Source organism: Primulina eburnea, chromosome 6 (assembly GCF_022965805.1).
Source record: "Primulina eburnea isolate SZY01 chromosome 6, ASM2296580v1, whole genome shotgun sequence".
NCBI classification, from domain to species: domain Eukaryota; kingdom Viridiplantae; phylum Streptophyta; class Magnoliopsida; order Lamiales; family Gesneriaceae; genus Primulina; species Primulina eburnea.
Genome location: NC_133106.1, coordinates 38,999,805 through 39,283,914, shown reverse-complemented (window position 1 = coordinate 39,283,914; position 284,110 = coordinate 38,999,805). Strand labels below are relative to the sequence as shown.

Genomic DNA, 284,110 nt, shown 5'->3' with positions numbered 1-284,110 from the left:
AATTATATTTTGGTGACCATTACAATGCTTGGGGGAGCAGGTGCTGCTGCTGCATACGCTGTTGGTATGATTTCGGATGCTTTCAGCTCACTGCTCTTTACTGCTTTGGCCATAATTGTCAGTGCTTCTGGGGCAATAGTTGTGGGATTTCCTATTCTGGTACGCTGTATCCATATCCAGTTGCTTCTAACGGACCCACCTTTGTGCTTTAGGAATATTAAATTTTCCCCCGAAGCCGTGCTTTTGTGTAATTTGTTTTGATTTTGTTCTATGTAATCATATGCAGGAATTATATCCCACTTTGCAATCCTCTAGAAATACTCTTTTTCCTTGAATATATACTAATTTATTTCCTAGCTTTTGAAATACTATGTTGTGCAATTTTAATGTTTGGAATTTGGAGCTAGCATCTTCATCCAACAGACTATGTCGATGTGTTTGAATGTGAGCGTATGAGGTTTCTGTGCGTTCATGTCTTGTGGTAATGTTGACCATGTGTTGGGACCATGTTAAGTTTCCTTTACATATGGCATATGGATTGTTACAATGATTACCTGTAAAACGAATTGCTGTTCTATTTACTATTACCCAATCCTGTGATAATGGTTATCTTACTTTTGTAGTGTTGTGAGTTTTGATTTATAAGACTTTGATGCAAATTTGTCACCAATTGAAAACTGTAATGCCTTCATTCCTATGTATGCTCACAAATATGATAATGTCAAGTCATTTGATTGGATAAATCCGCCGAACTCTTGAATTGCATGAAAAAATAAAATCAGTTGGGAAATTATATAACATACAAGTAGTTCAATTAAACATGTAAATTGAAATATATTAGACATTCATTGTCGTTAAAAATTCTAAATTTCTGCATTTAAATTGTCCATAGATATTTACAAAAAACATTCTACAAAAATTAAGATAGTTTACTCGTTATTGTTTGTTAGATAATTCATCATCGTTAAAAATACTAATTTTCTGCATTTAAATTATCCATAGATATTTACAAAACATTCTACAAAAATTAAGATAGTTTACTCGTTAGTTGAATTAAACAATTAGGAGTTGTACATATGGATATGAACAATCTCCTCCTTGAACTATCTTTGGGTGTTGAGTTAAATTCAAGTCTCAATCTTAACGTCTTATCAAAGTTCAGACTCATCATTATGTGTTTGAATGCCTTATTGGTCACCTGATTATATCTTGTAAACTTCACGCTCCAGTTGTTCATTCTTAGACGTATATTAAAAGTTTTAATTTGTGTAGGTAAAACTTTTATTTTCACAGTGGAAGTCTACTATAAACTGAAGAGAAATAATATAGTGTGAATTTTAATACCCTCTCTCTTGCAGTTCCTCCCACTTCCATCGGTGGCTGGATTTTATCTTGCTCACTTTTTCACGAAGAAAAGATTATCATCCTACTCTGCTTTTGTTGTGCTTGGGAGCTTAATGGTGATGTGGTTTGTTATTCATAACTATTGGGACCTCAATATTTGGATAGCAGGCATGTCATTGAAATCCTTCTGTAAGCTTATTGTTGGCAGTGTAATCCTGGCAATGCTTGTTCCTGGTTTAGCCGTGCTTCCATCAAAACTTCGTTTCCTAACTGAAGCTGGATTGATAAGCCACGCATTATTACTGTGTCATATTGAAAATAATTTTTTTAACTACTCAAATGTGCACTACTATGGGATGGACGATGATGTTATGTATCCAAGTTATATGGTTGCCATGACTACTTGTGCGGGTTTGGCAATTGTTAGGAGCCTTTTTTTGGATGGCAGAATCAGATCTAAGGCAGTTTGGATTCTTATTTGCTTATATTCCTCAAAGCTATCTATGCTTTTTATGGCTTCAAGGAGTATTATTTGGGTCTCAGCTGTTCTTTTATTAGCAGTCTCTCCTCCACTGCTGCTTTACAAGTACAGACCAGCCAAACTTCAAATTTAAAAGTTACCATTTATCGTCTTCAACTTCATTTTTCTCATTATATTTCAGGGAGAAATCGAAAACTACTTCAAAGATGAAACCTTGGCAGGGTTACACTCATGCTGGTGTCGTTTCTTTATCTGTCTGGCTCTGTCGTGAAACAATCTTTGAAGCCCTTCAGTGGTGGAATGGGAGGCCTCCAACCGATGGTTTGCTTATAGGCTCTTGCATTCTTTTGACTGGATTAGCTTGTGTGCCGATCGTTGCTCTGCACTTTTCCCATGTCATGGTATCGTTCGTTATTTTCATTGTTGGTGCACTTGTAATTCCTCGTGTGCTGTTTTGCTCGACATTGATAACCATTTACACTTATTATTTACTTAATTGTTGAGGTGTTTCCATCAATTTGGTTTCTCTCTTCATTAATGTTCATAAGAGGCTATTAGTGTGAGATTTAACAACAGCAATAAGTATCATTATTAGGACAACACACTGAAAATGATTTGAACTTCTGTTGAATTTAATTTTATGTGGTTTCGCTAACAGATAGGTGGAAACATAACTGCTATCAATTCACTTGACTTGGCTGATATTGCATGGGCAGATTTAATTTTATTTATTTTGGTCCTTTGAATTATGTGCTCAGATATATTTTATTTCGCTATCAATGCTTAGCATCACATTTCCTCTTAGTGGTTGCCCTAAATTATGGTTTTATTATGTATTGAATATGAGATTATGTTGTTCGTGTCACGTTACTCATGTGGCATTCGCTGCTTATTTCTATTGGTGCACATTCGATTGACTTTTATCATAACTAACTGTTAACAACTGTTATTTTGCCCTTTTCTTGAAGTCGGCTAAGAGATGCTTGGTGTTGGTTGTAGCGACTGGTTTCTTGTTTATCCTGATGCAGCCCCCAATTCCATTGTCCTGGACTTATCACTCAGACTTAATTAAAGCGGCCCGTCAGTCTGGTGATGATATCTCCATATATGGTTTCATGGCCTCGAAGCCTACCTGGCCGTCATGGTTGCTAATTGTTGCAATTGTGCTGACTCTCGCAGCCATCACCTCCATTATTCCAATTAAGTACATTGTTGAGTTTAGGACAGTTTACTCCATTGCGGTGGGAATTGCTCTCGGAATATATATATCTGCTGAGTATTTCCTACAGGCGGCTATACTACATACCCTTATAATCATTACTATGATATGCACTTCTGTATTTGTGGTCTTCACTCATTTACCTTCTGCCTCAAGCACAAAGCTTCTGCCTTGGCTATTTGCACTTATTGTGGCCCTTTTTCCAGTGACATATCTGTTGGAGGGCCAGGTTATAATCAGCAAGAGCATCCTTGGAGAGAGTGAAATGGTAGACATGACAGAGGAAGACAACAACGTTACTATGTTACTGGCTGTTGAGGGTGCTAAGACATCTCTTCTTGGTCTATATGCAGCCATCTTCATGCTAATAGCACTTGAAATAAAGTTTGAGCTGGCTTCTCTTATGCGGGAAAAGGTCACTGAAAAGGGTGGAATTCGGCAAAATCAGTCTGGCCAAAGTAGTTCTGCTAGTGTTCCTCCAAAATTGAGATTCATGCAGCAACGAAGAGCTTCTGCTGTGCCAATCTTTACCATTAAGAGGATGGCTGCAGAAGGGGCCTGGATGCCTGCAGTCGGTAATGTTGCTACTATAATGTGCTTTGCTGTGTGCCTGATCTTGAATGTACATCTCACAGGTGGCTCAAATTGTGCTATATTCTTCTTGGCACCAATCTTGCTTCTGCTTAACCAGGACTCGGATTTTTTTGCCGGATTTGGGGACAAGCAGAGGTACTTCCCTGTTACGGTGGCCATCTCGGCACACTTGGTCTTGACTTCAGTGTACAGCATATGGGAAGATGTGTGGCATGGAAATGCAGGATGGAGTGTTAACATTGGAGGATCGGATTGGAGTTTTGCAGTCAAGAATCTTGCTCTGCTTATTTTAACACTCCCTAGTCACATCCTTTTCAATCGATTTGTTTGGAGCTACACAAAGCAGGCTGATGCAAAGCCACTGCTCACGATACCACTCAACCTACCGTCCGTCATAATAACGGATATTATGAAGATTAAGATTTTAGGGCTTCTGGGAGTGGTATATTCCTTGTCCCAGTATCTTATATCAAAACGACAGTACGTGTCGGGGTTGAAGTATATATAGGGTGCCTATACATACTTTTCCTTTGTGTACAATATGGTACTAAAATTTTAAGAGAGATTTGCTAGAAGGTTGAGTAATACTTCTGTTATGTTTAATTTATTCGACACGATTTAGTGAAGGCTGGCCCGTCTTTCTTGTATGACCACAAATTACAATGGTAGTTCCTCTTTCTTCTATTGTGGCGAATTTTATTGTCGTGTTGATGGGTTTAGGCTTTAGGTACTGCTTGGTTGGTGAATGTGTACTTGGAATGACGTATAATAATTTGATAAGTTAGAAAAAAAACATTATACATGGTGTCATGAACGGAATGATATTTGTTATGGTTTAAGTTAGTTTTGTAAGTGGATGGTAAAGATGAAATGACCTCAAACATGTCTGCATAATTAATTGCCTTACCTATGAAAGAAAGAGAGTTAAACAATACTTTCTCGTCAAATAAGATGTTCACGGCCACCAATTAAATAATCACATTACATAAATTATTAATATTGTAGAGGTTCGTGGCACTCACTGAGCAATTCAATTTACCCAAGACTCAACGAGGGCAGAAAAAAAATCACGCAAGAATCACACCAGAAAGTACGCAGATGACAGAAAAATAAGAACTCATTGACACAATAGTTGATAGACTAAGAAACGAATATATTAGAGAAAAGTTGGAGTGATTAGTTCACGTATTAATAGGGTAATATTGACACTAAAAAAACTTAGATATGAATGATTAAGCATAATATATATTATTTAAATATAAATTAAGATATAATACAAGATACATCACAATAGCGCATGATCCATATTAACATGTAGCCAATCAGTTATCCACCTTTTAAAACATAATTGTGTCCATGAATATATCATTCTAATTTTTTTTTTAAAAAAAATCTTTACAACTCCTAAATTTTTTGTAGAATCACATAGACATGATCACTAAATTTTATAGTATTTCAACACGTTGGAGAAAGCAATCATCAGCTCTCCGACTTATTAAAAAACCAGCCATAATTTTATCGTAACATTCACATGTTTCAAAAAAAGTTCCAGTTACAAATAATTATTGAAATAATACGTGTAATTAGGGATGTAATCGAATCAAGTCGACTCGAGTCGAGCCGAGCCGAACTCTTTAATGTTTGAGCTTGGTTCGTTTATAATCGAGCCGATCTCGAGCTTTATTTAACGAATATATGCAATATGCATGGCTCACGAGCTTATTCAATCTTTTATCGAGCCTAAACAAGCTTAATAAATATGAATTATACATTTAAATTTTCATTAAATTAATTAAAAAGTAAATTATATATTTAAAAAAAATATATTATTCTTATTAAAATTTGTAAATTTATTATAATAAATAAATTTAATAGATTTTTATATATATTTCATAAATAATATGTAAAATCAATAAATCAAATATCAAAACTATTATTTTTTCATCTAAAAGATTACTCATGAACTTACCAACGAACATGTTCACGAGCTAACGAGCCGAATACTGTAAAGCTTGAGTTTGGTTTGTTTATCTTAACGAGCCTCATTAAACGAGCTTTTATCGAACCGAGCTTCGAATAACTCACAAACGGTTTGGTTCGTTTACATCCCTACGTGTAATTATTAGTTTTCTACTAACTTAATGTCGATCACTACAACTTATATTGGGTATCCGATGTTTTTGTGTTGTCATTTCAAATCAGTTTAATTCTTTCACTTTCGGTGGAGTGCCTTTTATCCTGTTTCATTTATAACACTTTATGTTACTATTAGTGAACTTACAAATTTGAATAAATGAAAAATAATCGCTTTCACGGCAGACAATCACAAAATGAAAGTGACAACGATGGTCATAACTACACTCACTGACATATATATGTTGAGCCACGTCTTTTAGAGTTTGGCAACCGCTTTATATAAGAAAGAAAATCTCATGTTTTTGCTGTTATCATATCAGTTGTTCTACTATGTTCAGAATGTTTTAATATCTCATTTGTTTGCTCTTATCATATCAGTTGTTCCACTATGTTCTCCAAGGTACTGTTTGGTTCAAGTACTTGTAAGAACTAATATAAATAGTTTTATCATATCACTTGTTTTGTACAAGTATTATTTATCTCGATCAATCAAATTGTTTATTAACAGACATTTCTTGTTAGAATAATGCGTGAGAAACACGTGTCAGGGATAAGCTTGAGCTCTGACACTTCCATTTTTCTTGATATCCAAAGACGATTCAACTTTTGATCTACATTTGCCTCTTTCACTTCCATTGTCAACAACTCTTTTCCCGATTCTCATCCACAGGGCTGCAAATAAAATGGAACATATATAAACTAAATGGTAGTTAGAAAACAGATTAATAACATATTGGTGTTGGCTTATCCATCCAACATTAGTATGTGGATGCCCTTGTATAGGAGCAGCAGTGAACGAGGAAAATTAAAATAAAAATAATTTAGGCCAAAATTTCAGTAAGCATTATGTCGCCTTCAGCGCATGCCAAGTGCATTAATTTCCGAATACTTTCAAAGAATGAGCAAACTTTGCTAGACTTATATTGTATATTTTGATTTAATAATATACTATTGTAGCATATTGACGAACTACAAGTGATTTAATCAAGTGATTAAAGTAAAGAAAAATGATACATTTGTTAGCTTGTAATAACTTATATAGAGCCCAAGTCCAACCACTACAACTACTCGTAGCAGAATTAACAATTCCGAATCAAAAAACAACAAAGATACCATGAGAGGTCGGAAAGTTATTTTTTGCACATTTGTCGTGGCTAAATAGAAAGTCTCTTGATAGGACAATCTTTTCCCATGTTCCAGAAATATACGAATATAGTTATTCATTTCCACATTTACTTTGAATATTTCCACAGCCACTTCAAGAATTATAATGCTTAATTGACTCAATACAATGAATGAATCCCCAAAGTTGCTCTTCTGATATTACGTGTAATGAAAGTGAACAAGAAGAAACAAACAAATGAAAATACCCTTGTGAGGTCACAAAAAATGCACGCATGGCCATCGTAATAAATGAGATGTCAAAACACCAAAAAAGAGAAATTGTTGATCAAGAATTTGGTATATTTTGGTGGTTAACAAATAATATAAGCAAAACTGACTTACAAAAAATTGGTACAGCCCACAATCAGTCTACGTCAGAACACTAAACTAATCTCCACATCAAGCAGTCTGAACAAAATGATCACAATAGTGTACGAGTCAAAACTGATCACAACAGTGTACTTACTATCAGAAAAGCGTTGGCATGGACTAAAAACAAGTCAACATACACTTTTGGTTGAACGGATCTATTTCTGAGAGTATAAATAGAGAAGGGGTTGAATTCAAGAATAGATCGATCATTCACTGATAAGATTAAGTATTCAAAATCCTTCATATACATAAGCGAAACTGAATCAGTTCAGCATACCTTAAAAGAATTTTATCTGTTCATTTAAGGACCATTTCGTGCTAAGATAGTATCATTGTGTATTACAATTATATAACAGTTTGTAGACAGTCTATTAATCAGCTGTGATACTAGGAGTTTCAGTTTGACAATGTTTAAGACCAAACTGAATCGAGATCTTGCAAACTACTTGTATTATCCAAAGTATTCTAGTGCGAACATTCCTAGAGGAAAAAAGGGTGACGTAGAAGCTTCAGTTCTCCGAAAATCTAGAAACATATATGTTTTGTTTTACACTTCAGTTTACCCCTTCCCATTCATTCTGTGATTTGTTCTAATCTTTCAGTGTAGGTGATTTCGCATTTATATGTTAGCAAACTGACATAGATGCTCGAGGATATTCAGTTTAGTTATCAACCCATCTAAACTAATCGAAGAAACTTACATATTGTGTCCATTGTTTATTCAAATCCTCTTTTATACACTACACCGATCTTACAAGTGGTATCAGAGCAGGATATATTCTCGATTCTAAACAATTCCTATTACAATGACTTCATTCAGTAAAATTCACATGTTCTCTAAGGAAGACTTTGATGACTGGAAAATAAGAATCGCAGGCTCATTTAGTTGGTTAAGACGATGACATGTGGTTCGTCATTACAGAAAGACCGATAAGGATACTAAAAGCTAATACATCTACAACCATCTTCGAAAGTGCTCCTCAAATGCTTGAAAAACCAAGGAGCGAATGGACCAATGAGGATAAGAAAAAGTCGAATTTTGACAATGTGACAAAAGATATAATGTATACAACTCTTGATAAAAACATATTCAACAAGATCAAAATGTGCAAAACTGCCAAGGAACTTTGAGAAAAGCTGATTCAGCTCTGTAAAAGAAATGAGCAAACCAAATAAAACAAGCTCTTTGTAGCCATACAGAAATTTGACAATATTAAGATTAAGCCTGGAGAATCTATGTCTGATTTTGATGAAAGAGCCAGCAGGCTTATAATAAAACTAAGTACACTTGAAAATGTGTACAGCAAATGAGAACAAATTCTCAAAGTAATGAGAGGACTGCAAGAACGGGACATCAAGATGGTAGCTATGCGTGAATCAAAACATATGAACAAGATGGAGCTACACAACCTATTTGCAAACTTAAAAGCTTATGAATTTGAACTGCAAATAAGGGACGATGGCCAGTCTATTTCTCAGCTGACTAAAGCCCTAACTGCCGTGAAACTGGAACCATCAGTTTCAAAAGAAAAATCTGCTTAATAGTTAAGTAGTGATGCTATGCCACTATTCGTAAAGAAGTTCGGGAAATTTCTAAGGAAGAATCAAAGAAATTTTCAAATTTTGAATCAAAGATCTTATCAAAAGAGAAGGTCAACTGATGACTCCAATGCCTGTTCCAACTGTGGAAAAACTGATTACTTCATAGCATACTGCCCTAGACCGAAAAAATATGATAGGAGATCATCTGACCAGGGCAAAAGATCTTTCGGAGAAAAATGATCCAAAGATGAAAAGAAATTCTCAAAAAGGCATGATCAAAAGGAGATGGCACCTGAAAAGTGCAAATAAAAAATAGGCTGATTCATATTCTGGATTATTTTAATAACAAAGCACTCAAGTAACTCTAGTGATAATAAAGAAGTAAAATGCTTAATGGCAAATGATGATGTGCTGGAAGCTCAACTGATTTTTCACAAGAAGACCTTGTCAAGACACTTTATTACTTGGTAAATGAGTACCAAAAGTTTCTCTGTCATTCGATGAAATTAAAGCCAAGCAAAGTGAAGTGTCAGACAACACGACTGAAACTGACTGGGAACAGTCTAGTGAAATGTTGAGTCTAAAGACACAGATTTCTAAACTGAACACGGAGAATGAAAATTTACAGGATGAGAACCAGAAGGTTAAAACTGAATATTTGAAGCTAATTGGACTAGTTTCATCCTGGGATATGTTCAATTACTTTAGCTGAAATACAAGAGTTGAAGAAACATGTCGGAGACAAAACTGGTCTCGATTTCAACAACAATGAAATCATTCTTGAAACCAATTCTCAACCAAAACTGAATGTATGCAAAGATAAATATATTCACTTTGTGAGATCCAATATGGTACATGTGTTAGAGTAGGTGCATGTCGAGCCAAGTGTTGGCCGAGTGTTCACAATGAAACTCTATGTATAAACATTTTTTATTTTAATAATATTTGATTTTATCATTTTGGCACATCTTTATCTGTATACCCATGCTAGTTGCATAGATAAAGTCCTTGAATGTACAAATAGTAGAAAGAATATGAGATGCTCATACGGTGAGTATCATGAAACTCATATTTGGAATACTGTATATTTTAAACAGTTCTTAGTCGATTCAGCCGCCGCTAAGAAGGATATAGGCCGCTCGAGTTCGAGACTAGTATCTGCGATGTGAGTACCATGTTTCATTGGTAGGGGATATTGTGATGTCCGAACATGCATATAGGTGCTCCTTGTAGAGTGCACTGAACAACCCTCGATAAAAGGACTTTCCAAGTGGTTCTCACTTATTGAGTGGAAAAGTCCTAGTTTATGGTTGTACACCATTAGTCCTTATGACCCGGGACAACATTGAGACTCTATGTGCTAGAATTACACTTTGACTTGTTTACCGACTCTCATGGGGTCATCAGGTGGCAAGGTTGGGTGTTCTGTCGAAACATATAGGAGTCGATGCATTGTAGTCGGGGATTCACTGCTTACCTTCGGGTATAGATATCCTATGTGTTATCATGTGTATGTAGGTTGAAATATCTGATCAGAGTATGGTGGTAATTATGAAAGAGGTTTCATAGATTACACCACCGATGCAACTACGACATGACACATAGTATCGATTCATTGAAAAATCTCGATAAACCAATGGTTGTCGAATCGATCGGGATATATGAGTTGAAGGGACTGTACTGTACGATAACCATAATTGAATGGTTCTTACAGGCACTATCATTTGATACCTAAGGAATCATGTAAGCGATGCTGCTAGGCGTTTAACATGATTGGTTGGGTAATATCAGACTTGAGTTCTGACGTTCTTATTATCAAGGAGTTGATAAATAAGAGTGGAGCAATTGGGGTATGCTCATATAAGGACATGTTTAGTCCGAATCACATGGAGATGTGAACCCACGGCTAGTTGTATCAATGAACCATTGAGGGCCACACAAGTACTAGCTTTCTAGATCCCGTTGAGAAGTAAAAAAAGGTTCAATGTGTTGAACGGCTTATAAATGAGTTTATAAGCGTAAGGAAAATAGAAGTATGACTTTTATGAGAGAAATGTAATTTTTAATTTGTGAATGGGTTCCTAAATTAAAAGTAGGCCAAGTGAATAATGTATTTGAAAATTGTGATTTTCATAAACATTATTATGGACTAAATTAAAATAATTCAAGTGTTGAATTAATTAAACACTAGTGGGTCTAATAGAGTCCAAATAATTAAATTAATTCAAGTGTTGAATTAATTAAATAATATTGGACCTTGTAGAGCCCAATTGGAAATAATTATTTAACTAGTGAGCTTGAGTAAAATCAAGTAAAGTCTAATTGGGCTCAAATATGTTTGAGACAATTAAAAAGTTCATGGGCCCTTTGTAATTGTTACAAGCCCACTAGGTTTTGCATGCTTGGGAGGTGAAGGGGTGTTGATTACTTTTGATTAAAATATTGCATGACATGCAAGACAACTTTTCACTTTTTCCACAACCTAGACAACACACTTCACTCTCCCAATTACCCCCTTGGCCGAAATTTTTGTGGCTATTCTCTCAAAAATTTTGTTCTTCAAGTTGTTGAAAAACAAAACTCTTCTCAAAAGAAAAATGCCCTACATTTTCTAGTGCAAGTGTAAGGTGGATCTTTTAAGTCGGTGGTGGGCTTGATTTTGAAGGAAAGGAGGAAGCTTGTAGATCAACTCATCCATTCAAGAGCTAAGGTGTTTACACCTTAGTTGGAGCCATCATCAACCTCAAGAGGTTGATAGGAAACTATTTCTCAACACCCTATGTATGACAAATGTGTTTTGTATATGTTGCACACTAGTACAAGGTGGCCGAAAATTTTTCTCCTCAGAATTTCGATTTTCATGTTTTGTAAACAATTTTGAACTTCCGTTGCGCATTCGGTCACCATAAAATCGATCTCTTTCAACATGAACTTCAAGAACTTATCCATCGATTTGAAAATCTTATTGAGGATATGAACAAAAATAAAAATAAAAAAATTGTATTGGTTACGTATCTGATAGTTCCAATGCTAAGCCTAACTGGAAGCCATTTCAAACAAGTTCAGTCAAGCATAACTCAATTAATGGTAAACCTAAAAATTATTTTAATTACAAGCATATTCAGAAACGATATATACTTACCAATGAAGTTGGAAAAGACAAACAACACGTGGTCTCTACTGTATGCAAAACACATAACACACATGTTTACTCATAACCTGTTTGGAACATAATCAATGGAAGAACAACAATTTTGGGTTCCAAAAAGACTAATCTTGTTTGGATCCAAATAGGTATGGATACCAAAATGTTTATTCATTTGTGATTGCAGGACACCAAAACTAAATCAGCTAAGAAGTCAGTTTGGTATTTGGACGGTGGATGTTCAAGACACATAACTGGAGAAGCTAAACTACTAGATGAACTGACTCAGTTACTGGACCTAAGATCACATCTAGAGATTGTTCCCAAAATAGAACCGTGAGTAAGAGTAATCTTATCCATAGTAACATTATCATTGAAGATATATTACTTGTAAAAAATCCCAAATATAACTTAATCAGTATAAGTCAGTTATGTGATTATGATTATTCAGTTGAGTTCAGTAAGCATAATTGTACCATCATAAATACATCTGGATGAATTATAAAGGCAGGTGATATATGTGGTAGCACATACAAAGTCAGTTGGCCCACTCAACCAAAGGAATCAACATGCTTTCTAGCATAAAACTCTTCAAGGAACTGGCTATGACAAAAAAAGTTAAATCATTTAAATTACAAAACCATTGCAAAATTGAGTAAAAATGATGTGGTCAAATGTCTACAAAAATTGATTTTTCAGAACACAAAGTGTGCCCATCATGTCTGTTTGGGAACCAAGTTAGGTCATCTTTTAAAAATAAAGGGTATAACTCATCAACCCGAAGCATAGAATTGTTGCACTTGGACTTATTTGGTCATATCCAAGTCATAAATTTAGGGGGAATGAAATACAATTTAGCTATTGTTGATTATTTCCCAAGATTCACTTGGGTTATCTTTTTAAAATCAAAAGACCAAACTGCTACTTAACTGATCAAACCTTTCAAAATATTTATAAATGAAAAATCAAATGAATTGAGAAAATCAAGTCTGATAGAGCAACTGAATTTATTAATCAAACTTTGTCTGTATTTTTAGAAAATCATGAAATCAGTCATGAGTTCTCAGTAGCTAGAACACCTCAGCAAAATAGAATTGTTGAGAGAATGAATATAACCTTTAAAGAGGCTGCTAAAACAATGCTCGCTGATTCTGGAATTTCTCAAAGATTTTGGGCCGAACTAGTGAACATAATATACTATACTCAAAAAAATCAAGTATTAACAAGAAACATGACAAGACACCCTATGAGATCTGGCATGAGAAGCAACCCATATTATCATGTCTAAAAATTTTTTGCTGCAAATTTTTCATTCACAACAACGGTAAAAATCATCTGACAACCATAGATTCTAAGTCAGTGAAGGTATATTTCTTTGTTTTCATCAGTTAATAAAGCCTACCGTATATTTAACAAACGCACTTTAAATGTTGAAAAATATGTGCATATTATATTTGATAAAATAATGCCAATTGAACAGCTAACTAATACTACGAAACTGATCACTCGATTTGAAGAAATCGCTCTGGAAGATGAAAGTGAGGAAGACAAGTCTATTATTAAAAGAACACTTCAATCTCCAGAACCTGGGATATTTAATGAACAATTTATACAAACTAATGCTCCAGTTGACAAGTGTGTTGACCTACAAAGAGATGATGGGATCCAAACTGGCGCAATTCAGCTACTACAGAAGTTCTTACAGTTTCTATTGAGCTCGAAACTGAACATACGCAATTGGTTGAATCACTGGACATTTCTGAACAAAAAAACTAGTTGACCAGGTTCAGTCTCGAGATCTGTAGCAACTGAAGGAGCTTCTGTAGTAGCTGAATCTTTGTTAACTGAAGATATTGGAGCAAGATGAGGAATTTCCAGAAAGAATGAAATGCATTTCAATAAGCGTAGATTTGTTTCAAAAAATTTCATGAATCACGTGCCTTTATCCTAAGACTGTTGTCTACTTTACTACTTACACTCGGGGAACTAGCACTTGCTGTCTAGAAGGGCTGCTTACGATTACACAATGACTACTAGAAAAAGGACTCGGTGCCTTATACTTGTAAGGAGGCAATTAGCTAATAGCAATCTCTAGTTCATTCAGCTCTACTAAAGCATCTTTATAAAAATTGATCCTCTATTCTATGACCAAAGAACACATTCCCGCTGAATCATCAGCGATAGAGATAAAAGAAGAGTTTCAAATGGATGACATTCTTACGAATTTCACCAGCATATCAGCTCTTTTTTCTTAGGTCAAGACTGGACAGAAATTGACGGATACTAACATTGAAAATCTAAAAGACAAAGTGGTCGAGCATCTCAAGAATTTTTCCAAAGATGTCCACTATCTGTTCATTCAGCTAAACTCCATGAGAAAGAATTGCGCCTCAACTTCTCAACTATCCAGTTCTCATAATGCACTCACAGAAAATGAATTTGGTTCACACCAATTATCTTCCAAAATAGATTTAGTTCACACACAACTTTCCTCTAAGATCGATAATATGTCAACCCAGATGGCTTCAGTTGTGCATATTCTACAACGGTATGTAGATACTCCTAACGTTCACAAAAAAGGGGAAGAAGAAACAGAACGGTCTATATTAGTACCCGAGAACATAAATGTAGAACAAGAAAGAATTTTTTGTATCAGTTTTGGATAATATATTTTCATCGGTTGCTTCTCAGTTTCAGTTGTCTACATTGAGGTTTTTGCATTATTATGTCAAACATAAAAAACGAGGAATTGTTGGATCAAGAATTTGGTATATTTTGGTGGTTAACAAATAATATTAAGGCAAAACTAATTTAAAAGAAACTGATACACTTCTAAACTGAATAAATAAGTCTAAAAGATTTCAAGTTTACCAAACCTCAGTTTACCCAAAATCATTGTACGTAAGAACATTAAGCTAATGTCCACATCAAGCAGTCTGAACAAACTGATCACAACAATGTACAATTAAGACTTATCGCAACAATGTACTTACCGCCAGAAAAGTGTTGACATGGACTAAAAACAAGCCAAAAGACAGTTTTAATTAAATGGATCTATTTCTAAGAGTATAAATAGAGAAGAAGATGAATTCAAGAATAGATCAATCATTCACTGATAAGATTAAATCTTCTAAATCCTTCATATACCTGAGCGAAACTGAATCAGTTCAGCAAACCTTTAAACAATTTTATCTGATTGTTTAAGGATCATTTTGTGCTAAGTTAGTATTATTGTGTATTACACTTGTATAGCAGTTTGCAGACTGTCTATTAATCAGTTGAGATACTAGGAATTTTAGCTTGGCAGTGTTTAAAACCAACTAAATCAGGATATGGCAAACTACTTGTATCGTCCAAAGTTTTCTAGTGCAAACCTTCCTAGAGGAAGAAGGGGTAACATAAGAGCTTCAGTTCTCCGAACATCCAGAAAAATATTTGTTCCTTTTTTACACTTCAATTCACCCCTTCTCATTCATTCTGTAATTTGTTCTAATATCAGTCTAGCTTTTTTCTGCACTTATATGTTAGCAAACAGACATTGTCACTCGAGGATCTAAACAAATCGAAGAAACTTACATATTGTGTCCAGTGGTTATTCAACACCTCTCTTCTAAACACTCAATTGATCATATAGTTTGTACTAATGAATATGTTTTTTCTCCATTTCGGGTATCTCAACAGAACTAAGAAAAATTGAAAACGAAAATAGGCATTAACCCAGCCACAATTCGGGTTGATATAGCAGGAAAATATCTCCGGGGATGGATGAAACTAAATTCATATCCGAACAAGGTCAAGACATGATATGAATTCGGAGCACTTGCTTCAGTTTATACTATACCACTAAAATTCCCAGAAATTTTAGGATTACCTAAGTAAATTCATGAAGTATTGCACGAGAAATGGACAAACAATGAATATTTGTCCATATGACATTCTGGAACTGTATTTTTTCAGTGCGGCACCAGAATCAGCAGGAAAAAGCTCACATGAAGCCATTCATTTTATCAAGCTAAAGAGGCTAAATACAAATATTCAAAAAGTTATCAAACACCCTCCAACCGAAGAAACACCTCTTATTGTTTCATTAATCGAGGATGACATCTCTACCAGAAGAGCATGAGATATATGGGTCAGTCAAATCGAAATGAACAATGTCAAGTTTCTATTTAAGTTTTATCAGAATTCTATAAATAGATCTTTTCTGTCAAACACTATGACAGGAAAAACAACAAGTTTTGTAGAAGAAATATTTGAAAAGAAAAGAAATCTTTTATGGAATAACAAGCAACCAGGGAGCAAAGAGACTCGCCGAAAATTTTGTAACATGGCTCATGTGGGAAGATTGTCAAAAAGCATCTATCCAAACCAGAAGGAGCTAGAATTTGGGAAAGATTTTCGGTCAAGATCTGACCGAAAGCATCTTGCATAAACAAGACCAAACGGTGAAGGACCACATAAAAAACAATTTCCTCGGAGATCATTCAAAAGCAGAAGATTCTCTAACAAAGATAAAGTATGCATGTGATCCAACCACTCCATTATTGGAGGATGGGCTACCACTGAAAAACGAATCCACTAACTATAAAGATAGACACCAACTAGTGGTTGAAGGGACCACCATTCACAAGATGTCGTCTGCACAATTGGCAGAATAATACAAAAAATTTGAAGTCCGCATTTCGAATCCACATGGACATCTATAAATACCTAGGTAGAAGGAAGATGAAAGCATCATTCAACCTCATCATTCAACTTCTGCGTTTTCTTTCAAATAAATTGTAATATTTCTCTCTCTCAATTTATGTGTTGTATTATGGCTACCATAATTAGTTAAACAAGTTTCTCCTCTTCTATATGAGGTTATTATATAATAATAATTTGTATGTTTGAATAAAAACACAGGCTTGCTGTCATTCTCATGTATTATTTTCAAATTGAACTATTTTGCTATACACCTTGAGATAGAAAACGAAACATGGTTGTGCTAGGTGATATTAAAGGAATCTACGTTAGAAACCATTTGTTGTGACTGTGTGGTTGAAGTATGAGGAGCAGTCTATAAAATTCGATGGATACAATCCGACGACATTCCGGTCAAAGAGGTAAACTGTTCAATTTAATATATGGAAGAATGTTCGGCCATTAAAAAAATCAATCGATCATCTACAACATGGTATATAGGCTGAAACTTTGTGTAGCTGCATGTCTTTGGGCTATATATGCCTTTAAGAACATATTCGATATGTATAACAATGTCATGTACCATAATTATAAAGATTGAGGGTAATTTTTGAAAATTTAAATGATCAGGAAACTCAAACAAACATTTGAAGAAATTGAGAATGCTGACGAGGAGTCATTAACAGTTGGCCCTAGAGTGACTGGAATGTCATGGTAGTGTATATTAAAGGAAAAGTTATGGTGCGGGGCATTTCTTTTTAATTTGAAAAATGAACTTATGTAATGAATTTCAATATATTTGATGAGTTTTTTTATTTTAAGAAAAAAAAATTTTGACCGGATCTAATAACATAATATATCTGCTATTTATAAGCACAAACAACTTTGCTCCCACTACTACGACTAGGATGACTTTTGCGTGTCGATTTCGTAAGACCCTGCTGCTCGATAAATTACTGTGAGTATTGTGCTCTGTCATGGAATTTGAGGATTCGTGCTTTTGAAATCTTTATTTTCTGGCTTTAACATTATCGTTGCGGTTGTAAAAAAGTGTTTTGGTTAACCTTGTTGAGAGATCAATGAGCATGCATCAAAATTCCTACGCCTGTCTTAGACATCACACTTATATTTGTACGAAACTGTAAATCAGAGCCATCGGACAGGAAGGGCCAAGGGCAAAATTCCAAATCCTATTGGGAAATGTCTCCCTTTCCTTTCCTGTGTCTTTTGTAATGGATAAAGAGAGGATTTATTCATTACGATTATAATCAGAAATTTAAACTTGCAAATCACTAATGACAGTAGAAACTGACCATAAATTTGATGATCAACCCAGAGATACATACCACTCTACAAATATTTTCGACATTTTAGGAAAATAATTACCTTGAAAAACTAACACGCACCAGTCACACTCCGAAAACTGTAATATGTTCTCAGGTAACAGTCGTTTATACATGACAACACTTGCAATGATTCCAACCCAGGCTGGAAGCCTCACTTTATTCAGTACACAACGCTTCAGAAACCAAACGGATTCAGAGACCGACTAGTTTAAGAGAATTTGCTTTCTCTTGCAGGGTGTCAAGCAAGCTATCGAAGCTCTTCTTAAAGGCATCCACTCCTTCCAGCTCAAGCTGCGAACCAACATAGGCCCAGTCGATTCCCAACTTCTCGAGGGCACCATATATACCTTCAGCTTCCGACACGTCAGAGTCAATTGTCCTTGCCACAGAACCATGATGAATAAATGCTTGGAGTGCTTGATCAGGCATGGTGGACACCTATAATTAATAAGTACCTTAATATCAAATGAAGACAAAAATGATACCCTCTTCTAGCAGACAGAATAAAAGGATAAGATGGCTGACTGTGTCTGGTCCAATGAGAGGAGCCACATATAGAGTGTCCGGATAAGCTGGATTCTTAACACTAGTTGAGGCCCACAGAAGCCTCTGCTTTTTGGCTCCTTTCTTTACCAGAGAGTCCCATCTTGTACCAGAGAATTTCTTTTGGTACAGCTGGTAAGCAAGAGTTGCTTGAGCATTCGCAGCCTGTCAAATAAAATAATATACTTCATGACACAGGTTCCAAGAGACTCCTGTACTCGTATTAATATGGATTACCTTCCCTCTGAGATCAAGTGCCTCAGGTGTCCCAATTTTCTCCAGCATCTTGTCAACTAGGGTATCAACTCGACTAACAAAGAAAGAAGCAACACTTGTGACTCGGGAAAGATCGCTGAGCCCAGACGCCTCGAGACCGTCCAGGTAAGCATCAATCACTGCTTCATATCTAGCAAGCGAGAATATCAGCTGCACATGTTGACATGATCCATATCAGCGTCTAAGATTAATATAAAGGTCTCAACATCCATTACTATCTATAATCTAACACTAACTTTCATCAGACCATATGTGCCAGAGGGTGAATTTGATAAATTATATTTCCTACTCCCCTTCACAACTTCAAATCTAATAATCTTTAGTATCTCATATATATGTATTCTCTAAGGTTGCATAAGCATTGATGGATTTGAACTGAAGAAGATATCTGATTTGAGGAAGGATTTAAGGAATGTATTTGAAATTATACATATTTTGGGTGTATTTGAAGTCCATCGCAATTACTACTGAAAGTTTTTAACCTAATATAAAATGCATTTGAAATTCACTTGAACTTTGTTCGTCCAAACAAGTCAAAGAATTTCAAATTCATCATCATAGCAGAATATGATATATCATTGATATATAACATTAAATTATTATTAACAGGGATAATATATTGTTCTAAAGTATCACTCAGCAACAAATTTATTTTATTAAGATATACTTCCTTTCACAGACAAGTTTTAATGTATATATTCTATTTCTTAATTTTTAAAATAGTTTAATTATGAGTTTTAAAAATAATTCTTGTATAAATTAAAAATGTGTTTCATGTTTTCATAAAAAGGCAAAAAAATTAGCTTCATCAAAGGAATGAGATCAAGTATGTGTCTGCATCTGCAGTAGCAGCACGACATATGAATACTACATCATCTTGCGGCATGTTAGTGTACCAAAAACTTCATTTATAAAGCAAAAGTCCCAAAAAGGCCTTATCAGTAATTCAGTCCAATAAAGGGATGCAGAGAATGATCTTACTGTCACGTTAACACTTATTCCTCGTGCAATGACTTCCTTAATGGAAGGGATACACGCAGCTGTAGCGGGAATTTTTATATAGACATTAGGACGATCAACCCATCGATGAAGCCATTTAGCAGCCTCTATTGTGTTCTCAGAATCATCAGCAAGCCTGGGTGAAACTTCGACAGAAACATATCCATCACCCCCATCTGTTTGATCATAAATTGACTCAAACAGTTTGCACGCATCTTGGATATCTTTCACCACAAGTTCCCAGTACGCACTTTCTGTGTCTTTTCCAGATTGAACAAGCTCCCTGCAAACCAAACTCATTAGATATGTGTGCTTAGTCTACCATTTAACTTAGAGATAGGAGAATCATCATGAAATGGACAAAAAGCTCCAATAATAAGAGTCATTTGTGTTAGGTCACTTATCGAAGTTTGATTAGGTATCTCCATGTGAATCCCGCTAAATGCCATTTCGTTTATACTCTTAAGCTAGAGTTCAGACTTGAAAAATAGTTTTAGAACCTGAAGTTTTATTTGACAAAATGCAACTACCATGATTCAGAGTAGGCACCATGTCAAGACAACGAAACTGAAAAACAAGTATTCCACTTGATTTCCCCTCCCCCTAAATGTATTGACACTCATAAACGAGTACATACAGAAGGAAAACATACATTCCAGGTACTCAGCTAATATTCCAGTGCTTGAAAAATATAAAAATTAAATCGCCACAATTACCTGAATTGATCATTATATGCACTAGAAGTTGATATTGCTTTCTGGAAGATCTGCAATAGACATAGTAAAAGTTGTTCTGTCAATGAAAAGCAAGAAAATCTAGAAGAAGAAAGATAGCATTGAAAAGGGAAGGGGTAATTTACCGCTGGATTGCTCGTTACGCCCCTGACACCAATTTGGATAAATGGGATAAGATCCGTAACAGGACGGCATAGATTATCATACCATGGGCTCTGACCTTCCTTCTCATAAAGATCATGAAGACTGGTTTTCTCGGCACTGCTTCCATTCCCATCAATTCTTGAGCATTTGACGCTGACTCATTAGTAGTAAATTAGCAAGAAGCAAATTGATATGGAAATGTAGAGACATACCTATTTTATGGAGTTCAAATTGCAGAGAGCATACATCGATATCATTGTAAAAGTTAACACGTCCCTTCATAGACTCATAGTCTATAGCTAGACACAGAAATACCAAAAAGAACAAAGAAAGAAAGGAGGACAAAGAAGATAGAACAAAACAGCAAATTTATGGAATCTTCAGGAAAGAATCAACATATTAAAGATCAAACATTTAGACACATACAGAAACCAAACCTCCTCAAAACCATATTAATTAAAAATGAATCGCGACAATAATAAATCTTACATCAAAGAGGGGGATCGAATGGGGTGGTCGAAGCGGGTGCTGAAGTTTGAAGATGAAAATACAAGAGCAGAAGCAGGGGTTCGGTAGCGGAGATGAACAGAGCAAATGATGGGGTGCTGTGAAGATCTGGTGCTGCGAATAAAATCATGGGCTGGGGAAACTGCGGTCTTAGGAATGGAAGCCATTGCCGATGGATTGTCGTGAACAGAGATCAAATATACAATTTATGCCACCTAACTTAACCTAAACAAGGCATGAGGGGTTGTTGAATGTTGACCTATTGGCTGTTGATGGCGATGAAGGGCAAACATTTGAACCAGCTTGTATTAATACTTATGTTGTCCGTTGGTAGGACTAGTACGGACTCACTCTACCTAATGATAATAAAAATGTCCACTCGTATTGAGTTGGTGTAATATCTGAGTTAGTGGAATATGTGAAAGTTTGGTTAATGGTCAGGAAATTAGCTCAAAATGGATGATTGTTTAAGCCCAAATATATAACTCTTAATAATTTAATTCATTTGACGTGGGACATTTAACACACCCTATTAATTCCAAAAATAAACAACTGTAGCGTGAAGTTTATAAAATATTAGCGGTTGACCCATAAGGGCGGTCCACAACATGACGATGAACATGTCTCTGATACCATGTTATGATATTCATGAACATCAGTCTAACTCCACCCAAAAGCTATCTCAAAGAAGAATGATTGTTCATGTCCACGTATACAATTGCAGATAATTGTGTTTATTCCAATATTTAGCTGCCTGATACTCACGGGAAATTTAGGGTCCGATTCCAGAAGTGTCACTAATCCAGACGCAGGTTCCGAAATTACCCTGAGCCTGAAATCACAAATAAGATCGTTAGGAGGGGGCAAGGAGGATGTCCTGGCGTAGCCCCTCCGACGCTCAAGTCAGAGACCGAGGATATATGGGAGAGCAGCTAAGGGTGCTGCTGAAAACAATATAATGAATTATCATATGCTCAAACCTAGTATTTATAGGAGGATACCTGGGCTCTTGATGGGCTTGTCTTCCATTTGGGCTAGAGATGGGCCAAGGGTAGTAGGCTCCCATCCATGTCTTCCATCTGGGCTAGGCCCATTCCTGGGGTATCACCAGTCTCCCTCTCCCGAGTCGAACTAAATCGTAGGTTCAAAGTTCGATTAGTTGTGTTGTCCTTGATTTATTGGCGACGAGGACGTACCATAATAGAAAATTTTATTTCGCTTTTTCTCCTTCATTCTCATTTCTCCCACAAAAATTTCTTCTGCAATTCATTCGCCACGCTACCACCCCTTCGCAGCGCCGCACCTCCTCGCCCTCGTCGTGCAGTCCCTCATAGCGCGCCTACTCGCACGGCATAACCCTCATCCTCGCCTCTACCCAGCACTTCGCCCACGCCCGGCGCCCCTCATTCTCGCCCCTACCCACAGCTTCGCCCACGAAAATTTCCGCTGAAATTCATTCACCCGCTCCTACCTGCCAACGCTTTACATGCGCGTTAACCCTAGCGCAGCCTCACAACCACTCCACCATCACTTTAGTCCGCCGCCCCGGCCACCACTGCGTGTCGTCCCACTCTCGCTCGAGCCATCGCACGCCTCGTCTTAGCCAGCGCGCGGCTCGCGCCAGCCCAAGCCACGAGCTCGCCCCTCGCCGAGCCCGCCGAGCGCCCCTGCACGAGCGCCACGCTCGCCCCGCACCTGCTCGCCCGACACCCCCAGCCACGCGCGCTCGCCTCTCGCCCATCGCTCGCCCTGCCGCGCGCGCTCCCTGCCTCAAGCTCGCCCCTGCTGCGCGCACGCTCTCGCCCCTACACGCTCCACGCTCGCCCCTGCCAGCGCCAAGCTCGCCCTAGCCCGAGCATCCAGCTCGCCCTCGCCCGAACGCACAGATGCACGCTCGTCCACATCGTCAGCTCGCCACCGAGACGCTCGCCCAGGGCGCACACTTGCTCGTCGAGCCACTCGCCTCTACGCGCATACTCTCCCAGCAACACGCCCGCCCGGTGCGCTCCTCGCCCCGCACGAGTGCACGCTAGCCCCTCGCCGATGCGTGCTCGCACAGCGCACACACTCGCCCTCCGAGCCGCTCGCCCCGCACGAGTGCACTCTAGCCCCTCGCCGCTGCCTCGCCCCAGCCGAGCTCACCACCCCGCCAGGTGCTCGCCCGGCGTCTGCTCGCCCGAGCACCCCCCCGCGCTCGTCGGACGTCGAGCGCTCGCTTTCGTGATCTTACTTCTTGAGTATTTTGCATTTGAATTTACTGCTTCTCACGAGTTTATCTTTGATGCCTTTAAACCACTAGGGTGAATAAAAACGACATGATACGAACTCGTCTGCTATGTGTTACCTTAGCAGGAAAATAGAAATTCAACACCTCCACCCGCTAACTCCTCTGCTAGGTGATGCCTTAGCAGGAAAATAAAAATTCAACACATCTAGCCTCTAACTCCTCTGCTAGGTGATACCTTAGCATGAAAATAGAAATTCAACATCCCCACCCTCTAACTCCTCAGCTAGGCGATGGCTTAGCAGGAAAATAAGAATTTCAACACCTCCACCCGCTAACTCCTCTGCTAGGCGATGCCTTAGCAGGAAAAAATTTTTTCTCATCATCAACTCTGCTCCTCTGCTAGGCGATGCCTTAGCATGAAAATAAAGGTTCTTCACCCTCACCCTCACCCTCACCCTCTAACTCCTCTACTAGGCGACGCCTTAGCAGGAAAATAAAATTTCTCTCCTCCCCAACTATGCTCCTCTGCTAGACAAGTGCCTTAGCAGGAAAATAAAATTTAATTTCTCCCAAACTCTGCTTCTCCGCTAGGCGATGCCTTAGCAGGAAAATTAAAATTTAATTTCTCCCAAACTCTGCTCCTCTGCTAGGCGATGCCTTAGCAGAAAAATCTAATTTTCCACCTCCATTCTGCTCCTCTGCTAGGCGACGTCATAGCAAGAAAATAACATTTTTCTCCTCCAAAACTCTACTACTCTGCTAGACCGGGCCTTAGCTGGAAAATAAAAACTCAACACCTCCATCATCTAACTCCTCTGCTAGGTCGGGCCTTAGCAGGAAAATAAAATTCACCACTCCCACCCTCTAACTCCTCTGCTAGGTCAGACCTTAGCAGGAAAATAAAATTCACCACTCTCATCCTCTAACTCCTCTGCTAGGTCGGGCCTTAGCAGGAAAATAAAAATTCACCACCCTCACCCTCTAACTCCTCTACTAGGCGATGCCTTAGCAGGAAAATAAAAATTCACCACCTTCATCCTCTAACTCCTCTGCTAAGACGGGCCTTAGCAGGAAAATAAAAATTCAACACCTCCACACTCTAACTCCTCTACTATGTGATGCCTTAGCAGGAAAATAAAAATTCATAACTTTCATCCTCTAACTCCTCTGCTAAGCCGGGCCTTAGCAGGTAAATAAAAATTCAACACCCCCACACTCTAACTCCTCTGCTAGGCGATACCTTAGCAGGAAAATAAAATTTCTCTTCCACCCGAACTCTGCTCCTCCGCTAGGCGATTCCTTAGCAGGAAAATAAAATTTTTCTTCCACCCTTACTCTGCTCCTCTGCTAGGCGATGCCTTAGCAGGAAAATAAAATTTTTGCTCCTCCCCCCCCCCCCCCCCCCCCCTCTGCTCCTCTGTTAGACGATGCCTTAGCAGGAAAATAAAATTTATTTCATCCACACAATAAAACAACATCCATGAACTTAAGATAAGAACTTGGCTTTATTAAATTTCAACTGATAACATAAGACAAATTCAGAAATGAAATACAGCAAAATTCAAGTCAAGATTAATATTCTCTAAGGTGATAAGTGCTCCCGGGCCTCTTTAGAGCATTACCCAGCGCATTCTCCAACTTTCTTCTCTGCTTCTCTTGTATCTCCACAGGACAAATTACCCACTTAGAAGCTTCTACGAATGACTCTACAACTGTAAGACTGAGCTCAAGCTTCCATGCAAATTCTCGCAACCTCTCCTTTCTTCTTCCTTCACGATTCTTTCATAACAACGACGTGCGACTTTTTGGTCCCCGCACAAGACTCCAACTCTTTTTCTCACAGGAAACTTAAGCGTCTGATGATAAGTGGAAGCTACGACTCTAAAATCCTTTAAGGCTGGCTGCCCCAGGATTCCGTTATATGATGAGGGAGTATTCACTACGGTAAATGTTATCATCTTTGTCACCCGCCGAGAGTCACGTCCCAAAGATAGGGGAAGAGCAATCTGACCCACCGGCGGGATGGCATGTCCTGCAAACCCATACAGCTAGGTGGAGACCAGCTCAAACTTAAATTCTTCCACCTTGATTTGATCCAACGTGCTCTTGAACAAGACGTTCACGGAGCTTCCATTATCATTAAATATCCTTGCCACATCATAATTTGCAATGGTGGCTGTCACCACCAAGGCATCGTTATGTGGAGTCACAACGCCTCGGAGGTCTTCCGGCCCAAAGCTGATGACGGGGTCTTGTGGTAAGTCTGCACCACTATATATCTCAAAGTTCTCCAATCTTCTCACATGTGCTTTCCGAGCTCGCCCATAGCCTCCATCAGTAGCACCGCCCGAGATCATATGAATCATTCCTCTCGTAGGGTGATTATCCTCATTCGTTCCCCTCCTCGGTTCGACGGGCTCCTGAAGGACATCTTGACCTCGACCTTCCCCTCTCTGCTCCCCAACCCCCTGATTTATCCATGGAGGGTCTTGACCACGTCTAGGGAACGGGTGAGACCTCGGTCGACTCCCGGATGCGGATCCTTCTCGTCTGTCCTGCGAAGGAAATCTAGCACTGCACTCAACCCTTCGTGACTTCTCCCACCTCCTCTCGGGCTCCCTCACCTCCATCACCTCATCACGATTCCTATCCAGGGGAACATGTGATGAGAATTGTCCTCTACTTCTAGTTCTGTCTTCATCTCTTTCCCCCGCACCCCTCTTCCTTCCTCATTTCTCCACTCCCTCAACTCTAATTCCTCTGTGCTGGTTCTCCATCCTTCTGTACCGTTGGGCATCTTCCAAGTTTATATATTTCTCAGCTCGAGCCAACAATTCATCATAGCTTGACGGGGGCTTCTTGACCAGCGACTTGAAAAACTCCCCTCCTCTCAATCCTTTTGTGAAGGCACTTATCATGAAACGCTGGACAAATTCTCGTAAAGTTTTATTCTCTTGCTGTTTCATCACAAACATGCTCAAATAATTTTTCTGGTGCCTCTTGCTGCTAGCAAATTGGTGCAATAAAGGCATCTGAGAAGTCCTCAAAAGAACGTATAGAGTTGGGCTGCAAAGTGTTAAACCATTGCTGGACTGACATCACCAACGTGCCCAGAAACACCCTGCACCTGACCCCATCTGAATATTGATGTAACAGGGCCGCATTCTCAAATCTCCCCAAGTGTTCTTCGGGGTCAGTATGTCCATCATACTCTCCCACATTCGACTATCGAAAATTTGGAGGAAGTCCTTCTTCTAAAATGGCTAATGAAAAGGGAATTCCTCTCTTGGATGCCGGCGCTCTGCTTCCCAATTGCTGCCTCAACATCTGTATTTCCTTCCACATCTCTCCTATCTCACTAATCTCCCTACTTTGGTGGGGCTGTGTCTCTTCCACCCTGCTCTGGTGGCCCTCAGCATCTTCCTCTTCCTCTCGCTCGTGGCGAGTGGCCTGCTCTTCAGCAAAAATAGACCCTCGGTTCTTTTTCATGGCATCATCCACAGTTCGGGTGATAAATTGGCCCAGCTGTTCCAGGGTCAAGTTCCCCACATTCTCATTGGGACGGGTTTGCTCGACCCTCGTCTCGTGAATGGTCTTCTCGGTTCTCGTCTCTTGACGAGGTCGTTCCTGTCTCGTCTCAAGATGCGGTTGTTCCTGTATTGTTTCAGCATGAGATGGTTCAGGTCCCCTCCGAGGACGCGATGATGCTGAGGTAGCTCTTCCACTCCCTATCTTCCCTACCATATCTACGTCTCAACTCAAACTTCCCACAGACGGCGCTTTGTGATACTCACGGGAAATTTAAGGTCTGATTCCAGCAAGTGTCACTAATCCAGACGCAGGTTCCGAAATTATCCTAAGCCTGAAATCACAAATAAGATCGTTAGGAAGGGGCCAGGAGGGTGTCCTAGCGTAGCCCCTCCGACGCTCAAGTCAGAGACCGAGGATATATGGGGGAGCAGCTAAGGGTACTGCTGAAAATAATATAGTGAATTATCATATGCTCAAACCTGGTATTTATAGGAAGATACATGAGCCCTTGATGGGCCCGTCTTCCATGTGGGTTAGGGATGGGCCAAGGGTAGTAGGCTCATCCATGTCTTCCATCTGGGCTAGGCCCATCCCTGGGGTATCACTGCCTATAATCAATACACATTCGCATAGTATCATCTTTCTTTCGAACAAATAAAACTGGAGCTCTTCAAGGTGATACATGCGGTCAAATATATCTTTGTCGAGATGATATTGCAATTGTTCTTTCAATTTCAAAAGTTTCATGGGATAAAGAGCTTTAGAAATAGGTGCAGTCCTCAGTACAACATCGATACTAAATTCGACTTCTCAATGAATAAGAAAATCAGAAATCTCATCGGAAAATACATCCGAAAACTCTTTAGCAACAAGAATATTAGTTAAAGATTGCTCTTTTTTAGAGACATCAACAACATAAATAAGAAAATCTCATCACTGCTAAATAAAAGCCGACACATTTCCAGAGAAGATACCAAAGTAATTTTGTCTTGTGAACTCTTATTAATTTTGTCTTGTGAAATCAAATCACTCCATGAAAACAATCAACTATAGTTTGATTGGTTGTCAAGATGTCCATGCTAACAAAACAATCAAAGTCGTGCATTGAAAAGACAATCAGGTTCAGAAATTTCACATTATTCTCATAGATCAATACACAATTATGCACAACTTGTTCATATAGAATAATTTTTCCTGCTGGCGTAGCTATCGATAAATTATCATACACTCGAATACAAATAATATCATGGGATGTAGCATATACATGAGATATGAATGAGTGAGATGATCTTTTATCAAATAAAAGACGTGCAAGGTAATCACAAAGCATGCAAATACCTGCAATAACACCACCACCTCATTCATGACATACACTCTAGCTTGGGGAGGTCCTTGGACAGTCTGACCATCAGGTCCTCTATATCGTGGAAAGGTTGACTACTAGAAGATGGAATAGGAGTAGCAGGTCTCAACGTACTAGAGCCACTTCGAAATCCTGCCTGGGGTTGGAAATAATTCATATCACTGTTCAGACATACACGTAAAAAATGGTCTTCCTTCCCACATTGATAACATGTACCAAACATACCCTGACATTTTTCGATGGTATGATTCCCTCCACAGTAGCCATAATAAGGAGCAATAGCGGGACTCCTTTGCTGGGATCCTCTGGAACTAGAAGAAGATAAATAAGCGATATAACCAGTCTTTTTAAACTTTTTACCTTTCGGATGCAAGGTAGGATGCAGAGGTGACACTTGAGGTGGAAGAAAATACTGAGGACCTCCTTGCCTTAATCCAGTTTCACATTACAAGGAATTTGTTCATACACATTGGTTAAAAGACAGTGTTTTAATCAAAACTGTTGTTTTTCATATTTAACGATGTTTTATTTAAAAACATTGTCTATGAGCATTTTTTATAAGACAATGCTTTCTTTAAAAACTTTTGTCTATCTAATTTTTTTTATCTACGACAACGGTTTTTGAACTTTTTGTCTTATATACTAAGATTTTCATGTATTAACAACAGTTTGTTTAAAAACTGATGTCGTTGACCTTTTTAAAAAAAAAATTGCTAAGCCCCAAGTCATGTCATTTTCTTAAACAAAGAGAAAAAAAAAAAAAAAAAAGCTTAATTCCCATTTTTAATTTCCCGTCTAAACATAAGCCCCAAATCGATTCTTCTTCAATTTCATGCCAGCGCCATCGTTCATTGTGTTTGTTGGTTGTCTAGAATCCTTCACCGATCATTTCTCTGTTCCTATCGCTTTGGATTTCTTCCACTCCTGCTATCGTGCGCAGTGATTAATGTTTTGTAAGATCTTGCCATTTCTACGCATCATTATCATTTGTTGTTTATAGATTTTTGGGTGAAATTTTAGAGTAAAGTAGTGATATTTTGGTGTTTGTTTGTTGAATGAGATTTTTGGAATATTAGTCGAGATTTGAATTTTTCTTGAGAGATAACCCGCTGCTATTTTGATTTGATTCATAATCTGAAAACCTTGATCATGTTTAACTCCACCTGTTGTTAGAACCTATATCTATGGGTTCTAGTTATGTGGATGACTCATAATATGGCTCCAGTTGGTGAAGTTTGCTCCATCTGTTTTGATAAAATTCAACATCCCATGTAGAACAAATTGTGGTCACTGGTTTTGCGCAAAGTTTTCTCCCTACTTTTATTAAGAAAATATATTTTCACTTTTTTTTCTAAGAATTATGTATGAAGAAAATATTATTTCTCTTTTTTATTATCGAATATCTATTCAATTTTTATGTAATATTATTTTCAAAATTTCTTATTTTACAAGTTTCTATTAAAAAAATAAAAGCACTATGATCCTCGTGTGTTTAATGAGTTCAAAAAAAAATAAACCCATCAATTAAATAATTAATCAATACATTATAAATTCAATATCCCAAATTTGTCCCTAAATTTTATATATTTTTTCCATCAATGCACATGCAATTAATACAAACAATACATAGTTAAATAAATAATCAATACATTGCAAATTCAATATCTCAAATTTGTTCTTAAATTTTATATAATTTTTACACCAATGTCTATGCAATTAATACAAATAACGCATAGTTTTTGGGCAATATAGTAAAATCACAATGCAAAAACTGTGTCCATCATCCATATTTTTATAGGTATATAGATTTACACCAATGTCCATGTAATTAATACAAATAACGCATAATTTTTGGGCAATATAGTAAAATCACAATGCAAAAACTATGTCCATCATCTATATTTTTATATGTATATAGATTGAACGTCCGTAGAACCAAAATAGAAAAACAAAACAAATATATATACTTGTGCTTTCAATCTAAAGCACAATAGCTAGTGTAAGAAGAACCTTAATAAGCTTACCGGATAAAGGGAACTACGAGTGAAGGATCAGTCGTATTTATAAACGCATAGCCGCCTATGTTGCATTTGTTCCAAAACAGGGAAAAAAGAAAAAAAAAATTTTAAACACAGAAAATAATTGTTGCAGATTTCGAAAGTATAAACACGAACTGAAATAACTTTTGCACAATAAAAATATACTTGCCTTAAAAAATCGATGGGTAAGTAAATAAAATCATAGGTGCTCATATGACATTCATCAATTGTAGCCAAAAGCATTTTTGAGGTGTAATTGAAGTCACCACCGCGATGAAACGGAAGGGAGCTAGGCATGGGGTCAAAAAACATGTAGTGAAGAAATTAGACACGGCGCATGTATTCTGGTTGAGAAACGTTACGTTCAAAGACAAATAGGACTTAGTGGATAACAGGGCCCAAGAGCATAATCATTAAACATGAAGATTTTTTAGCCATGTGTTTTCTGGTATGTCCAATATTACCTCAACTTGTATATTAGAAGAAAAAGGATAACGATGATATATCTGTGTAGGTTCTAGTAAATCATTTATTATCATGAATGTTTATCAGCTTGATGTTTGCAAAAAATTAATCATCAAGTTATCTTAAAGAGTTACCAGATGAGAGAGAGGATGAAATTTTACCCAAAAAAAAAAGAGTGAGTCTCATATAAGACCGTCACGGATATTAATCTGTGAGACGGGTCAACCCTATCCATATTCACAATAAAAAGTAATATTTTTAGCATAAAAATTTAACTTTTTCATGGATGACCCAAATAAGAGATCCGTCTCACAAATTCGACCCGTGAGACCGTCTCACACAAGTTTTTGCCAAAAAAAATAGGAGAAAGAGATAGAGAAGGCAGCAACATACTTATTAGGAATATTCTCAATCATCAAGGTGGTTCGCTTATCTTTTCCATGTACAATTCCTTTCACATCAAGCTCAAACTGTTTCTTGTTGTTTGTTTGACACAAATTTCCATCAATTCTGCGGTTTTTAGTGCGTTCATTAACAGAATCAAATGAATTTATCATAGGAATCATTTGACCTCTTGCATGATAAATCTTGTGCCTCTGCTCTAAGGGGTCCAGTCCATTACTTCTTGAAGGAATTTCCATTACTTCTTGAAGGAATTGACACATTTCCGCAAGTTCAAGGAAACATGTTACAAGGCACAAATTCGAGTGGATGCGGAAAGTTATCAGAAATTCTCATGTTCCCAAGCAAGCCTGGGTGAAATACAGTAGCATCATGTGACTCCCCAGGATAAGAATGACATCTGTCACATAGATTGACAGATGGGGGCAGAACCTACATGGTGATGTATGTTATCTTTGTTGATGCATGCAGTAGATACACATGGATCTACTTTCTTAAGCTTAAATCTGAGGTTGCTAGAGCATTTATCACATTCAGAACTCAAGTTGAAAACCAGCTTAATAAGAAAACAAAATCCTTTCACACCGATTGGGGGGTGAGTTCTGGTCTTTAACTAATTATCTTCAAAACCATGGGATTGTTCATAGGTGGTCTTGTTTGCACACCTCTCAACAAAACGGTGTTGTTGAATATAAACATCGACACATCGTAGACACGGGCTCTCTCTTTTGGCTCAAGCCTCCATGTCATTAAGTTTTTGGGAAAATGATTTTTCCACAGCATTTTTCCTCATCAATAGATTGCCTATCATGGTTCTTTCTGGCAAAACTCCTCTCACATGCTTTTGCAATCGAAATCCAGACTATTCCCTTCTTCGTGTGTTTGGCTGTCAATGTTTCCCATGTCTTCGATCTATGCCTTGTACATATAGGCTATAGTCATCAACACAAGGGATATAAGTGTCTCACTCAAGAAGGTAGTGTGCACATATCTCGACATGTTAAGTTCAATAAAACATGATTTCCTTTTGAGAAACACCATCAATCCGATAACACAGAGTCGAATACCTCACCAGCACTTCTCATTCCAACACTTGTTTCCCTGTCATTAACTGATCATACTCACTGTCCAAACATATATTAAGTACAGTCTGAATCCTCTCATATTCTTCCCAGTCATCCATCTCCGTCACCCTCCCTCCCAGGATGTTTCATCACCTTCTGGTTCATTTCACTGCTCTCCTCATTCCGTCATTCAAATTCCTCAGGACAACTTCCTTTTTCTACTGAAACAATTGATCCTCTACTCTTGTGAACAATCATCCCATCTCGCTCCAAGGCTGGGGTTTCAAGACAAGAATATTTCATTCCCAGTTGCTTGAACCCTCCACGGTAAAGAAAGCAAGTTTGCACCCTGACTGGTTTAAAGCAATGAAATCCAAGTATGATGCTTTAATGAAAATTCACAATTGGTCTTTGGTTCCACAACCTCGAGGTACACCTCTTATAGGTTGTTAGTGGGTGTTCAAAATTAAGAGTAATCCTGACGGGCCAATAGCACGCCACAAAGCCAGATTAGCGGCAAAAAGGTATTCTCAAACTCCGGGCATTGACTACACTGAAACCTTTAGTCCTATTGTCAAGCCTACAACTATCAGAGTTGTTCTAACAATTGCAATTTCTAAGGGCTAGCGCATACAAGAGTTGCATATTAATAAGGCTTTTTTAATGGTACTCTCACTGAAGTGTTTTATATGAAACATGCTCCTGGATTTGAAATACAATATGGTTCCACACTTAGTGTTTAAGCTACATAAAGCACTCTACCGGTTAAAACAAGCACCTCGTGCTTGGTCTGACAAACTGAGAAATGCTCTTCAACACATGGGTTTTTTCACGTCCAAAGTTGATGTGTCCTTGTTTATTTGAATTATTCTGAGCATGTTATTTACATCTTGGCTTATGCTGAGACATATTGATTATAGGAAGTAATCATCTAGAGATCTGACATCTTATTCAACAGCTGGATAATCAATTGTCTCAAAAATCTTGGTGAATTGTTTTATTTTGTTAGCGTTGAAGTCTCCAGACCGGTGGAACACTCAGCTCTTCTTGTCACAGGCCAAATATGCTCACGGCCTACTGGCCAAAACCAAGATGCGTCAGTGCAAACCATTGCCTACTCCTATGGCTATTGGGACTATACTTTCTTCAAATGATGGAGATCTTTTTGAAGATGTCACTCTTTATTGAAGCACTGTGGTCGCTCTCCAATATCTCACTATAACACAACCCCATATTTCATATAGTGTCAACAAAGTGTGCCAATTTATGCAGACTCTCTTTTATACTCACTGGAAAGCCCAAAGCAGTCAAGCGAGTATTCTTGCATTACATCAATGGCTCATTAGACTATGATATCTGTTTAGATGTTGCATCACCTCTCAATCATCAAGGGTATTGTGATGCCAATTGGGGCAATGATCCTGATGATCGAAGATCTACATCTGATTGTTGTTAGTTTCTTGGGAACTGTCTTATCTCCTGGACTTCGAAAAAACAATCAATTGTCTCCAGTTCCAGCACATAGGCTGAGTGTAGGAGTCTTGCTCATGCCACATCTGAGCTACTTTAGATTCAATCAGTGTTGACCGAACTTAAAATTGCTTGCTCTAAAACTCCAATCTTGTGATGTGATAATATCAGCATTATTGCTATTAGTACAAATCCATTACTTCATTCCAAGACCAAACACTTGGAACTTGATCTCCATTTTGGCATAGAAAAGGTATTGTACAAAAAAAATTCGGTTCAACATGTGCCATCCTTCGATCAAACAACAGATATTCTTACCAAGCCAATATCTGCGATTTCTTTCAAACTCAACGTGGTCATCAACCCCTCGTTGAGTTTGAGGGGGCATGATAAAGACCACCCAACATGCTTAGCCCAAGCAAATGTCATACAGACTCAAGATAAGAAAATCCCACTCAAACCTCAGAAACGAAATTCCCAATCACATATCAATGCAGGTGTATCCGAGAGCACAAAAGATCAATTTTTTCTTCAAAGTTTATCTTTGTATAATATTAATATTACACTAATATTAAACTGTTGTTTGTTTTTTTTTTTTTTCAAATTTCAACACACATTTTTTATTTTTATTTTTTTTATTTCAACAATTCAAATATCAATTTAGTCAATCTATAATTTGTCAAATTTCACTTTATTCCATCGATAATGATAAAAAAGACTGTACACATACGCATCGCGTGTGCAGAGTAACTAGTATTATATAAAGGTTAGACCTAATAGATACAAAAATGGACACCAACTTTTTCTTACAACTTTGCTCTTATGTAATACCAATATTATACTTTTTTTTTTAATTTCAACAAACACTTTTTTTATTATTTTTTTATTTTAACAATTCAAATTACACTTTAGCTTTGAGTAATTATAAAAAAGATTACATATAGGCACCGCGTGTACAGAGTTACTCGTTATGTATACTATCTATGTTATCTGTATCTATAATATTAATAAAGAGAGTGAATTTTGTGAATTTTTTTAGACATTGTAAAATTGCTCATACATTAATAACGGTCTCACGAATCTTTATTCGTGAGACGAATCAATCAATTTACAATAAAAATAATATATTTGACATAAAAAGTAATACTTTTTCATGGAGGACTCATATAGAATATCTATTTCACAAAATTGACCTGTGAGACTATCTCACATGAGTTTTTGTGATTAATAAAATGTCAAATTTCAAATGCAAAGTGCGTGTAGTTCGGAAAATAAAGCATTTGTTTCATGAATAGAAAGTTATAGGTTCAAACCTTACACATTTTATTGATTTATATATATATATATATAATTATTTCAAAATTATCGTGTAATTTCTCGATATTTTTCACGATATGATCTTTTAAATATTAAATTAATTATAAAAAAACTTTACTAACATGTAACGCGTGCAAAGAGGCGTTACTTGTTTATATTATTAAACTTGAGCACCTCATGCTAACTAACTTTAACATGTAAGTGTGATACCAATTTTTTATTTTTATTTTTACAATTTTATCTTTCACAATATTTGTCAGTTAATTTTGTTGATGTGAGTTTTGTATATCTATCAATTTTTTTTCAATTTTTTCTCCGACTTATTTTTAAAAATGGTGTAAAGCAAGCCCATGAACAAAATTATATAATTTGTACATGATGATATGGTAAAAATCCTATCATATCATTACTTATATTTTAGAGATATTACAAGATATTGCATTAATATGCACAAATCTAGTTACCATATATTACAAAATTCTATATCATCTAAGATTCTACACCTATAAATAAAGGGCTCCTAACCCTAATTAAGGTACGCTTTCATGTACAATTATTTACGTCAGTCTTATATTTTTCTCTCAAACACTATACTGACTTGAGCGTCGGAGTGGCTTCGCCTTTGGGCGGAGTCATCTCACCCGTTTTCTTTGATACACAGTTGTATTTTTGGAGCGCTTTGATTCGATATATGGAAGAATTGGTACGTGATCATCGATTCAAAGTATTTTTATGGATGCGCATTTTTTGAGCGCATCAATGGCGCCGTCTGTGGGAACGAAATTTATCCACACGATTTGTCTTCTACCGGTTGAATTAAGAAGAAAAAAAATAAAATTTGCCCAACCCATCATCCACAACATATTCAGTGAAGGAAACAAAACAATTGCCTCCGAAAACGTGCCCCGTTTTATCTAGAATCTTGCGATTGTATTCTAAATACGTCTCCTCGCCACCAAGTGCACGTCTCCTTCCTTAACAAATTTACCATCTTTACTATTGCACTCCGGCCGAGAACCGTTGTTCGAGCCGTCGACCCATAAGCACGGTTCACTGTAAGCTGCTATGTTGAGCACCAATAAGGATTCACGCCTCGCCACCTCAGCCACATGTATATGGGATTGGAAAATTTCCCGATGGATTGTCCTAGAGCCGTTGATGTTACCTCTATTACCGTTTGTTATCTTCCACGAGAAGAATACGCTAACTCGCCGCAGCCCAAACCGAGGCTGACATCTCTCCACCTCCAGACCCTATCACTTTCTCCCGTAAAATCAGAGAGATTGTGGCTAGGCGGTTAACGACTCTTCGATGAATATGCCTTCACAATTGAAGAACAAAGATTTTCCAGGATGCAATACAATATGCAAGCATATCGGGACCCAGGCGGCTTCTAGCTTACCAATATAGTTATATTTTTATGAAGTCCATTGAATCTATCATATGCGGCCTACGTGGTTGGTGTCGGTACATCCCCTCAAGCAACAGAAAATGAGCAATTGTTTTAAAGTGATCAAAATTTGCAAATTGATTGACAACTCGCTGGAGATAAGTTCCTTGGTTACTTTTCTTTTAATATAAGTTAGTCAAAGTTTAATTTTTAAAGATTTATTTATATCACTACTAAAATTATGAGATCGGCATGAGTTTGCAATGAATATCTTATCAACAACTCGTTAGCCTCAACCCCATGAATTCAATTCTTAACGATTTATCTTCTTTTTGGAAACTATTATCAACACTACAATATGAAAAATGTCATATAATTTTCATGATGAAACTTGTCGTATGGACATTGAACTCGTAATTCCAACCTCAATGGATATTTCATACGAAATTTTATATGCTGATAATTTTCTTTTAGAGGTCATTCTAGTTTCCCAGAGGAGTTTGAAGGAGCACTATTGATTAGAGAGTAATGGATTATTTACGTTGAATTGCTCCAAGGCTTGTGTTTCTATTTTATTGGGTGTCATTATGTTTTGCATGATAACCTTCATCTCTCTACCATTTATTTTTGCCAATGAAGCCTATGTCGGTGGAAAACAATCATCAAAACCTTGAAGCGGCGTAAAGGGTGAAGTAGCTCATTAGGTTTTGAATCTCTGGTTTGGTCACTTGTTTATTTGTTTTAAAATTGGCTTTTGGGAGTTTCGCTACTTCAAAGGTGCTACTCTTCCTCCATAAATTTTCTTAGTCCATACGATTTCATGATCTTTGGTCATTGCATGCTCAGAGTGGGTTATTTAAACATAGCTTCTGTTTAAACATTTATTTACCAAACTAGATTTCTCACTTATTAAAACTAGCAAGAAGCACGTGCAGATGCACGTGTATATTAATTATTTAATAAAAATTAAACTTTGATTTTTTTAAAAATAATTTGAATCATTTTTTTTATTTATATTGTTTTGATAGAATAAGATTCACAAAACACGCTTTTAGTAAAACACACTTTTCCTATTTTTACTTTAGTACAAATAGTTTCTTTTCTTCCTTTGGATACTATTTTGGAAGATCATTTCTCGCTATAAGCCGAATAATGAAACATCTCCATTTTCTGAGAAAAGTTCTTATGAGTCTTAACATATTAGTTTAGTCTTTTGTCATAGTAGACGAATAAATTAATTAAGAACTTATTTTCAAAATTGTTTTTCAAATTAAAATTCAAGCAATTGATTTTATGTTATATAATAAATTATAATGAGAATAGTATATCAAACGAATTGAACTGAATTTTTTTGGAAAATATATATTTCTAAGCACCACGTATAAGTTATAACAACATAAAAATCAACCAAATTATAGAATTTATAAATGCATAATAATAATTTATATAAGTGAAGCACACTAAGGACAAATAATTATCAATTTAAAATATTTGTGACTAACTCATCAAAATATTATCAAAACTAATTAAATAATAATATTGATAATAAAATATAACCTATAATACTCAATTTAAATATTATTTAATCTCCTACAGAACTTTTTTACCTTTTGCTTTAGAATTATATATTATAGATAAATTAATTTTCATATACATTAGTTAATAAATAATTTTTTTTAAAAAATATAATCTATATTTTTCATTAAGCAATCAATTACAATTATATATATATATATATATATATATATATATATATATATATATATATATATTATGTATTTGTATGTGTAGTGATTGTATATTGTTGGGATCAGAAAAAAATTATATACATTACTCTTTTAAAAATATTTGCTTTTTAAATTTGTCTTCAATCATTTTTAGGTGGTTGAAAGAGTTTCTCAAACGGTTAGAATATGAATCACGTGAAAATTGTGGAAGACGATTCAATATTTCTAATGATATTTTCAACCGGTTGGCAATCTAAACAACAAGATATAATTTGAAATGTAAAAACTTGTGAAAAGTAAAGACACAAGAATTTTATGAATGTTTGGGCAAAAACACTCATACTCCTTTCTTCCTCTGTAGGAAGGATTCCACTAAAAGACTTGTCAGATATATAATTTTTTTTAAAAATTACTACTAAAATATTTAAAATTCTTATTATATAGCTAACTCTCTTAATTTTTCTATCGGATTCATATTAAAAAAATTACTACTAAAATATTTAAAATTCTTATTATATAGTTAACTCTCTTAATTTTTCTATCAAATCCATATTTTATGATATTATTAATATATTAACATTCATGATTATTGATATAAATTATACTAAATAATTTATCAAATTATTACTTTCAATTCTTAGTCAAAAAATCATAAAATATATTATTATATTATTATATATTTATCATGTTATTGTACTATTGCATATATAATTATTTTTTTCTTATATCTTCTTGTGATATTATGATTTATTATTATTTAGAAACTCCACTAAAATATAATTACAAAATTGCATTAAAATCATAAAATAACATGTAGAAAGAAAATTAAAAGGATAAAATATTTAAAGTTGGTATAAAGTTGAAATATTTGAGAAAATTAATATAGGAGTTACATTTTATTTTGAAGTGATATAAATTATTACAATCAATGTATATTGCAGTGATAATTCATTAGCATTTGTTAGACTATTAATTATAAATTATATGAAATAATCAGGCTACTAATTAATTATATATTAGGTGGAATAAATAAAAAATTTTGATATTTCATTTTACACTTACAACAATTAGAAATTTACAAATATATCTTTATTGAATCTAGGATTTGTATTGATGAAGAGGTCATTTTTATCTTTTGACAATTGAAAAATATGGCCAATGATCTACACTTTTATAGGTATATAGATTAAAAAAATATGTTTATTATCAGATATATATTCATTCTTTTTTTTTTTTGAGATTTCCCATAAATTGTGTAGAAAATTTCATTGCAATTAATCGAAAACACACAGTTTAAAGGGATAGCAGAAAATTTACAATGAAAAACTTTGTTATCTTTTTTACACTTTTATAAGTATAATAGTTAAATATATATTCTTTTAATATTTTAATGATTTTTATAAATTAAAAAATCTATTATTTTAAAAAAAATTTAAGAATTATGTATCAAGAAAATGTTATTTCTCTAATGTATTTTTATTATCAAACATCAATTCAAATTTTATGTAATATTATTTTCAAAATTTCTTATGTTGCAATTTTCTATTAAAAAATAAAACATTATTATGATCTTCATTTATTTAATGATTGTGTAGAAAATTTTTCATGCAATTAATCTAAAAACACACAATTTATGGGAATATTAGAAAATTTACAAGGAAAAACTTTTTAAATTTCTTTTAACACTTTTATAAGTATAATAGTTAAATATATATTCTTTTAATATTTTTAATGATTTTTTGACTGTGTAACAAAATTTTCATGCAATTGATCTAACAACACACAATTTATGGGAGAAGTAGAAAATTTACAATGAAAAACTTTGTTATTCTTTTAACACTTTTATAAGTATAATAGTTAAATATATATTCTTTTAATATTTTTTTGTAAGAATTATGTATGAAGAAAATATTATTTCGCTAATGTATTTTTTATTATGAATATATATTCAATTTTTATGCAATATTATTTTAAAAATTTCTTATTTTATAATTTTCTATTAAAGAATTTTTAAATTACAAAATTATAATAATATAAATTCTTCTAATAAATTTATTAAACTATTTATTTTCAATTTTTTGTTTAAAAACCCATAAAATATATTAAACTTCAAATTATCATATTATTTTATATTTATCATGTTATTCTACTATTGGACATATAGTTAATTTTTTATATATATCTTCTTGTAATATTATAATTTATTTATTACTTAATTAGAAATTACACTAAAAATATAATTATTATAATAAAATCATTAAAAAAACGTAGAGAGAAAACTAAAAGAATAAAAAATTTACATGTAATGTAAAAATCAATTATTTTATAAAATTAATATAGGAATTACATTTTATTATTGAAATGATATAAATTACTACAATCAATGTATGTTGTAATAACAATTTATTAGCATTTTTAATATGACTTTTTTACCTGTATTTTGAAAAGAAAACTATTTGACAACACAGAAGAAATCACTGCTGAAATTAATTACTTAATTAAGAATCCGAGCAACTGTAACGGCAATTCTCAAATGATTATTTTGAAAATTTTTCATAAGGCTCTAAATAATGATTATTTTAATTTTTCATGTCAAACTATTAATTTATAAATGCATGAACAAATATAATATATTGTAAATCTAAATTTAATTTTGAATTTAAATAATAGTAATAAAAAATTAATAAATTTGAATAAGAAATACCTATAAAAGTGTGGACAAATGAATCGTTCATCCACATATATTGGATGGTAAAAACTTGTGTGAGACGGTCTCACGGGTCGTATTTTGTGAGACGGATCTTTATTTGGATAATCCATGGAAAAATATTACTTTTTATGCTAAGAGTATTACTTTTTATTATGAATATGGGTAGGGTTGACCCGTCTCACAGATTGTGATCCGTGAGACGGTCTCACATGAGACCTACTCATATTGGATGATATGATGTTAGAAAAATATTGTTGTACAATTGCTAAAATGAGAAAGAAATATGCAGAAAATCAATTAATTTTTTCATTCCTCTCATAGATTCTATTTTATTTAAGTCTCCTCATATTTATATATTATCAAATAGTACTCAATCATAACAATAATGCCATGACATTTTATTTGTATTTGTAGAAATATTTAATCTGATTTTGATTCTACTGTTTTTGAAAATCAAGGTCGAGTTTAGCTTTAGACATTTAATGTATAAATCTTAATCAATCTTAGTAGATGTTTCAAATATCACAAAATTTTGTGTATTGAATTTATAATTGTTTCGTATATATATATATTATGATAGTTGATTTTAGAATTGAAACGAAATTTTTTTAATTTTCTTATTATAGCCAAACTTTTCTAAGAGATTTATGTTTTATGAGATTGTTAACATATTGACATTCATAATTGTTGATATACATTCTTATTATAAATTTATTAAACTCTTTATTTTAAATTATTTGTTAAAAAACCAATAAAATATGTTAGTATTAAACATCATATTATTTTATATCTATCATGTTATTTTACTATTAAACATATAATTAATTTTGTTCTACAATAATCAATGAATAGGGTAATGATCATTTATTAGCATTTATTAGAATTTTATATATATAAGTGATAATTGTTAGAATTGTGCATATATATCTTTAAAGAGGGCATTTATGTCTTTTCACAATCGGAAAACACATCAATTATCCACACTTTTATAGGTATATAGATTTGAGGCTGCCTATGTTTCAGACAATTTTCTTGCCAATTCTTATGATATGTTATCATGAGTTCATATTTGATGTCACAACTTATGACAAACGAGATCAATTCCGGATAGTTGCTTATAGCTATGCTTGAACCACAAATTAAGAATATTTCTTGGCTAGGGGTCACTGTCTTGGTTGCTTCAGTTTTTTCGTCTACCAGATTATTTAAATTAGAGACGGTTGTTCTTTAGTTCTATAGCATTTTTTACACTAATGTATACTCTGAATCCTTATCATAATTATATTTTGTGGAAATATTTAAAAGGAATTGCCTCAGCTCAAATCCTCACCGTATAGATCTAACTAAATCTTTAGACAAATTTCATAGTTGTATTACTTTATTTATCCAAACAGCACAGGCTCATGAGTGATGTTGGATTATTATGAGTGATGGATCTAAACTCTTAAAACATGTTGAAATCCTACAGTGATTGTTTGGTTGAGCTTTGATAGTTCCTTCCTTATTTACTAAATTTTGGGAGAAACTATTTTTAAGGTCTAGCATGACTTCACGATTATATTTGGTGATTTTTAATATTGCTTCCACTCGAGATGTCACAAGGTAGTTCTTATCTGTTATCTTGAATTCGCTATTCGAGGCCACATGAGCTCAGACTTCGCATTGTTTCATGAAGTATTTATCCGTCCCAAGCATAGCATGACATCTTAATGATATTTTATGTTTAACTTCACATACTTGAGATGGATTTCAGTGGGTGTTTTACAGTTTTATGTGAATAGTCGGAGACACATGTGCTCAACCCTTACATTATCACATCAGGTATTTGTCATGCTTGATTTTATTAAAGTGACAATATTTTTCTCACCGCGACAAGATAAGTTTTACAACGCTCAGAATATTTTATTCGCATGATAAGTTTCATGTACTTGACATTTTATCATTTTCCGGACAAGGATTTTTTATAATAAATTTCTTATGTTGCATCATCCATTTCAAATATTTGAGATAATTATTTTTTGCTCTCTTCTGTCTCGTTTCTTGTGCTTCATTGCAGTGTCCTACAGCATGCTCGATGCACCGTGTCTGGGCTCAACTCATGTGATTTTCACTAGCAGACACCTTTGCTCGGAACCTCAGTAAGCCCGACTTTGCTCGGCACCTCAGTAAGCCCGACCTTGCTCGGCACCTCAGTAAGTCCAACTCTGCTTGGCAATTACAGAAGCCTGACCTTGCTCGGCACCTCAGTAAGTCCAACTCTGATTGGCAATTACAGAAGCCCGACCTCAGTAAGCCCGACCTTGCTCGGCACCTCAATAAGTCCAACTCTGCTTGGCAATTACAGAAGCCCGACCTTGCTCGGCACCTCAGTAAGCCCGACCTTGCTCGGCACCTCAGTAAGTCCAACTCTGCTTGGCAATTACAGAAGCCCGACTTTGCTCGGCACCTCAGTAAGCCCGACTTTGCTCGGCACCTCAGTTAGCCCGATCTTGCTCGGCACACCTCAGTAAGCCCGACTTTGCTCGGCACCTCAGTAAACCCGACCTTGCTCGGCACCTCAGTAAGCCCAACTCTGCTTGGCAATAACATAAGCCCGACCTTGCTCGGCACCTCAGTAAGCCCGACTTTGCTCGGCACCTCAGTAAGTCCAACTCTATTTGGCAATTACATAAGCCCGACCTTGCTCGGCATCTCAGTAAGCCCGACTTTGCTTGACACCTCAGTAAGCCCGACCTTGCTCGGCACTCAGTAAATCCAACTCGATTTGGAAAACATATAAGCTCGACCTCATGCTCGATAGCAGTAATTTGATTCTTAATCTATTTCTCTTTATTTGATCTCGGTTTTTAGTAGACTATTATCTATTGCTCTTTATTTGAGCTCGGATTTCAGCAGACTATTATCTATTGCTCTTTATTTGAGCTCGACTTTCAGCAGAGTATTATCTATAGCTCTTTATTTGAGCTCGGCTTTCAGCAGACTATTATCTATTACTCTTTATTTGAGCTCGATTTTCAGCAGACTATTATCTATAGCTCTTTATTTGAGCTTATTTTCAGGAGGATCTTATATAGCTCTTCATTTGAGCTTAGTTTTCAGCAGACTATTATCTATAGCTCTCTATTTGAGCTTATTTTCAACATGATCTTATTTATAGCTCATGATTTTAGCTCGGTTGTTAGCCAGATATTCTTTATGGCTCTTTATCTGAGCTCGACTTTCAGCAATCGATATATCTCGAACATCCTATTTATGCTGGTCTCGACATCTTGACCTGACTTCTTATTGAGGAGTATAGTCACTTTTAGCTCTTTTGACTCTCTAGTGACTCGAGAGAAAAAATCATTTGACTATCTATCCAGTATCAGATGACTACATTGGCCGCTTAATTTTGCTCATCTCTGAAAGTACGCTCCACAACAAACGCTCAAAAGACACTATTACATGCAACGAGAATATTATCTTACATACTCTAAAATATAATTCATTCATTTAACGTTCCTCCATCATTTAACTCGTCGTCGCTTTTTTGCGGGGGTACTAGTGATGATATGGTAAAAATCCTATCATATCATTACTTATATTTTAGAGATATTACAAGATATTGCATGAATATGCACAAATCTAGTTACCATATATTACAAAATTCTATATCATCTAAGATTCTACACCTATAAATAAAGGGCTCCTAACCCTAATTAAGGTACGCTTTCATGTACAATTATTTACGTCAGTTTTATATTTTTCTCTCAAACACTATACTGACTTGAGCGTCGGAGTGGCTTCGCCTTTGGGCGGAGTCATCTCACCCGTTTTCTTTGATACACAGTTGTATTTTTAGAGCGCTTTGATTCGATGAAGAATTGGTACGTGATCATCGATTCAAAGTATTTTTATGGATGCACATTTTTTGAGCGCATCAGTACACAAGATCAAAAGAGTCTCCATAAAAAAGTTGATATTTTAAAATTAAAACGTAGCTAGGAAACAAAGAGAGAATAAATCGTGAATTTGCCACCTCAAAATCCATGATCTTTATTTGACAAACCTTTATGCGATATTATTATAAAAAAGTAACTAATACCTCTTGCTTTGTTATATTTAGCAAATCCAAGGGCTTAACTGTGATTGGTTTGGAAAGGGGGGAGAATATGACATTCTACTAACCTTATGGGACTTAGGAGATGAATATTTCGATTGACTCCATCGTCACAAGCCAAGAGTGTCTTCATTCATAAAATAAAGAAAGGATATTGAAATTTGTTTGTTGATAGTATATTTTTTGAATAAATAAAAAACATCCTTCCCTTTACTTTATGAGCAGGTATATCACATATCTATATTTATGAGATGTGTCAATCCAATTTATATTTGTAGTGAAAAATAATATTTTTAACATAATCGAATTTTTGTGTTTCTTTATTTTCCATTCATGGTCGCCGAAAAATCTTATATCTTATCTATCATCACAAATCGCATATATATAATTATTATCAATATCTTATTTAAAAAAGTGGATATTGAATATTTATTTTGAAACACGAGAGAGATATCCACTTAAAAATAATATTATTTATTTATTTTTTCTTAAAAAAACACATAAATGGATGGGATGGCATTTTCTAATAGCAACTGCAAAGCAACAAACCAAACCCATTAAATGGGAAGTTCTAGTACTTGTAGTCTAGTGTCTTTTTTCTAAAATTTAAATTAATAAAATATATTAGGAAAATAAAAAATGTATTAACATCATCTTAATCACAATTAATACGATATTAGCATTTTCATCATCTTGTTTAAGGGTCCTCACCCCACACACATATTGTTATCTCAGAGAAGAAAGAAACACCTCACCCTCTCCCTTCCTCTTCCTACGCCGTTAACACCAAACGCCGTTACTTTAACCGCACGTGACTACAGAGGTACCCTGCCACGTGATCTTTTTATATGACACTGGAGCAGCTTAGTTTAGCTCCGGGACCCGTTGACGGTAGAGCAGACGGCCGTCAGCCCTCCGGCGATGACGGGGTCAAAATTCCGCGCTTGCCCCGTTGGACCCGACAAGAGATACTCGTACTCATACAAGGGAAAAGGGTGGCGGAGAATCGTGTCAAAAGGGGGCGGCTGTCTGGTTTTGGATTGGGTTCAGGCCAGGCCGAGCCTAAATGGGCATCCGTTGCATCATACTGTAAGAGACATGGAGTTAACCGCGGACCCGTTCAGTGCCGTAAGAGATGGAGCAATTTAGCCGGAGATTTTAAGAAGATTAAAGATTGGGAGTCCAAAGCAGGGGACGGAGCAGAGTCTTTTTGGCTGATGAGGAATGATCTGAGAAGGGAGAGAAAGTTGCCGGGCTTTTTTGACAAAGAGGTCTATGATATCCTGGATGGCGTCGGAGGCCTAGGTGGTGGAGGGGATGACAAGGAGGAGGTGGCTGGTGAATTATCTTTGGCTTTGGCACCTTCCACTGCGGCAGAGGCCGGTGATGAGGCGGAGGCGTTATTTGATAGTGGGCGGAGCGCAGTGGGGGATGAAGGGCTGTTCTCCGATTTTGAGCAGTCGGCTAGAGAGGAGGAGCCGCCAAGGAATCTTGATCAGAGTAAAGAGACTGGTATTAAAACTTTCCCGGCTCCAACTCCGATCTAAGCCAGTAAAGATTGGTTCTTTTAGAAATGAATCCACCACTATTGGCCTATTTGGCTGCAAAAGCCTTAAATTGTATTCTTACTGGTTCGCGATTAGATTGGTCGGCCGTCTTATGTATTCTAACTATAATCTCGTACAACCAGTATCTGTTGCACACAATAACTAATACTCTATTTGTTGGTAAAAGTCTACATAGTGTTGATAATATGGTTTTCAATTTTTGCAGTGGCAGAAAAGCAGTCACTTCCCGGCTTATCACCTGCTCGAGGTGCGATAGCTCACTGTTGAGTATCTATTTTGTTTTGTTCGATTAATATTTGAACTTTCATTTCAGTTATAGCTACCGTGTAATTTGATAATCTTGATTGTTGTGCACCCATTGTATTTTCGTTTTATATTATCTTTAAGCTGTTTCATATTTGCATGTCACATGTGAAGAAAAACTAGCATCTGCTCGCGTGATTGTTGCAAAGATAAGTAGTAGCATTCATGTGGTGAGATTTATTGCAGCCAGTTGTTGATAACAAGGATGCATCTTATGATATCGATTCTCTAACCAAGTCTCCAATTTAGGCAACTGATCTTAATTAAGGCTCCCTGAAATTAAGCTTATAAGAAACATTTTGATGACTGTCAAGCAGTGCAATTTGCAAAAATAAAGTCATTTTGAGCTGCTCTCATGATGAGTACCTTTGACTCATTTTTAGATCATAAACAGGAATATTGTTTCTGTTTTTACCTCCTGGTAAAATGGTGAATCCAACCCATTTCATTATATACTAGCATGGATTAATTTGTGGTTTGGACTCGGAATGATGGAAGTGATCATTTTGTGGGCTCATATCTTTCGGGAAATATTGATTGAAGTGTTGTATTTGCGTAGTTTGTGAAGATAGAAGTGTCAAGTATAATAGCTGCATCCCTCTGTGTGCAATCGAGTACAAGAAAACATTGATATATGCGCTGTCCCTATTCAAAAAGCATATAATGCTAAGAAGCTTGATCGGTTTTTTGGTGTAATTTATATATCTTTCGTCTTTGGGTTTAGAATAAGATCAAGAATGATGAAGTAAATGAGTCGACGTCAAGGTGAAGAGTTAGAGAAAGATATAAAACAAAAAATGGTTCTACTTTCAGCAAGTCCTCTGATTGGGATTTTGTGCAGGCATAACCAGTGAGAAACAACCTGCCTCTGATGCTGAGGTTAGAAGCACTCAAGAAGGACGTAAAAGAAAGAGAGTTGGATCGGATGGAGATGGGGAAGCTACATCTGTTGAGCTTCAGTTGATCGAAGCTTTAGAGAAAAATGGGAAACTGCTGGGCTTGCAACTTGAAGCTCATAACTCCCATCTTGAGTTGGAGAGGGAGCAACGCCAGGAGAATATGAATGGCTTAATAACAGTCCTCAACAAGCTTGCAGATGCCTTGGGAAGAATTGCTGATAAGTTGTAACCATGATAATACTAGTTGAAGTGTACAGAAAGTAGCTATACGTGCTGGAATCCTTACTTCATAAGCATACAGTTGATAATGAATCTGTGGGTTATTCGTCCAAATCACATTGGAGATAACCACAGGGCTTTTTATTTATTTACGATCCTTGTTATGTTTAGGATCAATTGTAAGTTAGGCCTACCCAAACTCTATGACAAAAGCTTTGCAATTCAGATGCTAGTTTATTTTGTCAGTGATTCCAATATCTTTTTGTAGTATCGATTCTCATTTTGGTATATGCTATATATGTACATATCCCATTTTTCACTATCCAGACACATTAATTAAATTAAATTAAATTAAAAAAAAAGAAATTATTTATGTTATAATTTTTTTATTAACAATTAAACAATAAATAGAATCTCAGATACATACGTACTTTTGTATATATTAACATGAATATATATGTTAACATGAAGTGCGATGTAACACTAATTATATATAATATGAGATATATATATATATATATATATATATATATATATATATATATATATATTAATATATGTATATATAAAGTTAAAAATTGAATCTCTAAAACTTGTATTATTATTAATATATGTATATATAAAGTTAAAAATTGAATCTCTAAAACTTGTATTATTATGAAATGATAATAAAAAATACATATAAAATAATATAAATTGAAAAAAACTCAAAAAAAATATTTATCTTTCTATGAACTATACGTTAGAGAAAGTAAAAATCAACCATTTATATGGAGATGAAATAACATAATGTACACATAAAAGTATGTATAGAAGATTAATTTTATCATTCCACAATTAGAAGAAAAATGTCATTTATCTACACTTTACAGGTATATAGAATAAAATAAAATATATTTTTTTTAAAATGAAGTAGAATGTCATATATTGTGTTTCATGTTTATAAAAAGTTAATTTTATCATTACATATTTAGAAAAAATGTCATTTAGCCATACTTTTATATATATATTTTTCATGACGTACACATAAAAATATATATAGAAAGTTAATTTTAAACCATGTCATTTATCCATACTGTTATTTATAATTTATATTTATATAATATAATAATATAATATATATGTTACTAGATATATAGATACAGATAGATTAGTTACATAAAATATAATTAATTTCAAATAATTTTGTTATTGAAAGAATTTAAAATTCATTATAATTAACTTAAAATAATATATAAATAAATTTATAATTTATGAAATTAATTTTCTAAAATTACGCAAATATATTTAAATAAATAAATTTAAAATTCAACTGTGCAAATATATTATAATTTGGTAATTTACTTTTTTTTATTCGCAAACAAAACATTCATCGATTCCAGCATCCACACTCGCTCTTTCACTTTCCTTTTCTCATAGGGCTCCCCTCGAAATTGACATTTTTACTTCGATTCAGTGTTACTGTTTTTTTTTTACGATTTTCGTAGGCTCTTTTTGGTTATCGGAGCACGTGTCTATGATGCTTCCGCAAGCTTAATGGGGAGAAGATCGACTCTTCCTCTGTCAATTGAGGATCGCTGTTGATTAAGGATAAAAAAGAATTGGGCTTGCAAACATGCATTTTGCAAAGCTTGATGACTCTCCTCTGTTTCGCAAATAGGTCCATTTATACTCTCTTTCAATTTGTTAACTCAACTCTACTTTGAAATAATACAATTTCTGCACCAAATATTATATTCATCTCTAACAAATCTACTTTAAATCTTACTCTATATAGAATATTCTCAGAATATTCATTTTTAAAAATATATTTAAACTATTTCTTATTAATTATTAAATATATATTTCTAATTTTGTTAATATAATTATAAGTATCGTTTAATATTAATTTAAATTATTTAATGATTATTTAAATTGTTTAATAATTATTAAAAATTTATTTAATTGTTTAATATTATACGAATTGAAATATAAATTATTTAAATTGATAAAATATAATAATACATGACATTGAATTAAAAAAACATAGTATAAATACATGACATTAAATTAAAAAATACAATAAAAATACAATTTCAAATATTTGAATGATCATATTCATCCCATAAATGATCAATCAAAGCATTTCGTAATGCAAAGTGGGCGTCTTTGTCTTTTATTTTTTTATATCGAGCGAGAAATTCTTGAAATCTGATATGTTCATTGACAACAATTTCTACCACTGGAGTCGGTGCTTCCCTCACATCTTGAATTGGTGCACTAAGATCACGTTCATTTTCGATTATCATATTGTGCGTGCTTTCATTATATCATGCAAATGTTTTTTCTTCCAACCACAGGCGGGAGATGCCACAATTGCAAATCGTGATTGAAGAGCGCCAAATGCACGCTCCACATCTTTCCTGCATGACTCTTGTTTCATCGCAAAATACTGTTTCTTTGGACCACACGGATCATGGATAGTCTGCACAATAGTTGACCATTTCGGATAAATACTATCAGCTAGATAATATCCAGTATCATATTCTTTGCTTCCAATATTGTAATGAGCTGGAGGAGCAATTCCTTGTGCAAGATTGGAAAATAGACTGGACGACTCTAAAACATTTATATCATTATTGGTTCCGGACATACCAAAATATGCATGCCATATCCAAAGATCATAATCAGCCACCGCTTCTAAAATGATTGTTGGAGAACCACTACGACCTGCATATTGTCCCGCCCAAGCCGTGGGGCAATTTTTCCACCTCCAATGCATACAGTCGAGACTTCCCAACATTCCAGGAAAACCTCGTTGTTTCCCAATATAGAGTAGTCTAGCAACATCATTGGCCGTAGGTGATCTCAAGTATTGCTCAGCAAAAACTTCCACTATAGCTCGACAAAAGCGTTGCATACACTGAATTACAGTCGATTTTCCTATTTGGATGTATTCATCAGTAGCATCCGCAGGTAAGGCATATGCTAGCATTCTCAATGCAGCAGTTGCTTTTTGATTAGTCGACAGCCCGAGCCGTCCCAAACTATCACTTCGTTGTATGAAATAAACATCGTGATTCTGTATACCATCTACTATCCGAAGGAAAAGATTCCGAGACATTCGAAATCGTCTACGGAACATTGCTTCGTTATATACTGGATTTTCAGCAAAATAGTCGTTAAACAACTTACGATCAGCAATTTCACGGTCACGTCGAATGACTATGTGACCCGGAATTGAACCTCCATGTGTGACTTCTTCTTCTTGTTGGATAATGTAGGAAGCAACCAAATTTTGTTCTCGAGATATAGTTGTCAGTATTGCATTGCTTCTGTTTTGGAGATTTTCGAAGAATTGAATATCATCTTCATTATCTGACAATGAATATGAGCTAGATGATATTGCATCAAATTGAAAAGTCGGATTCATTTTTGTGATATGAAGAATGCAAGATTTATGTGTTAGTGGGATAATACAATCTACATTATATAATGGTAGATTTGGAACGGTAAGTGCATTTGGAACGGTAGATGGATTTGGCACGGTAGATAAATTTGGAATGGTAGGTGAATTTGGAAGGTTAGGTGCATTTGAAACGGTAGGTGAATTTGGAATGGTAGGTGAATCGGTAGGTGAATTTGGACCGGTATGTGCATTTGAAAGGTTAGGTGCATTTGGAATGGTAGGTGAATTTGGAAGGTTAGGTGCATTTGGAACGGTAGGTGAATTTGGAACGGTAAGTGAATCGGTATGTGCATTTTGGACCGGTAGGTGCATTTGAAAGGTTAGGTGCATTTAGAACGGTAGGTGAATTTGGAGTGGTAGGTGAATTTGGAAGGTTAGATGCATTTGAAACGATATGTGAATTTGGAACGGTAGGTGATTCGGTAGTTGCATTTGGACCGGTAGGTGCATTTGAAAGGTTAGGTGCATTTGGAACGGTGGGTGAATTTGGAATGGTAGGTGAATTTGGAAGGTTAGGTGCATTTGGAACGGTAGGTGAATTTGGAACGGTAGGTGCATTTGGACCGGTAGGTGCATTTGAAATGATAGGTGGAATTTCTACTATAAATATACTCCTGATTGTTTGATTGAATTATCAAACATTACAAATCATACTCCAAATAATATATTTCTTCAAAGAAAATCAATGGACTCCAGTAGCCAAACATCTAACTACTCTATCGAAGAAGATAAGCTATTATGTCATGTTTATCTTGACGTCTCGCAAAATCCTATCATCGGTATAAACCAATCCGAAGATCAATTTTGGAGTCGTATTGAAGAAGCTTTCAATGGCAGCAGATCCAATAACATGCAAGAACGCAATAGAAGATCAATGCAATGTTGCATGCAAGTTATCCTCCGTGCCGTTAGAAAATTATGTGGTTGTGTAAGCATAATTGAAAAGCTGAAGCCGAGTGGCGCATCCGAGGAAGATATTGTAAGTCTTTAGTTTTAAAATATTCTGGATACGCTAACTTTATTTTTATACGGGTTGGATATTTTTGTGCAGTTGAACCGAGCTAAAGATTTAATGATGGAAGAAAAAAATTTCAGTCGAGGATTCAAATTTGATCATGTGTGGCCTATCATGAAAGATTTGGAGAAATTTTCGGCCAACGACAGTGGACCGATACCACTATCAAAACAACATGTCACAACTTTGGATTCGTCACAATCAGATTATCAAGAACCGGAATCTCCAATGTCAGGTTCTCAAGGAATAAATTCATTTTCAATTAATTTAAGTAGTGATGAAAATGCAGGTGGAACTCCATCTCAGCGACCACTTGGAGTGAAAAAATCCAAATTAAAGAAAAAAAAAGAAGAAAATGTATCCGAATTAATTTCGACGATGAAGGAAGGTCATCGCGATCTTATCAATGTACTACAAAAGGGAGCTGCCGATATGCAACAAAATTATGATATTAACCTGTTAATGTTGCAAAATGAACAAAAAAAGCTAGAAATTTGTCAACAACAAATAGCATTGGCTGCTCTTCAAGAGGAGAATAAAATTTTGTACATGGATCTGACCACAATTGGTGATCCAGAAATGCGTCAAATGGTTCAAAATGAAAGAGCAAGAATTATGCAGAAAAGAGAGGAAGAACATCGTCAACGTGAAGGCAACACATTTGGAAAATTTTTGGGGGATTTTGGAGGACCTGGATCTGGATCAGGACCTGATTTTCCAGATTATTGATAATTTAGTTTGATTCTCTTTTATTATCCTTGCACTTAAATTAAATGTATTTGATTTCGTTTTTTTATTTTAATCGTGTGTTTGAATGTTTAAATATGATTCAATAAATTTGTGTATTCGATTATGTTATTTTCATTAACCTTTCAATTTATAGATTAATCTGTTAATCAAATAAATTTCAAATATTAATACTAACAAACTATTTTTTTTATTTAATATATGAATTAAATGCGTTAAAATAATTTAAAATATATTAAAGAATTCACATATTATTAAATATATTATTTATTAAATTAATCATAATTTAAAATTAATATAAAAGTAAATAAAAAAAAACAAAACACCATGCGTCAAAATTTGACGCAGGGTGCCTCATGCGTCAAATTTGACGCAGGAGGCGCTGGGCGCTAGCGCCCCGGTTGGATGGCATGGGACAGCAAAATAGCGTGAAATGCTATTTTGCCGTCCCGGTTGGAGATGCTCTTAGAAGTAGCTTTGTATTAGATAGAGTCAATACATTGACCACTAATATAAATAGTGGGAGTTGGTTAGTCAAATGTAATTCAATTCATTTTTCGTTCTTGTACAGACATACAGCAGCTTGAGTTCTGCTTTCTTAATCAATGAACTTCTTTTCCTAATATGGTATCAGAGCAAGAATTTTCAGCTCTTTTCGATCTTCTATATCTTAATCGATCTTCAGTTTGTTGATTGATCTTCAATTCGCTTTGAATCATTCACTCCACATCTCGATCTGTTCATTTTTCTTTTCAAGATGGTGAAAGGAGGTGGTCAAGCGATTAACAACAATCCAAATTATGCTTCCGCGAATCGCATTCTTGTTGAGGATTCAAGCAATCCATATTTTCTGCAGAACGGTGATCATCCAGGTCTTGTTCTTGTATCTCGTCCGTTATCTGGTTCGAATTATAATACCTGGAGCAGAGCTATGGCCATGGCCTTAACTGCTAAAAACAAACTTGGATTTGTGGATAATACTATGCCTCGTCCTTCGCCTGATGATCTCCTGTATGGTGCTTGGGTTCGTTGTAACAGCATGGTAACCTCGTGGATTTTGAATGCTGTTACTCGTGAAATCATTGATAGTCTCATATACATGTCAACTTGTAATGAAGTTTGGCTCGATCTACGTGATCGGTTCCAACAAAGCAATGCGCCTAGGATTTATCAGATTAAGTAACTACTTAGTGCTCTTAACCAAGGATCTCTGAGTGTTGGTTCCTACTATACAAAGTTGCGAACACTTTGGGATGAATTGAAGGATTACCAGCCGATTTCAGTTTGCAGTTGTGGATCAATGAAAGAATGGGTGAATTATCATAATCAGGAATGTGTTATGCAATTTCTGATGGGGCTAAATGATTCTTATGCACAGGTACGTGCACAAATCTTATTGGTAGATCCTCTTCCTGGTATTGCCAAGGTGTTTTCTCTCGTGGCTCAGGAGATGAGACAACGGTCTATCACATCTGGTAATGTCAAATTAGACATTGAGGCTTCACCTCTGTCCAATGCGTCCACTGCTGCAGGACCCGTAAAAAGGTTCATGAATTCCAAAGTCAAAAGTGATAAAGTTTGCACCTATTGCAACTACACCAATCACACAGTAGATAAGTGTAACAAGTTACACGGTTTCCCTCTTGGACATCCCAAATATGGACAACCACCTTTCGGGAAAGCACAAGCATACCAGACTTATGCTTCTTCTGCGTCCTCAGAGGTTGCTTCGACTGTCTTTGCTGACTCTCTCATTCATGGTCAGTGTAATCAGCTTATAGAGTTTTTAAGCTCCAAAATTCAAACAATGAATAGCCCCACAATGGAACACCAACAGCAAGAGTCATCAGTGTCCTGCTTCAATGGTATTTTCTCTTTATTCGATTCTTTCCCTGCCATTTAACGCCTGGATTGGGTAATAGACACAGGAGCCACACATCATATATGTTGTTCCATGTCTCTTTTTACCACATTTAGGCACATCAATTCCAAAGTGATCCTTCCAAATAATTTTTCAATAAATGTTACCTACATTGGTTCGGTTCAGCTGGCCAGTGACCTTACTCTTCATGATGTTTTATATGTGCCACAATTTAAATTCAATTTACTCTCTATCACTTCCCTTACTAAATCTCTTCCATGTTCAGTTTGTTTCTTCTATGATGTTTGTAAAATCCAGGATATCAACCAAGTCAACATGATTGGGATGGGTAAACGTGTTGGCAATCTATATGTGCTGAGCAAGTTGGGAAATGTCTTCTCTCCAGTCGTCTGTAATGCCTCTGTTGATATTACACATCTATGGCACTTTCGTATGGGACACCCTTCATTTGTTAAACTTTCTAGCTTAAGTACACACTTGGGTTCTTCTTTTGTAAAGCCATCTCATGAACCTTGTTCCATTTGCCATTTATCAAAGCAAAAACGTTTGCCTTTTGTTTCTCAGAATAATTTGTGTGATGTGTCTTTCCAGCCTTTACATATAGATGTTTGGGGCCTTTTTAGTACTGTTTCGGTTGAAGGTCATAAATATTTCTTGACCATAGTGGATGATCACACTCGTTTCACTTGGACATACATGCTGAAAGCGAAGTGTGACGTCCAAACGATATTTCCAATTTTTTATCAAATGATATCTACTCAATTTGGTGTCAAAATTAAGGGGGTCCGGAGTGACAATGCTCCGGAACTCAATTTCACAACTTTCTTTCATCAAAAGGGCATTGTTCATTTTCATTCTTGCGTTGAACGACCACAACAGAAATTCTGTGGTTGAGCGCAAACACCAACATATCTTGAATGTGGCTCGTGCCCTTCTCTTTCAATCTCATGTTCCAAAAGTTTATTGGCCAGATTGTGTTCTTACCGCTGTATATTTGATTAACCGTACTCCATCGAGTTTACTTGACAATAAGTCACCCTTTGAGCTGTTGCATCATAAATCCCCTTCTACTTCCCACCTGAAAGTTTTTGGGTGCTTATGTTTTGCTTCCACTCTTGCATCCTCTCGAGATAAGTTTTCTTCTCAGGCTATCAAGTCTGTCTTCCTGGGCTATCCACCGGGTTACAAAGGTTATAAACTTTTAAACATGGAGACTAATGAATTGTTTATCTCACGGGATGTCATCTTTCATGAACTTTCCTTTCCTTTCAAAGATATTTCATCCCTTTCCGATTCTTCTTCTATTTTTTCTGATAGTGTCATACCAGTTCATGACTCTATCACAACCATTCCCAATGTCTTGCACAAGCACACTAGATCAACTCGTCCCATTCATCCTCCACATCATCTTCGTGATTATCATTGTTTCACTGTTGCATCACAAATTCCTTCCACAACAGCACACCCTTTGGTTACCTATCTCAGTTCACACAAACTTTCTTCTTTCTTTTCTGTTCTTGTCAACAATATATCCTCCATCATTGAACCAGAATAGTACTCTCAAGCTGTTGCTATTCCTGCGTGGAGACAAGCAATGACAGATGAAATCAATGCTTTAGAAGCCAACAACACCTGGTCTGTCATCCCCTTACCCCCGGGCAAATCTGTTATTGGCTGCCGTTGGGTTTATAAAGCCAAGTTCTCTGCCGATGGTTCTCTGCAGCGTTACAAGGCACGCTTAGTTGCAAAAGGGTACACGCCACAAGAGGGCATTGACTATCTTGAAACATTTTCTCCGGTAGCTAAGCTTGTGACTGTTAATCTCTTGTTAGCTTTAGCTGCTGCCAAAGGTTGGTTTTTACTCCAACTCGACGTTAATAATGCTTTCCTTCATGGCGATCTCTCGGAAGAGGTCTACATGTTTCTGCCCCAAGGGTATTGCAGAGAGGGGGAGACTCCTCTACCACCAAATGCTGTGTGTAAACTCCACAAATCGATATATGGGTTAAAACAAGCACCGCACCAATGATTTGCTAAATTTTCTACTGCACTGTTAGATATTGGCTTCTTACAGTCCCATGCTGATAATTCGTTATTTCTTAGGACAAGAGGAAATATCTTTGTTGCCTTATTAGTTTATGTTGATGATATTGTTGTTGCCACCAATTGTGAGAAAGAGGCAAATGAATTGAAGGCATATCTTGACAGCAAGTTTCGGTTGAAAGACTTGGGAGAATTGAAATATTTTTTGGGTATAGAAGTGGCTAGATCAAAATGCGGTATTTCCATTTGCCAAAGGAACTATGCAGTGAAATTACTTACAGAAGCTGCTCTTCTTGACTGTAAACCGAGATCCACACCCATGGACGCCAACACCAAACTGTCTATTGATGATGAGAAGTTGATTTCTGACCATCTTGCATATAGAAGACTGATCGGACGTTTAATATATCTCATGATTACTCGTCCTGACTTGACTTATGTTGTGAATAAACTAAGTCAATTCGTTTCTAAACCACGCTCCTCGCATATGGAAGTAGCGTTGAATGTCTTGAGGTATATAAAAGAACAATGGGCAGGGCCTGCTCTACAAGAGTGTATCTGATCTGAAACTCAAGTTCTTTTCGGATGCAGATTGGGGTTCATGCTTGGACACACGAAGATCAGTTACAAGCTTTTGTGTATTCCTTGGTGAGTCTATGATATCTTGGCGATCAAAGAAACGACCAACAGTCTCCAGATCATCTGCTGAAGCGGAATACAGGGCTATGGCAGCGGCTACTTGTGAGGTTATGTGGATCAAAACATTACTTAAAGATCTAGCAGTTGAAACCAATGAGCCGTCAGTTCTGTTTTGTGATAGCCAAGCTGCTATACATATTGGATCAAATCCAGTCTTTCACGAGAGGACTAAGCACATCGACATTGATTGTCATATTGTACGTGAGCAAATGCAAGCCAAAGTTATTAAACTGATGCATGTTTCTTCAGAATTGCAGCTGGCAGATTTGTTCACAAAGCCATTGCTTTCTTCGCGTTTTAAAGATCTCCTGGTCAAGACGGGAGTGCATAACATCCACTCACATCTTGAGGGGGAGTGTTAGAAGTAGCTTTTGTATTAGATAGAGTCAATACATTGACCACTAATATAAATAGTGGGAGTTGGTTAGTCAAATGTAATTCAATTCATTTTTCGTTCTTGTACAGACATACAACAGCTTGAGTTATGCTTTCTTAATCAATGAACTTCTTTTCCTAATAGTCACTTTATTTTGAGTTGGCGGCGGGATGGGAGAAAACAATGCGTGATTTTTTGTGGGATGGACATGAGGGCGAAACACATTGCCATATGGTTGGATGGAAAAAGGTTTGTAGACCGAAAGAGCGTGGTGGGTTAGGTGTAGGGAATATTTGTTTGAGAAATATTGCTTTATTGGGAAAATGGTGGTGGAGGTTTAGTGTTGAAAATGACACGTTGTGGAGAAGAATAATTAGGAGTAAGTATGGACTACAAGAAAATGGTTGGGATGCGGGGTTGGCGAAAAATGTCACTTTCAGATGTCCGTGGAAATTCATCTCTAGATCTTACCCGATTTATCACCGACTTTTGCGATTAGAGGTTCGAGGGGGAACTAAAATCAGATTTTGGGAGGACATTTGGTGGGGGGAATCATCTTTCCGGGACATGTTTCCTTCATTATATCTCATTTCACAGGGTCGTAACTTACCCATATCTCATTTTGTCTCTTTTCATAACTCGTCAACTGCTCTATCATGGAATCTACATTTTCGTAGATCACTTCGAGACGAAGAGATCAATCAATTGTCTGTGTTCCTAGGTATTTTGGACAGGGTAATAATGGTGGAAGGGGTTGATGATTTCCGGGTATGGGAGGGGGATCCGTCGGGGATGTTTTCAGTCAAATCTATGTTCAATTCTTTCTTCAACGTTAATAATTCTGCACTACAATTCAGCTTCTTCGATATCATTTGGAAAACACCTATTCCAACAAAAATTCAAATCTTCTCTTGGACGGCAATTCTAGGCAAATTACCAACATCCGAGGTGATTCAAAAAAGATGGCCTACTTGTGCTCTTTCTCCAAACTGGTGTGTGTTGTGTCGTAAGGATGCGGAAACACAAGATCATTTGCTTGTTCATTGCAATTTCAGTAGTGCACTGTGGGGTAGGGCTTTGGAAGAACTGAGACTGGTTTGGGTTACTCCGAAAATATCAAAGGACTTGTTTGCTACGGACCTTGGACAGTTGCTTGGCAAAAAAGGAAAAATCTTTTGGAGAGTGGTGATGCACGGAATATGTTGGGCAATATGGCTAGAGAGAAATAGAAGAATCTTTCAAGAGACTGAAGGAACATAAGAAGATTGCTGGGAGAAAATCAAGATCAATATAGCAAACTGGATTCGATCAGTCAAAGTTTTCAAGGGTTTATCGATTTCTGATTTATTTCGAGATTGGTCTTACATCTATTGTTAGACGTTTTGGTTTCTTTTCATTAGTAGTGGACTTCTAGTCCACTTCCTGTAATGGACATTAACATATATTAATAATAATTATTTGTTTCTTATCAAAAAAAAGTGTTAAAAAAAACTTTTATGAGATGCAAACTATTTTTAGTTGATCATCTTGGAACATTTTGTCTTGTTTTTACAGATTTGTGCAGCTCTGGAGAACGACAATATTACAATTTCCATATTTGACTGTTCTGCATTTGAACAGCTAACAAGTTACTTTTTAATATCACAGGTCATTTGGTTGGAATTTACAAAGTGATCTTGGATGAACTATCCACTAATACTATTTTGAGTCAAAATTAGGCTTTGGTTGCATTACCTTGTTGGAGCCTTTTCATAGTCACTGGTTTTTTTAAAAATGCCATTTATTCTGCTTACAGATACAAACATTGGAGGAAAGTTCTGAATCTTTGAGGGAGAGGTGTCTAAAGTTTTACAAAGGAAGTCGGAAATACACGTGAGAACTTTTTTAGGTGTTTCAGCTTTTGTTTTGTTGATGTTTTTATTTTGAAAACCCGTGAAATTTTACACTCTTGGTTTTGTTTCCTGATGAAGTTAAGATCTAGTTTAAGTTATATTTTTTAGAGAAAATGGGAAACTCTAGGGCTTTTGATGTAATTAGATTCAGATGGGGCCATCTTATTGAACTTAAGCCAATATTGCACTCAAATCTCTTACCTTTGGTATCTATCGCTTAGTATAAGGCGCTTGTATGTTCTTAGACTTACTGTCCACGGAAGGAAGTCCTTCGAAGTGGATGCGCTACCTGTACTGTATCTTTGTACTAGAGATAAAAAGATATTTCAGAAATATGTGGTTTAGCTATAGAAAGATCTAGTACCATGATACATTCGTCCGTTCTGTCAGATAATGAAGAGAAGTTATTGCACTTGGATCTTTGTTCACTTCTAGTCTCCTTAGTTTCTGAAAGTTAATGTTGTATGTCTCTGACTTTTAACGATGCTGTACGACTTACAGTGAAGGTCTGGGCGAGGAATATGATGGAGACATTGCTTTTGCTAGTGTGTTGGAAACTTTTGGTGGAGGGCATAATGATCCCATTAGTGTTGCCTTTGGAGGTATATTCTTCCTTTTTTCAATAATATGTGCATGCTATGTCTTGTTTATTTTGATTATCGATGAAAGGTAGTTTCTACTTCCAATATTTTCTGATGTTGCACTTTTGATGTAGATACAACTGTACATTCAACCATTGCATGACCTTTATCTGTTTAGGTTTCAAGATATTTGAAAATTTTACATAGATTTCTATTTAACTTAATCCAGTGTGCTGAAATAATATTACAGTTCTGTAGATTAGCCTTCCATTTTACCATAACATTTTTCAGCATCTCAAAATCGGTTATTGCATATTCACTATGTGAAGTATTAAATAATTGGTTTAAAACCTCAATATATGATGTATTGAATGTAATCTCATTGTTTTGATAATAATTCCTCAGTAATGCTAAATTCTAAAACACACGTCATTTACTCAATTGAATTGGTACTCATGAGGTCATGACCTATCATTAAGGAAGTTGAAATAGGACAGAGAAGAATTAGATCCTGTTAAATTAAAGCAAACCAATATCTTTTCTAGGGTAATTTTCCACTTGGAGCAACTGGCATTGAATCTAAACTCTAAGTATGACACCATAGCCTGCATAATTTTGCTGCCCACTCTTCCGAGAACAAGAATTATCAATGTTTCTTGGGTTTTACGGTTACCTTTTATATAAACCAACTTTTGGCACTAGTCCAGTGACCTACCCAAATCCCCCGCTCCTTCCATTACCAAAGAGGGGCAGCTAGGCCTATGCCACCTTGATTGCTTGTGTCTATTTTGGACTGTTGGTGACAATGTCTTCCTAGTGCGGTGATAAATATGAAGTTCTCTCTTTGATCTTACAAATATCAGGTCCTACATATGTTCGAATAATTTACTCATCCTAAATTTTATTTCCCTTTGATCCAAGTGCTTCTTTTTGGTCCTTCTTGTTTAAATCTTCCTCAGTAGTCAGTATTAGATTAATTTATTCTGTTTCATAAAATCTCCTGGTACATCGTTTATATTGGCAAATAAGTTTCAATCAGTATCTTGATGGGAATATGACGCTATCAAGCCAAAATCTAATATTTGTAGGTCCTGTCATGACAAAGTTCACCATAGCACTGAGGGAAATTGGGACATATAAAGAAGTTCTTGGATCTCAGGTAAACTCATTGTTTTAATCTATGTTTTATGGGATTTTACGCCTATTTATCTATATGGTTATTGGCTAGCCCTCGAGGAAAAACCGAAGAGCTTTTTATCTATTTTTTGAGAGAATGGTGACATAATTAAAAGGGATCCCAAACAAGTATTGTGCAAAATATGTTTGTTGGTACTCATCCCATTTCTCTAGATTAATGCCTATCTCAAATTAGTAAGGTGACTTAGTGTAAAGAAATGAGTAACTAAGATATCATGCATTCCCATTTGTCTTGTTGCGTTTTGATCCTTTCAGGTTGAGCACATACTGAATGAAAGATTGCTGCAGTTTGTGAACTTAGATTTACAAGATGTCAAGGTACAATTTTTAATTCATGCTGTTTGATGTGAAAAATAGCTCATAGATTATATTTGTGGCTATATAAGTTCCTTAATATTTCATGCAAGTTAATTAAATTCTGTTTTGCAGTTTATTATTTATGTAATGTTGTTAACAAGGAAATCTCAGTTGTTGTATGTAGAAGATTGAAATTATTGTTAGTTAAGCAATAATTGAAACGGCCACTAATCGTTTTCTTAAAAAGTAATAGATTTTTTTTAAAACACTTCACTATTTCGATCGGCTTACATACACATGCATAAAATATTTTTGACATCATTTTAAAAGTAACGCAACCAACTAACATTTGAAAATTTCAAAGGAAAATAGTTTGAATCATAAAATCGTTTAAACGTTTGCATATCCTAAATTATCAAAATTGCTAAAACTAACACCATCTCAAAAATCACTCATAAACATAAATAAATAGTCGTAAAATCTTTAACATAAATCATAATCGTAAATACGGAAGACTAGAAGTGCTGGTCCTCGGGTTATGTGTACCTTCAGTCCAGTCAAATCAACCATCAAGGCCTCCATTATCATTATTATCATATCCACCTGCATCGATCATACCTAGTGAGTCTTAAGACTCAACACTCCATAATCTTGATAACAACATAATACGTATACAAATCACATGTACTGTAAAAATACTTGTACTTAAAATAACATTTTCATGAAGATGTATAAACTTAAACATAAACATTTTTCATAAACATTTTTATAATGATACATAAACTTTAAACATAAACATTTTCGTATCAACGTAAACATATTCATATTCATCATAAATATATTCATATTTGTATCCATATTCACATCAGCATATTCATATTCGTATTCATATTCATATCCATATCCTTATTCATATTCATTTTCGTTGAATTCAGATCATTAATTGTGACTTTCGTATTCGTATTGGGCGATGGATCCATCTACATGTAACCATAGTATTGGGCGGCGGGAACATCAGCAACACTCTCACCCGTCAACTGAGCCTTGGCCTTACGTATTAACATATCATGTCATTGGAAATACGATTGTCGGGCTCCCTCTGGGGCCTTCTCCCGTAAACGGGCTTCCTCTGGGGCCTTTTCCCTCACGATATCTCCATTCGTATCATCGTATTAGTCACAATTACTTCACTTCTTTCAACTTTTCGTATTTTCATCACTTAATAAAAATTAAACATACATATGACGTTTTTTTTCCTCTTTTAAACCAAGCATGCAACATATTTTTTAACGTTATCGTTTCATCATAAAATTCCATAAACATTTAAAATAAACATATTAGCATAATAAATCATAAAAATCCATAAACATTTAAAATAAGCATATTAACATATAAAAATCCATAAACATTTAAAATAAACGTTTTAACATATCCATAAAAATTCCATAAACATGTAAAATAATCATATTAGCATATAAAACAGCATTCAGGACACTGCAATGACGTTTACTAATTTTCGGGTGTAAAATTACAGTTTTACCCCTAGACGTAAAATTTCGCTCTTTTGACATTTTCTTAATTCCGTCGACTCTAAACCATCTCAAATAATTATTTAAGGAATTGTTATGGGATGTTTTTACACGTTTTTAAAGGGTCCTAGAACACATGAACATGCTGCACACAAGACATGATAGAAGTTGGACCCAGCTGCACGTTTTTGTGGCTAAGGGGAAGTTTGGTTGCATGGCATGGCTCGGTTGCAACCAGGGCTGGGCTAGGGCCGTGCTTGAGTCAGGGAAGGAGTCACCAGGGGGACTCCAACCTGTGAAGCCTCATAGAAGTCGTGCAGGTACAGCAGCTTGTGCTGGGAGAGATTGCTCGGCCAGGGGGCTTTGGGCTGGGCTAGGTTAGGTCCTTAGGGTCCTAGGAGGGTGCCTAAGGGGCTGGTTCAAGGGCTGACTCGTTGGTTGAGTGGCTAAGCAAGAAAACAAGGGTCTAGTCTATGTGGGTTCCTCGGCTGTGGCTTGCAGCTGAAGTTGGGGCTTCGGTTTTGGGGCTAGGGTCAGGTCCTAGAGGTTCTAAGGGTCCAGTAGGGTCCATAGGGGGTCTGGTTCGAGGTTGGCTCAAGAAGGTTCGGGCTTGGCTCGAGAAAAAACGAACATGGCTCAAGGGTAGTCTAGGTGGGTTTCTCGGCTGTTTCTTGCAGCTTATGTAGTGCTTCGGTTTTGGAGTTAAGATCAGGTCCTATGGATTCTAAGGGTCCAGGAAGGTTCCTAGAGGGGCTTGTCAGGGATCGGCTCAGGGTGGCTCGGGCGTGGCTCGGTGAAAATCGAAGTTGGCTCGAGGGATAAGGGAAAGGTTTGGTTTTGTGTCTTTGATATGTCAGTTGAACTGATTTAGTTTGGTCGATCAGCTGGTGCTTTTCAGTTTTACGTCTCGATAGCTTCAGTTTTACCTCGCTTAACTGATCAGTTCGAAGCCTGATCAGTTTCAGCTACCTGTGCACTAAGGTAAATAATTAGAAACAAAATAACAAGTTTTGTTAGCATCATAATCAAGATTGCGAACATGAAATGTTCCAATACATGTGATTAACAACAGTGAGCTTATTGATAACCTTGATGAAAGACCTATTTCACTACGAAAAGGAACTCGATCATGCACACAACACCCTATACGCAACTTCGTCTCATTTAAACGGTTTTCACCTATGTATTGTGCCTTTCTTTCCAATCTAGATCAGATGCAGATTCCCCCCACGGTAGAAAATGCCTTAAATGATCCAAAATGGAAAATTGTTGTCTTTGATAAAATAAAGACATTGGAAAATAATAACACATGGGACATCGCTGATCTTCCATCAGCTAAGAAACTGGTCGGGTGCAAGTGGATTTTCACAGTCAAACATAAGTCTGATGGGGGTATAGAACGACTAAAAGCAAGACTTGTAGCCAAAGGATACACTAAGTCATATGTCATTGACTACCAAGAAACTTTTGCTCCTGTTGCTAAACTCAACACTGTCCGAGTTCTCTTATCACTCGCTGTTAACCTCGACCGGCCATTGTACCAACTTGATGTGAAAAATGCATTTCTTAATGGTGATCTTGAGGAAGAAGTCTTCATGAAAATCCCTCCTGGCTTTGAATCTCAAATACAAATAAACAAGGTGTGCAGGTTTTGGAAGTCCCCGTATGGACTTAAACAATCTCCTAGAGCTTGGTTTTATCGATTCATGAAAGTGTTAAAGAATGATTGCTACTCTCAACGTCAGACTGACCACACCTTATTTGTGAAACACTCTGGAGAAGGTAAAAGTGCAATTCTTATTGTTTATGTGGATGATATTGTACTCATAGGGAATCATAAAGAAGAAATCAATTATGTGAACTCCTCAGTAGGGAATTTGAGATGAAAGACCTCGGACATCTAAAATACTTTCTGGGAATGGAAGTAGCAAGATCTTCTGGTGGCATATTTATTTCTCAACGTAAATATGTTACTGATCTTCTGAAAGAAACAAAAATGTTAGGGTGTAAACCTACTGACACTCCGATGGATCCGAATATCAAAATTGGTGAAAATGGGGACTATCTCTTAGTAGACAAGGGAATATATCAAAGACTAGTGGGAAAATTAAAATATCTGGCACATACACGACCAGATATTGGATTTGTGGTAAGTGTTCTCAGTCAATTCATGAACAACCCGACCGAGGAACATATGGCTGCTACATATCGAGTGTTGAGGTACCTCAAAGGGTCTACTGGTAAAGGAATCCTATTTAGGAAGACTACAAACCGAAGAACTAGGGTATACAGTGATGTTGATTGGGCTGGATCCCCTACAGACCGACGTTCGACATCAGGGTATTGTACATTTGTATGGGGAAACCTAGTGACGTGGAGAAGTAAGAAGCAACATGTCGTTGCCCGCAGTAGTGCTGAAGCTGAATTTCGAGCATTGGCCCATGGGATATGTGAGGGGATGTGGCTCAGAAGATTGGTAACGGAGTTAAAAGTGGAAGAAAATTCCCTAGTTGAACTGTTGTGTGACAATCAAACAGCCATCAGCATATCAAATAATCATGTACACCATGATAGGACGAAACATGTTGAGGTAGACCGTCACTTCATTAGTGAGAAGATGGAAGATGGGGTTATTACTGCCACCTACGTTCTTTCTCAACTTCAGCTGGCTGACATATTTACGAAGGCTATGTTCTTCCCAACAGTCCAAATTCATTTAAGATGGATAATGAATTACAAAAACCCTTAAAACCTATTAATTTAATTTGCTAACTTAAATGAACAAGAAAATGTAAATAAATAATTTTTTTGGCATAAAATTTAGGAAAGAAAGAGGAAGATGTATTAATGTCCAAATTCATTTAAGATGGACAATGAATTACAAAAAAAACCCTTAATATAACCTATTAATTTAATTTGCTAAGTTAAATGAATAAGGTTATATTAGAAAATTCACAATTAGAAGACATATATTTATATGTATGTTAGATTTATTCGCTGATGAAGTTTATTATGCAGGAGGCACGAAAGCGCTTCGACAAGGCCAGTCTTCTTTATGACCAGGTTATATTCTAGTATAAACCTTCAGTATGATACTTGTATTTAGCTTTATGAAGCATTTCTTCAGTCAACTTGATGGGTTTGTCTGGGGTTGACTGGGTGTGGTGGGTGGTTTAAATTCTATAATTGTTCTCAGTAATACATGTCAAATATGCCTGACAAGGGTAGCTTAGCAAGCTAAAATGTGTGTAGATGAGTTAACCAAAAGACAAATCTGTTTGTCTAAAATAATATAATTCTGGGGTTATGAAGTGGTTTTCAGACTCTGAACCAGAGGGAGTTTCTTGGAGCCGTATAGCTTCTTTAGCAGGCAAAATGTGATTAGTGTGAATTTCTGATATGCTTTCCCTAGATATGTAACTGATAACTATCAGCTAGTTTGTTGCTACAGGCTTGCGAAAAGTTTTTGTCATTGAGGAAAGGCACAAGGAGTGACGTAGCAACTCTTCTGGAGGAGGTAATATATAAAATTTGAATCAAGAAGTCAAATTATGTAGTTCATATAAGTAAATATCTGCCACATAACTATTTTGTCTGAAACACGTCCAGGAAATTCACCATGCTCGGTCCATTTTTGAGCAGGCTCGATTTAATCTGGTGTGTGATAATATCATCTTTATATTCATTAGATCTTGTGAGCACAATAAATTTCATCGATGCATCATCATAAATCCTTTTTCTGAATGTTAACATCAAGGTAACTGCTCTTTCAACCGTTGGTGCAAAACAAAGATTTCAGTTCTTGGAAGCAGTTAGTGAAACAATGGCTGCTCACCTTCGTTATTCCAAACAGGTACTTAGTGGAGAAACCGTATAATGATTGTGTAATAGTTTTTTTATTTAAAATCCCTTCATCTTTGATTCCATGTAGGGTTATGAGCTGTTGCATCAAATGGAAGCCTACATTAACCAGGTTTGTCCTTTTCCTTTTCCTTTTCCTTTTCCTATGCTTTTTCTTTTCGTTGGTTAACAAAAAAAATTACAGATTAGTTTTCTCACTATCTTCATGTTTTATCTGGAGCAAGATATCTTTACCTTCCACGGGTTAACAGAATTTTGAGGGGATACAATTTCCTAAATCAGTTGCTGCAGACCGCACAGGAAAAAAATAATTCCAGATGGGAACTCTTGAATTTATGATGCTTATATTGTGCAGGTATCAACTTTCGCGAAGCAATCAAGGGAGAGATCTAATTATGAGCAGGCAGCTCTTAACGAGAGGATGCAAGAGTATAAAAGACAAATTGATAGACAGAGCAGGTGTTCTTCAAATGGGTCCAATGGATCTCCAAATGGAGATGGGATACAAGCCATTGGAAAGAGTTCACATAAGATGATAGAGGCCGTCATGCAAACTGCTGCAAAAGGAAAGGTCGAAAAGTATTGACATTTACAATTGTTTCCGAATTATCATTACTGTACTTGTTATCTCTACTATTTTGTTTTATTCTGAGTTGAATACTAGTCTGAAGCTTACAGTTTCAGGTTCAAACAATTAGACAAGGTTATCTCTCAAAACTTTCCTCAAGCCTGAGAGGTGATTGGAAAAGAAGGTTTTTTGTTCTCGATAGCAGAGGAATGCTGTACTACTATCGCAAACAAAATAGCAAACCCTCTGTGAGTAGATATTCAAACTTCATATTAGAATCCAAAGGGATTTTGATAAAAAAAATTCTAGTTCTCTTTTTTATCCCCATTTAAATTATCATTCCATAGCAGGGATCTGGTACTCAACTTGCGAATCAAAGGAATAGTTCTGAATTACTCAGTCGTTGGTTATCTTCTCATTATCATGGTGGGGTACATGATGAGAAATCCGTGGCACATTACACTGTGAATCTGTTGACATCAACAATCAAAGTTGATGCTGATCAATCAGATTTAAGGTTTTGCTTTCGAATTATATCTCCAACAAAGAACTACACTTTGCAGGTCTGTTATCATTCCTTAAAGAATGACCTCTTGACTTTTCGATGTGTTTATTACTTTATTTTCTGTTAAAGCAGATTTGGGAAACATCCTCTTGATGGTTAATTGTCTGCATGGGTGCAAGTGACTTCTTTGACTTGCCAGTGCAGGCAGAGAGTTCCCTGGATCAAATGGATTGGATTGAGAAAATTACGGGGGTGATTGCATCATTACTAAGTTCTCAGGCTCCTGAGAGGGTATGTAATGTTTATTTACTGCGGTGTTGGTAATTTTTTTTAATCTAATTAATGGAATTTGGTTATTGATGTTCCAGTGTTTGGCTGATAGTCCAATGGGCAGTGGTCATCATCGATCCACCAGCGATAGTAGCTCATTCGAAAGTGCCGACTTTGATCATGGAGCAGTTGAAGATTCCACATCAGATAGGTTTGCTTCTGTTCAAACAGACCGCCCCTTTGAGAAGTTCACAACAGCACAGAGCCAGTTTAAAATTTGAGAAGCCAATTGATGCATTGCGGAAAGTGTGTGGTAATGATAAATGTGCTGATTGTGGTTCTCCTGATCCAGATTGGGCATCCTTGAATCTAGGTGTTCTCGTCTGCATTGAATGCTCCGGTGTCCACCGAAATCTTGGAGGACATATATCTAAGGTATAGGAAATGGTTGACCTCTATATATACTATATTATGATTTTCACCAGGGTCTTGTGCATTAATCATCTTCAACGCTTTTTTCAATGGTGAAAGGCCATGCCAGCGGTGCATACACGTGGCTGAAGAGATTCTATGAAGGACTCTTTATTCACTTGAAATGGTTGAAAGACCGATGAGTTGTCGTATCTGAAAAGTATCTCGGGGTTGCATGTATATGTCCTAGCCTCCTGGTTTTCCATCACCTATCTTATGGCAATTTAGAAGTATGCACCCGCTTCGCGGGATTGTAAAATGGGAATAAAGAGAGGTGTATTAGTTCATTGTTTCATTTTATGTTTGATGATGGTGATGTTGTGAATTGTTTCTTACTTACACAATGTTTTATCTTGATTTGGATACCTGGGATATTGTGATCAATATAGTGGCATTCCACGTAGGTTAGATCGCTGACTCTTGATGTCAAAGTTTGGGAACCATCAGTTATAAATCTATTTCAATCTCTGGGCAACACCTTTGCAAACTCGGTGTGGGAGGAGTTACTGCAGTCAAAGGGTGTATTCCAGGTTGATCTTGGCTCGACAAGGTAAAGCTTGTCCTTTACTGAATATAGTATATACGTGCTCATTGTGATTGTTTCTGAATATAATTCTTGCACAAGTTAAGAATTGATTCATTTCTTAATACTGAAGCTTGTATCGGCCTGGTAAACAACAAATGCTTTACTTCAACAAGCCCAATTCTGCAGATTCAATTTGTATGAAAGAAAAATTTATTCACGCCAAGGTAAGCTTCTTACAATACCTTGATTCTTATCCTGCAGTTTTTCTTTACCTTTTAGGCAGAAAGCTCCATATAAATTTGATACGAAATAATTTGTAGACCTCAATTGTGTTTTTTATCATATATATATTAATGGAATCCAAGGAATCAACACCCTTATGTTACCTTGCTTTTAAACAATGTATGCAGATTCCTATCTCCTGGTGATCTACACAGTTCTACTCTGCATTAGATGGTTAAGAATTTATCACAGGTTTAGTGACTCTATTAGCAAAATGGGCTTGAAGCATCAAATTTCTCACACATATATCTCAACAAACATGAGTTTGTGTAAATAATAAATGGAAAATGTATAAGAAAATTATCGAGATTGGCTTCCTCCCTAGCATCTGTTTTTGTGTGACTTGTCAGATCTGATTCTTGACTTGAGCATACAGAAATTTTATTTCCTTTTTGCAGTATGCAGAGAAGGTTTTTGTCCGGAAGCCCAAGCAAAATCATCCAGTGGCACAGCAAATGTGCGATGCTGTTCGTGCCAACGACAAGAAAGCTGTGTATTGGCTCATTGTCAACTCTGAACCCGATCTAAATGCTTTCACCGAGCAAGTAACTTGCAACTCTTCTCTTACCCTAGCCAAAGTTATGATGATGCAAGAACAGTCTGCCCTCAACCCCTACTCGTGCTGCTTGGATCCTGAGCTGTTGCAAAAGACATTTTCAGGCTCAATAAATATAGCAAGTGCTGGTGGCGGCAATAATTGCATGGAGGATGCGGATGGTTGGTATTTGCGCCACCTTGCTTGCGAAACTGCAGGTATTGGAATGATAGAGCTTCTATTGCAGTATGGTGCAAACATAAATGCTGTTGATTCAAGGGGCCAGACTCCCCTCCATCGTTGTATCATTAGAGGAAAAAGTTCGTTGGTGAAGCTTCTTCTAACAAGGTATGTACATATTTGCTAAACTCAGTCTCACGTAATTGATCCATCAATTTCTACAACTGTCACGGACAAAAAATGAAAATGTTTGTTCTGAATCAATTAGATCAGGAGTGTGAGCTTGTAAAATTGTTGGTAGTATTATGTAGTTATCAACTGTGTGGTTCCATGATAACTCTGCATTAACCTCAGAGGAGCCGATCATCAAGCTGTGGATGACCAAGGTAAAATCCACTTCAGCTTGCGGTGGAATCAAAGACCGAGGACAGTGAGGTGCTGGCTTTACTCTGATTTGCATGGAGGATGAACTGAAAAGAGAGTGAATATCGTTTAATTTATGTGGGTAGGTTAGTGATTGGGATGTTAGGAAGGCGTTGTAGTTGTAATTATCTATCATGGCTAAAGGAATTATTAACGTAAATTGGGTGACTGCGAACCCGGGATAGGAGGCTGCTGGTTGGTTTTGAATTTAGAATGGAGCAGTGGCCATTTTTTGTTATATATGTAGTCACGCGAGAGAAGAGAGTGAGTGGAAGGAAGCATTTAGTGTGTGAACATGTAATGCTATTAAACGATAGTTAATTGTTATTTGTAATTGTGAGCCATTGTGTGCGTGTGTTTTTGTATTGTGCATGGTTTTATTTTTGTTTAGTCCGCACGGCTGTCAGCTGTGAAGCTTTTGGTGTGGTGAATTTGTAATTTGAGTGGAACCACATTTTTTTTTGTTGGAATTACTGAACGATCACGTGCAATAAGAATATCCTCGGGAATTTTTAAGATGAAGATGGAAACGCTGTTTGTCACTTAGATGATTTCTCATCTTATCATATGATATATTTATTCCATTAACGGGTCGTGCTCAAGTTGCCCCCGAAGAAAAAATTTCAACACCAAACAGCTTTGCAGGAAAAGGCAGTACAAGTTGCCCAAAAGCCAAAACAATTAAGTAGAGACGCATGCGATGCGAATGTATCCTATCATCATGATAATAATCACGCTCCTATTGAAAGTGATGTGATTACAAATTCGTTTGCTTTCCTTAAAGCCGATGTATTCTTATTTCCACATACTTAGACAAACCCACTATAACCATGCCCGAAGCCGTAAATTCCCGTGTCGACAAATCAACGGTTCCAAATCATTCTTCGACTAATTAACGGACGTCATTGTTCGACACTCATGGGCCCCACCCACTCCCAGTCTCTTCCATGAATTACTAGATCTCTGCACTGAAAATATTCAAAATAGTCGTAAGAGATTATTTCCTCGGTAAAAAAATATTTGAATGTTCCATGGTATTCTTTTTGAATAGTGAAAAAACAAGAAAGAGCCTAAAAAACACTGAATTTGGTTCATGTGTCGCAAATTATATTATTTCTTTATTTTGTATTATGTTTTTAAAATTTTAAGTCTCCTTTATGCTCCGTTTACACCGTGCGAGAAACTCGAGCAAAAGAGCGTATCTGGTTCCATTTCCACTATGAAAATATCACCTGGACAAGAAAGATAGGCGAAACGATACTCTTGTTACAGAGTTGGCTATTATGGTTCCATTTCCTTAAATCGCTCAATACCTCGCAAAATCCTATCATCTGATTCTCACACCGTTCTTTATTCAAGTTTTGGAAGTTGGTTTTTCTGTAGTTTCCGGATTGATAAAGTTTCAATCTTTACCCATTTGGGGCTTGAAGATCACTACAGGAACTGTTAAAAACCCTATCCTTCTTCAACAACGTGGAGGCTTAATATTTCCTGGGGGAAATGGGGTGGTTTAAATCCATCTCAAGACGCTTGAGCTCAAGTGTACTCTAGTTTTTCGTCAATAGTAATTATACCCTAGCTTCAGCTCCAAAGATATCTGAAAGTTTGGTACGAGACGGAGTTGTTTGTTCCTTGAGGTTGTGCCCTCTGTATATCTTGATGTTATACTATTATATGGACAAGAAGAGACATATACCTGGTATTTGCGGCTTTGAAATCTTATCTATGGTCGTCCTGTTTATTTTCTACCTGAATATCATCTCTGCACAATGCGCAAGTAGGATGAGTCGACCTCCACTACAATTTCATGTGCAAAACTTCAAGAATGAGTTTCAGAGGATTTCTTTGAGCATTTTGTTTGGCATCATAACAGGACTGGTATGTGCTTTTCTCTTCGCCTTGCTAGTCAGGTGCTTCATCAAATATATTAACAGGACCCCAATTATTAAAGGCCCCGTTGTGTTTTCTCTCCGAATTCCTTCCAAGACACTAAAATCAGCTCTCTCTAACGAACCCGAATTACTGGGGTCAAGCCCCAATGGAATGTATTACAAGGCTGTCCTTGATAATGGCCTCACTGTTGCTGTCAAGAGACTCGAGTTCTTTGACGATTGTTCTCCTGAGATTCAGAGCAAGGCAACAAAGAAAAAGATACAGCAAGAACTAAAAGCTCTTTCTTGCCTAAGACATAGGAATTTGATGAGTTTGAGAGCTTATGTCCGTGAATCAAGTGGGTATTCATTGGTTTATGATTATGTGCCAACCGGAAGTCTTGCAGATGTCACAAAAAGAGTACGGGAGAATCAGTTGCAACTTAAGTGGGAAACCCGTCTTCGTATTGCTGTTGGAATTGTTAAAGGGCTGCATTATCTTCATTTTACTTGCGATCCTAAAAGATTGCACTACAATTTGAAGCCGTCTAATGTAATCCTTGATGCGGAGTTTAAGCCGAGGTTGGCAGATTGTGGGTTGGCCACTGTAATTCCTAATTTTTATAGAGCAGCATCAGGCTACAATGCACCAGAATGCATTCAAAGTTGCAGGTATGAAGTTTCCATGAGCAGCCTGCGATATTGGCTCTTGTATTTTTTTTAATGCAACTTGAGCATCCATTGTAACTAGATATAGAATAAAGTTGTGGGCTCATTTATGTCTATGTTACTTATGTAGTATCAGTCTCAGCCTGGAAGGGTAGCTGCTACCGCATGGGTAGATTACCTATTAAGGTCAAGTTTATCGGTTTTCGGTAGCCTTACCCATTAACGGTAGTATCATCTTGCATTCCTACTTGAAGTTTCCTATGTCGCTCGCAGATGCTTGACAACAGGAACCTTGAAGGCTTTATGACCAAAAAAAATTGTTTCTGTTTCCATTTTTGCCGTATCACTTGCAATGTTATGGCGTGAAAACTTCTGAAAACAACTGAAAGTGCTGTAGACTTAGGAATGCTAAATGCAAATAGACTAAATTTTCTGTTGATTGGTAGTGTAAAGCTAGTATTCCCTTATTGTCTGAGATACGACTTGTTAGAACAATTTATTAATTGAAGTACTCCACTTACATTCCCATTTTATTTCTGGTAAAATTTAGTTCCCAAAAAGAAGAAAATAAATCTCTCTATGCAGCTGCACCTCATATTTTGACATATTTTGATGCTAGCCGTTAAATATTTTATTTACTGTTCCAGGTATACAGATAAGAGCGATGTCTTTAGCTTTGGGGTTATTTTGGGTGTTCTATTAACGGGTAGGGACCCATTGGATCCGTTCTTTGGGGAAGCCGGCAGCGGAGGAAGTGTGGGGCAGTGGCTTCGGCATTTGCAGCAAGTAGGTGAGGCTAGAGAAGCACTAGACAAGAGCATTTTGGGGGAAGAGATGGAAGAAGGTGAGATGTTAATGGCGGTCAGAATTGCTGTTGTATGCCTATCAGAAATGCCTGCTGATCGACCCTCAAGTGATGAGCTAGTTTCCATGCTCACTCAATTAAATAGTTTCTGACTTCTCTTCTCAAAATCCTTTCAAAGAGCTCTTGGTTGTTCCCGCAGCTTTTCCGCAATGATCCTAGGTTTGCCGTGCTAGCAACCATTGAGCTCCAGCATGACCACTAGGTCTTCCACAAAATTAGCTTCTGTGTATTACCAATCTGAATAGTGGTGTTGGTACACAAGTTCGTGGAGTTTGGAGCACTACCATGACTTTGTTCAGTTTGTGATACTGAACACTATTTATTGCATGGAACTAGGCGGGGATCCTAAAAATATGCTTTAGTTGTTAACGATCGTGGGGTTTAGTCTACTTCCTTTTTTAGCATCTTAGAGTGCGCATTTAGGATACAGACATGCAGATTTTTCTTGAATGATTTCCTATTTATAATCCAGTTTGAAAAATTAAAATACATCCGTTGATATGTAGATTTCAGATAGAACTCGAATTTGTGGTATGATGTTTCAGTAATTTTAAGTGGTTGACTTATGATCTATGGATTGAAGTTTGAAACAATATGAAAAGAAGTGGGGAGAAAAAGAACTAGGTGGAGTTACTCAGTAAATCAGTTTTGGCTCTGATTTTTCTTGACACCCAAAGAAATGGCGAGCGGAACTTGCCTTGTGACGATTTGATACAAACTAAGTTCTTTCATTTAGCAAATGCTTCAATGTTCTTTCTTCTCCTTGATTGATACCTTTTAGCACCAGATACTGATGTGCTATGGAGTACTTGGCAGATTTCTGCATCCTTTTAGCAATTGCGACATAGAGGCAACTTTTCTCCAGAATAAATATCCCGAACCATCGGCTATCACACCCAAAAGCCTAAGGAAATAGAAAAAATGTAATCAACATCGAAGGAAGCTAACAACAAGAGCATTCGAGTTAACTACCATAGATTGTGTAAATGCAGGCGACCCATCTCTTGTAAATGTAAAGCAGCCTGGGGGAGCCACCTTTGTGGGTGTCTGATAATGGAAGCTGACAACGTGCCTTGGTGCTGTCATTAAACGCCGCATAGTATTAAAATTTATGTAACGTATTATAAATCAGAACATTCAATCAAGTAAATAGAAGTTTTAGTTTTATTGCCAACATCAATCTCGCGGAGGATCACTATTACGTTCATTTTGAAGAGGTTCTTATCCAGATACCCTTTCCTTACAAATGACCATTCATGGTCAATATAAATTTATTAGATTGAAATTCAAGCATAAAATCATGTTTGACCAACAACAAACCCGACACGAGTTTCTTTCTAATGTCTGAATGATGAAGTACATCAACAAGGGTCATTTCCACAATTCTTATATATGAAATTAAATTCGGCCATTTCAAAATTTAATTGCATGAAATATAATTAATATGTAACTATTCATTATTTTATTGTTTTTGTTTATTTCGATAAAATATTTGTTAATGAATAATTATAAGGTGCAAATATTTTATTTCTTGTATATACGGTCTCTATATTTTTTATTTGGCTCTAAATTAAATTTTCGTATGAAAATTTTAAGTGAAATTAATATCTTGTATATCAAATTTGGTTAAATTTAAATTTCATGTTAATAAAGTGATTTTTAATATATGCGGATATTGTTAAAGTTCAAATAAATTGTATTTTCAATTTATGCGAAAAAATTACCGGCCCAAAAGAAGACTATTTTTTGGCCAAACTGCAAACGCAATAAATGATTTTAAAGGGCGTCTATATCTATGCGAAAAATAATCGACCCAAAAGAATATTATTTTCTAGCAAGATTTTAGGTACAATACATATTCTTCAAGTGTATTTATATCTATGCGAAAAATAGTCTGCCAAAAGGAAGTCATTTTTTGGCCAGGTTGCAGCCTTAATAAGTGACAAAAGAAAAGTGTTTATATCTATGTAGAAAATAATCGGCTCAAATGAAGGTTATTGATATTTATGTCCACATATATGGTGGTATAAATTTTATCAGGTGGTATAAATTTTCGTATTTACAGAGAACGCCGTTTGGTATTGTGTACATCATTTGAATGTTGGACATATATTTAAAAAACCAGACAACGTTGAATCATTAATCTGGTTATGCGGTACATAAAGTAAACTATGGATTTTATGATCACATATTGGATATCTAACATTTGAAAATAGTTGGATATTTGGACTCCGAATAAAGTTGCGGAGTTTTATTACCGATAATGACCATTGGTAAAAGAAACCGTTGATGATCAATTGAGATAAGAAAACTGCTATATTATATTTAGAGAACAATTGAGGCTTTTCAAAGTCAAAATATATTGACACGGAGTCTCTAGTTAGAAAGAAATAATTCGGTGTGGTTGTGTGTCAGTTGAGCTTATTGCAAACTCTATAATTGCTGATGTGTTTGTCATGGGTTGGCCACCCAAGATGTTTACGGGCATACGACACACATTGATGTTATCCATATAGATGATATGCATGTACAGTGGGAGTTTGTACTCGGTTTGAGCATTGACTCATTTGAAATGATTAAGTTTATGTACAGACTAAGGTTAATTTGAATTATTCTGAAATAAAGTGATGACTTTCATTGCGATTTAACATTTGGTTGAAAGTCTGTTATTAGACTCTTTTAAGTCATTAGGATGACCAGTTGGAAATGTATGTTTTATTCTTGAATCACTTTTATGTATTTCCATGCTAACATTTATACTTGATCTATGTCATTGATTATGCTAATATTGTGATAATTGATAAATCTAGTGATTTTAGATGTTGTGATATTTGAATTTAATCACATTATTTATAAATTTATTTTATTAAATCTCTGACCGCTTGAACTTAAATCTGCCCAAACTCAATTCAATAATGAGATGAACTTTTCTGTTTCGGGGTTCAGCTTCAAGAAGCGACGGAAAAGATGTAGAAAATGGATGAGGAACAAGAGGTGTTTGTTAGTTCCTTCTTGGAAGAAAGAATCCGGCGCAATATATATAGTGGAAGAAAATCTGAAAAAAAATTTAAATGTATTCATTCAAGCATGACTTTTTAGTGCGTATTCTTTTGCTTAATTTAGTTCTCAAAATTGTCACCGTAGGATGCCTCTGGAACTATTCAAGCATTGCTCGACAAAGTCATGAAGCTGCTAGAGAGTAGATGAAATTAAAATGTGGCGAGATCATGGCCTGTAATGTTTTATATGAAGAAGACCAGAAATTTGCAGTGCACAAGGATGCTGTGTTGTTATTTGGTATAATGTGGCAATACCGATTGGTTAACTTATTTATTTTTTTCTTATCCTATTTTTATATAATGTAATATAGTTTTAGTAAACTCGTTCAATTACAAACTCTGTAAATCAAGGGTGTGAGCATGCGAGTCTTGGTTACATTGTCGGGAAACAAATCTGTTTCTAGTGTTTTCATTCATATATTTAATCTGCTTTAAATTTTAAATTAAAATAATCCTGGAACAAATTTGCTCGACGTCAAGATATTTATATAATACTAGATAAATGCACGTGCATTGCACGTAGAGAAATAGAGATAATTTGTATATGATAATCTTATTTAAATATGTCGAAATATTTTTGCAAAAAAAATAACTATTAATAGATTGATAAATAATTATTTGGTAACAAATAAAATCATCACATTTTCTTGTCTTTGATTTGAAGACTTCCTGAAATCTTTTTGTACCCATCGATTTTTATCTTCTTAGCTTTTTTTTTGTAGACGACAATTGGTTCGTCATCTCGAATCTCTATTTCATCTTCATGGATCTTTATGTTTCTGTTGATGCTTAAATTCATTTGACTTTTCTACCTTTGGCGGTACATTGCTTTGTTTAGTTTGCTTGATAATCTTCAGAGATCACTGTTTCCTGATATTGACATTTGTTGTTGGATAATTGTCATGTATCTCAATAGCTTTTTGTCACAATCTTTAACACTCCATCACGTATTTCTACTGAATTATCTAACTTGAACAAGAATGTGTGGAGCTTGGAGCTTGGTTGACTTAATTAGCAAATCTTTATATGGGTTATTTGGTAAATCTTGCATTGCAAATTTTTATTGTTCGATTGAAAATCTAAATATTCTATTTATGTAGATATAAAATCATTTTTTTGTTTTTTTTATACTTGATCATGAATTTGAATGAAATCTTCAATAGAACATCCAACAAAAGATGTTGCAATTTTTCCAAATAAATGTTATTCTTACCGTCTCATTCTCATCTTCAATTGTGATTGTTATTCTGTACCTGCAACATAAAGAAATAAAGTAGTGATCATCTCTTCTTTTTTTACCGTGATCTAAAACTTGGGTTGAGTATTAGTATTTTTTTATTATCTTGGAATGATCTTAATTGGATAGTTGATGCAATTTCCACAACTTGCTTTGTTGTTTGTTTTTGTAGCAGCTCGAACACAATGATCACATACTTCATACCATGGAGTAGCTTTGTTTTCGATTTCCTTTATCTTGCTCCGTATCAAATAGTAGTTGTTCTATGTAAAAATAAGAAGCATTTCGATTCTTGGTTTAGTTTGAATGTTAGTTGTTAAAACTTTTAATATTTAGCATGTGCAAATTATCTGGTTTTTGTTTTGTATCATTTTAGTAATTAAAACTAATAAGATTCCTAAACAGTAAATGCATTACCTCCGTCAACATAGCTCGGTTTTTTGTTACATTATCTAATGTCACTTGTTTGACGTCTGTGAGTGTCTTCGTAACCCAAAGTTCTTTTAACTTGTCTTGTTTTTTGTCTGCATCCAACCTACAAATTTATTATAAATAATAGTCTTTAATCATTCATATATTATAATAAACAAAATTTCCAGTGTTTTTATCTAGTTTCTAATATCATTTTATATATTTAAAAAGAAAGTTGTCACACTAGAATAATATTTGTGAATAAATAAGTAAGTTCATACAATTTATACAATGAAATGCATAACTCACAAATACGAAGAGTTAGAAATTTAGAAATATGTACCATGTTTGTATTTCTTTGGTGATATCACATAGTGGGTTGAGAATCATTGCAGTTGTAGGCGTAGTTTGTAAATATTGTGCATCTGTTTCATTTTTTCGATTTACATCACACATTAGTCATTTTTGCTAAAAAAAAAAAATTGAAATGAAGAAAAAAGTTTGTTTTATAACATATTGAGAAATATTTGCATAGTCAGATTGGAAAATTCAACAATAGGATGTTCAAACTCAATGCGCTTCATCAATTGCCCTTCGTGTATTGCCAAGTCGTCCCACATAGTGACGAAAATAGTTTCCATTCTAAACAAAATAATTTATATGTATGCATGTTTATATGTGGCATTTTTTTTTATTAAAATTTACCTCATGTTGAGAAGCATAAATTGTCTCATTTGACCTTCTGTTTTATCTGGTCTGGTGAAATTTCTTAATGGCATGACTTTATTTGGCATACCGTAATACCGATCACATATGTACACATTTCATTGGTGTTATAAATATAAATATGACTTCTATTTTCAGTTGGAAAAATTATTTATTCAAGATAAGGGAACTTACGCAGAACTTTTTTTGCATTCATGATATTGGCGAGTTCGTCAAATCCCTTGAATTTATATGCATGTTAGGTGTGGCATCTTTACCATCCGAGTTAGCTCTGAAACTATGGTATTTTTTTGTATATTCAGCTCAAATTTGGGGTTGACATTTGAATATATGTAGTCTATGCATTTGATAAGAGGGTTGTGTATTGTATACCACTTATTGGTTTCCAATAACTTGCGAAAATATTCATTGACATTTGAGAAAATCAATCCATGAATCATTGTATCTTGCAAAAAAAAAAAAAAAATTAAGCAAGATTAATTTGATGGTAAAATACGTGAGTATGAATATTAAACTTGAGACAAAAGTAAACTTATATATATATATATATCTGTTTTAATTTTTTTTCAAAGTTAAAGAAATGAGCCTATAGAAATAATATTTTTTTATTACTCTGATTGTGGAATTATGTTTTTACATCATTTTGCGGTATATATATATATATATATTTTAGTTATAGTAAAACTTAGAAATATAAAAGCTAATAATTATCAAAAACAAAAAAGAAATATAAAGGCTAATTATTTTCATATGAAATATATGATATTACAAAAATAAAATGAAATTATTTATTATCTAGTTAAATTTTATTATTTTGTTGGTTTAGTTTTGACAAATATATCTCTATTTGAACAATATAAACTTTATTTTTAATATTTATATACGAATAAAAAAAATGATTTGTATCTCATTTTAGTTCAATTTCTTTTCAACTTTTTCAGTTTGGATTTATGGTTTTTTCGAGTCACATTAAAAGTTAACACCCCTATATCAAATCAGTTATATGTTGATACATTTTGAACTATGTCGTATCTGGTTTTTATAATGAAAACAAAAAATAAATATGTTACACCTAAAATATTTTCACATAGAATTTTTTTTGCTAACTCAAAATTTAAATTTTTTTATCACTTTTTGTGCTTCATACATAAATTAATTTATATGTAAGATAATTAAATGAAGAATCAATTATTAATTTTTTAACACTGGTTCAACTTTTATGAGACAAAAAAATGGTAATATAAGATAATTTTAAATGATCGTACTCTATGTTAAATAAAAATATTATAAATTAGTTTGAACATCAAATTTGTTGAGGGGAAAATAATTTGGTCGACATGATTTAGTTGATATTTTCTTGTAGAAACGTTAATTATCAAATTATAATTGAACGTTTTTTATGAAAAAATGGTTAAAGTAGTATTTTAATCAAATTGATTAAATAAACTAATTATTGTTTTTTTTCCAATTTTATGTAATTATTGTGGAGTGTATATATAATTCGGGAATTTTTAAAGAAATATTAAAAGAACAAAATAAAATTTATGATAATTTGTGTTATGCAGTTTTATATAAAAAGATACAATAATAAATCATCGGTGTAAGATTTCAATTAATGAAGATGACATCGTTTTTGGAGTAGATTGTTCCAATGATAAAAATCATATGAACAGAAGATATCTATTTTTAAAACACACAACTTTAATATCATATGTGTATGTAAGTTTTCAACTTCAGAAATCAAACTACTATTCTAATTTTTAAATTGTCATTTCCATCAACTAACAAAGTTTTTTAATAAATTGTCGCGGAAAAAAATCAACGAAGTGTGGTATACAGAGTCAAAATACATACTGCTTCCAACTTCCAAGTGACCATAATCGATCAAACATGTAGAAAACATAATATAAGCATTGTGAAATAAAACATGAATCTATCCTATCAATATTCCACCAAAGAATTGAATCAGAATATTCAAACAAGCCTACCAAGCACTTCTCAGAGAAAGATTAATTTGATGGTAAAATACGTGAGTATGGTTGTGATTGTAAATTTCAGAATACAAATAACTATAGGTACTATAACATATGTCACTGGATTTTTTTTTTTTTTTTGGTGAAAAAGAAGTTGAGATGTTTAACAATTATTTGATGGTGTGCAACAAGTTGATGATAAAAATGAGGTGGTCAAATATGTATATATAAAAGTGAGTGAAAGAGAAAGTGTACATGCATGGAAATGAGTGAAAGAGTTAATTAAATAAATACAAGGATAATCAATAAATACAAGGATAATCAATTAAAGATGAGTAAATAAATACAAGGATAATCAATTAAAGATGAGGAAGAGAATGATACAAATTTAATGATGACAACTAATTAATGAGGACAATAGAGTAAAATCATAATTCAATTCGTATATTTATATAGATATAGATATAGATAAGCAATCTCATGTGTTATGTTAGTTTCAATGATCGACCCGCGCAGCAAATAATATGGGAAAAAGTTCATTATTCGTGTTTTTGGTTTAACCGGTACCCTGTACAGCCCTTCTCTTACCTGCATTTGAAATAAGATATTCCGTGATATATTACATGTGAAAGAGGACCAACACTAAGGGTTCTGGCTGCTTGGATTCATCGGGGGAGGCTGAGGTATCCATGTTCTTGGATCCCAGTTGACCCCTGGTGGTAGAGGCAGTAGTTGCTGTGGTGGCGGTGGCGATGAAAGTGGAATGTTTGGCATCCAAGTCCTTGGATCACCCAAACTAACAGGTGGAGGGTTCGGAAAATTCAGGGCAGGTGTTGTTCTGAGAGGTGGGAACGGAAAAGGCAGAGATGGTGGGTTTGGAATCCAATGGTATGGATACGGCCAAGGGAGTGGGAATGATGGAAAATGTGGTAAAGATGGTAGCGGTGGCAGCTGACGGTATGTCTAGCTTGTAAATCCCATAGATATCTGTTGTTTTATTGACCGAGAGAGAAACATATTTTCTGGGCCTTATTTGCACTCGCTCTATATTAACATCTACCCCCGATGAACAGAAAAAAGAAGTTAATGCATTAGTGAAATAAAATCCAAAAAATTCTTATGACGCATGCATATGCATATCTTGATCAGTTGTACACGTGTGGAATAAAGAATTTGGTACCTTGCAAGAAATGAATGGGAGTGTTTAGAGAGATCGTGGTGATGGCATACATCACAGTAGACAGAACCTGATATGTGAATTGGGCTGAGCTGCACCCCAACACGCAATAATCAAAATGATAATAAGCTGGATGATATGCATTAAGAATGATTTCTGGGTGGGTTAGCTTTATTTTACACACTATATACATAGAACGAGGTGGAGCCGTGAATGCGTGAATAGTTGGTTGGTTGGTTGGTAGGAAGGAAGGAAGAAGTAGGCAAAAGCAAGTGCCTCTCCTGATCCCCATGAATGGAGGAGGAAGCATTTACTCTACTCCCCTAGCATATTGGCCCAGGCCCACGATTCTTGCTGTTTGGGCAACAATAGGGCCAATTCGTTATGGCTATTTTTAAGTATCTACTAGAAAAATGCACGTGCGTTGCACGTAAAAACCTAAACTGCTGAAAATATATGTACGAAATTTTGATAATATTTAAATGAATTAAAACATGGTTACTAATATTTATCAAATGAAACAAACTAAGCCATAAAAAATAAAAAATCATGACCTTAGATGGTATATGAATCAGAGAAATTATCTTATCCACTTGACACACTTTCCAATATGCTTCTTGGTTGATTTTGACAACTCAAGAACTCTTTGTAACTTTGTCGTAGTTTGTTACAATATGCATATAACTATTTTGGTATGCTCAGCAAATATCTGATCGTCTATAGCTATAAGATTAATAAATTTTCAACAACTATTTCTCAATCACTGTGAGAAAATTACTTGAAATCTCTTCAAATGACTATATCTTAGAATTGTGTCCTCATTTAATTTGACACAATTCAAGAAAATCATCTTTGATCGTCATTTTTTGGAAGCTTTGCAATAATGATTGCGTGCATCATGTCATGAGGATGATATAGTTTCAATCTCATTTGTTGCGTTTAGAACATAATATTATATTATTCATTGAAACAAAACAAATTTTCTTCTAGCGAGTTTATATTTTGTTTTATAATATTTTATCTTGTAGAACGACATACAAAATTATTTATTGTATTTTAAAAATCTTGAGAATAGATACGAATAATGTAATTAAGATATTCATATGAGATATCATTCTAATATATGTCAAAGTATTTGTTTTATTCAATATCTCATCTAATAATATAACCATTTAGATTTCATGAGCATTTTACGATAGTCAAAATTAATTTGATGAAATATTGTAGAATTTTATTTGAATTTCAATATTTGGCTAAGTGAATTTACTTGACAAGGAGTTTTCTAGGCTACATCATATATGTTATGAATTAGCTGGTTATACACTTTGACTAAAAAAAGAGACAAAAACAATCTCGTATCACCTCGAAATATATCGAGAATTGGAGGAAATAAAGTGAAACTGGCTCGATGTCTCAATAAAATGCACAAAATTCATCTATTATATTGTGTCAACAAAGCTTTAGAATTGTTTTCATATCATTATAAATAGAATGAAAATTATGTACAATTTGTTTTTCATGTATTTTTTTTCTGAATGAAGAATTTTTTCTTTTTGAAAAACTATTTTATTGAGAAATATTGACATTTATATGTCGCGCAACCATAAAGTAGCAACATAATCATTATATAACATTTAATGTACACATACAATTCTTCAATTTCTTCTTCATTGTGTTTCGTTGAAATTTAAATCTGAATCATTCTTGATCTTAAAATTTTGCTTTAAATATGATTTAATATATATGTATATGTTTCATGTTACTTAGTTGGACCTAATTTCAAATATCTATAAAAAAATGTGCTTGAATTATATCATACAGAAATTAGGACATAGTATGTAGGACTGAGCACTTGCCGTTTTACCAAAAGTTATAGCTAGTAGTAATGGTGCAACTCAAATCTTTTAAACCGCGCAACATCTCAAGCACCACGGTTCGGCCGCTCAACCAAGTAGGGACAATTATTGCACCCAAAAATCTTCCTCCTATAATTGCACTCCTTGCAATCAATGGGAATCGAACCCGTGACCTTGGCTCTGATACCAATTGTAAGACTGAGCGTTTGTCGCTTTACCAAAAACTATAGCTAGTAGTAATTGTGCAGCTCAAATCTGTTAAACTGCACAACAGCTCAAGCATCACGGTTCGACCGCTCAACCAAACAGGGACAATTATCGCACCCAACATAGTAATACACAACATTTTTTTTTTATTTAACATGTCTTTTTTTTTCATCCACTATGTTTGTCGAAACTTTTTTTTTCAAAATTTGACGCATTTCGTAGACTATATATATGAAAAACCAAGCAATTATATAATTCACAGAAACCATTTATTATTCTCTTCATAGAACAGAAGACCCAAAATACGTGTTTTGATTGGTGTACTCTCATACTTATTTTTATATAAATAACAAAACACATCATATAATATCAGAAAAACAATTACCGCCAACAATGCTAACCAAAACGAATAAAAAAATCATAACACAAACAATCTCGATAAGAAAAAAAAATGATAACTCAAAGTTTAAAAATAATTTATTTAGTACAATAACAAAGAAATTGAAGTATACACAAGCAATAAAAAACATAAATCACTCTCAAATTAAATATTAACCCATATTATTTACAATTTGTATAAATTTTCCAATATTTTTTTTAAATAAAGAGAAGACGTCTTATTAATGTCATCGTTTTATAGATATTCATTCCACTTATTTAAAAAACACAAATGAAAAATGGTGCCTTGAAATCATAATAAAACCATTTAGAAAAGCAGCTGTAAAAATATAATACAAAGTCACACAATTTTTCTTAAACCATAGAAAAATATTAGACTATTGAGAAAATATATGTAGCAACAACAAAACATGCGTTAACTTGTGATATAATTAAAATTTAGAATCATTCATAATCATTGAATTAGAACAAAATCGCATGCTAAAAATCTACTGGATATTATATATTTTAATAATTTATCCATATTTGTCGTTTACCAGAGGACTCTTAGACATACCAATTTTTGTAGTTCACCTATTATTTTCATAATAAATAATATTACAAAAATAATATAAACAAGAACATAAAAACTCAAATTAAAATGTCTTCTATCAATTTAAGTAAAAAAAATTGATTAGATAATATAATAATGTCGTAAAAAATTTAAATATTGATTTATAGACAGAAGTTTGGAAATATATTTGTCCCAATAAATAAAAAATATTATCTCTTAATATTCTGAGACATAAGGTAAAAACGAAGAAATATTTCAATTTTTTAATATTTTCTAAGTCACTTTAAACTAAGTAACAAAATATTAAAAAATTGAAAAATAACCATTTTTGTTGGATATTTGATTTTGTTTTCTCTTTTCTTTGTGCAAACAAACAAATAACAAAAACAATCCAAACACAATTACATGATCAATACAAATGACATATAACAATCAAACATGTTAACGCTAGGGTAAAAAAAACTTATCTCATTGCAAGAACAAAAAATGATCAAATAGAGCATATTATTTAGTAATATTTATTTAGCAGCATTTATAAAAAAATTGACTAAATAACTTAAAAACAGTGTTTGAAATCTATTACAGAAAAATATTTCTCTCAATCGTATATTTCTATTGACACATGATGAGTCTGAAAATATTTTTATTCTAAATGAGAGAAAGAAATTTTGTATGACCTTAATATTTATTAACACTTTATTTTTATTCAATCCGACTCATCTCTTTTGTCTTCCTATTATTATTTGACGGCAATGTATAAATTTAAGTATTTAAAATTAAATTTAAAGTAAATTAAAATAATAGTTAGTTTGATTGAGTTAAATACACTATTAATGATCTTATTAAACTAAAATAAAAAATGACTTAAATAACACCATTAATATGACAAATTGTAATATAAAAAAATAAAGTGATTTTCTGTGAATTTGGAAAAAAAAATAAAGTGATTTTGTGTGAATTTGATGTCAATGTAATCACAATTCACATTCATATATAGATATTAGTATAGATTAGTATAGATAGATAGATTAATTTAATTTTAATTAATTTTAAATTTTAATTAATTAATTTTAATTTTATGAAATAGAAAATGAAAAAAAAACATGTATTCAATTCACATATTTATATTAGTATAGTATAGATAGATTAATTTAATTTTACTGAATTTTAAATTTTAATTAATTAATTTTAATTTTATTAAATAGAAAATGAAAAAAAAAACATGTATTCAATTCACATATTTATATTAGTATAGTATAGTATAGATATAGATATAGATAGATTTTAATTAATTAATTTTAATTTTATGAAATAGAAAATGAGAAAGAAAATATGTATTAATGATTAATATGAAAATGTGTATTAATGATAGAAAATGATAAAGAAAATATGTATTAATGATTAATATGAAAATGTGTATTAATGTTTAAGATTAAATGAAAGTAAGGATATTTATGTAAATTCACAATTCAATTCATATATTTATATAGATATAGATATAGATATAGATACGGAAAATTTTTATCTTGTTTTCTTTCGCAATTTTCAATATATAGTTGAACATGTATATCTTATATTACTGGTTCATAACAACATATGATCATTAACGAACAAAGAGAAATATATATCGAAAATAAATTAGACTAAACTACGTTTTTCCCATTAACTTTTTAACACAAGAAAGTAAATTCTCGAAACGTTCATCATCAGGTAAGCCACCCACTATTTTAATTTCCAATTGGTGAAACTTTTGGATTAAAGCCATAATGCTCCGGCCGCCTTGAGAAGTGGAACCAAGTTTCCGCTGATATGCGAAGCCATAACTCTGTCCATGGCCCCGATGAGTTTTCCGCCGACAAAAACCACCGGCATGGCCGAGCCACCACCGAGCAGCCGTATGAGAGCCTTCTCAATTTCTTTACCCCTAGGATCTTGGTCGAGCTCATAAACAGTAGGGTTCACTCCCATTCCACAAAACAGCCTCTTCACTGCATGGCACATGCAGCATGAGCTTAGACTGAATATCACCACTGCGCTGGAGGAGGCCAGCCTCACCACCGTTTCCAAAGGATCGACGGAGGTGATGGCATAGTAGCTTTGTGAGTCGGAGTGGTTATAATATTGCATTATTATTTATTTATTACAATACTATACTATCAAGTTGATATTGCGAAAGAAGGGAATTAGATGACTGCTGCTTGAAAAGTGAAGTAGCTAGAATCAGGACAAAGTAAGAGTTTTTGTCCGAGGAATGCGTATGCGAAATGATGAATCGGGGAACGTAACGTAACGCCTATTTATATATATATATATATATATATATATATATATATATATATATATATAAAAACACACACACACACATAGTGGGAAGGGCGGGGTTCGCTTCAATTTGTCTCTAGTTGTCTCAACGTACGCGTGCTAATAATTAAAAAATCTACTTAGGTTGAGCTTTAAAAGAGCCTTAAAAATATTTGCAACTCTGTTGATGTAAGCCGGCGGCTATGAGGGGCTTCTGTCTTAAATCATCCGATCATTTAATTTCTACCTTGTCGCATTTTAATTTCAAAAACTGGTAAATTTCATTATATATATATATATATATATATATATATATATATATATATATATATATAAACTTTATTCTCCTCCATCATGAGTACACTTTCAGACTGTCTTACAATATATGGAGTAAAACTTTCTTTTTTAAAATTTTTTTTTTGAGCACTGTCTTATTACAAACAATATATTGCGCATGCAGCAGAAAGTAATTTAGTTTGATGGAAATTATAATAAAAAAAGACAAAAGGATTTTAATTTAAAGTGAGGTCGTTCGTTGTTGCTATAATATTAATTTAATGAGGGGATCGATCCTGAATCAATAAATATGCATATGCGTTGAGTTTTAATTCTTTGTCAAGTATGGCCAATGCCCATTAATAAATATATATAATGCTTCCAACTATATTTATCATGCATGTCCCCCAACTGCTATGAATGCTAGCTCATTATATCTATTAATATTTTATTTTTTGTTAATTACGTAATAAGCCTAAATAATTCTTTAGGTAGCTCATCTTTATTTGAATTTATGAAATTTTAGTGAGATGTAATGGTAATCATTCCTCCAAATTAAATAAATCTCTTATATATTTCAGATAATTACACCCTGATCATAATTCCCTCGCTAATTATTTTGAGTAGCCAGTAAGCCATAATAAAAAGGTCGGTAGAGCCAAAATTTTAATTAATGCTTTACGGCTTTATAAATGACCAATTAATTGTGCTCCGAAGAGTAATAAATACACTTTAATCCAATTTCTATACTGAATTCAATTCACGTTTTAAAACCTCTCTCTCTCTCTCTCTCTCTCTCTCTCTCTCTCTCTCTCTCTCTCTCTCTCTCTCTCTCCGTTAAAAAACAATTACTATTTCTCAAACTGTACGTAGTAAAACAAAAGGCAGTGACTTTGTAGGAAACACATTAAAAATATCAAACTGTAGTAATATATAACAATGATGATAATATACATAACATTGAATATTAAAATAAAATTATTAACAATCGAATTAACAACATTAATTAGGCGTGAGCAAGCTAAGCTGAAGCTATATATATATATATATATATATATATATATATATATATATATATATATATATATATATATATATATATATATATAAAGACAAAAAGAAAAAAATGTTGGGAAATTAGGAAAGGTCACGATAAAGTACATGACCTTCACATAAATGCATCATCAAAACCGATGCATGACGCCATCAAAAATTAAATATCTTTATAATTAATAAGTAGTGCATTTATAATTATATTTCACGGACTTAAAAAATAATATAATTTTGATAATCAAAATCAATTATTATTATTCAATGTATGGCACCCCGTAGGAAGGAAACACTCGGAAAGCTTTTGGTCCGCTTTTATTTATTATGTACAATTAACGATTATTTAGATGCCTTAGCAGCACGTGTGCTGATCAAAGGCGAAATATGTGTACCTAATTCCAGCTATACTTTATTAAATGCAGCACTTCATACTTTTATTAAATAAACTCGACAAAGTATTAATCTTAGTTTTGTATATATATTGTTATGTGATTTTTTTTTAGTTTTTAATACAACATTTTATGTTATTTGGGTCAATTTCAGTATTTTCAACACAAATTATGTAATTTATATGATTCTTAATATGTTTTAATAATTTAAAGTTAATTAATGTGGAAAAATTACAAATTAAGTTTTCCGAAGGAGGAATCATATGTGTCTTTGTTCACTGCATATGGGTTAAAGCCCAAAACAGTCACTATAATTTTACATGATTCCCAATTTGATCTCTCTTCATCACCCAAATTAGTCCCAAAACTTTCATTCATTTTTCCCAAATTAGTCCTTGGAGTCAAAATATCTTCGAAAATGACGAAAATAACCATGTTTTAATAGATTGTATAAAAACCTTGAAAATAGTACCAGAGCTTATATATGCTAAACATTTCAGACATATCATATTATTACTACTGTGTAACTTACTTGTCTGAGGAGAAGATATTCTCAAATTATAGATTCGAATATACATTCGAGATTTATTATTTAAGGTTTTATTATAATATTTTGGAATATTTAAAACAAAGAGATCTAAATAGTCTCATATTTCAAGAACAACTAGGAACAAATCTGATTACTGATATGATTCAAAATAATAGATTTTTAGAAATAGTCTCAGATTTCTCTGAGTTCTCATCTAAATTCTCGGGATAACTTAGATAAATCCAAAATACGATACAAATTTATGATAATCAACTATACTATGTATCGCGAATGGTTGAATAAATACTCGACACACAAGAATAAATTATTAAAACATTGAAAGATATTCAAATGAGAATCTAAAATTTAGAACAAAAACCCAGTTCTAGTCAAATGAAAATGGGAGGAGGTTACTGTCATCCTTTTGTATAGATACCTTCTTATATCAAAAAAAAAAAAGTCAAAATGTTGCAAAAACCTCTAAATTATCAATAAAAAATATCAATATGAACATGAATGAATGACCAGGCGACAACTATAGAAAAGATTGGTATCAATGATCTTGAAGACCTTGCAGAATCTTTTGTAAATCTCAAAGTCGTAAATCTAAAAAAAAAAAAACACACAACTTGGAGTGATCAATCTGTAGTTATACCTAGAAATATTGCTCGAGAACTACCAAGAGGGGAAGTATGGGATCCCATGACATAAACATATGAGATAACCACACTGATTTCCAAGTTGGAGGGGAATTACATCCAATAAGAACGCGGTCAAGAAAGAATCAAATTCTTTTGCACCAAACATCATATGGAAAGGTTGTTTTAGAACCAATACATCCTTATGTGGTAATGTTTAAACTTGATAAACTTGAATTCAAAAATAGATAATATGTCATAGATGATTGAATATCTACTATGAGAATCACAATAGAAACATTTGATTTCAACAAATCTCTTGGGACATGACTTCGGCAGAAACCAAAGATTCAGTAATAGTCAAAGAATCTCTTAGCAAAATTGGAGAAATAATGGATACCATATTTAAATCACAATTCAAAGGAGTTGACTATTTTAATAGTCAATATACATAGAATAATAAAAAAAACCTCAAACTCTGTATAGTCTTGAATCAAATCATACATATTTAGTGGATGAATACATTATGCCATTCATTAAATAAATATGTAACGTGAGGGTCGAAGAAAATACAGCAATGCATCTTTTCTTTGCCAAAATATTAAGTCCCTGGAGAGATATGCTAATAAAAAAATATGTTTCTAGCAATCCAGATACATTGGCTAATAGAGCGTATTTTCTTAAAATAAAATTGGGAGAATGATGACATTTGTCATTATTATAAAAGAACTACAAAATATTAATGAGTAATAACAAACATTTACTCTATTATGTTGTAGAGAAAATGATCTTCCAATAATTATTGAAAATAAACTACAAAGACAAAAAATGAAAAACTTAAGATCTTATCCTTATGCTAGAAGTAGGAAAAATTAAAGAAAATATTAGAAAACAAGAGCAATAATGTAATGTACCGTAATTTTTAAAATAATTGAAATTTTGTGGAAAAATAAAAAAATTAAATAAATAATAACCTTCGAATTGCGTTAAAATAATCTGCTCATCTAAAAATATTTTGAAATAAAACAATTACAAACAAAGTTTGCAAAGAGGTAATCGTTTAAACATCGCAAACAACATCATGAAAATCAGTGTGTTTGAAACATGCATAAAATTCTTAAAAACGTAGGTGGTCCTCGGGTTTAGCCTCCACGCAGTCCGAGCCGGCTCAGTGGTCTCCACCCCTCACCTCCTCATGCTCGTCCTCACCTGCATCGATCAAGTCTAGTGAGTCTAAAAACGCAACATGTATAAACTGGGAATAACAAGTAATACATAATAAAACCACATGCATTTTAAAATAAAGCGTACATACTTAAACTTGAACGTAATAACATAAACATAGACGTGACATCATCATAAAACTTTTCATAAGCATACTCATCATACATACTTGAACATGCATAAACTTCATCATTTTGTATAGAGATATGTTTCAAAGCAAGTGACTCATACATAAATGCGCCTGATCAAACTAAACCACAGCAATGGGCTGGCAGGGATGTCCACTACCACATACATGAGATCTCCGGTCATGCTTTACCGGGTGGATTAGTCCCTGGTCATTCTTTACCGGTTTCAAATCCTGATCTAGACCCGATCATGCTTTACCGGGGGGGAGAGGTTTCTCGGCCACGTGCACTGAAGAACCTAAAGGGGGGGTGAATAGGTTCTTTTAGGCCCTTTAGCGTTTTTAAAACGAGTTTGCAAAAATTGCAAGCGGAAGACTTGAGGGACAATCACAAATAAAGTGAATGCGTAAAGTAAGTGCGTAAAATAAATGCGTAGTAAAGTAAATGCGTAAAGTAAAGAGGGATAGAGATGTTTATGGAAGTTCGACGAAGAATCGTCTACGTCTCCCCTTCTCGATGAGGATCGAGGTATCACTATATCGACTTGGCTTTAGGAGCTCCAAGCTAGCTTTTACAACCACGCCTCGATGCGTCTACTTGGCCTTGAGGGCTCCAAGGATAGCCACGAACTTTACAACCCACTCGAGAGTATTACTCTTTTTCTACAACTCTTTTGATATTACAACTCTTTTAATCAACGCACACAAGAGATAGTAGAAAGCTTTGTAAGAGACAAGAGAGAGTGGAGTGGGATGATTGAAAATGCATCCTCAAAGGCCTATTTATACTAGTCTTGGACGCCAAGGTTCGGATCTTCTGTTTATGCTTCGGAACGTCCGATGTGATTGAAATCAATTTCCGTAATTTTGGGATGACTTCGGATCGTCCGTTCTTGACTTCGTAGGGTCCGAACATGCGCTTCGGAGGGACCGATCAAACTTCGTATCTTCCGAACAGTTCTTTCAGACAGTCTATGCACAGCTTCGGAAGGTCCGAACTCCAGTTCGTACCGTCCGAACATTCCCGCGTTTCCAGAGATTTGAAATCTTCAACACTTCGTAGCGTCCGAAATGTCCTTCGTAGCGTCCGAAATCTTACTCGATCAATCAGTCATATCAATTTGTCTCCGCATTGAAGTGATTTGATTGCTTGTGTTCGGAACGTCCGATCACGTCTTCGGAACGTCCGAACGCTCTCTTCGCAGCTTCCGAACAGCTTCTATTTTGCTTCTGAATTGCACAATTTCGGACCGTCCGAACCGAATGTCGGATCTTCCGAACGTAACCTGTTCTTAATTTCCTGCATGCCTCAATATAAAACATTAGTACATTTTTAATCCAAGTTTTGGTATCATCAAAACAAAAACTTTGGGATATGTTACAGCATTAAAAACATTAATCTCATCCTCGAGATTTGTATGCGTTTAAGGCGTAACAATCTCCCCCTTTTTGATGATCACAAAACTTGGTTAAAAATTGAGATAACAATAATCAACATAATCGAAATGTTATTAAATAACTCCCCCTTAATCAAATAACAAGTCTAAGAGGTTGAATTAAGGCGAATTTATTTAATAACCAATTAACAGCAATTTTAACCAAATAAATTCTCCCCCTTTTTGTGATAAGCAAAAAGACATAAGCATAAAGAGAGACAAATAAACAGGTAAAATATCCACTAATAAATGCAAGTCTTTTATACAATGATGCATAAAGATAAAATAAAAAAAAATAACAAAAACATAATCTAAGAATCCGCATCCCGCGACTCTCTATGTCTCCTCATCTCAGCCTCGATGGAATCCAGACGCGAAGAAGTCTCGGTATGATGGCGCTCTAAGGTAGACTCTAAAAGAGAAAAACGAGTGTCGAAACGAGTCTCCAATCGCTCGAGATACTCGAAAATCCGATCGTAGGGTCCAGAGGGAGCAGGCGGAGTGAAGCCATGAGGAAGGTCATCCATGGTCATCAAAGGAGTGCTAATAGGGTCGGGAACACGCTGATGGGATGAAGAGGGAATATCAACCGAAGGGGTAGGAGTGGTACCCGTAGTAGGGGGACCAGCGGGAAATCCTCTCGTCTGAACGTGAGGAGGAAGGAGACCGAAGGGAACATGAAAGTGTTCGGTCGGACGATAGGACGCAAAGATGCGATCCTTGTCGATGACCCAAGAGGATAAGACGGGATTCCAAGAGAGTCCCATCTTAACAACAGTATCATGGTCGATAGTCTCGCGAGGAGAAATAGATAAGGATTCTTCATCTGTAAAGTCAATGCCCAGATGGGCTAGAATTCGGTTAATGAACCGGCCAAATGGAAAAGAGACGCGAGTAGAAGAAGCCGCGTACTCCATGGCGTACATAAGAAAACGGGGAAGGTTAAAAGGACGCTGGGAGACTAAATAATAGAGAATGTACAGATCTAGATATTTGCAAGTGGAGAGGTCTCCACTGCGAGGAACAATAGAAGAAGTGATGAGCTTCAGAACAAGCTGAAGCTGAGGAGAAAGGTCCTTCGCATGAGGACGGTCATCGGCAGGAGTAGGCGGACGACCGAAGATGGTTGTCAAGGCAGTGACTCGATCAAAAGTGGGGTCATTCTCAGTCCAAGACTGAGAAAAGAACTCACTTGGTCCGTCTCGAGGAAGATCGAACCAAGTGGAGAGGTCGGCGGTAGAAAAAGAAATGAACCGACCCTGAACAATGGTAACAACACGAGTGTCATCACCACCAAGAACTAAGGAAAAGTTCGCATAGAACTGATGTATGAGAGAGGGGTAGATGATATCGGGTACGGAAGGTAGAAAGAAGTTTCCCCAACGTTGAGACTCAATAAGAGTAATCAACGTAAAGAAATTTGCACGAAGATAATCGGTGTGAAGAGTACGACCAGGCAGAATGTTACGGGTTTCGAATTCAGGTGGGATAGGACGAGGGTTGGGTGGTTGGGTAAGATCATGGTGAAAGGCACCGTGACGAGGGCGAACATTTCGGCCAGCTACGTTACGGCGCGGAGGCATAGTGAGTAGTGAGTGTTTTGTGTGGGGAAAGAAAGAAGGAGTGAATGAGCAAATAAATCAGAGGATCCGAACGCCTATTTATAGGCCATGTTCGGACGGTCCGAACATGAGTTCGGAAGGTCCGGAATTTGAACGGAACGGTTATCTGGCAGTCAGTTCGGACGATCCGATTCACAATCGGACAATCCGATCATAGAACGGAGGCTACGAAGCGTAAACGGAGGGTCCGAAGTCTGACAATCAGGCATGGGAAGGCGCGAACATTTAATGACATCGGAAGGGGGTTCGGACGATCCGATGTGTGTTCGGATGGTCCGAAGAGTGAATCGGAGGTTCTGGAACCTATGGTCAGGTTCGGACGATCCGAACAGGTTCGGTGGATCCGAGATGAAACGGAGCATCCGAATAGGAGCGGTGATTCCGAAGTAGCCAAGATGAGGAACACCTAAAATTTAAAATATTTAGCACATAAATGAATGTTGAGCCATAATTATGGATAAATACAATTAATTTGTATTATCCGACATTATAATGCTCACATTAATAATACTCCCCCTCAATTTAACAAATATGTACGAGAGTATTCGACTAGTGTTTACAACTCAATCATGCCAAGTTCACCACGCAAACGAATAAAAGTAGATTCATCTAGTGGTTTTGTAAAAATATCAGCAATTTGATTCTTAGTGTCAACATAGTGAAGTTCAACATCATTTTGCTCAATGTGATCACGAATGAAATGATGTCGAATGTCAATATGTTTAGTACGAGAATGTTGAACTGGATTCTTTGTTAGACATATGGTGCTTGTATTATCACAAAAGATTGGAATTTTTGAAAAAGTAACACCATAGTCGAGTAATTGATACTTCATCCAAAGAATTTGTGCACAACAACTACCGGCAGCCATATACTCGGCCTCGGTCGTTGAAAGTGCAACACAGTTTTGCTTTTTAGAAAACCATGACACCAAGCAATTTCCCAAAAAGAAACAAGTTCCACTAGTGCTCTTTCTATCCACCTTATATCCTCCAAAGTCGGCATCACAGTAAGCTTTTAAATCGAAAAATGAGTTCTTAGAATACCATAATCCGAGATTTGGAGTATTTGAAAGATATTTGAAAATGCGTTTTAAGGCGAATAAGTGTGATTCCTTTGGACATGATTGAAATCGTGCACACAAGCAAACACTAAACATAATGTCAGGTCTACTAGCAGTCGCATAGAGTAGGGAGCCAATCATGCTACGAAATAACTTTTGGTCAACAGGTTTACCTCCCTCATCTTTGTCGAGTCTGACTGTCGTGCTCATAGGTGTGGATGAGGCTTTGGAAGACTCCATCCCAAACTTTTTTAGCATCTCCTTGATGTACTTTCCTTGGTTGACAAAGAAACCATCCTTGCATTGCTTGATTTGGAGACCAAGGAAGTAGTTGAGTTCGCCCATCATGCTCATCTCAAAGTGATCCTGCATAAGCTTAGAAAAATCTCTACACAAGTGTTCATTAGTAGCACCAAAAATAATATCATCTACATATATTTGTACTATCAGCAAATCATTATTTTTAGTCAAGGTAAATAAGGTAATATCAACTTTACCCCTACAAAAACCATTAGACAGCAAAAAGGTAGATAATTTCTCATACCAAGCTCTAGGAGCTTGTTTCAAACCATACAAAGCCTTATCAAGTTTATACACATAATCAGATAAGTGCACATCTTCAAAACCAATAGGTTGCTCAACATACACTTCTTCTTTCAAATCACCATTAAGAAAAGCACTTTTAACATCCATTTGAAACAATTTAAAGTCTCTAGAGCAAGCAAAAGCAAGTAGCATGCGAATGGATTCTAGTCTAGCAACAGGGGCATAAGTCTCATCATAATCAATTCCCTCTTCTTGACTATATCCTTTAGCTACTAGCCTAGCTTTATTTCTAGTGATTGTACCATGCTCATCTAACTTGTTCCTAAATACCCATTTAGTTCCTATGACAGGTCTATCAGTGGGTCTAGGTACAAGATTCCAAACTTTATTCCTTCTAAATTCATTTAGTTCATCTTGCATAGCAATAATCCAAGAATCATCAAGTAAAGCTTCTTCTATGTTCTTAGGCTCTATGTGAGAAAGAAAAGCAAGATAATTGCACATATTAGAAGAGCGAGTAGATACTCCCTTCGATGGGCTACCAATGATGAGGTCCATGGGATGATCCTTGTGTGTAGTCCACTCCTTCGGAAGAGGTGCGTCCTCTTGATCTTTAGGAACATCATCTAGGCTTGTGGACTCCAACTTTTCGCCAAGGATATCTATATCATCATCATCAGAAACAACAGTTCTAGGCAAGCAAGGGTTAGTTTCATCAAATATGACATGAATAGATTCTTCAACTAGTAAAGTACGTTTATTAAAGACTCTATATGCTTTGCTAGAAGTAGAGTAACCAAGAAAGATACCTTTGTCCGATTTAGCATCGAACTTACCCAGGTTGTCCTTACCATTGTTGTGGATGAAGCATTTTGATCCAAAAGCGCGGAAGTAAGAAATGTTAGGCTTTCTCCCTCTCCATAGTTCGTATGGAGTTTTCTTGAGAATTGGCCTTATTGATACGCGATTGATGATGTAACAAGCAGAACTCATTGCTTCAGCCCAAAAATATTTTGGTAGAGAATGCTCACATAGCATGGTCCTTGCAATCTCTACTAGGGTCCTATTCTTCCTCTCAACGACACCGTTTTGTTGAGGAGTTCTAGGACAAGAAAAGTTGTGACCAATGCCTTTGCTTTGACAAAAAATTGAAAAATTTTCATTTTGAAATTCCGTTCCGTGGTCACTACGGATTTGTTTGATCAAAAGATTTTTCTCATTTTCAACCTTTTTGACAAAAATTTTGAAATGATCAAAGGCATCATTTTTGTGGGCTAAAAACAATGTCCAAGTAAAACGTGAAAAATCATCTACAATGACAAAAGCATAAGATTTTCCTCCTAGACTAGTTGTCCTCGAGGGACCACATAAATCTAGGTGAAGTAATTCAAGGGGCATAGAAGTGGATACAAAATTTTTATTTTTAAAAGATTCCTTTGTGTGTTTACCAAGTTGACAAGCATCACAAAAAGAATCTAATTTTAAATTCAGCTTTGGCATTCCGGAAACTAGGTCAAGTTTTAAAAGTTTTTCTATGGTGCTCATCCCAACATGACCAAGTCGTCTATGCCAAAGAATGTTGTCATCAACATTTAATGTTACAAGGCTTTTTATTTTTGAAAAAGATGAAATCTTTAAATCGACCTTGTAAACATTTTCACTTCTATAACCTTTGACACTAATGGTTTTGTCAGTTGTGAGTGATACAGTGCAATCGTGTGGTGTGAATTTGACTTCATAACCTCTATCGCACAATTGACTAATGCTTAGGAGGTTATGTTTAAGCCCTTTCACAAGAAGTATATCATCAATAATAGTAGAGTTAGATATACCTATTGAGCCGATGCCTTCTATGATCCCTTTGCTGTTGTCTCCGAAGGTCACCGATCCTTTTTCTTTTGGTCGAATGGATTGTAGCAGCTTCTTTTCTCCCGTCATGTGTCGAGAGCATCCACTGTCAAGATACCAAGTGCTCGATGACTTGTCTCCCCTTTGTCCCTACAAGGTTGAGATACAGTTTGATAGTTGGTACCCGTTTCTTTGGGTCCTTTGGGGTTAGTAGTAGTTGGGGATTTGGGGATCCATTTCCAATAACTATTCTTGTTGTGTTGGTGTCTAAGTTTCTTGCATTTAGGTCTTATGTGGCCTATCTTACAACAGTAAGTACATGTTGGTGGTGTTCTTGGTTTTGCCTTTGCGATAAGACTAGCGAAGTTGACTGATTTCTTTTCATATCCTAGACCTCCTTTGTCGAAGTTACACCTTTGCATGCTCAAGAGGTTTTCTAGTTTACCGCTACTCACATTGAACTTGTTGAAGGCTTTCTCTAAGTCTCTTAGGTTTGTCTTGAGCTTAGTGTTGTCATGCATCCTAGCTTCTAGTTCAGTTTTAAGTTGCTTATTCTCATTTCTAAGTGACTTAGCCTTATTGTACATACTAGTGTAAGCGGAGAGTAATTCATCGTAAGAGGGTACCTCGTCGTCATCCGAGTCGGTCAGATGATCTTCCTTCGCCATGAAGCATAGGGTAGACTCCTCTTCGTTGTCGCTGTCGCTCCACGTGGCTAGAAGGGCCTTTTTCTTGTCTTTGCCGGCCTTCTTCTTGGAGGGACACTCGTTTGCATAGTGACCCTTTTGTTGACAGTTGTAGCAGGTCACTTCCTTCTCAAACTTTTTGTCTTTCTTGTTGAAGTTGGAACTCCGCATGAATCTTTTGAACTTTCTAGTGAGGAGTGCCATTTCTTCATCGTCGCTATCTTCAAGTTGACTGGTCAAGGCGATCCCTTTCGCCTTTACTTTATCGTCATCTTTCTTTGTCTCCTTCCGGGTAGATACTTCAAGTTCATGGGTCTTTAGGGTCCCATGAAGTTGATCAAGGTCGTAGGATGCCGCATCTCCCTTGTTGGATTCAATGATAGCCGTGCGCTTTGCATCCCATTCCGCCGGTAATGCTCGAAGGGCTCTCCTCCACACTTGTTTAGTTGGGTAGTTCTCACCAAGTTGGGCAAGCTCATTGATGATTTGGGTGAGCCGCCGGAACATGGTGTCGATATCCTCCTTGGGTTCCATCTCAAAGGTCTCGTACTTGAGTTGGAGAAGGTCTATCTTCGTTTCTTTGACTTGATTGGTTCCCTCGTGGCAAATCTCCAATTTGTCCCAAATCTCTTTGGCGGAGGTGCAGGCCGAGATTCGGTTGTATTCATTCATATCTAGAGAACAATGAAGAATATTCATAGCTTTAGCATTTTGAGAGATAAGTTTCATATCGTCCTTGGTGAAGTCATCCATTCCCTTAGGAATTTCCTTATTATCCACCGTTTTCATGGGGATATAGGGACCTTTCACCGTTATTTTCCAAAGGTCGTAATCGACGGATTGGATGTATAGAGATATTCTATTTTTCCAATATCCGTAATTAGTACCATTGAAAAGAGGGGGACGATTTGTGGATTGTCCTTGGGCATACTCGCTTGCTAGATTGGCCATTTTAAAAGATTTTGAAAAACCTTGCTCTGATACCACTTGAAGAACCTAAAGGGGGGGTGAATAGGTTCTTTTAGGCCCTTTAGCGTTTTTAAAACGAGTTTGCAAAAATTGCAAGCGGAAGACTTGAGGGACAATCACAAATAAAGTGAATGCGTAAAGTAAGTGCGTAAAATAAATGCGTAGTAAAGTAAATGCGTAAAGTAAAGAGGGATAGAGATGTTTATGGAAGTTCGACGAAGAATCGTCTACGTCTCCCCTTCTCGATGAGGATCGAGGTATCACTATATCGACTTGGCTTTAGGAGCTCCAAGCTAGCTTTTACAACCACGCCTCGATGCGTCTACTTGGCCTTGAGGGCTCCAAGGATAGCCACGAACTTTACAACCCACTCGAGAGTATTACTCTTTTTCTACAACTCTTTTGATATTACAACTCTTTTAATCAACGCACACAAGAGATAGTAGAAAGCTTTGTAAGAGACAAGAGAGAGTGGAGTGGGATGATTGAAAATGCATCCTCAAAGGCCTATTTATACTAGTCTTGGACGCCAAGGTTCGGATCTTCTGTTTATGCTTCGGAACGTCCGATGTGATTGAAATCAATTTCCGTAATTTTGGGATGACTTCGGATCGTCCGTTCTTGACTTCGTAGGGTCCGAACATGCGCTTCGGAGGGACCGATCAAACTTCGTATCTTCCGAACAGTTCTTTCAGACAGTCTATGCACAGCTTCGGAAGGTCCGAACTCCAGTTCGTACCGTCCGAACATTCCCGCGTTTCCAGAGATTTGAAATCTTCAACACTTCGTAGCGTCCGAAATGTCCTTCGTAGCGTCCGAAATCTTACTCGATCAATCAGTCATATCAATTTGTCTCCGCATTGAAGTGATTTGATTGCTTGTGTTCGGAACGTCCGATCACGTCTTCGGAACGTCCGAACGCTCTCTTCGCAGCTTCCGAACAGCTTCTATTTTGCTTCTGAATTGCACAATTTCGGACCGTCCGAACCGAATGTCGGATCTTCCGAACGTAACCTGTTCTTAATTTCCTGCATGCCTCAATATAAAACATTAGTACATTTTTAATCCAAGTTTTGGTATCATCAAAACAAAAACTTTGGGATATGTTACAGCATTAAAAACATTAATCTCATCCTCGAGATTTGTATGCGTTTAAGGCGTAACATGCACCAACTTCCAAACCCGTTCATAATTGGTCACAAGACAATTAGCATACCTCAAAAACATAAAAATATTTCTTTGCACGTCGAACATACTTAAAAACATCGAGGGCTTTGTTGGAATGCTCTGGACATGCTGTCCTAACCATAGCAGCAAAAATTCAGAAAATTCCAACGAAGCCTGCAACCAAAACTTGAGAAAACGTGAAGAACATGCACAAATTTTCACAGCTTGAGCAATGTTACGGTAAAAATCATATCTCCTTCATTTCTTATCAGAAAAATACGACTGTAAAATCGAAGATAACATGACGTACTACAATTCATATGTTGAAAGAATGTTCAGAAAATCGACGGAAAAGTCGTGGAACTTAACTGAAAGCAAACATGGTTCTGTGATGGAAAAACAAATCTTTCCTTGAGCGATATCACGATAAAAATCATATATCCTTTATTTCTTATCAGAAAAATACGAACTTACTGTCAAATTGAAGATAACACGACATTATACAATATGTTGAAAGTATGTTCAGAAAATCGACGGAAAAGTTGCAGTATTTTAATTGAGAGCAAACACGGTTCTGTGATGTAAAAACAAATCTCTCTTTAAGCGATGTCACGATAAAAATCATATCTCCTTCATTTCTTATCAGAAAAATACGAATTTACTGTTAAATCAGAGATAACACGACGCTCCATGTGTTGAAAGTATGTTAAGCAAATCGATGGAAAAGTAGCAGTACTGGAATTGACAGCAAACACGGTTCTGTGATGTAAAAACAAATTTTTCCTTGAGCGATGTCACACGAAAAAGGCTATATCTCACTCGTTTCTTGTCCAAAAATTATGAATTTACTGTCAAATCGAAGATAACGCAACGTACTACGATTTTTATGTTCAAAATATTTTCATAAACAAATCTAAATTGCACAGTACTCGAAATGACAGCAAAAACTATTTTTGAGATCTAAAATTTGTTCGAAATCATTTCAAACATATTTGCTCAAACTTTGAACATAATAACCGAATTTTCACGCATAACATACATCAAAATATCTACTATGTCCAGATCGATGCATTGAATAAAAGATTATACATGCTTTTGCGTCTAAAAGCTCGAAAATGACGAATACCGGTGCGGTGGAATACGGGATATGTCTAGCTCAAAAAATCAACGTAAATCTTCAGAAATTTTGAAATGAAGAAGGGCTGAGATCATGGCTGCTAAAAGAGCACAAGAACCCTAATAATCTCCTCTAACGAAAACGTGTAGTGTGTGTTGTGTGTCCGTGTGCGTGTGTTAGTGTAGATTGTTGGGAAACTATATGAAGCGATGTCGATCACGGTGATAATATAGTACCGAAAATTACGGAATAATCAACAAGAACACAAAGATTTACGTGGTTCACCCAGAATAGGCTACGTCCATGGAGTAACTGTTGATCTTTTATAACAGGAGAAATATTACAACAAGTGTATACAATAATACACTAAATATCTCACACTCTCAACCCGAGTATAACCGAAAAAATATTTTCTCTAACTCACACAAGAAAACCAAAAAAAAACTCTCTTTTTTTCTTTGCTCTCTTTATTGTATAATGCTTAAAAGCTTTTGATTGAGATATAATAACTGAAGGAATTGAGCTCTACTTATAACTAATTCTCTCGTTCAGCTTTATAAATAATTCGATGTGGGAAATTTGATTTTTATGTTTTATTTAATGTGAGTCTCATCCCATTAAATTAAATCTCACCTAACATAGATTTAGGTGAAAAAAAATTGCTTAATTAATAATTAGGGTCTAAAAGTGCTTAATTAAATAATTAGTAATAAAAATAATACTACTTTAATTATTCAACACTACTCAAAGATTAAATAAATAATTGAGTACCAAGTTTCAAGTTTAAAATCTCGAACTTTTGAAATTGGTATTTGAAAAGCTTAATCACACAATAATTTAAATTAGGCTTTAAAAAATGCTAAAAACTTCACAAATCATTTAAAATACTAAATTCTTGACTGCACCATAAAATATCACATTTTCTCAAAATCGCTTACATCGTCACTAGTCATTTTCCCGATCCCGCATCGAATATTCGATTGAAACATGAAACTCAAGAAAACATTTTAATCTAAATCACATAAACATAAATATTTTAAAATCATGCAAATTCATAAATCATTTATCGCTAAAATTATTTAAACTTAAATAAATAATTTAACAACTTAAATAAATGTATATGTTTTACGTGTACTGATTTTGGGCTCTACAAATAAGAACTAGACAAAAAGATACATCTTAAAAATCCGGACAAATAAGTAGATCATCACGAAGTAAGATGTCATTTCAGGCATCAAAATCATATCAAAGAATGGGACAAGCGCCAAGAAGAAAAACTTTCAGAAGATCTCGCACCAGATATGTTGAAAATTTTAAAGATTGTAATTGTTGGACAAATGAAGCAGAATGTCATATTTCGAATAATTGTCTACAAAATGATATAAAGAGAATAATTCGTTTTTAATCAACTCCAGATATCGAAGAAGCGGTTTATTATCAAGATTTGATTTAAGTATACCAGTTTGAGAATATTCATTGAAACGAAAATATATATGAAGAATAAGTCTTGAATCAGGAAAAGTCAAATACAGAGACATAATCAAAATCCGACTGAAGACGAAAGGTTTTGACACAAAACACATTAAAATTTGTATGGTTTATTTAACCAAACAACTATATCTCATTACATGATCCAAAAGATTATGAAACAAAAATATCAGAGGAGTGACATCTCTAGTCAGACTCAATAAGCATAACATCATGTACTTGGATTACAAAAGTAAATCAAAATAGAAAACATAGGTAAAATAGAAATTACGGCATAATTGAGAAAAAATAGAAAACATGAAGGATATAAAGTATACACTGAAAACTTGAATATGGAAAATGAGAATGAATGAAAACAATAGGGACATAATTATTAATTAACCCCTCGTGATCTTAGTATTTTCTTTTCCAAACATAGATTGATGGATGAATCAAATTTTAGTGAACCAAGTTTAATCATATTTATTTCTGAAATAGCACTACAGTGTTTTATCTCTAACATTAGCAAAGCGAAGCTTTATTTATGTTCGTAATTAATATTTGACGAACCTTGATTTATTTAGACATCCTTAAAATGACAAACCCTGTAAAGTCATTTTCTTGTGGTTAGTGTCTTTTCCTGTTGCATAATTTCACCAAGATGTTTATATTTCTTTCTGCGTGCGTACATGAATTGTATCCCGTTGACACCGTATCGATGAATGACAAATTTTTCAGATTGTATTTGATTACTTCATTTGTTTAGTTTTTTCCTTGACATAGATCATAATACCTCTCGAACAAGAACCGATGAAGAAGCTTTTTCTCTGAAAGTGATCAAAGACATGTACATGAGGAAATGTACATGATGAGGAAGAATTAAGATTAACCTCATAGAAAAAGTGGCCAAGCTCTATCTGCATTAAATAACTCAAAGAATGTACAAGTATCAAGACTTCGGTGCTTCACATATAGTCTTGCTTATTCCCCATATTTGATATCGAAGCAATTTTGAGGGATTTCACTTTTTCCTGTTTCAATTCGTCTTCTGAAATAAAAGATGCGAGGATGTCTGGGTTCTGTTCTTGTGATTCTCAAGCTCCGCTGTTAGGCTGCTTGTATATTCCATGCTCGTGCTTGAAGGAAATTTCCCAAGTCCTGATCGAAAGAATCTTCAAAGTTCAGCTTCCTTACGAAGAGAAGTGAGGGCCCTTACCAATTCTGAACCTCCTCACAGTTGAGGCCTTCAGCATCCCTCAAGTTCACTCCTTACGTGGACGAGACAGACAACGAAATTTGTCAGACAAGATGAGTGACAGAATTTGTCGCATCACTGCTCAAAAATATCAACCACCACCAGTAGGTTTCCAATCCATTCTTCCAAGCTCCCCTCATTCAAACAGACTGGTCCACGTGTCAACAAAAAGCCACCACCGTAAGCAATATAGCATTTGCATTACCTCGTCAGGATCGATACCCTCCTGCATTTTCTGGACCGTTAATGCCACCATTAACAACTAAATTTTGTCTAAACAGGTTTCTCCCACACCTCCAAAATAAGTAAGCATCATGAATTTCCTCACCCCGCGTCTCATTTAGCTGCAAAGCCTAAAAGCACCATCTCCATTTAATCCAGACAGTAGGCTGCGGCAAAACAGTGTTTTCAAAATAGCTAATCTCGGTCCCAATGAAATGTGACAAACTTAAATCCTATATGACGTACACATTAAGTATATTTTATGTTTATTGAGTAGATTAAAATTTGACCAGGCCTACCACCTTCGTTGTCATGAATGTTCTTCCCTTCATATATTTGCCATCTTTGAGCAACGATGCTTGCCGGGTCATTTTTTCCCTTAATTTCACATAATCATACAACCCACTGTGTTACTGATCAGATCTTTCTTAATTCGATTCTCGAAATGAAAAAAAAAATACAGCTTCAAAGGCAAATGGAACCAACTGTTTGACGAATACACCTCACTATATCGATGTAACTCAAATGCAGAAGAAAATCTTGACAAGATAAGCCTACCGTGTTGAGTGGCCCTCCATTCCATTCCTCACATCATGCCTACATTTAGGGTAACAGTAACTTCCTTTAATTCATGAACAAATTGTTACGCAGTTGTTTCAAAGAAAGCATGGTGGCTACACGAAATAATGCATACAGTGTGAAGAAACAAATACGTACACGCCGAATGAAATCCGATATTCAACTATGACTAGTACCATTCACCCCTCCCATTGGAGCTTCAAACGCCTTGACAAAACGGCCCTTGACTCGTTTCCTAGTATCGGCTCTAGCTTTTCTTGATTCATACCGGATATGCTTATCATATCTAGGCATAATACATATGAGATAATCAGAAACATTGGATTGGGATCTCGTGTTGAAAGAAAAAAGTGATCAGATAACTTACCTCCTAGTTTTCTTCTTTTCCTTGTATCGTTGCATAGCATTGCCTCTGTTTATCGCCAGGAGCTCTAAATCGGCCTTGGTTATTGTAGGAGTCACACTTTCGCACTTAATCAAAATAGATTGATCTGTGAACTGGATCTCTTTCGAACCACCAAAACATTTGGGTTTATTTAAACATGAGCCTGACGATTGCTTCGAGAATGGTATGTTGCTCTCGGATGTTGCAGGCCCTTGACTAGATGATGGATTTCTAGAAGGGGTCTATGTTTACATCAAAATTTTACAGAGTTATGAAAATAGAGCGAATGATAAATTCTTTTGCAAGTTCAAGAAACATCCAATCATGATGTTGTCTTACGTTAAAGGGAACCATATCCTCGTGTGCAATCAAGCAGTCGACTCCAGGTAGTTCCACCCCTCTTTTCTTGGCCAACGACACCCCTTTCAGTAGTTCACCGTAACTTCTGACGGTGTAGAGCATTTCACTGCCACCATCTTCCAATTCTAGTGACTTTGCCTGATCCTCATGGCCCCTCAGCTGCCCCAAATTGAAGTCCCATATCTGTAAAATCAAATGAAATGCAACTTAATAATCAGCGGAGAAAGAACAGTGACAGGCATATCATCGACTAAGGTAATGTGATGGTTTGTTGTTTAGCTCCGCTCAAGAAGCAAGAAGAGGGAGCACTTAATTCTTGATATATTAGGAAATGAGAAGTTTAAAGGCAGATGCAAAATATACAACACACATTCAACAAGAAGAAAGATAAGTGTCCATATCGCGGTTCTGATGGAATACTAAGAATAACATAGCACAGGAAAGCTTCTTCCTTCGTCTTTTAGGAGCACATCGAGTGAATATTTGTATAATAAAAAAGAAAAGGATTACCGGAGATCTTGGCTAATACCACATTGAACAAGTATGACATAACTAAAATGACAACGCTAAAAGAAATTAATTTCACAGAATAAAAGAAGATTTGACCCAAAACCTGTGTGCTGGTGTTCCACATCATATTCCCATCTGCTCTCGCGTTCACATTTTGCTGTTTATTATCTTGTGGCTGGTCCTCGTGATATTGCGTGCAGAAATTCTCTTGGCCCCACGCGCCGCCACTCGGAGCTACCTCGTCTCCGTCCTCCAACATCGTCAATAACTGCTTCAAAATCACCTGCCTCAGCTTTCCACAGCTAGGAGTTTTCCTCTTCGGCCCAGAATCGGTATAGCTAGCGTTAGGCACCATAAGCTCCTCCAGTAAACCGCCCCACCCAAAAGATGTCGTTTTTTTCTCCTGAAGCTCCAGACCCCAAGAAGCCGCCAAATCAAAAACCGATGGGCATCCCGAAAAGCCCTCGACAGGAAAGCGCTGGTGGGAGGCGGAGACAGCACAGGCAGCATGAGCGTCCCACTCGCATTCCTGGCAGAGCAGGAGGTTGTCGGTGGCACATAGGACGGCGGATGATTCGGCAGCGCAATTGTCGCAGATCTGGGAGCGGAGATGCTTCTTGGATAAAGCGTTGGCGGAGTGAATTTGGCGGTCGCAGGGCAAGCAGAGCTTGGCCGAGTCAGCTCGGCAGTAGAGTATGGCGGCCCGGTCGCCGCAAAAATCACACGCCACCACCATAGCGACCTTGAAAAAAAAAATCAAAATAAATTATTATAGGTGTTTTCGTTGAGATTTAGAGCTAGTGTTTTTTTTGTAAAGATGAAAGTGATTTTATAATTTTATCGGTTTTTTTAAGATGAAATTAATGCTTTTACAAAAACTTGAGCTTTTAAAAAGGTTTTCAATTATTTTTTTTAACCAAACCCTTCAAATAGAATTCTTAAAATAAATAATTTTTATTTAGATTTGTATTCATAAGATATTGTGGATTTACTTTGAATTTTTTTTTAGAAATTTATAAACTTTTTTCATATATTTCAATAAAATTTGTACAAAAAATAATTTAATATACCTGAAAATTAAAAAAAATAAGTATTCACAAAATGTGGATCTTCCATTTTTCTCATCTCATTTTATCAACAGTACACATTGCATTTATTTATTTATTTATAGAATAAAAATAAATATTCAAGCGATAATAAATAAGAGTGACTCTCTTTTGAGACGGTCTCGCATACCGATATTCAAAATAAAAAGTAATACTTTTTCATTGATGACCCAAATAAGAGATCTGACACCTGAGACCGTATCACATAAGTTTTTACCGATAAATAAATAAAACTTACCGTGAAGTTAAATATGAATTTAACCATAAAACTTAGTTTTTGTCCATATTGTATGGAGATATTTGTTAGGCCATCTCCAACCCTGCACCAAAATGGTGTTTTACACCATTTTGGTGCAGGGTTATCTGCTCCAACCAGTAGTGTTTCTTGACGCCAAAATAGAGTAGTGCTACAGTGTTGCACCAAATTTGGTGCAACACTGTAGCAATAGCGTTGGGTTTTTTCTTTTTTTTTTTTAAAATTTTTGTAATTGTTTTTTATTTTAATTTTACTTAAACTTTAAATATTATATAATTAGTTTTATAATCTAATTTAATTCTACAAATGTATTATTTCAAACAATTAATTTTAAAAAAGTGATTTTAAAAAACTTGGATATTTTAATTTAATACATAATTCATAAAGATAATATTATTATGTTAATAAATAATTTGTGATAAATTAGTTTTAGTATTTAAAATAGTATAAAATATGCCAAGAATATCTTAATTATACAGTTATAATTAAATTAATTAATATTTTGTGAAATAAATTATTTGTTGTTAATAAAATAATAGAGAATATTTCGAGAATATTCTTTTAATGTAGAGTTTAGAGTTGATGGGTTGGAGATGAATTTTATATTTGGTGTAAGAATTACACTATTTTAAAGTTAGTGTGACACTAAGATAGCGTAATGGGTTGGAGATGGCCTTAGCTGTTGTTATCTTTTTATAATAATTATTATTGAGATAAGTATTGTTTATTTATTAATTATAATTAAATATTCAAATAATGCGATGTATGAGGATAGCGTGTGGACCATAAAAAAAAGTAATCACGTGTGAGGATTCTGACGTCACGCGTGACATAATATTTGTGGGCTTTTTCGTCCATTCATTATAGTAATAATATTCAAATCCACTTATGATTGTTTATTTATTACAAATTAATAAGCTTAAATATTTAAATACGATATGAGATAAAATTTTGATTTTGTTAGTGGTTCAACAAATTGTTTGTCCTTAATTAATAGCCACAGCCACAGCTGACCTAAACTAACAATTGAATCAACATAATAAATTTATTATAAAACAAGTACCGAGTTGAGATGTATATTATACATTCTTCAATAACAGCAGTTTTCCAACAAGACATGTATATATATATATATATATCTTTAATTTGTGTGATGGAAGAAACTCTGGACGGAAAGCAATTATATATATATATATATATATATATATATATATATATATATATATATATATATATAAAATGTCCATCTGTTTGGTGTAAAATCATATATAGTTTCATCAACATGCTTGTGACTCACCTTTGTCAAATTCGCAACTTAACTTGACTAGCAAGTCCGACATCCTGCAAATACAAAACCTGTGACTGAAAACCATTTTTATGTGATGTATGCATATGGACTTGTCATCAAAATTTGAAAAATTATCTCCGTACTTGAAAGATGTTTCTTTGAATTAAGAAGACGTGATAAATGTTCAATCCGGCCGGGATACCAAAATATTACCTTTTGTTCAGTATTGGCACTCTTGCAGCCCATCTACTGTCAAATATTTCAAGAGGCCACGGTAAATTCAACGCCGATTGTGATTATATAATGTAAAGTAAGAATCTAGACAGACACTTGTCAGACAGCAAAATGAATATGCTGTCTTCTCTATGCAGTGTAAAATTAACAAGTAAATGAAACTGCCAGCAACAGAATTCCATCTATTATATAGTTCTCCCAAAATCACTTCTATAAGTAGCATTTATACTAAAATCATTTTCATAATATACTTCTCTAAGATCCATTTTCCAAACATACAACTTTTTATCTCTTTTCAAACTTCTAAGTATCATTTTATTTAATTACATACAATTTATGCTTTAATTTTTTTAAAAAAAAATCATATATTCATAGTTTTTTTTTTATCCTATTAGAATTCTTTTTATTTACAAAATATTTAATGGAATGTTCGAGTGCTTCAACCAGAGGCGAAGGTAAGGAGATCAACGTGACAAATCCCGATATCAATATCGACTATATCGAATTTACTGACGGGGATCCATTTGCTATATATGATTCCAAAGAGAGTGTGCAAACACCAAATTTATATCTATTCTTCCACTTAATTCTAGTTCTAATATTTTTAATATCAATGAACTTTAAAAAGTATGTAAATATGAAATTGGTGGTTTATTTTTTATATTCGATTCATTTGTCAATGTTTTGAATTTATATGTACAAGTTGGATTAAAATCATTAGATATACACATTAAACCAATTAACTAGGCTTTGTCTGATTGGCTCATCCAAATATAATGAAACAATCGGACATATTTTGTAAGGCTAATGGTATACGACCTAGAAAGTTCCCACAAGATATATCAACTCGTTGGAACTTGACATATAAATTATTACAAGATTCATTTGAATACAGATAATTGTTGTGCTATTTTTTTGCACAACCTAGTAGAAATTCTGGGTTTTATCTATTCTCGAATCAATGGAACGTATATGAGGCAATTTATGAAATTTTAGAAGTATTTAATAATATAACTGAACGACTATTTGGAGTTTATTATCCTACCTCTCATTTAGTTCTAGTAAATTGTTGCGATATAGCACTAATTTTTAATGAATATTTGGGTTCTTCAATGGAAAATTGAAAGTTAAATGAGAGAAATATTTTTATCATATTCTTGAAGTTTTCTTAGTCTTTTTCTTTTTAGATCCTAGATACAAATTAGATGCTTTGATTGAAATGTTAACAATGTACTGTGATGCATTTATTTCTGTTAAACATTACTCTTCACCTTATCCTTCTTTGATAGTAAGTCGAGTTAGAAATTGTTTGTATGAAATTTATACATAATATAATTTGAAAAATGGTGTACAAAAAAATGACTCTGGATCACAAAACACTAAAACTGGTACTTCTAACAGCTCTAAGCTTACAAAAGCACAACTTCTATTAAAAGAACGTATTAAACACTTCAAAAGATCGTCAAGTTCTAGACATGAACTTTGAGAATTATTTTATAACTTATTTTGATTTTAGAGAAACAAATGATGAACAAAAATTCAATATTTTGTGGTAGTGGTCTTAAAAGACACAAAATTTTCCAATATTTATCAATCATAGCAAAGGAGATCTTAACTTGTCCTGTGTCAATTGTTGCTGTGGAACAAACATTTAGCGCATGTAGTAACATTTTGGATGTGAGATGATCAAAACTAAATTCAGATTCTTTAGAAGCCCAAACATTGTTAGATGATTGCAGACGAGCTTCAAAAAGAGCAAAAGAAAATAGCATGAACAGACAATGGAAGTGATTGAGTCAAACCACTCCCAATGGTAAGAAATGTTAAAACTTAAAAGGTAAGGGAATTAAATGAGCTTTAATTCTTCTAAACCTTAAGAGAATATGTAGGCAACCTAAAAGTTTCAAGTCCTTCCCTCCCACAGTCCCACAACCTAAAAGTACAGGCAAGTTGCACCAGTTAAAATAAACTTTTGCATTACTATTAAAATATAGCATTAAAACTACTAAATTATGCTGCTAATCGATGGACAACATGTAAAAATAAGTATATCGTATGGTTAACAGTGACAAAATCAAACAACAGTTTTCATAATCAATACACATATTTATTCTAGCATAACAACATTACATGCCAGCCTAAGCCAGCACATTATGTCTCCGTTTATTACATCATCAAAAAAGTTGCATTCTATCATGACATTAGAATGAATTTAAAAATCACGATTTGGAAAATATTTTACTAAAGTGGAAAAATGGGGGGAGTTTGTGTTTTAAGTGTAGTCTGTTTTTTAAAAATAAAAGCAGGACCCCCCTATCTGTTCCATACATGGGAGAGTCCTATTTTTTTTAAAAAAAACACACACACACACAAATTACACCTACAAAAAAAAAAAAACCGATGAAATCTCACATTATTTTAAGATAAAACAGGAAAACTCCACTGCACACCAAGCCATTATCTATTTCCATAACCTACAAGCCCCCGTTTATCCCACCACCGATAATGTAAATAAAGTTGCACACAAACCATCATCGTATCGTCTTACAAGATTTAGATCCAAAACAGAAGGTTTATAGGCAATAAAAACATGGAGAATACTTCTCCTGAAATATCACATTCCCATCTTCCATCAAGAAACAATAAGGGAATTTTCAGATAATTAATATATATATATATATATATATATATATATATATATATATATATGATGATGATGATTTTTATTATTCTTTGTCATTTTTAGATACAAACAACACAAACAATCGTTTATAATTTTCCAAGCAAAAGTCAAGTGAAAAATGATCACCATTGGAGCCAAGTTAAATAACATGAAAAAATATAAAAGTAATAATTCAATAAAATCCTCCTGTTGGGATATGGAAGAACTTCGTTGGATTCAGAAATGTGAGTAGTCGACCCCAACATCTCCCCATTCAACATCAAAATAACTAATAAATTCATGGATTTTTGATCCGTTCAAATGAAATTTTGTTGTTTTAAATAAATAAAACTATAAACTTAAAATACTTTATTTGCATGTTTTATACCGTGTCTCCTGTTAATTAAGTTGTATTTTAAGTTCAATCAATAATAGAGATATTTGAAATTCATTCTATTGTGTAAATTAATAATATATGAATTTAAGATTTGATATTATTTCATGACAATAAAATTATAATCGAAATTTATCGATTTTAAATCAATCTCCTCAAATATAACCTAAAGTTCCAAACACAATAAAATAAAAAAAAATAAAGTAGTTTAATCTCAATTGTACAACGAAAATTACCCTCCCATTCCTTCAGTGCCAAAGTCCTCGGAAAATATCAAACTGAACATTCCTGTCTTGGCTAAAAAATGAGGCTAGAAAAAGCCAAGTGCAGAAAGATTTTCAACAAGCTAGCTCTTTTCCATGATAGTGAATCCTCTAATAAGAGGAGCATCTCAAATCAACATCAGTCAACATGTGCAAATAAGTAAAACATGGATTTGATCATTTATTTCATTTTAAACAATAAAACTGTAATCAAAATATGTTAATTCTAAATTAATGCAGACTTAATTATTTCTGTAAATTGGATGCATTGTTATATACATATTCACAAAAGTGCGCAAGAATTAGGATTCTCGTCACTGAATAACTGAGGAGCATGTAGCAATTGTTGAGGATAATGATCATGATGGTCGTGGCATTCATCATTAGTCGTCGACTCGCTCTGATTGCTGCTTTGCTTCACAATCTCAACATGCCTCCCTCCTCTCTTGTTGATGAACTCCACCAGATTTTGTGGATCCATGGTTCCCTTCACTATCACCACATTTTTCTCCATGATCGGATCAACACTTCGCACCCCTTCATCATCGATCAATATATCATGTGTATATAATATCATGATCCATCTTGCATTCTTTTGTGTGTGTGTGTTATATATATAGTTAGATACACACCTTCCATCTTGTGGATGCAATGCTTCACCTCTTTTGCACAACCCTCACAATGTAGATAAATCTTCAACACAACCTCTATCACTTTTGGCTGTACGTATTATACCCACCAAACTTCTAATCAGTTATAATTAAACAATTTTTAAATTAATATAATTGAATGCATATGTGTATGTGTCTGTGTCACCTCGGGTTTCTTCTCCTCTTTCTTCTCTTCCTTCTTGGGCTGAGGAGAAATCAATTCCACATGCTTCCCACTTTTCTTTCTTAACCTCTCTGCAACTTTTATTGGATCAGCCTTTTTTCCCTTGACAATTACCTTATTATTCTTTGCATCAATATCAATCTCCTCAACACCTAATTAAAAATCATATCTCATCCAAACTCGAATGTTGCAAAATACTAAATTGAGGTGTGATTTCTTTAAACAAACCTTCATATCCACGAAGTGATCTCAGCACTTTATTTCCACAGCCTTCGCAGTGGATATAAACACCCAATATAATAATCCCTTTAGGATTATTTTTATTTTCCTCATCTTGGCATGCATGGTTCTGTTCCATGAATATATTGCTGCTGTTCCTGCTCCTATGTTCCCGCACAATTCCCAAAAAAAAGAAGAAGATAAAAATGCAACGAATCATATATACATAAATCAATGCACCAAATCAAGAAAAAAATCGTACTGAAGAATTAGAACATTCGAGCACTTGCCATAAGTTGTCTTCAAAACATCTTTGGTTGATGTCCTAGTAAAAATTATGCTAGAGCTACAGCTACATATATAGTAAGTTACAGCATGTGGGAGGGAAAGAGTTACCTTTCTGTCACTAAATGGAGTGTTTATAATTGTTTACGCAATGAAAATCTGCAGTTTGGGTTTTAAAATTTCATTTTCAAGTGTGTGTATGTACAATTGGTGGTAAAGATAAAAAGTAGCATGAGGTGAGTTCAAATTTATAGCTGCATTGCACCCAAGACAGTAAGTAATTAAGATGTAGTAATAGAAATAAATCGCGCGGATCTTCAGTTTAATTCACCATTAGGTTTCTAAAAACAGCTGTTGGGCAATCTGTAAATCTAACGAGACAGAGAATTCAATTGTAAAAACAATTAACATGTTGTAAGAACATTGGCATGAGACGATAAATAAGCAAGAAATGCAAATTCACATTGATACTAATTAAGAATTCATCGTGGTTTTCCAAAAGCAGAGGAGATTTTGTGTATCTTGAATTTGTGAAGTGAAATTAATGAGCAAATAAAATGTTTTTGTGAATCAACGAGGGAGATTTTCTACCTGTTTAGTTATTTTTCTAACAGTAACGTGATATGTCGAAAAGATTATGATTTACTTGTTTAGTTATAATATCCTTATTCTCTTCTTTTATATAAACAAAAAAAAAATAAGGAAAAAAGTTTATGCTATCCATTTTGTACTAATAGTGTGCTAGATGATATTAAGAAGAATGTGAATGACATCATCTATATCTATATATATAGAACGGGTTTTGAGAATTAGACAAAGCATGAAAAAGATTGGAAATAAAATCCACCAACAAATTTTTAACCATAGCTCTATCGTGTCAATTAGCACATGATCAGACTACTGTTTGTGTGGATGTAAAAGTGGGAGCAAGAGGGGGATGGGTCACCCCTTGAAACGCACAAAAGATAAAGTAAAATAAAAATTATATATGCATCATATTTTATTAAAGAAATGCAAGTTTTGCCCCAACTATAACCATGGGATCATCTCTATGTCTACAGTCAGACCTAGCAGTGGAGAACAAAGGTGACCGCACTTACTATTTGCACACAATCTCTCAGATCCTTCAGCAAACTCTTCCACGACATGTAGATTGTTGAAGAGTCACGCAAATATGAATGCTGAGAAGAGGTTTTCAAAAATGGTCAACAAGGAATAATGAAACCAATCATTAGAATCAAGACACATCTAAACATTAAAAATCATAACTTGGCACTTATTCTGATCACATGCCATGTATTTCTCGGGTATTTGTTTTACCAGTTACCTGTTATGTCTTGATTTGCAATGCATTTAAGTGTCAGCCTTTTGAAGACATAATATCATTAACTTCAACCTTTTGAAGACATAATATCAACTTCGAAGATGTCCAAAATGTCTGATCCAAAAGCCACAATTGGCTTTCCAACGACAATCAAACCATGAATTTCACTGATTCTGCAATTAAAGAAATAATACTACATATGGACCCACTATGATCATCAAGATATTCAAAGTTGTGATGATATAATATATATAATAACCTCTCTCGATTTTCTTTGACGTTTCCATAATCTTTCTTGTATTCTCCAGATAACCTGTTTGTTTTATCTGCAAATCGGTATAAATAACACACATTTGCTTTGAGAGTTTGAATAGCAATGATCTAAAAAAATGGCTCGCCTTCTAGCCCAAGAGGCATCATTGCAGCCCAAGCGCCAGCAATAAGGCCTCCAGGTCTGCTTCCAGCATTTTTGGTGAAATGTAAAGCCCACCAGTCCATTCAGTGACTAAATTGTTGATGAAGCAACAAAGGAGTACATATCAGGAGATATGCTGATTACACAAGTCCTAATATGATGAAAGTGCTGTAGATATATCTATAAAAATTGATGGGCTTTAGACAAAACATTTCCCACAATTAATTGGCAATGGAACACACGTGTCACTTGATGAAAAATGTAAAGTTCTGTAGGAATAGTAACTTACCAGCAACAAACTGATGCTTTATAGGAAATCCAAATTGTCAAGTGATCGGCCTCGACAGGAACCAACATATATACATATATGTATATATCAAAACTGAAGGCAAAAAATGAATATAGGCTATGATGAACAAAGGAGCAAGTAATCCAAGAGAAAAAAGAAATATATTTTGCTCACAAAAAACCTCAATGGATACATAAACATATATAACATATTCATGTTAGTGTGGATATGTGAGTGGCTATGTTAGGGACACAGTGCGAGATGAGCTAATTCAGAGATCAAGTTTCTTTCTGACAGTTACGGCTCACCTTAAATTTATTGAACTATAGAAGAAGAGATATCAAAACCAAATGCACCATCAAGTCCTCGGAGATGTCAAGCTTCAGTGATTTCAATTTTGAAGCAAGATGAGACATTTTCGTAATGCACTCTCTGATGTTGTCCTTACCCCTGTACCTCATTGGAATTTGGCACATGCTATTTGATCTCTCCCACCTTTCAAACTCTATCTTTTCATCATAAGTACTCTTATATGTAATGGTGGGATGAGAGTCAACCCTTATCTTTAAGGTCCAAATTAAATTCATGACTCCGAAAATTATCAATAAATTCTCTTGTTATGATTTAAAATTCGAGTAATTTAACATATGAATATAATTATTGTTGGAATGAATATTTGCTGGAATCAAATCTGAATAGAGAACAAAAATCAAATATACATGCTTAACCAAATATCCAAATAAAACAATCAATAAATTCAAATAATGTAAACCCTATAAACATGATACCGAGCGCTCCATTAATGTTTTATTTTTGGACAAAATATTAACTTGTAAGTGATATTCGGGCACAATAATCTAACACTGATAGTAACTATCATGTCAAACAACAGTCTTCCTTTGAGCCGATTTATTATTCATATGAAAAACCGAACAACTATCACATGTTTACCACCACAAGTGCATATGTAATTATGTTAAATATTAACCTTCCTTTGGCCGATCAATATTCATATAAATCACATATATCAATATCCTTTTTCATTTAAAAAAAATTGATTTCAATAAAATATGTCACTTTGACGACATTTTATTTCGATCAATATATTTTAAAATACATGTAACATCATCATTATTTGAATGATTGAATATTTAACCTTAAACCAAATAAAACCTGAATCGTAACAAAAAAAATCTGAAAATTACATACGGTGCACGATGGGACGCCCAAAAATTGCGCCCCAGCTACTGCCCAAAACATCCTGGTCGCGCCGAAGTGCCCCAAAATCACGTGCCTGCGACTACCTGGACATTCCTTGGCACGCGAGGACACCTCGAAATGGTGCTTATGCGCATCTACGTCTATTTGGACATTGTTGGACGCACGCTATGTCGATTTTGGCAAAAAAAGTTTAACCCACATTTTCGACTTTTCTCTAATATATATTTCACTTTTTGTTGAAGAAAAACTGGACGGAAAATCGAAGTCTTATACGGAATTATTAAAATTTTAACCAAAATGTCTTTACAAAAACTGAAACTTTAAAAGATTTGTTTTCAACCAAAATATTTAAAAGATCTGAAGGCAAATCAAAAAAAAAATTAACAAAATTTTCTTTTCCAGATCTGAAACTAAATAGTATCTAAAACTTTAAAAAAATCTCAATGGTTCAAGCATGAGTGATTTTTATACCACTTGTTGGGGAAAATCTATAAATCACAGAATCTATAATATCAAATCATTGAGAATTTGACTGAAAACTTAAGGAGAAGCGTATCTAAATCTATAATTCTGAATTCTTTAGAACGTGTCTTGATATAACATCAGAGGCAGGTTGTGGTCATAAAATATATTAATAATAATAAAATGGTAAACCTTAAAATCCCCTGTTAACTAACTTGGCCAATAAGCAATCAAGGGCACATCCGTAATTTAAAAACAGCGGGCACATCCGTAATTTACAACCAGCAAACCCCCTGCTAAATACACCCTCGTCGATCTCTGCTCCGTCTTTCACTCTATTGAAAAAACAATCGAATAATGTCTAATTTCTTTGATGATTGTCTTCTTCGATAAGTAGTAGATTTCGGTTGTAGTGGTGATGGCCCTTCCTCTTGGAAAGCTCACACTCCTCGTTGGTGCAGGTTCAGCTAGCCTTCATTTAATTCACTTGTTGGTGATTAATTTATTCTTTCTGAACTTTGTTTCTTTCTGTTCCGATGATTATTGGGTTTTGCGATAAACGCTGGCCTGTATCTGTATTCGCTCCTCTGTAGCATTTAGTGTGTGTTTGTTGGAGTTTTGGTTGTTTTCACTCATTCTATTGGGTATCGCTGAAAAAGTAGTTAATTATCTTGTCGTAATAGTGAGAATTGGGACGGATTGTGATCATTTCAGGGGGAAATTCCGGCCATGAAAGGAAGTTACCTTTAATTTGGACTTATTTGTTCTCAATGATGTGAATTCCTGTTGCATACCATGGTAATAGACATGAGTTTATGCATATTGTAGTTCTGTTGAACTTGGAACACGATCTTCATTAATTTTTTGTCAAGAAATTAAAAGCCTTGCCATTTTTTTGCAGGCCTGGTCGGCTCTGTTCTTGCTAAAGAAGGGCGGTTACCTGGTGTATCAGATTTTTTCTCCGGGGCTTTTAAGGTGATTCCGTTCTTTGCGGTTTGAATATCTTGTCTTGTTATGGAATTCACATATTAAAAAATCAATTGGTTGATAATTTCTCAAATATTTGCTTAAATCTTGTTTTCGTTGCCTATCAGATTGTTTTAAAGCAACTTAAGCAAGAAGATTCAACCACTTCAAGCTCTAAGCCAAAAAATGATTCTTTGCTGCAACAGGTCTGAACTGTGTTTTTCCCCCGATGAACACACGGTTTGGTTCTTTTATTGAATAGATAGATATCACACACTCTTCTCGGAGACATTCCATATATGTTTACTCTGTTCTGTTAAAGCCCTTCTGATTGATTGAGCATTTTCGTTTGTATCATTTGTTTTTGATGAGGTGGTTTGGTGGATGTATTTAAGACACGTTGTCTCTCTTTTAAATAGCAGGGGTATCAGAGCAGCGCTTTGTTATTTTTATTACCTATGAGCCTACTGTGAATTATACCCGTTTCCCTGTTTTCTTCAGTGTTCTTGTTATCTTAGTCAAAGTTCTCTTTGGAGGGATATTCCTTAGCATAAATATTCGATAAAAGATAAAAATCCACAAAGTTGGTTCACTTACAGATCTGGCCTGTTTGTACTTTGTTGTCTAGCTAGTGAAGTTGTTTACGGCTGAAGCCTGTTTATAGTCTAGCTAATGAATTTGTTTACGGCTGAAGATACACATGTGAATGTATTTTTATACCTACATGGCTTGTAGCTATTACATTTTGGCCTGCTTCCACTTAAATTTACCTTACATATATTGAATGTTCTTGTTCCACAAACGGATTGGTGTTTCAAATCTTTACAGGTTAATAGCCTGAGACAAGAGCTGCAACTCTTGGCATCAACTAGATCTGTTACTATCGTAACTGGAGATCGATCAGGTTGATCTTGATGTTTTTTTACATAAGACACAATAGCAAATGATATTTAATTAGCTCCATTTTTTAAGTTCAATGCTTGTTCTGCTCTGGAAATTGATGTGGGCCTATTGTGACAGTGAAATGAGGATCGAAATACCTGCAAAGTGATACATTCATTTAATGATTTAACATATTATGCATGCTGAAGCATTCAAAATCACAAGTCTCTCTCTCTCTCTCTCTGGTACCTAATCAATTGTGACTTTTGGCATTGCTTTCATCACAACACCCTCCTCCCTAGCGCAGTTGACTACTTGCAACATAATGATGATTGATGCCTCTTATACATTTTTATGCTTTAATGTAACATTTTGTTCCTAGATCTAGAGCTATTTTAATTATTAATTGAATCCAGTCTAATTTTATGGTTTTGTTTTATATTGTAGTGATATAAAGAGCTATAAGCAATAGAAAACCATGGACTTCTCTATTATCCATGAATTAATTTTGACGACTGTTGATGTTTTCTGTGTTGTGTTTATTTTCTTCTGGGTAACAATTAGTTATGACAGCTGATGGACCTCATTATTTCCTACTGTTTACAGGATCTGGGAAATATGGTGTCATCGTCATCGTCGTGGTTGTTGGATATGGCTACATATGGTGGAAAGTAATTTACCTTTTTTTATGATTTGGTCCAACTGTTAAATTTCTATATCATTTCATCAATGCTTTATTGTTTCACCTTTGCTTTAAAATGAACTTTATATGTCTTTCTGGTATTAGGCTCAATTAATTTCTTTTTGCTATTGTATAGAGTCCTTTATCACAAGGCTGGACATAATGACTGTTTTTCTCAGTTATGCTTTCATTGCATGTGTTGAAATATTATCATTGAACATGCTTCATAAAACTTGATACCCGATATAATACAGGACTAGACATATTGATGGTTTTTCTTAGTCACACACTTTCATTGCATGTGTTGAAATACTATCATTGAACAGGCATAGTAAGACTTGATATCGATATAATAATTTGTGCTATCTTTAGTTGCAACTTGCAATTATTGGAAATGACAAAGAACATAGCTTTGTGGGGCTAATTGCATCAACATTCCTTGTAAAAAATAATAAAAACTAAAAACATCCTATATAAAGTTGATAGCATTTTAGATCCCGCGTTTTAAAAAATAAAGCATAAAACCTTCTGCTTTACTGGCATGAGTATGATGTATCTTTGTCCTGCGTATGAGCAAATTTTTTGTATTGCTTGCAAGTTACTGTTCTGAACTTAGAGATTTTCCTCTTGTTAGGCGGTTGCCGGCTGTTGGATAGTGAAAGCATAAAGTAGACAGAGAAAATATGTTGGGCATGGTCCTGTTTTGAGCTAACTAGACTGCATGTTTTCATGTGTTGAGAAATGTTTGAGAGAAGGGAGTCTTGTTCGAGATTCTTCATGATGTTCACATTTGTTATCTATTGAATTTAGTATCACGAAATTGTGTAGTTGAGTAACCTTTTGTTGTTGGTGAGAACTGGACACCCATTGATTATAATCCAGTTACTGTTCATGCACTGTACTTTGTGAAATCAAAACGTCCTTGTGTGTTTCAGGTTTCTCATATGTTTATGATTTCTTCTAATTTCCTTTTTGGATTCAATACTATTTGGACTTTCACGAACTTTTAGGGCTGGAGATTATCTGATATGATGTTTGCAACGAGACGAGGCTTAAATGATGCATGTAGTTCTGTGGCTAAGCAACTAGAAAATGTTTACTCCTCAGTGTCGGTAAGTTTGTAGACTAAGTTCATTTTCGTTTATAATGCAGTTATGGTGTTTGATTATCTGAACTTGCGCAGTTGAATTTCTCTAACATAAAATTTTCTCATGAATATAGGTGTTTTCAGTTCATTGAAAAGTTTGTGGTCTTCTCTTCTCCATTGAGTTCTTGAAAATCTAGTTTTCTGACCCTTTTTTTGCCTTCCCAGGCCACTAGGAAGCATTTATCATCAAGAATTGACCGTGTAGACGGTAAAGTTGACGAGTGTACTGATAATATAGTGGCAACAAAAGAAGAGGTTAGGCAACTATATAATTGATCAACTGTTTTAGTTTATGCCTATTTTTTTGCATGCATCCTATCAAGTTAGAGCAATTGATGCAGGTTTCTGAGCTACGGGGTGACGTGAAACTAATAGGTTCCGATGTCAATTCTGTTCATCATGCAGTCCGATCTCTGGTTATTAATATCTCCCACTTGTGTCACTCCTATTATGCTTTCACACTAATTCCATATATTGGGACTGAATCCCCAGTTCATTTATTTTCTCTCAGGAGACTAAAATCAGTAGGATAGAAGGGAGACAGGTACCATTTACTTTAGCCTCTGATGCTATGCTACTGAATTTTTGGTCCTCCTGTTGATAGTGGTGTCTAATGTTATGAATATAGAATGAAACGAACTTTGGTGTGGGGAAGCTGGTCGCCTTTGTCAGGAATCTTGAAAATACAAAAACTGTGGAGCAAATCAAGGCACGACCTTAAACTCGTGTTTTTGCATTTTTGTTGTATCACTATTATTGTTGATGGCGTTTTTGTTCCTATGCTTCCTAGGGATCTGCATCCAGGCCTGCACTCGAATTGCCACAAGTATCTCCCTCCAGGGTAGGATCTTATCTCCTCAAGGCATGGTGGTGTACATATCCGTGGAAGTTCAAATTATTGTGTTTAATTTGATCACGGTCTTATTATTTGTCATCATCTGCTTGTTCACTTTTCACTGTTCACAGGCCGTGTCTTTACCCTCCAATTCTCCATCACCTTCGACTTCCGACGAGTCTCAAAATAAGCAGGATATATTTGCGTCTTCCGATTCTTTGCAAAGCTCTGCATCAGGCCTGAAGGTAGTTCTTATTTTTCTTTGCAAAGCTCTGCATCAGGACTTATTTTTCATTTTTCTACTGAAGATTCATGGAATATCCGAAGGAATTGGAGTGTCAAGTCTAAGCACCCCTGAGTCTACAAATGATCATACATCTGAAGTAACAAACAGCGATAGCTCAAATTTTGGTGTGTTGGAGCGAAAATTTTCTGGCATAAGTGCTTATTTTCTTACAAGAAGCCGCAGTGCAATGCAGTCTTTTAAGTAGCAGAACCTTGCAGGCTGTGTTTACTGGAACCTGAAAAGAAAAATCTATATTTCTGTGCTAAGAAAAGGAAGAGTTTTGAACGTCGGTGCTCGACGAGCCTGTCGCGGTGTACCTCTTATGCAGGCAGCGTCTGCAATTTATGGTTGCTAAATTTTGTAGAACATATTGCTGCTTTACAAATTGCTATTTGGGATGTGTGTCAGGTTCTGCTTGAAATTTAGAAAGGAATATATCAAATAAAAGAAAAAATTTCTATACATAATATTATTATAATATATATCTATACTATGGAATACGAAGTATAATTTCAGTGGCCCCAGTCAATGTATTCTTAAATCTGTAGGGTTAGAATGAGTCAATGTATTCTTAAATCTGTAGGGTTCGTCTCATTCTTTAAGATTTTTTCTCATGAATGTGAGGTATCTCTTTTCTTTTTTTTTTTTTAATTAGGATATAAGTTGATAGGTTGTTTTATCTGATACAAGTCATGATGAATTATTATTGCATCATGTGGCCTTTAATAATAGGTAAAAAAAAAAAAAAACAGCACCGCTTGCATGTCTGCATAATATATATTTCCCGAAATTTTTGTAATTGAATTCAAATAAACGATGAATGTGGATATTAGAAAATATACTTTAAAGTAAAATTAATTTAACCTTGGACATTTCGAAACTAAAACTCGTCCGTATAGACCTGCTTAAATATAATTGTCATTTGTCCGGATATATCGGGACAATTATTTCTGTAAAACAATTTCCAAATTATATATTGTGTTCAAATATTTTATGACATTCATTGTTTGAATTTGAAAATGGTTTAAATATGTGAATGCAATGACTTTTTATTATTATTACCTAGTCAATTCTATGTATATGTCGAGTTTCCAGCCGAGGAACCGTGAAAAGAAGAGCATTAATTATATATTTATGTTGAGTTTACGAGAGTCGATTCTATGTATTAATGCTATGGTGTCAAGTGCGGAAAAATACAGTCAATACAAATGCTTGAATACTAATGATCTGGAGCATATCCACACACAAGTCTGACTTGAATTAGCTCTTTTAAGTTTTGCTGTACTGATTGGTTGACAACTTTTATGAATACTGCAACTCGGAATCAGCCATAAACAACGTAACATGAAGAAGATTACACAAACATATATAAGATCCATGAAAACAAGAATTTTCGAAACCGTAGGCCTCTGACTTAATCAATTTGAACCCCAAAAAGCCTAATACCTTCTATGTTTCTTCGAGGAGTAGAAGCCGTCGCCATTCCATGAAATGTCTTTTCTTTGGTCGTGTCTTCAATTCTTGAACTCCCCTTGTTTGCTTTGTCAATCACTAAAAAAGACCGCCCAAAATTTCGTCCACCACAGCTCTCATACATGTAAAAAGAAATCGTGTCGTTTGCTGTCAGGCACTTCTCCTTAACGAACCTGTTCCAACCTCTTGTGAAGACAAAACTCTGGCTACTTTTCCAATAACAGTACCGAAATTTCCACAATCTCATTTGCCTATCATAAAACTCAAGCTGAACTTCATCAACTCTTTCAGAATCCAAACTAGCTTCACTAAGATCGGGGACATTAGGAAAATGCTTCACCGCGTACCTTTTAGGGATAACAAGCCTATTGAGCTTGCCAACATCACTTGGTGTTAATTCCTTCTCAAAAAGCAGGGTGCATGAAAATTGTCCATCTCCATGGACAGACGATAAATTAAGGCCTAATTCTAATTCACCCTTTTGATTCCTTAGAAATTCAGCAAATTTTGATGGATATGATCCATCCCTTATCATGTTAAAAACTGCATCCGTGGTAAAAAGGCTTTGGAACTTTGGTTCTTGAACACTTAATCCAGTCCATGGGAAATTTCTGTGAGAATCCCCGCTCCTAAGTTTGATTGCTGCAGTGTCATAGGCCATAGCAGCATCTATCTCGGATTTAAACGTACCGAGCCATATTCGGTGATGATTTGCGTATATTTGGGCTCCCCAGTGTCCATTTTGCTGTGGCACAACACCCTTGAATCTTTCGAATCGAGAGCGCTTACATGGATGAGACATGTAGATGCTACAATTAGAATCTGAAGATTCTTCATTCTTGTGCAAGTTTTCTCGTGGAAGCATGTTCAACGTCTCTTCTTCCATTATAATCTAATAACATAAAAATCAATGGCGGCATATAATTTGTTTAAACAGAATCATGACATGGAACAAATAATCTCGAATAACAACTTACAAAAAGCATTCTTAAGGACGAGAACTTCAATGGTTTATATTAAATGTAGTATAAGACACTGGTGATATGCTAAACAATGATCAACGTGTGAATATATTGTTTCAAGAAAGAAAACTAAATTGAAAGAAAGTCGCAATCATCCATAGTAAAATAATGCCTCTAATCAAGATTTAATTGTTGATATGACAAAAAGATAAGTTCTGAGCCAAAAAGTTACAGCTAGCCTATCTTCCATGAACTGCTGGAAAAAAAGAGCAAGGATAGAACATATATGTATTTAGCCGTCAAAATTATCATGATCATGAAAAGGAGATAAATTGTTTGAATCATACCAGATTATGAGAGGCTGTAATGAGCATAAACAAAGGTAGAAACTGAAGGACGTATCATGCATGATTATACAAGAGAAAAAATTATCTTTAAGGAAGGGCAGAAATCATATTTCCAAGAGAGATTTTTGGAGGAAAATGTGTTGTATGAAAAGGGTTGTTTCCTTTTACAAGGAAACCTGTTTAAAATAGCTTGGCAAAACTTGCCATTGCCATTCTTGATACACAAGTTTAAACCTAAAACCTCTGAAATTGTCTTAATTAAGACATTATGGAAGGGGTAATGATATCTCAACTGTTTTAGACAAGTGTATTTTGGCCTTAAAACTTACCGATATCTCAACATCCACCTTTTTTGGAGGATTAGGCATATGATTGGTTGATGTTGTCTCAACTTTCATCATTATCATCATTACTCGTGGGAACATATATATATGAAAATCTTTTGATCTTAATTACCACCAATTTTACAATATTAATGTGATACAAGTTCATTTTTGCATATACTTTTCCCCCTTAACTATAAATAGGTCCCATATCCGTGTGGTAGCAGGTAAAAAAAAAAGAAGTGGGAAAAAAGAATTGTATTCTAAAAAATCCTAGTTCTTATTTCTTTGAAGTAAGTTTTTCCGATGGAAAAAATAATTATAGTTTTTTACTAATTGTAGTTTTTTACTACGTGAAAAACGACCAATTCGATCGAATACATTTTGAAAAGGAATTATATTTAATTTCTTGAAAATCTAATTTTTTATATTGGAAAAAATAACGAGACTGCATATGAATACATTATAATATTATGTTTTTAAGTTAAGGAATAATCATAAAAGAAGCAGAATTAGTTTGATTTGATATGTATATACTAGTAAAATACACAAAGATTTGTAATTTGTTTCGCACGCATATATGCACACTACAAAAACACGGATATTTGTAACCGAATTAGAGATCGACGGTAATTTTGGTCTCTAATTTGAGATCAAAATTAGTAATATCGGTTGCTAAATATATTTTCGTCATATTTATAATTTAATATTATTTTTATTGTTTGATATTAATATTAAAATTCATACAACCAATATTCAATCCAATCAAAAAAATTTAAAAAGTGTTAATAAACAATTGGAAAACATATATTAATCATATATACATCAATCAAATTAATATACATTAGATCAACAATTTATGCTTTCATCCGTTTTAATTAGTTATTTGGTGAAATCTTATACACACGCACGCAGCCGTTGGTTGACCAGCTCGAACTTGTTTCCACCATCAGCATTCACATTTCAATAAATTTATTATTCGTCATTTATAATATTTATTTTTTAAAAAATTATAAAAAATTAAAATATTAATTTATTTTTGGATATGACATTTTATGTGTATATTACAAACACATGTGATTGGTCTTCATGAGTATTTAATTTGGAATAGAAGCGTACGTTTGAACGATCTTTTAATTTTTTTTCCTACCATTATAATCTTATATTCAAGGTTTGTGTTCAACATGATTTTCAGGTATATACACGTGACTGGATTCTGTGCACTCTTTTTCTTTGAAATGAATACCCCTGTGTAATGCATATATATATAGTTTTATTTTACCTACCTACACTTGAGAAGATGCTAGCTATCAAATTTCTTGGCTAGAGCTGCTATGGCATTCATGACATGCTCTAGCTTGATATCTGATCGGGATGCAGCCTAGCTAGCCAAATAATTAGGTTGTACTATCTTGGGAATTGACAGTTGGAACAAGAAAATCTCACTGATGAATCCGAACAAGAAGCAATTAGGGTAGAGGTAACTACGTCTGCTTCTCAAATTGATGGACATATTAATTAATACTCATAGAGAGATTACACATGCACGGCCTTCGATCTCTCTGCCATGATTGTAGCAACCCTTACTTGGAAACTCAACAGAGGTATTATTGTCCAGTCCTCCCTAGGAGGAATTGAAGTGAATGTGCTGAAACAGGCCTCCTAGGAATTACCTGGTTTGGATAGAGTAGGATATGTCAACACCTTTTCTTGTCGCTGGTTTCTTCTTATTTACCTTTGTATAAGAAATTACATTTGTGGTTCAATGTCTGGATCCACGTGAATTGTATTACTTTCAGAAGGTATTATCTAAATGTGCTCGGTAGGCATCAGTTTGTTGGTTAATCTAAGTAACTTGTTCAGCTACTCTTTGATTATGATCTTCTTTACTCGATCGAGCAAAAGTGACTTGAATTGTTATAAAAACTTGTTTGACATTAATAGAAGATTGATGATATAGGTGGATTTTACGTGTTTTTCATTTATATTGCACATATCGTTTAGATTGCATGCATTTTATGAAATTTTGGCATATATTATGTTTTCTGGTTGCTCATAGGGTTCGTGGTTGAAAATCCAGGCAATTCGTGAATTAACTGAAGAAAAGTGGTCGAAGTGCGAAAGCTATCCGCCCGGGCGGATAATTATGTGCGCCTTATCCGCTCAGGCGCCTGCAAGGTATGAAAAAAAAGATTATTTGTGCAAGATGTCCGCCCAGGTGCGTCAATGAAAAAATAATAGAGGATTTGCGCAAGACATCCGCCCGGGCGGAAACTTATGTCCTCCCGAGTGCAGTTGAATTTTTGGAAATATTCTTAGCCGATTTCTTCCCTTATTTCTGAATAGGGGATGATATGGAAAGGGAATTTTGTACGATTTGGATGGTTCAGACATTATTCTGAGCCAAGGAGTAGAGAAAAAGGGAGAAAAGCTGGAGCAAAGTTTGGGAGTTGAAGATTATCGAGATTCCAAGCACCGTTTTTCACGTTTTTCGTCAAATCTAGTATTTTTAATTTAGAATTTATTGTTTAAACATTGTTTTGCTATGAATTTTAGTAGCTAAACTTTCGTATTTGTTGGGATTAAGAGGGTTCTACCCCGAACGTTGATTTAAGTAATTTATGTTTCGATTATCGATTTGTTCTTGAGTGTGCTACTGTTTTTCATTATGTTATTAAAGCGTAGCTAACTTTAATAATCATTTCATATCTCGAGTGAGTTCGAGAGAATAGCTTGGGACAGGAACGAGTAGCATAGTATGTGGATCTACAATTTACACAGAAATATGGAATTGGATACATGTTGATAGTTATAGTCCTAAGAGTCGAAATCTAAGAGATTTCATATATAGGCATGTGATTCACCTTTGATAACTAATTAAAGAAATTTAATTACTTCACTGTGTAGAATTGGTTTGGCATAGCTCGAGATGTCGTGTTCAATTAATTAGGAAATCTTGTCGGAAGCGTAAATCACTACTGAACGAATTAAGTAAATAACGAAGGGTAGGTGAACCGATATTCCCAACAAATTCATTTATTATTGAATTTTAATTAATCATTCTAGATATTATATCTCATTTAATAATTGAAAATAATAATTGCCAAATACAGTCTTCAGTGGAACGATACTCGTAATCTAGTACATTATATTATAACTTGACATCGTGCACTTGCTATTATTTCGAGCTTGAATATTATTAATTTTGACCAAGAGTTTTACAGTGCAAGTTTTGCTCGATCAATTGAACTAAAACATATTTAATAGGAGATTATAAAATATATAAAATAAATAAAAAGTCAAGTCATGTTTAGTTACGACATGAGATAAGTCAATTTAATTTATGAGTGGTCTTATGTGAGATCGTCTCACGGATCTTAATATGTGAGACGAGTCAACCCTACACATATTTACAATTAAAAGTAATACTCTTGGCATAAAAAAATAATACTTTTTCATGGATGACCCAAATAATAGATCTGTCTCACAAATACGATGCGTGAGACCGTCTCACACAAGTTTTTGTCTTAATTTATATCTCAAAAAATTAATATTGCGAATAATTAATTATTCATGTTAATTATCCCCCTCCCCTGCGTGAGTTGTAAAAAAAAAAAAATAAAATTAGTTGGCCAACTGTTAACAATACTTACTATTCAAAAGTAGTTTTAATTGTAAACGTAAATACGATAATAATCGCAGCAAGCAGCGAGTCGTATTTTCGTGTGGGTCCCACATGTTTAATTAGGGGGGGATTTATGCCCTAAAATAAAATCCAATCTGAGGCGAATTCGCAATAATCAAATTCTCGTGCACCGATGAAGCTCAGCTCTGTGCTCCAACTCCATGGGTATCCATCTATCTATCACGCGATTCATTGTCTGTGTTTCGATGATGACCGATAACCTGATTAAGGGTTTCTTTTTCGGGATTGGAATGTGATTTCCTAAGCTGTTAATTTATTTATGTTGTTTGAGAGTTACGTTCCAGTTCTTCAGCTTTTGGTGCTTGTAATTAGCTTAATTTCTTTTTTCATTCCCTAGTTTGCAATGGCAAGTTAACGATAAGGAAAGGCATGTGGTTATTTGGATTTTAAATGCCATTTTTTTCTCTCTCTTTTCACAAGTAATTTTGAGATGTTGATTTTGTTATGTCTTGGAATTATTTGACGACTTAATGAAAAGCGCTGACCTTGCATTACTTTGCTGTTTTTATTTGTTCTCTGACTTGAGTAATTTACATTCTCATGTGTTCTATTTGAAGCTAGAATGTAGGAGCTGTTTTCTTCTTCCTTCTTTTTTTTTTTTCTTTTTTGGAATTCTGAGGATGTTTGTTTTAAGTGCTGTTTAGTGTGATGATACAAGGGGGACGTTGGTAGAGAGAATCCAAGTGGCGATGGAGTGCAACAGAGATGAAGCTGCGAGAGCGAAAGAAATCGCTGAGAGGAAGTTTGCAGCAAAGGACATTAAGGGGGCAAAAAAATTTGCTCTGAAGGCTAGGAGTTTATATCCTGAACTAGACGGCATTTCCCAAATGTTGATGACTCTTGAGATCTATCTTTGTGCTGAAGAGAAGAAAATACAAGAAGAATGTGACTGGTATGGTGTGCTCGGTGTGAATCCTTTCGCTGATGACGATACCATAAGAAAACAGTATAGGAAACTTGCTCTCCTCCTTCATCCTGACAAAAACAGATTCATTGGGGCTGAAGGGGCGTTTCAACTTGTCTCGCAAGCCTGGAATTTACTTTCAGATAAGTCCAAGAGAATAGCATACGATAGGAGGTATGGTGTGGCATTCCAGCAAATAAACCAGTCTATGAAAGTAGATCCTTTAACGCCAATGCAAAATGGGTTCTACAAATTTGCAAAAACTGTAGCTTCCCCGCCAAGGGATCCAAATTGCAATTCTAATAAGATGAATCAGATTCCTAAGGATAATTCTGGTAACAGGAATGGGGGGATTCCGAAGGATACTTTTCATAGCAGGGATGGGGTTACAAAGGGAAATAATGCTATCAAGAGGAACCTCTCTTCTGATCCTCCCCCATCTCTCAAGGAGCGTCACACGTTTTGGACGGTCTGTGATCGTTGTAGGATGCAATATGAATATCTCAGAGTGTATCTCAAACACCATCTTCTTTGCCCCAATTGCCATGAGGCCTACTTCGCCATTGAAATCGAGCCTCCATCTAGCCGTGGCTCCAAGAGATCGTCGTCTCAGTCTGCCAATTCTAGGGTATGGAAAAATTCAAGCTATCAGGGAAGTAGTGCCCTGCGAAAAAACTCAATCGCTACTGATACAGGAACTCCAGGGTTCTGTCGCAATAATGAATCTGATCATTGTAACTTCCAATGGGCTCCTTTCTCTGAGTCAACAGGTTCTGCTACTGCTTTTCAAGCAGCAAATATGGTTAAGCAGGCTTATGAGAAAGTTAAGAAGGAAAGGCAGAAAACACAGGCTGCCACAAGAAGAGGGGAGACATTGCGAGGAAAGAATCTTGCATCCAAAAGACCAGTGGGTGCTGATATCTCTGGCCGTTCTGTTGCTGTGAAGAGGAGAAAAGGTGTTGACAGCTTTGGTAATAACATGGAGAGTACAAAACATGGGATCTGTGAAACTGGAACCATTCGGGTCACAGATGTCTCTGTTGTCAAACAGGGGACCTTGAAGAAACACACAAGCAATCATTTACTAATGGAGAAGGGTCGTGAGGAAATACTTAAGAAACTAAACGAACACATGCCAGATAACATGATGAATCCAGTTGCTGAGGAGGTTCATGAAAGTACCAAAGGAAATGGCACGGCAAACACAAACAATGGTAGTTGTACGCATGTTGCTAAGTCATGTAAGTCAGTCGAAACTAACAGTCGAGTCCCTCTAAATAAACTACGTTATAGTAATTCAGGTCCTTCTGGGGAACAGGTCGAGCAAATGTTGGTTAGTGTTCCTGACCCCGATTTTCATGATTTTGACAAAGACAGAACAGTGCAATGTTTCAGAGACAACCAAGTATGGGCCGTGTATGATGATGATGATGGAATGCCGAGGCATTATACCATGATTCACAGTGTGATATCTCTGAATCCATTCAAGATGAGGCTGAGTTGGCTAAATTCTATGACCAACAATGGACTGGGGCATGTAAATTGGTTTATCAATGGCTTTTCTAGAACATGTGGGGAATTTAGAACTGGCAGACATGACATCTGTACCTCTTTGGACTGTTTCTCACACAACATACGATTTGTAAAATGCACTCCAGAGACCGTTCAAATATATCCTCAGAGAGGTGACGTTTGGGCTTTGTACAGGAATTGGTCCTCTGATTGGAATGAGCTCACTGAAGATGAAGTAATACACAAATACGACATGGTGGAAGTACTTGAAGACTATGTTGACGAATATGGTGTTATTGTTGTTCCCTTAGTTAAAGTCTTTGGATTTAAAGCCGTTTTCCATCAGCATTTTAATCCAGATAAAATACGTAGAATCCCAATGGAAGAAATGTCTCGGTTTTCTCATCAAGTGCCGTCCAACTTGATCACAGGTAAAGAAGGAACAAAGATTCTGAAGGGTTGTCGTGAGCTAGATCCTGCATCTATTCCGTTAGAAATTCTTCAAGCATTGTCAGAAATAGAAGGAATCAACTTTCTGGAGACTGACAAGGACAGTGAGTCTGTGAAGGAAGTTGATTGTGATGGAAATTCTGACACCAATATGGTGGATGGAGGAGTTTCTCAAATTAAGGGAACTGAACTTCTCTCGGAGAATGAAGGGTGAACTAAATCAGCATGAAAATGGACACATGGATAACTCTTTGGAGGTCAGAAGCTCACAAGGACAAACTTATTCATAGATGGATGCATTGAGAATACCCAGTTAACCGACATATGGACATGGTTTAGAATATAAAATCTATGCAGAGAAATAGTTGAAATGGTATTCTTGAACTTCAAATGTTGTTGAAGTAGTGCATTTGCCATTTTCTTGGAATTGTTTGAAGTTGCCTCAAGATTAATGTAGAAAACTACGAGGATGTTTGTACGCAGATTTTTTTTAGGGTAAGAGCTAGGCATATGTGTGAAAGGTTGGATTTTCACTTCATGGATGAACGCTTCAGGGCACAACAAGATACGCTCTTGCCACAATAGTCGAGCAGATTAATCTGTAACAAAACCAACTCACAAGGCCACAACTTCAAATATGAGTATCTATGTTTTTCACCTGTCAACAGGTCTGTAGGTCTTTAATTTCCACAGCAGCAGGGTTGATTTATGGTTAGTTTGTGTAATCTCCTTGGAGCACTGAACTGTGTTGATTCTCAGTTCGAGTGTCATCTGTATGTCTGAATTGAACTTATTGTTTATTTTTATTTTCTTTTACTTTTTCGATTCATACAAGAGATCGAAGTTTTATCTTCTGGCTGTTAGAGCTATGGGGCCGAGCTTGGTTCGTGGTTTGGGCAGGAAGACGATGGGCCAGGGAATTTGCCGCATTTCGTAGGTGAAATTTAACATGGATTATACATGTGCGAAATATTCAAAATTGATACATCATAAATATTCCATTATCATAACAGATATAGTTTGGAATACAATGAACAATTGAATAAACGGCCAATGTATGTTTAGCAATTATAAGGGTAGATACTTGTCCAATTTGCCAACTTTGTTCGAGGTAAAATGACTCTAAACAGACTTATGTAACTGTACCATACGTTGTCCTCCGTTTTTTAACAAAGTTGTAAGTCGTGACTACTTGTCCGATGATATGTTAATAGAAACCCATTTTAATGCAATTTGATCAGGCAACACAGCGAGACATCTGTAGGGTATAGTGCCATTAACATATATATTTTCTTTCTTTGGTTAGTTCTGAATGCTGAGCCGAAATAGGACTTAGTCGCAATTAAAAGCTAGAATCTGATGTCATTAAGTAATTATCCATCTCCTTACGGCAATGGCACCAACTACTACTGCTAATGATTCTATGACTCCATACTATCTGCATCAGTCCGATGGTCTAGGACTTGTCCTCGTTTCTCAATTATTGGCCGGAGATAACTTCGCCTCTTGGTATCGGGCTATGATTATAACTCTCTCTATGAAGAATAAATTGTGGTTTGTAGATGGATCAATTCTGAAGCCTCATGGTATCGCCTCTTGTGATCTTCATGGGTTCTTAATTCTGTTTTGAAAGAAATATCCACTAGCATCATATTTGCAGACTCGACCTTTACTATTTGGGAGGACCTCAAAGATCGATTTCAGCAGAGCAATGCCCAAGGATATTTCAACTAAGGCGTGACTTGATCATCAACGACTAGCAGGCTAACTACACACATCCGCGGTGGCCTTGTTTTTCTTAGCTTCTTAACTCACCTCTCAAGTTCTTACTCAATTTAGATTATATCAAGATATAATTACTCATCCAAAGCAATCGACCTGGCAACAATGCTTTCCTACCAGCTAAACGATCATCCTCTCATCTGCTCATTTTTATGATCGAACTTAACACTTACAAATGGGCTTCATGATTCCCTTTCTTTTCTTATTTTTGGGTATATATGTGATACATCACTTGTCAGAAAAATACTTATCATTACATAAGTAAAAATAATCGATTTGTATCGAAAATATAGAAATGAAAAATTAATTTCGTAACACGAATTCATTGTTAATTAACTTTTCTGGGTAAAAAATATGAAAATTTTAAGAAAAAAAGGAGTTCCACTGGTTCCCATAACTAAAAACAAAAATGCTCCTCTGTCCTTTTCTACCTCCCGCCGTCCACGTGTCCAATCTTTCAATTTCCAACCCTCACCGTCGATTGTTGTTCGAAAAATAATAATAATTCTCGTATTTTTAACTTGTAATTAATTAATAATAGCAACATCTGAATTGCATTGGTATCACGATATTATAGTAGATTTTGTATATAATTTATACTACAACCTTTTTTTGAATTATTATTCCAAAATAAAATTATTATTATACGACAAATTTTGCAAATATGATATTAACTTTATTTTTTTAAAATATAAATCCAAACAGTACTAAATTAAGGATTTCTCGCTTAACACTTTGGTTTTTACTCACTTTCTTCATTTGGTAAAACAGATCGTCGGCTAAATTTCCTTTACCCCTCTTCGTCCCCTGCCCTCCCTTTCCCGTCTTCACACAATATGATAATAACGGACGGGTGATTCCATTTTCTTTGTCGGGTAATTGTCCTTTTCCCCCTGTTTACTTTTTTTTTTTGAACTATGTTCATCGGATTAACTGACTCTGTTTTGTTATGATGATTACCCACCTAACAGCGGAAAGGCATCACTCGTTTCCACTCCGCGCAGTAATCAATGAAGCGTTTACGGTAAAATAACGGGTTTCTGTGATTTTTACTTCCTATTTTTGGAAGAACAGTGGAGGGATTTTTTTATTGAAAAGCTGTGTAAAACGGGAAATATTTTCAGCCTGGGAATTGGGGAAAAGGATGTTCTCCATACTTCTGCTGATTTTGCATTTTTTTAAAATAAAAAAGTGGCTTTTTATATGGTGTTTGAAACGTTTCCACGTCCTTGCAAAGCGATATCGTTAAGTGGTTTTTTCTTCTGATTTTCCTTCGGGTAAAACATTCTGTGTGGGGCTGAAAAGCTTTTCCTCTTACTTTCGGTTACCGATGACACTAACAAACCCTAGATGGTTGACCATAAACTACCTCTTTTGCTACCATTATTTTAACTGTGCTTAATTAGTCAATATATATATATATATATATATATATATATATATATATATATATATATGCCTTTGTACTTCACTTGAGTAGCAATCGATGAAAAAAAATTGGGAAAAAAAAAGAACTTTGTTTTGGGTTTGGTTTGGAGGAAGAAGTCATTGATGGCGACTCCCATAACTTTTTTATCCTTGGGGTTTTTTTAATTACTGATGGCTTTGTTTGATGAATGATAAAGTTATTTCGAATATTATCGTATAATATTAGCTTCATTCAAAACATGGAGTCCCCTTTTCTTTTAATTTCTTGGGCTCCCCTTTGATGGGTCTTAATCGATCTCATTCATGTATTTGGCCTTCTCTATTTTCTGAAAGTCGAAGCAAATCTTTTGCTGTAATTAAAAGTGAGTATTAATCTGTAAACAATAATTCTTACAAAATCTGGTGAAGCAAATGGGTAGCAGAAGGAAAAGCATTAGCTCGTCCGTCTTTCTTTTAACATAAATAAGTAGTTCTCTGCTTTAAGGGAGCTGGATATATTCACCAATATAGTTGGATACTTTTCTGTTTATCATTTGTTGGTATAGGCTTATTCTGGCGGCCTGGCATGATTCTTGAATTTTTGGGATACAACTGTGGAATTTGGGGGCTTAGTATTCCTTACCTGTGGTGATGTTTGAGAGTCAGTTTGTCTGAAAACTGTGATTTTGGGAGTGAAATGTATTGATATTAACTTTGCAATTTCTTCTTTCTACGTGAAACAGTGAGTTGCAAGCTCTCCATGGGATGATTGATTGGCAAATCGTGTAGGTAAAGTTTCTCGTTAATTTCTTGAAACCTTTTATTGTCGGCTCTGTTCTTTTTTAGGTTGTTTTGTGAATGTTTGCTCTTTAATTTTACAAATCCAGAGTGAATTCATGTATAGATCTCCATGTTCAAAGATTAAGTGAGTAAGCTTGTTTAATGAGCTACTTTTCTGACATGGAGTGGAATTCCAAGTGGGATTGGGAAAACTTCGGTGGATTCGGTTGGAAAGCTAATGAAAGTCCCAAGAAGTTGCATTTAGCAGACTGGATGATTGTTGATGATGGAGAAATCAATGGTGGATCCTTCAATCTGTCAGGTGGCGGTGGTGGGAGTGGTGCCTCTGGCTCTGACGGTGGGCACGGCTCTTCAGCTAAGAGCTCTTTTTCAGCTTCTGTGGATTCCTCTACGAAGGATGGGATGCAAACTCCTGACTTCAGGTTCATGTCCTCCGGAAATTTTGGCAAGAAAATTGATATGAATGGAACTGAGATTTCTGGAACTTCTCCACCTTTGAATTCTTTAATGGAACCGCTAATTGGTCTGAAACTTGGAAAGAGGACTTATTTCGAGAATAGTGGGAATGGGGGAAATACTAAGACGGCGTCACTTTCTGTGATGCCTACTTCGTCCAGCAGTACACCTAAGAAAACGAAATCATCTGGTCAGAATACCCCTATGCCACGGTGTCAAGTCGAGGACTGCAATCTTGATCTTTCCATGGCCAAGGAATATCACCGAAAGCACAGAGTTTGTGATAGCCATTCCAAATGTCCAAAGGTTATTGTTGGAGGTGTTGAACGTCGTTTTTGCCAGCAGTGTAGCAGGTAATACTCTGTGGATGAAAACTTTTTTATTGGTTTTATTAGTATAATAATATATCTGTGACAGGATATATATGTTGGTTTTATTAGTCTAATAATATATCTGTCACAGGATATCTATGGGTGAATTCGACTTAAAATACGACATTCATATCTCCACCCCGAGTTCTATTTCTCGCGACCTTTTTTTTTGTTTGCAAGATTTAGAAGAATTTAGGAGATTGAGGTTTCTTCTTTCTCTGTGAAGGTTTCATGGTTTGTCTGAATTCGACGAAAAGAAGCGTAGTTGTCGAAGAAGACTTTCTGATCACAATGCACGACGCCGCAAGCCACAACAGGAAGCTATCCAGTTTAACTCAGCAAGGCTCTCATCGCAATTTTATGGTATATTCCTGCTGTTGTTTATTTTAAATGATTTCTATGTATACCATATTTGTTACCTCGTTTTCAACATGGGACGGTAATGGACTTGTTGATACCTGTAATATTGCTATGATTCTTCTTCCAAATAATTATGTGCTTTGTTGATAGTTCTCTACCATCTAATCGAAAAGCAGGTGATAAATATAAATCTCACATGATAATAAAACTGGAAGACGGAACAGGAAAACATGGAAACGTTTGAGTACTAGTCTCAAATATGTATAGTAAAATTTATGCAAAGCCCATCTAAGTTCCTTTTTTACGTGTGCAGGAGGAAGGCAACAAATGAGTTTTCTGCTGAACAACACCCCAATTCTTCATTCTCGAACTCCTATGAATTCTACATGGGATAGCACATGCAACCCCAAGTTCACTGTCACAAAAGGATATTCTTTTAAGCCTAATGGATATGGAGGTACTGATGAGCAATTGCTTGTACCAGGTCCAAGTATCAAGTTCAATATGCATGGTAGTAATACAGCCAGTTTTTTGGCTTCCAAGTATTTGGCATCTGAGATCTCAAATCCAGGTTGGTTTCCTACTTTATATGCTTTCAGAAAAAAAAAATTCCAGATTAAATGAGTCGTTCGTGATCGAGGATCATATTGGTTTACTTTGCTTCTGCCTAGTAATTAGTCTGGAGTAAACTATATTGAACTTGGTTTGCTCTCAATGTGGATATCTTATCATCGAGAATCGTTTCTTGGTTCTCTGTAATATTATATTTTGAAAATGGAAATCTTGCTTGAATTTACTTCTCTGTTCTGATGCCATAACATGTAGACGAATTTAATCTGATAACTGGAAGCTCAATGGTGATTCAAGTTACTTGATCTTACTTGATATACTTCTCAGGTTCCAAGGGAGCCCTTAGTTCTTCCCAAGTAGATGCAGCACCGGAATATAACCGTGCTCTCTCTCTTCTGTCAACTAGTTCCTGGGGTTCGGAATCCATTGCATTGCATGAAAATGTTGCCAACATTACTCATCCTATGATACAGCATTCAATTCCAGAAGGTGTTCCCCTCGCTTCTTCCGAAATGTGGCTGTCTGGACAGCAGAAAACTGATTCCAGACCTCAATTATTGGCCACCACCAACACATTTGAGGAAAACCATCTTCTCAAAGCGCCGTACGAGCCTGATTTTTATTCTAGTATCTTGAAATGACCATTCCAAAACTAAGCTTCTATATAGGCATGTTATGTTTGATTCTTTTCCATTCTAGAGGATTTGTTTGATGCTGTTTGTTATGGTTAGTGGTTTCTGTAGCCTGTCGCCTTCCGGCGTGTAAACCGAGTTTTGGTTGTTCGAGGATTTTGTTTTGAAACCCAAGCAACTCGATGACATTTTTATGTGGTGCATTCTCTGTGGGATGGCAGTGTAAACGGTTGTGTCATGCTTTTGAGTTGATGTTTCACGACTTGCATTTTTTTATTACCACCAACACCCATCCACAATTTTTTTTTCAATGCAAATTATAATAGCGTTTATAGTATAGTGTGTATCGTAGTGATCACAATGATAAAGATATATACGACTTGCATATGAAAAATATTGCGAGGAAAATAACAGCATTGCATTTAATCTCGAGCATACGTGGAAAATCATTAAAGATCGTCTAATGTTTACCCCACAACTATTGATCACTTTGTTGGCATAAAGAATGTGAGGACCTTGGATTCGGGGGCAAGCAATACCTCATTCAACCAAGATGTAAGTCTAAATTTAGATATTAAAAAAAACTCGTTCAATGGGTCTAAAGGCAACAAAAAGAAAGGGAGAAGGCCAAACGAAATCAGAAATGTAAGGTACGACAATAACCTTGGACAATATGTTTGCAAAGATTCTGAGTATACAAGCATAAAAAAGGTTGAAGTTGAAATGAAACAAAAATAACTCGAAGTAGATGACATGAAAGAAAAAGTTGTCTTAGCTAAAGTTCGACTAAAGGAATATACAATCCTTTGAATGACACTTAGCAAATGACAGAGGAACAACTTATTATCCATAAATGTCTATGTCAAAAAAGATTAAGGAAAGATGAAATATGTAATTTTTAGTTATTGTAATTTCAATTAATTTAATTTTCATTTCAATTAATTTAATACTCCAGTTAATTAATATAGACATTGCGAAGTAGTTGTTGGAATGTAGTCATTTCAAATATAGTCGTGCAAAGTAACTGTTGGAATATAGTTGTTGACAAGAAGAATATATATATATATATATATATATATATATATATATATATATATATATATATATATATATATATATATATATATTGCGCTTTACAATTCTTCATTCTAAGAACATATCATTTGTCAAACATATAGATTTTAATTTGTTTCCTCCAAAGTATCCATATTTCAGTAGTACGAGCTCAAGCTTCACAAGTGGAAACAAAGTCTAAGTTGAAATTGATGACCAAAGTTATGATCAAGAGAAAGGACTAATATTATTGATATTTCAACAAATTTGAAAAATTGTTGAAGCTTATCAAAGTAATAACGAGATACAACGAAGAAGAAAGTTCGTCCAAAGAAATCGTGAAGTCAGGCATGCCAGCGAGTCTCTTCAATGATTATTTCTCCACAAACATTGTGTATCCAAATCAAATATTTCAAAGACGTTTTCGAAATTGAAGATAGTTATTCCTTTGCATAGTGAATGCATTTGAGAGTCGTCCACATATTTTCAGCATATGGACGCCGCCACGAGTAGAAAAAGCTTGTCACCACTATAAAAATGCATTGTCTTATGGAGTCGCAGTCGACCATCTTGACAAGTACCTACATAAGGGTGAATCAACTATCATTAAGTGTCTTTTCAAGTTCTGTGGATATGTGGTTGAATTATTTGGTGATCGATACTTGAGAAGGTCGAATATTGATGATGTTCAACGTCTTCTTCAAATGCATTATGAGATGTGCATTATGAGAGGCACAGCTTCCACGGAATGTTGGACAGCCTTGATTGCATGCACTGAGAATAGAAATTTTTTCCAGTTTCTTGGAAATGCTAGTTTACAAGAGGTCATGGGTCACCAACAATCATGCTCGAACTGGTCGTCTCTCAAGACTTGTGGATATGACATGCATTTTTTGGTGTCGCCGTATTAACGTGTTGTACGAATCTCCCATATTCACTTGCGTCTTGCAAGGAAATGCATCGGAGACTAATTTCAAGGTCAACAACACTCCATATATGAAGAGGTATTATTTAAAAAATGAAATATATCCGAAATGAGCTATTTTCGTCAAGGATTTTCCTTGGCCCGAAGATCCCAAAGGGACTGAAAAAAAGATGTTGAATGAGAATTTAAGGTGTTCCAAATTCGATGGGCAATTGTCAGAGGTCCGGCTCGTTATTGGTACAAGAAAAAGTTAAAACATATGATGTTAGTATACATTATTTTGCATAACATGATTGTTGAAGATCATGGGGTTCATGTGACGAATTGATACAACGATGAAGGTGACGAACTTGCAGAACCCGTCCAATGCTCAAACCAAAGATTTCATATTACTCCGGACAAATTCTGAACAACGTGACAACATCACCAACTTCATACCGATTTAATTGAGCATATATGGTCACAATACAATAATCCTTGAATTAATATTTTCCATATTTTAAAAAAAAATTAATTTATACATTGTTTCCTAATTTTAAGCAAACATAATTTTTTTATATGTTGTACTCTTTAATTTCCAATTTATTATGATGTTTTCATTTTAAATAAATGGCACTCGTAATATATTATAGGGACGTAATAATGTATTATCTTGAGAATTTGGATAAAATCTGGGTATTTTCAGACTGATTTGCAAATCATGTGTGGGGGCCTTAACTCCTAATTAATTACAATGAAATTTGATGAGAGTTAATTAATAACAGCGGAAAACGAGTAAAAATTTTCTTTACAATAAGCCCAAATGTGTCAACTATAATTATAATACTAAAAATAATATAAAATAAAGTCTCATCTATATATATCGCAAAATAAAATATGCCCACAAATGACTGACATCAACTACATAGACTCTCTTCAGAAGTACCCTTTTTGATCTCCTGATAACCTGGAGTACCTGACATTGTCCACACACAAAGACAACAACAGCCTCTATAATCAAGAATCACTCAATGTCGAATTTGAATGAGAAAGATATACTCGAAATACTAGAGTGTATAAAAGCTGAAATTCTTTCATTATTCAACGTAAAACTAGCAATTTCATCGCAGTTTTGCACCATCTTAATATCTGATTCAGACTTCAACTTTTGAACATGATTTTTAGATCACCATCTTAACTTTTGTAATACATGCTAAAGTTCTATTTCAATAACTGAGCTGGTATGTCTGGCTAAAAATACCAGAACTGATCATGTCAAACTGGTTGTTATTCCGCTTCATGTAGCTCAATCTTACAACGACTATTTCGCTAAAATAACATCTGAATCAGTCGAGTTGCTAAAAATTATGACTTGTAGCAATTTGAATTTTTTGTTCAATTATTTTGGTTTTTGGTAATTTGAAATACCAAATAATGAGATATCATCAAAAAACTTAGACTCGTTAAAATTATTGACAACACAATCATAAATTTTATTATAATCAAAATAAAAATTGTTAGCCACAACCATATATATCCGCTTGTATTAAAATTTTTGGCCAAACCTCCTCGAATATATACCGAAATCGAGACGGACAAAACCCTTCAACCAAGCCCTAAGTCGATAAGAAAACTCTCCCCAACCTGCGTAGTCTCTCCCACCCATCAACCTATCCTCCGGCCTCCTATTCCACCCCAGCGCCGGCCCCGACTGCCAGAGCCGCGCCTTTACCCCAATCGGCGGTCTTGGACACAAAACGCAATCAATATATCCTCAGGTTCTTGTCCCTACCCTTGCATTAGTCAGTCCGTCGAATGTTGCGTCTGTTCCCGGCTTTATCTATTGATTTGAGGTAAAAAAAAGGATACATTGATATAGCCTTGTAATTTGAGAAGACACTTGGTAGATGGGAACAGAGAGGAAAAGGAAGGTAAGCCTGTTTGACGTGGTGGACGAGGCATCGGTGTCGGCGAAGATCTCCAGAGCTAATGGAAACGATGGCATGACTGCTTCTGCTTCGACAAATAACCAGTGGAATGGAAGGGCTTTCTCTCAGAGATATTACGAGATTCTGGATAAGAGGAAGTCCCTCCCCGTATGGCATCAGAAAGATGAGTTCTTGCAGGCTCTTAAAGCTAATCAAGCCCTGATTCTTGTTGGGGAAACTGGCAGCGGTAAAACCACTCAGGTCAGTGTTCATACATGTAATTATCCATAACTATTTTCTCTGTTACAAGTTATGGCAGCTGGAAGATCAAGTTAGATGGTAATAGTTAACAGTCGAAATTAATTACCAGAAAGCGATGAGGAGGGACACTCCTTGTTTGCCGTGGTGCTTTGTCATGGCATATCAACTTAATTCAATATTTAGTTAATAATATTAAATATGATTTTTTCCTCCCATCTTTTGTTGGAGCATGTAAGTTTCTTTCGTGACATAGCCTTGCATTTTCCTCCTTTTTCTGTTACCCTTGTACTGCAATAGAAAACTAAATTTATGATGAATTATAGGGGCCGCCTAGTGGGATGGCCGGTTAGATTGAGATTTCGACCTAATTCATCCACCAAAAGCTATTTCAAGGGAAGTGTTGTTCGAGTCCATATATTTTCCCCAACTAGGATTTTATGACAACTAACACTCTTCACGCTTTGGAATGAACACATGGAACTTGAGATTTACAAGTGGCCCAACTATGAGCAGAACGGTTGGCTCAATTATGTGCAGTCCAACACATAACGTTGGCTTTGATCTCTCATACAATGTAAAAATGGAGATTTGAACCTAACTCAACCCAAAAAATTAGCTCAACAGAGATGATTATCCAAGTCTGTACGTGCAACTTCTAACCGAAGTGGGACAACTAACAGCTTTACCTCGACTCTTAATTATGTCAGGTGTGAAGTTTTACACTTGTGCATCCACACTCTGTCTCTTTTTTATGCTTGACAAGTGCTTTTGCCATTTCTTGCATTGCGCACAAGACACCATCCTTTTATTTTTTAAATTGTTGAGCGTCATGATTGAATTTGTTCCTCTTTGCAGATTCCTCAGTTTGTTCTAGAAGCTGTAGAGATAGAGACTCCGGATAAGCGCAAGAAGTTCATGGTTGCATGCACCCAGCCTCGGAGAGTGGCTGCAATGTCTGTTTCAAGAAGAGTGGCCGAAGAGATGGATGTAACTATTGGAGAGGAGGTAGGTTATAGTATTCGTTTTGAAGACTGCAGCAGTGCTAAAACAGTTTTGAAGTAAGTTGTTTTTTTATCAATGATTACTTTATTGCTTCTTATTCTGTCTTTTTTATTGCCATGCCATTATTGCACTCATTTCGTGACATGTATTCTATTATTATTAGGTACTTAACAGATGGTATGCTTCTAAGAGAAGCAATGACTGATCCACTCTTGGAGAGATACAAAGTGATCATACTTGATGAGGCTCATGAGAGAACTTTGGCAACAGATGTTCTTTTTGGGCTTCTGAAGGAAGTGCTGAAAAATAGGCCTGACTTGAAGCTAGTAGTCATGAGTGCTACGCTTGAGGCTGAAAAATTTCAGTGTTATTTTAGTGGTGCGCCACTGATGAAAGTGCCGGGAAGGCTTCATCCAGTTGAGATTTTTTATACACAGGATCCTGAAAGAGATTACCTGGAAGCCGCTATTAAGACCGTTATTCAGATACACACTTTTGAAGGTCCTGGTGATATACTTGTGTTTTTAACTGGAGAAGAGGAGATTGAAGATGCATGTCGCAAGATGACAAAAGAAATAGCCAACATTGGAGATCAAGTTGGACCGGTCAAAATAGTACCACTATACTCCACCCTTCCTCCGGCTATGCAGCAGAAGATTTTTGAAGCTGCACCACCCCCAGTGGTGGAGGATGGTCCACCAGGAAGGAAGATTGTCGTGTCCACAAATATTGCTGAAACCTCTTTAACTATTGATGGTATAGTTTATGTTATAGATCCAGGGTTTGCAAAACAGAAGGTATATAACCCACGGATTCGTGTTGAGTCTCTCTTGGTTTCACCTATATCAAAGGCTAGCGCTCATCAACGTTCAGGGCGTGCTGGTAGAACTCAACCAGGGAAGTGTTTCAGGCTTTATACTGAAAAAAGTTTCAATAATGATCTTGTGGCGCAGACATATCCAGAGATACTGCGGTCGAACCTTGCAAATACAGTACTTACTTTGAAGAAACTGGGAATAGATGATTTGGTCCATTTTGATTTTATGGACCCACCTGCTCCCGAGACACTGATGCGGGCACTGGAGGTCTTGAATTACTTAGGAGCCCTTGACGATGATGGAAATTTGACCAAGTTAGGTGAAGTCATGAGTGAACTTCCATTAGATCCTCAAATGGCAAAAATGCTAGTTGTCAGCCCAGAATTCAATTGCTCAAACGAGATTCTTTCAGTATCTGCTATGCTTTCAGGTATTCATTGTTGCTCTTGTGGTCTTAGTCATGGGTGTTGTTCCAATTATAGTAGATGTAGTTCTTGGTCGATTTTGCTCTTCACTAGTCTTAAATATTTTACTCCATACATGACTGCAGACGCATTCGTGTATGTGGTTGATATTTAAGTGTCTGCTTAGGGTGTCATCAGCATGTCTTGTCTGGGTTTCATGCCTCCTTAGGCATGTGCCAAAGATTTCTAAGTAAATGCTGATGCAGATAGTTGCAGTTTCTCAGTATTCTCTCATGAAGCAAATGGTATCTTCTCGCCTCTATGCATCTGCTGACCTTCCATGGGCCTCCTCTGTGATTATCAATTTTTTCTCTAGTACCCAATTGCTTTGTCCGGCCTAGGGAGGCGCAAAAGGCTGCAGACGAAGCAAAAGCCCGGTTCGGTCACATCGATGGGGATCACCTCACTCTATTGAATGTGTACCATGCATACAAGCAAAACAGTGAGTAGACTAGATTTGTTTTTCATTTTTTCCTGGGCCTTCTTTCCCTATTGTGCTAATATTTCCGCATGAATAATCTACAGAGGAAGATCCACAATGGTGCTATGAGAATTTTATCAATCACAGGGCTCTTAAATCTGCAGACAATGTCAGACAGCAGCTAGCTCGCATAATGGCTAGGTTCAACCTGAAGTTATGCAGCACGGATTTTAACAGTCGTGATTACTATGTGAATATTAGAAAGGCTATGCTAGCTGGATATTTCATGCAAGTTGCCCATATGGAGCGCACAGGCCACTATCTGACAGTAAAAGATAATCAAGTATTTGCTCATGACTGCGTTGTTATGTTTTTTGAATGGGCTATATGTAACACATTGCCAAACGACTTATGTACCTATTTTATATCTGATGTCATTTGCTTAAATTGCAGGTTGTACATTTGCACCCTTCGAATTGCTTGGACCATAAGCCAGAGTGGGTTATCTATAATGAATACGTTCTGACTAGCAGGAATTTTATCCGTACTGTAACAGATGTGCGTGGTGAATGGTCAGTTTATCCACTCTATGATTTGACTTGTTTTTTGTATTATATGTTTTCCTGTTGGGTGTCTACACTAAAAAAATATCAGTTGGTATGCCTCAATACGATAAGGAAAAAGTTCTCTTTTGACAAATGGAAATCTCTCATTCGAAAAAAAAAGGAAAAAAATTGGTCTCAAAAAATGCAAAGTAAAGTTCATGTGGTTGTCAGCATTTCCATGTGGTTGTGCTTATGTTTGTTTCCTTATGGTTAAATCTCCTTGTTATTAGCTGATTTTTTGTCCATGGATTTACTCACTCCAAGCAATACCTGAATAATATTTTGCTACTGCTAGAGGTAAATAACGGTTTGCCTTGCCCCTGTTATATGAATTTTGAGGAGTCAGTTGGGTAATCTCTACCTTTAGCTGCATGTTATTGTCTAACCATTTAGATAACCAGGTTGAGGCGGTGGTTTTTATTTTTTATTTAAAAATAAACGGATTCTTTGATCAGTGATTTTGGGTTTAGATTATTTATTTGAGTTGTAGAATAAGGTGAAATGATAGTACGTTCCCTGTCTTGTAAAATGATTGCAGGTTGATTGATATTGCTCCCCACTATTATGATCTGATTAATTTTCCGAATTGTGAGGCGAAGCGCCAACTGGAGAAATTATACAAGAAGCGGGAGAACTCGAGGGAGGAGGGCAATAATAGGAAGTGATGAATTCAGTTGTAAACGGCTGACTGGCAGTGCGTCTGGGTTGATATTTGATTGTGCTTTAAAGTTTTAAGATCATTCTGAATTATTAATCATTGTGTATCATTGATTTTGATATAATTAGGAGTACGAGGATTAATGTGGTTTATTAATTTACTGAACCAAATGGAATCGGTGTTGTTTACACACATTTACTGTTTAGTTACTATGTGTGTGTTCTTGATATTAATAGATATGATGCGGTATGACGATTCTTGAAAAAAAGAAAAAAGAAAAAAATAAAATGTAATAATATTATCAAGTAGACATTATTAACCATTAGGATTGCTGTCATTTACGATCCAGAAATGGTAAATACGTAGCCTTCCATGGTCGTTTGGCAACTATTATATTATATATATGACCGACCTGTTGAATTGATTGGCGAGGGCAAATGCTACCAAAGCAGTTGATATTGGTATCCGTGGCATTCCTTACGTTTCAGACCATAAGCTATGCTTTTGGGCTGAATTGGATACAAAAAATTATAATGTGGCTTGGCTTCTTACACTCCCAAAACGTCAAAATTACGCAAAAATTGTCTCTCTCTTTTTTTTATTTTTTATTTAAAAGAAACCAAGATCGATGGTTGATGAGGCAGGCATGCCTTTTGTGACAGCGTTTGGGTATACAATTGATGAGATTTTAATATCACACAATAAAAGATGTATTAAAGATTCTTTGATCGATATTTCAGACAACAATTTTGTAATCTGATGGTATTCGCAATTTCATGCGATGAAGTAGTAGGTTACAACAATTATTATTTAGTTTTAATTCTTAAATGACGACTGTTCAATACGTTTGATAAATGATTTTTGTTAGATTTGAAATCAATCTATTACGTTAATCAATCAAATCATTTGTTTGTTTGTTTTATTATTTATTTATTACCTGTATCTATTAGAAGAGCATCTTTCATACATCCCATACGGTAGTGTTCTCGGCATATTATCTATCTATCGTTCCCTTTTCACATTTCCCCTATTTTCGCCTCGCCCGACTCTTTGACTGATTCCTTATCCATATTTATTCCCAATTCTAGCGGTTGTCGCTCTTGTACCTCTGCTTACTCAAAAGTTTCCAATTTCGCAGGTAAATTTTCCCTTTTTAAAAATAATAATAATAATATTCCATTAATCATCTTTTTTGTTGTGTTTTTTGGATGATTTTTAGCTGTCTAATGCTGGAGTTTCTGTTATTTCTGTATGATTGATTTTTTGTCATCTTAGTCTCTTTTCGTTTGAATTTGGTGATGCTTTGGCTGTGGCGATTTTACTTTTCGAATGAATATAACTGATTCGTTCCATCGTATTTGTTATGCCTAGATCTTGAGAAAATACGAGTTTTAAGGTGTTTATTTCCTTTTTATGAGTTATTACAGGTACTTTTAGAGTTCTAATATCACCACCTTTTTTCACTCATTCTTTCTTCTTTTATGGCTTGGTGGTTGGTTGTTCCTGGTGAGTTTGGTGTGTGGGGTTAGTGAGCTGAATGATTGATTGCCTCTTTCGAAGCTCAACTTGAGCACTTACGGATTTGTTGATTTATCCAAGATCATTGGTGGTTTGAACTTGGCTCATTGACTTTATAGTATTAACTTTTGTTCATTGGTGGTTTGACTCATTAGAGATGCAGCAGCAGCAGCAGAATTTGATTAGTCATAGTTCAAGCAAATCTTGATTTCTGTTTTCAGGAGTCCTTGGTTTTACCTACTTCTCTTGAAAGTTGAATCTCGAGATTTACAGTTGAATCATTTTCTAGATCTCAAAGAAATTCTTTTGCGTCATTTTTGTCTAGTCCAGGAATACTTAGAGCTGCTTTAATTTATTTGGTTTCTCTACTCCGCCTATTTTATAACATCCTTCAGGTTATCGACTATTACTAAGAAATGGAAGTGACGGGGGGTTAAAACGCATCAGGTTATGGCCTTGTCAGGTACTGTTTTGTTTTCTTATTGACTGTTCTTGGATCTAGTATATGCTATTTTCATCAGGTTTTTATTTTTATTTCTCGAATTTATTTTATCTCTATATGTGCTGGAAACTATAGGTACTCAGGAAATGTGCAAGAAGAAATATATATCAACAGAATTGAAATTGGCCACCTGCCTAGTTTCTTCAAATAAGTTGAGAGATAGAAGGACCGCTGAAGTTGGTATGGAATTTGAATCTTATTGGATAAAACATAAAAGATCATCAGCATTATCAGATCATGATATCCATTTCACGACAACTTTCTTGCCTTGGTGTCGTAGAATCCACATCACTGAGGGATTTCACGAATTTCTTCTTTAATTAGTATCCAAAAACGTTCAGTTGCTTTTATGCTCGTCTTTAAAGACATTTGGTTAAGTGTGTGGTATCAAACTCCTGTAGTCTGTGACTTGAAGAATGCCAGGCCCTTTTTCTGTGAAGAGAATAAAAGAATCAGATATGTGTTTCTCCCACTTGGCGCATAAAGCCACTCCGACTGCTAAAAGTGATTTGATTTTAAAAAATTCAAAGGTTTCCGATGATTGTCAGAGTTCCATCTTGCCTGGATTACCTGATGATGTCTCTAAGCACTGCCTTGCTCTTGTTCCTCGATCTAATTTTCCCTCTATGGGTGCTGTGTGCAAGCAATGGAGGTCTTTTATCAAAAGCAAGGAGTTCATCACCGTCAGAAAACTAGCTGGGATGCTCGAGGAATGGCTTTACATCCTTACTATGGATGCTGAGGGAAAAGAGAGCCACTGGGAGGTTCTGGATTGTTACGGACGCAAACACCATCAACTCCCACAAATGCCTGGACCTGTCGTAGCAGGCTTTGGCGTGGTTGTTCTCAATGGAAAACTTCTTTTTATTGCTGGCTACTCTCTGGTAGATGGAACTCAATCTGTTTTAGCAGATGTTCATCAATATGATTCTTGCCTAAACAGGTATAATATAACTTGTCACTTTTCCATTTCCTCACTGGTTCCTATGAACGTCTGTCTGCTCAAACAGCCTAATTTGCTTATCTGATTTATTTTATCAAAGTATGAAAGTAATATAGTCTTTTTCAACTTCCTATTATGTGCAAATTAATGTGGTTTACGATATATCAGCATTGATTCAAGCATCAATATGTTACGTTCTCACTGATTTGGCTCTCCATCAACTTATTGGACATATTTTTCCTTCTCAAATGAAAGAAAATTTCGGAACATTCATGTGTACCTCTGTCCAAGGCTAACTTTTTTGGATCATCCATAACAAAATTTCTGACTCTTGCAGCTGGAGCAAATTAGCTAGCATGAATGTAGCACGGTATGACTTTGGTTGTGCTGAGGTGAACGGTGCAGTCTATGTGGTTGGAGGATGTGGGAAGGATGGAGACTCTCTCTCATGTGCTGAGATTTATGACCCCGATACAAACAAGTGGACTGTGATAGAGAGTATGCGGCGCCCAAGGTGGGGATGTTTTGCCTGTGGCTTCGAGGGGAAGCTCTATGTTATGGGAGGTAGGTCGAGTTTCACCATTGGAAACTCGAGGTTTGTCGATGTCTATAGTCCTGAGAGGCACACATGGTGCCAGATAAAAAACGGCTGTGTTATGGTTACTGCTCATGCAGTACTAGGCAAGAAGCTGTGTTGCATGGAATGGAAAAACGAGCGTAGACTTGCTATATTCAACCCCTCGGACAACTCATGGAAGATGGTTCCTGTTCCTGTGGCAGGAAGCACGAGTATTGGATTTCGATTTGGAATATTGGATGGAAAGCTTTTGTTGTTTTCACTGCAGGAGGATCCTGGTTTCCATACTTTGTTATATGATCCAAATGCCGCCCCAGGATCCGAATGGCAGACATCAGAGATAAAGCCATCGGGGTCGTGCTTATGTAGTGTCACAATCAAAGCTTGAGCTTTGTGTTGAAATCAAATTTCAGTGTTCACTGTCAGTGTTCCTTCAATGCAAGAAATAAGATGCACTTTTGTTTTGGGATTTGATCTGGTTTTTGAAAAACTTTGAAATTGTGTTGAAATTGGTCATTAATACTTGATTCGCTCAGTGTTACCATCACAATCAATAAATACATCCTTTCCCAATTTGGAAAGCTTGTTCTGGAACATCGTTCGGTCAATCCACTTCATTTTCCTTGACAGGATTTTCTTGTTGGTATGACTTGATATTTTAGCTACAAAATGGTGTTCGCTGTGAAAGATAGAATCAAATTGCAATTGCTGAACTATACGGGGAGCATAAAGTATAACTGATAAGCTGGCTCTAGTAGATAGTGAAAACAAGCTGCTGATATCGAAATGGTGGGCATTGCACGGCCCTCTCTTATTGAACTGATAGCACATGGAGAAGTACTTACTACCCGGAAACAAATATACTAAATTCTTTGTATCTTATCTACTGTTATCTGTTGGGGGACATCACATGATTATAAAAACCATTAATTAATTAATTTTAACCTCATTTAATTATGCAAAATAAAAATTCCCTTCGTTATTCAGTATTAATCAACAATAAACAATTTTAATCACACTTTGAATCGTTCAAACCCACATTTTACCAACAACGTGGATTTCTACCGTCAAATATATTCAACTAAGGCTACGTTTGGTTTTTGGATAAAATAATAAAATGATTAAGAGAGAAATGATAAAAAGAATGATTGAAGTAGAAAAATAATATATAATGATAAAATAATATGTTTAGATTGGTTAAGAATGAGATAATTAATAATTTTTCGATGAATTGACAAAATTGTCCTTCCACTTTTGTGGCGGCGGTCAGCGGCTACGGTGGGGGTGATTGGCCGACGGTATGATTGTCGCCGCCACCGGCAGTCGGCCGACAGGAGGCAGCGGCCGGCGACGGAGGTGATTGTTCGACGGTCAGTAGAGGGAAGCAGTTTGGATTTAGGAGAAGAGTAAAATTGAAAAAATATCACAGTTAATATAACCTAATCATTCATAGAAGAGATTGACTTGGTTAAATAAAAAACATACCAAACATAGGATTAGATGAGTTGATCTCTCCAACCAAACACTGCCTAAAATATAAACAAGGGATAAATATTAAAAAAACTCACATTATTTTTCTAAAAAAATATATCGATAAGATTTTCACATTTTACAGATATTTAATGTTTATAATGAATACACAATTATTATTACTTATGCCATACGAATTACGATATAGGTTGGGTACTATCTGTTGGACTCAACATTGTGTATTTTAATACAAGATAAGTGGTGAATTAACTGACACTATTCAGCACCCATTAATGAATCATATTGACAAGTTCCGGTCATAACCGAAAAAAATGAATTTCATCTCAAAACGAATCCAAACAACCAAAATCTTAAGATAAGTATCCTTTTCAGTAACAAAAAGTCGGCTGACAAAATTTTAAATAATTTTTTTTTTTAAAAAAGGAGGGGGACTGAGGTAACATGATCTGTTTTCTACTCCCAGCCACTGGCAACAACACCCGGCACTATGTCGACAGCCGGAGCAGCAGCCATGGCTGGTGCAGCAGCTGCATCCCATCCATCACCGGCAGCTGCAATTGAATTATCACACTACAGTTTAGTTTAAAGAAACAATGTCCCAGGGTGAACGATAAAAGACAAGATAAAAAGTTTGAGAATCCTTAATTAGTGAGCGCACACTTCTTGTAGCAGTTCATGAGCACAACAACAATGCTATGTGGTAGTGCTCACATAATTCTAAGAACAACCAAGAGTCACATTCCTAATCAGAGTTATGTCAGATTGACCAGAGTTCACAAAATCTGAAACCCATTTCTGGATCTAAAGCCAACAAATAGAATTCATTTCTACCAAAATCAATTGAATCATCACTGAGGAAAGGGGAGAAGAAGTACCAAGCTTACTAAAAGGAAGTATAGACTACTAACCAGTGTCAGCATTCCAACCACCTGCAACTGGTGGCATGGTACCAACCATATCAGGAGTCCATTGGGCATCTGGAATCTGACCACTGGACCAATCAGCTCCAGCTGCAGCAGCCGAATAATCAGCATAATCAGGGAGAGCTGGAATTTCCTCCTCCTGTTGTTCCTTAGATTCCTCAGGCTCTCGGTAGAAAAAGAGATCAACCTGCAAAAAGTCGAGAAAAATGAGGAATCAAGACCAATGCTAATGAGAATATTAATTATTTACTTGCAACCCCAGAAAAGACAATGATCACAACTTCCTTATCAGGTGACATCCTGGAAACATAAATGTTTGACACAAAATAATCCTCGACAGCATTTGCCAAAGCACAAGACAATTTCATCCATAGTTATTAGAGGCGCTCGCCTGGCTTCGCCTAGGCAACAGGTGCAACACTTTAAACAGGCGTGCGATTCAGGCGCGCCTCTACCTAGGCGCAGGGCAGATGGGAGGTGCAGAAGCGTGCGCCTGGTTGCTTGCTGTGTAATGAGATTTTGTGCGGACACATAAAATAATTCAAGCCCAACAAGTTTTAAAGCCCAATTAACAATGCCCATGCCTATTTAATGTTAAAAAACCCTATATGAATATGTTTCACATCCCTCATGCTCGAATTCTCTCTGCGTCTACGAATCGCTGAATGGGAGAGTGCAACTGTGCAACAGCTGACCTTCCAATCAAGGTAATAACTAATAATAATACTCAGTTTTGTTTCCATCACTAAAGGTTAGCACTAAATGATCATGACCCATGAGAGTAGCATTACAGTCAATACTCGGTTTTGTTTCTGTCAAAGTTCACTAGATGATGATGTTCCTTATTTCAATATAAATACATTCGGTATTTCAGCAATATATTTATATTTTATACTTTGTATTTAATTTATGTAATATTTTAGTATAAATCACATTATATATGTGCTGAATTTTAAATGTATTTTACTTCGGTAAAGTGTGTGCCTCGCCTCGCCTCGCCTTACGCCTAAGGCTCCAGGGTACCCTAGAGCTTTAGTGCGTCTTGTGGCCTAAATAACTATGATTTGATCCTCGTATGTGCAAAACAATCTTTCCTATCAAAACATGAATGAGAAACATATCTTCTCACGGTAGTATAGTAAAATAAGAAAAAAAACATTAAATAAACTTCTTACCATGACATCCCATTTGTGACCAGGTGCAATCACACCTCGCATCTGGAGAACCATCCTAGCCAAGAGCCAAAAAAGACAGCCAATGCTGTGCTTTCCCTTGTTATTGGCAGGAATACCAATATCGACATGACGCATTGGAGAGTCAGTGTCACAGAAAGCTATGGTGGGGATGTTATAGAGAGCAGCTTCTTTGATAGGCTGAACGAAACATCACAGTTGATATTAAAACAGAAGCATGAACAAAAATCTGCGTTGTAATCAATAATTCAAGACTAATAACCTGATGATCGGTTCTTGGGTCGGTAAGAACCAAAAGCCTAGGTTCACTGAATGAAGTCTGAAGCTGGTTGGTGAAAGTTCCAGGTGTGTGTCGACCAGCAATTGCATGAGCACCAGTATATTGAGCAAACTTGAGGACAGCTCTCTGACCATATGGTCTGGCAGACTGAACAATAATGTCTTGAGGATTCTCAATTGCAACAATTACTCTGGCAGCCATTTGAAGTTTTTCCCAAGTTCTTCCGACGTTGATGATGTAAATTCCTGACCAATCATACAGGCAAAAAAGTTCTCACCAACCAGATGAGAAAAACTGAGTATACAAGAAGGCAAAGTTTGCCTAAACTCTCTCAGACATAAAACACTGAAATACCCAAGTCCACATCCAGAAAATTATTAGTTATGAATCCTCACTCGTGAAAAGGAAGTGGGTTGGGAAAAATCCATAGCTGGCGTGACGAATTTAATGGATTTGACTGTAAAACTTAACATTCTGGTAAAATTAAAACCGAAGCATGAAATATTTTACATTTGACAAGGTAGTCCAGTTTGGTAACATAAAAAGCCAACTTTAATCAGGTACGAGATGAGAGGGACCCGTGAGTACAAAAAAAGTATTACTTCAGTTTGATTTTTCGTTAAAATTATATCACCAAATCAATTAGAACAAGAAATTAAAAGGAAATATCACTGTTTCTCCCGATTGAAGGAAATTCTCCTTAAAATTACAACAATTGAACTCAACAAAAACAGATATCTCAACGCATGTGGTACACCACAGATAGATGATAAAATATCAAATTACCGTCGTTTCGGCGCTTAAATACGTAACGCTCCATCTGAAAATCGCAGTTTTTGGTGCCGAGATGAACTTCGGCGGCCAGCATCATCTGTATATCCGCCTCCTTTGCAGACAATGCCCTTTGCAGAGTCGCCATTTTCAACGATTTCCCACTTAGACGTGATCGTTTGAAAATCTGAGCTCCTCTTCTGTGGTGCGAATGCGAGTGCGACTGCTGAGGCTGTTTGCAGAGTATAAAACCCTAGTTGCATTGGACAAAATTCTTGGACAGCCCGTTATTACTTCATCTGGGCTTCGTAAACAGCCCAAACGCATTTCATTTCATTTTAGGGTTTAATTTCTTGATAATATTTAGTTTTACAAATTATCGGGATGAATTTTGATATATTAATTTAATACAAAAAATATACCACACGACACTTCACGATATCTAAAAAAAATATAAAAAACATCATACACAAACTCAAAAACATTTGTAATGTTACCATCTTTATTTACTTATTCAAATAATTTCTTATTTTTCTTCGTTCCAGTATATAAAAACAACACAAACTATTAATGTTTATCAATATTTTCCCTTGTCCCACTCTGGAGCATTTCCTTATACGTGCACTTCATAGAATTCAACTTGCTCACACTACCCGTTATCCCAAATTCATCACTCTCCTCTCGTGACAAATCCGGAAATGGAGATGAAACCGCTGACTTAAACATTGGAGAATTTTCATCAGATTGTATATCTTCAAAAAACTCCAGTCTGTTAATTGTTGTCTCCATTCCTTCAAAATTCTTTGAATTTGAAGCTTCTTTTTCTTCGACGTTATTGCAACTAGCACCAACCCTTATCTCCTTTCCACTTGTAACAACATCTTTTGATCCCCACAGATTCAAAACGGAGACAAGAAAATGCAACCATGAAATTACAAAACCAAAAACCCAATCAAGAAATGGGAATTTATGCACAATCATACTAACTCTTCTCAAAATATCATCAAATTTCTCTGGTAAAACTTCTGCATCACAGACAAGAATATCCATCTTATCAAAGAGACACTTGGATGGAGGGAAAACGAACTCCACTGCATGCTCAACAGTGAGGATGTGATCATCCATGAAAGATAGCATCGCTAGCCATTGATAGAGTATGTTGTATATGAAAGGGAAGAACGTGTCAAAGCACGAGACAGCTTTTTTTGCCATCAATCCCAACGGTTCATCAAAATCTTGTGCTTTTGTTAGTGCATTATGGCCAATTGCTAAGATTGATGCCCCACAAGTATGCAGAGGACGGCGTCGTTTGCTCATTGCTTCCGTATTTAGACTTGTCTTCTGTCAAATTTTTTTGTAGCCAATAAATCTTCAAGATCAAGAATATTAAAAAGGAAACTGTACGTAAATTATGAGACATTAATAGTGTTTATAAGTAATGCAAACTTTTCTTTCTAATCCGATATGGGATTGTTCTGGCTAAAGATGAACATGATACCTGATCCAAAAATCAAATAGACACACATATAAACGCTAATGTTATGCTAATATATATAAATGCAGATTTTTCACCCACAATGCACGGCTAAGTGAAACTCATATCTTATTCATGCGAGCAAAAATCATACCATATTCAATAGAGAAATCCCAGAATTCAAGATCTTGCTAGGAAGCCTCCAAAGGAAATTCGTGAGAACTCTCATTTCTTGTTATTTTGTAAAATTGAAAAATTCGAATTCGTCCCGAAGAAAATACTCGAGAATTCGTAAATATCCATGTATTTTTCCAAATGTTTCTCACGAAGCCAAAGGAATAGGCACCTTAATGGAAATACATGAGATTAGGTGAAGGAAGGTTGTCTGTATGAGTGGACCATTTTTTTTATTTTTATTTTTATTTTTAAATTTGATAGCCCTCAATTCAAACGATACGAACATTCAACACGTTTTTTTAGTTTTAGTAGAGTGTCAAAGAATTTTGTAATTAATACAGACAACTAAAACATCTCCATCAAAGCACTAGAACATATTTTTGCAATGTTGGATTTTTATTTAGAAAAGTGGAATGCAATTTTAAGTAATTTAATAAAATGATACATATGTATAAATAATTTATATATAAAAACAATGGTAAGATAATATCACATGAAAATTTTACACTACTACTTTGAAAGTCACCTAAAAGCTACCCATGAGCTCCTCTCGCTTGCAATTGCTCCCTTTTATCAACTACAACCTCAATCCTTCCAAAATAATTACGTTTTAGATATTAGCTAATTGTATCCGACAACCACAGCATGAACAATTCATACGTCATTGAATGAAAATGCTTTCACGACACCTGCCTCGTCAGTCGATCAAGACTTGATATGTTATTATTATAGAGCAGCCGAGCTCGTTGATTGTCGAAACACAAAAGTGGATCATAATATCAACTCATGTTTATGGCAAAACACAATCACTCTCAGTAATTAATTAACCAACAAACGTCTGAGAATAAAGATGTCGACGAGCTGTTCAAATTATTGACAGACAAATGGGTTGCGAGGTTCTTAAGACAACATAAAGATGTTGATCAGACAATATTTCATCTCTATCCCTTATGTCTACACACAACATATGATTGTTCCAATACATCTTAAATGCTCCACTTTGTCAATGTTTATTCAGCTGCATCTGATAGAGACTGTGCTTTCCTACAAAACAGATATCCAAGTTTGAGGTTATTTTAATCCGAAATGGAAGAGCAAAAGTACTCCTAGTTCATTTACACGAATCTCCAAAAACTCAAAACTTTGATAATGAGAAAATCGGTGTCTGCTTGAAAACTGATAAATGACAGCAGTTAGCGTTCACATTATCGAATTCTAAGTTCCTTGAACTATTTTCACTTTTCATCCAAATAGCGAGAAAATTTGGTTGAACTGTGGCATTTAACATTTTATCCCCTTCAATATTCTTTCTACGAATCTAACTGGAGCCAAAACTTAGGTCCGACAAGCAAATGTAAATGGTCTTTCGGACCCTAGGAGGAGCAGTTTTTAGAGCATGGTGCAGTTCGTGCATCAAACTTAAGAACATTTAGCGAGCACTCTTTAGAGTCGGAGGTCAAACATCTTCCAAGCAAATGAAAATTTGTTACTAGCACAAACCTGAGACAGAATTAAGCAGCAGCAGCCAGTTGTAACTCTCTATCTGCTCGCTCCCTGATCCTTCTTTCAAGTTCTGGTCTAAAGTGCCTGATAAGCCCCTGAACTGGCCAAGCAGCAGCATCACCCAAGGCACAGATTGTGTGGCCTTCAATTTGCTTGGTCACCTCCTGAAGCATGTCGATCTCCTCCAATTTCGCATTTCCCACCTTCAATCTCTCCATGATCATCCAGAGCCATCCTGTGCCTTCTCTACAAGGCGTACACTGACCACAACTCTCATGCTTGTAGAAGTAAGACAGTCGAGCTATAGCATCTACTACATCAGTTGACTTATCCATTACAATGACAGCAGCAGTTCCCAATCCCGACTGAACAGCCTTGAGTGCATCAAAATCCATGAGCACATCCTCACATATGTTCTTGGGAAGTAATGGAACTGACGAGCCACCAGGTATAACAGCGAGTAAGTTGTCCCATCCTCCCCGAACACCTCCGCAGTGTCGTTCTAGGAGCTCTCTCAATGGTATACTCATCTCCTCTTCAACTGTGCAAGGCTTGTTTACGTGACCGGAGATGCAAAAAAGTTTTGTTCCGGAATTGTTTTTTCTCCCAAAACTGGCAAACCATTCAGGTCCACGCCTTAATATGGTGGGTGAAACAGCCACTGTTTCGACATTTGTAACGGTAGTGGGGCAGCCATATAGTCCTGCATTGGCTGGAAAGGGTGGCTTCAACCTAGGTTTTCCTTGCTTACCCTCGAGGCTCTCCAGAAGAGCTGTCTCTTCACCACAAATATAAGCCCCCGCACCAAAGTGGATATGTACGTCAAAATCATAACCTGATCCACAGGCATTCTTCCCCAAAAATCCAGCTTCATAAGCTTCTTTCCTGGCCTTCTCAAGGTTCTTCCTTTCATTAACATATTCACCTCGAATGTAAATATATGCAGCTGACGCCCTCATTCCTACTCCAGCAATTAGACAACCTTCAAGTAATTTGTGTGGATCGTGGCGCATGATTTCTCTATCTTTGCATGTTCCAGGTTCACTTTCATCGGCATTAACAACAAGATATGATGGGCGGCCATCAGAAGTCTTGGGCATAAAGGACCATTTAAGACCAGAAGGAAAACCAGCTCCACCACGTCCACGAAGACCAGATTTCTTCATGTCATTAACAATCCAGTCAGCACCCTTGAGCACCAGATCTTTTGTCCGATACCAGTCTCCACGTTTCATGGCACCTTTGAGAAAAGGATCATGTATGCCATATACATTCGTAAAAATGCGATCCTCATCTTTAAGGCCACCAAAATGGGTTTTTTCTGGAGGAGGTGGAGGTGGAGGAGGCTGCGGTGTAGCAGAAGTTGTCGCGGCCTGGGTGGTACCGAAAAACCTAGTTGCCAGGCCCCAATTTTCACTAGACCTCCGAACCAAAGCAGTTCTTTGCAGAAAAAGAATGCTCTTTATACATGCCTGTCAAAACAAAGACAAAAGAGTAGCATAATTTGAATGGATAATAAAGAGGTATGCAGGGCTAGCAGTTAATGTTGCAAGGGAAAAAATAACTCAAATCCACATTTCTTCACTGAAGAAATTACAATTGCGTAGCATACTATGAGTAACTGCAACCCAAAACATCACAAAAGGCAATCATTCTCCAAACCAGACCTGCAGTTCAGAGGTAGCTGCAGAAATCCCAACTATGAGGAAAGCTGTTACCATCATTATATAATGCAAAATAAAAACTAAATATCACTTACAATAAACTCAAAAAAGTGCGCAAGGGGGTGATAAACATAATGCTAGCTACTTTTCCAAATAATGCCTGGTGGTTCCTCATAATTTATTACAGACTCACATAGAGCCACGTGTTTGTGCGAAAATAAAAATTAATCCAGTGAATTAACTTGGCACATCAACATCCTAAGTGAGACCAGGGACTGAAATGAAAACAGGAAACTGGAACCCTCTCCCATGTGCAAGAGTTCATGGCATTTGTTCGAATAAATATAACTGAAACAAACTTGGCACATAAAAGTTCATGATTATCTTGGAGTGGATAAAATCGAACAATAGTCATCTACAAATTTAAGACTTCATTAGCCTGAGTGGCACATATCCTCGAGACCTTTAGCAAACCTGATTTTCGAATTCCCTGTCCTAGAAAACCCTACTGAACTGAATTTGTATATAATCCCAATAACAATGATAAGACAGAACACACATTCATCATCTTCAGTAATCAACTTCGCTTAAATATTATCCTCTTAAGTAAAAACCCAAGACTACTCATTTCTCTGGTATTGTCAAGGGTGGATCTCCCTCCCTTGAGCTAACAGTGGAGTAATAAACTTTAACCAAGATACTACTGGGCAGTCACAGCTCAGATGGAGTGATTAAAAAATTTAAATCTAAATTTCCTGCAATTGTTGCTAACTGATTAAAAATTTCCTAAATTCACCATTGTATGCAAGTCAAACAAGGAAAACTAATAAAAATGGCAATCTCAAAGTCGTCAAGGGCACAAGGCCCGCCGAGGCGCACAAGGGCCATGGAGCCTGAGGCGCAAGGCCAGGCGGGCGCCTTACCGAAACAAGACGCACATTTTTAAATTTTTTAAAAAATATATTCATTTGAGAATAAATATATTAAAATATGAAATAATTAAGTCACAATCTCACTCAAAACAAAAAATAATTAATAAGTTCGTAGTAACTAGTAATGAGTAAAATGATTAAAATTATTCAATCATCCAAATTAAGTTCATCTTCTTTCATCGAATCATCAGAGTCCCAAAACTTTCGGACTTATATTCTTCTTGGTCTTCATCATTTTCTTGATAACACCAATTTCTTCTTCCTCATCATCCAAAATATGTGAAATCGGTCTTTTTCTAGTTGTTATGGTGGTAGATGTCATCACCTCATTCTTCTGTTCAGCGCTTTCTTCTTCTTATTTCAGTGTTGGTTGCTAGGGTGGGCTTGGGCTTTTCGTTTTTAACAAGTAATTAAGTGCGCGTGAGTGAACTTACAAGGCTATACCAGGCAAGCATTTGAACTCACCTTTGAACTCACCTTAGTGAATCACTGCGCCTAAAATCTCAGGCACAGGGTCCTCGCCTTTGACGAGTATGTTAATGTGATACCAAAAAACTCCCAAAGTGCATTTGGACGAGTGGATTTGAGGTCATTTAATTTCAAATCCATATCTCAAATATAGTGTATCCCTTTGCCTCGAGATTAGAATAAAGTATTTGAAACTCTTTTACATACCTCCATCCAAACGCACAGAGACAAATAAAATACTGGACTCACAACAAGAACCCTAAAGGTGCATTAATCAAATAAAACAAAATTAAGGCTTCGAAAAACAAATTGATAATTTCAAAAGTCAAAACCTCGTCTGTTTTTTTTACCATTTCCACAACCGAGATCCAAACTATATAAACTTCTTCAGACATACCAAAAAAAACAAAACAAAATTTTGATCCATCGATATGATTGGGACGAATACATACCATGACGCATGAAACAGTCGTCCGATCGGCGATGGGGCTGATTATCAAATTGGTAGAGGTGGTGAGGGCAATCGTACGGTAAGGATGCGAGTCCTCGAATAATTCGATAAGCAATGGGATCGATAGAACGGTGAACGAAGTTTTTGGTATAAAAAATAATAATATTTATTTATAAATAATTTTAATAAAATATTCCTAGTAATTGGCGTATCTCTGAATTTTTAATTAATTAATTAATTAATTAATTTGGGATTTTGTCTTGGTAATAACAACAGCTTGAATACTTGATGATCCATAGCCTGAAATCAAATATAAACAAAGACGTTCTTCTGAAATCTGTTTAAAAATGACCTCATTGACCAGCCTCCTCTGAGCTCTTCTCTTCTCTTCACTGTCTCAGAATCTCTATCTCAGCCTCTGACTTGGCGATTAACCATAAATTTACTTGTCTCAAATCGATATTTTCTTCAAAATCACTTCAGCGGAGATTTGTAAAAAAAAAATATATATCATATAGAGACATGAAATTGTCACCCAGAGAAATGGACAAATTGATGCTCCATAATGCTGGAGCATTAGCCCAGAAGCGTTTGGCTCGTGGGTTAAGACTCAATCACGCTGAATCTGTTGCTCTTATATCATCTCAGGTATTGCTTTCTTGAAGCTTATCGTCCCGAGGATTTTAAAATTCTTACAACATTGTTTATTTTGTTGGATTGCTCCACGTGTTACACCCATGTTCCGATTTATTGCTGCTTTTATATATGGTTTTCTGATTAATCCCCGGAGTTAACATTGTTACAATATGATAAATTGATCATGGTCAACGATTTCTATTCATTAATGAAATCCAACGAATTTGATTAAAGCCAATTCTTTTGTTAGCAAATATATAGTAGAGAAAAAAGAGAAATAGTAAGATATTAGATTTTTTCTTTTTTCACTCTTTTATTTCAAAAAGAGTAAGAGTAAGCATCATCCTTATATTTTAGAAAAATTCTGCAATAGCATTTCATGGATTCAAGAAATTTAACCTTTTGAAATTATAACTGCTCATACAAATGGGTCAGAATTTTTTTTTCTTTTGCTGTGTATCAAAAAACCAAAGACCATGTTTTCCTAGGTGATTTTCTTAATGAATGGTGAATTCAAACAGAGCATTAGCTTGCCTTTGATGTAAAATTTGTTGTTGGTGAATAGATATTGGAATTTGTGCGCAATGGTGATAAGAGTGTTGTGGAGTTGATGGATCTTGGGAGGCAGTTGTTGGGAAGGTAATAGCGTTACATATTTGTTCTTGTTTTTTCCTTAAGTTCATAGTTTCAGGCAGGCTGCGGATGACCTCGTTCTTAGTCAGAAACATGAATATGAACATGAAATATTCCAGAGCCGCTAATTGTTGATTGTATGCAAGAAGTTCTATGAATTATAGAGAACAGTGTTCGATGACTGTCGGTAGCAATCAAATAATTTAAAGATTTCTTGTATTTGCAGAAGACAAGTTCTCCCATCTGTTCATTATCTTCTGCATACGGTTCAGGTATTAATCCTGATTGTTTTGAGGAAGTATTCTGTTACCTTTTGCAATTATATTCACTCGGTAACTTATTATATTTTGATAAAGTAAATTTAGCTCATGATTGCACATATAGGTTGAGGGGACTTTTCATGATGGGACAAAGTTGATCACAATCCATGATCCTATATCAAGTGAAAATGGAAACCTGGAGCTGGCTTTACATGGATCCTTTCTTCCAGGTGATTATCTGTCTAAATGGCCTTTCTTGTGTTTTTATCAACTAATGCCAGGCCATTAGTTCATCCCTTTTAGAAACCAGTATTCTTTAGCTTAGAAAATTGCCATTGTTCCTCAAAGGACTTAAGTTGAATGGACTAAATTTCTACTTATTATTTACTCTTTGAGAATAAATTTAATCCAAAATTTGTGTGACAAAGCCATGAAAGTTATATCTTTCCATCAGAAGCCTATAGCACATATGTCATAGCAAATGTTTTCATTAATTTCCCGTTGTCCTGTTTCCCATCTGTTGAGATGGCAAGAATTGCTCTTCACCTCAAAAAACACGACCTGAAACAACTCAATACGTAGGATATTATTTAATTGGCTACAGAATCATAATTTGTTATCATTTCTGTTTATGGGGTGGAAACCAATTTTTGTATAATTTGCTATTGAAGTATAATGTTCATCTGGATTGCAGTTCCTTCTGTGGACAGGTTTCCAGAAGTTTCAGATGCTAAAATTCCTGGTGAATTAATTGTTAGGCCAGGCCAAATTTTAATCAACTCTGGAAGAAAATGCATAGTTCTCAAAGTTACTAACACTGGAGACAGGCCAATTCAGGTACTCATTTGTAAAACTTTGTTTCAATTTTTCTCTTCTTTTATATATATTGGCGTCAGCATGCTATATGTTTTACTCAAACTTGGTGTCAGAACAATGCCTAGTGTATTGTTTATATGGAACTCGTAACGTTTTTTGAATTAAAATTTAGAGAAGGAAAACAAAATTTTATTAAGAAAGTTAGCGCTTTGGCCAATTAGTTTTTACTCTGCATCCAGACCTTATCTTCAGATTATCAGTCACATTCTTTCTGGGTATGCAACTCCACGGTCACTGGTTATTGATTCAATGTTCCTTTTTCTTCGATAATAGCTTCTATTTTCTTTCCTAATTAATTGATGGTCAACTAAATAACAGCTGAATTTGTTAACTGATCACATAAATATGTTAGGGCTGTATTTTTTTCGATATTTATTTATTTTCATTTTCAGGTTGGGAGTCATTATCACTTCATTGAGGTCAATCCATATTTGGTTTTCGATCGGAGGAAAGCATATGGCATGCGGCTAAATATCCCAGCTGGGACAGCTACACGTTTCGAGGTTTAAGTTTTGACCTACTGTATTTTGGACTTAGCAGCTCCATGGACAAAGTTTTCATTTATAAATCAAATCACCATAAATATCTGCTACATCTACAAAATAAAGTTTACAATTTATATTTAATGTATTTCAAATTCAATTGTTATATCGAAGTAAAAGTATTTCGGATGATGTTGCCTCAATTCATTTTTTTGGTTTATTAAAATTTAAAATTGGTTTTGTCAGCCAGGGGACTCCAAAAGTGTTACTCTTGTCAGGATTGGAGGTACACAAGTTATTAGGGGAGGGAATAGAATCGTTGATGGTATGGTGGATGAAACCAAAATTATTGAAGTGATGAAAACTGTACATGAAGGAGGATTTGGTGTTCTGGAGGAAACAGATGCCACGTCAGATAGCTCCTCATACATTTTTTTTTCCAGTTTTTGAATTTGAATCCATTCTTGTGGTTATGAATATGCTGTCTGTGATTTTTCAGAGAAGGTGTCATTGAAGAAGGATCTCCTTTTTCCCATTCAATGCATCGTGAAACCTATGCTAATATGTATGGCCCCACCACTGGCGACAAAATTCGGCTAGGAGACACTGATTTAATTGCAGAAATTGAAAGAGATTCTACTGTGTATGGGGATGAGTGTGTATTTGGTGGTGGAAAAGTTCTGAGAGATGGAATGGGACAGGCTTGTGGATATTGTTCGTTGGATTGTTTGGATACTGTTATCACAAACGCTGTGATAGTTGATTATACTGGAATCTTTAAGGCTGATATAGGCATTAAAGATGGTAATATTGCTTCTCTTGGAAAAGCAGGCAATCCAGATATCATGAATGGAGTCGTGAGCAATATGATAATAGGAGTGAGTCCATGATCCACTTGGACATGCATTTTTTAGGTTTAGTCTCTAATTACATTAATTTTTCTGAATAGGTAAATACAGAGGTTATAGCCGGAGAAGGAATGATTGTTACCGCGGGAGCTATAGATTGCCATGTGCATTTTATATGCCCTCAATTGGCATTTGAAGCAATAACAAGTGGTGAGATTTCTCTGACCTTGATTTTTTATAATTGTATTTATACTGAACATGTTTAAAAAACCATTTACTGATAAAGATGCGTGTCTTTTTTCTTTTTCTTTTTTTTTTAATTTTTTTCCTTCAGTGTGTATAAAGATGCATGTCTGCTTCACTTTCAGTTCTTATAAAGTGCAGTCAATACATCTTGTTAACATATACTTTTCTTTGCATATTTTTGTTATTAATTATTATTAAATGTGTGTAGGCATCACTACATTGGTGGGAGGTGGTACAGGGCCTGCTGATGGAACGCGTGCTACTACTTGTACACCTGCACCATTTCACATGAAACTAATGTTGCAATCGACAGACAATTTACCCCTCAATTTTGGTTTCACTGGAAAAGTAGGAACTGTGCTCTATGATAAAGTTCACACATTTTACAAGCCTTCCTGATTTCAGCTTCAGTTTGTTGCCGTCCCAACTGAGACTCGTGAGTGTTGATACTGTGTTATCAATCTTTTTGCCTTTTTGCCTCAAATAGGGAAACACAGCGAAAGCAGAAGGGTTACATGAAATAATCAAGGCTGGTGCGATTGGATTAAAGCTTCATGAGGACTGGGGAACAACTCCAGCAGCAATTGATAGATGTTTGTCTGTTGCAGAAGAATACGATGTTCAGGTATCTGCTGCTTCATTACGCCAGATTAAGCCTCTTCATGGTTTTTAAATATTTAATTTATGTATGATAAGATTGGATAGGTCAATATCCACACGGACACATTAAATGAATCTGGGTTTGTGGAGCATACTATTGCAGCATTTGAAGGTCGAACCATTCATACTTACCACAGGTAATAAATTCTACCTCCTTTCTTGGATCCTCTCTAGGTTGTGTATATGTGAGATATTGACATTTACACAGTGAAGGGGCAGGTGGTGGTCATGCTCCAGATATCATTAAAGTTTGTGGTGTGAAAAATGTTCTCCCCTCGTCAACTAATCCTACACGCCCATTTACTTCCAATACAGTGGATGAGCATCTTGACATGCTTGTAAGTGAATATCCTAAAATACTAATAGACGACTTCACTTGTTGGGTAGTATCTAACCAGAAGAAAAAAGTAGAAATTTATATCCTCGGTATGGTGAAAATACATCCTTCTGCAGATGGTCTGCCATCACCTTGACAAGGACATCAGAGAGGATGTCGCCTTTGCTGAGTCACGAATTCGTGCTGAAACAATAGCTGCAGAAGATATATTGCATGATATGGGTGCAATTAGTATCATATCTTCTGATTCGCAGGCCATGGGTCGTATCGGAGAGGTGGTTTCTCCTCCAACCTTTGGCTTTCTCTAACTTTGTGATGTTTCATTTGACTTGTCACACTTCCAATGAGAGCAATAGGTGCTCACACCGATAAACAAGAGATTGCTGCTCACAGTGACAAATTTAGGGTTTAAAATTTTTTCCATATCAAATTCAACGTTATTAATATTCTTTTCTTGACAGGTAATTTGCAGAACTTGGCAAACCGGTCATAAAATGAAGGTAGTGAGAGGGCCAGTTGACTGCAACCCATCAGAAAATGATAATTTGCGGATCAGGAGATACATTGCAAAGTACACAATCAATCCTGCTATAGCTTGTGGAATTTCTGATTTTGTTGGTTCACTTGAGGTAGAATAACTATAACTTCTAACGTCGTCAATCGTGAAAATGAGTTGAGGCTTCTATAAAGATAGTGTATCCATGTTATCCCAAATATTTTACACATGCTTCTGAAAATTGAAGATATGACTTGGCTACAGGTGGGAAAGTTGGCTGATCTTGTTTTGTGGAAGCCCTCATTCTTTGGTGCTAAGCCAGAAATGGTGATCAAAGGTGGAACTATAGCATGGTCTAACATGGGCGATCCAAATGCAAGCATCCCAACTCCAGAACCGGTAACGATGATGCTACTTAATTCAAAACTTGAGTTGGTTTATCAGCGGTATATTTCATCCTCGGCTTATTAAGTTGAATACTCTAGATAGCACTCTCCATCCGATAGAGGTAGTTGCTTTGTAATTTTAGCTTTTGTGATGCTCTGGGACATAATTATCTGGACACCATTTAATTAATTTGGTAGAAAATGTGTCCCCTTGGTTATCATGTAAATGGATTGAAACCCAAATTAGGCCAAATATGAATATTCTTGATCAGGTTAACAAATACAAGTTATTACAGGTCACCATGAGGCCAATGTTTGGAGCATTTGGCAAAGCTGGGAGTGCTAATTCAATTTCTTTTGTCAGCAAGGTATGGCTCTCTCTTCCTTAGTTTTCTCCTTCTCTATTCTCATGATTGCTTATGTCATCTTCGCGCGCTGGCACCCTGCATTCACAGGTGGCTCTAGACTCTGGGGTGAAAGAGCTATACGGACTTGATAAACGGGTGGAAGCCGTAGGCAATGTGAGGAAACTCACAAAGCTCGACATGAAGCTCAACGACGCCCTTCCAGACATCACAGTTGATCCAGAGACATACACAGTGACAGCAGATGGAGAGGTTCTTACCTGCACAGCAGCCGACGTTGTTCCGCTCTCTCGGAATTATTTCCTTTTCTAGATCCCTTACAAGCTCCTTCATTTAGGTACTATTGTCATTGGAATAATATGCAAACAACTGCAACATTTGTTGCTGCATTGTCAATGGGGATTGGGCCGTTGTCTTGATACGATTTGAAAACAATTACGAAATTCAATCGAGTGGCTACTGTTGGATCTTCATGAACTACACAAAACTGAAATCCACTTTATTTAAAAAAACCAGACTACCACGCTTTCCTTGCTGCATGTCTCGCCTCCCTGATCCAAATGATTTGGCAAAGCTTTGTTCGTCTAAGAACATTATAAATTCGTTCAAGCACTGCAGTGAGGATAACAACCCAATCTTCGACCAATCAGCTCGATTCGAATACGGGTTTGAGTAGCTCGAATGGTCTCTTGAGCCAAGTTTGAATTTTGATGTCTCGGTCTCAAAGACATCGAACTCGAGAATGAATGTTTCATTTTATTTTTACTGTTTAAATAGTAGATCCACAAATAGAAAATTTCAAAGAGCTCAATTAACACGTTTTAAGAGAAGTCCACTTGACATCTAAAATTGGTGACCCTGACCCCTACCTATAGCGACAAGATGAAGAGTACCGTAGAATAGCTGAAGGAGTATGGGTAAGGTGTCGGGTGGCTAGCTATTGGAAGTTGGAGAAAGTAAGGGCAACGTACCTTCGTTTTGTGATGATGAAGCATTATCTGATCATGGCATGAGTTTAGAAGTGACAAGGGGCAATGAAAGGAGAGCCATAGAGGAGAGACGAAGTTAATTCGAAGATATAAACTCAAGCTGGGATTGAAGAAGGATTAATGCAAGATATGAATGAGGAGCTTGGATGGAGAAAGAATTAGCTCATTACAAAACTAGTCGAATATTTGAGAAGATGGTTGCACACACGATTGATGAAGTTCACACATGCTTATAAGAGGCCAACAAAAACTGCAAGAATCATCACAAGAATGGTAACAACAATTATCATAATCTCTCAGAAGGATTCTAGCAATTGTACATTTTAAATCTCGTTTTTTCTAGTTTATTTTTTATAACATGTGTTTCAATTTATAACAATAAGATTAAATTTGTTGTCGTTCAAGAATATCTTCTGTGAATTTCATAGATTCCTTGTTTAAATTCATAGTTTTGTGACTTATATGTATAACTAACAATAAAAATCGAGATTCACAACGCTTGATCTTAGATATCAGCTCAGTCCGGCCTTAACTACCCACCCCCAATTTTTTTTTAAAGTTTCTTTTATATAAAATATTTATGTACTCACTTCGTATAATTAAGCTCATCCACCAAAAAATTTACCAGAATTTTTTTATTTAAATAATTAAATTAGCCCTCGATAACAATTTTTTTCATTTTTATAATAATCTTACAAATAAATAAACTTAAAACGATAAAAATACAATAAAAATCTTAAATCAATTTACCCAATTATCATATATTTTTTATCTTCATAGTTTTCGAATCTATTACCTCGTTGATGCTATCTTTAAATTATTGTCTTATAGTTTTTTTAAGATGTTAACACTTTAATTTTTTTAATATATCACTTCATTTATTTTTATGAAAATAGTAAATTACTGATATGTATTGAAAACGTTAACGAGTTTGAAATTATAAAAGTCGAACACAATTTAAAATAGTCAAACTTAATGAATAAATGAATAATTTGTGATTTTACATATACATTTTGTACTCCAATTTTTATATTCTCAATTAGATTGTAATTATTAAAACATTATTATTTTTACTCAAACTTAAATATCGTAAAATATGTCATGGACAAAATACGGAGAACTTTGATATTATATCTTATAACTCATTTTTCTAAACAATTTATTTCAAAATCGTGGGATCCACTGTCACGTATTATTATAACAACATAACTCTTTCACTCACATTATTTTTAACATTAAAACTCATTATTTATGGGTCTCACAGTCCACTCAATCATTTTAAAAAATTTCATATTAAATAAAAATGTTTTACAATATTTAAATCATTTTCTAGATATTCGAACGGCTAGTTTCCAACGGCTACTTTGCAACATCTAGTTTACAACGGCTATTTTACGATGAAAATTTTGCAAAAATAATAATAATTGAAAATTACATTAATCGAAATTAGAAATACAATAATTAAAAATTACAATCACTCAAAATACAATAATACTAGAAAATACACGTTGAGTAAATAGTTTAGATATCCCATCTCGACCTAATATCCTGGCATAGACATTCATGTATGATAAGCTGCTCCTCAGTCATCTGCGAGGTGTCTTTGTTCAAGATTTCGTACTCCTTCAATTTCAAGCGTCGATTCTTAGCTTCAGATTTGGACAAGACAGCTTTTGCCGTAATTTCCTCTACTTCGAGTTGTTTTTGTTTCAGATCGACTTCGGACTTCTTCATGATTGTGTACTTAGTGAACTTTGCGAAAATATTGTTGTAGTTTATTGTCAGATCTTCCATTGTCGATTTTAGTCTGTCTTTTCTCTTTCTTTTTGCTGTTTTCTGTCCCATTGGACGAGTATCTTCACCATCCAGGTCTATACTCACCTCTTGGTTAGAAGAGGTGTTGTTTGCTCCCGACTCCGAAGTCCTTGTTTTCTTTGTGGCCACAAAGTGATCAGCGGACTATGGAGTAAACATTGGACAGTCTTTGACAATTCTCCACACATGCTCGAAATTGAATGCAACACCATTGTTTTCGGATCGATATTTTTCGTACGCAAACCTCAATATATATTCCTCACTGTGACCATTTCGATATGAACTGTAAATACTATTATAATTTGCATTGAATCTGTGGGGCCCTTAGCTCCTAATCGTCATTATAACACAATTTGATTAGGATTAAGTAATCACAGCGGAAAACGGGTTTAAAATTTCTTTTACAATGAGCCCAAAACATCTCTTCTAGATTTAAATACTAAAAATAGTATCTGAATTCAAATCATAAAACACGCCCACACGGAATCAAAACCAATCACATACAAACAACTCATATCCTCGGGACATGCCCCGGTATATAGATACATATACATATATACTGGGAACAAGACATAAACATAAACCTCAGCCCAAGCTGTGGCTCCCACCAGAAGCACCCTCTCCGGTCTCCTGATATCCTGGAGTACCTGCCATTGTCCACACACAAAGACAACAACAGCCCCCCTTGGGGGTGAGCAAAGCTCCGTATGGAACAACCAATCATATATACCACAGATATCTAAACAATGATATATGGTATGCAATGCATGTATGTCGTGGAGGTATAGGGTCAAATGCCCATCCACTGAGCACATGTCAGAATCAATCGAATCGCTATCAAATCAAATCAATGCTCGAGCTGGCACACCGGCCGATATGGGAATACACATATGACAACGTCGACGAAGCGTCGTCAATCCCACATCTCATATCCAATCATATGGGGCCACAAATGTCTATGTTTTAAGGGTCATGTAATACCAAACATAGCATTGTGTTCACAAACCCCGGAATCCAATCAAATCATATCAGGGTATCCAAGGATCATAGCTCAACGTGCATGTCATGTATCGATGTATGTATAAAATGACGTGTGTTAACAAAACATTTATTTTATACATCGATACTCCAATCTCAATGTCATGTATGCCACATCAAATCATCAAATAGGCACATAGACACGTATTCCAATCCAATCCAATCAACTCAATCCAATCATATATCATATAATACAGATACCTGTCGTATGTTACCCGGTCGCAACATACCTCAATTCTTCGTTCCAATTGATGTAGCTTGAAGATACACTTTATCTACATCAATTACATACTCATTTCAATCAATAACATACTCCAAAATCATTAATATGAGTTTCAAATATCATTTGAAACTTCAATAATTCATATCAAATCATAATCATATCATAATTCAATTCCGACTTCAAATACGAGTTTATTGTCGGTTATTCTACTACGTATCAGAAATTCAACTTCAAATACATGCTATTCCAGCACTATGATATTTAAAGCTGCTGAAACCCGAAGAAAATTACCTCAGTCTGAAGCCCTCGACGCGCAGATAACAAATATATAATTTGTTTCGTGTTTAGACGGCGTTTCAAAGTCGAATCGGACGAAAGAAAATTAAAATCTCGAACTTATCTCTCGACGTCGCTGAAAGAAAAGTGAAGAAAGAAAGAAGAAAACATATTCTTATCTTCACCGCTTCGGCGCTCGGGCGGTAGAATTCTCGCGCCCGAGCGCGAGACATTCTGTCCCCGAGTGTCACTTGCACCGCGCTCGAGCGGTCAAAATCTACCGCTCGGGCGCGGAGGGTTCTGCCCGGCTCCTAAATTTTCATACCTTGGCGCTCGGGCGGTAATTTCCTACCGCTCGGGCGCCACATGTTCTGTACAAAATGTTTGATTTTTGTACTTATTGGCGTCCGGCCTTTCAAATCAAATTTATACAACATCCATTCATATACAATATTCATTTCTCAATTCCATTGTCATAATATACATCAAATACATAATCATATGACAATTTCATAAATTATCGATAATCACACAGGATTTACGATAATACGATACACGGTCCTTACATTTCTCCCCCTCTTAAAAGATTTCGTCCTCGAAATCTCAAACATCTCTATATACATAACATTGGCAAACATACATATGTCACCAGTTATAGTACATATCAAAACTAAAATCAGTAAAAGGATCAGAATACATCGAATACAATGGAACAGACGTCGTAGAATCAAACAAATGCGGATACGAATCTCGCATCTTACTCTCCAATTCCCACGTCGATTCTTCAACACCATGTCGTGTCCATTGCACTCGTACCAGAGGAATCGATTTATTACGCAATATCTTTTCCTTTCGATCCATAATGCGAACAGGTTGTTCAACATAGGAAAGAGAAGGATCCAGTTCAACCTCATCAGGTGCCAACACATGTGATGGATCTGGTTCATATTTCCTCAACATAGAAACATGAAACACATCGTGAATAGCAGATAGAGCTGGTGGCAATGCCAATCGATACGCAAGATCACCAACTCGATCGAGAATCTCATATGGACCAACATAACGAGGAGATAACTTCCCTCGCATGCCGAATCGAACAGTGCCTCTAAAGGGAGATATTTTCAAAAATACTCTGTCACCTTTCTGGAATTCCAAGGGTCGTCTTCGTTTATTCGCATAACTCGTTTGACGATCCTGAGCAGCTTTCATTCGCTGTCGAATTAACTGAACCTTATCATTCATTTCCTGTATCATTTCAGGTCCAGTCAATTGTCTTTCACCAATCTCATCCCAGAATAACGGTGATCTACATCGTCTCCCATATAGAGCTTCAAACGGAGCCATACCGATACTCGTCTGAAAGCTATTATTATATGAAAATTCAACCAATGGTAAGGTATCTTGCCATCCCATTCTGAAGTCCATCACAACAGCACGCAACATATCCTCCAAAGTCTGAATCGTACGCTCAGTCTGGCCATCAGTTTGAGGATGATAAGCAGTACTCATAGCCAAACGCGTACCCATCGTTTCCTGAAAACTGCCCCAGAATTTAGAAGCAAATCTGGGATCACGATCAGATACAATCGAGACTGGCACACCGTGCAGTCTCACGACATTCTCGATGTATAAACGGGCCATTCTCTTATAGGGATAAGTCCGTTCATACGGAATGAAATGCGCAGATTTCGAAAGCCGATCAATAATCACCCAAATAGCATCACAGCCCTTGGGCGAACGAGGTAAATGAGTCACAAAATCCATAGCAATATGTTCCCAATTCCATTTCGGGATTTCAAGACTATGGAGCAATCCTCCAGGTTTCATTCTCTCGGCTTTCACTTGCTGGCAGACAAGACATTTCGAAATAAACTCAGCAATGTCCTTCTTCATACGTTTCCACCAGAATTGAGGTCTCAATGTCAGATACATCTTCCGACCTCCCGGGTGAATACTGTATTTACTACAATGTGCTTCTCGAAGAAGGGCAGATCTCAAATCAGAGTCATCAGGAACTACCAGCCGACCATTAAGTCGTAAAGAACCATCAGAAGAAATCTGAAATCCAGACTGATGTCCAGCAGATACCAGTTCTTTCGACTTTTGGATTTGAGCATCGCTTCGTTGGGCCTTTCGGATTTTCGATATTAAATTCGGCTCAATTTGCAATGCTGAGACAGTGACAGAATTCCAATTCGAGTGAAAAGTCCAACCAGAAGTACAAATATCCTCATGTACTTTGGCGACACAAACAGAAGCTAGAACAGAATCATGAACTTTCCGGCTCAGGGCATCCGCAGTAACATTCACCGATCCAGGGTGATATTGAATCTCACAATCAAAATCATTCAGGAGATCCATCCACCTGCGTTGCCTCATATTCAAATCAGATTGAGAAAAGAGATATTTCAGACTTTTATGGTCCGAATAAATAACAAACTTTTCTCCGTACAAATAATGGCGCCAAATCTTCAAAGCAAATACAATGGCAGCCAATTCGAGATCATGAACAGGATAACGTGTTTCATGAGATTTCAATTGACGAGACGCATAAGCAACCACCTTGCCATGTTGCATCAGAACACAGCCCAAACCTTTACCAGATGCATCTGTACAAACCACAAATCCTCCGGTACCTGAGGGAATAGTAAGCACAGGTGCTGTGGTCAATCTCGTCTTCAATTCAAGAAAACTAGCTTCACATTCATCTGACCAAATGAATCTCTGATTCTTCTGTGTCAGTTGAGTAATAGGTTTAGCTATCTTCGAAAACCCTTCAATAAAACGACGATAATATCCAGCTAAACCCATGAAGCTTCGGATCTCAGGAACATTCGTAGGTCTTGGCCAATTCAATACGGCTTCAACCTTCGAAGGATCAACAGATATGCCATGTCTCGAGATGACGTGGCCCAGAAATACCACTTTGTCTATCCAGAATTCGCATTTGGACAATTTGGCATACAAATGACTAGTACGAAGAGTTTGAAGTACCAGTCTCAGATGTTCAGCATGCTCCTTTTTCGATTTCGAATACACAAGAATATCATCGATAAATACAATAACGAATCGGTCAAGATAATCTCGAAAGACCCGATTCATTAAATCCATAAAGATAGCAGGAGCATTCGTAAGACCAAAAGGCATAACCAGGAATTCATAATGGCCATACCTCGTACGAAAAGCAGTTTTGGGCACATCTTCGTCTCGAACACGTACTTGATGATACCCAGAACGAAGATCAATCTTCGAGTATACAGAAGTACCTTGAAGCTGATCAAATAAGTCATCAATCCGCGGAAGTGGGTACTTGTTTTTCACAGTAGCCCGATTCAGCTGTCTATAGTCGATACACATTCGCATCGTACCATCTTTCTTTCGAACAAATAAAACTGGAGCTCCCCAAGGTGATACACTCGGTCGAATATATCCCTTATCGAGAAGATCCTGTAATTGTTCTTTCAATTCTTTCAGTTCCAGGGGTGCCATGCGATAAGGAGCTTTAGATATAGGCGCAGTCCCCGGCACAAGATCAATACTAAATTCAACTTCTCGATGAGGAGGAAAATCAGGAATCTCATCGGGAAATACATCTGGAAACTCTTTCGCAACAGGAATCTCAGATAAAGAAGACTCCTTCCTCGAAATATCAATAGCGTAGATAAGATAACCTTCATCTCCGCTAATCAACAATCGAGACATTTCCATGGAAGATACCAATGGAATTTTGGCTTGGGAACCCTTGCCATAAAAATTCCACTTGGGTCCATCAATCGGTCGAAATCGAACCACTCCGTGACAACAATCAACGGTAGCTCGATTTGTCATCAAGATATCCATGCCAACAATACAATCAAAGTCGTGCATAGGGAGGACAATCAGATTCAGAAATATCACATTATCCTCATATATCAATACACAGTTATGCACAACTTTCTCAGATAAAATAATCTTCCCTGCTGGCGTGGCTATCGACAAAGTATCATACAACGAGGTACACTCAATATCGTGAGATGCAACAAATGCATGAGATATGAATGAATGAGATGCTCCTGTATCAAACAAAACACGTGCAGGATAATCGCAAAGCGTGCAAATACCTGCAATCACACCTCCAGGAGCTTCTCTCGCCTGATCCTCAGTCATGGCATACACTCTCACTTGAGGAGGAACTTGGGCACTCTGACCACCCGGTCCTCGATATCGTGGCACACTCGACTGCTGAAAGGATGGAACAGGAACAGCAGGTCTCATCGTACTAGGGCCACCTCTAAATCCTGGCTGGGGTTGAGCAGAAGTCGTACCCCTGTTCGGACATACTCGAGAGAAATGGCCTTCCTGCCCACATTGATAACAAGTACCAGACATACCTCGACACTGCTCGATAGTATGTTTGCCTCCACAATGACTACAGTAGGGAGCAATCACAGGATTCCCTCGCTGTGATCCACTCGAACTCGAAGAAGACGAAGAAACAGAACCAGTCTTCTTGAACTTCTTACCTCTCGGCCTCAAAGCAGGCTGCTGAGCTGACACCGGTGGTGGAGGAGTATACTGGGGACCTCCCCGCCTAAGTCCAGCCTCGGCTGCCTTAGCTCGTTCAACTGCCTCTGCGTAGCTGGTAGGCAATCCAGAAACAACATATGTATATAAAACAGGATGCAAACCATTTACAAACCTGTTATATTTTGCCCTCGCATTCCCAGCCACGTGAGGTGCATACTTCAACAGAGTAGAAAATTTTGAAGCATACTCTGCAACAGACATCGTTCCCTGCTGCAGATTATTGAATTCATTCTCCTGAGCAGTATAATAAGAAGGAGGGGAATACTGCTCCAAAAACTGGGCCTTGAAGACATCCCAGGTGACTTCAGTCCCGGCCTCTTTCAGTCCAATCTCAGCGGCTTCCCACCAAGATTTAGCTCGGTCTTTCAGCTGATAGAGAGCAAGTTTCAGTCTCCGAGCCTTGGAATACTCAACAATATTAAACAAATGCTCGATGTCCTTCAGCCAGGCCTCAGCTCTTTCAGCACTCTCAGTGCCAAAGAACTTCGGTGGTTTCAGATCCTGAAATCGAGCCATGACCACATCCATGGACAATCCTTCAAATTGCCCAACAATCCTCTCAGTACTGCTACTCGCAGTTTCATTTGTGGGATCAATCTACAAATCAAAAGATGAATATCACAATTTCATATCAATTCATAATCTCATCATCTCATATCATCAATCTCATCAGATACTTACTCAAATCAAATCACATAAGAGCAAGTAATACAAATAAGTCAAACACATACGCACAATTCATTTGTGCCTATTCAAGTGTACACAAGACTCAATAGAGCATTCCCAGCTATGCTCTGATACCATCTAGTGTGGGGCCCTTAGCTCCTAATCGTCATTATAACACAATTTGATTAGGATTAAGTAATCACAGCGGAAAACGGGTTTAAAATTTCTTTTACAATGAGCCCAAAACATCTCTTCTAGATTTAAATACTAAAAATAGTATCTGAATTCAAATCATAAAACACGCCCACACGGAATCAAAACCAATCACATACAAACAACTCATATCCTCGGGACATGCCCCGGTATATAGATACATATACATATATACTGGGAACAAGACATAAACATAAACCTCAGCCCAAGCTGTGGCTCCCACCAGAAGCACCCTCTCCGGTCTCCTGATATCCTGGAGTATCTGCCATTGTCCACACACAAAGACAACAACAGCCCCCCTTGGGGGTGAGCAAAGCTCCGTATGGAACAACCAATCATATATACCACAGATATCTAAACAATGATATATGGTATGTAATGCATGTATGTCGTGGAGGTATAGGGTCAAATGCCCATCCACTGAGCACATGTCAGAATCAATCGAATCGCTATCAAATCAAATCAATGCTCGAGCTGGCACACCGGCCGATATGGGAATACACATATGACAACGTCGACGAAGCGTCGTCAATCCCACATCTCATATCCAATCATATGGGGCCACAAATGTCTATGTTTTAAGGGTCATGTAATACCAAACATAGCATTGTGTTCACAAACCCCGGAATCCAATCAAATCATATCAGGGTATCCAAGGATCATAGCTCAACGTGCATGTCATGTATCGATGTATGTATAAAATGACGTGTGTTAACAAAACATTTATTTTATACATCGATACTCCAATCTCAATGTCATGTATGCCACATCAAATCATCAAATAGGCACATAGACACGTATTCCAATCCAATCCAATCAACTCAATCCAATCATATATCATATAATACAGATACCTGTCGTATGTTACCCGGTCGCAACATACCTCAATTCTTCGTTCCAATTGATGTAGCTTGAAGATACACTTTATCTACATCAATTACATACTCATTTCAATCAATAACATACTCCAAAATCATTAATATGAGTTTCAAATATCATTTGAAACTTCAATAATTCATATCAAATCATAATCATATCATAATTCAATTCCGACTTCAAATACGAGTTTATTGTCGGTTATTCTACTACGTATCAGAAATTCAACTTCAAATACATGCTATTCCAGCACTATGATATTTAAAGCTGCTGAAACCCGAAGAAAATTACCTCATTCTGAAGCCCTCGACGCGCAGATAACAAATATATAATTTGTTTCGCGTTTAGACGGCGTTTCAAAGTCGAATCGGACGAAAGAAAATTAAAATCTCGAACTTATCTCTCGACGTCGCTGAAAGAAAAGTGAAGAAAGAAAGAAGAAAACATATTCTTATCTTCACCGCTTCGGCGCTCGGGCGGTAGAATTCTCGCGCCCGAGCGCGAGACATTCTGTCCCCGAGTGTCACTTGCACCGCGCTCGAGCGGTCAAAATCTACCGCTCGGGCGCGGAGGGTTCTGCCCGGCTCCTAAATTTTCATACCTTGGCGCTCGGGCGGTAATTTCCTACCGCTCGGGCGCCACATGTTCTGTACAAAATGTTTGATTTTTGTACTTATTGGCGTCCGGCCTTTCAAATCAAATTTATACAACATCCATTCATATACAATATTCATTTCTCAATTCCATTGTCATAATATACATCAAATACATAATCATATGACAATTTCATAAATTATCGATAATCACACAGGATTTACGATAATACGATACACGGTCCTTACAGAATCGATATACCATTTTTTGGATTGTATTGTGCCAATGTGACCGTATAACATTTGCGCTTCTGGTGTTTGAACCTGGGAGACGATTCTCATTGTAGTAGCTTACAACACGTCCCCAAAAACCATTTGCCTTTTGATCACTGTCGATTATTAGCTCATCGCTGATAGTGACAAAAACTTCTCGCTAATACCTCATGTTCAACCTTTGTCCAACTTGAACGCTTTCTTGAACCCTCGGCATTTGAAACCGTTTTTTTTTTAAATTGACCACCTCGATTGGGGATTCACGATCGGAAAGTTGCGTTTCCGGGTCAAATTAGGAGTTGCAGGTTCATTCGACATTGGAGATGTGAAAGGAATAACAGTTGTGTGCGGGGTATTATATCCATAAGCAACCACGGCGTAAAATACCAGTTGAATCCTTACAAGATGTAATGTTCGTTGTTATTAATCACCTACATATGGAAACAACGAGAACAACGAGACATTAAATTTGAAATCTGTCTTTCATGATCGAGAAGTAAAAAATATTATTTTTCTATTTGTACAAAATTTTAATTATTACTATTACTATTGTGATAATTTTCTTCTATATTACAAAGTTCACGGATACATGATAGTATAAAATCTCCCATAATAAAAATGATTAAATCAATTCTAAAGAAAGTACACATCTTATTATAAGACACCTTATAAAATTTATTTACATTATTTTGGAATACACATAATACATGTTAATAAAATAAATTTTATGATTTATACATAATTTACTTATGATCACATGTTTCATTTTCTTTCGGAATAATAGGTTGTTGTGTATATTATGAAGAGATTTTGTAGATAAAATCACAACTCATTTGGATAAAGATATTGATGAAACAATTATTGTTATCATTCAAATGTGTCAAACACGTGTCATGTCACAAAATTGTTTGTGAATGTGGATTTAGACGAAATTACTAAATTTTTTTAAAAATATTTCTCATTAATTTTATTGAATGTGATTTAAAAATATTTTTTTTATCACATGTTAAAAAATAATAATATATAACTTCTCGAAAATTAAAAAATTTAAACATATATTAAGGTTGGTGGTCGACGTCATTACATTAAATACGATAAGCATCATGTCATTGAGTTAGGCTAACACAATCTAAATTAAATTTCGATATATGATAGTTATTATTAGCCAAAAACATTAATCGAAATGTGTTGTATTTAAGAATTTTTTTTAAAAAAAATTAGCAAAAAATAGTTTTATTTTTATTTTTTATAATTATATTTTTTTTTTCAATTTAAATATCTATTATTTTTCACTAATTTTTAATAATACAGGTTAAATACTAATCTAACATCTAACATATATATAAATATATGACTTTTAATTGTGAATTTTTCAATATATCCTTATTCATTTAATGTAGCAAATTAAATCAAAACTTTTTTTGATGGGTTCTTTTGTAATTTATTGTCTATCTTAAATGCCTTTGGATATTAATGCATATTCAATTTATCAATTTACTCATAATTTTTCTTTGTTAGTAACTAAAATTAGTGTATTTCTTTATGGTTGCTAATGAATATTTAATATTTATATCTTATCTTTACTTTTATTTTATAAATTGATTTAAGTAATAACTAAATAAATAATTACTCAATAATTTAATGATTTCATTTATGATTCATTATGTATTATGATAATATTTTAGACAATAATGTTTTTAAAATTAAAGTTTCTATTATTATATATTTTGTTATCAATTTTCAATTACGTTCTAAAAATAATACAAAATATGATTATATTAGTATTATTAATCTATTACGAAATCATCATATATAATATATTGATTTGTTATCTTGTTTGTTCTTTTCAACCTATTAATTAATTTCTAATTGTATATGATGAAATTACATACATAAAAAACAATTTTTTCTCTTTTCTACATATTAATTAATGTATCGTTATATATGATGAATTTATATATATAAAAACTATTTTTCACATTTCAAAATAACAAAATTGTTATTCACTTATTAAATTAACTAAGTTATGTTTATCAATTCATTGTGCAGTATTACTATGATTGCAACTTAATGAAACATAGGCGATGCCATAGAGTGGTCATCCTAACAATTAATATTTGTGTTTAAATTATTATTAGTAATTAAAACTATTTTGTGTTCGATGAAATTATTTGATTAGTGAGAATAAATTTGATTTAGAAAAATGATTTTTAGAATGTAAAATAACAACTATATCATATTTGTTGGTTGCAATAATTGTTTATGTAAGATATAATAATCCAAATGCAACGTTTGAGTTGTTTTACAATTTTAAAAGATTTTAGTTAATGTTGCATCGTTATCCCGGTTATAACTTTTGATAAAGGGACAAATACATGATCTTACAATAGGTATATACAAAAGTCAAAGTCATAAGATCGATTATCATATATTGCAATTAATGTAATTATTGATATTGTTAGAGTGCAATAATTCTCTTTGTTGGATATATCAATCGAATCATGACGATTGAGCTATTATACCGTTTAAAATATTTGAGTTGATGTGTAATATATATTCTAAAAAAATAAACAAAATTCATAATGAGTTAAAAGTTAGCAAAAACACAGTTGATATTTAACTTAATAACAAGTTTAAGGGTTTTATTTTAACATCATTATGATAATTTAGTTAATTAAAAAAATTTTATTTGACAATCACTACATGCACTTCATTTAAATATATTGTTATTTTGGTTTTAGTAAAATTTACTATTCTCTTAATTTTTTTTATTGTTTTTCATTGTGAATGTTATTTGGATGAAAAATATCTTTGTTAATTTGAGAGAGCTGTCATTATGTTATAATCATGCAAATTGAAAAATGATATATAAATAAGTGAATATATTTGATTTATCGTCATGATGTATTTTAAATTATTGTGTTTGATATATTTAGATAAATAAATATTTATAAACAAGATATTATTCAATCAATTTAAATTATATAAATCTCATTATTATATTTTTTATTATTAATCACCCACACGATTATTATATATATATATCTCTTACTATTTATTAAGGTTGAGTAGGTTAGAGTAACTTCCTTGGTCTGTTTTTTAAAATACCTAAAATACCCTTCACCCCCATTCTCTACATTACTAATTATATATATTAATAAAGTGTTAAAAAATAAAAGCAAGTCACATGTAGTTTAGTGGATAAAGTCTATGTTTCTTAATCATGAGGTTGTAGGTTCAATTTTTGCTTGGGTCTTTTTAAATTTATTTTTTAGTTCATATATCAAAATTATAATGTAGCCACTCAGTATTTCTTATAAATATATTTTGATCCTCATTTAAATATAAATCAAATAAATTATAAAAACATATCGTACAAGCACGCAACGCGTGCGTCGTTGTACTAGTATATAATAATATATATGATACGAACATAGATTTGGCTTTAGTGTTTGGTGAAAAATCAATTATCTTTTTCCATAGTCCGCCTTCGTTTCCCCCGCAGTTGCCGTCTCTTCGTCCGGAGCATTTCTATATATAAGAACCTAACCAAGAAACCTGAGAAGCAAAATTCAAATTCAGGAATGGAGACAAAGGGGAAGAAGAAAGAGAGGAGGAATTTAATAGCTTTAACAGGCGCCGCTGCTCTTGTGGCCGTTGCAGTCAACTTTGCTATCGTTGCAGTCAATACCCATTATAAAAATCGCAGGAAAAAAAGTATGTATTGAACGAAAGCAATATAAGTTGCGGATATTTGGGTTCAAGAATTATATGTTAGATTTGTGGTTCTACTTCAAATGACGAGACACCTACTGATTTTTAGATGTTTGGAGTTTTCCTGGTGTTTAAAAGTCTGTTCTTGAAAGTTTACGTGTGCTTTCCGAGTTCCTTTTTAGATGATCCGACTCAAAAGTTGACTTTTTCTGTTTTGAGTTTTCCTTACTGTATTGAAGTTTGTTCTCAGAGATTTATTGGCGCATGAGACCAGTTCTTGAAATGTTATTTCAAGGTTGTGCGCAGGTTTTAAATCTTCTGATGTTAATGACTTCTTTTAGTGTATATGCCGTGAATCGAGTCTGACCTTCTGTTTTTCCTGTAATCTTCTTAGCGTCGAAAAATTTGTTCTCATTGCTTTTTGGGTGTATAAAATCAGTTCTTGAAAATTTACGTGAATTTTAGGAGCATTGTGATGTCCTTGGCTTGTTGTATAATGTAAATTTGGAAGACCGAGTTGGATGTCTTGATGTCTTGAATTTTCTTGGGGTATAAAAGTTTGTTCTCAGAGTTCTTGGAGCATAAAAATCATTTTCGAAAATTTTAGTTTGATTATTTGCGAGTGCTTTTACACTTTTTGATGTCATTGACTTCTTTTTTAGTTTAAATACGGGGATCAAAGCTGATTTATTTGATTTTTAACTTTTCATGATGTATGGAAAGTTTGTTCCATAAAAATCACTTTGCGGAGTTCTTCATTTACACAAATGGCCCGGGTCATTGTACGGTGGCTTTTCAGTTTTCGATGCTATTAACTTTTAGAAGTATGTTTCAGTCTCTAACCCATATGGTTTTGAACCGGTGAACTGAGGATTCACCAGCATTGTAGTTTTAAAATAATACAAAAACTTCACATTTTTTCCGTTTTTATTTTAAAATTTTTAATTCACAATTCCTCCAAATTTCAGCTGTTCCTGGATCAAATTTTAGGATAAATTTATCTGCCTCTGAAATGCTGCGATTGGCAGATCACATTGTTGCAAAATCTAAGGAAATTCACGATGCAGTTGCTTTAGTTTCACTAGACAAGGTATGGTAACAAGCTTTCTCCTTCAGGCTTCAACAACAGGCTCTTTCATTATGTGAATACATTTGTTCAAGTTTTTTGCCGACTGCTGATGGTTTTGCAACTTGCGCTCCTAAACAGAACCAAGTTAGGATTTTTTCCCCCTGAAATTAACTAATCCAGTATATCATTCATTTTCTATCGTATCTGCTGCAACATTTGGAAATGTTGCCATCTGGTGCCTGAGTATATTTTCCTCTTTGACCTTTCATTTCTTCACCGTTTTCAGATTTTGAACCACATTTACTTGCTAATTTAAAATGGCATCACAGGTAACTTATGCCAATGCTATTCAACCATTAGCTGAACTAGAAGCACTTCATTTTCCTCTGATACAATCTTGTGTGTTCCCAAAATTGGTATCCGGTTCTGAAGATATTCGTAAGGCTAGTGCTGAAGCTGAGCGGCGAATTGATGCTCATATCTCCACATGCAGGTTTTGCATTATTTTGTCTTTAACTAATTAGTGAGCCAATGGTTTTGAATGTATTTTTTTAAGCTGATCGATCATATGTATTTTAATCTGACTCTTGCCAAAGAAAAGAAAATAGCAACTTATTATAAATAACTATGCAGTAAACTGGTGCAACTTCTCAAACAGCTTTTAGATTACATTTTTACTTCCATAATCCCCTGGCCTGAGTTTAACGTGAAAGTAAAACTACCACTGTTAAACCCCCCATGCATCATAAAAATGTTTTTTTGTTACTTTTGAGGGTACAGGCCTGTTCTGGGAACAGAAGTCTGACTGTGCATAAGTTTTTTTGAAACTTTTGCCGATGGATATAGGTCATGAATTTTTATTGCTGCTAGGAGAACTTGAATCTTGTAGTTATCCCCTTCCGAAAAGGGAAACTCTATGTTTTTGCTTGATAAGGTGTTTCAGATGGCATTTTCAAGATGATTCTCGATCATGAAAAAATGAATAATAGGTTAGAAGTTGGGAATATTAGGTTATTCAAAAAAGTAAATGTCGACGCTGTCTTGTGCCGATATTCACGCCTTTGAGGAGTTTAAGTTGTTACAGTGTCCTGCGGATCGATTAAGTCTGGTTTGGAATATATGGACAGTACCGGAATAAACATATTTATGTTTTCAAAAATCATGTTGCAATTCCATTTTAGTAGCATTGTTATTTTGTAACTGAATCCTAACATCAGTCGCTTCCATGTCATTCATGTAGTAAGCGCGAAGATGTTTACCGTGTTGTCAGAACTTTCGCAGCACAAGGGAAATGGCAGAGCCCTGAAGTTAAACGCTTTGTTCAGTATTTGGTATGAACCAGTAAGCAAATTATTTATTGTCCTGATGCAGCTTTCTTGATATTTTCTTGGTTATCTTCTTTACATCTGTATGTTTATTTTATTGATAGTTATCTCATTTAATGGAATTTTGTCTGATTGTTTTTAGCAAAATGTAGATATTTATCTATTGTATCAAGATGCAATGATAAATTGGTAGTTACTGTGAATCGGCGACATTCTATTTTTATATCATATTTATTATTTCAGGTGGCCTTTAGATTGAAACATTTCATTTGAGGAATAAATTTGGATTTCTGGATTTGAAATGAGTTCAATATTTGAAGATTTGAAATATCTAGTTCTGGTTAAAAATAACTTAAAACTGAAGTCCGGATTTGAAAATCACCTTAACAATTTTGGTGCATTGGTAAAAAGGGTTTGAATCAAAAGGCACCAAATTCTTCCATCCAAACACGTCGTTAAAGAATTTAAAGTGTTTGTACTATTTTATTTACATTTTATGTCGTCCCTCTATTATTCTTGTTTCTTTGTGGATTAGTCTTCCTTATTTAACTACCTCTCTTTCACACAAGGTATAAAGAATTCCATCTTAGACGTTTGGTGCTCTGGTTTGGATCAAACTGTTTGTCAGTCAAGTCTTTATTTTTCAAAATTTAGTGACAGGTTCGAGACTTTGAACGGAATGGATTAAATCTTACATCCACAAAGAGGGAGGAATTACAGCGGCTGAGGACTCAAATAGATGAGCTAAGTTTGCGATACATCAAAAATATAAATGATGACAATTCATTTATTCTTCTCCATGAAATGGAGCTAGTTGGTTTACCTCTAGATTTTCTTAAGGTTCGGGATCCTTCCTTTCATACTATCAAGTTCTTTTGATCTTTTCAATTTGAATTTGAATAAATTAGTACTGCTTGGCCTTTTTTCCCTTCATCAGTATCATTGAATGTCCTTTGGAGGGTACTATTATTAGTTTGGCCAGAAGATAGTTGGAAATTAAACAGTACCAAAGACCATATTATCTATATATATAAGAATGTTTGTTAACAAAGTAATCGATAGCATACACACTCTTTTATGCATTTCTTGATTCTAAATTAGGTTGTTTAGATGTGCTTGTTGGGTTACTGTACCTTCCTTTCTGTGGTCACACTGTGACAGTGAAATTCGTGTATGTTTTATTTGCAGACTTTGGACAAAGCTGAAAATGGTAAATTCATGGTCATGCTGAGAAGCCATCATGTTGCACCCATCCTGGATTTATGCAAGGTGATTTTTTTTTTTGAGAAAGAGCATGCACAGCTATTGCTAATTACTTTGACATTATTTTGCTGTCATATCCATGAAGTACACAATTACGACCAACTCTAGTTTCTTTTATGATTTATGAATCAAATGACTACTCATGCAGCCTAAAAAATTGTGAATCAGCAAGTACAAAACCATTCTCTGATTGGATGCCAGGTTGGAAAAAGTTGGATATTTGTTTGCTGTTGTTGAGGGAGACAAGAAATACCATGATCTACATACTAGTAATAGATAAAAATGTATGTTATCTATGTACAGAGATATTGGTCATCAAAAATTTACATGATACAAAACTCAAAACTTGAAAAAGTTTAGCTTATAGCTAAACATTCAAAGACCAACTAAGCAGTTCGATGTTTTCTACAATTGCTTACTCTACCCACCCCCATGTTTTGTATTCAGTTTTGTTATATGTATGTTTTAACTGTTAATGCTTCACAAATTTGTAAATTTTAAGGTAGGGTCAACCAGGAAGTCGGTAGCTATTGCTTATGGCCAGAGATGTGAAGTCAATCTCCCCGTATTGGAAAAGCTGGTATTTTGTAATTTTATTATTATTCAATCTGTACATATAAATGTTGTCCACGGTCACTGAAATTCCTCTGCACACGTGTTCTTTTGCTACCACTCGTCAAAATTTTATCAATAAATGATTGTCTGACAATATCTGATGATGGTTTAGTTGCCAGGATTGCGAAAAAGTTGAATTATTTTGATAATTTTGATTTTGTTTTTAATGGCCCAGTCTGTGCACCTAATTTACAATTGTTGTTCACGAAATATCGTGCATATGAGGATTTTTTAATTGTATAACATCTCTGAAGTGGATATTATTTGGAAAATATATTCCAGACTGTTTAGAAACCAATGAAATACACATCATTGTTGGCAATGTTGTAAACAGCGGGAGGCGGTGGCGAGGTGATTAATCCTATATAATTATACATTATCATCACAAATATTCATCATTTTTTATGTAAGATGCGTAATTAAATAATATTTAAATATAAAAAAGCTTCATACAATATAATCATCTAGATAATGTGCAAATAAATATATAAATGCAAATTAATAAAATAATTAATAAAAATTTATCATCATATTAATGCTATTATGCTAATAAAGTAATATAATTACTTTTACCAAAAAATTAAGTTTAAATTTCAAAGTTTCAATCTATCATTAGAACAAATAGCAGACTAAATATAACTAATCTTCTAAATCACCTACATATGCACAATCAACTACATTCATAATCCTCTCATCATCGGACTCAAAATCAACATTTTCTTCATTCTCCTCCTCCGATGTATCTAAATCTTCGTCAAGTTCTCTAATGTGATGTTCTTTGCACTCCTCCTTGGTTGTAGCACTTCATCCGCTCCCAAGGCCTCTGCTATCATTCTCCAAGTAAGTCCTGAGGCAGGCGGTGTCGGCGGCAGGCGGCTGTAGACAGTTTATGTGGTGGGCTTAGTCATAGTTGTCAATAGCCGTCGTAGCCCTCATTGTAGCGAATAGCGTGGCGAAGTGGCACCACATCACAACAAACCGCTTCACGCCATGGACTTTGCAATAGCGCTCGCTATCCTCGCTATTGGCACTATAGCGACAATCGCGATATCTGAAATGATGGCGCTATTGCAAAGCGAAGCTACATGCTTATTTTCTGTCCTTTTTTCCCTCTAATTTTGGTTTTTTTAGCATGTACTTAGTTAGGTTTTTGCTAGAAATTATATTTTTTCTGCATTTCTTGTTTTATTTTTTTTTTGTCTTCTATGATATTTCAATGAAAAAACTTAAATAATTTCAGATTTTAGTATTTTACAATTAAAGTTTATGGAATATTATGCTAGAAATTAAGGTTTTTGAATTGATGTTACTATATGCTATATATTATATAAATATACTTGTGGCGTTTTACTGTCAAATAACCATCGCTACGCTATTCACTATGCGCTATAGCCACGGGCAACCTTTGCGCTACACTATGCGCGATGGACAACTATGGCTTTAGTGGTTAATTGTGAGAAGGAGTGAGAACCAAAAGTTGAAAAAAAGAAAATGAGATGTGATTTAAATAACTAGGATTTTGAGTTTTAAAATTAGTTGATTTTGACTAGTTTTTTAAAATTTGTTGACTACAACTTAAAAAAGTCGATTGCCTCACCTGGCCGCATGCTCGCCGCCTCCACCCGCCTCGACCGCCTGCTCGCCGCTCTCGACCGCCTGCCCACCGCAGCATAGCTTGGACCGCCTATAACAGCCGTCTCATGCGTAGGAGGGGCAGTCGAGGGCCGTCTCGATCTCCATTTAGAACACTGATTGTTGGTAATGAAAGCGTTTTTTAATGTTATTTTTACTTAGGAGTCCTTGGGATTAAAAAAATTACGCACTTAATGCACATCATCATTCATAAGTATTGGACCGAGGCGATAGGCAGTTACTTAGTATTAAAAAAGTTACCAACTTAACACACTTACCAACTTAACACACATCATTATTCGTAAAACTTGGCATTATTGTCTCTTTTTTTTTACCTGGAACATAAATTTCTTAATACAAGATATTTTAAATCTCTTCATTGCTCATAATTTCATTGAGTGCTCTATCACGAAATTTTGTATTTCTCGTTTACATAAGCCAATTTACATTTACCCTCTCTATTGTACCTCCAGATCCAGTTGAGGCATAAACTTGCCAGGTTACTTGGCTATGCGAACTATGCAGAGTATGCCATTGATATTAGAATGGCAAGCTCATCGACAAAGGTTTGTGATGATAAAAATAACTGTTTTTTGACCTTATATTCAGTTGGTTGTTGATTATTCAAGTCCACCTTGAATATTTTGTTTCTTTTATTCTTTTTGGAGTCGATATCAAGGGAAAAAAAATTCTAGAAGTGACATCAGAAGTTTCTGTTCATGGGTCAAGTAGCTGACCTGTTCTTTTAGATGTTTTAATTTAATTTAATTTATTTAATGAATGCATTTTTTTGGAGTTTCTCGTCTTTCATGCTTCATACACTATGCTTTTTTAACGATTAATATCATACACACATTGTGTTATTATTACAATCTCGCATCTGTTTTCTTCAGGTGTTCGAGTTCTTAGAGAAAATATCGACAAGCTTAACTGATTTGGCCTCAAAGGAACTTTCTCTGTTAAAAGAATTGAAGGTTTGTCGTGCTTAATTTCTTTTGTGAAAACTCATCTTCTTAAACATGGCTGTAAGTGATTTAAGGCTTAGTATGCTTGTAATTTAGAGAAAAGAGGAGGGTGAACTTTCATTTGGAATTGAGGACCTACAGTACTATGTAAAGAGGGTCAAAGAACAGCAATTTGATGTGGATTTTGAAGTTATTAAACAGTACTTCCCCGTTGGTTTAGTTTTATCAGGAATCTTTAAAATCTGCCAGGACCTTTTTGGTAAATATTTTACAACCTTTACTAAATTGTGAATATTTGTTGACTCAGTTTCGTCCCATGACTCACAATCTTCCAATTTTCTCCTTGACGCAGGCTTAAGATTTGAGGAAGTAGCAGACGCAGACACAGATGTTTGGCATCAAGACGTGCAACTTTTTTCAGTTTTTGATTTGAGCTCTGGTGAACTACTGGGTTATTTCTATCTCGATTTGTATTCCAGGTATGAACCAGCTGGATACCTGTGAATCAGTATTTCCTTTTGATCACCTAAATTGAACTTTATGTTGTATTTGTGGCAGGAAAGGAAAATACAGCCACACTTGTGTCGTATCTCTTCAGAATGGTTCAAATATTAAGAATGCAAGACAGGTAATTGATTATATCAATATTCTCATTGTTTCAAATATATTTCCTATCTTAATTTTTTACTGATTAGTTACGGAATCCCTAAAATCAGCGTGCCAATATTTATTTTTAATCAACATTCACTTTATCTTTCTTTTCGGAGATCTTAGTTCAAAGCCACTGCAAAGAATTTCATCCTGATGGTTATAGGGTTCTTTCACCCATTTTCCTGATATTTCATTGTATTTTCCAGATTCCCGTGGCTGTATTAATTTCTCAGTTGCAGAAGGAAGTTAACAGACACTCCACCTTGCTGCGATTCTCCGAAGTAGTGAACTTATTCCATGAGTTTGGTCATGTGGTATGTTTCTTAACAATTAAGCTTGGATTCTCCGGAATATAGTTCTGTAACTGTCTTAATGTCAATGCCACAAGCCCATGAGACATTGTGTACTCAAGTTTATTACAATGATACAGTTTCTGTATTCTTGGCTTGATAAATGCATCTCTTTTCTTTACGAGAAAATTAAGGCTCGGGTAAAGTCTTCAAGCATTAAATATTTAATTTTTGTAATCTATTTTGGGTTGTGATTTTTATCTTAAATGTTGGGCCACTGGTTTAGTCCCAGTTCATGTGATTTTATTCCAATATCAAATATATTATACGTGATAACAGAAATTCTTGATTAGTAACCCGATTCTGATGATTTAGGTCCATCATATTTGCAATCGTGCCCCCTTTGCTAGATTTTCTGGCTTACTAGTGGATCCTGATCTTGTGGAGATCCCTTCCCTCGTATTGGAACACTGGTTTGTCTTCTATCTTTTGTGTTAATATCTGAATAAAAATAGATTTAAACTTATGGTATACTTCTGTATTTTTGCTAGGTGTTATGAAAACAACTTTCTTAAAATGGTCTCTGGTTTCCATCAGGTATTCTAGATATAATTTACGGTTTCTTACAGTTCTCCTACATAAGTTTAAGCTATAGTTTGAATCTTTTGTTACATCTGAATGTGACATTAACTTTTGGCTTTCAGGATATCACGAAGCCAATCGATGATGACTTATGTAGATTGCTTGAAAGATGTAGATTTTCATTCTCAGCAATCAAATTGAAACAAGAGATTGTTTATTGTAAGTTTTAATGTGTATTTTCATGGGAACAAGCAACTGTCTCTTTCGAGCTTCAAATTCTTGAAGTTCCCTTGTTTGATATGATGAGCTGGTGCGTTGCATTTTCAGGTCTTTTTGATCAGATCATACATTCCGTGGAAAATGTGGACATGCTTGGGCTGTTGAATCATCTTCATTCAAAGGTATATTCTCTGATTCTCCGCAGAAGCTGTCAAGCCACCCCTAATGTGGATGAGAAATCGTCGGAGTAATAACAACGATATGTATATAGCTGTTTACATGGCATGCCGATTGAAATGTGTTGTTTGCCTATCGTATCTTTTTGAGTTGCACCCACATAATCAACTATATTTTTTTGTATGGAGACAAATGGTTGATCTAGTTAGCAGGCTGCCGCTGATATAGCTGTCTTGTAATGGCAGTTCATGTTAGGATTGCCAATGTTAGAAGGAACAAACCCAGCATCATGCTTTCCTCGTACAGTCATTGGCTACGAAGCCACTTGTTACAGTCGGATATGGAGTGAGGTTGGAGTCCCTCCCAGGTCATATTATAGCATATCTTGATACCAGATATTTTAAATTGGGTGTCGTTGGATGTCTGGTAACAGGTTTTTGCAGCCGATATATTTGCCACAAAGTTCCGTGATGACATATTTAACCAAAATGCTGGGATGCAGTTCCGGAAGAAGGTAACTGCCCGTAGTGTAGTCTGTTTTGTGGACATGAAACCTAAAGAAATCACATCTAACTGTCAACCACTATCACGTATTGTTCTTGGTTAAGTTTCGACGGCCTACTTTTGTTTTTGGCAGGTATTATGTGCAGGTGGTGCAAAAGACCCATTGGAGATGTTGACAGATTTTCTCGGAAGGGAGCCTTCGTTACAAGCTTTCATAGACAGCAAAAATCATTAAATACAGCCGGGTGGCATCAAAGTGGGACTGTCTCGAGTTCGAGATCCAACAATGACAAAACTCTCGTCTAGTCCATTTTCCCAGAATTTAGTTAATAGTTCGTTCGGTAAAAGTTTGCTGTGTGTGGGGGGACTGGGAGATATATCTAGACCTTGTAAGTATGATGCAAGTTGAGATTGATAAATGGTGGGCCTCTTTAAGTTGAATTATTTCTACTTTCTAGTCATTCAACACTACACATAGAATCTTAATCAATAGCAATAATTTTGGTGCTGCTGTTTATGTTATCCTTGCAAAATTCTACACAAGGACTAAAATAAACAAAAGCACTAGAGTGCTATATAGTTAGCTGCTTGCTCATTCAAGTAAAAGAAGCTGGGACAAGTGGATAAATTGTTGTTGTAGATGAAGAAAATTGGTGGGGCTCTTTTGTTATTTTTTTGGTTGCTTACACACATTCTCTTCCCTATGACAAGTTGGGGTAAGCATGTTTGATTCCCCAATAGATCTAAAATGATGTGGATTAGTAATTGGTGTTACTTGCGAGGAATTCGAGTTACGAAAGAGTCAAAAAAATGCTCGTTGTGGAATCTTCGAATTAATACATGGATATCAAATGAACTGTGGCATTTAAGAGGTCGTATATGTAAGATATTTGAGTTACACGATAATGATGTAATTTATATAAAAATCAAGAGAGGGGATATGATAGGCTCAAAGGTGTATCTCAATTTGAAAGATCTGAGTTTTACTATTACAAAAGTGTGTTTTCTTCTTCAAACATGAAATTTTCTTATTATTATTATTATTATTATTATTATTTTGTTTCAAAATAGTAGTTTGTTTTTTCTTAACCATAGAAGAAAATCAAACTAAATATATTTTCCATTTAAATGAATAATTTTAAAATCTACATATTTTGAAAATAGATGAGGTTATATTTTTCATAAATGCGAAAGTATAGATAAAAATCAAACTTATATTTTATAATTAACGAGAAGGTTATATTTAAAATCCAATTAGTTGACTTTTTTAAAAATTCACTCATTACACAAGCCTTGATATTTAGAAAGGAAAAATGCAGATAAGATTGAGTCATTTAGCCACACAGGTCTGGACCTCTCCACAGGTTAGGCCATGTCTTTGAATCAGTTGGCGAGGCTTCCCTTATCCTCCGATGGAACAACAGCGCGTGAACATTCATTTATCAGCCACTCCCTGTTTCCTACGTCTACCCATAAGCCGTACCACCAAAAGCTAAAATTTCCGATGGTGGTTGAAGCTAAAAGCAAGAAAGGAATGGCGGCCAGGCAGTACCAGCGGCAAGCACCTCCTCCATTACCAAAGCTTGAAGACGACGGCAACCCAAAATTTGTTATCTTTATTCGCATGGCTAATGTTAGCTTTCTATCTCTCGCATTCCAAGTTTATATATCAATTCATCGATCGCCAAGGTTCTTTTGGCAAAAAAGGCTTTGTTATCATCTACCCTTTTCTGATGCATTTTCATTACGTAAAAAAAGGCTTCCTGTTTCTGATCAAGATTATGGCGTCCTAACTAGCAACTATGACTGGCTTTTTTCTTATTGCTCTCAGGTTTATCTTTGGTACCCTCTTAATATTGTGACAGGGGGGACCACTGCGAAAATCATGGTCGCTGCGAAGGGCAATTTTCTGGGGAAATATATTTACAAAGATACACTGACCAGAAATCTTGCAGCTGTTGTTTATAGAGTGAGTTCCTTATCAGTGCAATTTCATACCTAGTTCATTGCGGTCCCATGATATCTTTCATTGAAACAGGATGAAAAGCAGTGTTCTAAATGGCGGTCGAGGCGGCCGCCTAGGCGGTGCCTAGGCGGTAGGCGGTCCTCGACCGCACCGCCTATGCATGAGGCGGTTGTTTGAGGCGGTTTAAGCGGTACGGCGGTGGGTAGGCGGGTCGAGGCGGGTCGAGGCGGCGAGCAGGCGGGGCGAGGCGGGGGCGAGGCGGCGGCGAGGCGGGCGAGGCGGCGGCGAGGCATTCAGTCAAAATTTTAAGTTGTAGTCAACTTAACGAAGATTTACATACATCGGAGGAGGAGAATGAAGAAAATGTTGATTTTGAGTCCGATGATGAGAGGATCATGGATGTAGTAGATGGTGCATATGTAGATGATTTGGAAGATTAGTTATATTTAGTCTACTATTTGTTCTAATGATGGATAATTGATTGAAACTTAGTTTTTTGGTAAATGATCTTTATTAATTAATATGATGATGAATATGATGATTGAAACTTAGTTTTTTGGATAATTAATATGATGATGAATCTTTATTAATTGCACATTATCTAAATGATATTATATTTTGTGTTTAAACATTATTTAGTTGCACATTTACATGTAAATGATTATATTGCATGATTACCTATAAAAAAAACACAGTGAAAAGGAATGCAGAAGCTGGCTATGAAACAGTTTCGTGTCTTGCGGTCTGCTACTGAGTTTAAATATGGCTACAAGCTCGTTGTAATTTTCTCTCTCTCTCTCTACTTTCCTACTGTGTTTATGTTTTAGACTTTGATATTGTGAAAAAAATATCTGAGGCTCCATTTTCTACTTTGTGTTTAACATACAGGAAAATAACAATCTGCGGGCTGCACTTGCTGCAAATGATGTAATTGAAGTAAGCTGGATAATTTATGATTTTGAATTTTGCTTATTGAATAGTCTTCATCACTTGTTGGCAAACAATCCCTCGAGTTCGAATATGGCCTTAGATTTTCTTTCAATGTTTCCAGCTCCCATCTCAGGAAGAGCTCAAAACTGTGCTTGATAAAGTGAAGGGCTTCTTTGGAGGTGCCAAAGAATCTTTCGGGAAGATGACATTCTTAAACTCAGAAGCAGAAACATCAGAAGATGATAAATCCACGTTAGTACGATGAACTTTACAGATTCATATGGAGTTCATTCCTAGACATTTTTAAAATTGTGTTTGTCTTTTTGAGTTGTATATGAATAAAAATTGCTGAAGTTGAACAGCTGAAGAAGATGACGATTTTTATAAGATAAGGAAATCACTTGCTGCTAAAGCTTCAGTTTTGTTCACAAAATCGTTCATAGATTTTTATTTCCATCTTCTTCAAGCTTCTACGCTATGTTGATTGCAGGTACATCTTTTTGCTTAATTTATCCTCACTATCATGTTATGAAATGTGATCTAAAAAATATAAAAGGAAAGGCATAATCTATTAGCGTGAGCATTGCACCACATATCCGATTATGCTAGGAAAATTTACGAACATCCTAAATCTTTTTACTTTTGAGTGACACGGATGGCATATCCTCATCCTTCAGCTAATAGTTTTCCCAAACATAGGACATGTGACATAGTATTCGTGTAATAAATAGGCCTTTCTTGTCAGTGGGGAATAAAATTAGTTCCAATTTGCTGCGCAGCAAGCAGTTTAGCGTGCCAATGCAGTGTTCTGAAAAACTAAAAACGGGTAACTACATATAAATTTACCAGTTAAAAAATTGAGTCCAGAAATCATAGCAGAAGGAAGCCGAACTCGTTAACATAGACTATTATTACATACCCTAGCAAACATAAATCATTTCACCTACACGATTCTCACAGTCATTTTTTTTATAGGAAACAATAATTTATTATAACGATAATAGAGTCTACAACAAGCGGATAAGCCATCCGCACATTAGAAGGGAAATAAAAACAAAATTACAAGGCCGTATTCACGACCAAACATATTTCCAATCCCTAACTAAATAAGAGATATACAAATGTTTATACTCTGGTATTCACGGCCAAACATATTTCCAATCCCTAACTAAATAAGAGATATACAGATGGTTATACTCTGGCAATACCATCGACCAGTATGATTCTCACAGTCATTTAGGGCAAAAGAAACCAAGTAAAGGCGGATACCTTGATCAATCTTTGACACTGCCGTCCTGCTCTGACAATAGTCGAAATTTTGTCCCATAGTGAAAATTTCCTTCCACAGCCCTAATTCAGTTTCACATTAGATTGTACAGTCTTACCCACTTATCTCCATAATGAAAATGAAAATGAAAACCGAATGACTCATATTTTTAATCTACTGCAACTCTCAACACGATCCCAACAGGAGGAAACTCACGCTTATCATGTTCAGGCAAGGAGTCTGGTTCGACATGAAGTGGTAGTGAGTTCCACTCTTCTGTAAGCCTGCAATGAAGTCCATTTCGAGAGTTTATTAGAGATACCGAACGAAGGGGTTTTGGCCATGAGAAGATAAAATTCCTACATCACATACATTCGACATATTAAAAGCTATTATGATCATATCAATATACCAAGAGCACAAAAGCTAATTATTATTGTGTCAAGACTGCAAAATAATAATCACATACTCAGTACTTAAGCTTATAGGGGGAGCATCAGATACTTTGGAAACCTTCATCCACATTAACATCCAAAATAATAAAATGGTCACATAAGGATCCTCGATTAATCAATTGTTCGTCAAAGTGAGGGATTAAACACACTAAATTCTGAAGCACAACATAGATAACATGAATACCTTATACACTAGATGTATTTATGTCTGCCAACCGCAATGCATACGAGCTAACACCTGCATGGATAAATTGCAACTTTGAGGGTGAGAGAAAAACTGAATCATGTGTTCAAGGAAGTCACGGCTTATCATAGTCTACACCTTGATAGCATTTTGTTACCATATCCACCAGAAGAGTGCGTGTCATTCACCAAGTGCTGAAGAAGGTCAAAATTATTATGTACTTCCAAAAAAATGTACATGTTTTATATTTAAATGTGGAAATTAACCGCAGTTCTATTTAAGTTTATGTATCTCACAGCTAATTCACAATTGAAAGTGAGGTAAACCCAAACAAAATACAGATTTTTCCTCATTCGCCTTTACATAATTTGAACGATTGTTCTTATTATGTGAAAGAAAAATAATTAATCAGACGAGGAATAACAACCAAAAGCACAACAGTGGTGTTTAAAGTACAGACGAGTAACCCGCGTCAAATCTGGTCGTAGATGACCAAAGCCGCAGCTTACGAACAAATTTGTCAGCGGTTTGCAGCCATCGAAGAGAGCAAAGGAGCTAGTTTTAAGGAAAGAAGCACAAAAGAAAAAAAAAAGGAAATTAATAAGACAAAATATCGCACTCAAAACAAGCAGCAGTAAATCAAAAAGACAATTACCCGGACATCTTGAAGGAGGAGGATGTCCAGATGACCACGTAGATGAGGCAAAGTATGCGAGAAAAAATGTAGAACAAGTATGAAGAATCAGGGTTTTAGTAGCTATTACAACTAAGAACATTTGCATAGATTACATACCAGCGTGGAACGCCAGCCTCAACCACAATGCCGAGTATATTGACCGTGTTCTTCGAATCACCCACCGTCACCCAGTCCCAGGTCGTCTATTATCCACCTCTCCAAGTCCAAGATAAATCCTAGAAAGAAGCGTATACTATGCGATTTGATTTGATAATTCACAAAAATTATTTTTCCTAGCATTTTAAATTAGGAAAAATAGTTTTTTTGTCTATTAATTTATTTAGTTTTTTATTTTGATCCAAATTCAGTTAGATACATTAAAATTTAATTTTCGACACCTATAAAATGCTAAATGTGACGTCGAAAATTGTGGAATTGTGTGATGTCAATGTTGAGAGAAGGTCGGTGTCTCTCAAAAAATTTAAGTTAAATGGGAGCTGAAAACCGTAGAGTTGGTTGACTGGATGTGTTCTGTTAGTTGAATGGAGTTGGGAGCCGTTACTTTGGGGAGTTGGGATAAGCTGTGAAGAAAGGAACACAAGTCAAATCCTGATTTATAAAGAGGGCCGGGGGCTCTCAGCTGAAGCAAAGATATAGAACACACACAAGTAGAGTTACAAGAGGCACAAGCTCAAGAAGGCGATGGAGAATCAAGGAGATTAGGCTTGATTGTAAAATTCTTGAGTGCTATTCATAATATTTTTACTTGTAAATACTCTCTTTGGTGATTGAATAAAAGAGTTGGTCGTCTTTCTTCCTGTGGTGTAGCTCATTCAAGGCCGAACCACGTAAACTCTAGTCTCTCATTTTTCTTTCTATGTTCGAGTGCTGATACACCAGATAGGAAGGAGGGAATGTGTTCATCATCATCTGATTGATTTTTAAACAAAGTTTAACAGTCACGTTATCAATTTGATCAAAATAGCTAAAATTAAAAGTATTTATATTGAAACCAAATTTGAATACTTAAATGAGCAAACTGAAATTATTAACTATTTAAAGTAAAAGTTGAATCGGAAAATCGAAAAGGCTTACAATAAAGTATAAAAATGCAGTGGAGTTATAAGGGTGTGTTGTTGGTACAAGGGATCTGCTACTGTCAGATTCAAGGTTCAAAATTGATTTAAATATATCCAAATTAAACTTGTATCTTTAGATTTAGTGCACGTACATTATCATTACAATAACATCTCATTGATCTCGTTCAAAAGTTTATATTTTAATAGCACATGTAAACCTAAGAAATCAGACTTGTGTTGGGTTACTGATTGATGATATGGTTCTTGTATTAATTTTTTGGAAGGTAATTAATCAAACTGAATTGATGCATAATTAGAAAAATCTTTAAATGAAATTTCTTGATCATTTTTCTGTATTGCAAATTAAGTTATTCCTCACCACCCATTATGTTCCAGAACAAGTTATTCTTGTTTACAACTATCAATCAAAGCTATCCACCACCCCATTCATGGATTGAACATCTTCCTTTGCCTGTCTATCTTCAAGTCTGTAGTCCAACATATATACAAAAAAATGCTTTCTTATTATCTGTATCGCTTTTATGTTGAAAACAACCATTCTACGAAAAAATGGTTCTCTCAGGGAATTGGAACATTAGCAATATTCCTTTTTGCTTTCAATAAACACAACCCCAATAAACAAGACATTCCTGATCATTAGTTGAGGATTATGCGATATACAGACCTCGGCCTATTACAGGGTGTTCCAGAGTGTCACTCCCGTACTCGTGTTCAACATCCAATGAACCATACAAATGTGGTGAAACATCATAAATGAGTTCTCGATCACCCAGACCGTAAGATTCTATATTCCCAGGTTCCTTGGAATAACTATTGAATACCTCATCCCACAACCTGAAAGTTGATCCTGTTTCAAGAATCAAGTTTCTTTGGTCACATTCTGTATTGTCAAATGGATTCTGTCCCGAGTTGTGGCTCTTCATGTTCAATGTAGAACATGAAATCGATCTCTCAGGTTGAACAGAAAACAAGGCGCCTACACTTTCAACTTTCGTTACTTTTCCAGTGCCTTGACTTCTGCTCTCTCTATGATCTTCTGTTTGTATACGATTATGATTGAAAATGCTTTCTAAAGAATCCACTTGAATGGGAGACATCATGTGATCAAACTGTTTCTCTGACTGGAACTGTGGATTGTGTTCTTGTTTGAATTGAAGCGACGAGTATTGAACTTGGATCTTGTGTTCAGATTTTACATCAGAATCGCAACTAATCCTTGAGGGAGCGGGAGCGCTTTCCGAAGCATCTTTGACGTCTCCAAATAGAGAATTCATGCAATCTCCCATTGGCATTGAAAGAATCCCTTTCCCGTTTACATCACAGAATTTGGCATCACTGTTCGGCATCAGATTCTTGTGTATCTGTGTATCTGAGTTTTCAAGACAAACATTTTCAGCAGGGTCTTTTGAAGTGATAGCCGAGTTTTTCACCCCACCAAACACGATTTTAAGTTCATTTTCTTTTTGTAAGCGGCTCAAGTAGAGTCTGTACTTCTGTAAAGCAAAACAACAAAATGTCACACGATTTCCCGAAACCTTGAAGTTTTTATTGGACAAAGATTTAACTTCATATTTTCAAAAATTACCATCCCTTCCTCACATTTACCTGCAAGTGGCTAGCTACGTTTTCTCTTGTTAACCATGGCACTCCCATCAAGTCGAGTATTTTCTTTGGGCCAACTTCTGTCACGCAAATAACATTCGAACATTTATTATGACTCACAAGAAATCAATGAAAAAAGTCGTTATTTTATTGATGAGAAACAAGAAAGATCTTAAACTTACTGCTAAGTCCGATTTGATTCACTGCTGTCACAAACTTCTGATGAAGATCAACGGTCCAAACGACCCTTGATTTCTTCACGGATAAAAGGTTACCACATGCTCTTTCATCGTGCTTGTTATCAGCATCTTTTCTTTTCTTTCCTGAATTCAGATCTCCACCAAACAAGTAGACATCATCAGGTTGCTCGGTCACACTTTCGTGCCCTTCAATATCTCTCACCTCATGCATCCGTTTCCTCAAAACATGCTGCCATATGTTTCTAAGCTCTTTCATCCTTATTGGCTTCAGAAGATAATCACATGCGCCATGTTGAACTCCCTTCATCACCCTGCTTGTTTCCCCATCAACGGACATCACTGTGTAGGATCAATGTAAAATCCATGAGCTCGAACTTTGGAGAAAAGTGGTAACGAGCCAATCTTCACTTCCGATACCAAAAGATCAAAGAATTGGACATGGTAGATAAGATTTTACTGATTCGTAAAGCATTAATAGGAGATAAGTAGCTTACTTATGACAGGAAGATCCATCTCCAGGCCAACGTGCTCCAGAAGCTTGAAACCATCCATGTCAGGCATGTTTACATCACTGATTACAATGTCAAAACCGTCTTTTTTTTCTCGTAGCAGGTCCAGAGCCTCTCTGGCTAAGTTACAAGTCATTACTGAAACTCCAAAAAAGAACAAGATATTGGAGAAGGATCAGAAAAAGTATCAAAGATTTTCAAAATCAAGAGAAAAAACTGTCAAGTAGAATGCAGATACATCAAACCCAAAGCCTGGTCTGGGAAGGTTTTAACCATGAAAACCATGAGCAGGGAACGAGTAGTATGCGAACTCCGAATAAATTTTGTAGCATATTAGGATTATTCTGCACAGGTTCAACCATGGCAACTTAAGCTCTTGTTGAACTAGGATTTAATGTCCGAGTAGTACCTTCCTATTTTATTCAACTCCCAACCCCACCGCAACACCTATAGCATGATTCGATATCTCAAACAGAATCAAATCATAAATCACTCAAAAGCAGAAAACCTTACAGGTTAGGATGCCAAATTAAGTTTGAAACAAGTCGCCGCAGAACGAACTGCATTTTAAAGGGGTGATAATTTTGAAGGAGAATAGATACCCATTGCATAAAAAATAAACAGTGAACTGAAAGGAAATTTTCGGACTGTCACAGTTTCTCCCCTCTAGTTGAAAATTAGCCTGAATAATAATTTAATCAACAAAGCATGAGCTTCAAATTTAAAGGCTTCTTCGTTTCTCGACTGCAGTTGACTATGAATCATCATACTGCTGACAAGTTCACATGAACTTTTACTGCAGTATGTTTCTCACGCCCAAATGATTTTTCAAAACAAAAAAATTATGCATGATTTTTGCAATATGCAACAAGTTGCTACCTCCCCTAAACTGAAATCCAAGAATTCAACTCTGAAATATCAAATAATACGAGTATATAGTCTGAACATTCCAACAGTTGGCAGCTTTCAAAACAATTCGACCCGCGACTTCTTTTTAGTAGAACAGGTGAAAAAAATAATAATAATCCCAACATAGAATTAAAAGCAACATCTGAGGCATCACACCCAAAAAGAAACAATTATTACCAACAAAATCAATCCCCCGAAACGTTCAACACAAACAGAAAAGAGCAATTGCACACACATATGTGTGTGTGTGCGTGCATGAGAAGAGACCTTCATAACTGCACTTTTTAAGCATCTTTTCAAGAATCTTCAACCAAGTGGGATCATCGTCCACAACAAGAACCCGAAGACCCGCAGGAAAACTATCAGGCTTCGGCGAAGAGAATCCATTTGAATCCATCATTAAAGTTGAGATCTTGAGCAGAAAGGACAGAAACTGATCAGTGCTGAAACCGCGCACACGGGGTGTTTCCGTTCAGTAATGTGTTAAACGCATAGAGTGGAGATTGTGAGTGGAATTTTTTAAGGGAAGAAGGAAGCGAATAAAGAATATATGGCGCCGGCTGGAGTTAACGGTCTAAGAGCACACCGCACTTTGCTTTTTCTATTTTGGATCGACCATTAATCATTATATATATATATTTTTTTACAAATTATTCAATAACAAATATTATTTGTTATTATTTTGACGACTTATCATTCATTTTAGATAATCGTGATCTCATTTATTCAATCATTTTCTTGTATGATCTTCGAATCTTTTAGTATCTTTTTATTGTATTTTTTATGCTTCTTTCTTCCATTAAATTAGGCAATCCTATAATCACATCTAATTTTTATGTTTGTTCGTTTTTATTTGATTTTGATTAATTTCTATGATGCTAGCGTGTTTTTTCATATGGTCTTCTTGTTTTGTTTATTTGAATCGTTCAGGTTTCGAGCCTGATTCCATTTCATTTTTTTATTTTTTCTGAAGTCCTACTCAGTTTCTCCACATATTTTATTACATATTATATTTATTTTACATTATGAACATAATTAAGTGTGTGAATTAATTTTTAATGAGAAAGAATGTACATCTGAATTTTGAAGTCTAATAAATAGAAAAAACTAGAAAAAAAAAGAGTGGTTAAAATAAATGTGATGTATATATTAATTTTAAAATTATGATATAATTACTTGATATAAAAATTAAAAGAAAATATATGAAAATTCAAGAGCAGATAATATATTAGAAAAAAACTCTCTCGAGATAAAGAATGTAGATAGATATTTTATTAGGGTGGCAAAAATAATCCAAAATATTGGAAAATTTCAAAATAATAATTGTATTTTCTTCCTTTACAAAACATTAATGGGATACCTCTCAATATTTAGTTACAAATATTAACATTTCAAAAGTTTTTAAAAAATTTAGATTTAAGTCATAACATCATAAAAATATGAAAAAATATGCATATATTAACATAATTCAAAATTTACTAAATATTTTAAAACCGTAAAACAACTCAAACATCACATTTTGATTGTTCTACCTAGTATGGACAATTATTATACCTAAGAAATCTTATATGAATGTTATTTCACATTCCATAAATCATTTCTCTAAATCAAATTTTGTCACACAGATCAAATAATCTCATCGAAAACAAAATAATCTTGATTACTAATAATGATTCAACCACAAATAATAGGCAAAAACTTGTGTGAGACAGTCTCACGGGTCATATTCGGGAGACGGATCTCTTATTTGGGTCACCCATGAAAAAGTATTATTTTTTATGCTAAGAGTATTACTTTTTATTGTGAATATGGGTAGGGTTGACCCGTCTCACGGATTATGACCGTCCGTGAGACGGTCTCACATGAGACTCACTCCAAATAATAATTGTTTGGGGGTGTCAACCCTATGCCCTGAGATGTGCTAAATTAAGTTGCAATCATTATTATAACGCGCAATGATTTATTTAAACATGACTTAATAAGTGAATAATATTAAAAACAATTATGTTATTTGGAAATGTGGAAAATAATTTATATATATATATATATATATATATATATATATATATATATATATATATTCATCATATATAATGAGAAACTAATTAATATGTAGAAAAGAGGAAAAATTGTTTTCTATGTATATAATTTCATCATAGTAGAGTAATGCTATGAAAAATTAATTAATAGGTTGAAAAGAACAAACAAGTTAACAAAAAAACGTATATATGATGATTTCATAGTAGAGTATTGCTAATACAATCGTAATATGTATTATGTTTAGACTATAACTAAAAATTAGATAACAAAATATTTAATAATATGATATTTAATTTTAAAAACATTATTGTGTAAAATATTATCATAACACATAATGAATTATAAGTGAAATCACTAAATTATTGAGCTATTATTTATTTAACTATTACTTAAATTAGTTTATTAGAATTTTTCAACATTTAGTCTTTCTTATCGTCTATAAAAAAATATATAGAGCTTCATAATTTCTTTAATATTAACTATTAAAAAAAGTTAATATATAAAAAATTCTTACGTTCTTACAAAAATTATTTTATAATATATAATGTACTTGTAATAGTCTGAGAAAATTATAAACATATAATATAGTTGAAAAATTCACAAAATTTGTTAGTTATCTGAAATATTAAACATTTTTATTTAAATTTTCAACTTTTAGTCTTTCTTACCATATATATAAAAATATCAAGAGTTTCACATATTTATAGATATAAATTAATAAAACTAATTTAAATTAAATATATAAAAATTATGAAATACATAAAAAAATATAACTTGTTTATAATAGAATGAAAAAAATGAAAAATATAAAAGAATTGAAGAGCGCACAAATTTTATTAGTTATATTTTAAAAATTATAGCAATCATTAAATAAAAATATTATAGTTATTGTGAAATAAAATTAGTGGACCATTAATGTGTGTCACCAACGACACATTATGATTTCAATTTATCTGTGAATATAATATTTCCAACCATGTTAAATAAAAACATAAAGCACAGAAACAACCGTAAACATGAAAAAATATATCTAAGAAAAATATTATTGTCACAAAAAGCAAAATGACATATGTACATAAACGATAGGAAGATAAACAAAAAATAATCAATGTATATTAATTACCAAAAATTAATTAGAGCATGTGAAATGTCTTAGACCTATAAAAGAAAATAATTGAGTAAATTAGAGAGGGGCTTATATTTATACATGGTACCAGATTTTCTACATCACGCAATTAGATGTTGTAGGATCGAGCGCTTGACGCTTTACCAAAAGCTATAGCTAGTGGTAATTGTACAACTCAAATCTTTTAAGCAGCACACCAGCTCCAGCACAATGGCTCGATCGCTCTACCAAGCAAGGACAATTATTGCACCCAACAATCTTCCTCCCAATAATTGCATTCATTGCAATCAATGGGAATCGAACCCATGACCTTGGCTCTGATACCAATTCTAGGACCAAGCGCTTGCCGCTTTACCAAAAACTATAGCTAGTGGTAATGGTGCAACTCAAATCTTTTAAACCACACAGCAGCTCAAGCACCACGGTTCGATCGCTCTACCAAATAAGAACAATTATTGCACCCAACAGATGTACAAGTAGCAAAAATCACAATTAATGAATAATTAATTTTAAAAAATTAATCTCAGTTATTGCAAATCCGCAATTATAGAATAATTCAATTGATATTATACATTAAAAAAATTTTTTACAAATAACCTGACATGATAGATTACGAGGATCATCGTTGAGCTATGATAGCTCGGTTTCTGAAAAATTGAACATCGATGAATTAAATCGAGTTTGGCTTTCAAACCAAGCGGAATACACTCATAATAATCTTTCGTAAAAATTGATTAAATATTTTGTAAAGTATTTAAAAATATATGCAAGTTGAATGAATAAAAAATATTTTGGTGGAAGCAATTTATCAAACATTTTGTATGCAATATTTTGGTATTTGAAGAACACATAAAATGCTTCAACAATGCATCTTTAAAAACAATGGAAATGATAATTAAATGCAATAAATAAATAGACATAAATTTATTTATGTATGTTCAAATATTAACAACTCCTACGTCACCCTTCTTCTCCTTAGAAAAATCCATTAGAAGACTTTTATCTATACAACACCTTGTACAAACTCATTTCAACTTAGGACTTATCTCTTCATAATTGAAACTCCTAGCACACTCTCGATTATAGGTTGCAATTTAACGTCTAATATGCCAAAACTACAAACAAAATCTTTAATGTCTTTGTGTAAAGACTCACTCAACTAAAAAATTTGAAATTCAACTCTCTTGTATATGTGTGAGTGATTGTGTGTGATGAATTTATCATTTAAAGTGTACACCTCAGATGTATGCTCACACAAGGGCTTGTGCTCTCAACTAGCAGATTGTTCATACTAACTGCTCATGCTTTAAATCACCTTCAAAAGCTCTTGTTGGATCTTCAAGAGGATGTATTTATAGGCTCCAACAATGATATATACGTTAGACACAAGAATATGACCGTTTGGAAAGTTTCTGTACTATTTATGAAATTGCAACAGTCAAATTCGCTTTACTGGACATTTTCTCAAACTTAAACTTGTGGGGACCCGGGCTCTAACTCTTTTCTTTGGGATTTAAATGGATCATTAATATAAAAAGTGGGTCAAATTTTTGCTTTTACATTAACTCAAATGCATATAAACAAGCATCATATTTTTATTTAATTACAACATGAACACATAATATACATATCTCGTCTGGTACGTACTCAACAATCCAGTGTTCAACTACAGTACATAACAAAGTACAACTACTAGCCATCTGCTATGCCCGTGATCACCACGCTATATCTGTCTCTCATCCTCTGCGTGACCCAGATCCTGCCCCACCTGTTGTCATGCACACATACAGACACAACAACAGCCGGAAAACCGGTGAGAACAAATCCCAGTATAAACATGTATACATGCATATAATAAATTAAACATGAAACATGCTATCATGAATGACATCATATGCACATGCAATGCAATGCGAATCAACCCATGTCTGGACTCGACTCGACTAGAACTCTAGGGATCCCGGTGTGAACAAGACGTCACTACCTACCCTCCAATCGGGGTAATGTACGTCTCATTCCTAGACTTCGGTCTGAGCTGTATCAACGGCGGCAATAAGAGTAATGCCTACTCTTATGCTGAGATACACCGAAACGTCTAGCTATTTGACAATGCCTGTCAAAGACTCTCCTATCTTAAATGCAATGAATATCAATATGTAAACAACGTATAATCATATTCATATCTGAATATTACACTGATCATACATGCTTGAATACAATTCTGAAATCAAAGCATAAACATGTTAAAAGATTGAATATAATGCTATACACAATTCATAAACATGTTACAATATATATCTAATAATACTAGTATGTGATTTTGGTTGGGAAACTCAAATAATATCTTATTTGAGTTACATCTCCCCAAACAAAACATGACTTATACCTTTCTTCGTAGAATCGCTGTCACGTCGCCAATACGTATCTGAAATGGAAATGTGGATACGCACTCTATCAATTTCTAATCTAAATCAACACATACCAAGTCACTACGTGATCTCAATAAAATCTGACGGCATAACGACGTAATTCTCGATACCGGTCAATCCATACAACATAATCAACACAAAACTATATCCTCAATTCATAATCATCACAATATCCAAGTCAAGATCTGAAAATCTGCATATACTTCATTCTATACATGCTGAAAAATCATAATAATAGCATATGATATCCGTTCTTCGATCCGATTGTATTTCTACGGTGTCAATAACTACAAGAACACATTCTAAAGCTTAAACCATAATTCTCCCAACATATATATTTCAAAACATACTGGAATTGAAGAAAACTAACATCACCTTGTAGCTAATAAAGAGAGGAGTTCAAAACCGAAGTCGGATCAAAGTTTGGATGCTTAAATCTTTCACAATCACAATTTACAAGTGTAAAGAAAATTGAAAGCTTTTCTTCCTGAATCTGCCGAATTCTTGCTGAAAATAGGAAGGAAATCGTGCCATGTTATATATATATTGCATGCCTACACACACATGGCAAAACCTTTGAAGGACACGTCTCGCGCATATGCGCGGCATTACTCGCGCATGTGCGCGAGACCTACTGTCTCGGCAATTCAACACCTCGCGCATATGCGCCACTCAACTCGCGCATATGCGCCACTGCTTCTGGAGGCGCCGCGCATGTGCGCCACTACTCTCGCGCATATGCGCCAATGTTTCTGAACCGACCGCGCATATGCGCGATTACACTCGCGCATGTGCGCCATAGCTGCTGGAAGGATCGCGCATATGTGCGCATTATCTCGCGCACGTGCGCCGAAGCTACTGGAATTTACGCGCATGTGCGCGCATATCTTCGCACATGTGCGCTGGAGCTTCGACCTTTCTCATCTCTTTTGTACATTTTGCCTTCCTTTTTAAATCCAATAAAATACATCTATAATCATCTTAATTCTTAACAAATCCGTCTGATTATGATCACTAAATCTTCGAGCCTTACAAAACTGGTCATCAGCGGTTGGTCAACGGTTCAAACTGGTCAGCGGTTCAATCTGGTCAGCATCTCAACTGCAGCTCAACTGGTGTTCTGAGCTTCATCGCCATTTATCAGCATCTTAGGCTTCAATTCAGACTTAGACTTCTGAAAGTGATTTGTAGATTACCGTCTTATCGTTCCAACACATACTGAATCGCTTCATTCCAAATCGAGCTGAGAGATATGGTCAAAATACCACAACTACTCATACTTAACTGATTGCTGCTTTCGTGCAATCAGTTTGGTCATTCAGCAACATGTTTGACCTAGATACCTTTCGATTTTGACAAACTGATGTGAATTATGACTTGTTCGAAATTGAGTTTTCTGATCATTCAAGTTGGGTGATTGTCATTTGAATCGTCCAGTTGAAAAATATCATTAAAACACCCAAACTCACCAGAAATTCAATTTGGCTAAATTCATTTTCAGTTTCCATCTTGTGCCTACAACTTCAGACATGAGTAAATATGTTAGAAATACAATAACAAGTTTTGTTAACATCAAAATCAAGATTGCGAACATGAAATGTTCCAACATACACATCATGTATGATGCTTCTTAATTCATTTTTAAAATGAATTTCTTAAAAAATTGACTAATAAATGTAAACAAATAAATTTTTTTGCATAGAATTTAGGAAATAAAAATAAAAGCAATCGTCTGGTTGAGTGACTCTTATCAACAACTTGTAACTTTAAGTATACAAGAATATATAGAAGAATCACAAATTCATTTATAAAAAAAAGAAGAAGAATCACGAATTAAAGTTATTTATTTATATGTAAAATAAAAGAAAAAAATATATAAATATTAAATAGTCATTATCAACAATGAAGAAATCCACTCATTTTAGTAACAAGAAAGAAAAATTGTTGGTAAATCGATGAATTCAATGTTTATTAATATCCAAATTCATTTAAGATATATAATGAATTACAGAAGAACTTAATAAAAAAAACTATGGATTTAATTTTTAACTTAAATGAACAAGATCATATTAAAAAAATAACATATATTTATATGTACCAGTAGAAAGCATGTGCGTTGCACTTGAGTAACGAACCTCAGTGCACTATGAATTGTCATAAATTTAGCAAATGATTGTGGACACATGATTTTTTTCATATGTTATTCAATAGCAAATATTATTCCAAAGATTATCTATCAATTTAAACGATCGTAGTTTCTTCAATCATTTTCTTATTTGATTTTCAAATCATTAAAATTCTTTTTCATCTTTTTATTTTATTTTTCCTGCATCTTTCTTCGATTAAATTAAGCAATACTATCATTATCTTTGATTTCAATATTTATTTATCATCTCGGATTTGATGCTGATTAATCTATTTGATACTCTATTTTATTTTGTATTGTTTTTTGAATAACCATTCAGTTTTTTCATATTTTCCACCACTATTTACAACACATCATTATTTTTAATAACTAATTTTTCTATTTTTAAATTTGTATCATTTTGCTTGGTTATCTAAGGTTCTTTTTATGTTTAGACATATATTTTCCTTATAAATGAACTAAATCGAAGGCATAAATAAGTTTCATCCCTTTCCTTCAGATACATATACACAATTAATAATCATGAAAAAAAGTAGTTCAATCTTACACTCACACAACTCTCATTTCATGTTTCAATGTATTTATATAAAAAATATGTTATTTATAGATTATCATTCTTCACATGATAAATAACAAACATTACAATTTCAAATATGGCCTATGTCGCTTTATATTTTAGGTCATGCATCATCTAAAATCAAATGATGCTAATTTAAACTTTTCTGTAGGACCGAACACTCGCCGTTTTACCAAAACTATAGCCAGTGGTAATTGTGTAACTCAAAGCTTTTAAACCGCACAGCAGCTCAAGCACCACGATTCGATCGTTCTACCAAGCAAAGACAATTATTGTACCAACATTTTCTTTCAGTGGTTTTGGATATTCATGTCTCAAAATAATAAAATTTTCAATCAATAAATAATAAATCATCATAAACGAAAAAGACAAATCATTTATTTAAAATAAAATGATATAAGTTCATCTTCTTATGTATACTAGCAAGAAGCACGTGCGATGCACGTAAATATTAATTATTTAATAAAAATTAAAATTTGATTTTTTTAAAAATAATTTGATTCATTTTTTTATTTATATTGATTTAATCTTTTGTCATATTAGACGAATAAATTAATTAAAAACTTATATACTTTACTTTCAAAATTGTTTCTCAAATTGAAATTCAAGTCGTTAATTTTATGTTATATAATAAATTATAATTAGCATAATATATAGAATGAATTGAACTGAAACAAATTTTGAAAATATATATATATATATATATATATATATATATATATCTAAGCACCACGTATAAAGTATAATAACCTAAAAATCAACCAGATTATGGATTTTATAAATACATAAATCATAATTTATATAAGTGAAGCACACTAAGGACAAATAATTATCAATTTAAAATATTTATGACTAACTCATCAAAATATTATAAAAACTAATGAAATAATAATAATTGATAATAAAATATAACCTGTAATACTCAATTTAAGTATTATTTAACCTCATACATAACTTTTTACCTTTTGCTTTAGAATTATATATCATAGATAAATTAATTTTCATATACATTAGTTAATGAATAATTTTTTTAAAAGTATATAATTTATATTTTTCATTAAGCCATCAATTACAAATTATATATATATATATATGTATGTATTTGTATGTGTTTAGTGATTGTATATTTTTGGGACCAGGAAAGAATTCAGATGGGGTGAATAAACTCTTTAAAAAATATTTGCTTTTAAAATTTGTTTTCAATCATTTTTACACGGTTGAAAGATTTTCTCGAACGGTTATAAATATTAACCACGTGAAAAGTGTGGAAGACGGTTCAATATTTCTAATGATATTTTCAACCAGTTGACAATCTAAACAACAAGATATAGTTTGAAATGTAAAAACTTGTGAATAGTAAAGACACGGGAATTTATGGATGTAAAGCACTCATACGTCACTCCTTCTTCCTCTATAAGAAGGATTCTACTAAAAGACTTTGTCTTATATATATATAAATATATATTTATAAGTGCGACTAAAATATTTAAACTTCTTATTATAGCTAACTATTTTAATTTTTCTATCATATTCGTATTTTATGATACTATTAATATATTAAAATTCATAATAATTGATATAAATTCTACTAAATAATTTATTAAATTCTTTATTTTCAATTCTTAGTTAAAAAATAATAAAATATATTAGTATTAAATTTCATATTATTATATTATTATATACTTATCATGTTATTGTACTATTGCATATATAATTATTTTTTTCTTATATCTTCATGTGATACTATAATTTATTACTTAATTAGAAACTACACTAAAATATAATTAAAAAATTGCATTAAAATAATAAAATAACATGTAGAAAGAAAATTAAAAGATAAAATATTTAAACTTAGTATAAAGATTGATTATCTGAGAAAATTAATTTAGGAATTACATTTTATTCTTGAAGTGATATAAATTATTACAATCAATGTATATTGTAGTGATAATTCATTAGCAATTGTTAGACTATTAATTATATATGATGTGGAATAATTAGGCTACTAATTAATTATATATTAGGTGGAATAAATAAAAAAATTTGATATTTCCTTTTTACACTTACAACAATTAGAAATTTACAAATATATCTTGATTGAATTTTTGGATTTGTATTGATGAGGATGTCATTTTTATCTTTTGACAATTGAAAAAATTGTCAATTATCTACACTTACGTAGGTTTATAGATAAAAAAAAATATATTTTTATTATCAAACATATATTCATTTTTAATACATAGATTTCCCATAAATTATGTAGAAAATTTCCATGCAATTAATCTAACAACACACAATTTAAGGGGATGGTAGAAAATTTACAATGAAAAACTTTGTTATTATTTTTACACTTTTATAAGTATAATAGTTAAATATATATTCTTTTAATATTTTTAATGATTTTTTAAAATTAAAAAAATCTATTGTTTTAATCTTTTTTCTAAGAATTATGTATCAAGAAAATGTTATTTCTCTAATGTATTTTTATTATCAAATATCTATTCAATTTTTATGTAACATTATTTTCAAAGATTCTTATGTTGCAATTTTTTATTAAAAAATAAAAGCACTATTTTAATCCTTATGTATTTAATGTTTGTGTAGAAAATTTTCATGCAATTAATCTAACAACACACAATTTATGAGAATAGTAGAAAATTTACAAGGAAAAATTTGTTATTCCTTTTATACTTTTATAAGTATAATAGTTAAATATATATTCTTTTAATATTTTTTGTAAGAATTATGTATGAAGAAAATATTATTTTTCTAATATATTTTTTATTATCGAATATCGATTCAATTTTTATGTAATATTATTTTCAAAATTTCTTATTTTACAATTTTCTATTAAAAAAAATAAAAACACTATTGGTTTGAAAGGGGAGGATTCAGGGATATCTACAGCAAGGGGAGGATTCAGGGATATCTACAGCAAGTTCCCGACTTGGTTGTCCAAGCCTGCTTTGCCTAAATATACCCCTCCGACTTTTATAAGTATAATAGTTAAATATATATTCTTTTAATATTTTTTGTAAGAATTATGTATGAAGAAAATATTATTTTTCTAATATATTTTTTATTATCGAATATCGATTCAATTTTTATGTAATATTATTTTCAAAATTTCTTATTTTACAATTTTCTATTAAAAAAAATAAAAACACTATGATCCTCATGTGTTTAATGAGTTCAAAAAAATAAATACCTCAATTAAATACATAATCAATACATTACAAATCCATTATCCCAAATTTGTCCCTAAATTTTATATATTTTTTCCACCAATGCTCATGCAATTAATACAAACAATGCATAGTTTTTGGGCAATGTTGTAAAATCACAATAAAAAAACTTTGCCCATCATCCACACTTTTATAGGTATATAGATATAGATAAACAATAAAGGTTTTGAAGGTTGAACACATATTTATATAGAAAGTAGCAAATATAAAATGTAAATTTAATTTTTTTTTACTTGTATAGTTTGTATTTTAAAAAATAAGATTAATTTCGACGTCATAATCCAATTATTCATGGTACGAACTTTGATTTCTAATCATGTTTCAAGATGAAATGAGACGGCAAAAAAGAAGGAATGAAGATAAATAAGAATCATGAAACAACTATATTTTCATTTTTTGAAATACATCACATACAAATCAATGTTATTAACAAATATGTCAATTGACAACTCAATATTCATATCCACCGTATAATCGTTTAATAATAATAAAGAGTAATCTTTGAATGAAAAAAAAACTTTGATTTTGGATCTAAAAACACAAAAAAGTTGAAACATAAAGGAACCATAAATATCATAGTTTTTATAAATAACATCAATTTAACACAGTGATAATCGAAAATAAATGAAACATTTTTTACACAGCCAATCTTCCCAAAAAAAAAACAATTTAAACACATTTTATATAAAATTTAATTGTTCAGAAAAAATGAAGAAACAATACAATACCATGTTGAAGAATCTGTATTATTTGATAAAAAACTGATTCAAATTGCAACATATGAAATTAGTACAAAATGGAAAGAATGTGATCGAATATAACTATATTATAAGAATATAGAATAATCATTATAACTATATTATAAGAATATAAAATAATCATTATAAGAAGAAGAACATTCACTGTTGTTGCAGAAAAACCTATCAAATTTTTTGTCGATAAAATATAACATATCGAAATGAAAATAAGATTTAAAAAAAAATATTACTAAGAGTGTTAAACAAAATAATCAAAAATAAAAAGAAAGAAATTATGCACATAGTATTCTAAGCATGTTTACGCGTGTATATATATCACATTAATCCAATAATTTATATAGTAATAAATTATTTTGTTGTATTTCTAAAAAAATAAATTTCAATGATAAATAATAGTAGATGATGAATATATATATATATATAAACACCCAACATTAATTGTATATCATAAATGAATACCAAAAGACAAATATATCCATACCTCTAATAATTAACACATATTACATAAGGAAAATGCTCTACATATATAATTAATTTCTTTCTTTCTTTCAAGTCTATTTTTTTATTTTTTGGGGGGGCATGTTTTCAAACTTTGTTCCTTATTATTGGTTGCTTATTTTCTTAGCATAAACTAGCATGACTTCATTACAACAGTCAATAAAATTATTCTAAACTTTGACCAATAATTGGTTGACAAAGAACCTCATTTGTTGAGCACTTTGGCAATTCAATTCCTTACTTTTTCTATCCCACTCGAGGACGGACAATAACTAAATAATAATTGTGATAATCAACCACTCTAACTTTGGTGTTTTAATTTCCAATAAAGCCCCTTTTAGTGTACTTGGTGTGTGATTAATGCATAAACATAATCTAACATCCCACAATAAAATTTAACTTTTCTTCAGCATAGGACAACACATCCCTACTTGTCTTCATAACATAGGTGGTGGCAGCCATTATACAAAATTTAACTCTATCTCTCTCTCTCTCTCTCTCTCTCTCTCTCTCTTTTTAATATATATAATATATAGGTTAATTTTTTAAATTCCTTTGCTTTATTTGGAAGCTCTTATTTAGATGTAGCCATGCGTGTATAAAAGAATCTTCTTTAACATAGTAAAGCCATGTTCTATATGACTCAATGAACACTAAGTACAAGTGACTTTAGGCAAATACACTACTTATATATACATACATATATATATATATATATGTAATAATGTTTCAATCATCTTATATGCAAATTAATTCCTCCTCGAGATTAATATATATATATATATATATATATATATATATATATATATATATGCCTATTAGCTAGCTAGCTAGCTTTTGCAAGTTGCGGGGGGTAGAAATAGGATTTCTAAAGGAAAAAAAAAAGGGGGTATGCCCACTAACAAGTTGCCTTTAGGCAAAGAACAAAATTTGCTCGAAAAGATAATTTTTGATGGAGATAGGCTCTTCTTAATTATATAGTTGGCATAATGTTAGCTTCCAGAGACGGAACCAAGCTGAGCTATATTAAATTTAAATTATGTAAAGAAACCATCAATAAAAAATTAATTCATCAATTCATATAAATCTAATATATATAAATCTAAAATACACAAACGGATAAGTCAAAACGACGAAAAAATATTATTTTTTATGCTAAGAGTATTACTTTTTATTGTGAATATCGGTATGATTGACATGTCTCACAAATTAAGATCTGTCAGACGGTCTCATGTCTCAACTCTCATATGAGACCCACTCAATGTTTAAATATAATGAAATCTTTTAATTGTATTTTCATGAAATTCCTCTAAAAAATTGTGGACGTTTAAATAAAATTGAGATGAAAATATTTATTTAGTTCAAAATTTTATAAATGTCATTTTTTTTTTTTGTAAAATCCTATCTAATGTGTTCAGTGAACGATATTCGACCCTTGGAAATCAAACAAGAAGAGGAAGAAAAAAAACATAAAAATGAATCATTAAAAAAATAACTCGATTGAAGCCCAAAATCCATAAGGCTAAGAACTTTGTGGTGTCGTATGATTTGATATGCTATGATATATTATTTATCGACAAATATCATAAATAAGAACAAGAACAAAAAAAATTCCAAAAAATATTTAGAATTTGCCTAAAGTTGAATGCTCCTTTTCATTTATTTATTGAAAAGCGAGAATTTCACCAAAATCTTCTCATTCTTTACTCAAAGGTTCATGCGTTTCCTGATTATTGCTCGTTTATTCTTTAATTAATTAACTAGCTTGAAGATGCCTTTATTTATGTATTTATTATTTTTTAGAGTAAAACTGGCCTATATAAATCACTTTGGTGAAGCTTCAGATTAAATTACAATTCTATCATCTTAACTTAATTCCCAACAAAATTAAAATTATTAGACAAATTAGTCATTTTATATGGTCTCTTCTTTTTTTTAGTCATTAGAAGTTTAATTTATTTACCATTTTGTGTCATTTGGTGTTTCTTATTTACGAAAATTTCTCACCTTTCTAAAATTGATGCATCTATTATGTTTTGGTGACTATTTATTTACAAGGACGCTATATATTTTGCACCTTTTTTTCAATTTTCTTTTATTTTTTCATAAAAAAAACGGATTTTATAAGCACACAACGTGTACACGAGAATACTAATATACATAATTTGAGGAGTTGATGCAACAATTTTTTTTTTTTTTTATCGATCGTATTTGTTTACTATATTTAAAGTCAAGATTCCTGAAGGTCTGAAACCCCAAACTCTTCAACCTCCTCTTAGGTTTTTCATACCAATAAAGAAAATCTAACTACGTTTAAATATGAATATATTTTCTATGAGACAGTATCATATATTTAAATAATTGATACGAGTCGACCTAGTTCACAACTAAAGTGAAAATAATGTTTTTGATATAAAAATTAATATTTATCATAGATCAGATCAGGTAAAAGAATTATCTCATAAAATTGATTAATGAGATAATCTCATGGGATTTTTGTGTTTAAATATTACATATATCATACGAGGTTATCCACAACTTTGAAATTTTACAAAATAAAAAAATTGTTAATTTCTATGTTTTTTGTTTTCATTTATTCAAGTGAAGTTAGCCCAAGACGCAAGTAAGTAATCCAGTTTGGTTGGTTGGGTTAGGTCCAGAAGACTATTAGATCAACTCATTAACGAGCATATGAATAGTGTAACCCTGACCCACATCCCGCGCACGGGTCGGGTAAAAAATGGTAACGTGATGTCATTCTCGAAGAAGAAAAACAGATTGTTTGGCTTCTAAACGTCACAAATACAAAATTAAAACTTAACTTAAAGAAAAAATCCATTGACAAGATAATACCCATCTCTGTTTCTCAAAGTAAAATCTGTTATTATACTTAATTTGATTTTCATTCGGATACATGCATGTGCATTGGTGTGTGAGTTTGCATATTAGTTCAAGAAATAATTTTTATGAATTCTGCACTAGAAATGCCTTTATGGAGGCTTACTAATGTGGATGGGGATGCTTTATATTATTTGGATGATCATTTTAATCTATCTGTGTGTGTAGTTAAATTTCTATTTTCCATACAGAAAGAACGAAAAGCATTTATGAGAGAACTTAATCATGCTTTGGATGAACGAGCTCAGAATGAGGAAAAAGTTAAATAACTCCATTCTGTGCAAAAGATCAGGAAATTGGTTTTCTCAATGCAAAGGAAGCAATTTTGTGCAGTCCCAGTTACACGAAGCCGAGCTTGACAAGGACAAGAATATTGAGGAAACGTAAACAGGATAATAAATCTTTCCTTTCAACTTCTCGCCATCAAGATCAAGATTTTTCGGAAGGAGGGAGCAATCACAGAAAAAATATCTAATTTTGGACTCGTCAAGATCCGATTTTAATTTTCCACCTCAAATTGGTCTATTTGCGTAAGCCCGGAAGATAAATTGGGGTGGTTCAAAAAAGGCCAAACGAGAAGCTGGAGAATACATGGAAGCCAGTGTCAACTGTAGACACAAGGAACTTGAAATTTTAACTGGGTGATTTTGACAGGGTTTCGTACTTTGGTTGCAGGGTTTTCTGAAGGAGTAACGCATTTTTGCTTACAAACCGGAGAAGCGGAGAGGGGTTACATAGGAAAGATTCTTGATCTTGGGATTCAAGGCAAACTGAGAGGAAAAAGAAAGAACAGAGACGCAGGATCGAACTGCAGACCTACACTGGGCTACAGGGGCTCTTGGAACTGGTTATTCAGATTTATTTATAATTTATCATTTCACGTTCTTCCTTTAGCACCGTATTGACCAGAATTGAGTGAATGGAAAGTGGTGTCGAAATCAAGAGTTGCATATTAGATTCGATAGCTATGTGATATATTCATGAAATATTCATATTATCATCACATGCACAACTAGAGAACCTTTGTCTCTAATGGAAATCTTACACTCTGGCCAGAGATTTCATGCACTACTATTTCGTTAGATCACATAGGATATCCACATATATAGTGAGCGGTGAATTCTCGATTACAATGCACTGACTCCTACACATGTCGCAATTGCACCCAACCTCGCTACCTTGTGACACTTGCAGATTCGGTAAACGAATCAAAGCACAATCCTAGTACATGGAGTCTCAGTGTTGTCCTCGGTCGTAAGGAATAATGATTACAATCATAACCACATACTTTTCCTCTCGATGAATGATAATCACTTGGAAAATTCGAGGGAGGGTTGTTCGGTGCAATCATCAAATGATTACTCATCTGCATGATTATGCATCTCTATGTCTTTGCCATGAAATACAGTACACAACGTCACAGATGACAGCCTCAAGCGACCTTTATCCTTTTTTTAGGCCGCTGAATCGACTAGGAATGGATTTAGAATTTGCAGTTTGTAACGAGTTTCAAAATCGAATTACGATTCGTTTATATTAAAGTATAATCAAGGTCCTTATCTATTTCGATTGCATGTGTATACAGATAAAAGCAAAACGAAACCATGAAATGTAAATTATATATAAAAAAAAGATTGTTTATTACAACTGAGTCAATAAATTCTTTAGTCAAACGTTAGCTTACAGGACTTCTACTCTAAGAATGTAATTATGGGTTATGGTTATTCTTGAACTTTGTATCTACTCTATGGTATGACTTTTATTTCTGTACAGACTGTACTTTTGGTGATGAAGGAAAGCAGAAGAAAAGGGGTTCACGAACTTGTGGAGATAAAAGTGATGAGCTATACATAGAAACAGTATGCAGTTTTATTGACGGATATCAGTAGCATTGCCTTATTACAAACGCAATTTATTTCCTTGACAGGAGAAGTGAAAAAAGATGCAAAACATGCAAAAAGGTGATTTTATTTCTCACATGTTATTAAAGTATAAACTTGTTATCATTCTGGTAAGCAGAAGAACTTGTAGCGAAAGGGAAGTATCATGGTTCCCTAGTCGGTGCAGCATCTGTACATGACATACTTATCCATGATCTTGCCACACTCTGAGCAAACCACCCGCTCGGGGATATATCCAGCATGCCCTGGCAGGATCAGGCGGTTACAGTGGTGTTCAGGGTGGATAGCACGTATCTCTGCATCTAGCACGCTCACAAACTTGCCAGGATGATCCACCTTATACCCCCAAGTATTGTAAGCTTCTAAAACTGGCAGCACTATGTCACCTTTTCCCTTCGTCATCTCACTGTTTCCCTGGCTAAAAACTGCCCACCCTTGGTCACTGCTGTCAAATGTCATCAAGTCCATGATCTGCTGCATCACATGGTCGTCATCCACCTTCAAGGCAGTGTTTTTCTTGGAGTTCCACATGCTCCACAGCCTCATCCAGAAGTACCAGACATAGTCATAGTATTCCTTGAGCGAGAAGATGTGGCTCAGTTTCTCTCGATCGATTATTTCATGGCACCGTCGGACTTTATCCTTTGGGTTGCGCTTACCGACATATAGCATTTCCAGAGGTACGTTTAGGGCATTAGCAGCTGCTCTGGCTGACACAGTGAACCTACGGATCCAATCAATGTCCTCCCCTCCGTACAAGCATATCACTTTGTTGTCCCTGATCTGTCAGACCAAAAGAAGTCTCAATGATCAGTTTCGTGCAGTCGAAATTGGATTCGCACCGCAATGTAGTAATAGTTTTTTTTAAAAAAATTTACCTATTCATACATATGAGTATTATTTGTACTTGCCTTACTGACAATTGATTCAGAAAACACATGGGATTTACAACTTCCTATATACCACCTAAGTTTCATGTTTTTTTTAATGTAACAGGGGTGGTGCGTGCAGTTACCCATGTTTTGAGGTGTTGAGTAGGAGAGTGCATATATTTCTTTGATTCTTATGTAGGACTGGTTCAGAGTGGTATATGTGAATATTGCATTCATTGACATGTTTGCATTTACCGTAGTAGGTGGATGTCTGACGTGCCAAATATAGACATATCATAGCTAGATAGTAAATAAATTGATGGTAGTTTAATGATCACGTACCCAGTCTGGAATTCGTGGATCAATGGAATCTGCTAACAGTCCGATGTTCCAGGTGTTTTCTGACCAGAGAGCCACCTCCCTGGTTTTAGTGAAGGGGAAAGCCAAACTACCCCAAATCCACATCATGGGTAAAGCGTCAAGATTGGATGGTTTCCCCTGTGGATCCAATACTACGAGCATCGGCATGTGGACAAATTTCCAGACCTCTTGGATGTATCTGATGGCTACCTGTTCAATCAGTGAAGGGTGGTCCACTGAATACCATGGCATATTATTGTTCTTCAGTTCCTTAAATTGTATCTCCTGTGATTGGGAAAGTGAGTTTGTTTGGTTGACAATGGGAAGCCATAAAACCTCGTACTCATGCCTTATTTGTTGTTGGTTGTAGATCATATGAAGGACATTTAGTTCTTCGTGAGGCAGGTCGAGATCTGAAATCAGCAGTAGTACATACTTTGCCCTCAGTCCGTCGAGCCTTTCCTGTAACGCAAAGAACTTTAGCTTCTCAGATTTTTAAGTTAGTAGGAATCTTGAAATTTTATCATGTAAAAGTAAGAACCAACATTAAATCTTTTAGAACCATCATAGAGTGGCCTTTGATCATCCGTGGCACAAATCATCGCCCTCAATACTTTCATATTGTCAATGTGAGCAACCTCCATAAGTTTTTTGAATGCAGTGTACGAATCTTCAGTCTTCTTCCTATCTGCACATATGTGACGATATGATTGATGCAACGTGGGCTATCACACTACCAAATACTCAATCATTGGTTTTTGAGGACATAGACCTTGGATTCGAGTCTGATCGAATCTGTGAATATGAGGGTGAACAAAAAATCTTTCTAGCATATCGTCCTTGTTTACATCTACTATCTTTGTTACCTTAACAGTGTATCCGTTATTATTAGACAAAATGAATCAACATGTGACTTACCGATTAAGCCCTTGCAAATCTGCAGTTGCTTTTGTAGGTGCTCCATCATGACTGAGAGCTTATGGGCCAAACTTGATATCTCCCATGACTCAGCAGTTGACGAGATGTACCTTGATAATCAACAATAGACAAAGTTTTGAAGATTCATCACTGAAAAAATAAGTGGGTTAGTTTCAGTTACAAGCGATAAGAAAGGTGGATAATAAGATCTAAGAGCATCATACTCGTTACCAGTGCCGATAAGGTTCAGGAGAACGGATGCACTGACCAGAAGACTCCTTATGACCCAATAAACAGCTATTGGAATATGAGCAGTGGCAGCCTCCACTTCTGGTGATTCGCGGCTAATGTACAGAGATGGAAGCTCCTTGAATTCTATAATACAGTGGGTCACCTTCGTTATTGCAGTTAAGAGCTCAACTACTGCCACAAATTTCTTTCTCAAATCACTGGAATGTTCCATTGTGCTAGGTAAATCTTTGAGTGTGGCAATATTCTTGGCTAGTGGATTTTTGGTGTGAAGTTGCTCAACGAGCCAGAACTCGCCATAGTTGATGGAGAAAGCAGCAAAGGTAATGACCACCTTGGCATCCCATGAGTAGTTTGATAGTGATTTTAGGAGGTCCATGGTTAGTGAATGCGCTTCTGTTCCGGAAGTACATTTGCATATTATCTGTTACATTGAAAAAGTCGTGATTTTCAGTCATGTAATTTTAACAAATGTTGTCTTTTGAGGGGAAATTAGGAACTTTACCTCACTGGAAACCTTGTTGATGGGAAATGCCATTAGTTGAACTATTTCAGTGTCGTGGTTAGAACTTTGAGTGATGGTATCATGGTAAGAACTTTGAGTGACAGTATCATGGTAGGAACTGGAGATGACCTTGTTATCAAGCGTGTCCAAATAGGCTCGAATTGGAGCAACCTATATTTGAGCAGAATGCCAGAGAATTATTTTTAATAAAAAAGGAAAGAATTCTGAACGTGAAAAGGGTAAAAAAGGGTTTCTTGAACTAGAAAGTGTATAGTGAATAAACTTCTTGCATCCTACAGCAGTAGAATCAGCAGTCAAAGGTTTTGCCAGGTTGATGATATCCTCCACTATGAAAAGAACCGGTTTGACATCAAAATCTTCGATTTCTGGAGAATGGGTTCCGAGAATTTGCTTGGTAAGTGCACTATCATCTGCCGAAAAGAAGGCACGTTCCCCCCCACCTTTCATGAGCTGGCCTCTACCAGGCACCGGCGCACTCAGTTGCAGGGGGTTGATGATGTTGTGTTCCATTTCATGGCTTGGCCTTAACCGTTGATCAGTTTCAAAATCCTTCACGAGCCCATTGATGATCGGAGATTTAGCAGGTTGCACCTTTTCGGTGGCAAATGTAACATTCTTTGTCTTAGGAAACACGTCCTGGCTAGCCATATCTATCGGAAAGGTGTTTTTGAAGATATTTCTTATTTGAATCTGGTGTTCTTATCCAGGCTTTATATAGAATACCAGAACTTGTTGAAGAAAAAAGAAAGGGAGACAAGTGCCATGAGGATGGGATAAAGCTGTGTTGAATCATATACCTTGCTTTGGTTGTGGTTTAAAAGTCTGCAAGAGGTTTGGAATTCGGTCCCTGACAACATATCCTTTCTGCTAAATCCTTTGCTTCAGACAACAAAAGGAACACTGTGTTTAAGGTTCCCATGTAATTGTCTCGCCGCATGTTGCACGTTTTCGAAGAATGAAGCTTCTTTTGTATACGAGTCTGGAAGATTGTAAGCCTTAAACAAACCTGGCATCTGTTTGTGCTGGCAGCTTCTTTACTTGAAACTTGGGTCTTTTTAAGGTTGTCATAAAGAATTGGAGCAGATTCAATCTTACCTTAAATAGTCGATATCTTAAAGGCCAGGAACTTTCATTGTAGCAGATGCGTATGCTTGATGATTTATTACAATTGCTAGCTTCTAGGCTAAGCTTTTACAAGAGTTACTGCTTTTCATTCAGTTTTCTGATTGCTCATGATTAGCATCATCCTAGTACTGGCTTGGAATTAGTTTGGACCGGCTATTTAGGCTCCGTTTGGTTAAGTTTTTATTAAAAAACTGTTTTTATAAAAAATTTTTTACAATTTTTTTCTAAAATTTGTTTTAAAAATAAACATGTGGTTGAATAAATATTCTATACAAACATTTTTATTACTAAAATAATTAAATAAAATGTTTGGACAATTATTCTATAAAAAAATTGTAATTGTAATGGTAATTTTTGTCTTGTTTACGAATTGCGATTAAGAAGTTTTTTATTTTTATTTATTTGTGATTGATTTTATTCTTAATTTTCTTTTCTCCATTTAATTAAATGTATAAAATTTAAAATAAAAATATTCATATTTAAAATGTTGAAAAAAAAACATAATTTAAATTTAAAAATATAAAAAATTTGTTACAACTATTCTATAAAATCGATATGAAATAAACTTCATAAATCACATATATAAACACCCGGGCCAGTTGTGTAAATTGGATTTAGATATTGGAGTAGGTCTCATGTGAGATCTGTGAGATGGGTCAACCCTACGGATATTCACAATAAAAAGTAATACTCTTAGCATAAAAAGTAATATTTTTTCATGGAAGATCCAAATAAGAGACCCGTCTCACAAATATGACCCGTGAGACCGTCTCACACAAGTTTTTGCCTAAATTATTGATCGTGTTACAACAACAGTCTAAAAAATGAAATCAACTGACGAGGCTTTAAGATTTCTTTCGAGAAATTTGAAGGTTATATCTAATTTAGGAAGTATGAGACACAAAAAACCCATTCATCCATCCTTTCAAAAATCTCATTTACAAGAAGTTGAAGGTTTACATCTAATTAGTACGAGACACAAATGCAAACTTAATCATCCTTTCAAGAATCTCGCTTGTTTTCCTCCTCTCTTGAAATTCCTGTACGTGAAATTTGCGTGAGAATTTCACACGTATTGTCGATCTCTCTAATCTCCCTCAACTTTTTCACTGTCAAGCCCTATAATTTTTTTCAATGCGACATTCTTCCCTCAAGTCCTTCTAATTGCCAAACTCAACCCCACATTCTCTGGCTATCAAACTACTTAGTTGGTCAAACTTAATGTCAGGATTGTCTCTCACAAAGTTCTCAATCATTTTCCCCAAGTATTTGTAGTCTGCAAACTTGTTTTTTCGGACTCTGGTGGTCGTTTTGATTTGAAATGTGGGCCCACCCATAACTAAAGAAGCATTATTCCTCCAACTACATCCATTTTTGCATACAACAGTTATTCTAGTGCTTTCTTTTTTCTTATACAACAACTCAAATCCCCTTCTTACAATGCAGTCTCTCAAAACCTCTCTGAATTTTGATGCACTTTTGAACGTCATACCAACCCCAAGCCAGAAATTATCCATATCATAACCTTCTCTATGTGTATGATGCTCGGGCCCTCATCCCCTTATCCATCAAGATTGACCATATCATCATCCTCGTTATAATGATTATCCCAATCAGCATCACAATCATTCACCTTTCTTTTTCCCCTACCTTACTATTTCCTTTGTCAGTACTTTTTCCCTTGGTCTCTCCCTCACCTACATCAATATTTTCAACATTATTCCTTTGTACAATATCAAACTCATCAAAAGATTCAGAATTTTTAGCTGACATGGTGTAACTTTCATTTGAAATTATCAAAATCACTGAAATCACTCTTCCTTTAGTCAATATCACTAAAGACAGTGTTTTTAGGGGATACAGTTGCAAGACATTCTCCATCAAATTCAGGTTGACAATGGCTTGAGTTATGAGGTGAGAGAACAAGACCAAAACATGTAAATGTCTCCGGAATTTCATGAGAATTTAAATCAAGAACCTTTTCAACATTAAATGAATTATGCGTGGAGGAGTTTGGTTCAAGTTATGGTGAAACATGGGGAAAAGCATGCACAGTAGAGTTTTGTTCAGGTTCTGGTGAAAAATGAAATGCATTATCAATAGAAAAATCTTTCTTACACTCAATATAACCTACTGATCCTAAATTCAGGTGCTCAAAAAAAGGAATATTATTCTATTCCGGATCAAGCATCATTTCTACACCATACATTATCTCCACAACCCAAATTGAAACTACATCTAAATCCTTATAGAACCCATATATTTTTGTAACTTGCTTGTCTCCTGATATCTCTATAAACTCTTGTTCTAGTATATACCCATAGATTTTATAAAAAAAACCGCACATTAACCTTATTGCCACCATATATAGAGTTTGTACATATCACATAATTTGCTATAATGAAACCCATCAAAATCAATATTTTTAAATTCATGTTTAACCCCCCCGACATACACAATTTTTGGCATATTAGCCTCGCCTTCAACCTTAAACCGGCCTTCGACCCACATATCAAAATCAACTAATACATCCATATTACCGTGTCTAAGAATGAAGAGCTAGAAGATAACCTAGTCAATACCATGATTCAAACATTCGATTTCTTCTTAACAGGAACACATCAAGATGCATCGAGATTAGATTATTCTAAGATTAGGGTTCGTCTAAAGGGAGAGATTGAGAATTGGGGGAAATGAATACAAAACGACCCCGTATCTAACATATTTTTATACATACGACTTTTAATTGTGAATTTTCTAATATATTTCATTTAAGTTAGCAAAATAAATTTTAATCGGTTCTTTTGTAATTCATCCATATTAAATGACTTTGAACATTGATGCATATTGAATTCATCAATTCACCAATAATTTTACTTTGTTGTTATTAAAATTGGTTACTAAAATGAGTGAATTTCTTCATAGTTGTTAATGAATATTTAATGTTTTTTATCATAATTATCTTCCTTTTTTACATATATATTACATCACTTTTATAACAAATTGATTTTTAAATATGAAATAAGAAACATCGTGTATTTTTATTTTAATATGTCATTTTGTATTTGTGACACTATTTTTTTCTTATATATATTTTTTAATATTTGCAGGTGTTTTTGTACTTATTGTTTTTATTTAACATTATTGAAAAGATTATATGCATAAAAATTTAAATCATAATGTATCATTGGTAATAAACATTAATGGTCCACCAATTTTATTTCCCAATAACTCTATTATTTTATTTAATGATTGTTTTAATTTTTAAAATATAAGTAATAAAATTTGTGATATCTTTAACTCTATTTTTCAGTTTTTCATATTATTATAAACACATTATATTATTTTTTATGAGTTTTATATTTTTTATATATTTAGTTTAAATTATTTTTATTAATTAATATCTATAAATTTGTCAACTCTTGTATTTTTATAAATATAGATAGTAAAAAAAGCTATAACTTGAAAATCCTAATAAAATGTTTAATATTTCAAATATAACTAATAAATTTTGAAAAGTTTCAACTTTATTATATGTTTCCAATTTTCTTAGATTATTATAAAATAATTTTTTTAGGAACTAAGAATTTTTTATGTATTTAAATTATTTGTATTAATTAATATAAAATAAATTGATTAAGCTCTTGATATTTTTATGTAGATGAAAAAAATGTAAATGTTGACAATTCCAATAAATTGATTGAAGTAATAATGAAATAAATAATATATCAATAATTTAGTGATTTCATAATATATAATATTTTACATAATAATGTTTTTAAAATTAAATGTCCTATTACTATATATTTTGTTATCCAACTTTCAGTTGCATTTAAGACATAATATAAATTATAATTGTATTAGCATTATTACTACAAATAATCATATATATATATATATATATAATAAGTTTCCTCTTTTCTACATATATATACTTATATACTATATTATTAAGTGTGAGGACCCTATAGTAACTACCTAGAGAGGACACCAACTTTTTTTTCCACTTTTACCCTTATATGATACTAATATTACACTTTTGTTTTTTGTTTTGTTTTTTTAATTTCAACACACACTTTTATTTTTATTTTTTTATTTCAACCATTAAATTTAAATTTAGTCCCTCCAAAATTTGTCAAATTTCACTTTAGTACATCGATAATAATAAAAAAGATTGTAAACACACGCAACGCGTGTGCATAGTAACTAGTATAAATTATAATTGTATTAGCATTATTACTACAAATAATCATATATATATATATATATATATATTTGATATTTGATGTAAAATAACATCCACATTGGATTTTTTAGGTGCAATAATTTTTCATAATATATAGAGTTTGATTCTCATTCATTGCAAATATTGCAATTGTTGGGGTACAATATAATAATTATCTCATCTGGATAGAGCAATCAAAACGTGACACTTGAACTAATGTATGATTTTAAAATATTTGAGTTAGCGTTTAAGCATTGTTACCACAAATTATAAATTTTGGTAAATCGAAAACGCTCCTACAAGATTTATTTAAACAATAAAGTTTGAATTTGAAATTTTTCTTCAATAGATTAAGTCAAACAATTGGTTGAAATTATTCAAGAAAATTTTCATTGATAAATGTTTCAGTAAACAAAATAAATTATTTAATTTAATTTTACATTTTTTTTTTCTAACCTTGAAATATAAAATTTAAATTATAACTATTATATGGAATTATAAATGCAAAAAAATTAATTAAAAATATAGTAACAACAGCTTAATTGTTTTGTAAAATTTGACATTATTCAAAATATTGTTTTACTATATATTATTTTTTAGTGATTACATATATTTTGTGTGCGTGTGTGTATTCACACTATAAATTAGTTTTTGAATTATGTGAATATATACATATTTTTTTAATTAGTTTTTGAATTATGTGAATATATACATATTTTTTTAATATTTTTATGATAGTAATTAAATCTTAAAAAAATTAGTAACTTTTGAAATATTAATATTTGTACCCAAATATTAGGAGGTGTCTCATTAATTTTTTTCAAAGGAATAAAATAAAATTATATTTTGGACTTTTCCGATTATGAATTATTTTGAATTTTTTTTAACTTTCTCAATAAATATCTATTTACATACCTTATCTCAAAAGGATTTTTTCCCCTAATATATTATCTGCTATTGATTTTTTATAAATTTCTCCTAATTTTTATATCAGGTAATTATATTAATAATTATAAAATTCAAATTTTCAGTTTTTTTTATTCATTTGACTTTAAATTCAACGCACACTTTCTAATTAACAATTAATTCATACACTTAATTATGTTTATAATGCAAAACATATATAATCTATACTATTATATTAAGTGTGAGGGTCTTAGAATAACTATCTTTGAAGACACCAAAATACTTAATTCCATAATTACCCTTCTTACTCTACTAAAACATTTTCAAGTCACTCCATATTTTAAATATAAAAAAATCAAAACAAAACTTATCTTTTAAATCGAACAACTTTTCTAAATCGAAAATAATTTCGTATTAATTATTTAGTATTATTTTATCAAATTAAAAATAATAATAGCACATGCAATGCATGTGCATCTTTTACTAGTATATATAATGTAACGATCATGAGCCATTAGGCTGCACCAACAAAGGCCTCGGTCCATGCCCACACACCACTACTCGTTCTGATTTTCCAGGAGTGAGATATTCTATGAGTGGCGGTGCGCCCATGCTGGACCATCATAACGACCCATGACCAGTAGTGATGCGTGGGTATGGGCCGATGTCTTTGTTAGTTCAGCCTAATGACTCATTATCGTTACATTATATATATCATTCCAAAAAACGGATGGAATAGCGACGGTTTTGTCCAATCCGTCGCTATTATAGCGATGTTCCAGATCTGCGACGGTTTTCGTATAACCGTCGCCGTTAACGACGGTTAAATTTATCGTCGCTCAAAGCAACGGGTATACTAAAACCGTCGCCGATTTGGATGTGCGACGGTTGTATCACAAACCGTCGCCTCAGGCGACGGTTAATGATATGTCCGTCGCGAATAGCGACTTATTTTTCAAAGATCGTCGCTATAATTCTATATATACCGAGCTTCGCGAACATTTTCCTTCACCGATATTCGCCTATGTATGGTAGTAGCGAAACTCTATAAATTTTTCGAAGTTTCGGTTTTTTATTTTTACTAACATTTTTTCGTATTTATTTCGTAGATTTGCTAGTCGGTGCGATCTACCAGCGTGCATATTTTCGCGCACATCAGGTTTTAAAGGTTTTTTTTTTTTACAGAAAATTTAATACATGATTTTTATTTTTGCGTAGTTGTTTATTTGTGAATTTCATGGTAGTGTTTATATCCAGACCGTCGCTTCATTAAACAATGGTTTTTTTAAAAAAACCGCCGATTAATATAGTGACGGTTTTGAAACAATCGTCGCGTATTATAGCGACGGTTTTGTTACAACCGTCGCTTAGTATAGCGACCGTATATATATTTCCGTCGCTTTATTTAGCAACGGTTAATATATCCACAGTCGCAAAATGGCGACGGTCTTCAGAAACGAAACCGTCGCTAAAAACGACGGGAGTTAAGAAACTGTCGCTTCAAGAAGACGACGCTTGTTTCAGTTACGGACCGTGAAACCGTCGTTAAAACCGTCGCTTTACTCTTTTAGCGACGGTTTGACCGTCGCTAATTTTTTTTTTTTGTAATGTATGAAAAACCAAGAGAGACTTTAAAAAAAAACAAGAAAGTAAAATGAAGTTAAACCGAAGGGTGAATGACTCAAATAAACAAAATAAGAAGACCATAGAAAAAAACACGCAAGCATCAAAGAGATTATGACTATTTACTGCTGCAAATTTCTTTCTGGCTTATTCAAATGCATGCTTTAAAACTATAAATCTTATATGTTGCCATATTGGGTTGACATGCATAATCCATCCCAAACTTCTTTTCTAGTTGACCACGGCCAATTCATATTTCATGCATGTTAAGATGTTTTTTGTTATTATTTTGGCTTGAAATCGGAATTAGATCAGCTATAGTGTTTACACATGATGTAGGATAATAAGAATATATATGCCAATATCAAACCATGCAATTTCTCATATCCGCACGTACTTGTAATGTTCATCCCAACTAAAGCCTCAAGGAAAATTATTCTTGGCTACAATTTTCAGAACGGAGCCCGAGATTCCTGCGTCTTGTGCTGTCGATGATTTTGAACCACTGGCTTCCTGGATCGCACGTATTGTTCTTATTATCCAAACATTTGCAACTATTTGTGACAATGCTCTTCTCTGAATCTATGTCCAAACACACGCTGGTGCCATCTTCGAGTTTTGAGGACAGATGCATCTTAGAGTCTGAAATAGCCTCCCATTTTGAGCTGTCACTGCCGCAGATTATACCAAGCTTTGCAGGCTCCCCCAATTTGTCTGCTTGTAGGCAAAAGTATGTTCCCTTTATTGTCAAGGTTTTTTGGGGAGTGTAGCTCCATGCTGAGGCATTGGAGCATGAACCTAAAACCAGGGGTTTTGGTAATGACAATATTCTTCTCACACATAGGCCTGTCATGGGATGGAAAAGTATCTTATGTTGACGTGCTTCAGAGTAACCTGGCCCTGTAAATTTTTTAGAATGATTATGAATCCCAGGTTCGCCGAGAAATTGTGCATGTTAAATTACGAGTGAACCTTATTTGGATAGTAGAAATCAAGAAAAAAGATGCGCTGCAAATCTACCTCTAATGGAGATTGAAGAACAGATAACTTTTGTAAAATACTTGCGTTCCTTGTTCCACACCAATTCCAGTTATAAACTCCATAAGTTTCATCTAATCCAATCACCCCTTCTCTTAAATAATAACTTCCTGTTAAAGCCCACAATGCCCAATCCACGTCGAATTCGGCTGCCCACCCAACAAAACAATTCAAGAATCTGTGGTCATTCACACTAATACCCCTCATATCCACCCCAAATTCACTCACAAACAAGGGGTACCCTTGCTCCAGCAAAAAAGTTGCTCTCTTCATTGTCTAATCTACAACTTGCCCACATACTTGGTCAGGGTGTCCTGATTGCCATGCTGTGCCATTTGTGAAACTATACCAATGAAGCTCAAACACTGTCTTGTTAGAGTAACTCAAATTGACAGGTTTGCTAATAAGAAAAGATAGATCATTGTCGAATTTCAGCCCGGACAAAATGACATGAACGTTGGGGTTGGCGGCATGTACTACTTCTGCTCATTTCTGCATGTACCTGTCCATTACAAGACAGAGCATTGACTCGATTATACAATTTGTATCATAATAACAACGATTTGAGATAGGGGATTCCAAGCGTTATTTAATGATACCGTTTATCTCCTCCTAGATATGTGAGCTTGTTGTGATCTAGCGTTAGCTTCATAACTAATTGTTAGAGTAGATGCTCTGCAAGCCAACGGTTGGCTAGGGAATTTATTGACTCAAGTGACATAAACAATCTTTATTTTAATATAATTTACTTTTTAATGGTTTCGTTATACTTTATCTGTATACTCATGCAATCAGCATAGATAAAGTCCTTGATTATGCTTAATACAAATGAATCGTAATTCGATGTTGAAACTCATTTGTAAACACTACATATTCTAAATTCGTTCTTAGTCGATTCAGCCGCCTAAAACAAGGATAAAGGTCGCTTGAGATCGAGAATAGCATCTGTGATGTTGTGCACTGCGTTTCTTGGTAAGGGCATAGAGATGTCCAAACATGCAGATGGGTAGTCATATGATGATTATACCGAACAACCCTCCCTCGGACTTTCCAAGTGGTTATCATTCATCGAGAGGATAAGTCCGTGGTTATGATTGTACACCATTAGTCCTTACGACCCGAGACAACACTGAGGCTCTATATGCTAGGGCTGTGCTTTGACTCGTTTACCGGCTCCAGGAGAGTCATCAGGTGGCGAGGTTGGGTACAGTTGCGACACATATAGGAGCCAGTGCATTGTAGTCGGGGATTCACCGCTCACCTACGGGTGTGGATATCCTATGTGATCTGATGTAATAATAGTGCATGGAATCTCTGGCCAGAGTATGAGATGTACGTTGGAGAAGGAGTTCTCCAATAGTACACGTGATGCCACTATTATAGTTATCACATAGTTATCGAATTATTATGCAACCCTCGATGAACCAGTGGGTGCAGATTCGATCGGGATATATGAGATGAAAGGACCGTACTGTACGTTAATCATAATCGACTGGTTCTTGCAGGCACTATCAGTGATACCTAGGGGATCATGGGGCGATGTTACTAGACGCTCTTACCATGATCCGATGGGTGCAATCAGAAATGAGTTCTGACATTCTTGATCAAAGTGTTTATGAAAAGAATGAGGCTAACTAGGGTAAGCCCGAATAAATTATTATGTCCTGAATCACAAAGAGTTGTGAATCCACGGCTAGCTATATCCCTGAACCATTGAGGGTCACACAAGTACTGGTTTACTTGTTCCCGTTGAGATAATAAATTCAATGAGTTGAATTTATAAAAAAAAAATAAGTTTGATATGATCAAACGATAAGCTTATAAATAAAGTTTATAAAAGCGTATAAAAATTTTGAGAGCATGACTGATAAAGACAGTCAAAGGAAGTGCACCTGCCTTATTTAGACATTGGTGACCTCGAAATTAAAGTGTGCATCATGATAACAATTAAGTTGAAATTGTCATATCGACGATATTGATCACCAATCGGGATTATGATCAGATTAATGTAATGGGAGCATGAATCATGGGCTTGTAAGAGTATAAACCCATCATGCAAATTTATTAAAGTTCAAATGAGCTTTAATAATTAATTATATTTTAATTGAGTTAAAATATAGCCCATTAAGTTTTTATAAAATATGGTATTGATTAATGTAATATGAAAATATTCATGATACCATACTTTTAGAAACTTACACACAAAGAAAAATAATATTCGAGATTGCGTTTAATATGTCATGAATTTAGAATCTTTAGTTTACTTAATTAATTGGATTAATTAAGTAAAAAGAAAGATTAGAAATATAATTAGAATATATTTTTTTAATAAAAGGGCTTGCATTCGAGAATCTAAATGAGATTCGTATTTTTCAATTGGGGGATCTGAAAGTTTGTTGGAGAGAATTTATTAATTAATTAAGTTAAGGATGGATTAGAATATTAATAAAACAAATATTATTGTTTGGAAAGATATTCATTCGATTTTTCATCTTGAAAAAGAAGAACTTTCGGCTCTTCCCCTTTTTGCTTCATAGGCGGCTCTCATATCTTTTTGCTAAAAAAAAATTTGGCTTAGATTATTGAGTCGAATTTTTCGTGATCTATCTCTACGCAAAACATCTTCTAATTTTCTAGTTCAAATTTGAAGATGAACAATTATTCTAGTCGTGGACCGGATTAGGAGATCGAAGAACGTTCGTAAGGATTTACAACAAGAGCTACGTCCGCTAATACCGGAGTAGTTGGAGCCATGTGATTTATTCACCAAAGGTATAAAGTTTTAAACATCCAATGTATGTTTTGTTAAAATCATACGAGCGCCCAAAGCAAAACATATTTTGATTGTCAAAATAAATAAATTTTTAAAACTTCCGCTGCGTTTAGGCGTGTAGAAAACCGGGATCCAACACTAATAAACGTGGAATCATGTATAAGTTTGAGAGGCTTACTCAAATGCAGTAGACTATCCTTCTTGATTTGAACTGTTCTGCAAATATACATCTTAACACTTGTGTGTTCTCCTTAAAAAAACAATGCAGTAAAAGAAACGACCCAGTAAAGGAATTGGGATGGCATCGGTAATCTGATTCCTGTTCATTTATTTATAGTTGAGTTAAGATAAAAACTCTGAATTTTGATGGACTAGAGAAAGCCATCCAAAATTGACTTCCATCAACCTTGGTTACCTTTGAGGTGGCCAATTTTATTTATGATCTTCGCCAACCAGACTCGAGGAATAATTGAGAGATTTATAAATTTGGAGATATTTCAAGTGTACGTACGTCATATTTTCAACATATGGGTTCTTATAAGAGCAGTGTTATGATACAAACTTCGCTATGTTACCTGTACCAATCATTAATATTTGGTTAGGACCTCTGAGTTCATTCCTCAAGCCCATGCCAACCACATTTTTGGTTCCATTGAAAGTGGTGGCAACCTTTGTTAGGCCCTTGATCCATGTGTCTGGGTTGAAATACTTGTCTCCGAAAAAGCCATTTGTCATCAAAATTGCTGCAGCACCAACCCGGCTTGCTTATATGGTTGTCTAGTATGACCATCACGTCGTTCCTAGCAAGACTAGCGACCACTGCCTGAAACATATCACTTCAAAACTGTCATCGACTCGAATATTAAATTTTTTTATCCATCATTTCGGAAGGGAAATTATATTACAAGTACATTAGGACCACTGTAAATCTCTTACTAGCTACCTGGTATGCATTGATGAGAGTAAGATTAATCAGTGATGGATTATTTGCCTGGAAACCTGCGCTGGATTCGACCAATCCCAGGTTGTGGAAAGATTGTTTGACAGTAATAGAAGCCAATGTATCATTCGTAAACAAGAAAAGTGGCCATTTTAGTCTAACGCAGTTGAATCCCATGTCAAGAATTTCTGCAGAAATAGCATCCAGTGGCTTCTTGCTCAGCCCTTCTGCCACCACCACCTCTAGATGCGCGGGCCAATTTACGCATGCCAGCTTTATGCGCTTGCCTGATTCATCGACGATCCACCGTGAGTCTGTGGAGAGCGGCTGAGACACCGTGAAAACACTGGTGATCAATAAGAAGATTAATAAAAGAGGAGAAAGAAAATATAGGTGGAAATTGGATCTCAACCTTCCCATGTTGGTTTGTTTTTGTATCAAGAGTACTGAGGGTGGATTACATGCGCATGCATGTATGATATTTAATTGTCTAGCACATTTTCTACGTTTTTAATAAAGTAGAGTAGAAGACATGCATGATTGATGTTTGGTAACACGCCAAGAAATATAACGTGGAAAGATTGTGAAGGCTCATTTCATGCTTAAAAATGAAAATTAGAAAAATGAAATAAACATAGATACACATCACTTTTGTGACAAGAAAAAGGAATATGGTAAATTGGTAATTATTGGAAGAAATATTTAGATATAAATCATAAAAAACATTATTCACCAACCTCGAACAATATCATCATTTAAAAAAAATTCAAATATATGTATATACATTTATTATTTTATCAAAGAGCAGATGGTCTCACATGTCTATCTTTATCAGTGAGACGAGTCATCTATATTCATATTTATAATTTTGATATAAAAACTGATTTAAGATCAGTTTGATGAACCATGATAAAAATAAAATAAAAATTTTGGTATAGAAACGTAATTAAGTTTAAAATTGTTTATTCCCGATGATATTTGTGATTGAAATTTAAAATAAAAGGTCCCCTATATGTGCGTCTTTGAGAAATAAATTAGATTCCTCTCAAGGAAACAATTTAGCCTCCTGCTCCTCCTCCTAGGGGGTCTAGCATCCCCGACTGTTGCACCTGTGCAGACATTTGTCTTCTCCAGCGACCTTTTTGTTTGCAAAAGAAAATCTTTTCTTGTGGGAAAATGTAACTTCTCTTTCCTTTCTCGTAGATTTTGTTTCTTTTTATTATTGGAAAGAAGAAGAGAGACGCGCAGTCTGGATGATGGGGTTGTCAAAATTCAGGGGAGCCGTTAATTTGGAACTTCGCTGTCCACCAAATATTAATGGGATGACGGCGGATCCACAACCTGATTGGAGCTTTGACAACTTACTATCAGAGCTTGATACGATTGAAAAGAAGCTCATCGCGAATTTAGATCTTCCTGTACCTTTTGACAAGAAGCAGCCTAGGTAAATTTTTTATTTTGCTTCATTATATGAAGTTTATTGGTGATAACTTTGCTTTACTCATTCAGAAACTTGAGAGCTTCAAAGGAGAATTATTTCAGCACAGGGGGATTTGTGATGCATGTGTCAGATCATGTATTGGGTTTTTCTGATAGTGACACTGAAGAAGAGGTTGTTAACACATCCATGTTTTCAGGCAGACGATTTGGTTTGGATGAAGTCTGTATGAGGTTTGTGCTCGACTACTTATCAAATAAGAAAGAAGTTAAATACTTGAAGTGCAAATCACTCATTATAAAGTATTATCTCCATATTCTGTCTTATTGTTTTGTAGTTTTTGTTATGAGACCATCTTCCCCTCCTTTGAAGCGAAAAATTGAATCATTTGTCTTTCTCATATCTTATCACTATGTGAATTGAGATGAAAATATTATAATAGAGTGAATGTCGGAAAGATTTATTCAACAATAAACATTACAATGTTGATTTTTCCATTGTATGAAATACAATTTTTTTTTCCGGTAAAGTCCTCGTTTCTGCAAGGACTTATTTTTTCGATTACGATTCTACATAGGTTTGTTGGATTAAATACTCATTATTTTCCCTTCCTGATTAACAAGTTGACCTGTTCCTTAATTCTTAGTGTACACCAGGTTGTTGATCACCCTTTTTTTTGCTTGCAGTGATGATTCTGATTGTGAGTTGCCTGTTGATGCTCAATGTCGTTTGATGGATAAAGTGGGATTAGCAGAAGGTGCACTCCATGAGCTAAATCATGAATTTCAGCTTTATGTTTCGGTGAGTAGACATACTTGATTTGTGTGTGATGATTTGAGAAAAGGATATCAACGAGGTTAACAACTCTGAATTCTCTTTTTCCATCAACTCTAATTTTCACGATGGATTAGTGCATGTTTGATCTTAATTTTTTCATTAATTCTTTTAACATCATAGGACTAATAGTTGTTGACCTTTCTTCCCATTTTTCTGACAACAGGAGGAAGTGAGAAATAAAATATCAATCTTAGAGACAAATTTGGTTACCGAGAATGAGAAGTTTGCTTCTGAAATCGCTAATATCGACAAGCATAGAAGAACACAGCAAGAGAGGGAGCGAAAATTTGATTTGCAGTATCAACGTACAATGTATGACCTTTTAAACTGCATACCTCGACTCTTAATTTTCGTTATGTTTCCTATATTTAAATGTTGAAATGGGTTTGAGACTTTCTAACCCGGCTTACTTTATGTATGCTATGAAGATGTTCTTTCTTTTAGCAACTTCCTTTGGAGTTTCTCCCATAATAAGTGGCTGCTTGAAAGCCAATTTGGAAACTCTTCCTTTTGAAAATCTTGTATCTGCAGCTGTACTACCTGATAACTCATAGTATCTATTGGTAATGGGAAGTAACACTTATCTTGTAATTGACTACCTGACTGTTACTGTTTTGAGATTATAAAGTTCCATGACACTTGTGACAATTGGAAGGTCATTAAGGTGTACATATATGATTGGCATGTGAATTCAATTTATCTGAAAATTGTTTAAACTATCTATGATCTACATCTCAATTATGATGACCTTGATATGATTTTTCACGGCTCAGAAATTCTTTCAAGTGTTTAGTGAGGCTTTCAAGGTTACGTTCCTACAATGTCTACTCCGATAATTTTAATAGAATGAGAATACTGTGGTTTAAGACTTTATTGAATTATGGCAGTGCAGAAGCACTTGATAATCACCTTACAGCTGTACAAAGAGATCATGAGCACATATCACAACTAGAAGAGAAAAGAATAAGAGACGACGCAGCTCGTGAAGAGGCTAAACGGAAAGAGAAGGCTCTCATAGAAGAAAAAATACGTAAAGAAAGGATCAAAGCTGAAGAAGAGGTTCTTTCCGCACCTATATCATTTAAATATTTTTTGTATCTAAACATGATGTATGCTTATTAGCGTTCATCGTCTCTATAATTATTTAATTTTTTTTTCTGTTACGGCAACTAGCCAATCTTATCTCAAATTAAGACATCCCTTACTGTAATAGAAAAATGATTCTATTGAATTCATAAATATTTTCATGAGCCTTTGGGACCAACCATTGGAAAATTGCTTAGCAAAAAATTGTTTCTAAGTTGCATCCATTTCATGCATTCGATTTGCCAAGAAAAACAGTTGTAGCTATGTGAATATGCATCCATCGTCCACTATTTGTTTCGTATCTTAAATAACTGTTTTTTTGTCCGGTATTTTTGAATCAATGTAGGCTAGGCTACAAGCTGAGAGAGCTGAAATAGCTAAAGTGGCTTCCGAAGCTGAGAAGCAGTATGTTGAAGAAAAGAAGCAAGCTGCTGAAGCAGCTGCAACCAAAAATGCTGTTGAAACTTTAAGAAATGGTGTTCCCATGGTACTGGATTATTCGAAGGAAACTCTTGGGCAGGTTGGGGCTACAGGGTCTAACGATAAGAAACAGGTTTCATTATCAGGTATTTGGGGACTGTGTTATGTTGATACATAAGAATTTTCATTTTGTCCCCCATTCTAATCTGAAGATTGACTGAGTCTATTTGACAGAAAGAAATATGACTAGAGCTTCAAAAAATGCTTTAGAATTGGAGGATAAAAGACTACAGATTTATGAAAAGTTGACGTCTGAAAATGAGGCTATTAAAGGAAGTTCTAATCAGGTAAATCATTATGGATGATTCGAATTTCAAATTCTTAGATTACTGTATTATACATTTAAATATCTTAACAGGTTTATAGAATCATTTGTCCAAAATAAGTAAAGCACATAAGGTGGTCGCAACTTTGAAAAGATCACTGCATGCTAGAGTAATTTGTGTTTGGTGTTTCTTAGGATTCATTATCTGTCTGTGATGTTGTTCATGGGCACAATTTCAATGATATGGCATTTATGAACCACAATTGTCTGTCCAATCCAGGGTAAGCGAAGAACTGGACAGAATTTCAATAGACTGATTAAAACCATCTCTGCTACTGTAGAAAATGTCAGGTCAGTTGGATTTGATCATTCTTTCATTTTAACAAACCAGTAAGTCTTTCAGTGTGTTGTTCAATAGCTTTTGTTTTCTTCTGATAAAATATCTTATGTTATGTGCGAATTGCACATTTTTTTTTTCAACAGAACAAAAGCAGATGAGTTGGTCAATATAATCAGCAGTCCGGAATATCCTCAGTCCCTCAGTATCCTGTCCTTCGCAGAAAAGGTACTGTTATTATCACTTGAGGAGTTACGTGTTTTCATTTATTTGTTTGATTACGTAAGAGATTTGATATTTAGGTGGAAGAAAATTGCATCGTCATGCTCAGAGAATGTCTGATAAATGTGTGTTTACTGAGGAAGTCGTGATGTTTACAGGTGGTCTTCAACTGTGAAAATTCTCAAAAGAGCGACGGATTTATTTTTTCCTGTAGTCGTGTCATTGTTCTCGTCACCTCCAAGGTAAACTCTGCTGTGAAGAATTCCATTGCCACTTGTTATCTAATGATTCTAGTTAGTTATTATGACATCAATTGTTCGCTACAAAGTCCTTTTATGTTCTCTTCTTTTATGTAAGACAATTCTTCTTTATGCCTGGATTTGTATGCTTGTGTCCATTGAAGCAGCAATTCAACATGTTGATCCTTGAAAATATGTTGTTTGATAACATTTTTTCATTGAATACAGATTCCATTGGCTTTGGACATTCTCATGGCGGAGTTGAACAGAGTTTGCATGTACACTGTGCCCAAATTTGTAGAATACTCTCCGGTAATAAATTTAATTCGGTGTTTTAAGCATTTGTTTTTTTGTTTGTTTTCTATTTTTCTTTCTTATGGTTTTCTGATGTAAAATATTGGCAGTTTCATTTATTTTTAAAGTTCTCTTCAAGAGTCATATGAAATGATTGGACTCTTAAGTTCAGAAACATTCTTGTTCTCTTTTGGCTTTTTGACAGAACTGCTGTAAATTGTTACCATATTTATGTTATCTTTAACAGGTATTGTTTCAAACCAGAGAAGCTTATTTCAAAGCTATTGGGTACAAGGAAATAGATGGAAAGATCGAGAGCACTGATAGTTATGTAGAGAGATTGAGTTCAATCATGAGACTCTATGGAGCTTTAGTGCAGGTTTGATGCTCCATCTCTACTTGAGTTTTTAACCAAAATCTTCCGATGCATTTTACTGGTATGATACAAGCCTGAGTTCTGATAGTCTTGTTTTGGCAGACTGAAATTGGTGGCTTTCAGAATCTCCATGGACTTAACGAAGGTTGGGCATGGCTTGCAAGTTTTCTAAATTCTCTCCCGGCTAATCTTTATACCGCAGTTGCACTTCAACATTTTCTTGAAGTAAGCTGGCATTTGCCTTTTCACATTTTTTTTATATTTGATGCATAAGTATAAAGTCATTTACGAATGTCCAGATGTCTGGATATGCCCTTTACCGAAGATACAGAAATCAATTTGAGAAGTTGCTGAGGATTATTGCCCGAGACTTCCTCAAAGCACTAAAAGAAGGCAATTCGGATTCAGTAAATGCCAAGCTGATCAAGGTGAAAACGTCTATCATTAATTACATAGAATCAAGCCAGTTCAAGAAGGAACCAGAAGGATTGCAACTGAGAGACCATTTGGATTCGAATGATTTTTTTTGATGTTCCATTTTTTGACATCTATTGATGTGCGGTTCATCTGATCAATCATATGTGCCAATAGTGTTGCTGGACTACTAGAACACGAAAGCCAAACGTCGGGAAATGTTACCTAATTCGACTACATGCTCTTGAATAATGGAGATCCTCCCAAATTTGAAGTGCTCCCAAAATTATACTCCATGACCAAAGAACACACAAAAGGGCGGTTGAGAAGATTTTTTTTTTCTTTCGCAAATTAGTTGTTCTGAATTGCATTTTTGTTTTTGCAGCGGAGAGTATACGGATACTACTAGCAATTGTTTTTAGGAATTATCGAGTAATACCTGTGGATTGTCAAACAAAATATGGAACTTTTCTGTTGTACTACTGCATTATGTAAATCAAGTTAGATCGAATCCCAATTTAGTTATTGTCGTACATCATCAATCAAATCCAACTGATAGTTTTAGCTTCTCTATTTACTTCAAATATTTCTTTTCGAACATATAAATTCAAGAAAAAGTAACAAAAATGAGATACATTTGACTTGCTGCTACTGTCTGGATTGAGGGCTCTGTAGCTTGATTTGATGCTTCAGTGTAATTATTCTTATCTATGGATACAATTTTATTCTTGCCGTGACGTGCTTCGGTATATCGGACAATAAACAAGGCCTATTCCAATTCACAACAGGTCTGGCCAAGAACGACAAAACCAAAACGATTCAAGATTTGTATCATTTTTCGTAAATAACCTGGTTATGTAGAGAGAAGTTGACAATTTTTATCTGACGTCCACTGCCAAAAGCCACGTCTTTTGAGTGGCTCTTACAAATTGGACAACCCTGACGAGGAAACGATTAAGATTAGAAATTCAAGAAACAAAAACACTCAAAGTGTTGAAAACTCGACACCAAACAAGCATTCTACTCAGCTAGCTGTCCGTATGCTCGACAAGTGATAACAATTGCCCTGCTAGGATTATGGTGAATCCATTACCTTGTTGTCATACATATTGCTCGATGGTGATTCATGGGCAGAATATAAAACAGAGTACTGTCGGAAAACTGCTTGAACCATACGGCTTAAATGAACTGCCGCCGGAAGAAACTCTGCCATGAGAAGGTGGCGGAAGAACAGCTCTGCTTGGAGGATTCCCAGTCTGATGGCTGATACAGAAAATAAAAATACTTCCAGTATTTTATCTCTATACTAGAGTTTTACACACACACCTACATAAATGCATACGTGTGTGTGTGTGTGTGTGAGTGAGGGATAGTGAGAGAGAGAGAGAGAGAGAGAGAGAGAGAGAGCTATTACAATGTTTGATAAAGAATATCCAATCATTACCCGAGTATGTCGAGTTCTATGGTTGCAAGGTACTGAGAAGATATTTCCATCAGGGCTGAGAGGGCAAATTCCGCCTCTTTTCTTGAAAAATCAATGCTCTTTGACATGATATCGGTGAAATTGACGAACTAGGAAAAACATAGGAATACGTAATAGTTTATCATTCCAGCAGAATTTGCACTAGACATTTTATTTTTTATTACTATGAGGTTTGCTACCTGAAAATTGTCGAATGCTCTTGCTGGAATGTTATCATCGAATTCCTGCATGATGTCCCATGGGCCATCTCCAACTCCGACAAGGATAATCGATAAGGGGTATTCACTACTTTTGAACGTAAATTTAAGTATTACACTAACAGGAAAATGGTCCCATTTTGGTTTAATATTACCTAGCTTTTACTATAGCTTCAACGGTTTTCTTCTCCTGTGAGCTCAATTGACCATTTGGTGTATCACTGCTTCTTGTCACCTACACGCACATTCATTCATTATTACATGATCATGAATATTAATAACAACTAAGGATATTTCCCACAAGTCCTAGGCTTTTAATGCGCTTACTCCGAACATGAAATGCTAGTCGAGCACCTTGTAAATAGGATATGCATTTTTCAGGCATTCTGAGAATATCTGAACTTAACATTACATTCGAGGAGTTGAGAGGCAATTCATTCCAACAGTCTCTCAGTGTGAAATCTTTCATAACAAGAACTTAAAGTGAATATAGTTAGTGTACCATCTCCGATGATGAGTAAAACATGGTACTGGCCTCTACTTTCCTCAACAATGCTCATAGCCATTTCAATAACCGGTGCAAATGATGTTGGACCTGAAATCAATGCAGAATTTGTGACTACTCATCATGGCAGACTCAATACGACGAAATTGTTCCCTTTGAACTAAAGGTTTTCAAAATTCATGCACGGTTTCGGTTATGCTCACTGGCTCCACTCTGCCAAAAAAAGGTGTGGATGCGAGCACCTGAAAGACGAAGCTGAGGAACTAACTGGCGGTATCTGGTTAGCACCTCTTCGAATCCCTCACAAAACCTTCCGTCTGGATAAAAACTAAAGACATGTCGGTCGTGTGTCGATGCTGCAAGAAAATTTGGACCGTCATTACAACTAAATGATCGTTTTCTTGTTGATTAGATATATCCCTCTTGAAACTTTACCATCTCCAAATCCAAAACATGGAATCAGGTTGTCTTCATCAAAAGATGACAGGGTTTTCCCAATGATGGTTATGGCTTGTTCGTAGGGATTTTGGACATTCCCGAGATGATGCAAGCTATTCCGGTTCAAAGACTTGGCTCCTGGTTTTCATCAAAAGTTGGCATAATCCTATAAATTTTTCTGGAGGATTTGTCGAAAAATTTCACATATGTTTGAAGTTTACAACCTGTCCATTCATTACTCTTTGTGAAATCAATACCAACAATTAGATTGGAAGACTCTAATCCCGACCGGGAGAGGGCAGCCGTTACCTGAGAAAAAGTAAATAATTACTAGATACTCCATTTATCAAGATGATGTGGATAGTTATTCGGAAGAGAATGGTGAATTAATTTTTTTTTTGAGCAGAAGTTGCCATTTTTTTTGTGAATGATATATGCAATTTCATCATTTTTATAGATGTGACATGAATTAAGACAGCGTAGCCTAACCATCCAGTTGTCCTTAGACAGCTAAACCAATCAAATGGAACAAGAATTCCGCTTGCAATTCAACACGATGGCCTAACCTGATCCAAAGTTTGGTAATTGTCATCAATTCTTGAGAATTTCCTGTCCAGCCGGCGTTGTGGTGCAAGGGTCGACGGAGCATGGTGGTGCAGTGGGGTACAACACTGATGGTGGTGCAAAGCGTACGTGGTAGCCACTATCATCAAATGAAGATGAAAATGTTCTTGGAACTGAGCTTCTATTTCCCATTGATTCATTAATGAATCACAATTTTTTTGTAGCACAAACCGTATCCCACTTTAAGAACCTACGGAATGTTTCAAATAGTAAGGAAATTAAAAGATGGTTATCGATGCTTTCAAGAAACAAACTGGCAACGTTTTTACATATATAGATATGGTGCTTGAGTTTCATGATGCAATTTGGACGAGTACTGATTATAAAATAGTTACAAAATATAAATAAAAAATTCGGATGATTTAATTATTAATAATACATTTGAGATGACGTTAAATAACATGTAACATTTGATATTCCTTGCAAGATTGGCTTATAATCAATTCGTCTCAACTAGTTTAATCCATCAGCGAAAGCTTATTGTTAATTATCCAAGAAATTTCTGATGATTAATCCTTTGTCGTACGCATAATTCACGCTGGTAATGTTTTTATAACCGAACCAATGATGGAATCTACCATTGTAGAGAAACAATATGCATCATCAGAAAATTTGATTCTTCTTAAGCCAGTCCTCTACATGCTGGATGGCACCAAATGCTTCATTTGGATTTTCTTCTGCCCATTTGGATATATCCAACCGACCGAAGAGTTGGATTAACCAAGCTGTCCGTCCGTCCAGTAACTCCACTCGAGAAAGCAAATTTTCTCTGACAAACTCTCTCAACAATTTAGATTATCTACAGTATGAACTAATTTGCATGAGAACTACTTAAAGACACAGCGCAGTTAAAAAGAAAGGAAGCGTAAAGAAATATAACATATCAACAAACAAAAAAAGAAAAAAAGAAAAGGAATACCACCTTTTGCCATATTGAGTGTATAAACCAGCTAACCGAATACAACATTTTTCGACCTAAAAGAGACATTCTTGTCTCACCCACTAAGACCATAGATCGATGGAGGATGATGTGTATATATATATTTTTTTCATTTTTAATCTGATCTACGATGGTCAAATATTGGTCTTGGTTTTAACTTTTAACTAATTTTATCACATATAACTAATATAATTTATTGTTCTTTGTCAGTGAGACTGGTGTTCATATGTACAATGATAAATAATATTTTTGACACAAATAATAATATTTTTTTATGAATGGTCTAAATAAGAGATTCAACTTATAAATTGATTTGTAAGACCATATCAAATTTTTTCTATGTTATTTATGTATACAATATATTTTCTTGTCTTCTATCTTTCTATATACAAAGATGGCAAGTCCAGCTTGACTACCTCATTATATAAAATGGCTAAGCTGTCCTCTCACTTTTGTTTTGGCTTACATTCCAACTCTCTTCTTCGATCCTCTTCTCCTTCTCTATCTATAATTATTTTCTTTTTCTTTTTTTCAAAAAATAAAAATAAAAGAAAAGAAAATACAGTTATTTCCTCATTTTCCCCAGTCTCTTTTGTTGAACGGATCTTTCTTTGTTTTCTTTTATTATTATTTTTGTTCTTAATTGTCATACCACCATGGGATGCTAATCAAACGTCTGTTGGTTGTGCCCGGCAACTTGTAAGGACGTTTAGTTCATGTAAGTGTTTCTGCTCTCCTTTTTCCTTGAAAATTCTGTACCGATTTATGAATTGATTTAGTTATTCTGTATTTGGAGTTTTATTGATATTATCTTGAATTGAATTTGAATTTTTCTTTGATTTTTCTGTTTTTTGTTGAAACTTGTTAGCGATGTTTAGTGGGTTTTACTGGGTCATGTAGAAATGAAAACTTTGGTCAAGGGTTTAATGTGACGGAATCTAGTTCAATATTTTTTAATTTCCTTTTTATTTTTTTCAAGATCCTATCGCTCGGGGTTTTCTTTGATTGTGGGTGCAATCTATTGGAAAGGTCTCAAGATTCAAAATACAAAAAAGTGATGTTCTTCTAGGGAAGTTTGACTAGTGTTTTGTTGATTATTTGATTGATTTGTATTTCAGGTTTTTTTTTTTCAATCTTGACACTTGATTTTCATGTGGTTGGATCTTTATAAAAACACCTAAATTTGCTTGAATTAGATTACAGAGTATCACCTTGTGTTTTGAAATGATAAGGGATGAAGAGAAGGAGCAATCACCAGGTGGAAGTTGGAAGACATACTCAAGGTCGGTTTCATGGACTGAACGTCCACCAAGAAAGTCTAATTCTAAACCACAATGGAACAGCAAAGCACGAGCTTGTTTGCCGCCTCTTCAACCTCTTTCGATCATCAGACCGACTTTGGAAGAATGGCCAAAAGCTGGGTCAGATGATCTTGGTATATGGCCAAATCCTCCAACCCCCGGTGTAAGGCCTGGGTCCGCAACACCCCGTGAAAATTCAGCCTCGGATAAACATCCCCGAGAATTTGATTTTAGAAAAGACAAGCTTGCCTTTTTTGAGAAGGAGTGCTCAAGGATTTTAGATCATATATATTTGGGTAGTGATGCTGTTGCAAAGAATCGTGTTATCCTCCGCCAGAATGGGATCACTCATGTGCTGAACTGTGTGGGGTTTGTTTGCCCAGAATATTTTAAGAATGAACTTGTGTACAAAACACTTTGGCTGCATGACTGCCCGTCCGAGGATATAACAAGTATTCTCTACGATGTGTTTGATTATTTTGAAGATGTTCGGGAACAAGGCAAGCGCGTTCTCGTACACTGCTGTCAAGGTGTGTCGCGATCAAACTCATTGGTCATTGCATATCTTATGTGGAAAGAGGGGATGAGCTTTGATGATGCATTTCAGCATGTGAAGGCAGCCAGAGGAGTGACTAACCCAAATGTTGGATTTGCTTGCCAACTGTTGCAGTGCCAAAAACGAGTGCATGCTCTTCCTGCAAGCCCTACTTCTGTTCTTAGGATGTACCTTATGGCACCTCACTCACCATATGATCCCCTGCATCTTGTACCAAAAATATTGTGTGAACCCAGTGAACAAAAACTCGACTCTCGAGGTGCTTTCATTATTCACATTCCTTGTGCTTTATATGTATGGACCGGTAAGCATTGCTCCCCTGTGATGTCGGATAATGCCATGGCAGCTGCCTCTCAAGTAATTCGTTATGAAAGGGCCCAAGGTCCAGTTATTACTCTCAAAGAAGGTGAAGAGACATTTGAATTTTGGGATGCTCTCGGCTATTGCTCTGTAAAATCCGAGAAAGAAAGCATGCCTGTGGAGTCTGATATGGTGCCCGCTACAGCTCATCCACCTGTCGGGCAAAGGAAACTCCCGGAGTACGATTTAGATTTCGAAATATTCGACAGAGCACTTTCTGGTGGGGTATTACCACCATGTCCGTTATTGGAAGCAGGATCTGAGACGCATCTTCCTGCTAGAGAGAATGGCTGGAACAGATTGAGGAGAAAGTTTGCCAGTGGTGTTGTGAAAGAATTTATTACCTCGTCTAAAATCAACTCTAGTGGCTTTCCAGAGCATAATTTAGATTTTGAAATATCTCACAAAGCACTTCCTATTGAGGTTGCACCATCATATCCGTTAATGGAAGCAGGATCCGAAACATGTCTTCCAGCGAGAGGGAATGGTTGGAACAGACTGAGGAGAAACCTTGCGAGTGGTATTTTGAAAAATTATATTACCTCTTCTAAAGTCAACCATAGTGCCTCCCAAGTAAGTAATGGACTCTATTCAATTGATACCTGTGAAGAAGTTGAAGATTTTGTATCAGCTTCTGATGCTTCAGTATGTTCCAATAGTCAGTGTGATTCACCTGATTCATTTGTTTCGTATGTAACCAGCAGCCCTGGTTGGTCCAAAAGTAACTTAAAAGTAGTGGGATTTCCAGCTCCTCTTTCTGAGATTGCATTGTCTCGTTCACCGTCATTCAATTTGGTGGATTCTTTTTCGTCTTTTCTGGTTAGTAAACCAAAGTCCGGTTCACCATCACCGGCACTTTCGCCGGCTACCTCTGATTATTCAAGTTCATTTACCTTCTCCCCATCATCATCCAACTGGTCTGACTTAACGTTTGTGTCAGCTCAGCCATCTCCTAATGGACTCGAATCCAGAGATGCTGATCCTAGTAGGCGTGGTCCTGTAGAGGAAACTGTTTCTGTAGGTAAAAGTGTCTCTTCAATTTATAATGTAGCTCTCTCTCCACCAGAAGAGGAAATTTCTCCCAGTCGTGTTCCAAAAGTATCAGGTCCATGTTCATCCTGTGGAGAGACTTTTCCCTCCCTGTCAGAGCATATGGGCAGCCATTTTCCTTCTAGGATGATCCTCCCCTCCTCTGCAAAAGTGTCTCATAATACAGAAAACTTGACAAGCTACATGGGAAATGATGTGGTGAAAGATGTTGAATGCAACAGCTTTAATAGTGATGTTTCTTCCGAGAGGGAGAGGAAAAGGTCAATTTCAGATGCAAATGGTTATGTTCCTTATGATGAGTTTTAATCAGTTTGAAAGATGAAAAAATACGATTTACTTCAAATGATATTACTGCTCAGAAACAAGTAACCCAGTCTTTACATGTGACCTTTGTACAAAAATGGAGCTTTGGGTACAAATTGCTGTCGTTTTATATGTACGTTTAGGATGTAAAAGTCATATAATCTGTGAACAATAAAAGAGTGAATTTGAAGATGGTCATACCATTTGGAAGCAGTTGTCCTTGGTCTTTGAGTTTCAGCACAAATGATCGGTGAAGGTACTTGATCTTTTTAAGTTGAGAGCAATATCCTACTATTTTGTGCATAGTTTTCACAGCTAAACATTCTATTATCTCATTTTAGCATTTTGAACGCGTGTTCTTGAACAATAGAGACAACTTTAATGTCCTCTCTAGGTTTTATGGTTAAAGAAGGAAGCTAAATTTGGAAAATATATATATTTTCTTAACTCTGTTCCCCTCGTGGCATTCCGAGGAAGTTGAGAGATCGAAGTTAGAACTGTGACGAGCTCTTCAACATATGTAGTTCATTTATCACACATCAGTTTCTTATTTTTTTAAGAAAAATTAAAGACATGTATTTTACATATGTTTTTTAAAAACACATGACCATAATCTTTTAATTCCAGGATGATTTCAATCCTATTAGGTCCATTCTTAAGCAATCGTCCTCTAGTCTTGTGCGGTAAACTTTGTCCACTTTCTGTACCCAACCATGTCCCTTTCAGCTCGAGTGTATTTCAAGTAGTCCATTTATTGAATCGAATTTGATGCCAAATAATTTTGTTCATATGAGAGTTATCTAATGTTTTTAAAAATATAATAAAAATCACTATTTATAATCACAAACCGAATACTAGTTTAACGAAATTTAAACATACACTAATACTTTTTTTAGCTTATGAGTGGAATCGAAATCCTTGTAAAATATACACGTAAATTGCCCCATGAAATAGAAAGATACCATCCAACGAGTAGCCACCATGGTTATTTACAAAAAAACTCCAAAGCGTTCAGGCGTTTAAGCAGATGGAGAAAGTGTTCAGTCATTTATCGCAGATGGACACCACAAAAGTCGAGACGATGCTTAAATTAAAAACAGTACTCATCCTCATATCTCCTCTCGTGATCTTAGGATATCCATTGTTGGGCCAAGCGCACTTCCTCTCAGAGCTTTATAGGACCATGATTTACGAGCTGAACTCTGTTTCTGAGGACTATTTTCCCCCAATTGTTGTACCCTCGAGGCATTCTTCCTCCATCTATTTCCTTGTGATGGTTGTACCGTTTTAGCATTCTTTACAAAACTTGTTCTGTCAACTACTTGAAGCTTCTTGTTAGTTTTGCCCCAACAACTTTCTTGTGATACTTTTTCCTTTTTGGCATCTAGAGCCTCACTGATTTGGTCCCAAACGTTCAAATCCCCGGTTTCTAAAGGAAAAGACCCAGCCAGTGTCAAATCATCGAAGCAAACAAGTCAACAACTAAATTTATAATGCCAATACCTGCAGAAGGGGGTACTGTTTCTTCACTCTGGTTTAGTTCTCCAGTCTCTACAAACAGGACAGTGTGGCTAAGTAGACCTCTTCAACCCTAGTTAACTGGATTTTCAACCTTAAAAATGAACCGTAGTATATACCTGTGCCGGATATCTCTGTTTGTGTATTGATGCGGCTAGATGACCCTGGTTTTGAAGCTTTTTTGTTGTCCAGAGGACCCTCACGCACCAAACTAGCATCTACATTAACTGAACCTGAACTTCCATCCTTGATAATACGAACGTCAACAAGTGATGAAAAATCAATCTGCGTGAAGGATGATCCAAGAGAGAATTATTGAGAGTTGTAAAAAATGTAGGCTGGAGGGAAAAAATAATAATCTAGATCCACAAGGCTTACCTCCAACGAACCATCTTCTTTATAAAGAGAGTTATCTAGTGGTTCAGCTTCACCCTCATCCGCCTTCTTGGAAACAATTGGATAATCTGACGCTGGTGCCAATATTGCCTGATTGGATTCAGTATTATAAAAAGATACTTTTCCAACCTAGATAAAAGTAAAAGAACGGTTAGAAGAATTGTGGTTATCTGAAACTTTGGAATATTTACTAAATGCACAAATAAATTGAGCAATACTCGATATGCCGAAATCTCTGGGGTCCAGGTTGTCGATAACTCCAGGATACGATATGCAAGGAGATCACCTTCCTGCAAAATGGGAAAAAATGCTTTTAGATTATTCACATGTGAGATGTTATCAGCTAAAAGATCAGGCAACATATTCCATCTAGCCTCTATAATAATTAATACAGAGGAACTCAATATACGAGACAAGGAATCATAATCATTCTCGAAAGAAGGAGAAATGAGAATCAACCTTAGGCATGCCAGGAAGAGTAGGAAGCTTCTCAAAGTCGATTTCTCCTATCGGTTGTTCCCTTGTTTCATTTGCAAATACTTTGGAATTGTCATTGTCTGGATTTTTATAGCCATTCCGTGAAGTAAATGGAGAATCGGCCAATCCCCATTTTTGGCCCTTCTTCTTGCTAGTAATCCCATTCCACTGGGTGGTTTCCTGAGAGAAAATCCCAAGTTAATTAAATAGGGAACGTGCAAAACTCTGAATGGTAAGCATCAACATAATTGTAAAGCAGGAAACCAAGAGTACGTGGCTCAGAAAAGAGTGTCACAATCTCTAGGGAAAAAAAATGGAATACAAATGATTAAGGTATTTAATGAAACTTGTTGAAATAGCATAAATTTATAAAGATCAAGCCATTTTCATTCTAAAGGAAGGGAGACATGGTGGCTGCTACACCAATGTTATAACTTACAAGCAATTTCTGGATACGATGTATACGTGATCTCCCTTATTTATCTCAACCAAGCCTTGTACCATCCTCACAAGAGGTTGAGACAAGAATGGATCACACATTTCCTAGCTTTACAACGGATGCTTTCCAATAAGTAAACCACAAATGTTTTAAGTGTCTAAAAGAATGATTTTTTGGTAAAATACTTGTTTCCATTCACATTAATGGGACAATGTGATCCTCAAATATTCGATATTTAATTTCACTGTATTTGAGAGCTTATAAGGCCATTTTTAGATTGTAGCAAAATGTTATTCCTTGTTGGCATTATCCAATAACCTGAATAGGGGTTTGAGATAAGCTGAAGTTTGAATATTGCCGAGCTTGAGCTTTTACCTGATCATTTGAAGCTCGTGAGCCAACTCCTGGGCCCTTTATTAATATTGACTTTTATTAATATTGAATATTATCGTAATATAATAATGTGAAGCCTTATTTGAACTAAATTCAAAGCAGATCAAGCTTGAGTTCAAGTTTGAAAATTCATGAGCTCTGATAAAGGCCCAAAAAGTTAGAATAGCTCATTCACAACCCCCAATCCCCACACCCCTCCCCTCCCCCTCCCCCTCCCCCTCCCCCCCAACAAAAAAGCTCGAGTACACCTGCTAGAACCAGAGGAGCACCTAGGGCACCAAATTGGGGAATGGTGGTCGCAAGGAGTTGTTAATGAAACCAACACGCTATAGAAATCTTTTCACAATACGTGATTGCAAATCAAGAAGGGATGCGAAAAATCTAGAAGACATACCAAAGTTGGCTGAACATCTTGATCTGCTGAAAAATAAAATCAGGCATCAGATATTCAGAGAAATATGGCATGGTGAAAATAGAAATAGAATGACCTTAAAGAATATTATAAATTTGTCCTCAGGAACAGTCACATAACAGCGTTCTACAATTTCTTCCACTGGCAAATCAGTAGATTAGGTGCAAAAAAATGGAATAGGAAGGAAAGTCAAAATTTATTCATTGCGTTAAGCTAAAATGAAAACCATAACATCACCATGCGCCAAATACCTTACAAGGTCAGCGACCATGATGTTTCAGTCAGCCATGATTAATTTCAGTAAACCAAGATTCTGTTAATTTCTTATTGTTGGAATCAAAGATTTGGAATTTATTAAAATCAACAACTCACCACACACGTAGACAGTAAATATTCACAGACAGAGATTGCGACCTTTTTCAAAAGGTTCAAAGCGGATATGTCCTGGCCTTATTACAATGGGAACAACTTCATGCTCCTCATCACTTTCCAGAATTGACTGCTTAGCTGTGTCTCCATTTTGATTAGGAATTTCATGAGTATCCTCATCATTATGTGTTGGCTCTTCACGTGCATCATCATTATTTTGAGTCGGCTGCTCGCGTACATCACCATTGATCCGAGTGATGTGCTCATGTACATCACTATCATTATTTTGATTTGGATGTTTATGAAGCCAACTAGATTGATTCTGTTGCCATTTTTTGCCACTACGAGGATTATTTTGAGGGGATTGCTTCCAACATAGCTGCACATTTAAGACTTCACTTTAATACCAATGACATGCCAATGACATGCAATGTTGTCAAAGTCAGTATTAAGTAAATAAGATTACTCACCAATCCCTTTGGTATGCCATCCACCACATTACATTCAGAAAGCGCTTGGTGTTTTTTCCACTTATGCTGTAAGATCGAGGCACTCAGTTTTTAATGCCAAAAAAGTGGTGGGGGCCGAGAAAAGTGCGATAACTTACAAGTCCTTTTGATTGGCCATCCACCTTTTTCCTTTCAGCGTTAGATTGGTCCTCTTTCCAATTTCGCTGCAAAATTAAGCCAGTCATATCCAACATACTTCGAATTACTGGTACAAGAGAACTCTTAAGTTATGTATTTGATAGCTTACAAGACCCTCTGATTCGCAGACTGCATTTTTCTTTTGTATATTTGCCATTTCCCTCATCCATCGCCTTTTCGCATATTTCCGCCTGGCACTTCTACTTGGAACCTGCACATGCACATAGTAAATACATTCAGATTCTGGTTTATCGTAGAAAATAGAGCACGATCAAGCAGCATAGTCAATGGTGAACCGATTCAAAATCGCAGTTCGGTAAAAAAAAAAAGAAAAATTTAATCACATGCATCATGCATCCTAAGAGATAAATCACAAGGATGAAAATTGAAAGTGCAGAACAGTTCACATCGAGACAATTAGGAAATGAATCAAGGAAAGCTAAAAGTACATGCTGGGTTCAGTGAAAGGGGTTTTCAAGAGAGAAGCAGATTTTTTATTCACACAAAACTCCTAAATTATATGATTCTTGGAAGGAATCATCATGCTGTGCTCTTGGAATCATCATAAGTCATAACAACTGGTACCAACCAGATAGAAGAACTACACCATTCAACACTTGTTCTCTAAAAGCTACAACATAACGTAACAAAGATCACTTTACAGCTAATAGGAGATAACCTTTTTAGTTTCCTTTGAGGCAATTTTGGTATCCTCAATTGCCTTGTCATTCTTTTGAACTTCGCCATTTCTGGAAATGTTACAGCAGAACAAAGATATGCGAAATTCTATAAAAAAGAGATGGTATAAACAATAAGGCTACGGATAGAGATGGAATGTGTACATCGAAGTTAATGGAAAAGAAAAGAGGATGAGACTATTCTGAACTTGGGATTTAAAATTAGTCTGATATAATAACTTTAATAAAAAACTCTAGTAATTTAAAAGGCTGTGGATTAACTGACCGCGTCATGCCATCCACAGGCAAACCACTCTTGTCAAGTGGGGTAAGACTTTCCTCATTTTTTCCCATGTTATCTTTGGCATCATAATCAGGTTTTTTCTCCTTTTGAGAAAGGCTTTTCTGCATTGTAAGGACTCCTCCCTGATGAGAGTTTTCGATTTTTTCTGTGTGAACATTGTCAGCAACAATCTGAGAGGCCTTAGCCCGCTGTTTCTTCCTCCTATGTTGAAAAGAAAAGGAAGGTGTATGAATTTCAACAAAACCATGAAGAGTAAAGAGTGTGATCAGAACTAAAACCATGCCTATTTGTGTAAAATTAATGCAAGGGAAAGAGCAGGTACTTAGAGCCTTGGAGTTTCACTGATGCTTTCCTTTTTCGATTTCTTGGATCAGCATTTCCACCAGAAGGACCTTCCATATCTTCCAAAACATTTTCATCTTCCTCGTCATATTCAACTTCAGGGTCATCACTCTCAGAACCTCCTTTTTCTTTCTCAAATTCCTCACTTGCCAAAAGCAAGACACCATTTGGCACATAATGGTTATCCATGGCTCTCAGTTCCTCAACAGCATCCGCGTTATCATTTCCCTTGATAGATAAAATTTCTCTCCTCTTCCTGACTCTAATTCCACACATGCAACAGTTAAAATCATAATCATATCTTCTGCATTTCTGATTGCAAAACACCTTTTGAACTAACCTGATAATTTCATTATCATTCAAAAGGCAAGTTGATTCAAATGATGGCAACACAAAGCCAGACATCTGAAAAAAATATTAAGAAACAATGAAACCAAAAAGTATCGTAAAAGATATCCTCTAAATCTAAAATGTGAGCGTCATTTCAAACTCATAATTGAAATACTAAAAAACCAAATATAAAACGAAGCATTTTGTTTCTTTAAGCATGATTATAATCACCATTTTCAGTAAGGAAGGTCAATTCTTGTGAAGAAAATGGCTGGATGTAAGCTGTTTCCTTACCGGGTCACATCCAGAATCCAAATAATTAACTCTTTTCCAAGATAAAAATTACTTAAACTAAAAAATATAGGCAACGAATCAACAAAACGACCAGGATAACCTGAAGGACATAGAAAGAATTTTGGAAAGAATAGGGAAAAACAAAAGCATATATGAATCGCAACAAAATTATCATAAACCAAAGCCGGAGCTATTAAATTATTTGGCAAACCAAAAAAGCATGCATGTAAAAGAATTTTACATGTATGAATTAACTCTATAGCAGGAAGTCGAATATACACATCTACGCACTACGCTAAACAATAGAATCAAGAGAGACACAGCACATTCTTGCTGGGTTTGCGCAAAATCTTTCAAACCAAAAGATGTTTCAGTAGACAGCCACACCAATTAAGAGCAAAAGTAAACCATAAGATCACATTCCTGGTGTCAAATCAAAAGCAGAAACTTGTGAGCTGCCGGTCCCACAAATCCTGAGCATGAATTGCATACATGGATTAAACAAATATATAAACAAAGCGTGGGGATTTTTTTTAAAAAAACAATTTACCGAAAGGAGAAGGCCATGAGGGCAAGATTGGTGGAGCCGGAAAGCGTGGAGCAGATGTGAGGCAACATCGGAAACGGTGACGTGTTGGCGCGGTTTCAACAGTACCCAGCTCCGATTCAAGCCCTCTAACTTCTGGGGTTCGCTCAGTATGTCATCATCTTTGAAAACCAGTCGGATTCTCTTGGTGTCCTCCATAGCCCAGAGCTAATTCTTCCAATGCTCACTCAGTTCTAGGAATTTGATTTCTCTTTTTTCGGTTCGCTCTAAACCATTCAGATTATATAGTAATTGATACTAATTAGCCATATTTTAAGGTTTTGTGCTTTTAACTTTCCTATTGTTTCTTTTCTTTCGTTATAATATTTGTTGTGTCTGCTATTTTAATAGCAATATATACAGTCTTGTGACAAGCTTATTATTAAGCTAAATGAAGTATTGCAGCGTAAAAATTTATCATTGCCAATGTGAAACGATTTGGGCATCTCGATTGAATCCTACAAGATCGAGCTGACAATAAACTTTATTAGCATCTTCCAGCCCCATGCAACGTAACTGATTTGGCTTCTTTTTTTTGGTTCCATGATGGTAGTCAAACAACCAAGAAACTTCAGAATTGTGATACATTAATGTCAATGGAAACGACACTTTTTGCATCATTATTTGTGTTGACATTCATATTTTTCCAATAAACAAAATTACAAGTTGTGGCAACGCCGGAGGGAGTGTAAAAAATGGGAACAATTATCGCTTCATTCCCTTGCAGTCTTGAAACCGGTCTCATAGACCCCTGCAAGCGACAAATGAGTATATGTCAGCCACAATGAAGTACAGCAGGACGAGACCACAATTGAAGAATAGAATGATATAATACTAGAAACTGAAGTAGAAGTGTAGAACAGTAAGTATGGATTCTCGCTCCCTACTTTATTTTTCCAGGAACTTTGAACAGCTTGAACTAGGGACAAAATGATACATTTGCCAATCCAAACAAAACTACATATTTGCTGCAGTTGTAGAAGCTAGTTCAAAATTATGTGATAGGTATAATAATTCCTCATTATGGGCACATTCGTGACTCACAAACATACATCTTCAGACGCACAACTGGCTGTCGACATTGTTTTAGGGAATAGAAATTAATCAATGCTCAAAACAATTTTGTATAAAAGAAATTACTTTGAGATGTGATCTTCATTGACCTGGAAGGACATTAAACCCTTACTGCCCATCCCATAGTAAAGTGACGTTCAATAAATTTTGGCACATCTCACAAGTGCCAAAAGAAAAATGAAAAGCGTTGACGAAAAAATGTAATCACCGCTATGCTGCACCTTTTACATCTTGAAGTAAACAAAATAGTGAACAATATCTGGATGATTGTAGCCTCCACTAGTTGCTCAACAGAGGAGACTGTTCATCATCCATTCACTGTAGGACATTTTATTTCCACAAATAATTCGCTCAGTATTTGAGTTTTTCTTTCATGTCCTTTATTTGTCCATTAAAAGGTAGGAAAGCAAATAGATTTTTCCCAGATCCCACATGCCAATTTTCAGTTAAATTTCTGAAGAAGGTTGGTACATTAGCAACACATGCGTCTTGCTCCATTCAAAAATCCAACTCGGACTCAATAAACCTACTAATTGAACCACAATATCTTCTCAATGACACAATCAAGCACACAATGGAATGGATGAATCAAACATGATCTACATGAAATACAAGGCCTCCAATTTTGGTTACTGTCTATCCATTCAATCAATCTCAAATTTGCTATAAGGCACTAAGTAAAGCACAATCAGCAAAACGAAAGGAAACGAAATAAAGTAATAGACTCCCAAGACCTGAATTCCTTGAACTATTTTTTTATTGTTTTGGGACAATAATTCCCAAACTTACATTAGCTTCAACAGAATTTATCATTCAAACACAGAGTTGCATCGTAAAATTTCATTTCTAAATATAGTAACAAGATTGTAAATCGAACATACCAAATTCAGATAACAATCTAACTCCCAATCCTTAATTCTATACCAAACGCAACATAATTACCTATCATTAACAGGATATCATTCTCAGCTTGATAACAGAAACCAATTCTTTAACTCAAAGCACAATTCTCGTAGTAGTAGCATCCTTTTAACTTTCTCCGATTACCAGAAAATATTTGAATTCATCAGTAATATACCTTCTACAGAAAATAAAATTTCACCGTTCTCGTCATATATCAAAACAACAAAGGCTCGACATCTTATCTCCACCATCACGGGGAAATAACAACAACATAATATGCATTTTTTATCAGTGGATGATCCAGGACTTCAGACGAGCAAAGCAAATTAATTATTTTTGGGTAAATTTTACATTAACCTTCGAAGATTTTTCAGTTGGCTGCACTGGTGCATTTTCCCAAATAAGTGCGTGCGAAAAGAGTAACGATAAACTGATATCACAGCCCAAAACAAATATCATAATGTTTGATTTATTTTACCTGACTTTTTGAACGAGAATCGCTTTGAGCTTGCGAGCGAGGTCCTGTCCACGAATCTTGCGCTCCAAATTCTTCTTAGCCAGAACACGTTTCTCGGAATTCTTGATGTGGCGTACTTGCTCGTTCTTTATCAGCCGTTCGATACCACTCGACTGCATCTTCCGCTGCAGCACCTGTAAGGCTTGATCCAAATTGTTGTTGAGCACCTTAACTCGGATACCCCTCAATTGTTGCAGCTGCGAACTCGCTGAATTTACAATGCCTCTCGGACAACAGTAGAGAGCCGCCGATCTTCGCATAGCGAATGCGTGAATCATAACTCGAACGCAAGGTTTAGCTTCCTGTTTAAACTTAATGCGCCGAACTGATTTCAATCGAGGGTTTCGCCTCGAGGCTGAGAAATGGTAATACAAGACCAAATCATGCACAATAATAACACAGACTACGCCGGTCATTTTGTTTTTTAATCTTCTTCAATTATTTATATTTAAAAAAATTGATTTTTTAAATATAAATAAATAATTCATCAAAATTATTTTATAAATTTACACACCACCTCTTCTTCGTCGAAATATATTATTTCAGGTAAAATTACATTCTCACCCAAACCAAATTAGTTTTTTTTTTTTTAGTTAATCTAAAAATATATAACCATCTAACTTCATATTACACATTTTTCTTTTCATCAGATTTCATTTTATATTTTTTTTAGAAAAAAAAAAACAGCTCCCTTCTCCATTTTTTTTTTGCAAAGAACACACATATCATATATTTGTTTATACAATTCACAACAAATGATTGCGGTTTTGTTTGGAAGCTGAATAACATATTATGATGATTTATATTTTTTGTGCTAACTTTTAAATTTTGTTGTCGTAAAGATGTGACACCATGATTAATATTCACATATCAACAGACGAAGAGACGAACAAACAAAATTAGATACTAATGATTAAACATGATAATTACATATCATCTAAGTCTAACTAAATTATGAGGCGTGTTGATATGAAACGATGTTAAATCCTCCCTTAGAATAAAATTATTACACAGTTAATTGATCGATTTTGTTTGATTAGGTGCGTGTGTTGGTGTTTTAGTATTTGAAATGCTGGCTCGAGAGGATATATATAGAGATTTAATAAGCCGAGTTATATTTTTATGTGGGTCTTACTATCTATCAGTCAACAACATTGGGAAGGAAATCTTTCGGCCACTCTCCAAGTATTTACACGACAGATCGACGAACCCTACGCCAAGCTGGCGTACAGCCCAAAGCGAGCAATGGCGGAGCTTCGTCACTCTAGCTCCATCGGCAGCCGCGCTACACCTTCCCCCACCGCGTCCGCCGTGGCTTCCTCTCCGTTGTCATCTGACTTCCGCCCCTCCATCGCCGACGATGATGACCACGATGGCCGGGATCGCCATCCACGAGATCGCTCTCTCCGCTCTTGCTTTCAGTCTTTTCTTCCGTCCGACGATTTATACAGGCCCCACGCATATGGCTCCAAGATCTCGATTTTCATACTCCTTTCGCTTGCTCTTGCTGCCATTATTGCGATTTCCTCTCTTGTCAAAGGATTGGTACGGTTTCTGAATGTAATTCAATGAATTAATGCTTCTATTAGATCGAGAGTTGTTCGAAACCTCCGTTTTCTTACCTTTTATTTTATGTGCATGGCGCGGCTGCTTTTTTTTTATCTATTGTCTTATAATTCCATGTGTCGATGCGATAATTTGAGTTTATTGTGATGTTGGAGAGCTCTTTGCGATTGGTGAGGGATCAATTGAATATATTTAAGTTCATCTATCCATCAAAGATGATGATAAATTTCTCGTTAGGGTTCTGTAAATTAATAATTTGCAACCTCCGGTTGTTGCGAGGTTTAGTTCTAATACAAGGCAAGGAATGGCATGGGAACAGTATTACCGGGGGTTTAGAAGAGCTTCACGAAATATTATTTAGTTTAGAGCTGATTTTGTATTAATTAAAAGACATCTGATTCATGGCAGATTGAGCTAAATAATCTTCTCAAGTAAGTTTTAGTTGCTCTGCATGGGAAAGCTCATTCACAACAAATTTTATGCAGCTGGGGATCTTATGTGCTGCCTATGTAGCTTCTAGCTCTAATTTGGTTCTATAATTTTGTTAAGCTTTGGATGGTGGTCTCTTTTAATTTTATTCGACCCAGAAAACTTGTGGATATGGTGTGGCGAGCTTTGGTCCGCCCTTTAAGAGTTTCTTATTCTTTATTGTGTTTCTAACAGCTGAAATTTCTGTTGCTACCGAAGCATAAATCATTCACTTGCTCTCATGTATCATTGTCTTCAATTTATGCCAATTTTCGCGTTGAGCTTGCCTTTTGGTCTGCTGCAGAATGCACCTTACTTATGCAGGAAAGATGGCATAACACTTCAGTGTCCTCATGTAAGTGTTTCACATATATCTATTTATTCTCTTTTTCATGTTGATGAGTTATTAGGTTGTTTGCATTCTAATGACATTGCTTTCGATAATGTTAGGTTAAAGAGTCTACGTCGCTGTGGGAGAATCCTTTATCAGCCACTACATCATGGAAGCCTTGTGCTGAACGGCGTGAAGGCATAAATTCAGGTTCCTTAATCTGTTTTGATGAACTATTGAAAAAATTGAGGAAATCATTCTTCCGCTTTTGAAACAGGAGAAATGAAAATGGCTATTTTATCCTTTTCTTTCTTCTTGGTGGGTGGTGGGAAATTTGCATCATGCTCTTTTTTGTCAGACCCTGACAACTAATCCTTGTTTTTATCTTTTGATGGTTATGAAGTTATGTTGCTTAGTGGTTCCATAGGAGTGGCTTTATTTCAATCATTCTGAACCTATTCTTGGTCCTATGTTGAGATAGGATATCATATCCTTTCAACCCGTCTTTGGCATTTTTGTAATATTACATTTTTTTAGTATGCTTATATTAAATTAATATTTAATAAATGAGCTCTATTGGGTACCTGGCAGATCTACCAGCTGAGAATGAATCTAATGGCTATATATTTATACATGCCGAAGGTGGTCTCAACCAGCAAAGAATAGCTGTACGTGGTCCAGTTGAATCTTGTCAAATATCTTTTGCTTGTCTAAGTTCTCGTATTTAAACAGTATTTACTTATGTTAATATTATGCAAGTTGTTTGCTGTTTTAACTATTAAGAACTTATGAGCAGTAAGTACTTATTTGAAAAATAAGGTTTTAAGAAAAAATATTTATATGTGTCTCGATATTATGTAAGATAAGATTTCTGTATCATTGAATTTGTGAGGCTATTTGATCTTGTAAGCTAAAATAAAATCTTTAAAACAACTTAGGATGGTACTTTTTTTTTTAGTGGTTTATGTCAATGCATAACGGCCCAAGAACAGCCCTAACGATACCATAGGTCACCAAGGGAGGAAACATGAAAATAAAGAAATAGCCTTGATTCCGCTGCATTACCCCATAACAGGATCTAGAAGTTGAGAACCATAACAGTTTATAAGCTGTAAAACAATTTTTTTTCTTTTAAAAAAATTATTAGCTTCTAGTTTAGCCAGAATGATTCATGATTTTGACTTACATTGTTATGGTCAAATTACGTGGATCCAATGTCAATTTTGTCACATTGTCAGTCATGTTGCTACATAAATCTCTGCCTTTTACCATGAATGATGTCTTACATTTTAGAATCATGGATTACAATGCTATGGCACTCTCTTGATTGCAAATTTTTGTTTGTTGTACCTATGCCTGAATATCCACGCCTACATGCAGATATGCAACGCAGTAGCTGTGGCAAAGATCATGAATGCTACTCTTATTTTGCCTGTACTGAAGCAAGATCAGATATGGAAGGACCAAACGTCGGTGGACTTAATTAAGGCTACCATGCATTGATTTTATTTCCTGTACTGTATGTGATGTGATTTCTATGTGCATGGAGTTTAAGTGAACGTTTCATTTGTGAACAGTCTTTTAAAATTTGAGAATTTAATTGTTCTTTGGTTTCATGTACACTATTTGTTACAGTGACATAAGGCATAAATTAATGAGGATTGGCTGCTATGGTTCATTATGACGATGCAAACCTATCTGCAGGAAATTTGAAGACATATTTGATGTGGATCATTTTGTTGACTACTTGAAAGATGATGTGCGAATCGTTAGAGATATTCCAGAATGGTTTACAGACAAAGCAGAGCTGTTCACAAGTATAAGGTTTACTGATTTCTTACTCTCGGTTGAATTAGTAATTTAGTGTGTACTAGAAGAAAGCGCATAGCAGCATAGGGGAGTTACTTATTGAATTTTTGGATTAGTTCTTTTAATATAAATTTTCAAGTAAACATACTTAGACTGGACTGGTGAATATATGCTGTATACTGGATTTCAGGGTGTCCTGGATTATAGTTATATGTATCTTCATGGTGCACTATCTGCACATGTTTCAATAATTAGCTTTTTAGTCAAAGGATCTGTGATGAATTTATGTTGAACAACCTGGCATATTCATCAGTTGAAGACTAATTCCTACTTGATAAGTGGAAATGATATTATGTCAAAGCATCCATACAGTAACATATTGTAATTGAGTATCTTTCATGACAGACGGACGGTCAAGAACATTCCAAAGTATGCTCCTGCACAGTTCTACATTGACAATGTTTTACCTCGGGTGAAAGAAAAGAAGATAATGGCCTTGAAACCTTTTGTTGATCGATTGGGGTGAGTTTTCAGGTTCATTTATTGTCGTTCCAGTCGTAGATAAGTTACTTAGAATCCCGCCGGTTAAAATGTACTTCCAGTTATTATTCTTCATTTTTTTGTCCATCAGGTATGACAATGTTCCTCCAGAGATCAACAGGCTAAGGTGTAGAGTGAATTACCATGCTTTGAAATTTCTTCCCGAGATTGAGCAGATGGCTGATTTACTTGTATCGAGAATGAGGAACCGAACTGGAAGTTCAAATCCTTTCATGTAACTTGACTTCCCTCTCAATTAATCAGTTATATGTTTCAACAATCCAAAATTTCATGTTTATATTTGGATTCATTTTTTTATTTATTTTATTTTGCTATACAACAGGGCTTTACATCTACGATTTGAGAAAGGTATGGTTGGCCTATCATTCTGTGATTTCGTGGGAACAAGAATGGAGAAAGCTTTAATGGCTTTATACAGACTGAAAGAATGGCCTCGGCGCTTCAAGGTTTAATATGTCATGAACTTTTTGTGACTTGATCAAAATATTTAAGGAACAGAGACAGTTACTTTATATGCTGGGTTACAGGATGGCTCTCATCTCTGGGCCCTGGCTCTCCAGAAGCGGAAGGAAGGGCGCTGCCCTCTCGAACCTGGCGAGGTAGCTGTGATGCTTCGTGCAATGGGCTATCCGAAAGAGACTCAGATATATGTTGCTTCTGGGCAGGTTTATGGTGGGCAGAACCGCATGGCACCATTAAGGAACATGTTCCCCAATCTTGTAAGGCTATTTGCTCAGTGTTTTCATTTAGTTTACTCACGATTTGTATGTTGTGACTGCTATTTTACAAACACTCTAGTCCTGAGATTTTATTATCAGCATATTAACATTTGGTCATTCCAGTTGGAAACAGTTGATTCTGGAACCAGAAAATTTATCTTGTTTCTTTTGCAGGTCACAAAAGAGGAATTGGCAACCAAGTTGGAGTTGGACGAGTTTAGAAAACACGTGACTAGCTTGGCTGCTCTAGACTTCCTGGTCTGCTTGAAGTCTGATGTTTTTGTGATGACCCATGGAGGAAACTTCGCTAAACTGATAATAGGACACCGGCGGTACATGGGCCACCGCTTAAAATCAATAAAACCAGACAAGGGTCTTATGTCCAAATCTTTAGGTGACCCCTACATGGGCTGGGCTACGTTCGTGGAAGACGTGATTGTCACCCACCAGACACGAACCGGTCTCCCGGAAGAAACGTTTCCTAACTATGACATTTGGGAGAACCCTTTAACGCCTTGTATGTGTAGAACTTGATTGGGAGACTCTAATGGTGCTGTAGCGGAAGGCCTTCTGTTGTTTATTGGAGCTAATGTATGTCGTGCAGTTAAATGAACTGTGGTGCAATTAAAGAAATTTCGTGGTAAATTCATCTGCAAAAATGACACTTTGCAGGGATGCATTAGAATACCAGAACCTGGGAAAGGAAAGGGGAATCCTTTTGAGTTGCAAATTTAAGTTACTGAGGGCGCTGGGTTCTGATCATGCTAGTTGAGATGCCACCGCTAAGTGAGATCACAAATTGGCATGTCAATGTTAATTTTTTTTATTTATTTATTTTTGCAATGTTGGTGTGTAAATTATAATCACTGGGCAAGACGCATGAAAAATATGAAGCTCTTTTTTTCATGGGCAAGACGCATGAAAAATTATAATCACAGTTACATACAACAATCTTAACCGGAAAAAAAGTCGTTATTTAACCAATTTTTGTTGCAACACGAACTTTTAATACCACTCTTGGTGGAATCCTCTTACGTAAACAAAGAAATCTCAAAGCTACATGATATAGATTTAAGCGTGTTGCTTCCGAAACAAATAACGAGACGAACTTAAGTTCCAAGCTAAGCACGAGGTAATCAGGAAAAGACCGGGTCTCGATGTTAGTTTGGATAGATGTTTTAAATAGGCTATATATGCTTTAACGAATGCAGCATACAAATCGTATGTGTATAATATTTTATGTATGTTGAGCTTTGATAATAATATTTTTAAAATTTTAGACACGATATGCTGTCATTAACTAACGAGTGAGTCCCCTATCCATATTCACAATAAAAAGTAATACTCTCAGCATAAAAAGTGATACTTTTTTATGGGTGACCCAAATAAGAGATCCGTCTCACAAAAACGACCCGTGAGACCGTCTCACACAAGTTTTTGCTTTAACTAAAAGAGATAAATAATAATGTGAAAAATAAATTAACGGTTTTAGAATCTAAAATTTATGGTTTTTTTTTTCCGATACACTAAACATTTTCGACAGTTCTCGCATATCTTCTCTTTTACATAAATCATACTTTAGAGTTATGTAGATGTGTATATATCAGATAAGTAATGATCCTTTTCTTTGTGGGAAAAAGTGGATGCATTTAACATGGCTTGCCTTTAATAGTTGCTAAAAGGAATAGATTTTATTCCATTTCATCTATGGCATTATCATTCTATAATACCAAGTATCTCGCGTTATATTATTATAGTAAATATAATATTGACAGATTTAATAATTTTAATTTAATAGAAACCAGATTGCTACACCTTTTTTATCACATCATGCTAACGTAACTTTTTTTTTTATAAAAAAATATATATATATTTTAGACACGGTGAAAAATTTGAAGACGAATGATAAAAATAATACTTATATATATGACACTGTTTATAAAACAATAAATTATGAATCAAATTCTAAGAATGATAATTAGAATCACATATTATTTTATTATCCATATATGATAACATTTTTATATAGTATTGGATTGCTATCTTTAGAAAATGGCGAAAAACAAACAAAAATCTAACGAAAATCATAAAACTACTGAAAAGCATATCTACCCCATACGCCTTTTCTGTGTGTCCGAATTTTCTTTAATTATTTGCGAAAATTTCCATTTTTCATGTCAGGAAAAAGGCAACTTCAATGCCTTTAACGAAATGGTAGTGATTAATACTTGTGGTTTTTTCTACGAAATAGAAACTGAAATGTATGTACCATGAGATTTAATGAATTGTACAGGCTATAGCTGACATCATTCATGTAAACTTGAAATTTTCCGAATATATATCATGTATATGGCAATCGATAAACATTCGAATATATATAAAAAAAATCGTTCATATCAAAAGAACAATAAACATGTAAGAAACGGCGAAGGTCATAAATCTGCATTTTTTACCGATGGTATATGTTCCACATCAATTTTAGAAAAGATGTGCATCGACACTTTTTTTTGAATCCCGAGCTTCCGATCAACTCATTGATGTTATGAGAAATACATATAAATAGTAATTATTGAAATTATCAAGCACGCTGTCTCATAAAAACAAAAATACATCTACAGAGAGTTGAAATACTTAAAAGACTTCAAATCGGAGGAAAGTAGAATACTTACAAATTATTCGATGGTTTGCGGTAAAAATCAATCCACTTCTGCATATTTATTTATCGATGTGTAGAAACATGATTTTATTAGAAATTTTAACAACTTGTAAATAAATATACAATTAATCGGTAAACCGTTGCTTGGTATAATCACTGGATGGTGGAAAGGTTGGAAGCAAGTCGTTTTGCACAATCAAATGTTAGATATAATGTAAACAGAGACCAAGCTAGGCTCCTTGACTTGTCAAACAAATTCATTCCATCCACGAGATATCTGATCGAGTTTCAAGATGGATGTTAGATAACGAAACATGTAGCAAATTAGCATAAAATTATTACACCAGTGGTATTGTGCAACAAATGTCTGATATTTTATCAAAAGTTTAGGAGTCATTTACCGTCAAAAAATCGAATGTTTAAACATTTAAAAGCTGCGTTGTACTGTATGATTCGGGCTAGGACACACACACTGGAGCCAGCACGTGAATTCTCAACAGGCATAAGTCTGTCTTTTACTTCATTCAAATCTCTCTATCTTTTGCCCACTATCATTTCTTGATAACTTCTCCAAATTAAATGGGATTTCACTTGTTCAAAAGATCACTATTATTCAGTATTTACGTTTTGTCAGCTGCTTGTGCAACACGAACATGTGATTTCCCGGCCATATTCAACTTTGGGGACTCGAACTCCGACACCGGTGGCCTGTCGGCAGCATTTGGCCAGGCGGGCCCGCCCAGTGGAGAGACATACTTCCGCCACCCGGCAGGGCGGTACTGTGATGGCCGTCTGGTAATCGATTTTATGGGTAAGGAAATCATAAGTAACCTGTGTGTGTATTTCTTTCAATATGCTTAAATGTTCATGCTTTTCATTATTCTTCGGTGAAACACGTGTTTTTCATTACCTAAAGTTGAATTAGCAAATGAACACTTAGTTGAATGAGAAATGTCAGACTTCGATGTGATATTGAAGATGGACAGACTTTATAATCTGGCAGCTGGTTCGATTAGTTCTCCCTTGGTTTATTATCTATATGTGTAGATACATATAAAAATACACACACATTTGCTACTGCAATTTGAGTATGGATTCTTGATATTTGCAGCTGAGAGCATAGGACTTCCATATCTAAGTGCATTTCTTGATGCTTTGGGTTCCAACTTCAGTCACGGAGCCAACTTTGCCACCGCTGGATCAACCATTAGGCCTCAAAACACCACTCTACATCAAAGTGGTTTCAGCCCTTTTTCTTTAAATGTCCAATACTACCAGTTCAGTGATTTCCAAAGAAGATCACAGATGTTACGTAATCAAGGTGCACAACACCAATATTTGATAAAAGACATGCACCCACACCCACACCCACACCCACACCCACATGATGGATTTCGAGTAATATACGTATGTAATTGTTGTTGTTGATTGAATCACTTGTAGGAGGGGTTTTTAAGGGATTATTACCAAAGGCTGAGGTTTTTTCGAGGGCGTTGTACACGTTTGATATAGGTCAAAATGATTTAACAGCGGGTTATTTCCTCAACATGACAACAGATGAAGTTAGAGCTTATGTTCCTGATGTATTGGATCAGTTCAAGACCGTTGTTAAGGTAAAGTGGAAAAACATTCTTTATAGTCATTTCTTGATAAGTGAAAGTCATATTTGTCAGGTCCCTTAGATTTGGGAGTCGGTTGTCTTAGAATTATTCGATGCTTGTATAGCTTGAAATTCGGATGTATATTTTCACGAAGTTCAAATGAGTTATATATAATTTGTTGGAAGCTCTTCCTGTAACCATATATGTCATGACACTACGCAAAGATTGCTCGCGAGTTCATAAATTTGTTTGATTAACTAAGTATATAAAATTTGAGGCTGGCTGGTCACGTGTTCTATTTTATACATCGGGGCAAGTGGAACTCGAACTTGCTAAAACTATCTTTTCACATTTAACTCGGTGCTGCAGGTCTCAATACAGACAGTACTATAAAATGTATAGCTTGAGGTTTAATTAATTTGATTACTACAATTGATGGTAATTTAATTTGTTTGTTTTGTGAAGTACATATATGATCATGGAGGCAGATCATTCTGGATACACAACACAGGACCAGTCGGCTGTCTACCCTACGTGATGGATCGAGTGCTAATCACAGCAGGACAAATTGACAAGGTAGGATGTGCTGCACCTTTCAACGACGTAGCACAATATTTTAACCTCAAGTTAAAGGAAGCAGTAGTTCAGCTGAGAAAGGACCTTCCGTCAGCTGTCTTGACCTATGTCGATGTCTACTCAGTGAAGTATGATCTCATTAGCCATGCCAAGAAATATGGTATGTATATGTGTAGTACTGGCTCTGGCTAGCTGTCCAGTCTTGATCATCCTGTTTTTTTCATTTTGTGATTTTTTGACCTTTGATGTAGGATTTGTGCATCCATTACAAGCTTGTTGTGGGCATGGAGGCAAATACAACTACAACAAGAACCATGGTTGTGGTAGCAAAGTCAGAGTGCATGGAAAAGAAATAACGTTGGGAAAATCATGCAAGGATCCATCGGTTGCCATAAATTGGGATGGTGTGCATTATACCGAGGCTGCTAACAAATGGGTTTTCGATCGAATCGTGAACGGTGGGTATTCGGATCCTCCAGTTCCTTTGAGAATGGCATGTCACATTAAGAGTGCGGTTCATGAATGAACTAATGGCAAATCATTATCAAATAACTTAATGTAACAACTCGATAGATATATGATGAATGAATTATAAAAAAATGTTTTCTTTTCTACTAAACTGACATTCATGCAGAAAGAGCATGGATGAGAACTGATAATACTTATGCCCCAGCGATTGACAGGAATTAAATGACACTGTTTATTACTTGTATACATATATTAATAGGAAAAAATGAATATCGAAAATTAATCTTGACAACCCCACCAACTCCATTACTAAAGACACACATGGAAACATTACAGTAACCTTACCAGTTACCAACCAAAAAAAAACTCTTTCCTCCACATGCATGCTACATATCCAAAAGATGATAAATTTTTAAAAACAATATATTATTTTTTAAAAACTTAATATCTTAGATTGAACGAGATCATTTTTGACGAAAGGTTACTTAAATAAAATAAAATTGATTTATACTTGCGGATCGTATTATTATTAAACAAACAAGCGGGTTTCGCTAAATTGGACATATAATTGATTAATCAATCAACTTAAAAATATTAAATCAATATGTCATGCGGCAAATAAATTATATTCTTCGCTCTTTTTATTTACGAAACTTATGTATTCCAATAATCTATATCTATATAAATATACAGATTGAATTGTGAATTTACTCTATTGTCCTTATCTTTATTATTATCTATTAATTACAATTATACATTTACTCTTTTGTCCTTATCCTTATTATTTATTTACTAATTACTAAACTTTTAATCATTATCCTTATTATTTATTTACTAATTACTAAACTTTTAAATTCAATAGGCGAGATTAAAATTTGTTTTGTGAAAAAACCTTACAAATAATCTATATCTATCTATACCTATCTATACTAATCTATCTATTCTATATCTATATAAATATACAGATTGAATTGTGAATTTACTCTATTGTCCTTATCTTTATTATTATCTATTAATTACAATTATACATTTATTCTTTTGTCCTTATCCTTATTATTTATTTACTAATTACTAAACTTTTAATCCTTATCCTTATTATTTATTTACTAATTACTAAACTTTTAAATTCAACAGCCGAGATTAAAATTTGTTTTGTGAAAAAACCTTACAAATAATATATATCTATCTATATCTATCTATACTAATCTATATCTATACTAATATAAATATATGAATGTGAATTGTGAATTTACTCTATTGTCCTTATCTTTATTATTATCTATTAATTACAATTATACATTTACTCTTTTGTCCTTATCCTTATTATTTATTTACTAATTACTAAACTTTTAATCCTTATCCTTATTATTTATTTACTAATTACTAAACTTTTAAATTCAATAGCCTAGATTAAAATTTGTTTTGTGAAAAAACCTTACCAATAATCTATATTTATCTATATCTATCTATACTAATCTATACTAATATAAATATATGAATGTGACCTTCATTTAATAATAATCATTAATATATATTTTTTTTAAATCAATTTTCAATATATGATGCTAAATACATATTACTAAATAATTTATTATCTATTTTATTAATCTATTAAGTATATGACTTTCATTTGTGAGCTTACTATTATATTATTTTTTTGTTTTACAATTTGTCATGTTAATGGTGTTATTTAATTCATTTTTTTTTCTTAGTTTAATAAGATCATTAATATTGTATTTAACTCAATCAAACTACTTATTATTTTAATTTACTTTAAATTTAATTTTAGTTACTTAAATTTATACATTGCCATCAAATAATAACAGGAAGACAAAGAGAAATGAGTCGGATTGAATAAAAATAAATTATTTATAAATATTAATGTCATACAAAATTTCTTTCTCCCATTTAGAATAAAAATATTTTCAGACTCTTTAAGTGTCAATAAAGATATGTGATTGAGAGAAATATTTGTCTTTAAGTGATTTCAAACATTGTTTTTAAGTTATTTAGTCAATTTTTTTTATAAATGCTGCTAAATAAATATTACTAAATAATATGCTCCATTTGATCATTTTGTGTTCTTGCAATGAGAGGAGTTTTTTTTTTACCCTAGCGTTAACATGTTTGATTGTTATATGTCTTTTGTATTGATCATGTAATTGTGTTTGCATTGTTTATGTGATTTGTTTGTTTGCACAAAGAAAAGAGAAAACAAAATCAAATATCCAACAAAAACGGTTATTTTTCAATTTTTTATTGTTGAGATATTTTGTTAATTTTTAAACACATAATGCATGTTTTCTGTTTGCTTAGATTACTTAGTTTAAAGTGACTTAGAAAATATTAAAAAGATTGAAATATTTATTCGTTTTTACCTTATGTCTCATAATATCAAGAGATAACATTTTTTATTTATTGGGGCAAATGTATTTTCAAACTTCTGTCTATAAATCAATATTTAAATTTTTTACGACATTATTATAGTCTCTAATCAATTTTTTTTACTTAAATTGATAGAAGGCATTTTAATTTGAGTTTTTATATTCTTGCTTATATTATTTTTGTAATATTATTTATCATGAAAATAATAGGTGAACTACAAAATTTGGTAGGTCTAAGAGTTCTCTGGTGAACGACAAATATGGATAAATTATTAAAATATATAATATCCAGTAGATTTTTGGCATGGGATTTTGCTCTAATTCAATGATTATGCACGATTCTAAATTTTAATTATATCACAAGTTAACGCATGCTTTGTTGTTGCTAGATATATTTAGTCAATAGTCTAATATGTTTCTATGGTTTAAGAAAAATTGTGTGACTTTGTATTATATTTTTACGGCTGCTTTTCTAAATGGTTTTATTATGATTTCAAGGCACCATTTTTCATGTGTTTTTTAAAGAAGTGAAATGAATATCTATAAAACGATGACATTAATAAGGCTTCTTCTCTTTATTTGAAAAAAATATTGGAAAATTTATACGAATTGTGAATAATATGAGTTAATATTTAATTTGAGAGTGATTTATGCTTTTTATTGGTCGTATATACTTCAATTTTTTTGTTATTGTACTAAATAAATTATTTTTAAACTTTGAGTTATACTTTTTTTTCTTATCGAGGTTGTTTGTGTTATGATTTTTTTATTCGTTTTGGTTAGTATTGTTGGCGGTAATTGATTTTTCTGATTATATCATGTGTCTTGTTATTTATATAAAAATAAGTATGAGAGTACATCAATCAAAGCCACGTATTTTGGGTCTTCTGTTCTACGAAGAGAATAGTAAATGGTTTCTGTGAATTATATAATTTCTTGGTTTTTCATACATATAATCTACGAAATGCGTCAAATTTTGAACAAAAAAGTTTTGACAAACATAGTTGATGAAAAAAAAGACATGTTAAATAAAAAAAATAATGTTGTGTATTACTATGTTGGGTGCGATAATTTTCCCTGCTTGGTAGAGCGGTCGAACCGTGGTGCTTGAGCTGCTGTGCGGTTTAAAAGATTTGAGTTGCACAATTACTACTAGCTATAGCTTTTGGTAAAACGACAAACGATCGGTCTTACAATTGGTATCAGAGCCAAGGTCACGGGTTCGATTCCCATTGATTGCAAGGAGTGCAATTATTGGAAGGAAGATTGTTGGATGCAATAATTGTCCCTACTTGCTTGAGCAGCCGAACTGTGGTGCTTGAGCTGCTGCGCGATTTAAAAGATTTAAGTTGCACCATTACTACTAGTTGTAGCTTTTGGTAAAGCGGCAAGCGTTCGGTCCTACATACTATGTCCTAATTTCTGTATGATATAATTCAAGCACATTTTTTTATAGATATTTGAAATTAGGTCTAATTAAGTAACATGAAACATATACATATATATTAAATCATATTTAAAGCAAAATGGTAAGATCAAGAATGATTCAGATTTAAATTTCAACGAAACATAATGAAGAAGGAATTGAAGAATTGTATGTGTACGTTAAGTGTTATATAATGATTATGTTGCTACTTCATGATTGTGCCACATATGAATGTCATATAGAATGTCAATATTTCTCAATAAAATAGTTTTTTTCAAAAAGAAAAAATTATTCATTTAGAAAAAAAAATACATGAAAAACAAATTGTGCATAATTCTCATTCTATTTATAATGGTATGAGAACAATTCTAAAACTTTGTTGACACAATATAACAGATCAATTCTGTGCATTTTATTGAGACATTGAGCCAGTTTCACTTTATTTTCTCCAATATTATCTCGATATATTTCGAGGTGATACGAGATTGTTTTTGTCTCTTTTTTTTGTCAAAGTGTCTAACTAGCTAATTTATAACATATATGATGGTAGCATAGAAAAATCCTTGTCAAATAAATTCACTTTGCAAAATATTGAAATTCAAATAAAATTCTACAATATTTCATCAATTTAATTTTGACTATCATAAAATGCTCATCAAATCTAAATGGTTATATTATTAGATGAGATATTGAATAAGACAAATACTTTGACATATATTTGAATGATATCTCATATGCATATCTTAATTACATTATTCGTATCTCTTCTCAAGCTTTTTAAAATACAATAATTAATTTTGTATATCGTTCCACAAGATATAAAATATTATAAAACAAAATATAAACTCGATAGAAGAAAATTTGTTCTGTTTCAATGAATAATATAATATTATGTTCTAAACGCAACAAATGAGATTGAAACTATATCATCATCATGACATGATGCTCGCAATCATTATTTCAAAGCTTCCAAAAAATGACGATCAAGATGACTTTTTTGAATTGTGTCAAATTGAATGAGGACACAATTCTAAGATATAGCCATTTGAAAAAATTTAAGTATTTTTCTCACACTGATTGAGAAATAGTTGTTAAAAATTTATTAATCTTACAGCTATATGTGATAATATGATACTAAATATATAAAAATGATATCACAAATATCACAATATTTGAAGAAAGTGCAACATCATTCATTGGTTATGTTGTTGAAGAATATATAGGTTATAAATACTTTTAGTCACAAGTGAAAACTTATCACGAGTAAAAGAATTTTTTCTTAGGAGTTATAGTTGATTATTGTCAAAAGCTGAAAAATCATTTAACAACAAAAAAATAGTCGGAAAAATAAGATTATCAAATAAAAACAATACAGAAAATCGAAAAAATGTCGTGATAAAGAAGCAAACTACGAGCATGTCAGATCCCGGATAAGGATTGTAAATAACATAATAGATGTTAAAGACGATCAGATACTTGTTGAGCATATCTAAATAATTATATGTATATTATAACAAACTACGACTGTTGAGTTGTCAAAATCAACCAAAAAGCATATTGGAAAGTGTGTCAAGTGGATAAGATACTTTCTCTGATTTATATACCGTCTATGGTCATGATTTTTTTATTTTTTATGGTTTAGTTTGTTTCAGTTGATAAATGTTAATAACCATGTTTTAATTCATTTAAATATTATTAAAATTTAGTACATATATTTTCAGTAGTTTAGTTTTTTACACGCACGTGCATTTTTCTAGTTTAAGGAAATTTGTCTACCAGTTTTTCTGATCTCTCTAACCTTTTTCTTCTCTGCACTCTCTCCGTTCTTGCATCGAAAGAGATGTTCGCCCCCACGTTTTCGCTTTCTTTGTCGAGCTTCTCCGACCTGTCAGCAGTATCCTCGAGATCATTTCTGGGTTTTTTCTTTCCTATTCAGGTGACTCTGCGTAAATGCTTCGTTATTCATCTCATGTACAAGGTACTTGTATCGTGTTTATGCGGATAATGTCCAAGTTGATTTCTTTATGAAAAATATAGGCGCTTCCTTGATTGTCTCATTGATGTTATCGAAGTCTTGTTTTGTTGTATCTTTAAATTTAAGCAAAGCCCAGTTTTTGTTTTAAATATATTAGATTTCTTCAACGAGTATAAGCTGTTACTTCCGGGCATCTCAAAGTTGTGATCTTTGTATAAAAGTCAACCATTGAGAATATCAAAGGGTGGCATGTGCTTTGTTGCTTGCTTAAAAATGGTCCGTGCAGCTAATTATGGAGCAATAGGCATGTGGGGTGATCATTTTTTGCTCCTAAGATTTGCTCTTTAAAGGGGCCTCTTGTATCAGAATCATCAGTATGGGCTGTTTAGTTCATAGTCATAACTCTCCTTATATTTGTGATTTCTATATTCTTCTCGATTGTTTTTTTTTTTTCGGTTTCTGTGAAAGGTTTTGTTAATATAGGCATATCTGCACTTTCTTTGTGCAGAGTGTCTGCTTGAAGCTTAATTGGGCAATGTAAAGCAGCCTCTAACCTATAAATATGGAATCTGATATGATGTATAGAAAGGGGAATATTGCACGTAGGTATGTATCATTTGGTTACGGTAGGCAAGTGGGAAACGCCTTCCATTTTGTATGTGAGGCGAATGTTACATGGCTTTTGATTCTCGTTCTTTCAGCACTCTTGTCAACAAACCAAACGAAACTATGAGGATTTTCATCACAATCAGTGTCGGTATCATGTTTGGCTTCTTCATAGGAGTGTCCTTTCCATCACTTCCCTTAACGAAGGTACGGAAAAAGTTCATGTCTCTGCAAAATGACTGGTTGAATTTACTGCCCTGTGCTTGCTTTGTATTTTGTGCGAATACTAACTCTATTTTGTTATTTGGCAGCTAAATATCACCTCTGTTATTCTTCATGATTTTACAATAACAGGGAACGGAAGCATAGCTAACTCTACCCAAGCAAGTAATAATTCTCAGCATATGCCGACAAATGTTGGGAACAACTCTAGTGGAAATCAAACCACAAAGGATTCATCAAAGGTATAATTTTTTTGTTGCGAACACTATACATTTATATTTTGTTTAATTCAAATTATTGTAAGCTTTTATATCTATCTATTTGGTTCGTGTAATTGAAGATAACTTGTGGCAGAGATATCAGTGTTTACTAAGACACAAAATAGTGTCATTTTTAGTGTCCGAAAAAGCCCCACTTTGACAGCCAAAAACAAAAATTCAGCTTGGTGAATGTTTCTACCAGAATGCCTGCATCTTTGCTATCGAGCTAGTAAATAACACTTTCAGAAGTTTTCTGGTAACATCGTTTTATAAAAATCGTGTTTTAGATTTGGGTCCCATCAAATCCAAAAGGAGCAGAAAGATTGCCTCCAGCCATTGTTGTATCTGAGTCAGATCTCTATCTCCGGAGATTGTGGGGATTACCCAGTGAGGTGAGCATTTTACTAATATCATAGTCCCTATGTCATGCTTCTCTATTTTGGTTTCTTGTTAACAGTATCTCCATTTGAACTGAGGAACCGATTCACGGTCGAGATTTTGAATGATGTTGCTTATGTAGATAGCAGCCCTCGATATGAATTGGAACTTTCAATGTTATCAGATAAAAATGGAATCGTTAGCATAAGAGGGGAGAAATAATTGATTCAGAAAGTAGAAAAGATGTATGCTATGGTGAGATTAGTGATACAAAAAGCTGATGTTCAGCAATGAATGGTGCTCCAAAAAAAAGTCACCTTATTCTCCGTAGGGAGAGTATTCTAACTGAAATTTACCACTATTTTTGTCTAGTGTACAATGGATAAAGAAATGCTTTGCTTAGATTACTTACTCTGGAGCCAGTTTGATGCTCTTGAAAATCAAATGTACGGATTCGTTGGTTCAAATAACTTGAATTTGATTTCTTTATTGTATCACTGGTTAGGACTTGGCCATGGAACCAAAATATCTGGTCACCTTTACGGTTGGTTACAATCAAAAGAATAACATTGACGCAGCAGTGAAAAAGGTCAGTGACCTTCCATTTTTTCTATACAGCCCTTAAACTACGTTTTAATCTCACTATGTCACTACAGTTTTCAGAGAATTTTACCGTTCTTTTATTTCATTATGACGGACGAACAAGTGAATGGGATGAGTTTGAGTGGTCCAAGCTAGCTATTCATGTGAGTGCCACAAAACAGACAAAATGGTAATATTATTATCTCGTATCAATTCTGAAACTTGTAAATAAATTGTGCAGTGGAATAATTATTGATGTTGAAATTTATCCATGAATTTCATAAAAAGGTGGTACGCTAAAAGGTTTCTACATCCAGACATTGTTGCCGCATATGACTACATTTTTATTTGGGATGAAGATCTCGGGGTTGAACATTTTGACGCAGAAGAGTGAGTGTACAGAACATATACTTTTGAGATGCGAGCCTGGCCAGCTTACTCACACTCTGTTTCTTCTGTGTGCTGCGAATTCCAGATATATTAAACTTGTGAGGAAGCATGGTTTAGAAATTTCACAGCCGGGTTTGGAGCCAACTAGGAGAACGACTTGGGAAATGACAAAACGGCAAAGTGATCATGAAGTTCACAAGTAAGAAAAAATTCATGCAGTCACTATGTTAAGGCCACATTTTCTTCCATTTTTTTGTTTGTTTTTCTTCCATTCTTTATGTGAGTTCTAAAACTATCTTATGCTTTCTTTTGAACACAGGGAAGTAAAGGAGAAGCCAGGCTGGTGTTCTAACCAGCAGTTGCCCCCCTGTGCAGCGTAAGAATTCAAACGCCTCATATTTTTATCAGATTGTATTTCTTTTTAGCTTACGGGTGTCAATTTTGTTTTGCATTCTAACACAGGTTTGTAGAAATCATGGCTCCTGTCTTTTCTCGGGAGGCATGGCGCTGTGCATGGCATTTGATTCAGGTGATTGTCGTTTTTGTTTCGTCATCATTACTTTTTTTTGTGAATCCTCAAGTCACTTCATTTTCCCCTTAGTCTTTGCATTTACTTCCCGCCATATACTTACTGTAGAATGACTTGGTCCATGGATGGGGTCTCGACTTCGCCCTCCAAAAATGTGTTGAGGTTGGTCTTGTATCTTTCTGTCAGTACGGCTCTACCATTTCAATGGGCTTATTTTTTGGTCTAATATTTTTTGGCATCTGACTATTAATATGCTTTCATTGTAGCCTGCTTACGAAAAAATCGGAGTTGTTGATGCCCAATGGATTGTTCACAACACTGTTCCTTCATTAGGAGACCAGGTAACAAACCTTGAGCTCTAAGCTTTAAAAAAACATTATAATATTATAACTTCCTCACAATCGTAAATGTGATTCAACTTAATCTGGTCTCATTTTATAACAGGGGGTGGCAGAGAATGGAAAAGCTCCATGGCAAGGGGTATGCATTCATACTAGTTTAACTATTATTAACATGTCAACCAGAACATGCCTTACTTTGACAACTGATAAACATGTTTATATCTCTGCATTTTGCTCTCGAAATCTTGATCTTGATCCTTGATTGTCATATTAGCTCCAATTTGTATGTCTATGTTTTGTCCGAGAATCCAATTTGGTATTTGTTTTATTTGTTCTAGGTGAGATTGAGGTGTACAAGGGAGTGGGGGATGTTCAAAACTCGGTTGGAAAATGCAGAAAAAGCTTATTACAACTCCATTGGAATTGATCCTTCAAATTTTACAAGTTACAGATAGATAGATGGATAGAATCACACAGATAACATCAGATGATCGAGATAATTGCACACAAACAACTCCAGTATCTTTTCACAGGATATTATTGGTGTATCTTTATAGGTTCATGTCATAATTTATACTTGAATCTGGACTCCGGTACCTGTATTATGTATGTCAAATAATGTTCTACTTGCATTAATTTTTTCGAAAAACCATATGAAAGTTGTTTCTGGATTGTTTTTAAATATAAACAACAACAAATGGGTGTGTGCAAAGATGGTTTAATTAATTGGTAGAATGACAAAAAAATGTTAAAATAAATGGACTAACCAAATGCACCTTTAGTGAACAGAGTCAATCGGACGAATCAAGAAATAGATTGAATAATCGAATTCTAGTACGGACGAGATATTTAAACACGATGTGCGAAAAGAGTAACGAATATATTAGTTCCAATAAAAAATTTATGTACATGAGACGTGTTGAGCACCATTTTACTACTTGTTTCTGCCATGACCAACTATTAACTAAACACACGGATACGATCCATCCTCGTGAATACCAGCCCTTAAAAAACTATGTGCAAGACTAGATCCAACAATCCAAGAATGTGCACTAATTCTGCTAAACCAATGCTATAAATAATGCTCGACGTGTAGCATAGTTATAAAAGCAACATACCCAAGTCCTTGATCGCCGGAAAACCTTCAACAGAAGCCAAAGCTCAAATTAAACTCACCAAACGGACATGGACTTCATCTACTCTGTTCACACACTCAATCTAACACAGTTTCCTGGTAAAAGAAATTTATACCATTCAGCATTCTCCAACAGATATGCAGGGAGATGAACAGCCGAGTATGAATGAGGAACAGGTCCCATTTTCCCAATGATTTCTCTGAAAGTGTACTCTTCCGGTAGCATATCAAACAAATCAGCTCCTTTGCATATCGCTCTCTGGATTCCTGAAGGATTCAAAAAACGAGAAAACCTCACCCTATCAACATGACTGTAAGCTTTCATTTTGAATATGAATTCACGAATGTGTCTAAAACAAAAGCTACAATGCCACCCTGCATCAGCCAAGATTTCATCAGACTGCCGATAGTGTGCATATTTTGTCTTCCCTGATTGATAAATGTGCACTGAAGCTCTCCAGCTATTATTATCGACAAGAAACTCAAATGAATATAAATAGTTCTTCAAACGAAGATGTAGAATTGGAGGTATGCCATCACACCATCTTAAAAGATTAATCGTGTGTCTGCTTGGTATCTCATCAACATCAGACATTATCAACAAGTCATCATCCTGAATACCAGCTTGTTTAAGAAGATAATCGAGTGCGAGTCTCTGATATGCTTCCTCGACAAATGGGTTTTCGCCTTTTTTAAATCTCCCTGGAACTAGTCCATAGTTTAATCTCGGCTCAAGAAATTTGAATTGGTCACGGACAGAAGAAAAGACACAAGGCTTGGGCAGCCCAGTGAATGTAGAATTCGACTCGAGCAACACAAATTCGGTGACATAAGGGTATAACTCTTGCCAGCGTATCTTGAGAAGGTCAACCTCATTGCTAAACAAGACAGCATCATAAACACGCCTAGGATATTCACGTATTTCCCAACCATGAAGTTTGCAGAGATTCTCCATAGATACATTCTCGTGATAGTAGTGAGGTGTTTCATGGAAGGGCTTAGGAGGAGATTCCCATAAAGGACGTAAAAAATACGTGATTTTCTGGCCGTGAACGTATATAACCAAGACACAAGTCGGTACCAACAAGAATAGAAAGAACAAGGCTTTGACATCAAGCACTGGCAAATTACATCTGAGTCTTGACATGATAAAGCTTCGCCCTGAGTCCTGCGGATAAAAAGTGCCACAGAAATTGAAATTTTTCTCCACTGTGAAATGACATTAATAAAGACCACGCAACACATTGAATGGTAGAATAAAAGGATAATGCATGCCTACGATGTACGAACTGGTTTCTTTTAAGTTTTAAACTTCACACAAACAAATCAGAAAATTTATCAATGGAAAACAAGATTACATTTAGCAAAACTAATCAAAAGCAAAATTAGCACAAAATCCCAAATTTTGCCTACATATTCAACACGTAAAAGAAAACAGAGGATCTTGAAACTTAGTGCTCAGGTTTCTGGCTCCGTAGACACCCAAAAAGGGACTTTCGATCTGCATTAGTACATAGTAACACTATCTAATCAAAGCTTAAACCCAACCTCGCCTTCCAAAACTTCAGCAAAGACAACCTGAGCACAAATTTAAGATTTCTACGATCTTTCACCTATCATTCTCACCCCGAGAGAAAAAAACCACACGCACAACAAAACATAGAATCCAAAAATAACACAGACATTAATGATCAAGAATCAAACTTTATCCACAACCAAATTTTGATAACTGTATAACGAATCCAATTCGAAGAAAGAGAGAAAAACCTGACCTGATCACAGGCTTTACCGCATAAATCATCAGACTTCTTGGAACAATAATAAGACCCCCCTTCAGCCATCAAATATACCTTTTCACAAAATCTTGACACACGGCACAAATATCTCTGACCAGCCCCTTCTCAATATCTTAAAACTACCCCCACCCCCTCTCTTAATTTAAAGATCAAAAAAGAAACATTGAAGTTAAATTAAACCTAATTGGGGTCGCTGCACACGACAAATTTGATCCACCTGGGTAAAAAGCAGTTACAAATCGCCAAAAGAATTATTTCCGAACTCTAAATTTATTCACAACCCCGAAAAAATTCTTGAAATCACAAAAATAAATAAATGGGAATGAAGAATTAACAATAACAGTCGAGAATACCAACGAAAAATAATTTAATTTAATAATCATAAATAAACAAGAAGAAAGATACGGCGCCTCTCTTGTGCTGAACGGGTGGCAGTTCTATGCCACGTTGTATCCTTTGCAGGCTGGGAATATTTGGGCCTATCAACCCCAAAATTTACTCTATTTTTTTCTCAAAAATATATTAATAAACAAATAATAATGTAGAAGTAAGCTCAAATAATAATTAGCATACCAAGTACACAGGTCATGTGCACAAAACATTTATTTTTTAAAATATATATCTATATATTTAATTGAATATATCATATCTTAATTCAAAAAAATAAGTATTGATGAAAATACAAAAAATAATAAAATATCAAGTTAGTTATTGCAAAGATTATTTTTAAAAAAATCATTCTTAAATAAATCTCTATTTTTAGTTATTGGAAATTAATGGAGATCGATGCTAAAGATTAGAGATTTTTGAATATACAAATGGCAAAAGGCTGGATAATATAACAACGCCTTTTTACAATTTGGTGGTCAATTCCAGAAAACGTCGCTAAATCTCTGTGAAGCACACGATTTCATTTGGTTTTTAATTTGTGCCAGTATTTTATATATATATATATATATATATATATATATAT

At 35.0% G+C, this 284,110-nt stretch overlaps 29 protein-coding genes, 3 long non-coding RNA genes and 4 pseudogenes across 86 annotated transcripts in view; 19 read left to right on the top strand and 17 right to left on the bottom strand.

The window, feature by feature from the left end:
* LOC140835253 (uncharacterized) overlaps positions 1 to 4,322 on the top strand; it is a 5,532-nt gene extending 1,210 nt beyond the window's left edge. The window contains exons 1-4 of the mRNA XM_073200743.1: positions 1 to 159; positions 1,359 to 1,930; positions 2,007 to 2,226; positions 2,794 to 4,322. The exon at positions 1 to 159 is cut by the window's left edge and continues 1,210 nt beyond it. Of these exons, the coding sequence (XP_073056844.1) occupies positions 1 to 159; positions 1,359 to 1,930; positions 2,007 to 2,226; positions 2,794 to 4,146 (2,304 nt within the window). The 3' untranslated portion in view covers positions 4,147 to 4,322. The remainder of the gene's footprint in view (positions 160 to 1,358; positions 1,931 to 2,006; positions 2,227 to 2,793) is intronic.
* Positions 4,323 to 17,976: 13,654 nt separating this feature from the next.
* Positions 17,977 to 21,539, bottom strand: LOC140835252 (uncharacterized). The gene is made up of 7 exons (XM_073200742.1): positions 21,212 to 21,539; positions 20,704 to 20,875; positions 20,561 to 20,610; positions 19,827 to 20,127; positions 18,807 to 18,995; positions 18,552 to 18,734; positions 17,977 to 18,464 (listed from the first exon to the last, which is right to left on the bottom strand). Exons 1-7 carry the CDS (start codon positions 21,394 to 21,396, stop codon positions 18,219 to 18,221), a joined length of 1,326 nt encoding a protein of 441 aa, XP_073056843.1. The 5' UTR covers positions 21,397 to 21,539; the 3' UTR covers positions 17,977 to 18,218.
* Positions 21,540 to 45,716: 24,177 nt separating this feature from the next.
* LOC140835251 (trihelix transcription factor ASR3-like) lies at positions 45,717 to 48,302 on the top strand. The gene is made up of 3 exons (XM_073200740.1): positions 45,717 to 46,545; positions 46,807 to 46,848; positions 47,746 to 48,302. The coding sequence occupies exons 1-3, from the start codon at positions 45,882 to 45,884 to the stop codon at positions 48,030 to 48,032; spliced, it is 993 nt and encodes a 330-aa protein (XP_073056841.1). The 5' UTR covers positions 45,717 to 45,881; the 3' UTR covers positions 48,033 to 48,302.
* Positions 48,303 to 50,033: 1,731 nt separating this feature from the next.
* Positions 50,034 to 51,800, bottom strand: LOC140835249 (uncharacterized; annotated as a pseudogene).
* A 727-nt stretch (positions 51,801 to 52,527) lies between these two features.
* LOC140835247 (ADP-ribosylation factor GTPase-activating protein AGD3-like) lies at positions 52,528 to 71,846 on the top strand (annotated as a pseudogene).
* Positions 71,847 to 72,366: 520 nt separating this feature from the next.
* On the top strand, positions 72,367 to 75,208 carry LOC140835250 (inactive leucine-rich repeat receptor-like protein kinase CORYNE). Its single transcript, XM_073200739.1, has 2 exons — positions 72,367 to 73,892; positions 74,537 to 75,208. The coding sequence occupies exons 1-2, from the start codon at positions 73,009 to 73,011 to the stop codon at positions 74,844 to 74,846; spliced, it is 1,194 nt and encodes a 397-aa protein (XP_073056840.1). The 5' UTR covers positions 72,367 to 73,008; the 3' UTR covers positions 74,847 to 75,208.
* Positions 75,209 to 77,696: 2,488 nt separating this feature from the next.
* On the top strand, positions 77,697 to 78,191 carry LOC140833644 (uncharacterized). Its single transcript, XR_012118512.1, has 2 exons — positions 77,697 to 77,827; positions 77,899 to 78,191. It is a non-coding gene; the product is annotated as an uncharacterized lncRNA (long non-coding RNA).
* A 9,797-nt stretch (positions 78,192 to 87,988) lies between these two features.
* Positions 87,989 to 88,603, bottom strand: LOC140833643 (glutaredoxin-C1-like). The gene has a single exon (XM_073197972.1). The coding sequence runs from the start codon at positions 88,477 to 88,479 to the stop codon at positions 88,108 to 88,110; it is 372 nt and encodes a 123-aa protein (XP_073054073.1). The 5' UTR covers positions 88,480 to 88,603; the 3' UTR covers positions 87,989 to 88,107.
* Positions 88,604 to 105,826: 17,223 nt separating this feature from the next.
* On the bottom strand, positions 105,827 to 108,948 carry LOC140835245 (zinc finger protein CONSTANS-LIKE 15-like). Of its 27 annotated transcripts, none has more exons than XR_012118869.1 (7): positions 108,222 to 108,948; positions 107,588 to 107,791; positions 107,231 to 107,490; positions 107,040 to 107,149; positions 106,843 to 106,958; positions 106,584 to 106,662; positions 105,827 to 106,451 (listed from the first exon to the last, which is right to left on the bottom strand). XR_012118869.1 is itself a non-coding variant. In XM_073200735.1 (6 exons), exons 1-5 carry the CDS (start codon positions 108,852 to 108,854, stop codon positions 106,871 to 106,873), a joined length of 1,218 nt encoding a protein of 405 aa, XP_073056836.1. In that variant the 5' UTR covers positions 108,855 to 108,947; the 3' UTR covers positions 105,827 to 106,662; positions 106,843 to 106,870. The 27 variants fall into 27 exon arrangements, 9 of the variants coding, with proteins under 9 accessions (XP_073056836.1, XP_073056837.1, XP_073056838.1 ...); XR_012118871.1 differs by having other exon boundaries at positions 106,587 to 106,662; XR_012118872.1 differs by lacking the exon at positions 106,584 to 106,662 and having other exon boundaries at positions 105,827 to 106,297; positions 106,391 to 106,451.
* LOC140835246 (uncharacterized) lies at positions 106,571 to 106,854 on the top strand. Its single transcript, XR_012118886.1, has 2 exons — positions 106,571 to 106,693; positions 106,756 to 106,854. It is a non-coding gene; the product is annotated as an uncharacterized lncRNA (long non-coding RNA).
* Positions 108,949 to 114,568: 5,620 nt separating the features above from the next.
* Positions 114,569 to 115,553, bottom strand: LOC140833642 (heavy metal-associated isoprenylated plant protein 8-like). The gene is made up of 4 exons (XM_073197971.1): positions 115,384 to 115,553; positions 115,138 to 115,307; positions 114,954 to 115,041; positions 114,569 to 114,858 (listed from the first exon to the last, which is right to left on the bottom strand). The coding sequence occupies exons 1-4, from the start codon at positions 115,511 to 115,513 to the stop codon at positions 114,605 to 114,607; spliced, it is 642 nt and encodes a 213-aa protein (XP_073054072.1). The 5' UTR covers positions 115,514 to 115,553; the 3' UTR covers positions 114,569 to 114,604.
* A 4,051-nt stretch (positions 115,554 to 119,604) lies between these two features.
* Positions 119,605 to 124,628, top strand: LOC140835244 (uncharacterized). 2 transcript variants are annotated; one of them, XM_073200727.1, is made up of 13 exons: positions 119,605 to 119,831; positions 120,272 to 120,345; positions 120,465 to 120,542; positions 121,165 to 121,240; positions 121,825 to 121,889; positions 122,911 to 123,012; positions 123,213 to 123,302; positions 123,389 to 123,463; positions 123,559 to 123,591; positions 123,676 to 123,756; positions 123,838 to 123,888; positions 124,014 to 124,127; positions 124,191 to 124,628. In XM_073200727.1, exons 1-13 carry the CDS (start codon positions 119,789 to 119,791, stop codon positions 124,371 to 124,373), a joined length of 1,065 nt encoding a protein of 354 aa, XP_073056828.1. In that variant the 5' UTR covers positions 119,605 to 119,788; the 3' UTR covers positions 124,374 to 124,628. The 2 variants fall into 2 exon arrangements, with proteins under 2 accessions (XP_073056828.1, XP_073056827.1); XM_073200726.1 differs by having other exon boundaries at positions 123,838 to 123,909.
* A 954-nt stretch (positions 124,629 to 125,582) lies between these two features.
* LOC140835563 (AP2/ERF and B3 domain-containing transcription factor At1g51120-like) lies at positions 125,583 to 126,527 on the bottom strand. Its single transcript, XM_073201045.1, has one exon. It carries the CDS (start codon positions 126,525 to 126,527, stop codon positions 125,583 to 125,585), a length of 945 nt encoding a protein of 314 aa, XP_073057146.1.
* Positions 126,528 to 131,004: 4,477 nt separating this feature from the next.
* LOC140835242 (uncharacterized) lies at positions 131,005 to 134,832 on the top strand. 2 transcript variants are annotated; one of them, XM_073200724.1, is made up of 2 exons: positions 131,005 to 131,123; positions 131,624 to 134,832. In XM_073200724.1, exon 2 carries the CDS (start codon positions 131,669 to 131,671, stop codon positions 134,057 to 134,059), a length of 2,391 nt encoding a protein of 796 aa, XP_073056825.1. In that variant the 5' UTR covers positions 131,005 to 131,123; positions 131,624 to 131,668; the 3' UTR covers positions 134,060 to 134,832. The 2 variants fall into 2 exon arrangements, with proteins under 2 accessions (XP_073056825.1, XP_073056826.1); XM_073200725.1 differs by having other exon boundaries at positions 131,029 to 131,123; positions 131,614 to 134,832.
* Positions 134,833 to 136,359: 1,527 nt separating this feature from the next.
* On the top strand, positions 136,360 to 140,421 carry LOC140835241 (squamosa promoter-binding-like protein 12). 7 transcript variants are annotated; one of them, XM_073200718.1, is made up of 8 exons: positions 136,360 to 136,502; positions 136,599 to 136,651; positions 137,601 to 137,682; positions 137,778 to 137,823; positions 137,922 to 138,644; positions 138,889 to 139,025; positions 139,336 to 139,593; positions 139,920 to 140,421. In XM_073200718.1, the coding sequence occupies exons 5-8, from the start codon at positions 137,977 to 137,979 to the stop codon at positions 140,231 to 140,233; spliced, it is 1,377 nt and encodes a 458-aa protein (XP_073056819.1). In that variant the 5' UTR covers positions 136,360 to 136,502; positions 136,599 to 136,651; positions 137,601 to 137,682; positions 137,778 to 137,823; positions 137,922 to 137,976; the 3' UTR covers positions 140,234 to 140,421. The 7 variants fall into 7 exon arrangements, with proteins under 7 accessions (XP_073056819.1, XP_073056820.1, XP_073056822.1 ...); XM_073200719.1 differs by having other exon boundaries at positions 137,601 to 137,695; XM_073200721.1 differs by lacking the exon at positions 137,601 to 137,682 and having other exon boundaries at positions 137,778 to 137,819.
* Positions 140,422 to 143,735: 3,314 nt separating this feature from the next.
* On the top strand, positions 143,736 to 148,530 carry LOC140835240 (probable pre-mRNA-splicing factor ATP-dependent RNA helicase DEAH2). 3 transcript variants are annotated; one of them, XM_073200715.1, is made up of 7 exons: positions 143,738 to 144,370; positions 145,226 to 145,428; positions 145,536 to 146,620; positions 146,971 to 147,096; positions 147,180 to 147,418; positions 147,529 to 147,647; positions 148,219 to 148,530. In XM_073200715.1, the coding sequence occupies exons 1-7, from the start codon at positions 144,089 to 144,091 to the stop codon at positions 148,343 to 148,345; spliced, it is 2,181 nt and encodes a 726-aa protein (XP_073056816.1). In that variant the 5' UTR covers positions 143,738 to 144,088; the 3' UTR covers positions 148,346 to 148,530. The 3 variants fall into 3 exon arrangements, 1 of the variants encoding a protein (XP_073056816.1); XR_012118866.1 differs by lacking the exons at positions 147,529 to 147,647; positions 148,219 to 148,530 and having other exon boundaries at positions 143,736 to 144,370; positions 146,871 to 147,096; positions 147,180 to 147,405; XR_012118867.1 differs by lacking the exons at positions 147,529 to 147,647; positions 148,219 to 148,530 and having other exon boundaries at positions 143,736 to 144,370; positions 146,861 to 147,096; positions 147,180 to 147,302.
* Positions 148,531 to 150,580: 2,050 nt separating this feature from the next.
* LOC140835239 (F-box/kelch-repeat protein At1g67480-like) lies at positions 150,581 to 152,350 on the top strand. Its single transcript, XM_073200714.1, has 2 exons — positions 150,581 to 151,301; positions 151,639 to 152,350. The coding sequence occupies exons 1-2, from the start codon at positions 150,775 to 150,777 to the stop codon at positions 152,264 to 152,266; spliced, it is 1,155 nt and encodes a 384-aa protein (XP_073056815.1). The 5' UTR covers positions 150,581 to 150,774; the 3' UTR covers positions 152,267 to 152,350.
* A 1,318-nt stretch (positions 152,351 to 153,668) lies between these two features.
* LOC140835238 (small ribosomal subunit protein uS2-like) lies at positions 153,669 to 156,795 on the bottom strand. The gene is made up of 5 exons (XM_073200713.1): positions 156,552 to 156,795; positions 155,748 to 156,010; positions 155,468 to 155,665; positions 154,278 to 154,479; positions 153,669 to 153,920 (listed from the first exon to the last, which is right to left on the bottom strand). Exons 1-5 carry the CDS (start codon positions 156,682 to 156,684, stop codon positions 153,823 to 153,825), a joined length of 894 nt encoding a protein of 297 aa, XP_073056814.1. The 5' UTR covers positions 156,685 to 156,795; the 3' UTR covers positions 153,669 to 153,822.
* Positions 156,796 to 157,029: 234 nt separating this feature from the next.
* Positions 157,030 to 158,377, bottom strand: LOC140833641 (uncharacterized). Its single transcript, XM_073197970.1, has 2 exons — positions 158,165 to 158,377; positions 157,030 to 157,877 (listed from the first exon to the last, which is right to left on the bottom strand). Exons 1-2 carry the CDS (start codon positions 158,237 to 158,239, stop codon positions 157,104 to 157,106), a joined length of 849 nt encoding a protein of 282 aa, XP_073054071.1. The 5' UTR covers positions 158,240 to 158,377; the 3' UTR covers positions 157,030 to 157,103.
* A 599-nt stretch (positions 158,378 to 158,976) lies between these two features.
* LOC140835237 (NADH dehydrogenase [ubiquinone] flavoprotein 1, mitochondrial) lies at positions 158,977 to 163,370 on the bottom strand. Of its 3 annotated transcripts, none has more exons than XM_073200710.1 (3): positions 163,207 to 163,370; positions 159,684 to 161,162; positions 158,977 to 159,231 (listed from the first exon to the last, which is right to left on the bottom strand). In XM_073200710.1, exons 1-2 carry the CDS (start codon positions 163,207 to 163,209, stop codon positions 159,699 to 159,701), a joined length of 1,467 nt encoding a protein of 488 aa, XP_073056811.1. In that variant the 5' UTR covers positions 163,210 to 163,370; the 3' UTR covers positions 158,977 to 159,231; positions 159,684 to 159,698. The 3 variants fall into 3 exon arrangements, with proteins under 3 accessions (XP_073056811.1, XP_073056812.1, XP_073056813.1); XM_073200711.1 differs by having other exon boundaries at positions 158,977 to 159,221; positions 159,688 to 161,162; XM_073200712.1 differs by having other exon boundaries at positions 159,688 to 161,162; positions 163,207 to 163,369.
* A 143-nt stretch (positions 163,371 to 163,513) lies between these two features.
* On the top strand, positions 163,514 to 169,903 carry LOC140835236 (urease). The gene is made up of 18 exons (XM_073200709.1): positions 163,514 to 163,853; positions 164,407 to 164,480; positions 164,701 to 164,746; positions 164,859 to 164,964; positions 165,429 to 165,571; positions 166,003 to 166,113; positions 166,339 to 166,502; positions 166,592 to 166,970; positions 167,042 to 167,150; positions 167,395 to 167,534; positions 167,674 to 167,811; positions 167,892 to 167,983; positions 168,055 to 168,184; positions 168,300 to 168,458; positions 168,645 to 168,812; positions 168,944 to 169,078; positions 169,362 to 169,433; positions 169,521 to 169,903. The coding sequence occupies exons 1-18, from the start codon at positions 163,728 to 163,730 to the stop codon at positions 169,740 to 169,742; spliced, it is 2,514 nt and encodes an 837-aa protein (XP_073056810.1). The 5' UTR covers positions 163,514 to 163,727; the 3' UTR covers positions 169,743 to 169,903.
* Positions 169,904 to 184,393: 14,490 nt separating this feature from the next.
* On the top strand, positions 184,394 to 194,643 carry LOC140835232 (probable thimet oligopeptidase). Its single transcript, XM_073200702.1, has 20 exons — positions 184,394 to 184,675; positions 185,641 to 185,762; positions 186,071 to 186,234; positions 186,982 to 187,072; positions 187,727 to 187,906; positions 188,255 to 188,335; positions 188,832 to 188,909; positions 191,050 to 191,142; positions 191,470 to 191,550; positions 191,638 to 191,800; positions 191,894 to 192,020; positions 192,100 to 192,169; positions 192,399 to 192,506; positions 192,858 to 192,955; positions 193,034 to 193,079; positions 193,187 to 193,283; positions 193,392 to 193,465; positions 193,706 to 193,810; positions 193,894 to 193,974; positions 194,098 to 194,643. Exons 1-20 carry the CDS (start codon positions 184,543 to 184,545, stop codon positions 194,197 to 194,199), a joined length of 2,094 nt encoding a protein of 697 aa, XP_073056803.1. The 5' UTR covers positions 184,394 to 184,542; the 3' UTR covers positions 194,200 to 194,643.
* Positions 194,644 to 195,264: 621 nt separating this feature from the next.
* Positions 195,265 to 197,322, top strand: LOC140835234 (protein HHL1, chloroplastic-like). Of its 3 annotated transcripts, none has more exons than XM_073200706.1 (6): positions 195,265 to 195,597; positions 195,796 to 195,933; positions 196,641 to 196,709; positions 196,819 to 196,866; positions 196,982 to 197,112; positions 197,223 to 197,322. In XM_073200706.1, exons 1-6 carry the CDS (start codon positions 195,337 to 195,339, stop codon positions 197,224 to 197,226), a joined length of 651 nt encoding a protein of 216 aa, XP_073056807.1. In that variant the 5' UTR covers positions 195,265 to 195,336; the 3' UTR covers positions 197,227 to 197,322. The 3 variants fall into 3 exon arrangements, with proteins under 3 accessions (XP_073056807.1, XP_073056808.1, XP_073056806.1); XM_073200707.1 differs by having other exon boundaries at positions 197,215 to 197,322; XM_073200705.1 differs by having other exon boundaries at positions 196,982 to 197,322.
* Positions 197,323 to 197,513: 191 nt separating this feature from the next.
* Positions 197,514 to 200,259, bottom strand: LOC140835235 (uncharacterized). 6 transcript variants are annotated; one of them, XR_012118861.1, is made up of 5 exons: positions 199,422 to 200,259; positions 198,767 to 199,321; positions 198,344 to 198,411; positions 198,076 to 198,210; positions 197,514 to 197,803 (listed from the first exon to the last, which is right to left on the bottom strand). It is a non-coding gene; the product is annotated as an uncharacterized lncRNA (long non-coding RNA). The 6 variants fall into 6 exon arrangements; XR_012118865.1 differs by lacking the exon at positions 197,514 to 197,803 and having other exon boundaries at positions 197,862 to 198,411; positions 198,767 to 198,820; positions 198,905 to 199,321; XR_012118863.1 differs by lacking the exon at positions 197,514 to 197,803 and having other exon boundaries at positions 197,862 to 198,411; positions 198,767 to 198,960; positions 199,227 to 199,321.
* An 898-nt stretch (positions 200,260 to 201,157) lies between these two features.
* Positions 201,158 to 204,347, bottom strand: LOC140835233 (two-component response regulator ORR26-like). 2 transcript variants are annotated; one of them, XM_073200703.1, is made up of 5 exons: positions 204,030 to 204,347; positions 202,839 to 202,991; positions 202,327 to 202,683; positions 202,148 to 202,224; positions 201,158 to 202,035 (listed from the first exon to the last, which is right to left on the bottom strand). In XM_073200703.1, the coding sequence occupies exons 1-5, from the start codon at positions 204,160 to 204,162 to the stop codon at positions 201,190 to 201,192; spliced, it is 1,566 nt and encodes a 521-aa protein (XP_073056804.1). In that variant the 5' UTR covers positions 204,163 to 204,347; the 3' UTR covers positions 201,158 to 201,189. The 2 variants fall into 2 exon arrangements, with proteins under 2 accessions (XP_073056804.1, XP_073056805.1); XM_073200704.1 differs by having other exon boundaries at positions 202,148 to 202,221.
* A 16,977-nt stretch (positions 204,348 to 221,324) lies between these two features.
* Positions 221,325 to 225,407, bottom strand: LOC140835231 (protein SIEVE ELEMENT OCCLUSION B-like). Its single transcript, XM_073200700.1, has 7 exons — positions 224,582 to 225,407; positions 224,285 to 224,455; positions 223,755 to 224,203; positions 223,531 to 223,640; positions 223,158 to 223,300; positions 222,595 to 223,074; positions 221,325 to 222,163 (listed from the first exon to the last, which is right to left on the bottom strand). The coding sequence occupies exons 1-7, from the start codon at positions 224,951 to 224,953 to the stop codon at positions 221,534 to 221,536; spliced, it is 2,355 nt and encodes a 784-aa protein (XP_073056801.1). The 5' UTR covers positions 224,954 to 225,407; the 3' UTR covers positions 221,325 to 221,533.
* A 6,263-nt stretch (positions 225,408 to 231,670) lies between these two features.
* Positions 231,671 to 243,440, top strand: LOC140835230 (mRNA export factor GLE1-like). Of its 3 annotated transcripts, none has more exons than XM_073200697.1 (15): positions 231,671 to 231,729; positions 238,139 to 238,379; positions 238,445 to 238,606; positions 239,060 to 239,174; positions 239,374 to 239,522; positions 240,098 to 240,269; positions 240,643 to 240,862; positions 240,951 to 241,063; positions 241,322 to 241,392; positions 241,525 to 241,606; positions 241,759 to 241,842; positions 242,068 to 242,151; positions 242,381 to 242,512; positions 242,612 to 242,734; positions 242,809 to 243,440. In XM_073200697.1, the coding sequence occupies exons 2-15, from the start codon at positions 238,189 to 238,191 to the stop codon at positions 243,037 to 243,039; spliced, it is 1,929 nt and encodes a 642-aa protein (XP_073056798.1). In that variant the 5' UTR covers positions 231,671 to 231,729; positions 238,139 to 238,188; the 3' UTR covers positions 243,040 to 243,440. The 3 variants fall into 3 exon arrangements, with proteins under 3 accessions (XP_073056798.1, XP_073056799.1, XP_073056800.1); XM_073200698.1 differs by having other exon boundaries at positions 231,682 to 231,720; XM_073200699.1 differs by lacking the exon at positions 231,671 to 231,729 and adding an exon at positions 237,914 to 238,113 and having other exon boundaries at positions 238,212 to 238,379.
* Positions 231,752 to 237,355, bottom strand: LOC140835562 (glycosyl hydrolase 5 family protein-like; annotated as a pseudogene).
* A 116-nt stretch (positions 243,441 to 243,556) lies between the features above and the next one.
* Positions 243,557 to 246,839, bottom strand: LOC140835561 (E3 ubiquitin-protein ligase RGLG1-like; annotated as a pseudogene).
* A 734-nt stretch (positions 246,840 to 247,573) lies between these two features.
* On the top strand, positions 247,574 to 250,911 carry LOC140835229 (protein-tyrosine-phosphatase MKP1-like). The gene is made up of 2 exons (XM_073200695.1): positions 247,574 to 247,828; positions 248,343 to 250,911. Coding segments are annotated over exons 1-2 (2,343 nt in total). The 5' UTR covers positions 247,574 to 247,826; the 3' UTR covers positions 250,684 to 250,911.
* A 697-nt stretch (positions 250,912 to 251,608) lies between these two features.
* On the bottom strand, positions 251,609 to 258,164 carry LOC140835227 (coilin-like). Of its 3 annotated transcripts, none has more exons than XM_073200693.1 (16): positions 257,829 to 258,164; positions 256,995 to 257,059; positions 256,635 to 256,910; positions 256,295 to 256,513; positions 256,011 to 256,080; positions 255,441 to 255,542; positions 255,292 to 255,357; positions 255,155 to 255,220; positions 254,730 to 255,063; positions 254,298 to 254,323; positions 253,054 to 253,251; positions 252,813 to 252,884; positions 252,577 to 252,723; positions 252,318 to 252,483; positions 252,184 to 252,231; positions 251,609 to 252,109 (listed from the first exon to the last, which is right to left on the bottom strand). In XM_073200693.1, exons 1-16 carry the CDS (start codon positions 258,021 to 258,023, stop codon positions 251,790 to 251,792), a joined length of 2,370 nt encoding a protein of 789 aa, XP_073056794.1. In that variant the 5' UTR covers positions 258,024 to 258,164; the 3' UTR covers positions 251,609 to 251,789. The 3 variants fall into 3 exon arrangements, with proteins under 3 accessions (XP_073056794.1, XP_073056791.1, XP_073056793.1); XM_073200690.1 differs by having other exon boundaries at positions 256,635 to 256,916; positions 257,829 to 258,162; XM_073200692.1 differs by having other exon boundaries at positions 254,298 to 254,320; positions 256,635 to 256,916; positions 257,829 to 258,161.
* Positions 258,165 to 258,336: 172 nt separating this feature from the next.
* Positions 258,337 to 260,760, bottom strand: LOC140835228 (uncharacterized). The gene is made up of 2 exons (XM_073200694.1): positions 260,320 to 260,760; positions 258,337 to 258,615 (listed from the first exon to the last, which is right to left on the bottom strand). Exons 1-2 carry the CDS (start codon positions 260,634 to 260,636, stop codon positions 258,606 to 258,608), a joined length of 327 nt encoding a protein of 108 aa, XP_073056795.1. The 5' UTR covers positions 260,637 to 260,760; the 3' UTR covers positions 258,337 to 258,605.
* A 727-nt stretch (positions 260,761 to 261,487) lies between these two features.
* Positions 261,488 to 266,409, top strand: LOC140835226 (protein PECTIC ARABINOGALACTAN SYNTHESIS-RELATED). The gene is made up of 11 exons (XM_073200689.1): positions 261,488 to 261,903; positions 262,697 to 262,747; positions 262,843 to 262,933; positions 263,315 to 263,391; positions 264,104 to 264,192; positions 264,428 to 264,547; positions 264,938 to 265,054; positions 265,164 to 265,307; positions 265,416 to 265,539; positions 265,621 to 265,812; positions 265,987 to 266,409. Exons 1-11 carry the CDS (start codon positions 261,604 to 261,606, stop codon positions 266,344 to 266,346), a joined length of 1,665 nt encoding a protein of 554 aa, XP_073056790.1. The 5' UTR covers positions 261,488 to 261,603; the 3' UTR covers positions 266,347 to 266,409.
* Positions 266,410 to 268,943: 2,534 nt separating this feature from the next.
* LOC140835225 (GDSL esterase/lipase At3g26430) lies at positions 268,944 to 271,357 on the top strand. Its single transcript, XM_073200688.1, has 5 exons — positions 268,944 to 269,279; positions 269,580 to 269,789; positions 269,912 to 270,081; positions 270,535 to 270,805; positions 270,897 to 271,357. The coding sequence occupies exons 1-5, from the start codon at positions 269,048 to 269,050 to the stop codon at positions 271,169 to 271,171; spliced, it is 1,158 nt and encodes a 385-aa protein (XP_073056789.1). The 5' UTR covers positions 268,944 to 269,047; the 3' UTR covers positions 271,172 to 271,357.
* Positions 271,358 to 276,683: 5,326 nt separating this feature from the next.
* Positions 276,684 to 280,873, top strand: LOC140835223 (uncharacterized). 5 transcript variants are annotated; one of them, XM_073200684.1, is made up of 15 exons: positions 276,703 to 276,859; positions 277,407 to 277,504; positions 277,600 to 277,711; positions 277,816 to 277,968; positions 278,274 to 278,378; positions 278,870 to 278,953; positions 279,021 to 279,136; positions 279,235 to 279,336; positions 279,422 to 279,535; positions 279,656 to 279,712; positions 279,799 to 279,865; positions 279,974 to 280,027; positions 280,132 to 280,206; positions 280,310 to 280,345; positions 280,545 to 280,873. In XM_073200684.1, the coding sequence occupies exons 2-15, from the start codon at positions 277,461 to 277,463 to the stop codon at positions 280,659 to 280,661; spliced, it is 1,236 nt and encodes a 411-aa protein (XP_073056785.1). In that variant the 5' UTR covers positions 276,703 to 276,859; positions 277,407 to 277,460; the 3' UTR covers positions 280,662 to 280,873. The 5 variants fall into 5 exon arrangements, with proteins under 5 accessions (XP_073056784.1, XP_073056785.1, XP_073056786.1 ...); XM_073200685.1 differs by having other exon boundaries at positions 276,720 to 276,901; positions 277,409 to 277,504; XM_073200686.1 differs by lacking the exon at positions 276,703 to 276,859 and adding an exon at positions 276,918 to 277,272.
* A 194-nt stretch (positions 280,874 to 281,067) lies between these two features.
* On the bottom strand, positions 281,068 to 283,636 carry LOC140835222 (uncharacterized). Its single transcript, XM_073200682.1, has 2 exons — positions 283,114 to 283,636; positions 281,068 to 282,509 (listed from the first exon to the last, which is right to left on the bottom strand). Exons 1-2 carry the CDS (start codon positions 283,180 to 283,182, stop codon positions 281,412 to 281,414), a joined length of 1,167 nt encoding a protein of 388 aa, XP_073056783.1. The 5' UTR covers positions 283,183 to 283,636; the 3' UTR covers positions 281,068 to 281,411.
* Between the last annotated feature and the right edge of the window lie 474 nt (positions 283,637 to 284,110).

Excerpts from the sequence above, each read along its gene's own strand:
- LOC140835252 (XM_073200742.1), bottom strand. The coding sequence starts at position 21,396 with ATGGCTTCCATTCCTAAGACCGCAGTTTCCCCAGCCCATGATTTTATT. Across the intron at positions 20,876-21,211 it reads ATTCGATCCCCCTCTTTGAT|CGTCAAATGCTCAAGAATTG; the intron begins GTAAGATTTATT and ends CTAATGAGTCAG. Across the intron at positions 18,735-18,806 it reads CACTTGATCTCAGAGGGAAG|GCTGCGAATGCTCAAGCAAC; the intron begins GTAATCCATATT and ends TTTATTTGACAG.
- LOC140835251 (XM_073200740.1), top strand. The coding sequence starts at position 45,882 with ATGACACTGGAGCAGCTTAGTTTAGCTCCGGGACCCGTTGACGGTAGA. Across the intron at positions 46,546-46,806 it reads TGATCAGAGTAAAGAGACTG|TGGCAGAAAAGCAGTCACTT; the intron begins GTATTAAAACTT and ends CAATTTTTGCAG. Across the intron at positions 46,849-47,745 it reads CGGCTTATCACCTGCTCGAG|GCATAACCAGTGAGAAACAA; the intron begins GTGCGATAGCTC and ends GATTTTGTGCAG.
- LOC140835250 (XM_073200739.1), top strand. The coding sequence starts at position 73,009 with ATGTTATACTATTATATGGACAAGAAGAGACATATACCTGGTATTTGC. Across the intron at positions 73,893-74,536 it reads GAATGCATTCAAAGTTGCAG|GTATACAGATAAGAGCGATG; the intron begins GTATGAAGTTTC and ends TTACTGTTCCAG.
- LOC140833643 (XM_073197972.1), bottom strand. The coding sequence starts at position 88,479 with ATGCAATATTATAACCACTCCGACTCACAAAGCTACTATGCCATCACC.
- LOC140835245 (XM_073200728.1), bottom strand. The coding sequence starts at position 108,854 with ATGGTGGTGGCGTGTGATTTTTGCGGCGACCGGGCCGCCATACTCTAC. Across the intron at positions 107,150-107,230 it reads GAAAAGAAGAAAACTAGGAG|ATATGATAAGCATATCCGGT; the intron begins GTAAGTTATCTG and ends TATTATGCCTAG. Across the intron at positions 106,959-107,039 it reads TCCAATGGGAGGGGTGAATG|CCACCATGCTTTCTTTGAAA; the intron begins GTACTAGTCATA and ends TATTTCGTGTAG.
- LOC140833642 (XM_073197971.1), bottom strand. The coding sequence starts at position 115,513 with ATGGAACAGAACCATGCATGCCAAGATGAGGAAAATAAAAATAATCCT. Across the intron at positions 115,308-115,383 it reads ATCACTTCGTGGATATGAAG|GTGTTGAGGAGATTGATATT; the intron begins GTTTGTTTAAAG and ends ATTTTTAATTAG. Across the intron at positions 114,859-114,953 it reads TTGCATCCACAAGATGGAAG|GGGTGCGAAGTGTTGATCCG; the intron begins GTGTGTATCTAA and ends TCGATGATGAAG.
- LOC140835244 (XM_073200726.1), top strand. The coding sequence starts at position 119,789 with ATGGCCCTTCCTCTTGGAAAGCTCACACTCCTCGTTGGTGCAG. Across the intron at positions 123,464-123,558 it reads ATCATGCAGTCCGATCTCTG|GAGACTAAAATCAGTAGGAT; the intron begins GTTATTAATATC and ends ATTTTCTCTCAG. Across the intron at positions 123,757-123,837 it reads AAACTGTGGAGCAAATCAAG|GGATCTGCATCCAGGCCTGC; the intron begins GCACGACCTTAA and ends TATGCTTCCTAG.
- LOC140835563 (XM_073201045.1), bottom strand. The coding sequence starts at position 126,527 with ATGGAAGAAGAGACGTTGAACATGCTTCCACGAGAAAACTTGCACAAG.
- LOC140835242 (XM_073200724.1), top strand. The coding sequence starts at position 131,669 with ATGGAGTGCAACAGAGATGAAGCTGCGAGAGCGAAAGAAATCGCTGAG.
- LOC140835241 (XM_073200721.1), top strand. The coding sequence starts at position 137,977 with ATGAGCTACTTTTCTGACATGGAGTGGAATTCCAAGTGGGATTGGGAA. Across the intron at positions 139,026-139,335 it reads GCTCTCATCGCAATTTTATG|GAGGAAGGCAACAAATGAGT; the intron begins GTATATTCCTGC and ends TTACGTGTGCAG. Across the intron at positions 139,594-139,919 it reads ATCTGAGATCTCAAATCCAG|GTTCCAAGGGAGCCCTTAGT; the intron begins GTTGGTTTCCTA and ends TATACTTCTCAG.
- LOC140835240 (XM_073200715.1), top strand. The coding sequence starts at position 144,089 with ATGGGAACAGAGAGGAAAAGGAAGGTAAGCCTGTTTGACGTGGTGGAC. Across the intron at positions 147,419-147,528 it reads TGACAGTAAAAGATAATCAA|GTTGTACATTTGCACCCTTC; the intron begins GTATTTGCTCAT and ends CTTAAATTGCAG. Across the intron at positions 147,648-148,218 it reads ACAGATGTGCGTGGTGAATG|GTTGATTGATATTGCTCCCC; the intron begins GTCAGTTTATCC and ends AAATGATTGCAG.
- LOC140835239 (XM_073200714.1), top strand. The coding sequence starts at position 150,775 with ATGCCAGGCCCTTTTTCTGTGAAGAGAATAAAAGAATCAGATATGTGT. Across the intron at positions 151,302-151,638 it reads TATGATTCTTGCCTAAACAG|CTGGAGCAAATTAGCTAGCA; the intron begins GTATAATATAAC and ends TGACTCTTGCAG.
- LOC140835238 (XM_073200713.1), bottom strand. The coding sequence starts at position 156,684 with ATGGCGACTCTGCAAAGGGCATTGTCTGCAAAGGAGGCGGATATACAG. Across the intron at positions 155,666-155,747 it reads ACCCAAGAACCGATCATCAG|CCTATCAAAGAAGCTGCTCT; the intron begins GTTATTAGTCTT and ends TGTTTCGTTCAG. Across the intron at positions 153,921-154,277 it reads TGGTTGGAATGCTGACACTG|CTGCCGGTGATGGATGGGAT; the intron begins GTTAGTAGTCTA and ends ATTCAATTGCAG.
- LOC140833641 (XM_073197970.1), bottom strand. The coding sequence starts at position 158,239 with ATGAGAGTTCTCACGAATTTCCTTTGGAGGCTTCCTAGCAAGATCTTG. Across the intron at positions 157,878-158,164 it reads GGATTTCTCTATTGAATATG|AAGACAAGTCTAAATACGGA; the intron begins GTATGATTTTTG and ends AAAATTTGACAG.
- LOC140835236 (XM_073200709.1), top strand. The coding sequence starts at position 163,728 with ATGAAATTGTCACCCAGAGAAATGGACAAATTGATGCTCCATAATGCT. Across the intron at positions 166,503-166,591 it reads CTGGAGGAAACAGATGCCAC|AGAAGGTGTCATTGAAGAAG; the intron begins GTCAGATAGCTC and ends GTGATTTTTCAG. Across the intron at positions 167,812-167,891 it reads CAGAAGAATACGATGTTCAG|GTCAATATCCACACGGACAC; the intron begins GTATCTGCTGCT and ends AAGATTGGATAG.
- LOC140835232 (XM_073200702.1), top strand. The coding sequence starts at position 184,543 with ATGGAGACAAAGGGGAAGAAGAAAGAGAGGAGGAATTTAATAGCTTTA. Across the intron at positions 185,763-186,070 it reads CTTTAGTTTCACTAGACAAG|GTAACTTATGCCAATGCTAT; the intron begins GTATGGTAACAA and ends ATGGCATCACAG. Across the intron at positions 188,336-188,831 it reads CCATCCTGGATTTATGCAAG|GTAGGGTCAACCAGGAAGTC; the intron begins GTGATTTTTTTT and ends GTAAATTTTAAG.
- LOC140835234 (XM_073200705.1), top strand. The coding sequence starts at position 195,337 with ATGTCTTTGAATCAGTTGGCGAGGCTTCCCTTATCCTCCGATGGAACA. Across the intron at positions 195,598-195,795 it reads TCTTTATTCGCATGGCTAAT|GTTTATCTTTGGTACCCTCT; the intron begins GTTAGCTTTCTA and ends TATTGCTCTCAG. Across the intron at positions 196,710-196,818 it reads AATATGGCTACAAGCTCGTT|GAAAATAACAATCTGCGGGC; the intron begins GTAATTTTCTCT and ends TTTAACATACAG.
- LOC140835233 (XM_073200703.1), bottom strand. The coding sequence starts at position 204,162 with ATGATGGATTCAAATGGATTCTCTTCGCCGAAGCCTGATAGTTTTCCT. Across the intron at positions 202,684-202,838 it reads GATGGATCTTCCTGTCATAA|TGATGTCCGTTGATGGGGAA; the intron begins GTAAGCTACTTA and ends GATCCTACACAG. Across the intron at positions 202,036-202,147 it reads ACGTAGCTAGCCACTTGCAG|AAGTACAGACTCTACTTGAG; the intron begins GTAAATGTGAGG and ends TTTGCTTTACAG.
- LOC140835231 (XM_073200700.1), bottom strand. The coding sequence starts at position 224,953 with ATGGCTAGCCAGGACGTGTTTCCTAAGACAAAGAATGTTACATTTGCC. Across the intron at positions 224,456-224,581 it reads TGACTGCTGATTCTACTGCT|GTTGCTCCAATTCGAGCCTA; the intron begins GTAGGATGCAAG and ends GCTCAAATATAG. Across the intron at positions 223,641-223,754 it reads CTTATCGGCACTGGTAACGA|GTACATCTCGTCAACTGCTG; the intron begins GTATGATGCTCT and ends TTGATTATCAAG.
- LOC140835230 (XM_073200697.1), top strand. The coding sequence starts at position 238,189 with ATGATGGGGTTGTCAAAATTCAGGGGAGCCGTTAATTTGGAACTTCGC. Across the intron at positions 239,175-239,373 it reads AATTTCAGCTTTATGTTTCG|GAGGAAGTGAGAAATAAAAT; the intron begins GTGAGTAGACAT and ends TTCTGACAACAG. Across the intron at positions 241,607-241,758 it reads TCCTGTCCTTCGCAGAAAAG|GTGGTCTTCAACTGTGAAAA; the intron begins GTACTGTTATTA and ends TGATGTTTACAG.
- LOC140835227 (XM_073200690.1), bottom strand. The coding sequence starts at position 258,023 with ATGGAGGACACCAAGAGAATCCGACTGGTTTTCAAAGATGATGACATA. Across the intron at positions 256,514-256,634 it reads GTGAAACTCCAAGGCTCTAA|GAGGAAGAAACAGCGGGCTA; the intron begins GTACCTGCTCTT and ends TTTTCAACATAG. Across the intron at positions 255,358-255,440 it reads TCTGCGAATCAGAGGGTCTT|CGAAATTGGAAAGAGGACCA; the intron begins GTAAGCTATCAA and ends TTAATTTTGCAG.
- LOC140835228 (XM_073200694.1), bottom strand. The coding sequence starts at position 260,636 with ATGATTCACGCATTCGCTATGCGAAGATCGGCGGCTCTCTACTGTTGT.
- LOC140835226 (XM_073200689.1), top strand. The coding sequence starts at position 261,604 with ATGGCGGAGCTTCGTCACTCTAGCTCCATCGGCAGCCGCGCTACACCT. Across the intron at positions 263,392-264,103 it reads TCAACCAGCAAAGAATAGCT|ATATGCAACGCAGTAGCTGT; the intron begins GTACGTGGTCCA and ends GCCTACATGCAG. Across the intron at positions 264,548-264,937 it reads GAGCTGTTCACAAGTATAAG|ACGGACGGTCAAGAACATTC; the intron begins GTTTACTGATTT and ends CTTTCATGACAG.
- LOC140835225 (XM_073200688.1), top strand. The coding sequence starts at position 269,048 with ATGGGATTTCACTTGTTCAAAAGATCACTATTATTCAGTATTTACGTT. Across the intron at positions 269,280-269,579 it reads TCTGGTAATCGATTTTATGG|CTGAGAGCATAGGACTTCCA; the intron begins GTAAGGAAATCA and ends TGATATTTGCAG. Across the intron at positions 270,082-270,534 it reads AGTTCAAGACCGTTGTTAAG|TACATATATGATCATGGAGG; the intron begins GTAAAGTGGAAA and ends TGTTTTGTGAAG.
- LOC140835223 (XM_073200683.1), top strand. The coding sequence starts at position 276,764 with ATGTTCGCCCCCACGTTTTCGCTTTCTTTGTCGAGCTTCTCCGACCTG. Across the intron at positions 279,536-279,655 it reads AGTGATCATGAAGTTCACAA|GGAAGTAAAGGAGAAGCCAG; the intron begins GTAAGAAAAAAT and ends TTTTGAACACAG. Across the intron at positions 280,028-280,131 it reads CCCTCCAAAAATGTGTTGAG|CCTGCTTACGAAAAAATCGG; the intron begins GTTGGTCTTGTA and ends CTTTCATTGTAG.
- LOC140835222 (XM_073200682.1), bottom strand. The coding sequence starts at position 283,182 with ATGGCTGAAGGGGGGTCTTATTATTGTTCCAAGAAGTCTGATGATTTA. Across the intron at positions 282,510-283,113 it reads GCGGTAAAGCCTGTGATCAG|GACTCAGGGCGAAGCTTTAT; the intron begins GTCAGGTTTTTC and ends TTTTATCCGCAG.